The 288,358-nt window shown below is 47.6% G+C and overlaps 6 protein-coding genes and 1 long non-coding RNA gene across 13 annotated transcripts; 4 read left to right on the top strand and 3 right to left on the bottom strand.

The window, feature by feature from the left end:
* Window positions 1-35,586: 35,586 nt before the first annotated feature.
* Window positions 35,587-58,582, bottom strand: LOC144160009 (uncharacterized). The gene is made up of 4 exons (XM_077691636.1): window positions 58,432-58,582; window positions 53,842-54,007; window positions 45,509-45,666; window positions 35,587-36,463 (listed from the first exon to the last, which is right to left on the bottom strand). The coding sequence occupies exons 1-4, from the start codon at window positions 58,580-58,582 to the stop codon at window positions 36,147-36,149; spliced, it is 792 nt and encodes a 263-aa protein (XP_077547762.1). The 3' UTR covers window positions 35,587-36,146.
* An 11,107-nt stretch (window positions 58,583-69,689) lies between these two features.
* Rab10 (RAS oncogene family member Rab10) lies at window positions 69,690-97,727 on the top strand. Of its 2 annotated transcripts, none has more exons than XM_077690338.1 (6): window positions 69,690-70,103; window positions 72,026-72,086; window positions 73,824-74,052; window positions 88,372-88,473; window positions 92,059-92,143; window positions 96,058-97,727. In XM_077690338.1, exons 1-5 carry the CDS (start codon window positions 69,977-69,979, stop codon window positions 92,140-92,142), a joined length of 603 nt encoding a protein of 200 aa, XP_077546464.1. In that variant the 5' UTR covers window positions 69,690-69,976; the 3' UTR covers window position 92,143; window positions 96,058-97,727. The 2 variants fall into 2 exon arrangements, with proteins under 2 accessions (XP_077546464.1, XP_077546465.1); XM_077690339.1 differs by lacking the exon at window positions 69,690-70,103 and adding an exon at window positions 71,308-71,327.
* A 22,437-nt stretch (window positions 97,728-120,164) lies between these two features.
* LOC144159075 (uncharacterized) lies at window positions 120,165-159,235 on the top strand. Of its 3 annotated transcripts, none has more exons than XM_077690336.1 (11): window positions 120,165-120,618; window positions 121,364-121,632; window positions 141,190-141,255; window positions 144,058-144,096; window positions 145,488-145,547; window positions 147,355-147,450; window positions 149,185-149,259; window positions 150,795-150,902; window positions 153,404-153,651; window positions 155,369-155,475; window positions 159,077-159,235. In XM_077690336.1, the coding sequence occupies exons 2-10, from the start codon at window positions 121,536-121,538 to the stop codon at window positions 155,465-155,467; spliced, it is 888 nt and encodes a 295-aa protein (XP_077546462.1). In that variant the 5' UTR covers window positions 120,165-120,618; window positions 121,364-121,535; the 3' UTR covers window positions 155,468-155,475; window positions 159,077-159,235. The 3 variants fall into 3 exon arrangements, with proteins under 3 accessions (XP_077546462.1, XP_077546461.1, XP_077546463.1); XM_077690335.1 differs by having other exon boundaries at window positions 120,175-120,618; window positions 149,146-149,259; XM_077690337.1 differs by lacking the exon at window positions 141,190-141,255 and having other exon boundaries at window positions 120,184-120,618; window positions 149,146-149,259.
* LOC144159074 (uncharacterized) lies at window positions 126,260-130,577 on the bottom strand. The gene is made up of 5 exons (XR_013320234.1): window positions 130,445-130,577; window positions 128,945-129,086; window positions 128,632-128,767; window positions 128,425-128,545; window positions 126,260-127,934 (listed from the first exon to the last, which is right to left on the bottom strand). It is a non-coding gene; the product is annotated as an uncharacterized LOC144159074 (long non-coding RNA).
* A 2,989-nt stretch (window positions 159,236-162,224) lies between the features above and the next one.
* Window positions 162,225-178,518, top strand: LOC144157896 (gamma-aminobutyric acid receptor subunit rho-2-like). Of its 2 annotated transcripts, none has more exons than XM_077688614.1 (4): window positions 162,225-162,663; window positions 164,985-165,312; window positions 167,006-167,290; window positions 177,340-178,518. In XM_077688614.1, exons 1-4 carry the CDS (start codon window positions 162,554-162,556, stop codon window positions 177,730-177,732), a joined length of 1,116 nt encoding a protein of 371 aa, XP_077544740.1. In that variant the 5' UTR covers window positions 162,225-162,553; the 3' UTR covers window positions 177,733-178,518. The 2 variants fall into 2 exon arrangements, with proteins under 2 accessions (XP_077544740.1, XP_077544739.1); XM_077688613.1 differs by having other exon boundaries at window positions 167,006-167,434; window positions 177,340-178,443.
* Window positions 178,519-182,675: 4,157 nt separating this feature from the next.
* LOC144159073 (uncharacterized) lies at window positions 182,676-198,685 on the top strand. The gene is made up of 4 exons (XM_077690334.1): window positions 182,676-183,153; window positions 188,814-188,907; window positions 194,985-195,132; window positions 197,151-198,685. The coding sequence occupies exons 1-4, from the start codon at window positions 182,943-182,945 to the stop codon at window positions 197,247-197,249; spliced, it is 552 nt and encodes a 183-aa protein (XP_077546460.1). The 5' UTR covers window positions 182,676-182,942; the 3' UTR covers window positions 197,250-198,685.
* An 8,835-nt stretch (window positions 198,686-207,520) lies between these two features.
* LOC144159072 (solute carrier family 2, facilitated glucose transporter member 10-like) lies at window positions 207,521-254,792 on the bottom strand. Of its 3 annotated transcripts, none has more exons than XM_077690333.1 (13): window positions 254,275-254,792; window positions 228,241-228,465; window positions 224,828-224,944; window positions 223,898-224,088; window positions 219,453-219,556; window positions 217,808-217,916; window positions 217,088-217,174; window positions 216,741-216,821; window positions 216,448-216,558; window positions 213,741-214,728; window positions 212,933-213,055; window positions 212,188-212,320; window positions 207,521-209,238 (listed from the first exon to the last, which is right to left on the bottom strand). In XM_077690333.1, exons 1-13 carry the CDS (start codon window positions 254,327-254,329, stop codon window positions 209,157-209,159), a joined length of 2,406 nt encoding a protein of 801 aa, XP_077546459.1. In that variant the 5' UTR covers window positions 254,330-254,792; the 3' UTR covers window positions 207,521-209,156. The 3 variants fall into 3 exon arrangements, with proteins under 3 accessions (XP_077546459.1, XP_077546457.1, XP_077546458.1); XM_077690331.1 differs by lacking the exon at window positions 254,275-254,792 and adding an exon at window positions 240,455-240,568; XM_077690332.1 differs by lacking the exon at window positions 254,275-254,792 and adding an exon at window positions 231,606-233,842.
* Window positions 254,793-288,358: the final 33,566 nt, after the last annotated feature.

The raw sequence follows: 288,358 nt of genomic DNA, 5'->3' as shown, positions 1-288,358 counted from the left end.
ATCGTTGCTGACTTCGATGCTGTCTCCTCGAAGCAGTATTCGTTGACTGCTTCGTTCGAATTGGAAAGGGGCTTAACATGGCGGACTGTCCGCGAGGACGGCAACGAAGCCGTCTGAAGGGTATAAATTGGAACGCACCCACTGTGCCACTCCAGCTCACAGCCACAGCAATGGCTAAAGTGCCGTCCGACAACAATTTTTAAGACGGGTGATACAAGCCAGAACGCCTGCCGTTGCAGTGCAGAGGTTCCGTCTCAGCTTCGCGTTATTGAGGGCGGTGGTTTGAGTTTGGCTCTTACCTCCCCTATTTAGTTTTCACCCTTTTTGTTATAATTATAATTTTCGTGGCTTGGGTTAGTTTTCGAAGTTTTAAAAGATTTGTTTTCTGTTCGTTAGGTTATGTAAGGTTAGTTTATGCTACGTTACGCTAATGAAGGGCGAAGTAGTGCCAGACCCGGCATTTTCTCATCGAAACGCCGGTGGACGTCGTTTTAGTGGAGTGCTTATAGTTCCGTCGGACAGCACTCTAGACCAGAGTTTTATACTAGCGTATACTGGAGGGAAATCTGGCGCCACTGTCTAGGGGAGCCACGCTTCAGCGAGCGTTCCGTCATGTACCGCGCAGGCGCGTTCTCCTTATCCTTGGCATGGCTCATGAACAGGCTAAGAAGTTGCCTCTGGCTGCAAAAAAAAGCAACAATACTACTGTAGAAAAACCATCAAATTTGTTTTGTTATTGTAAAATTGAACCTCGAGAAATATTAATTTGTCAATGATTATGTAGAAGCTTCATGCATGATGAACAACAAAAAATAAATATGTCTTTTTTGTTGATTTTGGCTTCTAGACAAAAAAGAAGCCATATGGCTAGCTAAGCCAAGTAGGCGAGGAACGTCGCTAGCGGCAATGGCGCCGCCCGCGGCGGCCCGCGATTGCAGCGCCAGATTTCCCTCTAGTGAATACTAGTGTGAAACTCTATGCTCCAGACACAGTCCTGCAGTAACGGGAATTGGCAGAGCGATGGGCGAGCACCTTCCTGACGGCTTCCAGACGCGAGGGCAGCTCCATCCACTCCGCCAGATTCATGTGCTCGGCGACGCCGTGGAGGATGTCGTTGTACAGGGTGCGGCTGTTGTGCACGGCCGTCGCGTTCACGGTCAGGTTGGCCACGAGGTAGGCCCACGAGTAGTAGAGGAAGCGGCGCGTGGTGTTCAGGCACAGCGCGACCACGTCGCGGGCGTGCTGCTGCTCGTAGCGGCGGAAGTAGTCGTACCGCAGGAGGTCGATGGTCACGTGCACCGTCAGGTAGGCCGCCATGTGGCCGATCTCGTTGTCCTCGGTCAGCAGGTCAATCACCTTCCTGCGGGGCGCGCGGGAAACACGCGGCCAGTGCTCGAAGACTCACCCAGGAGCGCGTGGAGGCTAACGGGGCCGCGAAGACAAAACACAAGTTTGGCTCATTAGAAATAGTGCTGTGTCCGACAGCAACGATATCAACATTATCGCTAACTTCGAAGACAAAGAATTGGCGCAGCTTCCACTTGGGGTGCTAGCCTGGAGAAGCAGCAGAGCTGGTGGCCCCTCTTCCTTCGTCGGAGACACGGCTGTTGCACGTCACATGGATTGCCGAACTTGCCCCTGAAAGTTATCCATCACTGGCAGATAGCCCGGACCGTTTTGGCCGCAGGCTTTCCCACCTCTCCCAAAGTGGGCCGTGGTATAGCACGCGCTAGAACGCGGCGGCAACCGGCTTCGCGAACTCGGCGTCTGTAGCGCGAGCTGTTCCGTGTTCCCCACTTCAGGCTCAAGCGCGCGTGAACTGGCGAGGAGAAGAGCACGCGAGAGATCACGCCGCAAACGCTGTGCAGAGTGTTCTCGATGGTCGAGCTGGCCGACGCCGGGCGCTTCTCACGAGGCGCTCATTTACGTGCGCTCGGTATTTTTTGTATTAGATGCAACGCATCTCATTCACCCGCCTTGTCCCTGCATCCGGCGTTGTCGTCGTCGGCGTCCGCCCATCCCCCATTCTCCTCGCCGCGCCAGCTGCACTCTCCGCCACTTACCCCCTCTCTTTTCCCATAGCGAACACTCTCTCGCGAGGGGCATTGGATTGGATTCGATTGGCTTGGCTTGGCTTGGATTTGGATTGGATTGGATTAAAGTGGATTGTGTTGCGTCATAGCCGTGGCAGACGCACTGGCGCCCGGCTCGTCCCCTCACCGTTATGCGTGCTATAAAACGCGGTGCCTGCGCCGCTCCGCTCCATCGTTCCAGCGCCGTTCCTCCGCTGTCCAACGCTGCAACGTGAACCCCCTATGCGTCGCATCTACACAGGGGTTCCCGCGAGGGGAGGGGGGAGTTTTTTTGTGTGTGAGCTCCTCACGTGGCGCAAGCCCACGCACAAGCCTGGCCGACACCGGGCGCTCATCACGAGGCGCACGCTCACGTGCTCTCGGTCTTACTATTTTTTTCTGGTAACACTATACGGCGGAACTGAAAGCTCAAACACATGTGCTCTTAAAACCGAGACATCGGAGAGGACATATGATGCAGTGTCGACTAACCAACCACTTTCCGACGATTTCTTTAGGATGTCACAAAACCTTCTTTGTGTGGTTGGCGACGGTCGACCAAAGCCACCGCCAAGCAACGATGGTAGTGCGCTGGTAGTGGTTCCTCTGGTTTCGTGTAGGCGTATCGCATGAATCCTAGTGTGCGGTTAACAGACCGTCGGGCTACGGTCGCGACGGACGCGCTACGGTCGCGACGGTCGCGACGTCGCGCTACGGTCGCGACGGTTAACGGTCGCGCTACGGACTGTTTTTAGCGTTTCCGTCTAATGCGTCGCTACCTACATCGTGAGGCGCGAAATTTGAAAGTTTTTCAATTTCTTGCGCTTTTAAAGCAAAGTTTTCTAGCTCTACTAGCCAACGGTTCTTTCGGGACGTGCTTGACAACAAACTCCCAACGCGGCGGAGGCGGCAGCGGAGGGTTTCCCTCAGGGAGCGCACTGTAGATGGCGCGGTGTTCCCCGGAGTACCCAGCGTTCCCCGCGCGCTGGAGCCTGCTCAGCCCGGCGGGCGCGACAGCGGAACGCATTCCGTCGGCTTTGTCGTCTGCTTCAGAGGCGATTGTTTTGGGCCTGTTTTGGAGCAGCTTCGCGTCCATTGCGCGCTTCTTTCGCACGGCTGGATTAACTTGTTCGCCAGCATGTCCTGGGTAACCTGGACCCGACGGAATTAAGTGGTCGTATGGCAAAGATACGTTAAGGATTGGTTTGCAGGGCGGGAAAACAAAATGTAGAAACCATATACAGACATTTGGCCGCTAGAAAAAGGCTACCTTTTGCGCACTGCTTGCCACGAATGGGACTGAGTTTTCTAAATCGGTGAATACCAATTCGGTTGTGTTTTAACAAGTGTTACAAAAGGCGAAAGGAGCAACTGGTTCTGATAAATAGCGTTTATAAAGGTTCCCTCAGCTTTCACGCAATTGTCAAGCTTACTAGAGTAACTAGTTTAAATCGGTATAAATGGGAATCACTAAGCTCACATGCCGAATTGTTTCGTTGTCTGCGCTCGTGTCGCGCGGTGGGGTGTAGCCCCAAGCTAGCACGTCAGGATGGCTAGGTTCCGCTGCCTAACCTTTCGAAAGACGCTTCTCTCCGTTTTCGTTCACTTCCGACTCACCGCCGGGCTACAGCAGCGGCGGCGTCCGCCGCTCTAGCCCGGCCGTGGCCGGCGCTGCTGCTGCGTTCGGAACGCCTCAGCAGCAGGTAACGGCTGCAGGTAACGGCTGCAGGTAACGTCTGCAGAATCTCTGGTTTCGCTCTTTGCAGAGCCGCGTGTGTGAATTCAAGTGACGTCGCATGGGCAATTGCTCTGGGTGTCGTTTAAAGCTTTGCTTTCCAACCACCTGCACAGCGTGGACTGGAGGCCACTCCTTTTTTTTTTTTTTTTTTTGGTTACGAACCGTCTTTTGTGGCTAGAATGAAGCTGGGTGAGTTATCTCCAAATTAGGCAGGGTTGTTTTGCCTTCGTGAGCATTTTAAAAGAAACCTAAGCACTTCTTATCTGTTCTGAATTCGTAAACATGGATGTCTAATTGAACGCCCCGCACGCCTTGCGTCGGCTCATATTGTTCGCTTTGCGATCCGCCTTAGCGCTTTCGAATGGCTCCGATCTGTCTCCTACGCGTTGCGCCGCTGCTTCTCCCTGCCGCCGTGTAATGGGAGAGTTTACGACGATGGTGAATTCATGTGCTTGTCTATTCGCTCGTTCGGTTGCGTTCTTCCGATTCTCCCATTACCGTTTCACTGACGTGGACGACCATCTCTCGCTACTGCCCAGTTCAAGCTCCCGGTGTCGAACGCCTCGCGCTATGTGACACTTCCGAAGGACCCACCTGTCGCTACTGCCGAGTTTAAAGGGACCCTGGAACACTTTCGATAAGCCCTTTCACTCTTTCCTTCGCGTCTGGAAACACTGGGAAAGCTATAGTTATCGCCAGCACGGAGCGGCACTGGGTGATGCGCGCTTCGCAGTGGATGCGCCTTGCGTTTCTGCGCTGCTTTTGGGACTTTCTTTTCAAAGTGGCTATCGAACGCGTTCATTGGTGCAACAGAAAGGAAGCCGGCCAATAGCCGCTACACCGCTGTAATGACGTCATTCCAGCGGCCAAAGAACGCCAATACCGAGCAAGAGAGAAAAATCTTTTGAGCAAGTTTCTAAGTTACCTGATGGGCATAGAGCACTTGTTTTTAGCTGAGGTAGTTTGCGACCCTTTATTCTAAGTATTGAATGTGTTTATTGACTACGTCAAGAAAGCAATTAGGATTTATAAAAAAATAAAAAAAAAGTGTTGCAGGGTTCCTTTAAGCTCGCGCTATAAAACGGCTCGTGGTGTGGAGCGCCTCGTGAACACTTCCGAAGGGGCCGTCTCTGTTGCGGATGTAAAATGGCTTAGGTATCCCATGAAACGCGAAAAATGACAGTTGTCGTCGTCGGCCTCAACACGAGCGGTGCCAAAATGGTCGCCGCTGTAAACGAGAAAAAAAAAAAAATTCGCGCATCTCCACGAAGTGAATCATGACGACTGGGCGAAGAACTGGGGATCATTCTTACCGTAAATCACATTGCCCACTCGCGCGTGTAAATGAGTGACAACGCGTGTGTACAGTATATACAATTCCAATCCAATACAATCCGATACAATTCAATTTAATCCGTTCCAATCCATTTCAATCCAATCCAATCCGATCCTATGCACCTCGCGCATGCGCAACACTGTGTACACGGACGCCAAGCCCCGGACAAAGCGAGGTCCTAAGGTGCTTCGCCCCTAATAAATCGGGTTCCAATCCAATCGAATCCAATCCAATCAAATCCAATCCAATCCTATGCTCCTCGCGCATGCGCAACACTGTGTACACGGATGCCAAGCCCCGGACAAAGCGAGGTCCTAAGGTGCTTCGCCCCTAATAAATCGGGTTCCAATCCAATCGAATCCAATCCAATCAAATCAAATCCAATCCGATCCTATGCACCTCGCGCATGCGCAACACTGTGTACACGGACGCCAAGCCCCGGACAAAGCGAGGTCCTAAGGTGCTTCGCCCCTAATAAATCGGGTTCGTGTGGTTTCAAGCCCGAGTCACCTGAGCAGCAGGCAAGTGCTCTAACCACAGCCCAAACCCGGCACCTTGGTAGAATGAAACAAGAATCAGTCTGATGTGCGCGCCATGACAGGTGCGCGTGGCTGCACGGGTACGCGGGGGAGAGCTCTGACTGCGGGAAAACTGCCGCGTGAATGGCGGCCAGTAGAGGTAATTCGCGTCAAAATACGAAGAAACGGAAGCGACGAGAGGGACGCAAACACGATGCAGCAGTGGAGAACCTCTGAGAGTCGCTGGCTTTCACCTTCGAAAAAAATTTCTTGTTTCCTATTACCCAATTTCCACATCTTCGGCTACGGTTTCTCCTTTTCCGAAATAATCGCATCTCTACTACTTTGGTTTCTGAGAGCAATTTTCCAAGGCGGCGAGCATCTCGTTCTAGCAGCTCAGCTCTTCTAAGTCAGGCCTCGTCGCCTGTCCGCCGGTTTCACGCCATGGCCTCCGCGATCAGCTTCCGGCGCGGCGCCGACAACTGATCGCGGAGGCCATGGTCACGCCAAGGCCTCCGCGGTCGGCTGCCGGCAGCGCGCCGTTGCTCCGGTCGTCCCATTAGGCCGGAGCATGGAGGAAAGGGGCCGGAGAGAGCGCCGTCATTCCGAAGGGGCCGTTTCGCCGTTTTCCGCCACACCGCGGCGCGCGGAGCCGATGGTTGAAAGCAACAGCCGCCTATGCTGCGGCGGTCCGCGATATGGCTTTTGACAACCTTTGCGCTCCGTGTGACACAAAAACAAAACAAAAAATTGGCCGCGTATCTACTCCTTTCGTTGCAAATGACGTCAAAAGACGATAGTCTTTATCTGCTTTTGCGAAGTAAATGCCTCCCTTCGCTTTACCGCTCACCTCTCATGTTGTTCCTCTTGCGTCGCGCTCCTCCCAAGATAAAGACGCCAAATGTTTGCTTAAATCATTTTAAATTTCCTGCGTTCCACTGCCCCAAATTGGGTGTCTCGATGCGAACGCTGCCGTACGGCGAAGACGCGCGTTAATCGAGGCACCCTACTTCAACGTTTATAGAACCGCGTTTCCCTACCCCATGTGCGTTGCAAGCAGAACGTGGAAACTATCTAGTGGAACCTTGCGTAACTGTTGCCGGTTGGTTTCTTAAAATGGCGCCAGAAGCTATAGTGGCGCGGGCGACAGCAGGCGACGGCGGAGTGAATTCTTTTCCTACAGTTGATGAAGTATTTATTTTCGCAAAAGTCAAGCATGTTTGAATTTTTATAAAGGAACACTGCAAATATCACTTCTGTATTGATTTGTTGTCTCGTATTTGCGTAATGTCTTGTTCTTCTTCAACAATGTGTTGACAAGTATGAACATTACACCGGACATAGACGGGTACATTTAGCTGTGGCTATACAAGACTATTGCGCAGGCATTGTTTTGCTTTGGCCGGGTGGCTGAATCGAGTCACAGACAGACAGACAGACAGACCAAAATTTCTGGGTTTAAGTAGCCCAAGAAAGACTATCATCTTTAAAAAAACAGTTATAGCTGCTTTTAGGAATGGAAAGTAATATTGGAGCACCTGGTGATGCATTTATGTCAGCTACGGTGGTGACTAGAGTCTAGACGGGTTTATTAAAGACGATAGTCTTTCTTGGGCTACTTAAACCCAGAAATTTTGGTCTGTCTGTAAGTCTGTCTGTCTGTCTGTCCGTCTGTCTGTGACTCGATTCAGCCACCCGGCCAAAGTAAAACAATGCCTGCGCAATAGTCTTATATAGTCACAGCTAAATCTACCCGTCTAAGTCCGGTGTAATGTTCACACCTGTCAACATTGTTGAAGAAGAACAAGAGATTACGCAAATATAAGACAACAAATTAATACAGAAGTGATGTTTGCAGTGTTCCTTTATAAAAAATCATACATGCTTGACTTTGGCGAAATTAAATGCTTCATCAACTCCAGGAAAAAAATTCACTTCGCCGTCGATGATGATGATGATTTCTATTGGTTTCCCCTTTGTATCGGGGTGATGACATGTCATCTTACCAAAAAAGACTAATATACCTATGTTTTACACTTTTGGTTCAATACTAGCGCTGCTTAGGGCAGGCACAAAAAGCTTATTAGGCACAAAATATTTTTTTTTTCTGTTACAAGTGGTAACTGTCCTAGGCAATATTCCCCTCTCTGCTTTTCGTCCACCAGCATTCTAATCTTCTTTTCGTCCCCTCGACAGCCTTGAAGTTAACTTCCTCTGTGATACCTTTAAATCCTAGGGCTTCTGACAGCCCAATATTCCCTTCATGTAGATTTGGATGGATACCCTCACATTGTAGCACGATGTGCCGCATAGTCGCCTACTGTCGCCCGCGCCACTATAGCTTCTTGCGGCATTTTAAGGAATCAACCGGCAACAGTTACGAAAGGTTCCACTAGATAGGTTCCACGTTCAGCTTGCAACGCACGTGGAGTAGGGAAACGCGGTTCTATAAACGTTGAAGCAGGGCGCCTCGATTCACGCGCGTCTTCGCCGTACGGCAGCGTTGGCATCGAGACACCCGGTTTGGAGCAGTGGAACGCGGGAAATTTAAAATGATTTAAGCAAACCTTTGGCGTCTTTACCTTGGAGGAGCGCGACGCAAGAGGAACAACATGAGAGGTGAGCCGGAAAGCGAAGGGAGGCATTTACTTGGCAAAATTTGTTAAAGTCTATCGTCTTTTTCACATGCGCTGTCTCTCACTGTGCTCCACGGAACCGACTATGTCTTTCCGATAATGCCGCCGTTGCGAAATTTCCCGCGTTTAGATGATGTTCAACTCATAAACAGGAATTGTTATTTCTAATACGGGCGTACGGTCTTAATTCAGTTCTGTACAGCCAAGGCTATTAAGTTGAGACAAAGGGTGGTCGCGCTTTTTTCTAGCATTCGAGTGAATCTTTATTGGACGTGATACCGGTTGAGACTGAAAAACACTGCAAGCGAATTATGTTGAGTGATCCTTGAGTGACATTGTAATCTCCCTGGCACATCTGCGTTATGCTATACTGCGTTTTCGATTTCAGCGATAACAAACCAAAAAAAGTGTATCTTAGATGTACTCAGTCTTTATTTCGTTCTTAAAGGTATTTCGGTGCCTACGCAGTAATCACTGTGATTGGTATGAATACCTAAAATACAAGAACCTTTCGTTACTGATTTCAGGTCCCATCCGAGAAGTAACTTAGCTTCTATGTTTGGTTTGAATGTGGCGCCATTTCTGTTCGCCTTAAACAGTTACCTACCACAGGCGCACAGGAGAGGCCACGGGCCGCATGGCTTCTTCACATAATCACTGCGGAAAGCGTTAAAAACTCCATTACGCCAAAATCTGGAGTTGCGGGTCAGCGCGATGGAGACATGGTTCCAACAATTACAGGCCGCGCAAAGAACATCATATGGAAGAAAACACGGTGTATTTGGATCAGGAAGTGGAATTTGGAGCTGACGGATAGCCAGCTGTTAAACACGCTTCGCCTGAAAAGTGGCCAGTGAATGCGCTGTGGCCTTATAGACCGGTACTCAGGTCCACAGTTCTCAGCGGGAGCTGTGAAACGTGGGCGACCCCGGGAGGGGGGCCTCGCAAGAACATGCAAGGGAACGAAAAAAAGCGCGTCATCCCTATTTCATATTTGCCGCGCTTTCGAGGCGCTTTTTCAAAGAAAGTGCTACGAGTTGTGCCGCGCCTCCGCCAGATGGCGCCATGGGTCCCGCGATCGAGAGAAGACGCAGTGAAACATCCCCCTCGCGAGGGGCACGATCAAATGCAGAGCATTTCCGGGGACACACGCCGTTACGTTAATGCACTTGTGGCAACTACTGACGAGAGAGCGCTCGTCAGCAGTAATTTGAATGAGTCAACGATATAAGGCGCGTTCGTAGTGTCCCGTTCTGTGTCGGCTTTGTGGCGCAGTGGGTAGAGCACCATGTACATTGCGTTCCGCCCGCAGGGTCGAGGGATCGAAACCGGGCGCCGGATGGTGTTTTTTTTTTATATAGTAGGGAGGGGTGCGGTGCGGACTACGGACGTCAACGCGGGTGACATCGTGAGTTACTGAAATGCTCTGCATTTAAAAATGACGCAAGGCGTACAAAGACGCAAGTTCTCGCTGCAGCTAGAACCACTCCTAATCGACGCCTCCCCAACCGTTACGACACGTAGATTATATGCCAGACATATCCTTCTGATGACTAAGACATTGCCGAAATAGAAGGTGACACAACCACGACGGACCTACATTGAGAATCGCATAGCTTAAAATAAAATGCATTCGTATTCCTGCAAGTAAGCATAGTTTCTCTGTGAATGTTTTTAGAGGCGAAATGTTGCAGTCTATAGGTTCCGATCAACAGCTGCGAGCGTCGACAGGGTTCGTAGAAAAAAAAGCCGTGTTGACAGCATACTATATCTTGCGGCAAAGCCAAGTTTCTGAAGTTTGCTCTGTATATGTCGACCAAATCTCGGTCCTAAAAAAATCATAAATAAATTTGTCGCCAGGGCGGTTTCATCATTACGCTGTGCTTCATTTAATTGTCATAATTAGTTTACAGTGACGTTATAAATGTTACAGGATTCCGGCTGCTCTACATGGGGAGTGTATGGATAGCAAAAAACGGCTGTAACTTTTGTTTTATCAAAACTATCGCGGAACAAATACGACAATTAGCAGCAGAAACGACTCGAACATTACGCCAGGTTTTATCTGCTTATCACGATTACGTAGTTCACAGCTGCAGTGGTAATTCCCGTCTGCTGTCAGTACATCTACGTGAGGGAAACGGACAGCTCCATGGTTGTCCGCTAGAATAAACTCTAGTCCATCCAAGCTCCAGTAAGCCAGTTACCTAAGGAGTATACGTTCAATCCCAAATTACAAACAACGTGTTTGTTTCATGCACTTCTTTGATTGCACTCTGCTGGCCCGCTGGTCAGCCTTCACAGAGAGGAACGGCAGTAGACTTTTTTTGTTTTTGTCAATATACCCGGCACTTTTATTCACAAATGTAGCGTCTCAAAGCATGTGGCTGTTGCAAGCAGAAAACATTTCATAGCTGTGAAATATTTCATATAGTATATGCTTACAATTTCAATTTGCGTTGTAGTGGCCTGGATATTAAAGTTTCTTGCGCGATGGGGCCTGGTCGGTGACCGTTGCAACAACATGGCATGGGAACCGCAAACTTGTTCATCACCATAAATAAATAACTATTAACCCCCCCGAAAGTACTGCGTACCACTCCGCATGCTCGCTCCACGCTTGAAACATGGTCAACCTTTCGTTGATCGCTAGCACACCTTTGCTTCAGTTCAATAAACCTGACTTCATAAAATCCGTGTCAAGTCTCTTATTTCATCAAAACTAACGCCCGCAGGGGAGTTAAGAAGAACTGCGACAGCGAAGACACCCAGTCGCGCAATCTGCGCCAAGCCATTCAGAGGAGTCGGTGCGAGCGGCCGAACCATCGGCTAACACTGCCACCTCGTGGCACGTTGCGAAGTGACCCGCATTACATTTTTGTAGCGTAAGCTACACTGACCGAAGTTGAGCAGTTTCGCGTGGACCTTGACGGGCCGTGCTGCGCAAGCGCGAGGAGTATTGGATTGGATTTGGATTGAATTAAAATGGATTGTATTGGAAATCCAATCCAATTGGAATACGGGTGTGTAGAGAACCGGTCTGCACATTCGCCGGTCTGCGCATTCCAGAGGAGTGACGTCATAGCCGCGGCAGACGCACTGGCGCCGGCGCGTGCCCAGCTGTGCGCCTCCGTTGCGCAGTAGCCAAGTCTGACGCTGCGCCGGAGCCGCTTGATAGCCGTTTCGCGTGGCTCCTAGAGGGCCGTGCTGCGCATGCGCTAGGAGCAGTGACTGGACTGGACTGTATTGGATTAGATTGGATTGGATGGGATTTGAAATCGTTTTAGCAGCAGTAAGCATGGTAATCAGCTAATCCTAGACAACCAGGAAAGCTAAGAATAACCAGCTGGACCTGAGATCATGCTACGTATATCCTGGCATAGCCGGGCTATAAGCCACTGCAAATTTTTCCTTCGTGCTTGGAAGCCCTGGCAAAGCTGTATAGTTATCGCCAACTCACAGCAGCACCGGGTTCTTGGCTGGTCGGAGCAGATACGCCTCCGACTTTCTATAGCCGAGCTAAGCCACTGCTTATTTTTTCCATCTGGTTTTTCCAGCCGCATTGGTGGCAAAAAAATTGAGTTTTTTTTTGCCTTCACAGAGTGCAGGCTCCCGTACTTGGTCTCTCCGAGGCCGGTGAAGAATATCTCCTTGTCGACCGTCTGCTTGTAGCTGTCGGAGACCAGGTTCCTGTTGATGGAGTCCATCCAGACGCTCGTGGGCGTCGAGTTGTGCAGGCTTCCCAGCATGGAGAAGGACCCCGTCTCCGTGCGGGACTGGCGAGAGAAGATGCCCTCGACCTCCTTGTCCTTTTTGATGATGTAGTCGTAGGCGTCCTTTCCCGCGGACCGGGATCCAACATTCATTTCCTGCGTTGCAGGTTGCCAGAAAGCAGCCCTCGTGAGCACTTAAAGACATAATACAGGTTGTGGGAATCGTGGAGAATCGCGGCCCGTGATCCCGAGCCGGCGCGCGCTTCGGGAGAGACGTGTTGAGCTGAAACCGGTCCGGCCATGGAGGAAAAAAAAGCTTAGGAGAGGCCCTGACGTCACACACAGCGCAGCCGGAAACGCCATTTCTGTAAGTCGAATGGCGGACCATTGGCCCTCCATGCCATTGGCGGACTCTTTTTGCCTCTCTCTCTCGGTGCACCTTCTCCGCCTCCTCCGTCCTGTATGCCTCTCTTGTCGTCTGCATCTGCCAGCGCCGAGCCGGCGGAAATCAGCTGATAGGCAGGTAGAAGGCCGTTTTGCAGCGCGTGACCGTGAACCTAAACGCGCGGTTACACTGTTACACGTCTTCAGTGTGGCCGCAGCAGGTTTGCGAAGCGGCTCGCTCTAACAATGCCGCAATGCTCGGTGCCAGGCTGCAAGTCGCGATCGGTACCCAAGGAATTGGGCGTCACTTTCCACCGGTTAGTGCATCATTCCGCCGACAAGTATTGCTGTACATTGGTGTGCATTCATCCTTTGTTTGCACTCGCCGCCGTTTATAGGTTCCCAAGCGATGGCGAACGCCGCAAACAGTGGGCGAACGCCGTGCGGCTACCGGACTGGAAAGTGCCCAAGTTTGCGTTGCAGTTTCACTGGCAATCCCAGAGATGACTAGTCAATTAAACGGCCGTTCTATATATATAGGTAAGCAGTACTTCATGCAGATTTCACGCTAAAAAATTGTGGAATGTTTTTACCGTTGTTCGCGTGCCTTCGATAGAATTTTTTGCGCAGGAGGAGGAGGAGGCAAAACGTTTTATTGAGTAAAAAAAATGAGAGGGTGGGTGGCGTCAATAAACTTTTTTTCGCCAAGTTTCAACTTGTCTCAGTGTCAATAAATTCAAGGTGATATCAGTTGAAAACGTTCATACACTAACCTCGCAGTATGAAGCGTTGAAAAGCGAAATCCAGAGCGAGACCACAAAAAGATCCAGATTCCAGATCCAGCACTCTTCCAGTCAACAGACGGACACCTACTAAGGTAATAGGACGATGGAATTATATCAACTGGGAATCTACCTTGTAACAGCTACAAAAGCACTGCTGCGCATTGCCGGCCTAGCAAACTATATATTGCAGCGGCGATAACCAAAAAATTGAGTTGCGAATCGTTCGGTTGCAAGTCGCCTACGTACTGCACACCGTGTATCACTTCCCGAAAATCTACCTGACGGGTGTCCGCGCGTACGACGGGACGGCGCGTTCACGATATCTGCACTTCAATAGGCGCGTCGTGATCGCGACCGGAGCAATAGCTTGACGCGGTACAAGGTGCACTTGCGAGTAGAAATTAAATGACATATTCACATCGGCGCAGCTGTCGCAACTCGCAGCATCCTTTTCGAGTTCCGCAAGACCACAGCGCAGCAAAGCGAAGCAGCAATCTTCGCAATCGGACGACAAGGCAGGTGCTGCCTTTCCTCCATGACTGGCGAACGGCGGGCGGGCTGTTGCTAGGACGCCGTTGCTAACGCGACTTCCAATGGCCGCCGAAAACACGTGACTTCCTCCACACTTTTGCCAATGCGCGGGGATAGCTGGGGGCCTCTCCTAAGCTTTTCTTTCCTCCATGGGTCCGGCGCTCCACAAGTTTGTCGTCCCCCCCGCGCCTCCGAGAGATGGCACCACCGGTCTGTGCGGGGCATAGGCGCGCGGGCGGCGCGAACGTGCGCGCGTGGAAGGGAGAGTCGGTCCGGAGGTCCGTCCGGGCTGGTGAACATCGGCGGAACAGCGCGGCGGTGGGGGATAGGCTCCGGAACGATCGCCGGGTGGCGCTGCACTCTCCCCTCCGGTAAGGTCCCTAAAATAACTAAGGTAGCGCCAACTGCTCCCCCCTTCTCCGCTGCCCTCCTCTTTTATCTCTCCCCTCACCCGCGGCGCCGCGGTCCCTTGAACTCCGCGGCGGGGCCGCCATGTTTGTTGGCTTCCTCAGAGCAGACGCCCTCGCAACGCTTCGGGCCGCTCGCTGCAGTTTTTCGTGCAGTTTGCTCTTGTTTTCGCGCCGCAATCGCTCTTTGGTAGCATTAATAGTATTTCTAGAGCCCCGTTTTACCAACACGCATTAAGTGAGGCTGTTTCTTTGTATATTTTTGTCTAGAAGGGGATATTTGCGGGGTGGATGCCGCTGGGGCATACGGAGAGCGCGGTGTTTATTTACGTGTGCGGCATGCTCAGGATAGTTCGTGAACGCGAAAGGATCGAACGTGGTCGTTTCAAATTGCTCTGTTACAGTAATTCCGTTCTTGCATTTGCGTGATTAAATTGTGGTCGTGCAAGCGCTGCACAGAGGGCTTGCGCATGGTTCGCGGTGACCTTGGTTCGCGGCAGTTCGAGCGCTGCGCTGGCTTTTTTGCGTTCGCGTTTTTTGCGTTAGTTGTAGATCATTAGGCAGCGCTCAGTATGCGCCCCGCATTAGCTACTGACATTCATGCCACCTTTATTTTGTGCACTTTACGGTGCTTTGACGCTGTTGCAAAATATATGTCACCTTCACGTCGTTATAGGCCGCTGTCAAGGTCAAAGTTCTCGCGTCTCCTCGTTGGCCTCGCCCAAGACGGCTGTACTTTTGGCAGTGCGTCCGTGGCATAGCAATGTTCGTGCGATTGGCGTTCACAATTACTTCGAGTACGGTCCTGTCGGGCATATCTGGAACAGGCTCGCACAAAGAACGCGCAGTTAAAGAATGCGCTCAGCTTACAATTAGCTGTAGCGCCCAATTCTATAATAACTACCGTATTCCAAGGCCAGAAGCACGCTAACAAGCGCGATTGTGAATCCTTTTCATGCTGTACAGCTAACATTGATTCATGTGTGGGCTTTGATAAATTACAGCTTGCTACAGCCGAGCTGGCCGTGACTGCGCTGACCTTATTCGAGCAGCCGAAGGCACAACAACTCGGCATCGCGAAGCTACATAAAGAGACGCGGACGCAACACTTGTTTGAAACGAGCAGCTGACTCTTCGGTTGTTATCGGTTGTTATACGCTGGCGGCTTCGAAGCCTGCTCCGAGGCAGCTGAGCCTAAAATGGCGAATTTAAATGGACAGTGGAGGCGAAGAGAAGAAAAAACAAACAACGCGGGGACGAGGTATTACGTCACTGGCCGTTGGCCAATGGCGCGCGGCGTTCGCCGGCGAAGAAAATGGCAAAAAACGAAGGAGGAAAGGAGCGCGGGCGAGGGCGAAAGGCTGCGAGATCTAAAGATGGCGCTACCTTAGTAATTTCAGGGACCTTACCCTCCGGGGGAGTACGCCGGGGCGGCCGCCGCTTCGGCACGTGCTTTTTTCGCTGCACGCGTGCTGAATTTCTCGCGCTAGGAAGAGGGCTGGGTAAAATTTAGAGTAGCTACTGGGTCCATTTTTGCCGGTGCTTGTCTTGTCTGCTAGAGACGCGTCGTCTGCTACGCGCCAGTCGAACGGCCGAGCGCCCCGGCGGTTTCACGGGATAAAGAGTGCTCTTGTGGGCGACCATTGGCTGGTATAACCGTCATCGCGAAACGACTGCGTCTGGTGAACGGCTTTTCAGCGCCCTAAGCAGACGCCCCCCGGCTCGCTCCTCCGCGTCTGGCAAGTGCACGCGCAGCTCGCGCTGTCTCCCGCACCGCCTGAGGCATCCAGCCTCCTACTCACGGATGCGAACAAAGCGACCGCCGGCTGCGCGAGCCACTTAAGCCAGCACGTACAAAGAGCGGCGGGAGCACTCCTCACTAGCCCGAAACGAAAAGATGAAACTGAAAGCGAAGCAAACCCCCCATATTGTTGCATGGTCAGCTGCCACGACAGTAACAAGGCGAAAGAAGAGGATCCATTCGTTAAATTCTGCATATTTCCCGCGAAAGCGCACCAAAATGATAGACTGTAAGCATGGATCACTGCGGTTCGAGAGGTGAAATAAGTTGACACATTTTTGTTTGTATCTGTGTGCTTTCAGTTTACATTACCCGGCTTTGAAAATGCGAACTAGTGTTCTAACGAGTCCTCCCCTCTACACTTTTTTAATGCATGCTGCCAATGATTGTTTTCCGCTATAATAAATGAACTTCGGAGTTGTTTAGCTGGCGCCGTTCGATATCGTCCATATATAACACAATAGGTTGACATTTTGCATGGGTAAACAAAAATAGTTTCTAGCGATTTACCTGGCTGTATTAGCTCTGGTCCGTCTTGTCATTGTGACTTGTGTTCTCGACGGGATTGCTGCGTTGTTCGCTTTTTTCCCACGTTTAGAAATACTGGTAATTAAAAGAGGTATACACCAAATTCTGTAGATTATAGTAATTAAAAGTTATACGCCACAAGCTGTTCTGTTGTTTCCGCCAACTGTCACGCTAACCCATACTTGTACTCCAAGCGGGTGACAAGCATTGCGAACAAAAATTTCTTCAAGGACAAGTAAAATGGAAATGCGGCGCTGTCAGCGCACCCCTTAATTAGCGTGTGCCTTTCTAATGCGTTTTTATAAGATGCAGCTGATTGTTTCAAGCGTAAGAAATAACCTATTACCCAAAATCAATCACGTTTATCTTATATTTCTTGCAAGCCTCAGTGTTTCTGCAGTCCAGAAAGTCCGGATGTCCGAAGCGCGAGCACGCGAAGGGAGTAACAAACAAGAGAAAAGTACTCTGTGACAAGCTGAACAGCTGTCGCCTTGCAGAAGAAAAGAGCAACCGACGACCGCCGGACAACGCGTTTCCCCCCTTAGAATCGTCGGGGCAGTCTGCCGGTCGAGTTGCGGGAAGCAGGCGGCGCGTCTGTAGCAGACGACAAGACAAACGTCGACAAAAATGAACTCAGTAACTACTCTACGTTTAAACCGAACTTGCTGGACACGTGCTGACGCGTACGGTTTCATAAGTAAAAAAAAATTTTTACCCAGCCGGACCAATATCAAGGTGGCACCAATTCCACGCCACATGCATCCCATATACAACACAGGCCGACGCAAAGCCAGAGTGCAGCACCTTGAACGAAAGTACTCCTCAGCCCCGGATGCTCGCTATAGCGACATCGCCCAAACCCCATCACACCCCCGCTGGGTGTGATGGGGTCACGGACAACGAGGGCACCGTTCTCAACGCCGCTACCTTCTTTCATCTTTCTTCGAACGCTGCTGAAGCCACCGCCATTGCCCTCGCGGCGGCCACCCACACACCCACCACCCACCTAACCATAATCACAGACTCAACAAGCCTGCGGATATTACCTCCAGGGAAGAGTACCCCCGGCGGCGCTCAAGCTCCTGAAAGCCATTCGCGACCTACCTACAATAACAATCGTGTGGACCCCGGGACACGCCTCACTCCCTGGGAATGAAGCAGCACATTCTGTAGCCCGCGAGCTTCACTTCCGGGCGTTCCCTACAGGGCCACGCGGCTCGGACTCTACGACGGCCACTATCCATCCTCTTCCACCCTGCTTCACCGACATTTTATCCCACTACCGCCACGCTCGCCGAAAATATCCTCCGCCCCACCCTACCCTGTCCGTTGAAGAATCACGAATCTGGCGCAGACTACAAACTGGCACATACTATATAACTCCACCATCCTCTCCCACATCTCCCCCTCACGCTTCGAGTACAACTGCCCGGACTGTCAAGTTCCAGCCACCACTGCCCACCTCGTCTTCCTGTGCCCTAAACACCTGTTCCTCTCCCTTCCCCTACCCCCGAGCAGTGGGAATGCGCGTTGACCAGCTCGGACCTGCAGGAGCAGCTCAGCCTGATCCAGCGGGCCACGGAGCAGCGGCGGCGCGCGGCCTCCTGAACTGAGGACCCCACCCACCGTTTTTTATTTTTTTTTCTCAATAAACGTTTTTGCCTCCTCCTCCTCCACCCAGCCCTCTTCCTAGCGCGAAAAATGCAGCACGCGCGCAGCGGGAAAAGCACGTGCCAAAGCGGCGGCCACCGCCGCGTACTCCCCCGGAGGGGAGAGGGCAGCGCTTCCCTCGCCCGGCAAACTTTAGCTTCGCCTCAGGTGGGACCTGTTTGTCGCGCGCCGTGAGTGTCTGCCTCCCATTCGCGACCACGACCCGGACGGTGTGATTCGTGAACGCCGTCGAGCTTTGTGTTCCCATGCTTTGGGAGTTCCCAAATAAAAGGTTGTGCTTCGGCACTACTGTCTACTCATCGGCGAACCTCGCTGGCCTGCTGTAGGCTCGGAAGCCCGCGCGGTTGACACGCCGGGAGCTAGCATGGTGGCCTACGCCGGAGTACTGGATAGGTCGCCCCGAGGATCCACACTATTCCACAAGGTTTCGTTCATTAAGAAGACTGCTTTGTACCGATAACGATGACCCCGATCTTATCGCAAATTTCGAACAAATTACCCACATATTGAAGAGAACAGTTTAGGCAATGGCGAGTCCGCAGCCACTCTCCGGCCACGCATCGAGGAAGCTTTTTTCTCTATGGGCCTCCTCGATTTGCCAGCCCTGGATGGTCCGCGGGCATGCAGTCCGAGGACTGCCTTCGGACCGGAAGTACCATAGGAATCCATGGGAAAATCGAACGCCGGATCATATACCGAGCAGTCCGCGGATAATCGAGGAGGCCCTATGTGGGGAAGTCTCCGTGACGTCACAGAATTTTGTTTGTGCGACTGGCAGGCGCCGACCTACGAGGCACCACCAAGAAACAAATGACCGACATTGTATATCATCATGCTGCACTCCGCGCAGTTGCGGCGCCTTTGCAGATCTGTTTGATCCAATCACTTGAATGCTTAAGGTGCAGTAATACGCTGTGCTTGTAGTATACTGGTCTCTACTGCGTCACTGCTGGCGCTATTGCGTCACTGCTGACGTCATGTAGCGCGAAATTTGAAAGTTTTTCGATATTTCTTGCGTTTTATTCGGTTTAAGGAAACGTCTTTCGTAGCCGCAATAGAGGTGAGTGAGTTACCAAAGTCTTGTTGTTTTAAACTCAACAAGATTGCACTATTTTGTCTTCATGTCGCCTTTTTAGGTGAGCATTCCTGCAGAGGTTCTGCACCATAGGAGGCAAGGCACTTCTCACCTGAATCACTTCTCTCAGGTAGTCGTAGTAGGTGCGGTCATTGGACACTGGACTTGCCTTGAACTTCAGCGATGTGCCTTTGAGGACGTGCAAGAATATGTCTTTGTCCTGTCAGAGAACCAGTAAGACTTGTAAGGCGTGCAGCTTGGGACTCAGACACAATTGAGTATACAAAGTGAACAGGCCCATGCTGAATGAATGCCCGTTAAAGAGACACCAACGCGAAGAAGCTGGTTGCCCCTTATCAGTAGATTAGAGCGGTGTGGACACAAATAGAGAAAATCTTCGTTACAACGAAATCGCCTTATTCGAAATGTCGCTTTCTTCGAGGCGTGTCATAGTTCCCACTGCAGCACAGGCAGAGAAAACCAATTCCGCTTTTACCAAAGTTTCGTTTATAACGAAGCGAGTTTCCTGAATCGAGGACTTCCGAGTCTTTACTGTATATACATCTCGAAGTAGAAGCATAGTTGATCATTAACGTAGAAAATGCATACATTTATATATCTATCGAGGATGGTTTACTCACGATTAAAACAAAAACAGTGATTTACTGACGTTTCGACAGGAAGACCAGTCCTGATGTTACATACGGAGTTACTCCGATGAAGGCACACACACAAATCAGGGTGTCAAACCGGAACAGAATCGAAAACCTGAACTGAATCGGTATTTTTCCCGGAACTAAACCCGAACCCGAACCGTTATTTTTTGAGCACGCTGAACACAAACCGGAACTGAACCGAAAAAAGAAATAACGCTTACCGGTTCATGCCGAAACGGTTCGGCCCTCCGTTGTGGATATTGCACAGTCAATGCAATTCAGGCCTTTTTTTTTCTTTCACGTACCCTCAACTTCGTACCCGCTCGCGCACCTTCCCCTCCAGACAACTGAACACTATCACGCTCTATGTAACAACAGGGGAAATGAACGAGCACCAATGTAGCAATGGTCTGTTGCTGCTGGAAGCGCGACCGTAGTGCAGGCTGACCAAACAAAATGTCATTCTCGGCAGCTTGCAGGGGATATAAAAGGACTTTGCCCTTCTCTGGCTACGACTTTATTGGAGCAATCAAGTTTCAGGAGTGCTCCACTGCGCAACAGCGAAAGCCCACACCCTATGTGTGCTAACTTTTTGGATTTCATAATTTGTTTAAAAGGTCCGACACATGCAAATCGTTAATACTTGACAAGTGGGACCGCAGGAGCTGCTCAGTGGCTAAGCCGTTTGCTGCTGACCACAAGTGGCCTCGATCTCCCTTCCCCACGACCGTTTTTCTGAAGCAGATGGAAATCGAGAACGTCCGTGTACCGAGATTTTGATCCACGTTTAGTATCACCAGCTGGTTAAAATAAGTCTGCCGGCCTGCAAAATAAGCTGCGCCTTGGAGCAGAGATATACCACGGGGCACGAAATGCGCCAGTATTTAAAAAAATGTGTTTACACGGAAAACAAAAAAAAAGCGAATCACGTTCTTTTAAAATACTACGCAAAAAAGTAAAACCGAATAAGAAAAAAAAAGCACCAAAATGTTGATATTGCTCTATACTTTTTTTTCCCCTGCCTTTCACAATCAAACGTGTCATCAGTGCGAAGGAAGTGATTTCCGTGGTCAGTTTCTGAGGACAGTACAGTGGACAAGTTTCGTTTTTTGCAGATACAAATAACAACAGATATGTCAGGGAAAACTGTTAAGGTGCGCACTTAATCCCTTGGCAAGAAACTGCAGCCCTCGACCTTGTCTTGGAATCAGAAAGAGGAATAAAGCACATGACACGCGCAGAAACGCAGGCCGGTACCTCACATTGTCCCATTCGCCCAGCGATCATATTTTCTGCTTGTTCTGCAGTTTTGTATCTTATCAGATCTGCTTTTTTTCCGAAGGTGCACTTGTACTGACTGCCCAACTCGCTACATTACTTCTACTGCTACTCGTTCCGGAGGGGAGTACTGCTGTGGACAAATTAAAGAGCGTCTACACCATGTGGGCTTGTCCCAATGATCCTTTTCCCTCCATCACCTGCGACGAGCACTGGGAGAGGGCGCTGGGCAGCTCTGATCCGGAGGTTCAAGCCTCCCTTACGAATCGGGCTGCCATTGTCGCCGCCAGGCTAAAGCCAGCGGCCACCACGTCCCCGTAACAGAGCTTGACTAAATAAAGTTTACCTCCTCCTCCTCCTCCCAAAAAAGGCCCGTCTCATTTCCCGCGCGTCAAATTTCCCTTTCATTTTGTAACAGCATAATCTGTTATAAGATTCCGCAATGTAGCACACGGAACGATGGTCGGGGGTCTGGCGGTACGATGACATACTGAGTGTAATGCACACATCCGGCATAGCTATCGCAAAATGAATTGCAGTGGTCAGAGCAATAATGCAGTGACTAAGCGTAAACTAAAGCTTACTTTTGACAAAAGTGTGGCTAACATATTCGATAAGGTAACAGCTAACAAATTATTCAGGGTGACCAAATAATCTAATTCCTTGGTAGTATTTATGTGGCTGTTGTAGGATTTTTCTGTTTTGTTACCAATAAAAATGTGCGCCATTGGTATTAGGCGCTGATAGGTGAACGCGGCAGTACGCAGGCCTAAATTTAAGGCTTCAAGGTTAGCGTGATTGGCGATTCCATAGCGACGATTGTGATTTAAACAAAACAGGAAAGGGCAGAAAATATATCCCACCGTCATATCTCTTGGCGGTGGCTTTATGAATAGTCGCTAGGACAACATAAAGTCTGGACGAGAAAGTAGGTAGTAAATCGTCGTCACTTCATCTGTTTTTCTAGTATCTCGTAATTGTTTAAAGTTTGCTTTGCAATTGCGCCACTGACCACGGGAACACAAGCATTTTGAATTTTTGTTTGTATTTTGATTTGACTGTCGTTTTAAACTACTAAATGTCTTTTTTTTTCTAATTTCAGTAATAATTCAACTCAACGAACCGCTTCGCGAACCGGTTCAAGCTCCCGAACCGGTTCGCCAACCTGTTCGGTACGCGATTTTGTCGACGAACCGGAACTGAACCGGAACGAAATGATTTCGCCTGAACCAGAACCGTAACCGAACCGGTATTTTTTTCGGTTCGACACACTTACACAATATATATATATATATATATATATATATATATTGTGTATGAAGATATGATGCTGATAATGATGATGATGGTACTGTTTGTGGTCATCAGAGACAACAGTGGCAGTGGTCAATCCCACGGGACGGATATGTGCCAGGTGAAGACGCGGGGCACAAGCTAGATTAGAAAATGGCGGACAGCTCTAGACCAGGCGTGCGCGGAGGGACGTGCCGAGGATCGAACCCTGGGGAACGGGCCCTGGGGAACGGGACTTCCAATAAAGGTGCATGTAGTTTTCCGGGGTCTCGGTGTCTTTCTTGGAAACAGCGGCCGGGTGCAAGGACCCCGGTACCACATGTTGAAGAAGAAGACCATGATATTGATGATGAGTTGTTTCACCTTCGCTTATTAGTTACGCAATGTCTAGTTACGCAATTAGTTACGCAAGTTCAGGCTGGGGCGAAGTGTTTCTTCTTTACACTCCATACCGGGACACTCGCAGTTCAAAACTGGCTTCAATATAAGAGGTTTTAAGGTACAGACTGCACAATTTGTAAGCAACCGGAAGCAATAGACCGCGTGTTCATACACTGCTGTATGGCAGTCCACTTTTGGGACGTGCTACAGCGAACACTCCACAAAGAATTTCCGTTGAACCCACATGGCATTCGGTACCTCCCAACCGAAAATGAAGAGCGCGTGCCGTACGATATGCTAATGCTACTGGGCCCGTACAGTATTTGGAAGGCGCGCATGGCGTGGCTTCACGGTGATGTGGATGCCAGGCCTGTGCGACAGTTCTTTCGTGAGAGTGTGAAGCTTTATGTTGAAGGGCTTAAAGTAGAAGAGTATGTGCCTGAATGGTTGGCACGCGTGGAACCACTCACCGCACTGAAATAACTTTTGAACAACAACATCCGGAAGAACCGGATTGTGGCTTTATATTAACTCATGCTGTCTTGTGTTGTGATGTGTTGGTTTTGTGCATGTCGAAGTCCGGCAATGAATAAATAAAGAAGTAGTGTAGAGGATCCGTCTTGCCTTCTTTATCCCAAAGAAGGTGGTTCGAGAACGGCTTTTGCCTCGGTTTTTTATCTTTAAATTGAATTATAATTTTAATGACTTAGGTTAGTTTTGGTGTTTTAAATGATTTCATTGTGCGCGTTAGGTCATGATAGGTTATGTTTAGCTTAGGTTGCCTAGCTTTGCGTTATCTGGAGCGATGTAGTGCCAGACGCGGCAGTTATCTTACAAAACGCCGGTGGACGTCGATATAGGGGAGTGCTTATAATACCGTCGGACGGTGTTCTAGACACGGCCTATTAACTAACGGAAGTGCGGAACTTTGGTTCATCTACAATGGCCGTGGGAAGAGAAAGCCCCGAGATCACCCTGGTCCGCTTTGTGAACCACCGCAGTGATGAGACACTTGTTTGCAATTCGCTTTGATCACAGACTTCGAAATTTTGATTTTTCCCTATTTGATGGCAAATATTTTGTCATTTCCCCTACGCGCAGGTTGTGCGGTGGGTTGGCGTGCCTTGAAACCGCTGTTGGAAAGTCTGTCTCAAAGCTGACGTGAGCGAACGGACAAGGTGAGGATTAGCGTCACTAAATAAAGGCTTTTAGAGTATCGGCACTCCTTTCTCTCATTGTTAATTGTTAAGTGCCGCCGAGAATTTTATTGATCGGTCGGCACCACGTGATATTTGCTTACATATGGGCGCAGCTATTTTGTTTCTGGGCGCCTCTCCTCTCTCTCTATTTTTTCTCTCTATCTCTCTCTCTTTCTCTCTCTTTCTCTCTCTCTTTCTGCTGCGCGGACGCTATAGAGCGGCCGCTTACACTCTGCCCGTCACAACTGGCGGCGGTTTTGTTGGGAGAGATGGCAACACTGCAAGCCAGAAACAAAATGACCCCCAGACGCTTCCTGGTGCACGAAGTGGCGGTACTCTTAAGCGTAGCTTATTTAGTTACGCTAGGGAGGATCATTTTACCTCGTAACGCACTTGCCAAAATGGCAAAATCAGCCTACGCATTTTAGTCTTCAGTCTTCAGGCAGAATATTTCTAATTCCCTCCAGCCCCCCTTCAGGAATGCCAAGTTCATTAATCCAGTTTATAGAACACATCCGCGGGCCTTCAACTTCAAATTCCCGCACTCATCTTTTAACGAGGCTGCAAAGCAATTCGGAAAAGTCGCGGCTTGTTCATATACGAGTTTTTTTTTTCTCGAAATGAGCCAAATCCAGAAACCGGAACCGAATCCGATAAAACTGTAGTGACAAGAGAAACTGGGCAACTTTCTCCTACAAAACAGGTTGCAACAAAATAGGTCAGATAACGCTCGGCGAGCGTGTACGCACAATGCCTTTCGTGTCGAAAATGAGCCAATTCCATTTTCCCCGTACGAGTGTGCTTTTGGTTTGACGTCATACAACCAACATGGCGGACTCCTTGTGGATTCCCACCTGACAGCTGGGCTGTCAGGCGGAATGAATTAGTTGTTCTAGATACAGTTGAACCTGGATGTAGCGAACCTATCCTCGGTATTAAATGGCGTGGAATGCATGCAGGCAACAAAGTGTGCGCCACCATATCTGTGGCCAAGCGTCTGTTGCTAGGCGACGTTGTGCGCACGGCCCGCAGATCAGGCACCCCTCTTCTTCTCCATGCAACCGTGTGAGTGCGCCCATGGCCTCCGAGATTCGCGCGCGTTTCTCGGAGGCCGTGGTGCGCCGTCACTCGTTACGTCGGGCTCCGCGGGATGGCGGCACTTGTCCGAGCTAAGCACGACTGTGAAACACATGACTGTGTTTCACGTTACGAGCTCTCCGCCTAACACAAAGTATTGCGTCGAGTTCACTGTGAGTGCGATTAATAACATCTCTATTGGCGCCACAGTTTAGAATCGGATTGGAACGGAGCAGATGACGCATGCCGGTGTCTTTTTTTATTCGGCGTGCGGCCGCAGTGGCCCAGGCTGCGCCGTGTCCGTGGCGCATCAGCAATGTCTGTGGCCGTTTCCAGTGTTGCCAAGCGAAGAAATTGACCGCTAAACTTTTCAACGAATACCGTCTATATGCAACTAATTCCTGGATTAACGAAGTTTTTCAATTCCCCATTGCCAGCCCCATTGAAACCCGTGTCTGCGACCTCTATAACGAAAGCGTGGCGATGGTAAACCTTGATGTAACGAATTCGCTACGCTGATGAGCCAATGTTTTTTGCACTTTTTCTGAAAAATTGGGTGGAAATATGCACTAATTTAGCGAACTCTGCCCGCACCGCGAACTACCGTGCGTTTCCACTGCGAGTATGGTGTCGGCTAGGGCCGCCTGTCGGTGACTCGGTGTGTAGTCGCGCGTCTCCACTACCTCCAGTCCTATCATCCTAGGGAGTTGCGGCACGCCTCAAGGATCTGTCTTATCCCCTTTTTTAGGGGCGAAGCTCCTTAAGTCGTGGGTCTGTCCATCCTCGATGTATGTATGTAGCCACCTCTAGTTTAGTTCTTGGATTGTTTACTAGATGGCGTGGCTTCCTCTAGTTTAGTTCTTGGATTGTTTACTAGATGGCGGTACTTGTATATGATGAAAAGATGCGCTTGGATTGTTTACTAGATGGCGTGGCTACCGCTAGTTTAGTTCTTGGATTGTTTACTAGATGGCGGGGAGCGTTGTAATAAAATCCGTTCGCTGTTGGCGCGCGCTCGGAGTCGCCCGATGGATAAGGCTGCAGATGTGCGAGCCCGCGAGGCAGAAGCGCTCCGTGAAGCTGCGCGACGCCGCCGCCAAGATCCTGCCGTACGAGAGCGGGAGGCCGAAGCGTGTCGTCTGGCTGCGCGACGACGCCGCCAAGATCCCAGCGTTCGAGAACGAGAGGCCCAAGCGTCACGGCAACGGCGCGAGGACCCTGCCGTACGCGAAGCGGCACGGCTGCGGCGCGAAGAAGATCTCCAAAACGTCAGAGAACGGGAAGCGGCGAGAAAGCGCGCGTATCGGCAGGCAGACCCCGATGCAGTGAGAGCTCGTGAGGCGTCTGCAAAACGCATCAGGCGAGCTCAGCCCCAAGGTGCCGACGCGCGGTTTAAGCGAGACTTTCTAGACGTTACGTTCGGACACAGATGTAGTGGGCGAACTTTCACTGAGGAGTCATGGTTTTACCGATGATTTCCCCTCAGGAGCTTCGCCCACTCATCATCATTCACCCCGTGGATATGCTGTGAATTTTTTATTTAATATTGCCCTAATTGGTCTTCCTCGGCCTGTATACCTAACCTAAACCATGCCATCTATGTGGATTCGTCGGTGATCAGTTCTGCTGTTAGAGAACGAGACATTTTGCCTTTTCAAAACAAGCACGCAATTTCAGCTGCCATCTCCTCCAGCGAGAAAGATGAACGTTGTCGCAGTCTGATACAGTATCCCAGCTAGCACCCTCGTAAAACGTTTGAGTGCAGGCAAAGAGCATTAGTTAAGGCACCCTTGCAGCATACGTTTGGTCCTTGATACTGGTTAAGGCACCTCAGAGCGTCAAAACTCAAAATTAATACTCATGTTACGTTTGAGAATACAGGGATAAATGACCTAGATTCTTCGGAGTGCCGTGTACTACCTTCGTTGGAAAGCAGAAGGCACAAAGCACTCATTTTTTCACTCTGAAATGAATTCTTAAAGGATAGTTCATTATCACCGATGCCTAGCACTTTGATTTAGTTTTTGCTCCATTTATGGGAGCCTTAACTCGAAACCTGTGTATAATGAAAACCTGCATGTCGCGAAAAATTGCGAAATTTTATCGACTTCGTTAGATCCACGTTTAAATGTATTAGTAAACAATAAGAAAATCACAACTTCACTAGCTACCTACTTCTTGATTACTTGTGGCTGTAAACTACCCCTAGCTGGCATGTAAAACATGTAAAACATAATAGCATTGACAGCGTTGCATTTAGGTCCTGTTACAAACTTTCGCTGTTTTCTCAAATTATGTTCCATCATTACAGCGGGAGACTTCTCGCCTTTCTAGGGAGGATTACGACGCATGCATGCGCACAGCAGCCTTCGATTTCCAGCAGTCGTCCGCCTTCGACAAGCCGGCTCCGCAACAACCCACGGCCGAAGCATTTGCAACTGGCGAACTCTTTTTTTCGTAACCCATAAAGGAAAACTAGTTGGCATTTCTCTGTCGGTTTGTCCACAGCAATGATATGGCGCAATGTCAGGCTATCTTTTGCGGCACAACGGTGCTCCGTATGGAGCGTATCTTTTTTTCTAGACAACTTATAATACACCGTTATATATGTCGATAGCAGTGTCTATATTACACAACCTTTCTTGCGAATTCGTGTTCATTCATCCCACAGCTGTTTCTTCTACTGCCTAAACGCACTGGGTGTTATTTTACAAAATTTACTGCTACAATGTTTTATCCCAGTCTTGAACATATTACAATTTCTATCATTCGCTGCCGCATCTGTTCATTCCTTCCATTTGCAATGTCAAACTGTCGGTCAGATCGGCTCAGGGACATAGAATGACTCGCCATAACCAAATTACCGTACGTCCTGCTGCTAAAACAAGGCCTATAAGGAAGGTCTATTAGTTGTATGAGGGTGGTCTATACGTAATTAAGGCCTATGAGGATGGCGTTAGAATCACCTGCAGGAAGAGAGGTGTAGTACTGCGACCCCATTAAAGCCACAGTAATACTTATCACTCGCACAACCGATCGTTTATTCCCAACTAATCAGCTACAACAAGGTCTATAAGTAAGGTCATTAGTTGTTCAAGAATAATGTATAAGGATCCTAGGTCTATGAGGATGACCTGTAACACGATCTCCGGCGGGAAGAGCTGCATAGTAGTGTCACCCAACTAAAAGCCACAGTCACGCTTGTTACTCGCAAGACCACCAATCTTCCATCACCAACTGCTCAGTTAAAACAAGGCTTCTAAGTAAGGTCTATTATTTCTTTAGGGATAATCTACAAGAATGGTCTGAGGGTGCAAAAGTTGAGCTCCGCATCATTTTGTTATAGAGCCAGAAAGGCTAGATATGAGCACAAGAAAAAAAACATTTTTTGCACGTTTTCTTAGAAAATTATTAATGACAAGAAGACGGCGCCCTTCAAGGACAACAGGCGGCTTTATTGAGCGTCTCGCAGACCACCCTCAGTCCGCCTCCATGACCGAACATGAAGAAGACGAAGACGAAGTCCACGAGCCGGGCCCGTACCCCAAGCATGCAGTGCAGTCCCAGCGCCACCATTCAATGTCGCTTCTTTTTCCTCTAACAACAAAGTTCCAACAACCTGCCCCCCACGAAATTGGCAGGGCGGGGTTTACGAGTTTTCCTCAGAACGCACTTCTAAGGGGTACAGCATCTGAATGGAACGTTGTAACTGCGATGCATCAGCGAGTTTGATGGAGCAGGCTCTAATCGTTCCGTCGCGTCCAACGTGAGGATCTGTGATGCACGCCAGTCTCCAGGTTTGGCGAGGCCTGAGAGGATCATCGACTAATACGATGTCTCCGGCTCTGACAGCTGCTGTTGACTTGGTGGGGCGAGACGATAGCTCCAGCAGGTACTCGGTTGCCCATCTTCGCCAGAAGGTTTCCAGGAGATCTTGCCTTTTTGCCACAGATTATGCAGATGCGGATGTTGGAAACGACAGAGTTCTGATGAAGTCGGGCAAGGAACAGAGGTCAATCGGTCCCCTGTTAGAAAGTGGGCTGGAGTCAGTGGCTCGGGTTCCTGGCTATCGTTGAAAACGTAAGTTAGTGGCCCGGAGTTTATAACGGCCTCCACTTCCGTGAGGACGGTAACAAGTTCATCTCTTGTCACACATTGTTGTCCCAGAGTCTTTTTCAGTGCTAGCTTCACCGAACGGATGATACGCTCGTAAAATCCTCCCCACCATGGCGCGCGCTGCAAGATGAATTTCCATTCAATCTTCTGGCCATCGTTGAAAACGTAAGTTAGTGGCCTGGAGTTTATAACGGCTTCACTTCCGTGAGGACGGTAACAAGTTCATCTCTTGTCACACATTGTTGTCCCAGAGTCTTTTTCAGTGCTAGCTTCACCGAACGGATGATACGCTCGTAAAATCCTCCCCACCATGGCGCGCGCTGCAAGATGAATTTCCATTCAATCTTCTGGCTATCGTTGAAAACGTAAGTTAGTGGCCTGGAGTTTATAACGGCCTCCACTTCCGTGAGGACGGTAACAAGTTCATCTCTTGTCACACATTGTTGTCCCAGAGTCTTTTTCGGTGCTAGCTTCACCGAACGGATGATACGCTCGTAAAATCCTCCCCACCATGGCGCGCGCTGCAAGATGAATTTCCATTCAATCTTGTGGTTGGCAAAGGTGTTTTTCACTTGTGGATCACGGATTGTCTCCCAAAGTTGTGTGACTTCCGTTTGAAGGTGAGGGCGTTATCGGTGTACACCACAGAGGGAAAACCTCTGCGTGAAACAAAGCGACGAAACGCATTCAAGAAGGATGGCTCTGTCTGGTCGTCTATGAGTTCGAGATGTATAGCCCTGATTACAGCGCAAGCAAACAGCACCAGGTGCATCTTTGTGAACTTTCGTGCCGTGCGTACAAACAATGGTCCCGCGAAGTCGATTCCGACAACAGTGAACGGGTCGGTTTCTGTGACTCTGTCCTTTGGCAAAGGGGGAACCACTTCCTCCATGGGTTTTGCATGGTGCAGTCGACAAACAGTACATTCAGAAATAACTTTCTTCACGAGCTGTCGTCCCTGAAGAATCCAGTACCACTCTCGAAGGTGTACGAGCGTGTCTCTCACACCGGCGTGTAGAAGCTTACGATGATGTTTCTGCACAAGAAGCTTAGAGTAGAAGTGTTGCTTCGGCAAAATAATGGGATGGCGCTCCGAATACAACCGCTGACTGTGGTGTATTCTTCCAGACACGCGCAGCAGAGCCTCGTCGTCGATAAATATGGTAGTGTTTCGAAGGGGAGAAGCTCGAGGTGGCAATTCTCCTTTCTGTACCGCTATGATGTCGTGGAAAGCTTCTGCTTGTACGGTTCGAAGCCAGAACTTCTCCGCGTTATCGATCTCATTTGGAGTAAGGGGTCCTTTCAGCACGCTTTTGTGACATAGCTTGTCGAGAAAGCGGAGAGTCCATGCCGTCGTTCGGATTAAACGAACGATGGAGCTGAAACGTGCTATGTCGATGACCGGCGGGTGTATCTGAGATGTAGGCACGAGCACTTGTAGTGCATCGTTAAAAACCGCTTCCCTTTTCGCTTCGGCCGTGAAGTCTGTATCGCACATTGGTTGTGGCGGCCACTCTTCGGTACCTTTTAACCACCGGGGTCCATGCCACCATAAGTCCGATGAAATTAGCTGTTGTGACGTGATGCCTCTCGTCACCATATCGGCCGGGTTCTCCTTTCCTGGGCAATGTTTTCACCAGTCTGTTTTGGTCTTGGCGTGGATTTCGGTGACTCGGTTTCGCACGAATTGTTTCCATCGGTTTACATCTCCCTTTATCCAGTGAAGCGCAGTCATGGAGTCAGTCCATAAATGTACGTCACTGAAGGCGTCAGGAAGGTGAGTCTTTACAAATGCATGGAGTCGTGCTGCCAGGAGACAAGCCAGCAGCTCCAATCTCGCCAGGCTTATCTCCTTGATAGGAGCGATCCGAGACTTGCTGAGCAGGAGTGTTGAGAAGGATTATCCATGCTGGTCGAAAGTACACAAATACGCTGCGGCTCCATAAGCTAGGGGGCTGGCATCTGCGAATATATGAAGAGCTCCTCTTGTGCTTCCTGGTAAAAGGTTGTGTCGGTAAAACCGTGGAACCACGATTGTGCTCAATGCGGGAAGCTCGCTGCACCAGTTCTGCCACTCTGACAATATTTCTCGTGGTACCGCCGTGTCCCAATCCGTTTTCAATTTCCAAATTCTTTGGAAACAAAGTTTGGCTCTGATAGTGAAAGGTGCCAGAAATCCCAGCGGGTCGTACAACCTGCTTGTTGCTCGTAGCACGAACCGCTTGGTGTCGTTCCGACGCTGAACGAAATCGGTCACGCTTTCAGGGGAAAAGGCCAGCTCGTCAGTGTCTGCATGCCAAACCAAGCCGAGAACCTTGATTAGGCCGAGAGCTTGTCCGAGGGAAGCTCTTCGCAGGTTTGCTCTAGTCGAAGGTTTTCAAGGACGGTTTTGTCATTTGGTGCCCACTCGTGCAACTTCATTGAAGTGGTTGCGAAAAGCGTTGTAGATTCCGTGGAAAGTTTCAGTGCCTCGGAAATGGTTTCGGCCCTTGTTAAAATGTCATCCACGTAAATGCAGCCTTCTAACCGTGCAACAGTGTCTGGAAACTGCGATGACATTTTGTAGAGGTGGTAGTTAATTGTGGCGGCAAGTAAGAACGGACTCGAAGTTGTACCAAAGGGCACCCGTTTCATTCGCCACTCCATTACTCTCGGAAGGGGTTCGTTTGGAACGGGCGCTCTCTCGAACAAGAGGTAACGCAGAGCGTCTCTGTCACATTTGTGAATGGCGATTCGCCATTCACAAATTCGCCATTCGCCATTCGCCATTCACAAGTCGCCATTCGCCATTGTGAATGGCGAATGGCGACGGTGCATGCGAAACTTGAGTAGCAGACCTAAGAGGTCTGCATTCAGGTTGGGACCGCTGTAGAGGCTTTCGTTTAGAGATGCATGACCACGTGCGTGCGCCGATGCGTCAAACACAACGCGAGTTTTTGTCGTCCGCTCCTCCCTGGTGACTGCGTGGTGCGGCATATAATAAACTGGGCCTTCAGTGCTGCCCATAGCCACCCTCTCAGCCATGTCATCGTTGGCGTATTTCGAGATCGCTGTGTGATACGCACTCAAGAGGTCGGGACAGTTAGATTTCGCCTCTCCATCTTCTTGGCGAACTGATGGAGATGAAATAGTGATGTTCTTTTGATGCGCGAGCCGAGGGGACGATCTCGACTCGCTCCGATGACCGACGACCGATGCTTGGAGCAGGTGAGGGATGAGGACTGCCTTCCTTGCTGGATATTAGGTTTATTTACATTATTCACATTACACCAAGTTTACATCAGGTCAGAGTGACGGTTACATTGTCACTCTGCCCGCAGCAGCCTGTTCGGCCGAGATCTATACTGAACTAGATCCCCCCTCGACCGACCCCCGACAAAACCCAACACTCCGGTTTTGATACCAAAAACCCCGCCTCCAAAAAGGGGGCGTTCAAGAAAGAGAGAAAAACCTTTCGAACAATTAATAGAAACCATTGATTGGCCACAGGAACCAGCCAATCACACATGTGTCCCCACCGGCGGTCACGTGACCCAACCCTCTCTCTTATACCCTTATAGTGCGTTTCCCACGCACGCTATTACACCCGACAAGCAAATACAGGACGTCTGCGTCCTAAAGTGGACACACCATTACGTTCAGCGGGCGGCTTCTGCTCAAAAGCCAAGCCAACGGCTTGGAGCGGTCTTCGCGCGGCTAACCTCTTCCAACGTCTTCGCCTTGGCGCCTTGTCTGCGCGCCCCGGGACAAAGAGAGAGTCGTTGCTAATCCCCTCCCAGACTAAAGGCGCACCGCCGCCCGCCTGAACAGCCCACGGGAAGAGACGCTGCCAGCCCAGGCGACCGTCGTCGAGGCGAACGACCCGTCACCGAAGAGCGCCCGGCGCCGGCTTTGCAAATTCTCAAAAACTTACACCGCGCGCCTTTTCGACACTATGAAACACACCGTCATTCAGATTCTCGTCAGCTTGTCATGCCGAATGACCCAGCCACCTCCGACGCGACAGAGGTACTCAGGCTAATCGCCCCCGTCTTTTGGCACAGAAAAGGACGGGCACAAAACATGCTCTCCGCGGCTCCGAACTTGGCGTCCGTGCGGTTACATGAAAGGGACACGGCATAGCCGCTACCAGCGTACGCGACGCCGAACATGAGCCACCGGCGGCTTTCCTTAATTAAATGAGGAGCCCGAACTTAACAGGGACTTTGTCGAAGTCTTCGAACAAGTTGAGTCAGCCGTCGTTCAGCGTTCGCCTTATTGTCCAGCTCGACCGATGGCTTCCAGGGAAGTCGTACTTCGTACCGACCATCGATTTTCCGTATAGAGTTGTTGAACTGAGCCAGTGTTGTTTCGTGTTGCGGTTCCTCACACACCTCTGAGCTAATACCGATGGTGTCGAGGTCCCAGAACCGTTCTAGGAAAAGTTAGGCGGTGGCCGCATGTGACTTCAGTACTACGGTTTGTGAACAAAGTGCTGCGGTTGTTGACTCAGAAGTAGGTCCGTGTAGAGTCCACCCAAAAACTGTCTCGACGGCTTTCAGGCCATTTCTCAAGGTGTCTGTTCGGCCTGTGATGAAGTCCCAATAATGCTCAGTGCCGACAAGGATACCGATTTCATATGAAACCGCATTACCGTTGTGTAAATCCATTGCTGCTAGAGTGCAACCACATTCGCGTAGCTCTTTCAAGGCATTTTCGGTGGGTACAGGAATAGGCCGGTCACAGATTTGTTCTGTAACAAGGGCGTCGATCTTAAAAGGAGGGCCTTCGTTGATTCCACGTAGAGCAATCTCAACTCTACGGAATGTCTTCGGTTTGTCGTGTCCGCCGAAGAAACCCACGGAAAGCTTTTCGCGGTCAACTATGGGGCAGGCTAATCTTCTGGCTAATCCAGCCGTAACAAAGGTTCGTTGGCTGCCCCCGTCGAATAGGATTCGTGCCACAATTTCTTTCCTCTGTGAAAACGCGTATACCACGGCAGTTTGTAAGTAAATGGTTTTCCTTGTGGTGGCGGTTGGGGATGCGGCTGCTTTTAGTTGAACGGGAGTAGCCTGCGGTCCTTGATGCCTTGAACTGGAAGTTACGTCGGGCTCGCACATCGTCGAAGCATGCCGGCGGTGGCATTTGGTGCAGTTGACCTTTTTCCTGCAGGTTCTGGCCATATGATTCCGGGCTGTGCAGCGGAAACACCAACCGCCTTGCTAAAGCATTGCCTTCTTTTCCCGGACTGTAATTGGAGTGTCGCACCTGTCGGTACAGTGATCCTTCGATTTGCAGAAAAGGAAAGGTTTCCCGACTTCCGGATGTCACTGAAGCTAATTTTCGACTAGTGGAAGGTCGAAAACTCTTCTACATATTTTGAGGTCCTTCGCTGCGACCCGGACGTTTTGGTTCGTTCGCACGCAAGCAACCATCCGTTCGGTCTCTTAACTCTATATATACCTCTGCTTTGAGGAAATCAAGCAGAGGAGCCAAACTCACAAGATTGGTAGCAGTTGCATCACCAGAAGCAGCTGCGTTGTCCTGATGGGCCGAGCGCCGATTGAACTCCAAAATGAGGTCTTTTGGAAGTCGCCGAAAAATCAAGGGGCGGAATGAGTCCTCTGCAACGTGTAAGGCCTTTAGTCAACGGATATGTGCCTGAAGTGTGTCATAGAGACGACGCAGACCAAGGACGTCCTCCGATGAGCGTACGGGCTGCAGATCACTAAGGTTCTCGATGTGATCTTGCACGATCAGGTCCGACTGCGCAAATCTGTCGACAAGTATGTATCTTGCGTCTTTGTAACATCCAGACGTTGCGGTAAGGCCTGAGATGGCAGCCGATGCGGTTCCTATAAGCGATGACCTGAGGTACACGAACTTGTCGCTGTCGGTAAGCGTCGGATTGTTGTAGACAGTGGACTCAAATTGCTCCCATAATGGGTTCCAGTTGCGTGGACGGCCATCAAATTTCGGTAAGTCGATGCGTGGAAGCTTGATACCGTGGCTAGCCCCGCGCGGCGGAACTGGTTCTGTCGAGGCAACCGAAGACACAGCAGCTGCGGCTCTCAACTCGTTGATGCGTTGGCTTAGCTTAGACAAACACGTGACGGTTTTGTCGTTGTACTCTGCGGTGCGAAGATAATCTTGCTCCATATCTTGTCCCGTCAAATCAGGCTCGATGTCGCGGTCGCTCTGCTTCAGCTCGGTAGACATTGCACTAACGCGGTCGTGGAAGGTAACGTAGTCCTTCAGACTCACCCCGTCTCGGTCCAAGGCAGCCTCGGTTTCAGAAATCAGCTTCGTTAGTAGAGAGCGTTGCGAATTTCACTTGCTTTTCAGCTGATCCATGATGGTGCCGGCCGAGGTGTTCGGAAGGTCTCGCTGGCACGGTTGCGGTGTCCTTGAAACAGTCGTCCGCCTTTCGGTGATGTGGATGCCGTCGCTGGTTAGTGGTCCCCACGGATTTCGGCACCACGCTTGACAAGAAGACGGCGCCCTTCAAGGACAACAGGCGGCTTTATTGAGCGTCTCACAGACCACCCTCAGCCCGCCTCCATGACCGAACATGAAGAAGACGAAGACGAAGTGCACGAGCCGGGCCCATACCCCAAGCATGCAGTGCAGGCCCAGCGCCACCATTCAATGTCACTTCTTTTTCCTCTAACAACAAAGTTCCAACAATGTGTGTAATGCCACCCAATTGAAAGCCACAGTCACGATTGTTACTCGCACAGCCCGCGATCGTTTATTCCCAACTGCTCAGCTAAAACAAGGCTTATAAGTAAGGTCTATTAGTTCTGTAGGGATAATATATAAGGATGGTCTTTAACGATTCTAGGTCTATGAAGATGACCTGCAGGAAAAGCTGCGTAGTAATGTCACCCAACCAAGCGCCACAGTCACTCTTGTAACTCGCACAACCATCGATCTTTCATTCCCAAATCGCACCATCCCCCCCCCCCCCCCCTATGCTGCGGATTGGCCGCCATTCGAGCACTCGCTCACCCGTCTGAACGCCAGCTGGAAGAGAGTGGTCACGCCCCTGACAAGGGACAGCTGAATCATCTGCACGAACAGGTCGCGAAAATTGTTCCGCTGCGTCCAGCGGCGAACGTCGGTGACCGCGATGACGTGTTTGACGGAATCCTGAACCGACTGGGTTTTCGTCATGAACGCGAAACACTTGGAATAAAGGGGGAACATAAGATGGCGTCCACCGGCGTCCACAGGCTGTGGATTGGTCACGCTCAGCAGGGTGCGGTTCAGCTGGCTCCAGAAGACATCTGCGCAAACAAGTCGCGAAATGCTGCAGGCTGTGTTCCAATTCGCGGACAGCAAGGTAGACTGCGCATTAGACACTTAAAGCAACAAGAAATGGCACTGCGGCCATCGTCATCACCATTATAAACTTTATCATGTCCCTGCGGACTTTCGTTTAAGTACCACGGGCATACACAAGAGGATATAGGCGAGCTCACCTCTTTTACCGCCTTACCCATACCCGACTATACCTTGAGTCACCCCTCCTAAATAATGGTAATTGGGAAAAGGGAAGACGAATACAAGGGTAGAACTATGGGCGGAGTCTTATGCCCAGACCCCGGTGGCAGCAGCTCCGCCCTTGGCTCTGCGGGCCAGTTGTAATCGGTCTTGTAGAGCTTGACTTTACAGGGCCGCATCCCAAGTTTGGAGGGAGGAGTGCGTGTCATTCTGTGTCTGCATAATGATGGGGAAGTTCAATGTAGCATGAAAAAGGTTGGCTTTGTCTTTGCATTTGGAGCATTGCATTTGCTAGGGAACATACGTGCCAATCAGGGGCGAATTCCCAGTTTCATCCATTTTATGTTCGTTTTAAGGTGTCCGTTTCAATCGAGCCCTAACTGGCTGAAAACAGACGACCGGATGCGACGCAGGACATTCATCGGTCAGTGTCCTCGCAAGAGCAACTACGTCACGACTGAAAAGGAAGATAAATGGACATTTTCGAAACGGCCAAAACCCAGGATTGCACCCCTGCATTGTGCGGAAGACGTTGGTATGAAGTTTTCTCGGCGTTTGTGCATCTTGTATACATAAGTCCCCGTGTTGGGTAGGTAGGGTTCTTCGTTAAAATCGTTTTCGGAGCAGACGTTCACCGTAGGTTACCCAAGATCTCCAAACAGTGCCGCGGCCACTGGCACAAACAAAAAAATTCACAGCATATCCACGGGGTGAATGATGATGAGTGGGCGAAGCTCCTGAGGGGAAATCATCGGTAAAACCGTGACTCTTCAGTGAAAGTTCGCCCACTACATCTGTGTCCGAACGTAACGTCTAGAAAGTCTCGCTTAAACCGCGCGTCGGCACCTTGGGGCTGAGCTCGCCTGATGCGTTTTGCAGACGCCTCACGAGCTCTCACTGCATCGGGGTCTGCCTGCCGATACGCGCGCTTTCTCGCCGCTTCCCGTTCTCTGACGTTTTGGAGATTTTCTTCGCGCCGCAGCCGTGCCGCTTCGCGTACGGCAGGGTCCTCGCGCCGTTGCCGTGACGCTTGGGCCTCTCGTTCTCGAACGCTGGGATCTTGGCGGCGTCGTCGCGCAGCCAGACGACACGCTTCGGCCTCCCGCTCTCGTACGGCAGGACCTTGGCAGCGGCGTCGCGCAGCTTCACGGAGCGCTTCTGCCTCGCGGGCTCGCACATCTGCAGCCTTATCCATCGGGCGACTCCGAGCGCGCGCCAACAGCGAACGGATTTTATTACAACGCTCCCCGCCATCTAGTAAACAATCCAAGAACTAAACTAGAGGTAGCCACGCCATCTAGTAAACAATCCAAGCGCATCTTTTCATCATATACAAGTACCGCCGTCTAGTAAACAATCCAAGAACTAAACTAGAGGTAGCCACGCCATCTAGTAAACAATCCAAGAACTAAACTAGAGGTGGCTACATACATACGTCGAGTATGGACAGACCCACGCCCTAAGGAGCTTCACCCCTAAAACATTGTTGCAGACGTGTTAACAGAGGCAAACCGCAGCTTCGTAACAGACAAATACAGCTTCGTAACAGACAAATCATAATAAACACCAAAAAAACACAAATTAGCAAGATCAGGCACGCAAGAAAATCGCAACAAACATCTAAATTAAGAAACAAGCTTGTTTGTCGCAGTATTAGTATGCATGAAGGTGACGCTGGCGTAGACTGCAAAATAACCTCATCGTGCATCGTCGTTGATTTCAACGCTGCCTTCGGGAAGCAGTGTTCGTTGCCGTCACGGTTGCGAGGATTGGAACAAGACTTAAAGGGGTCCTGAAATACCTTCCGCCGATGCATGGATGTACATCTACCCAAATAAAGCAATGTATTTGCAATCTCCTCCCGCAAGAATTTTGTTAAAGCGATGAGTATTAGCTGAGAAATCGTAAATCAAAAACCGCGCATTATCGTCGCTTCGCGTTTCCTCCTCCTTTCGACTTACTCTCCGCTGTTGACGGCGCGCGAGCCTTGCCTCCCATGATGCTGCGCTCCGCAGCGGTGACGTACTTCCGCTATTGCGCTGATCAGACTATCGTCTGCTACGGGCAAGCTTTGTTGACACCATGAATCCCGCACTGCGCCGCTCAAGGCTGGAAAAGCGAACGAAAAATCTGGCCGCATGTATGCGGCGGCCTCGCCTTGCCCTTTCGCGGTGTACGTTGCTGGCGGCACATGACTTTTTATCGGCGGCGAACTCGCAGCCGCACGGGGAGGGTCGTGCGCTCTAAAGTCCCTCGATCGGCGTTTATCGAGGGACTTTAGGGCGCTCGTTCCCTTGATGCACCGCGCACTGTTTATCCAAAAAGCGCCGTATCAGATGTGGCCCCGTTGGTGCCGGGTCTTATTTTGCGGCGGTGGTAATTCCTGCCGGCGGCATGAAAAAGTCGTATTATACCGATACAGAACCCGTGCACAAAACGCTTCAATCATGTGACCAGTTCAGCTTGGGGCGACGCGTAGTGGAGAGCGGCAACGTTGGCAAAACATTCTCCGCCGCGGCTCTGAGCTTTCTAGCGCTGAAGCGAGCGCCATTTCTTCGACAATCTCAAACATCGGTTGCCTGGCAACAAGGCACAAACCGCTTAGAAGTCAGTTACGGTTCCGTGATCCCGGTTCAGCTCGGGGCCCCACCTCGCGACATGTGGGCACTGCAGGCGTATCATTCATTCCCATTGGGAAGTGCGAGATGCGTTTGGCATTACAGGAGGCGATGGTGTGTGTGTTGTGGACGCCTTTGTTTCGCGATGAAATGCGCCGCTGTGCTTCTGCGGGTGGATAGTGCTTCCCATGGTCTGGATTATCTTTCTCGAGCGACGTACGACTCAACCTCGTATCGGGTATGTGCAGTGTGCGTGGCTAAAAGCCATCGGCTTGTGCGCCAGAGTTAAGTGACTTGCTGTTCGTCCCCGCAAAGCGCGCGCGAGGTGAGTACCGAATTTACGACGGGCAGGAGGCAACCCATCCTCTGTCAATCGTGGTTCAGACTTTCAACGCATGTTGTGACGTTGTGTTCGTTAGAAACGCATCTCTGGATTGTTTTGAAGTAGAATAAAATGTATGCGTCAAACCCGGGCATTCGGCTCAGGGCGTTCTCTGCGATTGCACGAAAGAAGTGCCACAGGGTTTCAACGCTTTCTTTATGGAACGTACTCAGGTAACAGGATATCAATGTCGTGTTATGGCCGTGTTGCATTCAATACAAACGGTTAAGCGTTTGTTTTACACTTGTTTCGTTTGTCGTAAAATGCCCAAGCACTCCGGCACTCCGCTGGCAGATAAGCCGGTGAGCCGACGCTGAGCAGACGACTCATCTCTTTGCCGGAAGTGCGTGAAAAAGCCGCCCAATAGCAGGGTGTCTAGCTCATGACGAACATCTGGGAATCGATGATGTAGACATGTGAAGATGGCGGCGTCCAAAAACACGAAGGAAAGGGTGAGAAAAAAACGACAAACTTTGCAACAAAAGTGTGAGCTTTCCGCTGCGCGTAAAATAGTAATACTTGGCACAGAGGACGTTGACGACCCAATCTAACGGTTGCGCTAGTTCATTTAGTGTGCTCAAAATGCCTTTCAGGGCCCCTTTAACATGCAGGAAGATCCACTAAGATGGCAAAGAAGCCGTCGAAATGGGAAACGAACAGCAACACGCATGGGAGAAGACATAGCAAGAGCAGAGTAGCGTCACTTCACACTATTCATCCGCCGCGTGTCTAAACCCTTCTGGAATACACCGTTTCGAGCAACGCCGAAAAACAAGGGGCATGTGTAGCGTGGCTCCACCCATAGAGTTTGTCGCCGCAGTCGCGTGCTGTTGTGGGCGCCGCCATAGCAACTACAAGCATTCCTTTTCTACTTAGCTTGGCTTGGCTTTCGACATGGCTTCTTTTCGCTCCTGAAGCCAAAGTCAATAAAAATGAGTAACAGCTTTTGTGTTCGTTTTACCTGTAGCTTCTACATAATGTCTGACAAACAAATTAAACAACTTTTATAATCATTTACATTACTGTTCTTTTTTTTTTTGCATTGACAGGGTATACTTTTGAGCTTGTTGGTGAGCGATGCCAAGAAGCGACGGCATGTTTCTCCGCGGTGAATGACGGCACGCTCACTGAAGTGCGTCTCGCCTGGACACTAGCGCCAGATGTCCCTATAGCATGAAACCCTATGGCCCCACCCTCATTTCCTCAAACGCGCATTCTGTCAGCTGTATTTTCACAAAAAAAAAATTGGCCGCGTATCTGCTCCTTTCGTTGCAAATGTCGTCAAAAGACGATAGCCTTTGTAGACATTTGCCAAGGAAATGCCCCCCTTCGCTTTCCCGCTCACCTCTCATGCTGTTCCTGTTCCGTCGCGCTCATCCCAAGGTAAACATACTAAAGGTTTGCTCAAGGCGATTTGAATTTACCGCGTTCCACTGCTACTGGCGGGGTTCCTCGATGCCAGCGCTGCAGTACGGCGGAGACGCGCGTGAATCGAGGCGGCTGACTTGCCTCGAGCTTCGCGATCGCTGCGCTGCCTGCCGCTGCTTCTCCGCGGCGTTGACGGGATGTGCGCTGCGTGGCTGATAGGGGCTCGTGCAGTGTTTTGGTTCTGTTTCGCTTGTTTTTGCCTTTCCGCGCCCTACAAAAACTTGTTATGGTGACGTCTATAAGCAAAGAGTACGTGTAAGTCACTTAAAAAGCAGCTGCGTCTTCGTAGAGCACGCGATCGCCTGCAAGAGCTACCCGAGGACGCGGTTCTGCGCGCATCGTCACCGCTCTTCCGGGCGTCGGCGACGGTAGCAGCATATCACCCCTGTCACCTCCAAATACGTCAGGCACAAATGAATTCTACTGTGGCCTCGTTTAGACCTGATACTGGCACAGTGAGAGGTTGGCTTCATTTTGCAGCGTGGACAACGAATGCGGCTTCGTTTCGAGTATACACGTCGCAGAAAAATGTGTTTCGGGGATGTGATTAGCCAATCCCGGACAATAACTTATGCCTTTTATAAGAATATAAACTATGCCAAAATGTAAAGTATATTCGTTAAATATGTGCCCACACATGCCTTATAGCAAGAACCAAGACAATCTAATATGAAACCACGGAAAAATACATGCTGTGCAAGTGCGGAAGAAACATAATAGCTCTAACGGAAATGAAAAAAAATACAGTGCAGCTTCTGACATGCTAAAGACGTTCGTCGAAACTGAAGCCAGGTAGGGTTCACCAGACCAACGTACTATATGCGAAATGCACTGCTATTTCGGGAGACATAGGTGGGGGTAGGAGGTTTTAGTAATCACACACACAGTAATGGAGGTTTTAGTAATCACACACACAAATCTCGCGTTTTCTGTCGTTTTGTTTTTCGACTTTAACGAACAGCTGATCGTTCGGCGGACGCATTTTTGGAAGTATATAGGGTAGGCGGTTCACAAGCGATGAAAGGTGCCGTTAGAAGAGCGTGGTATTAAATAAGACCCTCTGATTTCAGTTTGTGCTTTATTCTTCAGGCACCCTGTGCCATGTGACGATATTTCGAAGAAGACTTTAGTCAAGGATGACGATTATATTCTAAGCCCATCTGCGCGCTGCTTGCAGAGGATATATGTAGCGGATGAACGTTTGCCGGCGCTCACCTCACGACCAGACGACTCTTTGTCGTGTGCTGATCCCCGAGTATAATTCTGCATTATCCATTGTACTTTCGTTGAATATTCCCGAAATTGACACTCACTGGCTTGTAAATGGTGGTTATCAATATCTAAGGTATATTATTGGCAAAAATAACTGGCGTGCTGTCAGGTATGAGTGTTCCGCTGAATATATAAGCGCACAAAACTGATTTACATCGTAGTGTATACCCGTAGCATCAACATCTGAGGAACTGGTGGTTACAGAGACACTGCTAGTAAATTCAGGGCAGTGTAACTACAATCAGGTTCATGCATACGCCGGTTCCGCGACGCTGGCCTGTGACACACACCAGACCGAATATACCACACTAAGATCGCGTCAGAAACATGTACACTCTCGTAAACACACCCCATTTGCGAACAGAGTGACTGCTCCACATAACCATAGATTTCCAACGACCGCAAACGCTAAATCTCAGTCGTGAACATGCCGCAAAAGCAGCGGTGGCAGTGGGGAGCGGGACGGAGACTCCCGCGCCTGCTTTCGAAACGGGCCGCTAGGGGGATTTCAGTGGCGCCCCTACAGGCCGCGCTCGAGGCGTATAGAGCCGCGTGGCCGTGCTCCACGTGCGTTCCAAGCAGAACGTGAAACCTAGCTAGTGGAACCTTTCTTTGCTGTTGCCGCGTGATTTCTCATATGCCACCAGGAGGTGGCGCGGGCAACAGCAGGCGGTACGCGTTCTTCTTCAGTAGATGTAGAATATCATTTGCTATCGAAAAACCAAGCATGCAGGAATTTTTAAATGCGGAGCATTTCTTAGTCGCACGATGTCGCGCTTCGGCGTCGGCGCCGTCCACACGCTCACTGCGCATGCGCGTCGCGTCGAGGCGCAGGTGCGGGTTTCTCCCCCGTACCCTCCTCGCTCTCAACAACAGGTGCGGCGGTGCGGGAGGAGCGCGTGTACCCCGTGCGCTCCGTCGCTCTCAACAACAGCTGCGGCGGTGCGGGGGGAGCGCGTCTGTGCGCGCATGCGTCGTAGCTACCCGTGCGCTGCGTCGCGCTCAACAGTAACGGTGGCAGGGCGTGTACACGTGATAACGGCGTGGTGGGTGCGTGGAAAGTTTGCGCGCTTGTGTACGGAAGTGTGCGCATGCGCGTGTCTCCCCCGTACTCCTCTCCCTCGAACGCGGGCGGTGTGTATATAAGCGGCGGAGCGCGTGTTCGGAATTCAGTCAAGGGCGTCTTTGCTTGGCTTTCGCTTGACTTGACGCTTTGCTTGACTCGAGTAGATGCGATGGAAGCAACGTCTTCACCAGTTACACAATCGCACGACCGCTCCTCAAAGACCCCTTGACAGTGCACTTTACCGACCACAAAGCAGTCATCCTCTCCGTCCAATACAACGACGGCACCAAGCAATAAAGACATACTAACTTTACACTCCTTGCCTTCGCTTCTCCTTCATTCAATAAATAAGAATAATAAAGACGAAATAACAATTAAGCATTCCCAAACCATACCCAATTACGCAACATTCACGCGATACCCCCACCACTCTGCGACGCATTTACTCGAGTCCCCCCCGTGGGAAGATGCGGGCGGGTTTTTTTAATAAAGGAACACTGTAAATATTCCTTGTGTACTAATTTCCTGTCTTATATTTGCGTAATGTCTTGTTCTTGTTCAACAAAGTTGACAAGTATGAAGATATAAACCGGGCTTAGACGTTTACATTTGGCTGTGAGTATATAAGACTATTGCGCAGTAAGCGGTTTACGTTGGCCGGGTGGCTGAATCGAGTTACAGACAGACAGACCAAAATTTCTGGGTTTAAGTAGCCCAAGAATGACTACCGTCTTTAAAAAAATGTGCGTTACGCAACACCTCTGCCGCGGTGACGATAAATGAAGCGCGCGGTCATGCAACGCCTCGTTCGAAATTGTTTTGCGAGCAGACGATATAATGAAGCGCACACTGCGGGCGCAGACGGGTAGAGGCGCGGTGTATACCCTGCGGAAGCCATGCTCGTACAGCCGGGATCAGGATTTCGAGGTAGTAGTGGGGTTATCTAGTTTAAGCTAGGGAAGGAATATTGCAGATTCATTTCAGGTGGCGCTCCCTCCATGCGGATGATATCACAAGTACTTTATCAGCGTAAACGGCCCCAATACAACGCGCCGAATATGCCGGGCGTGCTGCGCGTTATTGCGCCGGTTCCGCTCGAGGTGTATTGGACGCTCCACTATCACTACTTTCATAACCCAAGCAGCTGGAAACTCGAGAGTAGGCAGAACTCGGGCCTTCTGGAATAGCGCCTGTGGACCTTTACTGAGAACGATTGCGCAAAGCATGGGCGTGAGAAAACGTGAGAGAGGTCGCGTTGCGGAGGGAAAGAAAGAGTAACAAAGTTTATTTAATGAGAAAAACAATGGTTGGCCGTTGTCTTGGTGGGCTCCCTAGTCTAGGACTCAACATTCCTTGGCCCTCTCTTCAGCCAGGTTGGTAAGGCGTAGCTAGTCTTCCCGGCCAGAACCGGTCTGGGCTGCCTCCTATAGAGCTCGCGTGAAGACAACGTTGTTTTGGCAAGTTGGCTCAACTACAGCGTGGGAGATTGACGAAGACGCGGAAAAATTGGGCCCATCTCCCCGCGAGGGGGACTCGAGTAAATGCGTCGCATAGGGGGTGGGTGTATTGCGTTAACGTTTAGTGTTTGGGGAGTTGGTGGTAGTGAATGCGTTGTATCAGCAGCTTCTTGAGTCAAGGATATAAGGCGTGTTCGTAGCCTCCCATTCTGTGTCGGCTTTGTGGAGCAGTGGGTAGAGCACCATGTACATTGCGTTCCGCCCGCAGGGTCCAGGGATCGAAACCAGGCGCCGGATAGTATTTTTTTTATATAGTGTAGGGGGAGGGGTGCGGACTACGACTACGGACGTCAACGCGGGTGACATCGTGAGTTACTGAAATGCTCTGCACTTAATACACACGGGAAAAACGCTGTCCCGTGTTTTGCGGTGTAGAGGACGCGTCGTTTTGCGCTGTCACACTGAAATAATGGACTATCAACATGCCCAAGATGTTGGATTACAAACACGCTACCCATGTTACATTCTGGTCCTTTTCACCTCTAAGTTATTCCAGAATCAGTCCGATATGGGAAATACGACGTTAATGTGATTTCCTTTCGTACCCTTCACGTCCTCGAGGAAAGAGAGCGTCGATGCACGTCGGTGGGCCCAAGTATTGCAGACGTAGCCGTAGAAGTCTTGGCACGGGTCAATATCCTCTGTGATGTGTTCTTTGACGTAGTCTGCTGCCAGATGACACTCCGGCGTGTAGCACTCGTACCTGGAAACAGCCGTCATCACCACCATCATCATCAACAACAACAACAACAGCAGCCTGCGTATATCAGGTGCACGAAGGTCTCGCCTAGAGATTTCAAATCGCTTGAATCTTCCGTCTTCCCCAGTTTACTCTTTGCCTGAAATTTTTTTACTCCGATCACACCTCCACAGAACGCTATGTTACACCAGGTACATAGAGAACGCCCCATTTCGTCAATCCCTCGTAGCGTCCATCTGACCTTCAAGCTCAGCCAAGATCAAGCCAGAAAGAACCTCTTGCGGTGTCCCAGTGAATGCGTCTACACTCGGGAACAGATTAAAAACGGATATAGCGCATGTACGGTATCACTCCGCCTAAGCGATGGACCCGGATGTCAACGGGCGCGCGCGTTTTGAAAGGACATTGCTATGAATCCGTGATATCGTCTGCCTTTTCTCACGTAGTTTGTTTGTCGTCGCTGAAGTAATTTACAAGCATACTGAGTCCAAAAACATCACGGGAACGGCTCGTGTCATGTTCAAAATATTCCCAGTAAAGCACTACTTGCGCCGCGCGGAGTAACATCCGACCGCGGTGACGAGGCACAGCGGGAACTTCCGTTGCCGTTCTCGTAACCGGGTGTAATCGCTCGTTCGTTCCAGACGGAGGGGTGCGGAGAGGGGGATGGGGGAAAGAATAAGGGTGCGTGTCATCAGAAAATCCGACAAGATGGCGCTGGCTGCATCCAAGTTAGATGCACGTTTGCCCTTACAACGGCACTGGAGCCGTGTCTTGCCATGCAATTGTGTTCACGTTCACTGCGGATCTCGACAAACTTCTCAAGCTTAAAGGAGCCATGAAGACAAAATACAAGTTGGGTTTATTAAAAAGGCGGCTTAGTCCCGATAACAATGATACCAATATCATCGCAATCTTCGAACAAATAACGGAGATATTAAGGAAAACGTGTGAAGCAGTCACGACCCCCTAGCCGATTTCCCGCAACTTTTCTATGACGTCACGGAACCTTGTTTGTGCGATTGGCGACCGCCTAACTGACCTGTCGCGACGACACATGACTGGACGTCTGTAATGGGGCCTCTAGTTCCGTTTGACCGCATCACTTGAATGCTAACGTGCAGTTAACGCACTAAGAATTATGTTTTATTGTTGGCCCGTATGACGTCATCCTTGCTCATAACACGTCACTGTGGCGCAAAATTTGAAAGTTTCTAAATACTTCTCGCTTTTTTTAGTTAAAAAAACATCTTTTGGGGCTGTAATGGAGCTGAGTGAGATACTGAATCCTAGTTCTTTCAAATTAAACGAAGTTGCATTTTCTCTTCATGGCTCCTTTAACAGCGTTCAACCGCGGCAGACTTTATGGCTACTGTTGCATGTAATGTGTCGTGTCCGAGGTGCTAAACTATTTCTTGGGAGCGACAACGGTTCACGCTCAGAAGAAATAAAATTTGCTCATGATTTTCGCCTAAATTGTGCGTCACCTCTATGTCGTGGGCTAAAAAGCTCCGCTGGTCATCCGCAGAGTGGAATTTTAGCGGGATTTCATGGCAGTTCGCGAAAGCGTTGTTGCTGTAGAACAAAGATATTTGCTGCAACAGAGATACGGTTGCTATAGCAACACGTGTGTTGCATTGGTGACCGCTTATATAACCGTGGATAGGGCGCAAACTCGGGAGAACCACTTAGGGAAGTCACACACAAAACAGATATCGATACCCCAACTGTGAAAAATCTATACGGTAAGAGCGAAACAAATACATCGGGACAAAAATATAAAATAGTCTCGCCATCAATGTCAAACAGAGCACTATTTCTGTCCAGTGCCAAAAATCGTGGGAGAGGGTAAAACTCTTACTACATTCTTTGATAATACCGTTCCGTGTCTACAAATATGGCACCGCGTTTTTTTTTTGTTCGCATTTTATTTGGCACGTATTGTGCAAAGCGCGCGTATTTTTACAGGAACCATGTAAATATTTTGTTTACTTCCTGACAACAAAGTCGGTGTTCGTGTTTAAACATATTGCACGGGCGTACTACTGCAGCATTGCTGAGGGCCCAGATGATTTTCGCTCAAATATCCACTAGGTAATAATGCGTAAAAGCAAATTGAGAAAATCTAAACAGAAAATTTGGAGAGGAAATAACGGTTGCGGTAGCAGCTGGATTGCTGTAGTAGCTGACCGCACAGGCACCCTGAACCGGACAGAGGCCACTGCGAACGCACAGCTTTTAGGTGCGAAGCACCTTAGAACCCCGCTTTGTCCGTGCCTTGGCGTGCGTGTACACAGTGTTGCGCATGCGCGAGGAGCATTGGATTGAACGGGATTGGATTGGATTTGATCGGATTGGACTGAAATGGATTGAATTGGATTAAATTTAACTGTATCGGATTGGATTAGATTGGAATTGCACATACTGTACACGCGCGTTGTCACTCATTTACATGCGCGAGTGGGCAATGCCCCGCGGGTGATTTACGGTAAGAAAGATCCCCAGTGCTTCGCTCACTCGTCGTGATTCACTTCGTGGAGATGCGCAATTTTTTTTTCTAATAAAGAGCTCTTTCAGCAGCGGCGATTTCTCAGACAGTTATCGCCCACTTCCTGCAGCACGCCATGCGAACGTTCTGCGTGGCTTAGAGAGACAAGGCGTAAAAACAACAGTGATGAATGAGTGACAATTCCTCTTTGTGAAAACTGGAAAGGCTTTTCCGGCGGCCAGGGACGTCGGAACAGGGGTGCTTTATTGCAGATGGGTATCTGCTCCCTCAGTCAGAGGGCATCTGAAAACGGCTGCTGAGACCCGGGCGGCTCCGGGTAGGTTAAGCTTATTTGAAGAAAACAAAATGCTTAAGAACCAGGCAATATTCAGTTGAAATCCTAGTGGTGCTGGTCACTTAATTGAACGACATTATTCGCCTCTATGAATGGCCCCAATTCCAAAAGAATAGTGATTTCGACGTTCTCCGTCCTCAGCAGATATTATTCGTTTAAACCATGGTGATTTTTCGTCTCAAATATTCGGTGCCTGCGGTATCAATCAAAGGATGTATGGTATACACTGGCTTTGTTTTTTGTATCGGGCTCATACTATTATAATAATAGCAATAGGAGCCAGCTTCACTGTAGAGTATGATCAATATTCCTTTACGCTAACTAGCTCAGATTTCTTGATTGATTGAATGTAGGGTTTAACGCGATGACGCAACGCAGGCGATGAGGCGCGCCGTAGTGGAGGGCTCCGGATTAATTTTGACCACCTGGGGATCTTTAACGTGCGCCGAAATCTCGAACACACGAGCGTTTTTGCTTTTCGCCTCCATCAGAAAAGCGGCCGCCGCGGCCGGCAATCGAACCCGCGACCTCGTGCTCAGCAGCACAACGCCTTAGCCACTGAGCCACCGCGGCGGGTATGAGTTCATTACAAACCTACAAACCTAAGCAGCTTGCACCAATCGCATATATTAGTTGTCAGCAGAGATATCAGCGGTGAGGCTATGCGTTACGAAAAAGGAAAGCGCCCGTATCATAACAGTGGAATTTTTCTAATGTTCTAATGTACTGGCACCGCAGGCAACCCGAAATATTCGGTACAAATTTAAAGAAAATGATCCGCTGTGCATACACGCACTCTAACAATATAACACATGGTTCAATTTCCATTTCTCCACATTTTAAACCGGAAAATGACGGATTAATTCCCTGACCTCACTGGTACCCTTTCCCGCATAGCAACTTGTTTTTTGTTTAACTGATCTGTGTATTTAACTCTTAAGATTTGCCAGTTTTCATCCTGTAAGCCTTCAGTTGGTAACGTGAACGCGCATGCCTGGTAGCATGCTCGCGGTTAGGAGGCGTGTATGTAAATGTGCAAGAAGTGTGCAGTGCTTTTGCGAATTTTTATTTAATATACTTATATGTGCACTGCTTCGTTGCATTAATAAATAGAAAGAGTCACAGCGAAGTCACTAACTGCGGTTTCAAAGCGAAGCTTGCTATGTCCTACTGATAGCGCCATTCGTCGCGCGAAACTAACTGCAGGAAAGCCAACTTTACAAAACGGGTTTCACAAAACGAGGATGATAATCGAAGGGCTATCAAGCGCCTTAACAAACGCTCGCCGTGGTCGGAATCAAAGCTGGGTCCATTATTGCGACATTCCGGCACAGTAGAAGCAGCCTGGATTTTGGACTTGCTCTTTAACTCGGGTATAGCATGGAAGAAACCTTGCCGCTTTAACCATTTTTCTCCTTGAAAAAGGGCTATTTTTTTAGTGTGCCCCCCAGCATCAGTGACATTGAATAAATATTTGATTGTGTTTGATTTGGTTTTATGTTGGTGGGTATACCACGATTACTTATGTATACTAGCCATTGTTGCGCCTCTGTACAGCCATTGCAGAAGTATGCCCAAAGTAAATAAATGATCATGATATTTAAATAACAATAGCATAATGATGAGGATGGTGATGAATACGCGTATGGTAGCGTAATTTTCGCTCCCCCGAGGAAAAAAGGTCCGACGCCACTGCCGGCGGAAAACACCTTCTCGTTTGCAGCCAGCGCTATTTTGACGGCGGACGCTACGAGCGCCGTCTGCAGAGCGCCTACGGTGATGACGGTGATTGATGATTGCTTTGGTATCCCCTTTGCAGTGGGGTGATGACGTATCACCTTACCAAAAAAAAAAAACGAATATACCGATGTTTTACACTTTTCGTTTAAAACTAGCGCTGCTCTTAGGGCAGGCACAAAAAAACTTATTACGCACAAAATACCTATTTTTTGCGTTACAGGTGGTAGCTGTCCTAGGCAACATTCCCCTCTTTGTTTTTCGACCACCAGCATTCTAACCTTCCTTTCGTCGTATCGACAGCCTTGAAGTTAACTCCCTCAGTGCTACCTTTAAATCCTAGGGCTTCTGTAAGCCGAATATTTCCCTCATGTAGATTTGGATGGATACTCTCGCATTCTAACACTATGTGCCGCATAGTTTGTTTCTTTTCCGCAGACCACGCATACCCCACCATTTTGTGAATACTGCCCCACAAAGCTCTTAGTTCGCAGGCAACCTGCTCTAGCCTCAAAAAGCAAAGCACTGCCCTGGGAATTATCGTAGAAATTTTTCTTTCTGATGTCCAATTTATCAGCCCTGTACATCTCTAACGACGTTTTGGCGTCCATTTTCTCTCTCCATTTATTCGTTTCTATCTGCCTTGCCTCTGTTTCAGTTACCTTGGCTGTTTTGGATTCTCCACTGTTCTTTCCGTATTTCATCGTTAGCAGTCTTCCTTAGCCAGTGCGTGTCCATGCTTTTCAAGTATAGGTACCTAAAAACCTTAGCTGTCCACCTACGTTGATACATTGCTCTCAGCCTCCTCTCAAGACATATTTTACTCTGTGCTTCTCGAACTTCAAACGACGCCCATCCCATACCTCCCTGCACTGCTTCGTTAGTTGTTTTTCCATGCGCTCCTAAGGCCGAACAACCTACCGTTCTTTCGTTCACTTCAAGGCCTGCTAGAGCGTCTGATTTTAAGCAGAGTACAGCACTCGCAAATGTGAGTCCCGGAACCATTACTCCTTTCCACATTCCTCTTACTACTTCATATTTCTTATACACCTACATAGCCTCTACGCTTCCCGATGTCTGCACTTCGCTTTCCCTTACCCTTAAGTTGCCCCTCGTGAGTTCTTAAATAGTTATCCCCTTCATTTATCCACACTCCCAAATATTTATATTCCTTCACTCTGGGTAATTCGCCTTGCCGGATAGACACTGCGTCAGTGGTAGCGTCATTAAAAACCATTATTCACGATTTTCGTGCGCTAAAATTTAACCGGAGGTCGGTGGCTTCCTGACCGCTAATATTTATGAGCCAATACACATCGGTCTGGTTATCAGCTAAAAGAACAATGTCGTCTGCGCATAACATTCCCGGAATACGCTGTTGTACCATTTCGCTTTGCAACATATGCGTTTAGGTTGAACCCAAATTGACTTCGAGTTTCTTTTCTAACCCTGCGGGTAAAGCATAAACAGTATTGGGCTCAAAGGGCATCCCTGTTTCAGTCCCCGATGGGTGTTGATCTGCTGGGCGCATTTCTGTCCTCCCCATGTAAGGTGTACTCTTCTGTTTTATAAATTGCTATAAGGAACTGTATTAACTTGTCATCTAATCCCTGGAGTTTCAGCATTCTCCACAGCAGTTCTCTGTTTACGTTGTCATATGCCCCTTTATAATGTCCAAGGGCGTAATCCATAATGGTCTATTCTTTCTGCGCTTTCGCAATTCCAATGCATTGCGTTATCACGAACAAATTATCATCCAATCGCCTGTCTTGTCTAAATTCATTCTGCAGTTCCCCAAGGATTTCATTTTCTTCCATCCATGCTTGAATTTCTGGTTTTATCACCTGCATTACGAATCTATACACCACTGACGTTACTGTTAGTGGTCTGTATGATTCAATATTGGCTTCCCCTCCCAATACACCCTTCCCTCTGCCTTTACGAAATTCATCCTACTTTCTAGCCATTCCTACGGTATTTGTTTGGTTTGCATCACCTGATCTCATGCCCTCATAAACGATGCCTTACATTTCGGTCCAAGCAGGTTTATCAGCTGCATTGGTATTCCGTCCGGGCCCACTGCTATTTGGGGGGGGGGGGGGGGGGGACCTTTTGCTCTGCTTTTTTCCAATCAAGGTTGCTCAAACTTATTTCCCTTTCCGCAGTATTCTGTGTCGCTGATTTTATCGGAGCAGGCTTCCCTACCTCTAATGCCGTAAACTTCTCACTAATTACTCGATGAATATGCGCCAACGCGTGCTCTTCTAATTTTTTCCCCTCCTCATCAATCAAGAATTTCTGATGGATATCGTTTTTTGAGCGTAGTAATTTTACATGATTCCAAACTTCTTTGATGCGCTTTTGTCCTTCCGTATTTCTTCCATCCATTATTCGCGTCTGTGCTTGATCTTTGCTTGCACCATTTTCTGTACTTCTATTTTTTCCCCGGTATATATCCCATTTTTCGTTCACTACCTCCCGTTCAAAACCAGTTCTTTTTGCCTATGTTCTCTCGACGCCTTTTTTCGCTGGTTAATAGCCTCTTTTATTTCCTTATTCCGCCAGCGTCTCGACTTTCTTTACTCTTTCCATCGGTTTCGTTGCCTGGCTTCATTCATCTTACGCTTTATGAATGCTATCATTTCGTCGTAATCCCACTTTTTGTCTGGGCCTTCATTGATTTCGTCTTCCATCATATCAGCGATGATATTTTACAGTTCATTGTTCAAATTAGTTCCTTGGGTCGTACCAATTTCTAAATTTGTCCAGGTTGCGCCTCCAAAGTGCACGGTAATCCGCTTGCGGGCGCTTCCTATAGCTGTCTGTTCCGTTCTCACCTCTTCTCATTTCCCGCAACCTTTCACATACTGTTTCGGAGACTAGACTATAATCTATGCTGGACTGTCTGTTACCACCTTCCACGTTATTTGTCCGTCACACTTGTTTTCCGTGTTTACTATTACAAGCCGGTTTTCCTAACATAGATCTATGACTAGAGAACCGTTGTGATCTGTGTATCCATCCAAATCTTCTATGTGGGAATTCATATCTCCAATTAAGAATATTCCACCCGAATCTTTCACCTCTTCTTTTATCTCTTCTCAAACAGTTTACCATTTCCTATCATTTTCCTCCCTAGCTCTGCTGCCACTCCACAGACACACAACTCATAACCATGTATTTTTCCCCGCTATGGTGTCTCTAACCCATAGATGCTTTTTCCAGCTTTCATGCATTCTCTGCCAGTCGGTCCCTTGTTTAATGAGCATGCCAACACCTCCCCCTCTCCTCATTCCTCTGGTCCTGTTGCATCCTTCCAAGACATAATTGTCTATGACAGGTGGGGCTTCTAGTTCTCGGAGGCGAGTCTCGGCTAAAGCGTACGTGTTTATTTCTTCCCGTTCAAGTTGGTTTTGAATTTCTACCCACTTATCAGTCTTATCTGCCTCCCTCCATGCTTACGTAGTTGATTAAATATTTATTGCATTTTTTTCCCCTTTCTCTTTCCGCTTACGGGGTCTATTTTACACTCTCGCAGCCACCACCATTCTGACGGTGGACGCTACGGGTGCCCGCGGCACCTCCGCGGAGTTCTTACCACTCTCGGGAGGCCCTGGTGCGGTAGATTCCGTACACGGAGAGGACGATGAAGGATAGGAAGAGGATGGCTGCTATGCCTGTGATGACGATCGCCTGCGTCGAGATGCCGCGGGATTTTCTCACCGCCCGAATGTTTCCCACGTTGCCAAAGAGCTGAAGGATGTCTGCAGTGACACACAACAGAGAGTGACCAGTTGGATAAGGGGATAAAGAGCGAAGACGTGCTTTTCTACTGAGCGATCTCTCTAAGCGTTGTTGCAAGCGGTACGTAAAGCTTGAGGGAACTTGGGAATATAGCTCCTACGTGCGTAAGCAGCACAACTGGAAATAATACCGCGCAATCGGCAAAGACGAGAGAACAACACTGGCGAGCTGGCTTTGCCTGAAAGCTTATATTGCGCGTAACAGCAGCATACACGTACCGCCATGAGCAGGAAGATATGATACCCGCCGCGGTGGCTCAGTGGCTAAGGCGTTGCGCTGCTGAGCACGAGGTCGCGGGTTCGATTCCCGGCCGCGGCGGCCGCTTTTCTGATGGAGGCGAAAAGCAAAAACGCCCGTGTGTACGAGATTTCGGCGCACGATAAAGATCCCCAGGTGGTCAAAATTAATCCGGAGCCCTCCACTACGGCGCGCCTCATCGCCTGCGTTGCGTCGGCGCGTTAAACCCCACAATCAATCAATCAGGAAGATATGATGAACAACAACCGGGGTCGGCCAAGAAGTCGATTGAGGGAGGAGCTACGAAAATTTGGGGGTAAGGGTGGTCTCAGCTAGCACTCTATAGACGTTGCTGGAGATCTTTGGGAGAGGCCTTCGTCCTGCAGTGGGCACAACCAGGCTGATGATGACGATGAGGATGACAAAAAACATCCGTTTCTTTGTCACGGCCGCTTCTGTGAGTGCCATTTTTTTATGTGCCTCCCTGCCAGGTAAATGCCTCCCTTCCCTCCTTCCTCGAACGTTTTATTCTCTCCCCTTCCTGTCTCACTCCTACACGATAGATACGGTGGAGGTTTCTTCAATTTCGCCGCACATCAAAGATCCCCAGGTGGTCAAAATTAATCCGGAACCCTCCACTATACGGTGCGCCTCATCGCCTGCGTTGCGTCGGCGCGTTAAACCCTACAATCAATCAATCAATCAATCAATCAATCAATCAATCAATCAATCAATCAATCAATCAATCAATCAATCAATCAATCAATCAATCAATCAATCGATCGATCGATCAATCAATCAGGTTTGCTCACATCAATTCAATTTTTTCGCGATCCACTTCTCGAGCACCATCTACTGGAACTTTTCGTTACTGTTGGACTTGGAATGGCGCCACGAGATCTATAGGCTCTTGCGCGAGCCCTTTCTGTAGTTTTGTGTTCAAACATTGTTTTCAGCGCGCATTCTTTATTTACTATCGCAGAAATCTAGCAGGCATCTATTTTCAATGAAAAGAACAATGCTAATACTAGTAATGTATTGATGTTCTGCATCAAATATGGCTGCTCGCTTTTTTCTCAACGACGTTGAGAAGTATGAAATATTGTACCAGATTCAGCAGTTTGGGAAGGTTTTGCCTCTAAAACTTCTCGTTTAAGAATTCTCTTAGCTTTAGGCCGGGAGGCGGTATCGATGAACATGCTGGCCGGTAGGCAGGCAGGCAGGCAGGCAGGCAGGCAGACAGACAGACAGACAGACATTTGTGAGGGAAAGAAAAAGAAATAAGAATAAAGTGCATACAGGCTAGCCCAAAAAAGACTATCGTCATTGAAACACAAACATTATGTGACCCCTTTGCGCATCAATAAAGGCAACCTGTTTCGCCGACACAAAATATTAACGGTGCGTTAACACAACAGTGATGTGTGATGAAGCTCCGCGATTACGTGTCCTTCAATGAGCTCCCACGGTAGCAGCTGTTCCTAGCTGAAACGTTAGGGCTACAGCTGTATCATTACAGGTACAAACCCAGGAAACGCCCCGTAGCGTCCATCTGACCTTCAAGCTCAGCCAAGGTCAAGCTAGCGCCTCGTGAGGTTGCGCAGTAAAAGCGTCTAATCGCTCGTTCGTTTCAAAATAAAGGCTGCGAAGAGGGGGATAGGGGGACAGAGTAAAAGGGCTGGCCATCAGAAAATGATACTACGATGCGCTGGCTGTATCCAAGTTCACTGCGTGTTCGCGCCTAGACCGGTCACTGTGCCGGCCAGCGTCTGTATTGTCTTTTGGAGCAATTGCGGGCGCAGTCACTGCGCGACCTCGGCGCGAAAACAGAGCTCTCGCGCGGCAAACTTGGTTCAACCGCTTTCAAGAACGCCAGAAGTTTTTTCGTAATGTTTGTCCTATCATCCTGTTCTCGATGGCATATATATATATATATATATATATATATATATATATGATGCTGTTGTGCACGATAACCTTTCAGTTGGTGTCAGCGCTGCTGTGACGGTTGTTCCTAAGTCTCTCGTCCTTGTCGTTTGCGCTGTTTTATTTTCCGTCACGCTCCAACTCACCCAAGCTTCCGCGTTATGTAACACAGAGAGAACACACTGCATTGTATTCACGGTGTCACAGTTAACGGGTGCAAGGATGTTGAAAACAACTGAAAGAATACAAAAGGAAAAATACGTCAAAGGGACTTCACGTTGTGAGTTCGTTCATGCTCTTCTGGCGCAATGGTTTCTTTTTTTTTTTTTTTTGTCTTATGGTGCCTGTAGAAGTCAGCGACCCAACCGAACCTTTTGGGTGTTGATTTAACACATACGAGGAGCCAGTTGCGGAATATTCGAGTGTCGCGGGAAACCGCTGCCTATGCTAATGGTCATTTGCGTATGGTTAGATCAGCCTTTTTTTTTTCATCAGTATAGTTGGTGAAAGCTTGGTATAACACATATTACGCGAACATTAAGCGCCATGTATTCCGCCGATGCGCCTCTGCCATCTCAGCGGACAATCATGTTAACAGCCTCAAGAGAAGAAGAGAGCGAAATTGAGCTCCGGCTTGGTACCATCATCCACACTACGCTCTACCATCTACGCGTCGTTCGTCATACACCTTGTAACCTCAATATAAATAAATCCAACTCGTAAGACAAAGAGTTTCGTGTCATATGATGAGCGTATACATACACACGCGTGCGCGCACGCACTCGCACCTGACGCTCCCTCCTGAGGAGAGGGATCACGAAATTTCACTCCTCGTACCATTCATTATATGTGCTCCTAATTTCCGCTCACGAGGGGGAAATTCCGCTCCGCAAGGCATACGGATACGGTGTCTCTTGTTTCTCTTTCTAAATAGCTTATGATCATTGTCATCATCAGTTCTATAAAGAGGGCAATTCGGCGTCTAGCATCATGGGTCCCTTCGCACTTACTGATGATTACGTCTTAATAAGTGGGCTCTTCCGGTTCATCCTGAACTAGTTAGCGTCGGCGTGTGTCAATCCTCAGCCATCCATAACTTCCTTGGCGCCTGAGCCTCGGGCAGAACAAAGACCGCACGTGAGTGCGCACCGCTGTTACAGGCGAAGATGTTATAAAAGCGGTGTCTGTTCTGGCGGCGCTCCATGTAATACTAATTTTTCCGGAAGTCTACCAGCAGTCACTGTTCATCTCCGCCCGTTGGCTGCCAGAAGTCACATGTGACACCTGCCGGTAGAATAACGAGATTGTTAGTCTACCGCAGCCGAAAAACACCTAACCTAATCAAACCTACTTAACGGAACAACAAAACAAAGGCACAGAGGACCAGAGGAAGAGGCAGCCAATGCGTGGCCACTACCGGTGAAATTTTGGAAAAATTATTCCGCCGGAGCCGCCAGAATAGACAATGACATGCTGTAAAGAACAGTGGTTCCACTTTTCGGTATTGGGCCCCCTGATGCTCCGCTCCTTTGCTTTCATTTCCACCCCTAGTAACGTCACTTCGCGCGGCGCTACTTCACGAAGCCGGGCCATTTTCATCATGGTCTTCGAAGCTCTCCCCGGCGCGTTCGCCAGGGCCGGCCACCATACAGTTTCACACTAATGTACACTAGAGGGGAATCTGGCGCTGCCATCGCGGGCCGTCGTATGCGCCGCCATTGCAGCTAACGACGTTCTTCGCCATCTTGGCTTGGCCAGCCACAAGGCTTCTTTTTTGTCGTGAAGCCGAAATTGACAAAAAAGGGTAACATTTCTCTTGTTCATCTAGCATAAAGCTTCCGAATAATGACCGACAGATAAATCTTTTGGAGCATCAATTTCATTATAACAAAACAAATTTGATTAATCTTCTACAGTAGTATTGTTGCTTTCTGGCAGCCAGAGGCGACTTTCTAGCCTCTTCGTGAGCCATGCCAAGGACAAGTGGAACGTGCATGACCAAGGACAAGTGGAACGTGCATGCTTTCTGGCAGCCAGAGGCGACTTTCTAGCCTCTTCGTGAGCCATGCCAAGGACAAGTGGAACGTGCATGACGGAACGCTCGCTGAAGCGCGGCTCGCCTAGACAGTGCGCCAGATTTTCCCCCCAGTATATACTATTAGTATGAAACTGTATGCCGGCCACGACAGACAGGACCCTTGGAGGTGAACAACGCACTCGCCTTCTTTGCCGAGGAAGACCTGTCCCTCGATGATGTGAGGGGCAAGGCGAAACATCCTGTGGGTCGCCTTGGGCGCGGTGTATCCGACGTTTTCGCCCGGGTGGAACATGGGCCGGCGGCCCTTTTTGCTGCTCTTCTTGTCTTTGGTCATCGCTGCTCGCTCGCTGGAGGTGCAGAGCCGGGAGGGCTGCGTGCAATGCTCAGCGCGATCCTTCTTCTTCTCCCCTGCACGCGACGTCAGAGCACCTGCGCCCCGTGGTTCGCGAGGATGCCGCTGACGACGATAATGGCGTCAACGAGAGACGAGACTGCAAACAGAGGAAGACCATCAACTGGGCGGTCACTAGGCACTAGGGTGGGCACTAGGGCATTGCAGGGCAGGAACGGCTGGAGGAAGGCCTTCGCGCTGCAGTTAAGGAGGCTGGGAGGTTTAATACTGCATTGTATGCAACCAAGAAGAAGAAGAAGAAGAAAGAGAAGAACTTCTTCTTCATCATCTTCTTTTTTTCTTCTCCTTCTTCTTCTTTACTTATTTATTTCTTTCCTTTCCTTTCTTGTTTTATTTTGATAATGGCTAATTTTCAAACTCTATTCCTCAACAGAAGAAGAAAAAAGCTTCCGAAATTTTCTAATTTTTCTCTAGTAATGTACCTAGTCAGTGATCTCTTTCGGTTTAACGACTGATGTTTGGCCGATCCCCTGCTTGGGTATGCGCCATTAATATAAGGAACAACAACAACAAGATACAGAGCTCCGCTGGTAAATCATAATGTGCGCTGAGCACGAGGACGCGCGTTCGAGTTGTGAGCGGGCGAATTAGCCCCCTTCTTGCTCGATTCCTGGCCGATCGCCCGCGTTGGTATGCACCATAAGACGTGGAACAACAACAACAATCGATTCCCGGCCGCGGTGGCCGCTTTTCTGATGGAGGCGAAAAGCAAAAACGCCCGTGTGTATGAGATTTCGGCGCACGTTAAAGATCCCCAGGCGGTCAAAATTAATCCGGAGCCCTCCACTACGGCTCCCATAATCGCTTGCGTTGCGTCGGTGCTTTAAACCCTACAATCAATCAAATCGTACTGTGGTTTGTGTGCTGCTTTGCTGCGGTCCCCTTTTTGGTAATCAGCCCTGAAATTTTTTTAAGAGGACAAACGTCACTTTTAGACTATACAGACACGAACACCTTCACCAAACTATTCATCTATAAGTGCCCCGAAAAGCCCAGATGTCATTCCCGTGAAATTAACGCGTCCCCTGCCGCTTTGTTGCACGTCCTGAGCTTCGTTTGGAACTGTCCTGCTGACGTCACGGTGACCTAAGCTGCTTTACCGGTTGTAGCCGGCCGACGTAGCCTTTATTTAGAAGTCTTTACTGTCTCGACCTCAATTTTATGTTGATTTTGCACTTGCGCGATAGTCATTACAGAGGCCACGAGGACAAAATCAAAGTTTGGTTCATTAAACAGGCTCCTTTGTCTGGATTAGCCAACCAAAGAATTCACCACGAGAAAGCTTCGCGTTCAACCATGATCATCGTTAGGCGGAGGTGTGCATTATTTTTATCATTTGTGCCACTAAACGCGACCTAGTGCGGGAAATTTCGTCGTGGCCTACACGATAATGCCGCTTCAAGACGACCTCCATAAGGACTGAACCACCCCTTCCCTTCTACCCCGCTCTTTCAACGATGGCCTCAGCTAGGCCTTCCTCGCCACTAAAGCTGGAAAAAACGACAGCAGCAACAACAAAAACAACAACGAAAATCATGCACCCCTCCGTCTAACAACGACGATGGTTGAACGCGAAGCTTTCTCGTGGCATGGATTCTTTGGTCGGCTGATCCCACACTGCGCTTATGTCCTACTCTGGAGGCACGCACCACTTCAGCTTATTAGATGCGACGCATCTCTTTAACTCGCCTTGTTCCGCGTCGTTGTCGCGGCGTAGTCCGCATCCTCGGCGCGGCAGCTGTGCGCTCCGCCGCTCTCACCGCAGCGCCATCTGTGCGTCAGCGCGGTCAGCTCGCTCCCGTCGCCGTGCCAGCTGTGCGTTAGCGCGCAGCTTGCGCTCGCGCTTGCGCTCGGTTAACACATGTGCATGCGCTGCTATTCGCTGCTATGCGCTCATTCCGCTGCATATAAACGCGGTAAGTGCGCCGCTCCGCTCAGTCGTTCCGCCGCCGGCGCTCCGATGACATCGTCCGATGATTTGAATAACGCAACGGCAACCCCCGATGAGTCGCATCTACCCCATGGTTCCCCTCGCGGGAAGATGGTGTAAATTTTTTTCACCCAGTCATTGACCCCCACTGTACCGTCTGTGACGCAGCCTACTGTAACTTAGATGGTATGCTATGGCAGTGCCCGGCGTTCCAAGAGGACGGCGAACTCACCACAGAGGAAGAATGGGCCGTGGCGCTCCACAGTGAAGACTACTACACTCAACTCCGGACTGTACAGAAGGCCTGCGTTAGGGCGGAGGTCCCAAAGCTCCCGCCACCCCCGCAGGCGCGTCCCGCGTCTACTCTGGGCGGTCATCTGGGCCGTAGGTTAGACCTTCACGACTTAATTAAGTTAGATGTCTGTCTGTCTGTCTGTCTGTCTGTCTGTCTGTCTGTCTGTCTGTCTGTCTGTCTGTCTGTCTGTCTGTCTGTCTGTCTGTCTGTCTGTCGAGAATACCCACAGCAACTCTCAGGTGTGCAATCCGTAGTCTTAAGGTTTGGGTTTGGGGTGTAGGGCGCGAATCGGTACATGCTGCGTGGCGTTCTCTTCGACCATGTCGAAGTGGAGCAAAACCGCGCAGTAAGGAAGCGGTTTTCTCTGGCGTACATGTTCATCCTTTCAAGGAAGGCGATGACGAACGCTTTAGTTCATGTTCTCAGTCTCTGGTTATTGCCAGCCATTCTTGCGGGACCATAACGACAGCTTTTTAGATCGTGTCAAGAGTATGTGCGTGCCGCCAAATGCCAAAACGTTTTTCTCCAACGCAAACGATTCCAGTTAAAACAACTAGGCTGCGCGAAAAAGGGATGTCGATACCTTGGTCAGACAATTGCCGCTTGTGCAATCAACCACAGACTATATGGAGCATTGTTTTGTGCTGTGCCGTGACGCGGTGTTGTTATGGGACGTTTTGCAATGGACTCTAAAAAATGGCCTTGAGATCACCCCGTACAACACTCGCTTGCCATTTCAAGATGTTAATAGGGTGCCATATGGCGTTTTTGTTCTGTTAGGATTGTTTAGCATGTGGAAGTGCCGCATGATTGATCGACATGCGGAACCCCCTATGCCAACCAAGTGCATTTTTCGGGAAAAGGCAGCGTTATAGTGCGGAGCTTTTATGCAGCGCGGACTGAACCACCGGAGTGGCTGCATCTTCTAGATGCGTGCGACTGCTTGCCTGAGCTTCGAAATGGTGCCGATGATTGTTAGTCCGACCTACTTAGTCCTTTCTGTCTGTTATTTTTATATTGCGTGTTAATTATCATGTCTGAATTTGTCTAAAGTTCCCATGCTTCAAGGAAAAAAAGATGTCGAAATGGAGCAATCGGATAGACGCAGGCTTCATAACGCCAGGGAGCCAGGTTCGATTCCGTCCTCGGGAAGCACTTCTTTTTTCTTTCCCACGTGCACCCACGACCACTCATCATCACTGTCAGAGAAAGTTGGCTTTCCTGCAGGGCGCATTGGCGCACAAAGGCATCAGTGAGGACACGAAAGCTTCGCTTTTACAACGATATTGTCACGAGAAGACGATGAAGAGGGTAGTGTGGTCACAGCCTCCGACGACGAAGCACCTCTGTGTGGGCGCGCAGCCTACGCGGGCTCTGTCATGGCCCCCATACTGTAAATACGTCGGTAGCATAATAAAAAAAACAGTGGTTGATTTCTCTGTCATAGCAATCGGTGAAACGCGAAAGTGAAATGTGCAGCGAAATCTTCAGCTGAGCATGATTTGCGGGTCGGCGGCTGTCTTGTGGGTGTGCTTGGCCAGTGAGGTCCTGCTGGCGGGTGCTTCTGCAAAGGTGTACTGGCGTCATTTCCGTGACGGATATAACGTCAGTGATATCTCGGTGTATACCGGGATGAAACGCTTCCGTGTTAAAATATAAAACCCGAAAACGAACAACCCTAAGTATAACGTACTCTTTAGTACTAAAGGTTGCTGCCCCGAAAAAAGACCCTGTGTGCGGGGGTGCACCCTTTACAGGCCGCTTGCTCCGTTGTACTGGCATCATTTCCGTGACGGATGTGACGTCAGTGAAATCTTCGTGTATCCGGGAATAAAACACTTTCGTGTTAAAAAAAGCATCTCTTTGTAAATAGATCACTTCATCATCAACCACGGATCGCCCAATCTGTTCTTCCGCCGCGTCACAGTATTAAGAAAAACAGCTGAAGCAGTGGCGGCTCCCCAGCCTCTTCCATGAGATCTCTTATGACGTCACAGAATTTTGTTCGTGCGATTGGCGGCCGCCGACCTAAGCAACCGCTAAGGCACATGACTGGACTATTGTAGCGGGGCCTCTATAGTTGGCTTAGTGGTACGGCACACCCCACTTATAGCGAACCCGGTATTAAAGAAAGTCCAACTATAACGAACAAATCTTCGTTTCCCGTTACCATTTGTATACATAAATTTTATACACTACAGCAGACTTATAGCGAAGCCGGTTTAACGAAACCCCGGCTATAACGAACAAACGTTCGTTTCTCGTTACCATTTGTATACATAGATTTTGTCCAGATATACAGTATAGCCCACTAATAGCGAACCCGGTTTTAACAAAATCCCGGCTATAACGAACAAACCTTCGTTTCCCGCTACCATTTGTATAATAGATTTTCTTTCCAGATATACAGCATAGCCCACTTATAGCGAACCCGGTTTTAACGAAACCCAGGCTATAACGAACAAATCTTCGTTTTCCATTACCATTTGCATGCATAGATTTTGTCCAAATAAACAGCATAGCCCACATACAGCGAACCCGGTTTTAACAAAAACCCGGCTATAACGAACAAAACTTCGTTTTCTGTTAACAATGGTACACATAAATTTTATGTCCAGATATACAGTATAGCCCACTTATAGCGAATTCGGTTTTAACGAAACCCCGTCTATACCGAACAAACCTCGTATACATAGATTTGATGTCCAGATATAGTAGTACCACTCGGGTGCTTACGCGCAGTTAACACACTAATGACTATGTTCTTAGTGCTGTCCTCTATTGCGTCACTCCCGCCTTAACACATCGTGTAGCGCGAAATTCGAAAGCTTTTCGATACATCTTCATTTTTTAGGTTAAAAGAATGCCTTTCGTGGCTGTAATGGTACTCAGTGGGCTCTTTCTAATTGAACAGAGTAAGATTTTGTCTTTTGGGCCCCTTTATTGTTAGGGATATTTAACAAAATGGACGATAAATGTTATGGCCTTTGCTGCTCTTCTGTTACGGCCGATCGCTTTAGAATTCTGGTAGTGCGTTCACGTTTCCCCAGGGAGTCTTTCCAGCATGACATGCCTGTGTACAGGTGGAAACCACTCGTGTCCCGACAGTGGTCCCGACTCCCGATTCAGATCCGCTATATAGCGCATCTGTGAAAATGAAGTGTTTTTTCCCTTCGGTGCTTTAGGACGTAATGCATGTGTGTCAACACGTATATTACGCTGAAATAAATATTTATAGGCTGCGCTTCACACACACACACATATATATATATATATATATATATATATATATATATATATATATATATATATATATATATATATATATATATATATATATATAGTATAAGTAAAGAGTCGGATACACAGCAAGAACAATAACAAACAATGTTTACTTACGTAGCGGCGTTTACTTACGTATATATATATATATATATATATATATATATATATATATATATATATATATATATATATATATATATATATATATATATATATATATATATATAGATAGATAGATACATATACGGTTCATGTATATGAACCTTTTATATATTTATAAACGGTCCAGGTAACTAATTACGACAGTTAATCATGCAATACCTTTTTTACCGGGTGCGGTCGTTTACAGCCGTTATTAATGGAGGCTCCTGGACACAATTGTTTTGTGCTGGGACATCTTCTGTCATATCTGTACATGGCACTAACACAGGAACACACACGAAAGAAATAGGAAAGAGAACCAATATCACGCTGATTACCAAGAGAAAACAATACGGTATATCCCTAAAATGAATTGGTGCCACCAACTGGATATTTTATTGGAACAAACGTACGTCCGTAATGACGCCGTGCAGGCGGCTTGTGCTGCTGACTTGGCTTCCTGTGAGAAAAAAGCGCTGGAAGTGGAATTTGGGTTTAGTTTATTGACGCCAAGCTTCTCCAATATTCGTTACTCAAATACCGTGAAATAATCCTATTGAAAATAAAAAAAAATGTCACCACCGAGCCTGAGATGTGCCACAAACGCTCCGGAAATATAGACAATAATGCATCGCAGAAGAGAGTTAGTGACCGTTCTACCGTAGCGTGGTCAAATTCATGTTCGCGCATCTGCTCAGTGCCGCGTCCACGCTCAACTCGCTTACACCAAAGGCGTTTAAAAAGCGCTTTGCTGGATAAAAATAAGCCTGCCAAGAATAATATATTTTCCCAGTGTGTTTTCGTTCACATCGCAATGACTGGATACGCTGCACCGTTGACTACTAAGATGAAGTAAGCGCGCACACTGCAAATGTACAGCATCACGTGAAATGCAAACATAAGATGTAATTAACGGTCCTCTGTGCATACACGGAAGAAAGGGCGTACAGCCGTTGTGCTGCGAATGTGCATTTCAAGTGCCCATTCAAACGTGCGCGAATTTAACAAAGCGATAACAGAAATTGCGAATCAAACGTACGTTAACGGCGCGGTCACGAGATTACCTAGCCGCAATTTTTTTCCCTCCACAGCTTCAATTTGCGCCGCAACGACCAAGCACATATTACGCAGCAAATCGCTCCAATGTCATAACAACGGATTATAATACTACCCGGGTCGTTTACACACAAAACACGACTTCACGCCACAAAGAGCTTACACGCACTCGGAACGCACACGCTACATGGCCAGACGCAAGCTGCCGTCGGTCCGGAAAACTCAGACGGCAACCAAATAATCCGCCACGATAAGAATGGCGTTGTTCTGCGCGCCGTAAGGCTGTTAGCCACACAAAGTTAGGCCTAACTTCCCATTTTGAGGTTTAGGACGTTAGGCCTAACGTCGCATCTTGAGGTTTAACACCAAACTTAAACCGGCACCCGTTCAAAAAACTGCTCACTGAACGCCAAGCGGTAGGTGGCGATTCGCGCCGTACACCCCAAACCCAAACGTTAGGCCTACCTCAGCACACACCTCCAAACAACTCCCATAAAATAGATGCTTGGTGAATTTTCTGAGCATTGTGGCAGGATATATCATAAAAATAATCACGTATGACAGGAATGGGCAGAGCAAAACGCAAGTCCTGGCTATGAGCTCACTTATTTGCAGCAAATTTTGTTTTACAAATTTGGTCGCAAGAAATAAAATTAGTTTAATGTTAGCATTGCGTAGGATCTTTTCTTTCCATGTCGTCATCATTTTTGTGCAATTTCCGTATATATGTGCCGAAATACCGTCACCCTACCTGCCATCATCGACGCACCATTATCAGCATGCTGTCGTCTACCGGACGTACGTCGTCTAACGTACGTCCATTCCGGCTCTAGCGGACGTCCGCTGGACGTCCGTTTCAGAGCCGACGGACGTCAGTGGGCTCTGAACACTTGCGCACGTCCGTTCGGATGTTCAGGATGTTCAGTAAAAATGCACATGATCAAGGATGTTCAGTAAAAATGTACGTAATCACAACTGTTTTATTAACGAAAACCTTGTGTTCCCACAACGGATACTACACCAACACACTAACGGGCAGACAAGGAGGCATGAACACGGCGAACTTGCTTCACATTTAGTTAGCAGTTATCTGTGCTTGTATACACCCCCCAAGGAGATCATTGTCAGGGAGGTTCTTCGAAAATGCTAAAAAATTAGGAATAATTTCAGCTAAACAGATGGAACTTGCAATATACATGTCAGGGTGTTGATGTACAAAATGTTATTAATTTGAAAAGCAGATTATCTTTCTTGCTCTTGCTTTTATATTCAATTTACGCCATTATTTGATGTTTCGCGGTAACTTTGTACGTCCACGGGCGGATGTCCTTCAGACATACAAAAATGTATGTCCTTTGTACATTTATTTGATGCCTCGTGGTAACTTTGTACGTCCACGGGCGGATGTCCTTCGGACATTTATTTGATGCTTCGTGGTAACTTTGTACGTCCACGGGCGTATGTCCGTCGGACATACGAAAATGTATGTCCTTTGTACATTTATTCGATGCTTCGTGGTAACTTTTTGCGTCTACGGGCGGATGTCTGTCGGACATACGAAAATGTATGTCCTCTGTACATTCGTTGCTGGATGTCCACAGTACGTCCGCAAACGTACATCCAATCATGGACGTAGAGGGGACGTACAGTGGCCGCCCAAACTTGTCATTGTATGTTCGGCTGTTTTTCGGGCGTTCCACGGACGTCCATGGTTCTTGCCGTCATCTTCTGTCATGCCGTCATAAATGTCATTGCCGTAATCCACTACGATGATGCTTGATGGCTTCCATCAAGTCTACATTTCCAATAGGGTGCACACCCGATCGAGAGTTTCTGTGGGTATTCCAGAATAGAGGTGCGTACCTCCAGTAGCACATACTCGCAGTGTGGGAATAAAGTAGCCATGAAGAGAAAATACAACTTCGTTTAATTTGAAAGAACTAGGATTCAGTATCTCACTCAGCTCCATTGCAGCCACAAAATGTGTTTTTTTAACGAAAAAGAAGCAAGAAGTATTTAAAAACATTCAAATTTTGCGCCACAGTGACGTGTTATGAGCAAGAATGACGTCATACGGGCCGACAATAAAACAATTTTCAGTGCGTCAACTACACGTTAGCATTCAAGTGATGTCGTCAAATAGAACTATAGGCCCCATTACAGACGTCCAGTCACGTGTCGTCGCGACAGGTCAGTTAGGCGGCCGCCAATCACACAAACAAGGTTCCGTGACGTCATAGAAAAGTTGCGGCAAATTGGCTAGGGGTCGCGACTGCTTCACACGTTTCTCCGTTATTTGTTCGAAGATTGCAATGATATTGGTATCGTTGGTATCGGGACTAAGCAGTCTTTCTAATAAACCCAACTTGTATTTTGTCTTCATGGCTTCTTTAACCAACCGAAGTATTCATCACGCGAAAGCCTCGTCGTTAGACGGAGGGGTGCATCATCTTTTGTCTGAGTCGAAGCGCTTGTATTAAAAAAAAAAACATATATGGTCATGCGGGACTTGAATCCGCGTGAGGTACCACGGCGCCACTCGGCACCCTGCCAGAGTTTGACTGGTGCGTGCACCGCGTGATAGGAGAACTTGATGGCCCGTGAGTAGAAGAGGTTCACTCGGGGAGGAGAGCTCTGGCTGTGGGGAAGCCCTCGTCAAAAGATGAAGAAACGAGAGCGAAAAGACGAAGGCGATTATGATATTCACTAATTAGAAACGTCATCATCGTCAAACACAATAATATGTCTGATAAATTATAACCACTGCAGTTCTCACGCGAGCAAGCTTAAGTGTGCGAAATTTTTTTATTCTTTTCTTCGCGTGCTTATCTGAGGAGGTTCTGAGAACGTCCTGAGGCGAAACAGTAGGATCACGCGAGTACGTTAGGGGAGGGAGATTATGGGTTTGTCCTAGGCGCGTCATATAGTGTTCTCAAGCCACCCGTGTTGTTGTATGATGTAGAATGCAGGTTATGGTCTAATCACGTTAAACTATGCAGAATAAACCATAACAGCGTGCAATGCCGTTAAGGTTATCGAAAAGTCGTTTTTTTTTTCGTAGAGAGATAAGATACAGTAACATACAAAATGGGTCAGAGGCTCAAAATTTCAACCATGTTTCAACACATGAATGACGCACGGGCGCTTATACGCTTATACGTTGGCAGCTTAGACGCGTATTCAAGCGGGAACATAAAACACTTTCTTGTTTTTATTGTTGTCGTCTTGCTGAAATTCTTGTCTTGCTCAAATTTTTGGGCTTCTGCCGCAGCCCAGAAGTCAGGAAATCGACAGAATCATTTCGCGGCACCCTCAATTTCCTGTGGTAGGACAAAGACAAATTACTATGCGCTCCCCCCCCCCCCCCCCCACCCCCCTTCTTTCCTTGAATTTATGAGTTGTAATACTAAATGCCGAGTTGATGCTGTCCGACTTCGTACCGAATTAATCAAAGGTTGGGATAAATCGCCATTACTGTTTCACGTAGGCGCGTTCTCATAGATCACCGTGCGTCGCAGCTGGCATCACGTTGACAAGCCAGCTCATTATTCTAGCGCGTCGTACTTGAGCGCTTCTGACGCGTACGTACGTCCGATTCGAAAATAAAGGCGCGTGACTGGGACGCGAGGATGTCGCAACTACCTTTTTCGAGTCTAACAAGCGTGACGTCAAGATAAAAATATTTTCATACGGAGGTGTGTGACTTCACTGGCCGTAGCTTTCTTCACTGCGCAACGAACGCGAGCAGCCTCCCGTGACATATGCAATAAACGTATAAACAGGGCGCGGTGGGCGCGTCGAGTTTCATTTGCATGCGCATTTGGTGCGTTCCAATAGTCCACGCCGGTGCTTTTCTTAGCAGTTTGAGCTCAAAATTAAACACCCGCAGGCACAACTAAACAAAATGGTGGAGAAACATAACTGAAATTATCATTTGCTTAGTTTTCAACAAAATTTAAGGAATCAATAAGATCGACACGCACAAATTTTCCGACAGAGAAATGAATGTACCCGCACAAACAGAAGCGGCTTCACAGCACAGGAACAGCGAACGCGCCAAATGCGTTCGTTTACTCATAGCACCGCCAGTTTATTCTGCGGTCTGCCACTGTTTAATTTTGTACGCTTTTATTACTGTAAATTTGCTGCTTTACTGCTCAGGTACTGGCTTTACGTTTATAATGAGCTTAACTTTCACGTCTTTAACAGGTTTAGGCGAATAAAATCAGCAATACAATGAAAAAGAAACGCGACACTCGAGAAGGCGCTTTGATCGCACCGGATATCCGCTCCACGCGGCGCTGTCCGTGACGTCATCGAACATTAGGAGCGCACTCGGTGCGCAGAGCGCTTGGTTAGGCCTGGAAAAAAAGGCTGTTGAGCGGTACAACGCCGATGACGCTCTTGTGTTGTTAGTCGCGGACCGCGATCGTGGCGACTGAAAGTGCCCGAACAGCGTTTCTGTCTACCAGCAACGACGCTGTCGCCCCCGGAGATAAGCCAGCCGGCCCTTGTTCGTCTGCGCCGACGTGACCGTCTGCGTCGGAGCTGAGGCGTTTTCCGTGCCCTGCGTCGGCCATTGTGAGGGAGCGGGGGGTACTTTGGCGTTATGGCCAAGAAAACGTACGACCTGCTCTTCAAACTTCTCCTCATCGGCGACTCGGGCGTCGGAAAGACGTGCATTCTCTTTAGGTTTTCGGACGATGCCTTTCACACCACATTTATTTCCACCATAGGTGAGTCTTTTTTTGTGTGCGCCTCTCGCGTCCTGCGCTCTCGCCCCTCGCGTCGCCGATGTCTTCGGGATCGTTCTAGGGGGTACCACCCAAGACCGTCTTTCGTGTTTGTTTGTTCGTTCCCCGTTTCCTGCGTGCGCGCGCGTGATAACGATTTCCCCCCCTGCTACGAAGAAGCCCGCAGCTCCCGATGTTGCCCGGCGAGCGACGGGCAGCCGCTACTGGGAGGAACTGAGATTTCAGGTCGACCTTCCTTCCGCCAACGACCCTCTCGCACGTAATAAAGCGATCGCACCTTTGCAATTCATCAACGCTCGCGTCCTCCGCGTAATCTTTGGAAACGGCAGGCATAAATAACGCCCGAGTGCAGTTTGACGCGCGCTTGCCAATGAACTACAAAGACGAATCATCTGCCTGAAGGCGAACGTGAGGAGAGCAAACCTTTGTCAAAAGGCGCCGCTTTTTCTTTTTTTTTTTTTTTGTTACCCTCATCGTCGTGAAGAACGTTTGTCGCGGTCGCTGACGAAGCGACCTCGAGCTTTGAAGCGTGCGCGATGTTTGAGTGTCTGTGGCGAGCCGAGTCGGCTGATTGGAGAGCGTTCGATTGGCCGCCGCGAAACACTTGACGAAAATAAACAAAAAAGAGGGGGGGGGGGGGGGGGGTAGCTTGCTAATCTCTTGCGCACCGACGACCCCCCTTACCCTTACTGTTTTTTTGCCGGTGGCGCGGGGTTAAGGAACTAGGGGGGGTGGGGCAGCTTACCTGCCCATTTCGACGGCGCTGACGTGTTGGACGCGCTCGCAGGCGTCTAACGACTTCTTCGCCGCGAAAGAGAGACGAAAAAAAGAAAAGATGCACTGAGTGTTACCAAAATAGTTTTCGAGCCCCGTGCGCCGTTCTACAGCGTAACTAACGCGACTGGCGAGTCAGACGTAGAATGAGATGGTAAAGAATGAAATGGTAGAGGCCATTCGGGGTAGGGCGGGTCTAATTAGAAGCAGATGGTTTGACTGCGTAAAGTGTGGTCTTGATTTTGGAACGTTGTAGAGTGTTTCACCGCGCATAAAAATGTAGTGCAGAACATGGTTGCAAGGATTGAAAATGGCAGGGGGAACTTTACACTATGCGTTTAGATGAAAAAAACAAAAAAAAACACTGGTCAGGTTAGATTTATTGCGAATGGGAATTTCACGCATGCTGCTTATGGTGTCTTGATTCGATGCGTGAGTATTTTGATAATTTAACAAACCGCGCAAGTGAAGACTTTTCAAACGGATATTTGTGCATTGACGGGCTCTTTCGCAAGAAAGTAGGTAGCGGGTTGGTTGGTTTATGTGAAAGAATTGTACCGCATGTGTTTTGCTTTGGAATGTGTGTTGAGTTTGATAGTTCTTGCAGTCAGGAGGTTTTGATGGCAACTATACGACGTAAGACTTATTCATGTGATGTGTTATAGCATATATTAACGAGCTGCTACAAACTATGGAAGTTAGTTCTAAGCAGCTTTGATTCAGTTCGAAAACTGGGTTTCGCAGAGGCGAATGTCACCATTCCACAGAGTGGAATGGTGCCCTATTGCAGCTGTCAGCCTTCACAGCCGTCTGCTGCACTGGCCTTCTGCATTCATTAACTGCCACTCGCCGCGACGACTTGTACGGCAAAGTGTACAGCAGTCGAAAAAAAAGACTAGCAACATGTCTCGGAGCGGTGACGTAGCGTGACCTCGGGCTTGGGTATTAATCGTGTAATTTTATCCCGTCACCGAAGAACGCTGAGTTTGGGAATTCCCGTTTCTGACAGCTAGGTATCGGAAACGTGTGTTGCGGAGGATTTAAATGCCTGAGTGGTTTTGTGTTGCATTGGGAAGCAAAAATTCCTCCACTGACCTTTTTCTTTTTATCTCTTTGTCGCCGTTGCGCAGGTATCGACTTCAAGATCAAAACCATAGAGTTGAAAGGCAAGAAGATAAAGCTCCAGATATGGTAGGCGAGCGTGCAGTTTTGTTCTTTCACAGCTTTATTTTATTGTCCATTGGTGAACTGAACTTGTAATGACTGACTGTGTGTGTGTGTGTTTAGTCTGCAATGCTTAACTTGTAATGACTGACTGTGTGTGTGTGTGTGTTTAGTCTGCAATGCTTGCTTTTGTGTGATTGGTCATTCTCGAGGAACGGGTGCTTTTACCGGAGAGATGTAGTTTTTCATTGGTTTTTTTGGGCCTCACGGAAGCGGCGATGTTTTTGAGATGAAATAAGGCTTTGTTTGTGTGCATGGTAATGGGGATAAGGAAGTTTGGGCAGGAAAAAGGAGTGAAGTAAAAGAAATGTGAGGCTGTGGCGTGTGAAGGTCGTGTCGTGGTGTGGTTTGCATACATTGAGGAAGTTCCATAACCGCACTGCACAGTTACAACTGAACCGTGCCGCACAGTGGCTTACGTGAACAGAAATAACAAAGTATGTTCTGGCCCCTCTGTTTTTCACTTTGTGAGTCATCCGAGGGATTGCCATTTTTGCAGGAAGTAGATAAGGGGGGGGGGTGTCCGGAATGGTGCACCCTTGCAGGCAGGCAGAGGAGTAAAGTGTTTTGCTTCTGATGGTTGGAGAGAGATAAAAACTGCAGATGCAAAGTCTACCGCGGCGCGAGGTCTTTTCCTTCACGGCAGTCATGATGGTGGAGTCATGTTGTTGGTTGAAACCAATTTGAAACGTGCGTGACTTTATTACAGTAGTTGAATGGACGACTGCGAATGGCATGGAGTCTTTTCTATTGTGCCGCCCATTCCAAATGAGCGGAGGTTCAAGCCCTTGTCTAAGAATTCAAGCAATACGTTGCAAGTGTCAAACTCCACAATGGCACCGCAGTTTAATGAATTCACTTCAGTGTCCCATTAATGCCCTTCTATGACAATTAGCCTACCTGTGTTTTTGGAAGGAGCAGAGAGCAGTGGCTGCTTCGCATCATTTCGCTCTTTCATAGCAGCAGCTTTGCATCAAGGATTATATTTCGCCGCGGGAACGGAAACGGGGCTGATTCGTGAAGGCCGCTTCCTGAGCTTAGTCTCGTTTTTCACGCCGCCGCCGGCATTGCCTCACTAGGCATAGTTTCATACTAACATATACTAGAGGGAAATCTTAACAGCTAGCAACGTTCTTCTCCTCCTTGGCTTGGCTAGTGGCCACATGTCTTCTCATTTGGTCTTGAAGCTAAAATCATCAGAGGTAACATTTTTTTTTTTGTCTTGCATGAACTTCTAAATAGTCCCTGGCAAATAAATGTTTTGGAGGTTCACTTCTCCGTTAATAAAGCGAGTTTAACTTTAATTACAGCATCATTTAAAGCATCAATTACCCATTAATTAAATTGACGAATTAAAGCTTGTTGGTGGGCCATGTGCTGTGACAATAATAGTTCCTGACAAATAAATCTTCTGGTGGTTCGCTTCTCTGTTAATAGAACAAGGTTGAACAATCTGCAAGAGTAATATTGTATTTTAGCGGCCGCAGGCAACTTTTGAGGGTGTAACGACGGAATGTTTCTCCGTAGGTCATGACAACGCCGGGTAACCCCGTAGTGTATACTAGTATGAAACTCTGTCTCCAGGTGCTTACGTCGAGCTAGTCTTGTTCAGTCTCAGCGCTTTCTTTCAAAACTTGGCTGTGAATTGGCGTACTGGCCATTTTTACGAGCCGCTGTACGAGCGAGCTCGTCGTTCTCTACCAGGGACACTGCGGGCCAGGAGCGCTTCCACACGATCACCACGTCGTACTACCGGGGGGCGATGGGCATCATGCTGGTGTACGACATCACCAACACCAAGAGCTTTGACAACATCGCCAAGTGGCTGCGGTACATCGACGAGCACGCCAACGAGGACGTCGAGAAGATGATCCTCGGCAACAAGTGCGACATGGAGGACAAGCGGCTCATCTCCCGCGAGCGCGGAGAGGCGGTACGTGCACCTTGTCCCTTTTGCTGTGCCCCTTCGGTCGTCTCCTCGTCGATTTGGGAGCACGGCTGGGTGGTTTTCCTTTTACGAAATGGCGGGTTGCTTGTTAAGGACACTTGGGGGGTTGTGGATACTGTTTGATTGCTTAATGATTGGATCGGTCTTCCCGACCTTCTCTACTTGAATACACGTCCTTTTTAACAGTGGAGCTGTTTAACCCCTTAAGTGCTTTATTTTTTTTAGAATTTCCCGACCAAAAGTGCCTATTTTTTTTATTGCTGATTTCGAATCTGATTGTACTAAAAAGTAGCTAGTCGATGTTGAAAAAATATTTGTACCCCACAGTTAGTCAAATCAACACAATAAAGTTTATTTCTGAAGAATACATAGGAAACCAGGTACCTGCTGCTAACAAAATTAAAAACTTTATAAATAGAACAGTTGCAGATGCCACATCTTTCTTCACTTGTGTAGGCTAAGCACCTTTGCAATAGCTGGAGTGCAACGAATACCCACATCTCTTCCTTTGTCCCTGGTACCCATTTTTTGAGGCGGGAGTGATCACTGGGAGGAAAGCATTTCAACTTTTCAGCCGCTTTGCGATTGGTTTTGTCTACCACATATTATATAAGTTCATCGTCTAGAAACTGCTGAATATATTCCATAATGTCACCCGGCGATGACAATATGAAAGTCTTGCCTGGAATGGCCAAGAATGGAAAGCGATGAGCCTTCACAGGAGGATTGTCCACATAAAGCAGGATCCACTCGCGAGCAGTCGCGATGTTCGCTTCCCCGCTGTCTTTGTCATCACTGGAGGAGCTACTCAATTCACCGTCATCGCTGTCTTCACTTCCAGAGACAAGATAAACATCTATATCCGAATCAGCATCACTTGAAGAAGATGACGAAAATGAACAGCTTCTTTTTCTAGTTGACGGGCCAGCTATGCATGGGTCGGCGCCACCGCACGCCATATTTTCATAAAAAAAGCGCGCCTTGCCGCAGGAGAAAACTAATTCGTCGAGTAAATGCTGCCATCTAGTGGACGGCACGCAATCTAAGCCGCAGACGAGCGCTTCTCGTCCTGAACAGTATAGGGCAGTACCTATTCCGCTAAGACGAGCTCTGCTCGTCCAAAGCAGTTTGGTGACAGTTTGGGCAGGACGAGCTCTGCTCGTCCAAAGCGCTTAAGGGGTTAACCCGCCTTAAGTTGTCCCATGTGAACAGAAAATCTCCATTTGAGAAGAAAAAACACATATCCTCTAAGTGGGAATCGAACCTGGGTCCCTCGTGTTCCGAAGCCGCCGTCTATCCGATGGAGCTGTCATCACATTCCAGGTGTACAGCATTATTTCCTAATGCTAATAAGTGCAGGTGGTAGACCTGCTGCTGTACTCATTGAGTGCACCGTCTGTCTCCCCCGTCTCCTCGTGTGGGCGCATCTTATCGTGTGGGCGCATCTTCGTCTGTGAGACGGGGTGTCGCTTCATTACTCTATTTGGGTCCAGGTTCGATTCCTGGCGGCGCCTGTAATTTCTTTTATTTGTTTGCAAGAGTTATCTGTTGACACAGACAGTTGTGACAGAACCCTTGGCTGGCATAGGTATAGTGCTTCGCAGTAAAAAAACGGCAAGGTTCAAACTCCTGCCAAATAGACAAACGTGAAGTAGCAGACGGATTGTACAAGTTAAGCAACAAAATGCAGCCACAAGGGTTGGAAAGCCTTTGTTCAGTGTCCCTTTAGTAATGATGTTGACTTGCAAACTATTGACCCCACATGAACTAAACCTAGTGCACAGTCTTAAAAAATGGAAAGCAGGGGTTTTATGGGCAACCAAACCTTGCCTTGAGAGTGGTAGGCAGTCCAGCCCCAGCATTGTTTTTATTAGCATGCAGTTGGGACTAGGATCTTGGGAGGTCCGGCATGCTGTTGTACCCCTGACAAGGCAAAACACGAACCAGACTGTATGAAGCTTTGATCACATGTAATATATATTAAGCCAACTGCATGTAGTGGAAATGTCAGCGAGTACTGTTGTTGATTACTGTATTCACTGGTTCAGATCTTTGTGGTCACTAATGAACAATTCTAAACTTTGCACGAACTACCGTGTTAGTGTCGAAACACCATGATTATGCATGTGCTACTCTTACGGGTAGGCAACTTTGGATAGTTTACTGGTGTAACTTTTCTGTCTTCTAGTGGATGAACGGTGCGTTTTCTCTCGGATGTGTTTACGTTGAACCTAGCCGCTGCCATCAGCGTGGACTCAATTCTCACTCTGCATACACCGCTGAGGGCACTCTGAATGAGTTTGAGGGCATGTGTAAATGTGTTTGTCCATGTTTGCACAAAAAACACATGAAACCACCACATGTGCGCACCTCTATGTCGGCTCTGGGGCAGAAGCTTTTTGTGCGAGTGTTCCGTGCAGTGGCCCTTCCTCTTCCTATTCGGGAACATGCCTGTCAGGCATGTTCTTTCACCACTTGTGAGTGAAGGGGGTGGTAAGCGTTAGCTAAACGAAGCCTTGAGACAACGGGACAACAAATGGCATAGAACCTGCAGCTGTGATTGTAAAAAGAAAGCCCAGGCAGTGTAAATTGGTTGGCACCGCTTGGGGGCACACTTTGAGTTCATGCACTTCTACATTACACAGTGATACTATCGGCCGTATGAACCCACTTCTAATGAATGTGATCGTTATAGCTTGTTCGTTCAACCTGCGGTTTGCAGTAAATGCTATAAACATTTCCTGCATGCACGCTGTGGCTACGCTGTGGCTGTTAGTGACATGGCACTGGCTGCAGTCATGTGACGTGAGTAGCTTCAGCTTGTTACAGGCAGGTGCACAAGAACGTGCCATACCGCCAAAGTGCGTTGCTAGCAGAAGAGAGTTGCCTCCGTTCCAACAGAGGCCCAACTGTGCAATCCATGCTGAGCGGAGAGAGAAGATAATACATCGTGCTAGGGTGTGACAACGGGAGAATGGAGCCAGTGTGTTCCGTTCTCAGCCGTGCTGTTGTCTTGTAGACAGCTTGGGTGACTGCGGGGAGGCCGGCGTGCACGAGCCCTGTATTACGCTGGCTTCACTGCAGTGCGCACAACTTGTCCGCAATGCTCAGAACTTAGCCGCGACCAGCGTAGCTCGGGCGTGCAGGGGAACGGTGAAGCGCCGTGCGCTGATTCACAACAAGCTGCCGTCCGTTATGATTGGCAACAAGCTGCTATGAGCGTAAAGTGGGAACTGGGACCACACATAAGTACTGCAGACAGTTTGTTCTCAGTACACGCCTGCAGCATCTATGCACAGCGTTCACGCGGGAGAGAAGAATTGCCTAATGCTGTTTTCGAAGCTTAGCACCAGCACTTGGAAAGGGCTACATGCTGTCGAGTGCGTAGAGATGCACGCTAAGCTGAGCAAATAAAGCAGCAATGTAACTAGGAGCAATTACTAACCAGCTATAAATATCAGTCATGGCCAGCAGAATTAGCCAGGCTCGTTAAAACCCTTCGTGACAAGGCAGGTTTACTCGAAACCGTTCGTGAAATAATTCGTATTGCTGCCTAACATTTCCCCAAGACAGCTTGCACACTTTTTAATGATCGCATTTTGGTCAGTAAAAGAGTTGATACGAAATAATCCGATTAAAGGGCGGCTGTGAAACGGAAAGTCAGACCAGTTGGGCTCCGCACAGTCAGCGGCGGATTGTACACAGTAAACGGGAGCCGTCTCCCTGCTTGAGGCATTTACCTTTTTCATCAAACAGAACAAGAACAATGCATGCATGGGAATAATAAATGCCGAAATCATTTTTAAATGTATTAGATGAAAAGCTGGGATGAGGGCAGATTCGACCTCCAGGTGCTCTACTGAGTGTATTCGAAAATGCTGTGCTTCAGTCTCACCGGAGCCACATTTTTTTGTCGGCGTCGTTTTTCTTGATGGTCAAGCAGGCCGTCTGCTTATACAGGCCTGTACATCTGGCGATATTGCCTGTTTTTTTGCCGTGTTCGGCAGTGTTAAAGGCCAACTGCACTCAAAATTTCGACCTCTTGAAAACCCTATTTTCGTATGGTCTGCTTAAAAAGAAAGCAACATGCAAAATACAACAGCTCAAATACATGTGTGGACGCCGCAAGCAGCCAGCAAAAATCGGCGATTTTGAAACCGAAACCGAGTAGAGCGCGGCCATTGTAGTGACCTTGCAGCCGTCTAGCGAGCGGCCGGACGGTCACCAGCTCGGGAGAGAGCCTGCGTGCAGGCTCTACGCACACACGAGGCAGCAAATGGGTGAATCGTGCGCAGCAGATCTCGGCTGGTTCTCCAGCTGCGTGGCTGGCCAGAGGAAGAAGCTCCCGTCGGCTGGAGCATCACAGACGTGTCACGCGTCATGGCTGTTTACGCGATCTGCCAGCAGGTGCGGCGTGGTTTGCGGCAGAGCTTTTTAAACGCTTCTGAGATTAACAAGGTGTTTCACGGGGCTACCACTCGTGTCATAGCTGATTTGGGCGTACTTACTACACATTAAAAATAAATTTGGTCGAGGTGAAATTTGAGTGCAGTTGGCCTTTAATTATGCTTAGTTTGCCCGACAATGAAATCGGCTACCCTGCTATGGTGGTAGCCCTGCCAAAGGTCGCACCAAAAACAAAATTAAAAAAAAAAGGCCACTGGCACTGGCTTGGCTTAGCTACGCCAATGACCCGTTCTATACCAACAGTGCTGCCAGACCGCAGCTTCCTCGCTAAAATAAAGAAAAAGCATATCGGGTGCTGGCACTGCAGAAGTCCGCTATTGACATTCAGTCGAAACAATTTTGCCGCAAAATTTGGTCTGTATTGCCAGGTCCGTTGTGAATGGAGGGGATTCCACTCAGAATGCATGCGGACCAGACAAACCAACAGAAATGGCCTGCTGTAACCGGAAGTCCGTCGTTGCCAGATCCGCTGTAACAAGCGTAGACTGTACTTCCGCGTCGCCCTTATCTCTTGTCTCCCCCTTGTTCACATCTCCCCTTGTCCAACGCACACTGCCACAGTCTAGTGGCAAAGGATGTTGTCGGGGTGGGCAACCCGGAACTGATGATGGCTCCTTTGGTTTGCATTTTCTTTTGCCCTTCTTTTTTCCTTTCTCTGGCTGCTATCGGTACAGTTCGGAAACGGAAGACGGTTTGATTCTGCACAGTACATCCGGCTCTTCGAGTGCACAGGAAGTGGTATGCAATGGCAGCTACGAATGCTTGCCATAGTTTGCTTTACCCAAGCTGTAGTCCCGGGCTTGTTCGTTCTATCCGAAGCGTAATGCTATTGTCTAAACTCGTACCATGGTGCTCATGCAACATTCGTTACAGCCACGACCATTATAAGTGTGCTGAAACAACATTTGCTTTGGTTTTTCCTTTACTTTTTTTGCTGCTGCTGCTGTGGGAGCCTACCAGCCAACTAATCATAGCATGGCACATTAGACGGTCGATCGCAGCGTAAACAATCAAACAATCAGCTACGGCGTCGTGTATTCGTGTCAGTTTCGGTCTCGACAAAACGAATGCTGAGCGGCCGCCATGACAGGAGGGTGCCCCCGGCATCACCGTTCTTGTCAAATCGCTGCCGGGCTGTAGCGCTACAGTGGCTAGAATAGGAAAGTGTGATGACCGGGCCCTCTGCCGCGTGACTCTGCAGGAGGAAAACCCAGGTGGCGCTGTTGCACGATTACACGTTCGCTGCGACGGCGGCGGAATATGGAGTACGAATATATTTTCTTTCATGGCTATTCTACGTGGTCTCGCAAACTGAGATGCAATGAATGTCGTATTTTAAAGTACTAAAATCAAAGTTTGCAACCGACTGGGCACACTTTGACAGCCGAATATAGCCGGCTGGCTCGGACACTTATGAAGCAAATCAGAGAATTGGGAACTGGTAACTGGTAAACACGCATTTTATTTTCAACGTGGTCGTTACAAACAGACAAAAACTACTCACTTTTGGTGAATTTCTTATGATTTGTTCATAACTGCAAAGGCTCGAAGCAATCAACTTTCTTTGCTTTGCCTTTTGCTGCTATTTCTTTGTGCGTGTGTGTGTGTGTGTGTGTGTGTGTGTGTGTGTGTGTGTGTGTGTGTGAAGAAATTCAAGCATTTCGACGTTCGATTCTGCTCGACGTTCGATTCTGCTGTTACGTGAGGCAATTGAGCTTTAAATGCTTCTTCCTTTCACGAAAAGGCATGCCTTCTCCTTTTTCAATGCCTTCATGCAGCTAGGGGACCAAAACGAATTTGATAGTCATGGACGGGGAGAGTGGCAGGCTTCTTCAGTATGTCAGATGTTTTTTAAATGCTTCCAACGCTGCAAGCTTAAGGTACGTGTACGGGCTTTGGCTTTATCCTGCGCAGTGCGACACACGCTGTAAGGTACTGTGAAGGGCGAAACACTCAGCGTGTGGTTTCCCCCTTGTTGCCGAAGGTCAAGTTCTTCACAGAAAAGGAGCATGGGGTTCTTCAAACTCTGCACTCACAGAGGAGTCACCATCCTTAGCGTTTTTATTGCTGGGTGGGGCCGCGGGTGCGCTTCTCGCTTGACACTTCCTGCTCGGGGAAATTGTTTCGGCTGGTACTTTGGAAGATTGGGAAATTGCGTGGGCACAGCTTCCGGGGGCAACCGAGGCCTGCCCCTGTAGATTGAGACAACTCCGTTCACGGTATGTTCAATGTGCCGGGAGATTTACCTTACGTCGAAGTGTAGCTCGCACATAGGGGTGTTTTCCTTGAGCCGCTTCTCAGTACGTGGTATTGCTCGTCGTCACTGCGCCAATATAGACGCGCGTTCTTCGGAACGCCAAACAACGACAGTTTGTTTTCGCAGGACTTGTACACCGTGTAGAGGCCCGGCACAAAATTGTGGCTCTGCTTTGGCGGCAGTTAAACCTGCTACGGCACAGGAAACAAGCGGTCCTTCTCTCTGGTCCAAGCAGCAATCGCATTGCAGACGATCCGCGCGCGCCTCACCAGGCGACGTGTAAACGATCGCGCGCGCCCCCTCGCGGATCCCTATCGGCGGCTTCAAAGCGCCTCATAGGCGCTGCATGCCGCTAATCACACTTTCCTATTCTAGCCACTGTAGTAGCGCGCACCCAGACCGGTTGAGGTCTTCACCATCCCGACGCGCCCAGGCAGCATGGTGTCTGTCCTAAAACCATGAAGTTATACACGGTGTAGCAGAGCGCACCAACCGCAACCACCGCGTCGGCTACGTCGCGGGAGCCCCGACGTCGGAAGTTCGGGGCGAGGAGCAGATGATGTCATGCTAGCCTGCTGTGGGCTTTCTCGTGCGGGCAGAGATTAAAATGGATTTAAAATATGCTATACTGAACGGCTACTGGTGGAACTTGGTGGGAGGTATCTCCTGATGAAAAAGAAGCATTTTGCATGGCTTTCTCAGCTTGAAATTTCGTGTCGCTACTCCTTTAAAGCCATTTGCATGCCTTTGTAAAAGAGCCGGGAGGACATGGGCACTCGGAAAGACACCAGAAGCCAACGATAAATTATAAATATGAGTTAAGATGGGACATATTATATCTAACACATACTTAATGGGTTTGATCTTAAGGTTGAAAGCGTCATCACTGTTGCTATTTTTTATATCTCTATATACTGACAGTTCTTTGTTCTCATCACAAGGTGATAAAAATACACTGTTACTTAAATGTTCATTCAAATATTGCAAAGCACTAGAATCATTGGTACTATCAATAAGCGTTGAAAAATAATTATTAAATTTATCTGCAAGTTCACTTCCGGAATATGTTTTTCCATCAATCACTAGGGTGGTGCAAGACTGTTGTGCAAGAAGAGGGCAAAGCCGTGGTTGCCCCATCCACGCTTGCACTTTCAGTCTTTCATAAATGTGAACACGGAAGTAGGAACAGAAACGTACGTGTTTTGGAATTTTCACTAGGCGCCATTTAATCATGGTGTCGCTCTGCGGGTGACTAAATAAAGTTGCTTCTATCTATCTAGGTGTACAGGAAGTGATTACGGGGCCCATGTGTGACAGCAAGTGCGGGGATTGTTATGCCACTAGATTGCGCCGTTGTGTTGAATCCACATCCTGATTACAATGAGTCACGTTTATTGTTATAGAGTTGTGGTTGGCAATGAATAGGTTTTAATATCCAGTATTGCATTCTGGAAGCTTGCCTTGGCAAACAGTTGCTGGGTCTTTCTGACGTCGCTGTTCTGGCTTTTTTGTTCATTTTTTAAAAATTATTTTATATTACAGAGACTGAACTGCTGTGACAAGCAGTTCTAATCCTTTGGAGTCCGGAACTTTTACCCACTTTCCGGCCGTTCTGGTCTGCAACTATTTTTGCAGTTTCTGGCGCCGCGAAGAAAAACACAAATTGTGCAAGAAAAACTCGAAGGATATTTAATTTTTTCTCTTCCATTCTGCTTGCAACTCCTTTACTGATACTTGAGCAGCGTGTGAAACCGCCGGAAGCATTCTCCTGGGTGCAGGCCAGGGTTGTTACTGCAGGTTTTGCAGAAAAACAATTTCCCTCTTGCCTCCATTTGTTTTGCTATAACTACAAACAGCACAGTCCTTGCTGCTTCGGCCTGGGAGCTTGTAGATGAAATGGCTCATCCCATCTAGCCTTTCCTCGCACTCCATACACGCAGACAGGCCCCGCTTTTCTTGCCTGAGCCCTCAGATCACCCACCAGCTGTCGGATGAGGTTGCGGCAGTACTGCAGGTTTCCCTGCTCTTTCTCGCCATGATTCTGCAGCTGTGTGTCCCTCCAAGTAAACCTCTAGATGCCAGGGAAAAAATCTTTCGCCACATATTCATTGCAGGGGTGGAACAGCTGCCCCATTTGCGCCATTGAGCGCCAAACGTGTTTACCCGCGCCATCCCGCACTGAACCGCCCTTGTTGCGCCAAACTAGTTTATCAGCGCCGCAGCGCCTGAATTGAGCCGCGAGATACGACCGCTGTGATTTCCCATGGTGCTAGAAACGTGGCTGAAACATCACGTTTTGGGTTTCAAAGCGGTTATGGTTTCGGTTTCATCAACGTTATGAGCGGCTATGGAAGTTCGCTTTGGCTTAGCTGTGACACACGAAGAGGGCGCGTTGCATTCCTGTGGGTTGCGTTTGCACGGTTTTGTTTGCCAGTGCCAGCCGCTGCGCCACAATCAATGGAAAAGGACCAAAAGCAAAATGTTTTTTGTCTCAGTGCAAACAGGTAGAATGAGAGAGAGAGAGAGAGAGAGAGAGAGAGAGAGAGAGAGAGAGAGAGAGAGAGAGAGAGAGAGAGAGAGAGAGAGAACTTTATTGGATCCATGCCAGTCAGGTGGCGCTTGTAGCCGGTGGCATCCACCACTCACCGGCGACTGCCACAGCCCTATCGATAAACCGGACCTTAAGGTCCAGATCGGAGCTGCAGAGCTCGGCCTCCCAGTGCTCCTCAGGGGTGATAAGTAATAATGTATTTTGTGGGCATGCCCATATGATGTGAGAAAGGGTGGCGTGATCTCCGCACAGGCAACAGGCCGCGGTTGGATAGAGAGTTGGGTGTATGTGTGTCAGACAAGCTGGGTTGGGGAAGGTATTCACTTGCAAGGTTGTAGTTTATTGGAGGTGAACATCAATTTAGTCGCCCATTTTTGACGATCCTAGCTTTGCTGCCTGCGATTTTCCGTAGCTGCATGTATTGAACAAACAGGGTATTGGATGCCTTGCCCTCGCTGGTTCGGTTCGTTTTTGTTGTGAGGTAATTACTCATTTTCACCTGCGAACTTTGGGGTTAGCTTTGTGTATGTGGAGGATGGTCCAGCATGCTTTCTAACACGCTCTAGTTGCGTAGTCTACAACGTCAGTTGATCGACTCTTGCAAACCTGAGATGGGTGAAGACAAAGCCATGTTGAGCCCCGCACGCACTGAAATCGCTGTTCAGTTAAAAAAAAATGCAAGAAAACATCTTGTTTTCCGGAATCCTGCCATGAGTTCGCACAAACTCTGCCGTTTACCAGACGCAAAGCAAAAGCCAGCGCCTGTGCTGGCTTTTTGACTACACTCCTTGCAACGTGACATGGCAGTACATCAATGAATAAATTTGAATTTGGATTTAGATTTGATCCCCTTCGACTCTGCACGTGAAGTTTGACCTTTCAAGGGTGATAGCGCGGCGTGCTCGCTGGTGCCGAAGGGAGATAACTCCGCATGTTGGAAACCTCCAGATATAGTCCAAGAACTGCGTTCCTGGTTTGGAGTAGGCTATAGTGCACGGTAGAACACCTGATGCAGTAGATAGATAAATCGTAATTAGCAGGGGGCTGGTGTGTGTGGTCCTGTAAGGAGATCAGGGACGCACCGTAATGCTGTGAAATGGCGTTAACATGTGTTCAAAATGGCATTTCTGGCTGCTCCAAAAAGCCTCTGGCGACTCCCAGCCTTGCTACAAGAGGCACTTTTGCCTGCTTCCAGGACTCCTCCCAAACCCAAGTAGCCGGTTCCACCCCTGTCATTGTCTTTTGACAAAATATGTAGCTCACAGAGTACTGATCCGCCTGGTGCTGTCTCCACCGCTGTTGTGGTCTTCGTCGCTCACATCACTAACTGATGGAGGCACGGAGTTATTTTCCTCACTGAAGTCCTCATTACTTTCTATAAGTGGGCCACCGTAGAATGCACGCGATAAGAAAGCGGCCGTGCTTTTTGGTAAGTTTGTAGTGGTGAAGTGGGCACGTGAAAACGCCCTGGAATCTACAAGGCCCTTGCTGAACATTGTGCTGCACACTAGTGCAAAAAGAATAAAACTTCAACAAAAAATGTTCCCTTATTTCTCAAGGGATGGCGCATCATGTATGCAAAGAATGCGGGCACTTCGCAGTGGGAAAGACCGCGAAATTTATCCTTGAATACCCAGCAGACTGCTACGGCCATGCCCGACAATGAACCGCAAAGGGCTAAGCAAGTCTAGTGACAACTCAATTTAGAATGCAGGCACAGAGACTTTAAACTGAAGAACATGAACTCCTTTGCTACCACACCTATTCAAAATCAGTCATGTTGATCAGAGATTTCAGTGCCCAGTTTAGTCGCATTGTAGGCGCTGAGACAAGTGACGCCGTCTGGTGAGGCCAGTAAAGCTCAGGAAGTGCCATATTGAATCTGTTTTCTTGTCGTTTGTGTGACAGAAACATGATTTTTGATGCACATTTGTGTTTCACAAGTGCAAAAAGTGGCCCTACACGATCATAAAAATTTTGAACCGCTCCCAAGTGCAGTCCATCAAGTGTGGCTTTTGTTATCGGGGTACCAGTGTGAACTGCAGGAGGATTTTCATTTGTCCGATGATTTACACTCTAGCGGTTATGTAATCGGCCAAATCGACAGTAAATATTGATGAGTGTGTGATAATAAAGCCGCTTTTGTTCGGAGCTGCTTTATGTCCATTCTGCGGGCTGTTGAAGGTCCAGTCAGAAAGTCATAAACAGTGCTCATGCTTGTCTGTTTCACTGTCCCAACTTAGTGTTTTTTTTTTTTTTTCCAGTGTGTTCAGTTTCTACCAACTAGCCCAACTTAGTAGTCTAGTGAGGACTCAATACCGATTAGCACCATTTGCAGGCTGTGCATAACCATTCATATTTGAGACTACTACAGTGAGCCGATTTGCCACGGCACCTTCATTCCACACTACCGTTTCGCGGAAAAAAAAAAGCGTGTTGCTTGTGATTTTCCCACATCCACTCATGCTTTCTGTGATAAGAGTTTCAGCTGGCAAATGAAAAATAATGCCCAGTTATCAGATATGAGCTTGAGCGAGGGCGGAGCTTCAAATCAGTCCAGAGCACCACCATCGTGTGTGCCAACGTGTTTTGTTTTTAGGTGTTTCTGGGTGTGTGGTGGTCGTTCTAAGTAAAACTGTTTTGACAGTCTCCAACAGTTGCCGTATTGTATTTGGGAAAGGGGGGGGGGGGGGGGGGGGGGGGGGGGGGCTGAGGTAATTTGCGCGACACTGCAGCGCTGTTACTGAGCCACTGTGTTGCACAACACCTTGTCAGCGAAAATGTGTCGCTCTCGATTCTAGCACTTTGCACCTCATTTCTGGCGAGTCAGCACGTGGCAGTGTGAATCACCAGTTTTGGCTTTTGACTGCCAAATTGTAGTATAAACTGATGGGAAATGTCGGGAAGTGTTCACTACTGAGTTTTGTTAAATTTCAACTCTGAACGGATATCTTGGCCTGTCTGGAGATGCGTGCTGGCCATAAATGCAAAGTCGTTCGTTGACTAGGTTTCTTAAAGACATTGGGGGGGGGGGTTCGTTGCTACCAATAATGGAAAACACCAGATTTCTTGACCGTTGAATGCCATGGTGACTCAAAAATCGAGTATCTTGCCTCACTGCATGCAACAAGTCCCATGAGTGTGATTTTTTTTTTTGTCTGAAAAACTGTTGCAGGTCAATTAATGTTTTTTTTTTTTTTTAGATAACCATTTTTGAAATATATGCCTACATAATGCATATTTTGAAATTTTTTTGTTTACAACTACCATATTTACTCTATTGTAATGCGAGGGGCGATTTTTTTTTTAAAGAAACCATCACGTGACAAGGTTTGCACGGGTAAAGGCGTGTGCTTCTGCTTTCTAGCCGCCATTCATAGATGGTCGATTCATTCACGTCGAGTCTTCCGGCAGCTGCTGAATTGTCGATTTCTTCAGCCATCAAAAAAGCGCATCTCCTGAAATGGGCGTCGCACTGAGCGTGACATGTTGCCATCGCAAGGGGAGCTGAAGAGGAGTCGTAACACTTGAGGCCTCCACACAGTACGACGCAAAAGCAAAGGCAAAAAGCGCCTGCCACGCTGTGAATGCCACCACCGCTACAAAAACACACAAAAAAGAATAAAGTGATGAGAGCTGGTCTTCACTAGTAGTGGGTCCAAATGGTTCTGTCCCATGTTGCCAACGTAGGTCGTGGAATGGCCAAAACTGTAGCCGTTTATGAGAATTGGGTGCTTCATTGCACTTTTTAGGCAACTTGGGTTTCGGTATTCAATTTTAGTGCGAGGTTGCAAAATTTAGAAAAAAACGGACTTTTGTTATAATCGTGTCAATACGGCTCCTTTCGTTAGGAGCAACTTTCAAGTGTGCATGTTTTAGTGTGCTGAATTAACGCTAAACTAACGTTTTGAGCAAGAAAAAAAAGTTTTCTTGGACAACTAAAATATGCTCAATTTTTTTGTGGTCAGAAAGGGTGAACAAATTGCTGTGTATTCCTCTTACTAGTGTGGGTGTAACATGTTCCTGTTGTAAAAACGCATATTTAACTAGGCTGACATCGCTGATGGCAGCACACTGTTCTGGGCACTACTACCTCGCCCCTTGTGGCACATAAAAGTATCTTTTTATTAGCATTCAGAATATGATTGGGGGGGGGGGGGGGGCAGTGTTGTAGAAGCCCGAGCACGCAGCAAGAGAACAAACAATTGTGGAGCATAAAGTCCGCAGAAGGATGAAGGCTCGGAATATTGGCTGGTAGCATGCAAGCCCTCTCCTCACAAGTTCTCGCCGTCAATGAGCACCTGCTCGATGACGGAATTTGGGTTTTCTCAAAGAGGCGAGACAACTCAATCTAATCACATCAGTACTCACAATGTGCACCCGGTGCTGGAGTGATCCTCTTGTGTACTTCAGTGGGTCATTAGGAAGAGAGAGCTGAGCTGGAAGACTGCACTGAATGCAGTCGTGTTTCGCTGTGCAAGCCTTTTTAAAAGCTGACGGACCCGCCGTGGTGGCGCAGTGGCTAAGGCATTGCGCTGCTGAGCATGAGGACGCGGGTTCGATTTTCGGTTGCGGCAGACGCTTTTCTGATGGAGGCGAAAAGCAAAAACTCCCGTGTGTACGAAATTTTGGCGCAAGTTAAAGATCCCCAGGTGGTCAAAATTAATCTGGAGCCCTTCACTACGTCGTGCCTCATTGCCTGCATTGCATCGGCGCGTTAAAGCCTACAATCAATCAAAAGCTGACGGAATGAGCAGACGGAATCGATTGAGGGGGGTATTTTAAAGAGGTGCGTTTTGGACAAATGCGAATAAACACAAGTGTTGCCAGTGGGCTCTTTATTACTTTCTTTTTTTAAATTGTAAACATTGAACTTCAGCTGCAAGGAACTGTAGTGTTGATCCATCTACGGCTTGAAACAGCTTGAAACATCTTGTGTTTCGGGGGAAAGGTAAGAGTTTCATTACATGCATCTGTCGCTTTATTAACCTGTTTCCCTTTTCCTTTCTTTTTACTCTCTTTGCTGCAGGTGGCAATAGACCACTCGATTCGATTCATGGAGACGAGTGCGAAGACGAACGTCAACATTGAGCGGGCCTTCACAGAGCTTGCAGAAGCCATCTTAAATAAGGTAGGCGATCCTCCTTTCATGATTACATGCCTTTATTATAGGAAGTGTGCGAGAGCAAAGCAGATTGCATTACAGTTGTGTGTGGCGTCTGCAGTGAGGGATGAAAGCAAGAAAGCCTTTACTGCCATTGCAAGACATTAGCTGAGTTCATCTTTAGTCAATTTCCAGGAAACGGGTCAAATGCAGGTGTTATTTTCTGCCACCCGTCTTGAGTGTTTTCTGCAATGTTTCACACTGCTATTGCTGGGTCTGAAAAAGAGCCGTCTGTGGGGTGTATTGCTCACTGTGGTGTTAGGGCATGGCAGTGGGTGACTACTCCATTCGATTGGTGTTTATTGTAATGAATTTAGGCATGGCAACAATCGAGGAAGCACCCTGTTTTGCGTCTTGGCAGGTTTTTGTGGGGTCATTTTGTTTTTTAAGCTTATTTCAGGTCGCAGGGCTGAACCAATATTAGTGGCTCTACGTATCGACAATACAAGTAGAGAAACTTTAGCTCAGGAATGTTAATTTAACCTTCTTGCTATCACCCCTGTTCAAAATCAGTCGTGTTGATCGACAGTTTCAGTGCCCAGTGCCCATAGAGCAACTGCAGGTAGCCTGACATTGTGTTTAGCTGGCCAACTGGAAACCGGGCTGAATGTGTCAATTTGAAACAATGACGCAAGAGCTGACAGCTCCGATGTTATACACCCGTTGTTCAGAGTTCTCCCCCAGTGGGCGGTGGTGGAAATGCCGCCCACTGCTCCTCTTCACCACCCATCTCTCTGGTTCATCGTCCACTGCTTAAATTAAGTTCGGTAGGCGACTGACCCGTTTGAAATGCGCGCCTGAGGGACTAAAAACGGCCATTGTGCGAGAGCAACCCCAGCGGCAGCGGGCGGCATGGCTTGCTGCCTGTATACAAGGAGGAGTCTGAACAAGTTGTTTATAAGTCTGAAAAATTGCCAGCTATGTGTGGTATTTGGCCAGCGGTATTTCACCCGAGTTGTTGAATCTTTGTGGTTAAAATTTGAAATTTTTGAACTTAACATCTCTCCCCCATCCCCCCCTTTTCTCAGAATGTCCACCTCTCATAAATTTCTGGGGAGAACCCTACCGTTGTTCTCCCCTGCCCCTCGGTTGCACCGCTTTCCTGCAAGTGAAACCTTTAACCCTTTGAGGGTCGAATTTTTTCGTCAAATGCGACCCCCCAGGGTTGATTTTTGTTATTGCTGATTTAAATTCAGATGAATCTATTTCGAGAAAAAATTATCGCAATTTTTTGCATAAATTTGCAAAAAAATCGTTTGTGTTGTTACATATATGGTTTATTCATGAGTAACACAAGAAAAATTCTAAATAGAAATGAGAGAGTAACAAGCCGGCACCTTTTGGGTGAATCAAAATCAGATAGACACCAGTTTCGCGGGCGCAAAAAGCGGGAAGCGATACCGGGGGACGATACCGTAACCAGCCGCTGCACCTGTGCACTGTGGCAGGTGCAAGAAGCGAGAGGTACGCGGTGGTCAGAAGGGGCCTTAGGTGGGCGGTACCCAGTGCGCCGCTGAAGTAAATCATAAAAAAAAAAAAGAAGAGCCACCGGTGCAAGAAAATAATCTGACGTGTTTTCGCAGTGTGGCAGCACATGCCAAGCGAGAGAAGTTGGCAAAAAAGGCGCGCTTTTTAAACATACAAGCGATGACGTACACGTACGTCATTGACCACTTTGAAGGTGTTTGCAGAGGGTGTACATGTGCGTCTGTGACCCTGAAAGGGTTAAAAAACACCCGCAGGAGGGGGGTACAGCTTTCTTGGCGGGATTGATGGCATAGTGTCAAAAAAACTAACGCATTTCCCCATTTACCGGTTAGTCGACCCAAAAGCTCCAAGATCTCTGGACGAATGGCACGTGCGTGAAACCAGGTTTCCGTTGTGTCAAATTGCTTACTTGGAGATCGTGAAAAAGGAACGGTTCTAGATAAGAAAATGCACGCACAGATCGTGAAGGAGGAGTACAGTAGTATGCCTTGATCTCATGAACCACAAATCGGTACACATTTAGATTGCTTGTGGACGTGTTTACGTAGTGCACAAAGAATCGTCCTCATGGGTTCGTTCTTCGCTTACCGTTTGGGTGTTTGAAGGTTTGACGACCGATTGGAGGCACCTTCAGCAAAGGTTGGACACACGCTTAGCTTTTCCTTTTCTCTCAACTTTCTTCAGTGAGGGATGGTAAATATTTTTTAAACTGCTCTGAACCTGGTTTTGCCAGAATATAATGTGATAACATAATCATCTTTTGGTTATATAAACGTGGTTGTTGAGGATCTCACTGGGCAGCTCATTTTGATATTCTACTTTGAAATTAAAGCAGCAGCAAAAAAATGACTATGCTTTGAGAGAGAGATTGCAGCGTAAGGATACTCACTCCAAACTGGAGGGGGGGGGGGGGATAAAAAAAAGCAGCAGCCAAAACACGGATATGTCACATGTGTGGAACTTTCTCCGATACTTTGTGTACACTGCAGCAACTTTTGAAGTTCAAAGGAAAAGCTTAAAGGGGCCATGAAGACAAAATGCAAGTTTGGTTCGTTCAAAAGGTTGCCTCGTTGGAATTATACTGACACCACTTTTAACCTAAACTTCGCTCAAATAAGCTATATAATTAGGAAAACAGGGAATGGCTGTGCAACCCATTAGCTCATTTCTCTCAACATAATGTATGATGTCATACCAGCCAGCTCTGCGATTGGCAGAGGTCGGCAAAAGAACGCAAATTAGGCAGACCTTATAAGCTTCCCGAATGAGCTATTTGCACTTACATTTAGGGCACATTCTTTTTATAGTAGTAAGAATGGTGGGACAAACAGGGGAAGTTACGAAAGCACATGTAAACAGAAATAGTGAGGTTACTGCGTGCACTGCGCTTGGTTTAGCTGCACAGCACTGCGGGCCTTTGGGGTTGTCTCGGACGACACTGCCCGGTTGACGCAAGCGACGACTTACGTGACCGCATTTGTTGAGCAAGCACCATGTTTCATGTACCAATTTTTTTCTCCATGAACAAAAACAAGCCAGGTTTAAACACAGTTACAAACAAACCTAAGGCAGAAAACGGCTTGCTGCAGTGTGGTGGCACCATCTAGGCTGACTAACAGTAAACAAGTCTTTGCACCACACAAGAGCTGAGAGACCTGTTCTTATGTTGTTGCAAACGTTGTTGAAACACACCTTTTGCCGTGAGTATCAAAATTTTAGCTTAAATTGATTAATTTCGCAGTGAATAAAGCATTGTTTGCTTCCGGACAAGTGCTGTGGGGCACTGTAGAACACGAAATCTTTAGAATAAAACAAACTTGTATTTTGTCCTCGTGGCCCCTTGCAAAGGAGCGAAAAATACACCTAGAAACCTTGCTATGTAGAGATAATTCCAAAAAAAAACATGGTAAACAGATGTTTCGAAGTTTAACATATGTGCGGCGGCGATCTTTACGCCTGTGGCCATGACGGGAAAATCGTATGTAGGCTCCTGAGTTGTGGCTACAGAAGTCCCACTGAAACTAGGATGTTGATGTCCTTCTTCTTCTCCTTCTTGCCTTGCAGCAACTGGCGGGCAAGGACCAGGCGGAAAACCAGGACAGGCTCAAGGTGCTGCCTCCTGAAAAGAAAGTGATGAATTGTTGCTAGGGTGAGTACTTCACTTTCACCTCTCTTGCTGGCACTAGTGAGCCCAAAGAGAGAGTGCTCGCAGTGTGTGTAAGGGCCCCACGTCATCTCCTGTGTGGTTAGCCATCACATCCCCCCATGGAGGCTTCTGTTGGCTTTGCCGTGAAACGGGTGTCGTTGCAGAAGCTTTGTATTGGTGTTTCAAGGTGGTGCTTTTTCTGCATGGAGTTATTTTCACTGAAGCAAAAATGGGTGGCTGGGTGTCGGCAGGTTAGTCGGCTCTGAACGTAGAGTGGACTCGAACTTTGAAGCTTGAAAGTAAAGCAAAGGTGACGGTAAAATTTGCCAACCATTACGATACTCTCTCATGCGAAATTTTCAGCGCAGCTGTTTACGCGTTTTGATTTCACGGGTTAATAAGGCGAAGACTTTAAAAGTGGGTTCTCCCGGCAATGGCATTTAGCTATGCTGCATTTTCAGCTTGGCCGGTGTAAACTTCTGTATTCTGCCGTCGGCAGACGAAGCACTTTAACCGGTCGTGTGTTTCATTGTTTGAAAAGAACAGGCACCGCGGTCTATTGCGTGTTATGATTGGCAGTACGCCGTGAGTAGCGCGGGTGGCACAAACTGTGTTGTATGGCGTATCACAAACTCAATCGCCTGGCGCACCAGCGTAGCTGATTGGGAGGCCATCAGAATGGAGGGGACTAGCAGGTGTTTGTGGCACAAGGGCATCTGCTGCCAAAGAGGGCCAAAACAGTACACTAGTAGTGGGTTCTGGAACGGTAGAGTGGTTGAATCATTTAGGGGCACTGCAAGCATTACTCCTGTTGGTGTAAAAGGTACAAAAAGTGGTGTAAAAGATGGGAAAAGGGCCGGCAGGGTCTATCGTATGAAGCGGACCGCAGGCACCCAAGTGTTGTGTAGACGGGGTTTTTAATGCATTGTTTCTGTGGGGAGTTCGCCGGGACCGCGCTGATCCGCCGTAAGAAGCGGGTCGTCGTGAAACCAGGGGACGTAACAGTCAAACCCCGCGATAACGAAATCTCACGGGTACGAAATTCCCGCGGCAACGAAATATTTTCTGATCCCCGGCGAACGTCCATTGACGCCCTTGTATTTCATACCTCTCGGCAGCGCAATGCTTTTGGAAAGTGATCCTGCATTAACGAAACTGAAGTCCGGTCGGCATTTTACCTACCCATTGAGGCTAACGATGTCCAAAAAGTGCTCAAATGCATTTTTTTTTTTTTTTTTTCACACATTTAAAGGAGTCCTAGATAGGCTTCTGAAGGTCGCCATTTCAAATGCGCAATCGCTAGAGTTACCCCTTCACGACAATGTATACCGAATATTACACCTCACCGTAAAACAGGGGCCTCGCAAACACTCAACAAAAATCCTTTCTTTCTTTCCTTGCTTACCTACTGCTTCCTCTCTGCCACACCACTGCGCTCTGACATGCGGCAGATTGCCTGTGACGCGGGCTCTCTGACACATGAAGCACTGAACAGTATGGCGGCGCTATTGGTGGGCCGGGAACGCTGATTGGCTACAGCATTTAAATGCTGTAGCCAATCAGCGTTCCCGGCTCTGGGGGAAACGCGGGTGCGTGCGGCAAAGAGCGCCAGAGGCATGGTATATCTCAGTAGGGACGAATGTCGATCGTCACCATCCATCACTCTAGCTTAGCTGAGTTTGTAGATAAGCGCATCCTTTACAATTTATGAATAATGTTGAAAAATACAAAGCATCTCTGCAGGCAAAAACGCCCGCTACATGCGCGACCACGGCAAGTATCTGCCTGCACGGTCGACAAGGAGCCCACTGTGCGGTGTATTCACGAAGCGGCATGCATGGTATTGTCGTGAGCGAGCATGTTGCATTTGGAACCCCCCTATCTGGCCTTCAGGTGCTTTTTTCCGCTATTATAAAACTGGCTTGCCTGCACGGGCAATGCCGGCGCGAGCAGCAGTTCGATGCGGGCTGTGCGGGCCGACCACCGGACCGGCCTCAATGAGCGGTAGCGGCTGTAGGAGGCAGAGCTGGGCCGTCGTCTGCTTAAAAAAAAAAAAAAAAGCGTGACGTACCGCCAAGTGAAGCCAATGGCTGCGCACATCTCGAACCAGCCACGTTTCTCTAGGTGGTCTTGCGCCTGGCCTGGCCAGTGACGTCACAGCTTCTACAGTGTTTTGGAGACGTGGTGAAAGGGTAAATGCGCCAGGCCTTATTGCGGGCCCTTTTTCACTCGGCTAATACTGAACGCTTTTAAACAATTTTTGCGGCAGGACGTTCTTTGAATAGTACTCCGATTGCGCACGTAAAATCGCAACCTTTGGAACCCTGTTTAGGGCCCCTTTAAAGTGCATAAACTTCTCCCAAAGCACGCTGGCATGGCTGCTGCCATGGTCGTTTACAAAAAAACCGTGCAGCAGGCGGCCGTGGAGGCAGCCTCACAGCGACACCACTAGTGGGTGACACATGGTGACTCACGGCGCAGCTGCGCGGCTTTGGCTTGGGCTACGCTAGCTCGCTACCGCTGAGCAGCTCGCATGCGTTTGTTGTGTGTACAGCGGTCGGCGTGTTTGCTCTCAATGAGATGCCTCTGCCAGCCCAAAAGCGGAAGTTTTTATCGCTGCAAGATAAGGCTCAAGTCAGTGGCCCAAGTGGAGGGAGGGAGGGAGGGAGGGAGGGAGGGAGGGAGGGAGGGAGGGGGGATAGCGTCGACGAGTTTAGAACAGCCGGAAGCTCGCTCTATCATTTTGAAAAGCAAGGCTGCCAGTCTTTAATGCCGCATCTGCTCAAAACAAAACATTGACGGCTGTGGCCTTTCTGAACGTCAACCAAGCGGTGCTCACTTAGTTTTGTGAGCAGCATTTTAACGCGGTGCACTCGCTGGAAAAGTTCGTCAACAGAAAACGCTGGACTCCGCTTGCATGCTCGGACACACCGGTGCTGAGGGCCAAGGAGGAAAACGTGCAGAGAAGGCGAACCGGCGGGATGTTTTGGATGCGTTTGACACGATCCTATCGTTCTTAGGCGCGCACGACGATTAGCAGTAAAGCGATTATTGTAGTGTGAGAGCCGAGCTGTGAAGTTGCTGCAAGGTAGGGCCCGCAAAGTAATACCCTGTGACCGACTTTCGGAAATAACTTTTCAGCTTGTAGCCGATTTTCCTGCCGTTTGTTTCATTTTCACGGCAGCAAAGTTCCTGCAAGAGCGAATTTTTTGGCTTTCCCCGTCGGTTTCGTTATTACGGGGTTCGACTGTAATTGAACCTGGGCCTCTGAGGTGCGAAGCTTGTCCTTGTCACGGTGAGTGACGGTCGCATATCATTTGCCTCGAACGAGGAAGGTGGCAACAGGTGCACTGTGTGGGCTGTCCGTTGCTAGTAGTCTAGTTGTATATCTCAATGGGAATCATTGTCTCTGCTGTAGTAAGTAGTACAGGGAATGGAGTTCTCTTTCTTGACATTGTCTGGTTGTGTGTTGTCAAGTGCAGCATTTGAGTGCCCAGCTCAGGGGTGCATCAGCCGTATTTCGATGTCGGATTCGTCGGAGTACGCAAATTGATCTGTCGGACTGAGTGGCATGTCGGATGCAGCAAGATGCGCAAATTCACGTGTCAGTCTCAATTGGATGTCGAGCGTAGTCTTAGTTGTATGTCTGATTTATAAAAACGCAAACTTAATCTTTGTGTTCAAAAGGCTTTGGCATTCCCGTACCAGATGGTACGGGGTGCCAGGCTGGGGGGCAAAAGTTTTGCAGGTGCTGTAATACTGGGTTGGGTAGATATGGTGGAAGAGGGTAGGTAATAAGCAGTTGGTGTGTGGCTGGGGGAATGTGGTCGCTTTGGCGCAGGAAAGGTGGCAGTGGGTTGGGTGGCGGGAGCCGGAAAACAAAACGAGACTGTGTTCTGCCCCTTCCCTCTGTGCAGGAATGTTCCATTTTCGGCCGTTCTGCACCGAGAGGGGGGCCAGCCACCTCTGCTGCACACACCAGCATCTCAACGAGAAGACACGAGCAAGTGAACGAACACGCATACCGCAACACCACCTGCAACGACGACGACGACGTGTGTTGCCGGCGGGACAAACTAGGCACGGGGACACGAAAGACGGTGCGAGCGGCAATTGCAGCCGCCGGCGCGTGGTGGGGAGAGCCGCGGGATGACGGAAATGCAGCAGCAGCAGCAGCAACAGGCCCAACCTCCTCTTCAGTGCCCCGCCCTCTCTTCTCGCTGGTAGAAAGTTGAGCCGGCCCTTCTTGCACTGTAGTGTGTGTTCTCCTCTCGACTTCGGAATAAGCGAAGCCACCCGTGCTTTTGTGCTTGCGACCGCGAGACGCTGGCTGACCCGGTTTCATTTCTGGCAACTGTTGCTCTCTCTCTCTCTCTTTCTCTCTGGCTCGCTCTTTTTCGCCTCTTCTACCCTGCTTTGGGGCCTCTTTTCTGGTGCCACGTTGTGATAGGTGATGACTGGAAACAAGCATCCCTGTATCGTTGCTTTTACTTTTTTTTTCTCGTCCCTTTTTCTTCTTTCTACAGTTCTTGGGAAAAAGTAGAACTGGTCACATGGCTGTTGTAGGTGCTACCGAACACACTCCCCCCTCCCCCCTTCTCACACTATCACCTGGACGTCACTAACCATGTTCACTTGCCAGCTGCGTCTGTTGACCGCGCCGGTTTTTTTTTTTGTCAAGTTTGGTTTCGTTGAGTGTCATGAATGCGCTCTGCACTCTGAAGTGGCATTGATGTGCGGATTAGAAAGTGTTTGAAGTTGTAAAAGCTTCTCTAGCGGACAGCGGGAGATTGGCGACTAAGGAATACGGCGTTTCCAGGAGGAAAGTTCTTGCAGGTTCAGCCCAGCCCGTTTCTGTCGTTCCGTAGCGAGGCCAGCTTACAACCCCACCTCCCCAGCGCTTCGCTTCTAAAACCAGTGCACGTTTAAGAAACCGCTGCCTTTAGATTTCGATGAGTTTCCTGTCTCAGTTCAACCATCTTACCTAGAGGAGAGAGAGAGAGGGGGGGTACTGATGTTTATTGCCTCGTTACGTACGTTTTTAACTTGCGGGAGTGTTGGATCCCCTCTCCCTTTTTCCAGTGCAAAGCTTGTTACACACGACTCGTGTAAAATGATACGTCGGTCAGTTTGAAAAGGGTGAAAGAGAGAAGGGGGGGACTTCGAATCAGTGAAAGTGCGAATGGAGCGTGTGTTAGTGAGTACTAAGCCCAGTTTTGCTTCAGTTCTACTATGTTTCCTTATTGGCTGGCTTTCAAAGAACCCTGTAACATTGCTTTACACTTGTCTTTCCCCGTTGGGTGCCAGTAGCGCTTGTAGACAGTGAAGACAGCTTCTTGTTTCAACCCTGTGCGGCGCTCTTGTTCTTTTTTTCCCCCCGGTTCTGCTGCGTGCGCTTGTTCTGGCGTCGCTGCTGAGATCACCACCCCGCTCCTTTGCGTTGACTCCCGCACACACACACTGGCTGCTGCTGCCAGCCACGCCTCGCATTGTTTTCTTTGTTGAAGAAGAGTCGCTTCCCCGTAAGATGATCTTTTACTGTATAATAAGCGTTTCCTTATGTTGAATAAATTGCAGTTCTTCTAGAGTCTCCGGTGTTGTTGTTGTGTGCGAAATGGTGGAAGGGGAGCGCACTTTACAGTGAGGCTGTATTGCTTGTATTCACTAGCGAGGCGTGCATGCAGGCAACCGTGTGAGTGCGCCGTCACTCGTTACGTCGGGCTCCGCGGCATGGCGGTACTTGTCCGTACTAAGCACATGACTGTGTTGCACGTTAACAAACTCTACCTTAACGAATGCAAAGTATTGCCTCGAGTCCAATGTGAGTGCGATTAATAACATCTCTGTTGACACCAACGTTGAGAATCGGGTTGAAACGGAGCAGATGACGCACGCCAGTGGTTTTTTTCTTCGGCGTGCGAGCGCAGTGACCCAAGCCGCGCCATGTCCGTGGAGCATCGTCCATGTCTGTGGCCGTTTCCAGTGTTTCCAAGCGAAGAAATTGACGGCTAAACTTTTCAATGAATACCACCTATACGCCTCGGTTTCCACATGTCTGCGAGGACAAATAAGCAAAGAACAACTTTTTCGTATTCGAGCGTTAGTGTTTTGTGTTTCCTTCCTAAAGGACACCTGGAGTGATTTTTTGGCTGGTGTCTTTCTCATCAAGCTTGAAGGGCCTCCGGAGAGCAATGTTTTGGCCGGTTTCTCTCACTCCTAAGCACGCGCACATCACCCGTCACCCTTTTTACGCATGCACGGGAAGTGTGGCATGCACGTGCAGCCAGGCTTCAAATGCTCGCCAAGATTTAAAAAATGGCCGCCTGACTGCCGCGTTTAAACTTTGGCCATCTCGCAGCCGATGTATTGGCTGTCTCACGGCGGATGCGACCTGACTGCTGTGCTCCCTGGTTGAGCAGCTTGGGTTGATCGGTTGCGCTGACAGCCTATGATGCAGGAGGGAAACAGACAGCCCAGTGTTTGTCCACTAGAATAAAACTCCAGTCGTTCCAAGTTTCATTTAGGTAATTAATGTAAAGTGCTCAATTGTAAATTGCAAATGTGTTTTGTTTTGTGTAGTGCTTGGCCTGAGGCCAGCTTTGCCGGTCATCCTTCATCCCTAAGTGGAAGGGAACTGAATTTTTTGGGATGTGTTATCTAAGTACTGCTGGCTTGAGGTTGCAAATGAGGTCATGCCTGTATGTGGAAGAGGTTATATTTTCCTGGAATCTTTTTGTTTGTGTGCACGGACATAAGGCTGCACCACGTTGACTCATTCGATGAAAAAATTTGAGAGCAATTTTGATTTTACGCGAAGGAACATTTGACATCCACCTCAATGCAGCCATATGGCTACAAAGGAAAGCTATGCAGCAGTTGAAGAAAAATTCGTCCTGGTCCAGGATTTGAACCCGCGACCAACGCTTAACTGGAGCAGTCGCTCTACCAACTGAGCTAACCAGGAGGCTAGCCGTTTGTACCGTGAGAACGAATTGATCAACAACTCGAAGTGAAGGACGGGTGTTAATTTTGATTTTAGCAGTGCACTCTAGTTCTTTCATAATGGTTTATTATAACTGTTAACTAAACTTTCAGAGAGAACTACTGCAGTTGCACAAATGCTGTTTTACCCGCCGCAGTGGCTCTGCGATGTGGCGTTGTGCCAAGGACGTGGGTTCGATCCCATCCGCGATGGCTGCTTTTCAGATGGAGGCAAAAAGCAAAAGTGCCCGTGTGTTGACGTTTCTGCTCACGTTAGAGAGGCAGGTGGTCGAAAGTAACCCGTAGACCTCCACTACGGCGCACCTCATAGCCCAGGAGTAGCTTTGGTGCTTTGGACCTAAAAAATATTGTTTTTTTTTACAAATGCTGTTTTTGCATGTGTTTTATGGGTGGGCAAGGATTAGGTGCCGTAAAATACATAACCTCCACAGGATTAATTGCCAAAAACTAAAAGCAAATTGGCATATTTTCAGCCGTGCATCTGTATTGGAAAAAAATTGGAGGCGTTCCACTCAAAGCTGTCGAAAGTGCAGGGCAGTGATTCACCATAATGGGCTGTAGCGCCGTTACCTGCTCACTGCTGCTGCCACCCAACACATTTCAAATTTCCCTCCTTCGCAGTGCTCGCGCGCTCCCTGCTTGAAGCTGCGCCAGCAGGAGTTTTGTGCTTTTCATGCTTGATTTTCCTCCCACATGTGCCGGCGTTGCACTGCCACTTTTTTTCGCTTACTGTCGTAAAAACCAACCCAACGAGCGTTGATAACTAAATGAACGTGGGCGCTGCGCCAAACAACGGGGAGACATGACAAGCGCCAGCGGCTCACAAATTTCGAACGCTTATGACTATATAAACTGCTTGGCTTTTGAAGCCTCTGCGAGACGCCACGACGACAGCGGCTACGACAGAACGCCCTGTTGCTCTACTTGGGCCCAGCGAGCGAGCTACGACGACAAGGCGAGCCCTAAAGTGCTCTGCACTTCAAATAGGAGCCAGTAATAACTGGAACTACCTGGAACTGAACTAATAACTGGAACTATGGCAGCCACTTTTCTGATGGAAGCAAAAAAGTGATGATGACTGAGTGTTTGAGATTTCCGTGCACGTTAAAGAACCCCATGTGGTCCAAAGTTATCCGGAGCTTTCCACTACGGCGCACCTCATAGCCTGTGTAGCATCGGTGTGGTAAACCTCATAATCAGCTACCCTACCTAAGAAAAAAAAAAACATCTGAATGCGTTCTGCCAGAATGTGTTTCCCCAAACTTTGCCCTCGGGTAAGAAAGCATTTCAGATCATTGTGTGCCTCAAGTTTAGAATTGTGAATGCCAGTGTAGTTGAGGGCAAAGTTTAGGGGTGCATACTCAAACTCTGTGCTGCATTTTGGGTGGCACGTCGGTGTCTGCATGTATTTGATTAAAGTAGGTTGCAATAGTACTGCAGCGACACTGTTCATTCCCGATGAAATCCAAGGTTGGACAAAACCTCGCCGGTTGGGGTGAGAGATTAATAGTTAAAAAATCATAGTTAAAAAAACTTGCAGCCTTTCTTGCATTCTTAATTAACCTTTTGTCGGTGACCACAAGTTTTTTTAAGTGTGAACTGTTGATTCCCCTCGCACCAGCACATCGCCAAGTATGCGACTTGGGTCACCGTACTCTTCCTTACAGCAATGCCACGGTGCATGGGTGTGGCAGTGTGATAGTTTTCTAAGCTTGCCATTTTAACGCAGAATGTTTATGGTACCGTGGCGCAGAAAAGCCAGCGTTGGCGGCGTTGATTGTGAGCAGAAATTCCCGTACGCCACCTGGCGGCGCCAACTGAGACGACCAGGGCTTGTTTGCTCGAACGCGAAGCGTCCAGTCATACCTCAGCACTGGCCCCGGAAATGGCACCCGATCGTTCACAGGATTAGAACGGGATCGGCAAGAACCCCACACTTTCGCGCCACAAGATTCGGCAGCCTAGATGACCCCGAGTGTTCGCGGTGCTCAGCCAATAATGACATTGCACACATCCTGTGGGACTGTCCTCGTTTTGCCGACTGTCGCGAACAAGCCTTCAAAACCGTAGGATTGGCAATCCCACCGAGCCTTAATGATTGGCTTTATCCAGGCAGTTCCAATCAGAGCGAAGAACGGCGCCTGCTCGTCGCTCTACGAAACTTCGTAGAGGACTCTGGTCTGTACCATTTCCTTTAATTCCACACCCAATTGGATGTATCCTACTTTTTCCCCAACTCCCATTACTTAATCCCTCTCCCCTAGACACCGAAATTCGCTAAAGCGTAACATGGCGTCTTTGTATGCCTTGTACATAAAATAAATGCGTGTTACCACCACCGCGATAAGTGTGGGAATAAGTTCTCAACTACGGCTTCAGCGTTGTTTAGGAAATAAGTCGTTTGCCAGAAACTGATATAAACGCTCGGTTAAAGTGGCGTTTTTGTCGGGTTTCCTGGAAACCGGTTTATTTGCCATGGCCGACTTCGACTTATTGGCGTCTTATTCGTAAGCGGGAACTTGCGCGTACGGGCAAACGGGCCCTGGATCATAAGCCACTGCCCCAACAGATGGGATGTGGGACCAGAAAGTTTACATTGCTCGTCGGTGCTGCTAGGGGTACGATGACATCAGTGCTAGGGTGTAATATGCCTTACTGTGTGCTCGCTCTTGGTACACGTGATGGATGCGCTACCATATATCAAACTCGACATGCTACAGTCTTCCTCTTCATCACGCGTGATAATGCTATTGCTCACACCTAAAGGGGCCACATAGGCAGTGTACAAATTTGGTTGATTAGAAAGACTGCTTTGTTCACAAACTGTACACAAGTAATGCAGCTATTAATTCTGACAAAACACAAGTTTGGTTCATTTGAAACATTTCCTCATTAGAATCATACTGACATCGTTTTGAACGCATACTTCGCTCTAATAAGCTATATAATTAGGAAGAAAGGGAATGGACATGCGACCCACTGGCTCATTTCCCGCAACAGAGCCTATGATCATATGCCCAGTGCACCGCGATTGGCTGAGGTCGGCAAAAGCAAACGCAAATTAGGCACGGCTTATAAGCTTGCCGAACAAGCTATTTGCGCTTAAATGTAACGCGTATTAATTTTACAGCAGTAAGAATGATGCGGTAAACAGTGGAAGTTACAAAAATATGCGTAAACGTAGAAGTACCGATGCCCACTGCTGTTGGTACTGGGCGCACTATGCTTGTTTTAGCTGCACAGCAGAGAGAGAGAGAGAGAGAAAATGACTTTATTGAATGTTCCTGCGGAGGGAGGGGGCTACGGCCACGCAGGGCCGGCCTCTCCTAGACGAGGGTCAGGTCGTCCCCGAAGCAATGCCTCGCGGGCGTCGGCGCGTTCGGCGCGCGTTGGGTGTGCGGGTGTTGACCCGTCGACCCTCCGACGACGCTTCCCTACGCTTCTGCCCTGCAAGAGCAGCCTCGAGCCGCTGGATAGTCCGTATTTGTATCTCGTGCTCACTCGAGTTCATGGCGAGAGTGGTGTCCTCGGGCATACGCCTTCCGTCGTCTGCCTCTATTAAATGTCTTTCACAGCCCCACATCAGGTGGGCTAGCGTTGCATTTGTTCTCTTGCACATACTGCACAACACGTTTTCGTAGATGTCGGGGCACACGTGGCGCGCGAGCAGCAGACTGCATATTTGGAGTTGCCTTGCACGAAACTGGTCGACTGGCATAAGCGGCGTTGCCTTACGTGACCCTGTTTGTCGAGCACACCCCATGCTTCTGGAAACGATCAATTTCTACAGTAACAAAAACAAGCCAGGTGCAAATCCGGTCAAAAACAAAGCAACGGCGGACAACGGTCTGTGGCTGAGTATGGTAGCTCCATCTGGGAGGACTAGCGGCAAGCGAGGCTGCAGAGCCGAATGACGCAGTGGTAGTTCGCCTACCCTTGCGAGTTCATGGCAGATGTCGTGAAAACACACGATTTGGTGGGAGAATCAAAGTTTTAGCCTAAATCACGGTGTAAAAATATTCTTACACCGTGGCCTAAATTGATTATTTTCTGTGTGAATACCATCGTTTGCTGCCGGACAAGCGCTGCGGGCACTACAAAACATGAAATCATTAGAATAAAACAAACTTGTATTCTGTCTGCGTGGCCTCCTTTAGAGGAACAGCACGAAACATTGGCGACTCCCCAGCAACGTGACATCACAGTCTTAATTGTTTCTGCAATTGGTGGCCGCCGTACTAACCCATCACCAGGAAACACGAATGAGTGATTGTAGTGGGGCCCGTGTAGTTCCGTTTGATCGCATCACTTGAACGCTAACGCATTAGTAACTGAAAATCTACGGGATTAGTGCTGGCAGTTATGACGTCACTCCTGCTCTTACACGTCACTATCGCGAAATTTAAAAGCTTTTTAATACTTTTCGCGTTTTTGTGGTTAAACACATTGTTTGTGGCTGGAATGAAGATGGGGGAGGTCCTGAAGTCTAATTCTGTCAAATTAAAGTTGTATTTTGCCTTGAATGCAAATTTTAAGCGCCCCCCAATTTTCTTTATATGGTAGGTGTGTCCAGCTCGGACCAGGATTCCCTGCCAGAGTGTCCATCTTTAATGTAATGCTCTCTCCAGTTTTTGTTTTACCGATTGTGTTTTGCTGATCGACTTAGGTTCGCTTAATGTATATCTGTTCTTGTTGATTTTGGGGGATTCAATTGTCGCTGCATTTCGACTGGCATAACTTAGTAGAAGTTACAGCTGGAGCAGAAATTTAACACTCAAAGCGCACCCCACAAAGATAAATGTGGAGTTCTAGAGGGCATCTATTACCTGTGATTTTAAGGGGGCACACTGGTCTTAAAGCAAACATGTTTATTTTTACAGTAACGATGACGAAAATTGGAGGACATGCGTAGTTTCTCATTCTGACTGTAGATATTAAATTTGTTTTTGTGTAAACGACTACATTAAAATTTAATGGGATTTTTATATTTGATTTTTTTGGCAGCTTTTGTAAAAAATACTGCTGGAGTGATGCAGCTGAACAAGTCACCAGTGAACTATGCACAAATCAAGTAGTGCAATAAGACTAAAAGAATAATTCTTTCTGGTCTGTAGCAGAAGTTACGACCGTTTCAAGTTTCGAATTAGAAGCCAAAACCGTTTTTTCTGGTTCCCACCTTCCAGGCCCGAAGGTGGGAACCAGACCAAGGTGGGAACCACCTTCCAAGTCCACCTTCCTTCGCAGTTTTCTGAATGAGTAAATGTAAGGGTATTGAGGAAATTTTAGCTGTTCTTAAGAGGAAAGGCATGCGGGAAAAAAAACTGCAATTTTTAGAAGTGCCACAGGCGGTCAAAAAAGGTACGCAGACTGTTTCACTCGCCATCAGAGATTTGTCCTAGCAACAAAATTTAGGTCGCTTTCTGTTATATAAACAGTACCACGTGACGTTGGTTGCGCTGTATATCTCGGTATCCACTAGTTGTTGCTAAATGCTGAAAGCGCCTTTCTGTTCACTTTCCCACACTACGATTTTGTGATATAACGGAGTCTGAATTGTGGAGCGCGTGATTGGTGGAGCATGACTAAATGACATATAGGTGTAAAATAAGTGGGCGTGAAAGGTCTGGCTGTTCATGTGCCTTTTAAATGATGCCAACCTCACTCAGCTAATGATTTAAATAACATGCCTTAGCCCAGTGGTAGTTTTTGTTTCACACATCACAAATGAAGGGAACGGAAAAGCACAGTCACAGTCAAACGAGCGAGCAGACAAGCAGTGAAATTCACCATCGTCGTCAGCTCTCCCAATACACGGTGGTGGTAGTAGCGCAAGGTGTGTGAGGCAGATCGAAACCATTCGAAAGCGGAAGTGAATCGTATAAATTCGGTGGAGGACGAAGCTTTTTGACCACACAAGGCGGAAGCAAACCATCTCAGGCATTCAACTGGACATTCGTGCTTTCTTTCACATCCACAACGCATAAAGTGCTCATTGCTTCGCTTGGTTCTGGTTTCCCGTGGTCGCCTGGATGGTCTGGGCATCGCTGGTCGCCGATACATCGCTGGTCGCCTGGATGGTCTGGGCGACTAGCGAATAGGGGAATGGGGGGCAGCTAAGTTGCGCAACTTCCGCCTTTGGAAGAGAACGAGAAAAAGCGGCGATCGGCGTTCTACCTCTTGGCTCTCTGAAGTAATTTATTCCCTTGTTGAGGGGCTGGCAATGTCCGTTGATGCCCGTCACGCCAGGAGAAGGTACCCGTTCGGCCGACAGATGGCGCCAACGCCTCGATTGCTGTCCAGTGCTTGATCTTGGATTCTTGGTTAGTGCATCAGGGCACGCGGCGCGCGTATATATGCACCGATAAACTACCAGACTACCGCGAGTCAGCTTCCAGTACGTACAGGAGTAATTCAGAGTACAGGAGTGCGTCAGAAGTAATTGGAGCACGGGAGCTGCGGCCGAACCGCATAGGAGTGCCGTGTAGCTGCCCCGGCGGTAAACAAAAGGAGCAGAACACGCATGCGCGCCTGGCGACGGCGATAGCCCACCTATACTTCTCAACCCACTTCTTTCAACGCAGCTTCGAGTAAATTATTCGCAGCACACTGCATAGAGTTCCTTACAGTGTATACTTACTAAGAAACTCTATGGCACACTGGTCACTTCACTTCAGATCCCTGCGATTGCGACGCTTCTCCAGCTAGTGTGTGACCGACATTGCCAGATACCGCGTCTGCTATTAGCGCCATCGCTGAGACCAGTATGCTGCGAATAGTTTGCTCGAAGCCGCGTTAAAAGAAGTGGGTTGAGAACGTGTGGCTTCGAGCTAGTTGGTAATCCATAGTTCAAATTTAAAGCGCAAAAAATTTAGACAGAAGACGAACGAGACAAGGACAAGCGCTTGTCCTTGTCTCGTTCGTCTTCTGTCTAAATTTTTTGCGCTTTAAATTTGCACTATGGGTTGAGAAGTATAGATGGGCTTTCACCGTCGGCAGGCGCGCATGCGTGTTCTGCTCCTTTCGTTTACCGCCGGTGCAGCTACACGGCGCTCCTATTTGGTTCGGCAACCGCTCCCGTGCTCCAATTACTTCTGGCGGCACCTGTACATACCCCGGAGACTGGCGGCGAGTGGCCGCCAGTGTGCCGAAGTCAGCTCCGAAGTTTGAATAGATTTCACAGGCGTGGAACTGGCTTTAGTCTTTTTTGTGTGATAATCACTCAAAAGAATTGCTTCTACATTTATTTTGCTAACATTACTTTGAAAGAGGCAGCGTATTGCTGTGCGTAGTACGGCAACATATATATGCATCGCGTTTCTCCATAGCTTGCATGATCGCCTGTTGCCGTCGCTCTCATATGTTTGTTGCCTCGGCGAGCGACGGGGACATGCGACTGCGGATCAGCGACGCGTAGCTTGCAAAAATCGCTCCACTTAGTTACCGCTTAATAATTACGCTTGGATGTCCTCGCCCTCTTTTATCGGGAATATGCGCACCCCAACGAAAACGAAACAGCTTCCGTAGATAATCCGCCAACTTTAGTTCGGCCCTCTAGCTCTTCTTCATTGCAATAATGAAAAGTTTGCCAAAGAACGCAATTGAGTTATTAATATATTTTGTCTAAGTTGCATCAGCCGGACACGTCATATTTGTCGGTAACATTTCCCGGGGCCCCGGAAATCTTTTACCCTTGCGTTTGTCTCTCCAGCTATCTACATAAAGCTCGGTAGGATCCGGATAAGTGACTGCAGCACCCGACGCAAAACGGCCGAGAACCTGGCGTATCACGCCGTGATTTATCCCCTGTTTCTCGCTGGGCACGTTCATGTCTGACGTCGGCATAGTGCGTGTTGGCAGAGCTCCGTATGCCGTTCCGTACATGGGTAGTCAGCGCGCGTGCTACAAACAGCGTGACGTCAGTTACTCTCAGAAGGACGCAAGCGTATCGCATTCCGCAACCTCCAGACACGGCATGTCGTGGCCCACTTTGGTACGCAGATTACTTCGCCACATGACACGCTCGCAAAGCGGAAAGACGACTCACCGGCGGAAGGTGGTTGGGATGGTTTTAACAGCGAAGGTGTTGTTCTGGCCGTAACTCCCGCGTTGCAAAAAAACTCCCCGAGAAAAAAAAAGCGTTTGCTGTAATTGTGGAACGAGAAATACACGCCATAGCGTACGCCCCTCGTTCGTTCGTCCTCGTGTCGTCGTGCACATGCGCTCGGTACGGTAGAAGAGCCCCCGCGCGCGGCAGCGTCTAAAAGACACCCTGTTTGGGAGTGGTCACCGCGGCCACCGCATTCTCTAGAAGCCATTATGGATAATTGGAGACATGGCTACGAGTGTGCCAATCCTTTCCGAGACGACTTGCAGATCCCACCACCGCTGCCTCGAGTCGATGACGAAGAGCTGGTGGAAGTCCACCACTCGCCGCGAAGGAGACGACGACCTCTTCGATGCATATGACGACGCAACTATGCAAATAAACAATGATACTGAAACTTAACTCTGTGTCCGGCAATGCTCACCTACAACAGCTCCTCCATTCAAGTCTTGCGCGTGGGTGCAAGATTCCCTGAAATTTTTGCAAGATTCCCTGAGTGCAAGATTCCCTGAAATTCCCTGAGAGCATTGCGGAATATGATTGAGTAACGTAATTGACTGGCCTATAGTTGGTGTTCCATTATGTGTGGTTCAGCGCCAAAAAAGGGACTAGAAAAGCTCTTCTGTTGTGTCTTTTCTAGTCCCTGTCTTTTTTTTTTTTTTTTCGCTTAACCGCTTACATAAAGCATTACGGACTATGTTTTGTGACTTCCACGTGCATGCGAATCTGATCCGTTAGGCCTGACTATACCCATTGCAGACTACAGACATCAGACTAAATTGACCGGGCAGCTTAATCCATTATATAGAGGGCGCAAGCGTGGGATGGGAACAAGGCGAGGAGTTCGGGACCTGTAAAGTCACGTTGGTGGTGGTGGTGACAGCATTTATTGCACCCATTTTTTGGTCGAAGAGCAGCCTCGATGAGTGGGGTCCTCAGTCCAGGGCTCCCCCCGACGGGCCCGCTAGATCAGCCGCTGCTGGTCTTGCGGGGCAGTGCTGGACAGAGCAGCCTCCCAAGAGGAGAGGGTGGGATGCGTATAGGGGTGAGCCTGTCTGGTGGACGCGGACACTCCCATACAGAGTGGTAGAGGGTGGGAGTGGGTCTCTTGCAAACCGGAGAAAGAAGAGGCGTTAGTGATCAGCCGCTAAGTTCTTTCATCCGCGTCCTTGCGCTGTTTGTTCAAAGGTGTTTGTGGTGTAAGTTTGGGAACGTGTGTGTCTGGAGCTGCCGCCATGACGTGGCGTCGGAGCGAGATAGGGAGTGGGGGAGTGGAGGTAGGGTTTTTCTTTGTGTGCGGTAGTAGGCGAGTGTGTGTGTGTGTATAGTTGAGAGGTTGACGGGATGGAATGCTGGAAGCTGATATCTGGGAGTCACCTTGTATCTGTCTGTCCAGAAAGCTACAGAAAACACCTCACTCTCTTACTGTCATAAAGTATTTTGCTCACAGTTAAACGTTAAGCTGATGCTTTTAATTTTTTTGTGGCCCAGAACACTTCTGCGTGGCCTAGAAAATTTTCACAAAGAGTATACATACCCAATCCATTGCGTGCAGCAGACGCCTGATAAGGTCGGATAAGGTTTATGGGTAGCAGTATGCAGTGCTGCGTAGTTTTTGCAACACTTTATATGTAGTACTTGTTTAATTTTTATTGTTCAGAAGTTCCTCCTTCATCATCCCTGTGTAAAGCGAGGTAAGTGTTCACAATCATCATCATGAGGGTTGGCCTCAGGACACGCACAAAAAAATTGAAGATGACTACCGCTTATTCAACGTAGAATTTGTAACTCTCCCGTCTGGCACAACACTCGCACTTAGTAAGCCGTCAAGAATCCCACCTCGGCGTCCATAACAAGCTCCTCAAGAGACAAAACTTTTATTCCGATGGTGGCAATTGGCTCCCTGTTATTCCTCGTCACTTACGCTTGCATCCAAGTTCATTATTAAAGCGAAGCTTTAGTCTCCACACTGATGCCGTTGTACGCCAATACACCCTGCAGAAAAGCCAACTTCCTCTGACGATGATGATCGATGATCGTGGGTGAAGTGGTGGGAATCGAACCTGGGTCCCTGGCGTTGAAGCCGGTGTCTATCCGATAGCTCCATTTGGACATGGTCCATGCGGTTTCGAGAACCCAGATGACAACCAAAGTACCCGTCACGAGAAGAATGGCGTTGCTCTGCGTGCCGTAATGTTGTTAGCCACAAGACGTTAGGCCCAACTTCCCAATTTGAGGTTCAGAGCGTTAGACCTAACGTCACAATTTGGGATTTAACACCTCAAACCGGCCCCCACTCAAATAATTGCTCACTGAACGCCAAGCAGCAGGTACCGATTCGCGCCGTACACCCCGATCCCAAACGTTAGTCCTACGGAGTGCACGCCCAAGAATTACTGTGGGTATTCTAGAAAAGTGGTGCGCATCTCCAGGGTAGCACCAGGTAGCACGTACTCGCCGTGTGGGATTGTCCAACCGAAGAATCCATCACGAGAAGAGAGAGAGAGAGAGGAATTTTATTGAAATGAAATAAACACAGAAAGGTCGGCCTGACGGTAGTATATCTGGCCAGCTATTCTGTGTGTGGGAAGAGAAAGTGAAGGAAAGAGTGTGGATAGAGGACGAGAGAGATGAAGATGGCGGAGAAATAAATGAAGGGCTATGTATAGAAGATGCCTATACCGATACGGTGTATGTGTTAAAGTTAAGCCGGACGGGCCTCAACTACAATATCTCTGAGAGGCCGCTGCTGCGCAGAAATGTCAGCACTAGTGTCACTATAACCTTATTTAGTGACTCTAGTCAGCACAGCTTTAAATGCCTTGTAGGAACGCTTCGCGTCTGGCCAAGGTCCCAGCAGCACTTCCTCCGACACCACACGACAGTCCAAACGGGCCAATGTTCTCACTAATTGTTCTCGAGGTTGCGCATAGCGTGGACAGTGGCAGAGAACATGCGAAATAGTCTCTGGTACATGACATGTCTCACAGTCGGGGTCACTCGTAAAGCCAATGAGGTGCTTGTAGCGACGGGTAAAGGCTACGCCAAGCCGTAGTCGGTGAAACAGCGTGGCGTAGTTTCGCTGAATACCAGGAGGTAACCGAAACTTGCAGTCGGGGTCCAAGCGGTGTAGTCTTCTATGACGATTGTCAGGGTGGGACCAGTGACTCGCCGAGGCGTGGCGGAGAATGGCAAACAGAAGGGCGGTCGTGTCCGTCCTTGCGAAGGGCAGACGTACAACATCTGCATTTGCAGAAACCTTAACTTTGCATTAAACCACGGTCGTCGTTAGACGGAGGGGTGCATGCTTTTTTTTTTGTTTTTACTTCTAAAATGCTCAAAGGCACTATTGAGCAACTCCGAGAACTGTGGTAGTAACTGTCAAGAAAAGGTAAAAAGTTGTCACTTCGTGGCTGTTGTGAGAAAGCCTTAAATGCGATCGACGTGTTCATCCTGCTTCATTTGTGTTTTGTTGCCTCAGGTCTGCTTTGGTTTTGTGCTATCTCTAGAAATATTTCATTTATCATTACGCTTTTTTTCACAACCTTTTCGCTGTTCCGAATGAAATAATCAAACTTGATAGATTTACAAGATGTTCTTCACCAGCGCTAATTGTAATTTCCATGGGAGAAAACGTATCTTCGCAAATGAACACTACGCCGCCAAGCAGATCTCACAGAAAGAGAGAATATATAGTACGTAACGTTGTCAATTAAGAAAACACTGCGCTAAGTTAGCATGGATGAAGGACAGTGAGACACGAGATGCACTCATACGAAAGCGCATGTCGTGTCTCACTGTCCTTCGTCCATGCTAACTTAGCGCAGTGTTTTCTTATTCAACAATACACCAGCTAGCCCACAAGTAAGCTCTTGTTGCGTAATGTTGTCAGCCTCGGCGTAGAGAATCCGTGATTCTCAAGTAAGCTCTTGTTGTCTAATGTTGTCAGCCTCGGCGTAGAGAATCCGTGATTGTCAGACCTGGATGTTGCATTTTGCGCTGTCTAAATAAAAACCACGTTTTGTCGCCAGAATCTGGCGCCAACAAAAATCCCTTCAAAACCTTGCTCTGGCCAGATCAAATTGCGCGGTAAATCTGGCCTGCTGCATCCGACACCCTGTCATAACCGGATCGGTTAAAACCGCATGTTTACGTTTGAAGCGTACGTAGACTTAACAAAACCACTCGTACGGTTCGTTCCGTTCGGATGTCCGTTATGTCGGGATCCGTTACAAAACCTTCGCAACCGCCTTCCGCCGATGATTCATCTTTCCCGCTTTGCGTTTATGTCCGGCGACGAAGCGATATGCGGTCCAAAGTGACCCGCGGCGGCAAGCTGTGGAATGCGATAGGCTTGCGGGTCTCTGCATACTTTGGAGCATAACTGACGTCACGCTGTTTGTAGCACGCGCGCTGACCACCCATGCACGCAACGGCGGGTGGAATCTGCCCTACGTGCATTACGCTGGCGTCACACACGCGCATTCCTCTGCATCGCCCAGCGATAAACGTGGAAGAAACCGCGACGCGAACCGGCACGTTTTCGGTCGTTTTACGCCGGGTGTTGCCTTATCGGGATGAGACTGAGCGTTATGTGAATAGCGGGAGCGGCAATCGAAAGGGGGATTTCCAGACCCTGGGGAAATGTTGGCGATAAAAATATGACGTTCCCGGCTGATGTATCATCAACGAAGAATTGATCACTTATATGAGCCATCTAATAATACGCTTCCAGGTTGTTACGGGGAAAAAAAAATTCAGTACCCTTATACTCTGTGAACAAAGATGACCATCGAAGCTGCGGTGCGTATTAGCGGCTAATTGTCGCGTAATTTGTTTCGGGATACTTTCGGTAACTAACACAAGAATCGGAGACGTTTTACATTGACCATACTCCCCCCGTAGAAGCATGCCATGCTCTACTGGGCAATACACATGTTGAAAAGCCAACTTACGAAGACCAAGCTTACACCAATACCCATAAACTCAGCTTCGCCTACAAAAACAAATTCGTTGCTTGGAATACATTTTTTCAGGGCGGTATAAGCCGTCTCATTTGGAAATACGAAGGCCCCAGGAGCTTTTTTCACTATTTTGTGATTTTTTTTTCTGTACTGGGAACCGGGTCTTGTGCGGCGGAGAAACCTGCCACGGGGAGAGCGTGACACGATGACTGTCGTCAGGGCAAGCCACAGAACAGCTACGCTGTTAAATATCTGTGAAGGCAAGGTTCGCCGTTACTTGAAATCAAAAAATCAATTATAACTGGAAAAAACCGTTGTCGTCACGTTTCTGTCCTAACATTGGTGGCAGCATTCGTCGTGAGAGAGAGAAAAAACAACTTTAATGAAGGCCAGCGAGGTTAGCGTGTCGGGTCAGCCGAGCCGTCGCGCTGGCTTGCTGCGCTAGATGATAGAAGAAAAAGGGAAAGGAAGCAAAAAAGATAAAAAGAAAAAAAAAAACTAAAAGTGAAAAGATGTCATTCCATGCGCTCAAAATTTTCAATCACAAAACTCTGTCTAGGGGCGGTATTTTCATGTTTTGTCCGTTTTGTGTCCGTTTCGAAAGTGTCCGTTTTGAGCAAGCCCTGACTGGCTAAAAGCGAACACCCGGATGTGACGCCATGCAAGCACGGCGGAGCTATGAGGGGCGGCCACGGTGTAAGAAGGAGCAGACGATTTGGAGCAGACGATTTTTCGTCGCGTTGTTGTTGGTTCGCTGCCGGAACAATAAACACATAAAAGATAGTTTAAAATAGGTTTACTCGTTTAAAATGTGTTTACAACAATAGTTGCGCGAAAGTTGATTCGCTGCCGGAACAATAAACACATAAAAGATAATTTAAAATAGGTTTACTCGTTTAAAATGTGTTTACAACAATAGTTAAAGTCCACCCAAAGCCCGCCTACAACTGGAAGTACGTCACAATAAAACGGACGCAAAACGGACGGTTTCAAAACGAACAAACACGAGAATACCGCCCCGGTTCTGTGCTCCTAAGACACTCCAAGAGATTTTTGATTGCACGTGCAGACTGACTGGATCCCGACCAAACACCCAAACAGCCCTCAGTTGAAGTCCCGCACCAAGCTGCCTGCACAAAGGTAATATTAGCTCCTGTCTGTGCACGGTGTGCCTTGGGCACGCGCATACATGACGAATGTCTTCTCGCGAGCCACATGTGGAACAAAAAGGTTATGATGCCTGCTGGATTTTGTAGAGGTAATGTCCGGTGTAGGCAGTATTCAAGCGCAGCCTATGCAGAATGGCTTCCTCGCGCTTGCCGAGCCCAGGTGGCGTTCTGAAGAGGCACTTGGGATCAATCGCGTGAAGAGGTACGTATTGCAGCCTTGCGTCAGTCGACAACTGAGCTTTCCATGCGGTTGATGAGGCGAGTATTACCGCATCCTTTCTCGTGAATGGAATCGCCAGAGCTTGAGTGCAGAGACTGTGTAACTGCCTCCCAGTCAACTGCTAGAAAGTTTATGCGCCTAAGGCACTATTGCGCATGATGCCAGTTAGGAAACGCGTGAAACATTTCATATTGGTAGATTAATAAAAGGCCCTCAGGCCAACATATATTCAGTTAAGACCGCTTAAATGGTTTCTGTAATGTCTCTCCAGCAACGCATTTATGCGTACCAGAGAAGCTGACTTCAAAGAGGCTCTGCTTACAGCGGAGCGGCTGGGAAGAATGCTGACGCATTATCCGATAATCCCACTCGAGAGTTCCCGATAATATTTTCGAGTTCATTATGTCCAAGATAAGATCAGACCGGGAAATCCCGTCTCCATCGCCAGCAACCCGGATCCCGCAAGACATTTTACCCAGTGCGTTGCGTACTGCCATCACTGTATTGAGAGTGTGTAAATAAATGAATAAATAAATAAATAAAGGAGGAGGAATAAACATTTATTCCTCCTGTATGAGTTCCGTTGTGGGAGGCCTCCTTAGTCCAGGAAGCCTTGGTCCTTGACTGCCCGGCGGGCTCTGTCCACCAGTCGTTGCTGGTCTTGAGGGCGTGAGCTGGTCAGCTTGTCGTCCCAAAATAAATAAATAAATAAATAAATAAATAAATAAATAAATAAACATTAGATTATTCGTATAAAAAATTGACTGGCGATTACGATACTCCCTAATGCGAAATTTGGGCGCAGCAGCAGTGCTCTGAGGCAGCACTCACTGGCGGGTTTTCTCGACGGCAGCGTTGATGAGCCTCTGCGTCGGTGGCCCAAAGTGCGTCTCAGGAAGGGACCGCGAACTGCGTCTCAAGCGAACGCACATCATAGTCACGCGCACGACCCCGGGCACAGCATACTGCCCCCTCCTCGCTCCCACCGCACACTTCGGAGAGTCCTGGCCCGCGCCGCCTTTGCGAACCGTCCTCCCTTCCCAATTTCGCGACACTCTCCTCCTTTGCTTTCTTTCATCGTTCGCTGTTTCTTTCACTCGCCGCTCCTGCCATCGTTCACTCGGTTACGCCGACAACGCGGCTCAGCCCAGAAACGGCCGCCAAAGGGCTGCGCCCTAAAATGACATTTTATTTCGCAGGGAACACCGATGTTCGCGCGACATCATTCAGCGCTGCGGAAATTAACTAGCGCAGCATCACGTGACCTGAAACAGTACAAATGAACAACTCTCATGTAGGAGCCGATATTTGCTTCTCATCCTTTGAGCGACCCTTGAAGAAACGTCGTCGTAATATTTTTATTTCTCTGTGCATTGGTGATGAATTGGTTGAGAACTCGATCACTTCAGGCAGACGCAGTGTCCCAGGGTTAGAAATTCCATGAAGGATTGTCTAGTGGAATCAACGGCTTGTAGGAAAGTTGCCATGCCGCGTAGGCAAGATGTGTAAGGACGCCCCACTAACTTCCTTCGTCACCTCGTACGCGCTTATCTATCGACAGTCTCTAAGGCAAATGTAGACGAAAATTGTATGCCGACATACTCAAACTACCTAATAAGTTCCCCGAGAAATGATCAAACGCGTGTATCAAGTGCGGGGAAATGCCTACCCTATTCCGTGAACCCTGAGGTTGCCCTATTACGTGGCTCTCAGTAAACAACGACGACTCGAATGAGCTTTGGGAGGCAGTTCTTGTCTTCTCCCTTTTCTAGCTGTCTACCTGTGTTTCCCATTCCCCACTCCCTCACACCAACAGGCGTTCCGGTGTCCAGCCTTAGGTGAGACAAACTACGCCTGCTGGTGGCCTTTACTTTCCATTTTAACAATAAATTCATACATTCATTAAGCTTTGGCCATCCGCGACCTAGGAAGCCTACATATGCGCGCCTCCGGGCACGGAGGCGCGCACATGTAAGCTCTTTACCCCGGCCGTGGCGTTCAGAAGGACCTGATCCTTAGAGCCAGAAGTGGGCAGAGGGGATACTGTGGCCCTGGAAAGAGTGAAGATTTTTTATTTTCAATAATTTTTTCGTCACTTTGCCTTTCCCCCTCTCTCTCACCCTCTTTGCCCGCTGTGATGCCTCGTATCAGCACAAACTTCGGCCAAAGTGGCACGTAATGCTTGCGTTAGATGTATAGGTCAGCCTATCCGAAATGGCCTCAGCTTTTCGCTTTGTGATTGCGGCGTCAGCGCTTCATCGTATACGTGCGTGTCGGATGAACGAGGAAGTACACCTTGCGCGTTATGACCTTTGCGCGCCTTGTAGATAAGCGCGACCGGCAGCAATGAGTGCAGTGCGACGTCTCTGGAAGAACAAGCGTTGCTGAAGTACCCGGGGGAAAAAAGAAACTAAATGAAGACGCGAAGCCACTGCCGTCGGATTTTTAGGCCGCCCAGACACAACAAGAAAGAGGAGAGGACCTAAAACTGATCCCTGGGGAACTCCAGAGGAAACGGGGCACAGAGAAGAATGGCAGTAAATAATAGAGCAAAGGACAGTGGGAACGTCCAGTTTAGAGGAAACTCAGGCGAAGTAACTTGAGTTTGAGTGACTTCCTCCGCCAAGTGCCGGGTGAGAAGCCTTGAAGGGAATTTTAACAGCGGAGTTGTTGTAGGTCGAGTACGTCTGGTGTAGGTCGTGCGTGACGCAGGTGTAGGAACAGGTTCCCAGAACCAGCGATAGATGGCGCAGTGGTCTCGCAGAGGCGGGTTCCTCTCCCTTCTCCTATGGGAGGGGGAAGAGAGGGACCCTCCCGCCGCTGACGTCTAGCTGCCGATATCTTTGCGCGAACCGCAGAACTTGAGCGGCGACGGCGCCACGTTCGAGGCGTTCGAGCCCACACAAGAGAGCTACAGCTGCGCTGTTTCAGCAGATTTCACACTCTGTGGAACTAGGCCTAATTCTTTAAGTGAGCCCTTCTATGATATAAACCAACCGCCCGTACACCAGCAGTTTAAGGTGACAGCCGTATCGGAGAGACATTCTCTGAAGTTCAGGACAGGAATGAATGTCCGCCGTCTTCCGGCGGCAGCCTGCCCTACAGTAGATGTACTTTAATGATGCATAGAAGTCAGCCGAGCAGCGAGCTTGGTTTGACACCTCGATGATATCTTGAAGAGAGTCGCTTTGTTACCTTCGGAGCATGCTTGTCGCGGGGCCAGTTTTATAGGTGGCATTCGTTGAAAAGTTTAGCTACCAGTTTCTTCGCTTGGCAACACTGGAAACGGCCACAGACATGGCCGCTGCGCCACGGACATGGCGCGGCTTGGGCCACTGCACCCGCACGCCGAAGAAAAAAAAAAAAAACACCGGCGTTCGTCGTCTGCTCCGTTTCAACCCGATTCTCAACGGTGGTGTCAACAGAGAATTATTAATCGCACTCACATTGAACTCGAGGCAATACTTTGCATTCGGTGAGGTAGAGTTTGTTAACCTGCAACAAACTCATGTGCTTAGCACGGACAAGTACCGCCATCCCGCGGAGCCCGACGTAACCAGTGACGGCGCACTCACACGGTTGTCTGCATGCGCGCCTCGCCAGTGATTACAAGCAATACAAGCAATTGGCTTCTGGAAACCAATTTCGAGGCCTATTCGAATTGTTTGCAGTGGCCTGTGGCGTTACCATCTGGAAACCCACGAACATTTGCCTTGCGCACAGAGTCGTGAATGGAAGGGGAAGACAATAGAGAGTTCTGGCTGACCTTTTCTGACGGTGCGCTCCGCTGCCGACGGCAGAAACACTTTTAGCTAAGCGGTAACCGTGTCTCCCTCGGCGGGGAATCGTACGCGTCACTGCTCGTGCCCTATACGCGTGTAAACCACAACGTCATCCAAAGGAAATATAAGAATTGCTATGCTAGGCACTCACAAAAAAATGGCAGCCTCTCCACTCTGTGGGTGATGCGAGGGTGTGGAGTACGAGGACTCGAAATGACATCCAAGTTGCGCCCCGAGTGACATCCGATTTGCGCACCGACCGTCATTCGATTTGAGCCGTGAGTTGCACCTTGATTATTCCCTAGATGAAACTGCAACTCACGGCTCAAATCGAATTTCGCTTGATTTTCTCTCGATGGTGGTGCGCGCACGGATGGACGTGGACGGACATTGGGAGGTCCTAAGGTACTCCGCACCGTTACAGGCGAGGGAGTAACCCGTTTGACCCTCGGGTACTAACTCACGGTCGTAGCCAAATGGGTAAGACGACTGACGCTAACTCTGTCTGGTCTATCAGGTACAGGCTCGAATCCTGCGGGTGCCGGTGCCGGTGTGATTTTTTGCGATTCTAACTGCCATGAGCACAGTCGTGGACGGACATTGTGTGGTCCTAAGGTGCTCCGCACCTAAAAAAAGGACGCACGACGAAGACAAGAGCGAAAGTTAGCCCCCTTAGCCGCGCAACCAGCCGATAGCGGCAACTGCAGCGCCCCTGCTGGGCCACGCGCCTGCTCCAGCCGCGGTCGCCGTGGCCTACAACGTTTTGATAGAGACTGCACGTGGGTGGCAACGTATGCACTCTAAGAAACACGAAAAGAGTACTAGTGCATAAATGAAGATGTGCAAAAACGCGTTCTAGTTCATATAATATTCTATTGCATGCATGGCTTCGCGGTAGGGGAATACAACTGTGGGACTCTTGGGATTAAACTATTGGCGTTTGGATTCACTTTCATGCCACTTGGTGTATGTTTCCGCTTGGGATTAATTCACTGGCGTTTGGTTTCGATCGAGGTATGAAACATGGAGCGGAATGGATATAATATAACTGGGCGGGGGGCTTATGGTGTGTGCATGATTAAACAGTATGATTCCAAGACGGACGGAGTCGTGCTCAGCGTGGTTCCAATTAAGGTTCTACATCGTTCCGCCACTCTGTTCAAACGCAAACGCTCTAGCGTTGTTGTTTGTCACTTCACTGTCACGTGCGTGTCTCTTCCACTCTCTACCCGCCGCGGTTGCTCAGTGGCCAAGGCGTTACGCTGCTGGGCACGAGGGCGCGGGTTCGATTCCCGGCTGTGGCGGCCGCTTTTCTGGTGGAGGCGAAAAGCAAAAAAACGCACGTGTATACGAGATTTCGGCGCACGTTAGAGATCCCCAGGTAGTCAAAATTAATCCGGAGCGCTCCACTACGGCAAGCCTCATCGCCTGCGTTGCGTCAGCGTACTAAACCCAACAATCAATCGATCTTCCACTCTCTGGGTACGATTGATCGTGGAATATCAGCTGGCGTTAAGGGAAGTTTGTATCTTTAGAAAGGCGGGAAACTCCGATCAAGGTTAAACGAATGTGCTGGGAATTTCAGTGACAGTATCACGATATTGCAAATTATGTGAGTGTGACACTTTCATATGTGTAGTGTTGGGTTAGAGATAGGAGGCACAGGGGCGATCATGAGTCCACTGTCTGCTCGTATACATCGGGTTGGAGTGGACTGGAAGAACGTTTAATTTTAGGACCATTTAGCAGGGTTTGGCGGCACTCCAGCGGTGTCTTCTGCCGTGATTGCCTCAGCTCCCGACGGGGTGCAGCTGGGGTGGTAGCCCTGCATGGCTCGAGTGGCCTCCGCTGCTTTGTGTGGCCTCTGCACCAGACCGATCTGGTCTTCGCAGCGGTCGCTGGCAAGCAGTGCTTCCTATTACTCCGCTTGAGGTTAGGTTAACGTCAACCTAGTAGGCTTTCGCGTCTTCTGGTAATCGTCTGCAGTAGCTCAAGTTATCACAAATGGTGACCATCTCACGACAGGTGGCGACTAGCGTGCACGAGGAGAGGAATTTCAGGATATTCGATGTGTGCAACGGATTTGTTATCTAGTCCATGTCAGTACGAACATCTCCGGGATGTCCCCGTGCGGTTGCCCGTGTCGACGCAATCCCACTTTAGATAACTCCGGCGCATCATTCAGTCTTTCTTCCGCTGTCGTGGGCCCTTCCATCCAAGCAGCAGCCCATTCATAGCTCGAAAAGGTCGTACCTACTTTCGTCCGACATTCGGTGCTTTGAAGTGATTTCAACGGGAAAAGATAAGAGAGTCCACAAAACGTAGGGGATAAGGGTCGAGAACTACGGTGGTATCAGCACACGACACACCTCTCGAAGCAAGTGGGCCATCCAGATGAATTTCCTCGCGTATCGGCGCTTTGGCGCCTTTAATTTCCCGCCAAATCTTTCGGGTTCCGTATGCCCAAGAAACACAGTCGTGGCGAAGTTGAATGAACGAACGGCCCGCCACTTTTCTGACACTGCTTCGTTTCGTTTCCTGCTATCACGCCGGCCTTTTCCGGAGGTGCTATCAGGAGCCACGCCTGCTCTCAGTGCCAGGCATTGTAGTCCAGGCGGTGTTCGCAGTATCATGATACGTGCGGCCGCGAGCGTCGCCGCATGGAAAGCGAGAACCTCGCGCCGCCGCCCCACGTGCTGGTGGCATCCCAATGAAAGGCGATAAAACGCAATACAAAGGCAACCCAACCTGAGCGCCGCCGGCGGGGACGAACAGCAAGATGGCGAGGGGGGAGCATTCAGTGACGCCAGGCAAAGTGCGCGATAAAGGATAGGTGCGCTGCGTAATCTGATTTGCGCCGGAGCGAGCGGCGCGCCGTGGCTTGAGGCGGCGTCGACGCAACGAAGAGGTGGGAGGGGGGAAGAAGCCAGGCTAGCGCGCCTGATCCCACGGCAGAGGGTCCAGTGTCGGAGCCCTCGATCGGCCGTCGCGACCAGCGCTCGTTCATTGGCCCCTCCGCCTTCCTCCTTCAGTCGGCGTGCTCGTAGGAGCCTAGTTCACCGGCTTCGCTGCCTGCATTCATTGTCTGCGCCGCCACCAGCCGGCCTCCTGACTAGCGGGCCCCGGGGTTGTGTTCCAGTCGTGCCGCCGTGCTTCGAGACCCCGTGAGAACAAGACTTGGCTTTGCCAGGAAGTTAGCCGAAGGGGACACCAGCGTGTTGCGCGGTCACACGGCCGGTACGTAAACAAGTTCTTGTTCTTTCCTGGCGGTGCTCCGCTTCAGTGTATGCTATACCCGTTAGTACAGCCCTCTTGGAAAAAACAAACTGTTTATTAGTGTCTTTTTGCGGAGATAGTTTGTCCCGCGGCTTCGCCACAGGTTAACGGGAGGACAGTTCTTCGCTCCCGTTTTTCACGCGAACGCGTTCGCGTTGGCAATGTCCGCGTTATCGAGGTTCTAACCGCCATCTCTGTTTAAGGAATTGCTCGAAGATACGGCGTTCATTTTGCGAACTGAAGCTTGGAAGAGTTGTCCCATGCGGCCAAAGTTTGATGTCTGCCTGGGCAACGCCCACCGGCTCAAGAGGAACTGCTTAACGGATCCCCAGGCGTCTGCCTTTCTGCGGTCCTCCGGCGGAGCCGCTGGCTTGTTGACGTTGGGGCGCTCATCCTTAAACGCAGAAAGAAAAAAAACAAAAAAAACTGCTCGGCAGGCAGCATGCTTTCCGTAAACGGAGCTGCTTAACGCATGGGGCGGGTTGCGCAGCAGGAAATTCGCAGTTCCAACGGCGTCGCCGCTGCGGTGTTGAAAGAAGAGGCTCATTGCCAGCCAAGGCGGCAACAGAGAACACGTGGTTTGGCCATGCGGAACGTGCATGTCGCGTATTAGTTATGGCCGGGTTATTCTTCGTCATCTTGATTGACGGCGGCGAGGAAAGGAAGGGGCGGCTGTTCCTCCGGTAACGGCTCCGTTTGCACGCAGGGTGAAGCAACGGCCCAAGACAAAAGGAGTGTGCGTCTCGCCCGCTGCCGCCGGTCGCCTCTTCCTGTCGGGGCCGTTCACTGCTCTTCGCAAGGAGTGCCGTCCCGCGCGCGACTCCTGCTCCCCGTGCTGAACCGTTTCGAATTTCCCGCCCTCCACAATACCGTTCGAAATGGGGCTGCTGGAATTCCGGCCCGCTCAACTGCTGGTCCTGCTGTGTTCAGCGACGCTTCTGGCGCAGGTGGTTTCGGCGGACACCAATTCATCCGGTGAGCGTTCTCTGTCGCCTGAAATTTGCGAGTATTTTAACCCGCAGGTTTTTTGTTAAAGGTGCCGGAAGTAAAAAAAAAAAAAAAAGGGGCAGATATTCGGAAAGTTTTCTACTCGTGCGTAGCATTCTCGTGCCTCTTGTCTCCGCCAACCACGCGATTTGTGTAAATGCAGCGGCGTCGCACGGTTAAATCCGTTTTCGCGATTTTTTTGTTTGCTTTTCCGTCGTTCTTTGCGTCGCTTTAAGATGGTTAAGTTCGTAAGTTCACTTTTATCGCTTCCTATTTTCTTTTTGAATTTCTTGTTTTTAAAATTCTGCTGTACCAAATATCCCATTTACGCTATTGTAACGATGAAATGTGCGAACTGCGCCCATGCGAATTTGAGCGAATTCGGGGCGTTATACGGTCCCGGCTCTGGGGATGCTCGGCTGAGAATGCTATACGCGTGAGTACAAGTTTGGTTCGTTGAAAAGACCGCGTTGATTCGAGGACAATGATGCCAATTTTTACACTGAATTCCGCCACGGAACATGACTACGATTGCACTGGTGTCTGTGTTCCCGTTTGATCGTGTCCCTCCAACGCTAACCTCCAGTTAAACCAGTAGAGCTCTTCGATTTAGTCCGCGACTCACCGCGGAGAGTCCGCGAGTGGGAACACCTAGAGCTCCTCTATATAGCTCCCGCAGGGAGCTCCTGCGGGAGCTATATAGAGGAACTCTAGGAACACCGAATGGCGGTCTGCTTCTCGGGGAGTCCGCGGTGGTTCCGGGACTGCAAATCGAACAGCCCCAGTAGTGACCCTTTTTAGAATCCCCACCCAATATTCCGCCACCTCCAACGGCGTGCCGCGCGAAATTGGAGTTTCTAAACATATCATATTTTTTCGCTTAAAAAAAAAAAAAAAAAAACGTCCTTCGGGGTTGTGTAGTTGAGTGACTTACCAAAAAGTTGCCTAAATTTGTTTTGCCGTCAGCATCGCGAAGTCGACCGATCGCTAAGCGCGCTTTTTCGTCGCTTTTTTCTATCAGCCACGTGGCTGCTCACCTTTGATTGTGCCGGATCGAACTGAACCGCGAAGGAGCGCTTTTTTGCTCCTTCTAGAAACTTCATGTTCATCCCGAACCAGTTGAAGGGGTTCGTCCCACGAGATTCACACGATCTATGACGGATTATGACCGGTCATTGCCGTTATTCGCATTACTCTGCGCTCCCGGCATAAATGCTACACGAAGACTAAGGTTGCTACAATTTTGAGTACTATTTTGACTTGCTTCACGTTCTGGGGTAATGCGCTATTTTAACCTTTTTTTTTCGCAAGGAATTTGTTCGCCTCTATAGTTAGGTTTTTTTTTTCTTGTCGTTCTCCCACCAAAATTTGTACAGGTGCCGTCAGAAGTAATTGGAGCGCGGGAACTGTATCCGAACCGCATAGGAGCGCCGTGTAGCTGCAAGCACCGGCGGCAAACGAAAGGACAACGCGCATGCGCGCCTGGCGACGACGATAGCCCACCTATACATTTCAAAACTCTTGTTTTAACCTGTATTCGAGAATTCTTCGCAACATACTGGTCTCGGCGATGGCGCTGATAGCATGCGCACCTACAAATATTTGACGAAAAACAAATAACTGTCACTGCAGATCCCTGTGAGAGCGCCGCTTCTCCGGCAGCTCGCGTGCGCTGAACTGTCAAAGACGTTGTCAGATGTCTCTGCTATCAGCGCTATCGCAAAGACCAGTATGCTGCTCAGAATGCTCGAAGCCAGGTTATAGTTGTTTCGGATTAATGAATGGGCTATCGCCGTCGGCAGGCGCGCATGCGTGTTCTCGTCCTTTCGTCTGCCGTCGGTGCATGCAGCTACACGGCGCTCCTATGCGGTTCGGCCACAGCTCCTGTGCTCCAGTTACTTCTGACGGCACCTGTACAGTCTTGCATATCCAGAGAAACTCGTATCCACGGGGGTAGGTGTTGGCCAACGCTTTGACGCTAGGCCTAACGTTACGTTTTTTGCCCGAAATGCGTTCCGAAATGCGCGATTGTGTGCGGCACGTGGGGACTGGGATTACAAGTTTGGTTCACGTCGTCCTGTTCGCATTACTTAAGCGCGAAAATTGCGCTTATCCCGCACGAGTAGGATATTCAGCGGAATCCAGTTGACACTGCTTATATGTATAAATCGCAAAGGGATGTAATTTATTGGATTGTACTTCTGCTGTGTTTATGATTTTACAGCGAAGATGTAAGCGACAATAAATGTTGGGAGCTCGAAACAAAGGGAAAGCGGTGACCCTCTGGAAGCTGCCTTTGGGCAAAAGGCCACAGTAACGATTTTATAGTTGCATAGTTTTCAGTTGCACAGCGGTCTACTTTTGCCGGCTTGAACGTTGAGGGCGGCATTGCGCAACACTGGCGGTTTCTCGGCCCATCGTTCAGATTAGATACTACAACACCGGAAAGGAATAGCAAAAGTCGGTCTCGGGGCGTTCAAGAAGCGGGGACAATAGGTTCGAGATTAGTTGCGCCTACACGTGTATTTCCCGTCGAACGGCGCATGCGTGTGCTTTGGAAGCATTGGCTCTGCTCAGATTGCCCTTAATCAAGTCGCAGTTGTTGCTTTCACGAACTTTTGGTAATTTTTATCGCGAAAACAGGTCATGAATTACTTACGCCATTTGTTTTTGGTCTCAAATTTTCTTGCCATGATCCTGCGAGGTCGAAACGTTTGAGAATCGTTTGAGCAGCGGCCGGCAACGTTTGAGAAACGTTGCCGGCCGCTGCTATAGGCCATATCCACAGCCCGCCGTCACGATAACTGGCGTTCATATCTATTACACCTATACAACGAAGTTCGTAACCGGAGAAAGCGCGCGCGCAATCGAATTTATGTAAATCTGGGGGTGTACTGCGTTGTCAGCTTTACTCTTGCATCTGTCAAGAAGTCTTGTGTTTGTGTCACGAGTTCCCCGTGCGGAGAGGCTGGCGGTTCCTTTCCTCATTCCAACGGTACTACCAGCGTTTGCGTGCAGCGGGAGTATCCACCAGCAGGAGACGGGTGCACTTGTGTACGGGTCGCATTAGGTGGCAATACTTGTAATCATCCTTACGATAGAAATGCGCCGGGAAGTACAACCGGCGGCAAAACAATCCTGTGGACGCAGGCGATTACAAAGCTCAATGACGCATTGTCTCAAGTGGCACTTCTGGAGCCTGAGACATAATGCAGTGCGCGTCCTTTCATGTTCGGAGTGCAAAGCCCGGCTATACTCGGTGACAACTTAAGAACGGCACCGGAAGTTGCCGCTGTGCCTTATCACCGTAGCTGGATGTTCTTCCGCGCGGCGCAAGTAGGCGTTACTGGGAATATTTTGAACATGGCGTGAGCCGTTCCCGTGATTTTTTGGACTTAATATGCTTATAAATGACTCCAGTGACGACAAACAAACTGCGTGAGACAAGGCAGGCGATATCACGCATTCGTAGCAAACCCCTTTCAAAACGCGCGCGCACTGACGTCACGGGTCCGGCGCTTTGGCGGAGTGATACACTACATGAGGTGGTGCCGTTCTTGAGTTGTAACCGAGTATAGTTGAAAATGGTGGGCACTGGAACCGCGTACAAAAAACGGAAGTTTTTTTGTGCGCAGTTTGTCTTTCATGTTCGCTGCTCTGCCTTTTTCTTCGCTTGCAGCCGACAAACAGATTACATGCAGTGGGTTGCCGCTATAGGGTTCGCTTCCTTTATTCGCCACGCTGGTCAGTGACTGGTTCAGTGCCGTTCTACAGGTTTTCTTTTAGTTGATGTTAAGCACCCTTAAGGTGTTTGCTACCATTATTCTGATATCTGATACCATTCTACCATTATTTCAAATAAGTTGTTTGAAGAGCTTAGAAATGTTTTTCAGCCTACACTCTTAATCTGGATCCACATAAGATCCACTTAGTAACTGGAACTTTTTTGCAAAAAAGTTCCACTTATATATTTGGAACCGTGTTCCACATACCCTGAAAATGTAAGTGGAACAGTGCACCACATATTTTTGCAGCTAAATTATCTGGATCGGCGTTCCAAATAAAAGTATACGGATCACTGTTCCAAATAAACGGGTAGTGTAAGTTACTGGAACACTGATCCACGTAAAAGGATTATGGATTTATCCGGTGCGCCGTTCCAGGTACCTTCAGACCAGCTGTTTATATAAAACGGTGTTCCGATAGACGTTGAGAAGCTGTCTATGGGACTCCACTTTTCCAATATATCTGCTTTCCTGTTGGTATAAACTGAGGTCATTTGCCAGGCTGGCGGATGCATTGGTATCAGAAGGAAACCGCAAGTACCATTCTAACGCAGCCTTGACATATGGCCCACAGTGATACCAACAATGGGAAAACAGAAACCGCCGCAGCAGTGTGGTCCCTGACAGTTCCCAACAGTTGCCTATCGGAGCACAGTTCTATATAAAAGCTGGTCTGAAATACCTGGAGCGGCACACAGAGACTTTGGCTTCACCCGCCGCATCCTGTTCTGGGTTTTGGCTGAAACAAGACTCGCATTAAAATACATACCATACCAACTATTAGCACTGATACAATGCTTTTCAAAACACCAAGCAAATTTTATTCGCTCGTATTATTGCGTACATTTGAGATACGGAGACATATCTGTTTCCACTTGGGCAGAAAATGACCAGCGTACAGGATCAAATACCAAAACGATATCAAGTGGCCAAAACGATCTAAGTGGCATTTTTCTATTTTCGCTAATATTTACCATTCTTTTTTGCTAAAAAAACACGGGTAATATAGATGGCTTTAAGCGCAACCGCGTCACAAACGGACCTGTACATCTACCCTCGCACTAACTCAAAAAGCATTACACAACAGTGAGCATAAAATATGCTGTTTTATGACATGAAATCAGGTACCGCAAATGCGGAAGTACCCACAGCGCTTGCCATACCATGTTTACGCATCTCGGTTCCAAAATATGCAGTTTGCTAATAAATTGTAGGGAAAAGCCAAAAATACAAGCCATACACGGTTGGATTATCACAAGACCTGCAAGAGTGTAGGAAAAGAACACCGGAGCCAATACTAACATAACATTTGCACAGAAAAACTTATCGGAAGCATGTGGCACTATTGCACAACTAAAACACACCATATATCAATATCAAGCTAACTGTAGCCAAAACCGACTATATACGCGCCCTGAAAAAGCCTTTCACTGAAGCCGCGTTGCTTCCCCGACAATTTGTAGCTATTTAAAATAACTTATCAAAAAAAAAAAAGCTCATAGCACCCAGTGTGAATCTTACAAAATTTTACAGACCAGATAGCTCGGAGCATGTTACGCATTTTAAAATTTAACAAGCAGCCTAACTCTAAAGACGTTATTAATTCCCTCAAGAACAATTCAGACATCCCAAATAACCAAGTCAGGTAGCGTTGAAACATACACGTAACCAATTTTACCAAGCGAACTTGGAAGCATTTTTCCAGCCGGAACATTTATCTCAGGTAAAATTCACAGTTGTGTGCTATACAAACCCTACTATCATGACGACAGTATGCTTGTGACCAAAGCACTGCCTCTAACAAGCAAGAAATGCAACTTAGTCCAAAGTAAACAACTTTTTCAAGCCAAATATGTATATTTCGCATTCTTCTAGGGCTTAGGTGTCAGCTAAGATACAGTACAAAAATTGATTAATAAAGCCCCAAACCGTCTGTGTAAATAATTACTCTCACGTTTGCATCCATCAACAGCAGCACTGCCATGGAAACAAATTTCGAGCTGCACTTGAATAATAAAAACGTTACAGTGCAGTGCCATTAACTACATTAACAGAGTAACAGAGTAGCTGCAAAGGCAGCCTGCGCTTTGTGCCAATGAAAAATTGCAAAGGAAAGCATGACTTCACTTTTGCAATTGACATGCCGCTTGCATCTACCAATCATTTGAACCACGACATATCTTTCCAAATAGGCTTCAACGTCTAACAATAATTTAAAACCCCAAGTAGAGTGACCACATCAAGTCTTTCAACAGAGCTTTCAACTTAAATGACACCAGGCCTCTGTTAAATGGCCAAGAACTCTGCAAAAGTCCCAAGAACTCTCCAAAGTCGCATAAGTTTCAGGAGATTAAGATGAAATATACGGCGAGGAGGATGACCACATCTTGATGTGACAACGCAGGCGGAAAATCCATGACGTGTTTCTTGCAGACAATATTTACGCTGCCATTTTCTTCTCTCAAAATAACTGGACCTCGAGAATAACTGGACCACGTCATGTACCTTTAAGGAAGGAAGAAGAAAATTTTGTTAGACGATGGCTTTAAAGGAGTGAGTTGCTTAGGATACCCCTTTTATAGCACAGTAATCGATTGAAATATCAGTGATTTCTTGGTTTCTTTTCTGGGAATGCTGCTAACAATGTACAAAAAATATTAGCACAGACTGTCAATGGCCGTTCTCTAATTCTGGAAAGCCACCGCACTGGGCGTGGCCGTGGTGCCGCATTATCACAGCAGCAACTCTCAATGTGAAAGCAAAATGTTAGCAAAACTTGAATGCAAAATATAAGTTTTTTTTTGTCCACATGTTCCAGCATCCGAAACAGGCTGAATGTGAAGGTATTTCCCAATATTGGAGTTCACGATTTATTTTTACAGTAAGATTTTGCTACAAAAAAAACTACCACAAATTCAGTCCCGCAAAAATAAAATGCCAGCTTCAATAAACACTACCATAAATTGAGTCCCACAAAAATAAAATGCCAACTTACCCAACTAAAATTAAGATGCAGGCGTTCCTGGCAGGGCCTCCTCGGAGTGCATTTCCAGGAAAGTTTTGCCAACGTGTTCCCAAAAGCTTACTGTCGTTTTCACCTACAGGTCAAGTTGTCACTGAAACGGTGTTCCCAAGCCATTAGTATATTGCAACTACCTAAAAAGGGACCATCAAAGTTCCAGAACTGGGAGTGCGTACTTACTTGTAGAATGCAATGATTTCATCCCGTACAACGGCTTTCATGTGTTTCCTTTTTGTGAACACAGCCTTCAATAACCAGGAAAATGGCAGTATGCATTCCTTGTTCCATTGTTTGAAGTCCCGGTCCGCCCTATTTCCTAGAAAATAAAAACAGTATAAAAATATCGAAGCATAAATTTACGCTTCCCTCTAAGAAGGGAGTACTACAAGATCTCGTACAATGCCTGATTAGTTGTGCTAAAATTTATTTTGCAGCACGAGCCCTGGTAACGTTTTCAGGCGAAACAAAAATATTTGAACATTTTTAGGCTCACCTGTCATTGCTCCATGCGGTGTGGTGAACGTCTGTATAATACGCAACACTCAAGGGGCACTCTTTCGTGGCTTTATGACTTCCACAATGCATTCATAATCTGCCACACTAGTCACGACGACGCCTCGGCGTGGCGAAGATGTCTTCAGCCACAGTGAATGACACAGCCATGATTTCAGAGGTATATGTAAGGAATGGAAATAATTCGTTTTAATTTCTGTTCTTCAGACAAAGGAAAGCAATTGTCGCAAACTACCAGTGTAGAGACAAATGTCTTCACAGTCAGCCATCTGGACAGATTATACAGATCGAATACAGAATGTAGCAATCTGCTTTCGCAGTATATTTTCTAAGTTCAAGGAAGCACAGAAATGGGTTAATGTTGGGTGCACATAGTGATGCAAGAACTTATCACCTGAGCGTTGTCTGAAATTATTTCGACTCTCGGGTTAGCACCGACATTGACGGCATAAAAATGCAAGAGTGGCTTATTTCTAACGCGTATTGATACAAGAACTTATCACCTGAGCGTTGTCGGAAATTATTTCGACTCTCCGGTTACCACCGACATTGACGGCATAAAAATGCAAGAGTGGCTTATTTCTAACGCGGTTCTTGAAGTAGCAACCACTAATTATGGATATTGGATAATTATCCTGAAGTCTCAAGTTGCCACTGACATTAACAGCATAGAAACGGCAGCACGCTTTCTATATACCCGCTGCGTGTTTCCACATTTCTTGCCCTCTACAAAAGAAACGTTTGTTACTGCGGTACTGCTAAGACAACAACTGTCCCTTCCATTTCTCTACACTTCAGGCAATGTTATTTAAAATAGATCATCTCAATTGGTCAAAGGAATTGGAAGAAACATGGAACATAAACATGAAACATGGAATCATGGAACAGATAAACGTAAGATGACGCCTTGAAAACACATCAACACAACTCGATATAGCGTCTACCTTGCGCACAACGGGCAAGGTCGAAGACTCCCGGTCTGGTAAGCACAGTAAATGCATTCTACTCAGCAGACTAACACAACGCCGCAATTACCACGCAAGTTTTAAACATACCAATAAATCTAAGGACGGACGCTCCGACAAACTTGCTTGGAAGTTGTACACGTGTGCACGCGCGATTATCGCGAGCGACTAACCTGAGAAGATTCGCTACCGCAGAGAGCAACCTTCAATATCAACTAAGCAAAGCCACACAGTAAGGGAAAATCCAATCATGAAACGCGCAAACCAGCAACTTCCTTATAGCAATGGCTAACGCACGCAGTCAGAAATGTCCAGCCGACTCTGACCCACGAACACGGAAGTTTTGGTAAATTACGGCTGCAAACGTTTCTACAACACAAAATGTTACACGCCGCGACCACAAGCATGGACGACACACGAATAACGGGCAGAGAAGCGGTATGTTTATCGGACGCAGTTAACAAGGATGTCACTGAACAACAACCGTTACCAGCACATAAATAAGCAGCACTGACCTTTTTTGCGCCTCCTGGCAAAACTCCACTTCGTCGAACAGGAAATACAGCCCGGGGATATAAAAAAATTCCCAGTTGCACGCCGCAATCAACCCATTCAAACTGTTCAAACTGCTAACGGGACGGCGGTAACGGTTCTCGCCAGCGTGACCGAGAATTTCTTTAGTAAATATCAGGCGCATCGCACGAGCAATTGAGAAACCCGCTTGGGAATGCCACTGGTGGCGCTGCATGCGGAAGACCATAAATTTAGCGGAGGGAATCCTGGAAGATACGAGCGCTGCTGTCGTTTAAAGTGTTGACGCAGTCCCGATTTTCATACGTCGTCGTCGTACCCGTTGCAGCCCCACTTTACCGTGAATCAACGCAAAAACAGCTCTGCCGTGCTGCTGCTGACGCATGCGCATGGAATCCGCTACTGGAGTGGCGGTCTTTTCCTCATGGCTTCGGCAAACTTTCGTTCTCGCGGAGGCTTTGGCGATGCGCCCCCATAAGAGCTCATACAAACTCGGCTCACGTGATGGCTTTAATTTGATTCGGAAAACGGGCATATGCGTCTAAGCGGACGTTTACGCCCGCTGAGGCCGAAACAAAGCTCAGATAATAGCCGCGTTAGCGCGTAAATACTGGCTGAAGTTGTTTCTCGCGGAGGGCCGTGAGTGCGCGCGATATCCGAGCTTAACTTTGGATGACAATTTCTGCGTTAGTGTTTACAATGAACGCAAAAGGGCGTGGCTTCATTTACTGCTTTTCTTGACAACAAGCCTTTCCGTAGTCAATAAAATATACTGCGACGCTCTTAGATACCCACGTTATATAAAGCTACTTACAGCTAATTAGCGAGTAATAATACATCGGCCCGTTTCCCAGCCCTTTTCCCTCCTGAACACCAATGCTACAGGAAAACAGCAACTGGGGAAGCAGCTGGAGAAGGCGGATCATTCAATGAACTTCAATTACTATGACAAGACACAACAACAGCAAGTTAACTCTGCGCATTTTTGCCGTTACTGCACAGCATAATTAGGAATTACAATGTCATTTCAGCATTAATACATACAAAATAATGCAGGTATCACGTGGTATATTTAGTTGTCCAAGTTTAGTTCCGTTCACCCAATCAACCGCTCCCTGCAAAGGGGCTTTTGTTTTTGCTTGTGGAAATTAAAAGAGACTCACCTGTTAGCATTCCTATCGGACTTACTACGTCATGACCAACGGACTTAAAAACCATCGTGCACCAATATGAATAGTTTTACAAATACATACCGATATTCACAACGGCCTAGTTTGCTTATTTTAGATATATGTCGCTTCTCTACTGAAACAAAGAAATAAAACTCTCGCATGGTAGACCGCTAGCGCCTTCCAGTGAAGACTGGATAAACCAAAATGCGTTTCTTGTTTTTTTTTTATCTCTGCAAAGAAATGATATACAGCAGACTCCCGTTAAGACGAACCCGATGGGAACGTAAAAATGTATTCGTATTATCCGAAATTCGTCTTAAGCGGAGGTGTTATGCATTGTGGACGTTACAAGAGAAAAATGTTGGGGTTCTTAATCAGTGTTCGTTTTTACTAAGTACGTCTTAACGAGGGTCTTCTGTATTTCTAGAAGAAGCAAACCGAGTCGTTAGTGTCATTTCTGTGAATTTGTAAAACTTCTTGTATCGGTACATGGTGCTTTTGAATTAGTAAGTCTCATGAATTTGCGTCATGAATTAGTGACTCCCATATGAATTGGATCAGGTGAGTCACCCTTAATAGCATGCACGAGACGAAAAATGCTAACGAACATCCAAGCATATATAACTGCATGCGTGACATGCTGCGTGCAGTGTGAAATGCGGCACAGTCGGTTAACACTATGTATATACCGCATCAGGGCATAAATAACGTGGACTAAGTACCTATTTTACAGCAGATTGTAGCCATTTATACGTTCCTGTAAAGCACTTAAAATTGTGCACGTACTACAACACAGCGAGTTGATGGCTGAGCATTGAGCAAAAAACAATGTTTCTGCGACGCTTTGTGAACCAAATGCAGAACATACAATAGTCTCAACAACTATATATATTTCTTTATGAGGTATCCACAAAAGCCCAATGAATTCTTCAGCACTACCGCGGCTCTGTCCCAAACGCAGAAGGAGAACCTGAGGACATCTGGTCATTCTCAAATTCAAGTCATTGGTGATTTCGGACGTACTGCGCGTCTGCAATTAGCAAAAGACGATATTCACTAAAGCGGTTTGAGCGCCGCAGACAACCTGAGAGGGGTTCGTGGAATTTCTATTTTCGCTACGATACCCTTTTCTCGCACCTTTCATGCTTTGTACGGTGTTGTTATAGCAGTGGACACATTTTTTTCTGTCAAATAACGTCACTAAAAATACGTCTTAGCCGTCTTATATAAGTAAACTGCTCTAAGACAGTTCCATAGATATCGACGAAGTTTATTAAATTTTATGTGGTGCGTGCGTGTGTGCGTGTGTGACTGCATGCATGTGTGTGTGTATGTGTGGGTGCGCGGGTGTGCATTCGTGTTTGTATCGATGTTTGTGGGCGTGTGCATGCAAGTGCGTGCGCTTGTGCGCCAAAGCGCGTCAAATATATATGTGGTTCATTGTTCCAGTTAATGCACGATTCAGTGCATACTTCACTGCAGCGCACAAGTTATGTGGAACAAGACACGAACAAAAAATATACAAAAGCACTGTCTAAACTTTTTACTGGGACATAAGTGGAACAGTAACTGGAACGGCCGACAGCGCATCCCCTCATTTATTCGGTTCCACATAATAACCACAAACCTAAAGAAAACAAATGCACAGTTCCAGATAAGATCCACTTATATCTCTCGTTCCAGTTATTCTTCGTTTAGATCCAGATAAAAATATGTGGATCGCCCCGTTTAACTGGAACTTACATGGAACCAGATTAAGAGTGTACCTATACAAACGTCGCCTTCGTGGTGAGCCGGTGCACCGACCGTCAGCGACAGCAGCAACATTTGTCGCTGAGCGAGTTGGTTCACACTTGGAAAAAAAAAAAAAAACGCGCCGTTAAGCAGTCGTGGACGAAGACAAGGTAGGACAGATACAGGCGCCCTTATCTGTCGTATCTTGTGTTCGTCGACTTTTGGTTTTTTTTTTTCGTCAGCTACAACTTTCGCGGCGGTATATTACCCGCTGAGTCGTGCGTTCCTTCGACGCCGGCATGACCAACGTTAGGTGCGATCACGCGCTGCCTGCTCTTACCCCGGACACGCAGTTGCCACGGCTTCACTGCTACCGCAGAACAGAGTCGATTTCGGCCACCTCGTAGCTCGTAGACGTGTTAATGCGTAGTGAAAAAAGCAAATCACGAAAACCGCTTAATAATCCAATTGTCATGCCAAGCCCAAGCCAGAAATGCGAGTCTTCTCATAAACCCGAGTCTTTCATTGTCAGCGCAATGAAAGTAGGCTGGACAAGGTTCAGTGAGCCTCTAAACGAGCTGTTAGGCATCGAGGAAGTCGTGTCAATCACCGTGAGTGGCACGCACCTGGCGCGGAACAAATGCGGGTGAAGGTGCTTGGAAAACGAAACTATGCCAGACGCTACATGACGGAGGCGGAACTCCTCATCCGGGACACTTGCCCGCCGTGGCGGAGCTTGTCTGCGGAACGTTGACCTCTCGCTCGTTGACCGAACGAGAGGTCCTGTTTAGGTGCTTCCAGTGTGATAAGCCTACCTTCGGCTAATAGGAGCTAGCGGGGCAGGTTGTTGAATATTAGATTGTTGATTTAGGCTAGACGATACTGATTGACGCCCGCTGGAAGGACTCCGAAATTTCGCGAGAACTTGCCTTCCCCGTCCCCATGACCAAATAAGCCAATGAATAGGATGAGAGCGCAGCGGTGCTTCTTTTTAAAGCTCGTGTCAAACGTTACCCGTGTTCCGTTTTCTGTTTTCTATTTTCTATTTCTATTTTCGACTTTGCCTTCTACGATCCTCTCCCTCTTCGATCTTGAACCACATAGAATGCTTCACATGTCCGTTAGATTAAACTTTCAAGAAAATGGGTTTCGAGTATTGATAAACTTTGACTTTTTATTAACTCACGAGGACGTCAATAAACTTCTTATTGCGCAAACTCGACCATTTTATTGCCTTCAGGACATTGAGTTTTATTATACTTCATATTGCGTTTCTATAGAGTGAACCAAAACTTCCACCTCAAACTGCGACCAATAGAAAGTAAACTTTTTATTGAAAAAATGCAACAAGCGTTTTATTTCCTTCAATATATAGTTTTAGCAAACTCTTTATTGCCTTTCGGTAGGGTCAAACTCCTAAATAGTGGACTGGGGTCATTATACAGGCAATAAACCTTTTTATTACGAACACGCAGTAAGCATCTTATTGCCTGTATTATACCGAGTTTTAAGACTGAATTGCGTTTCTATAGCCCACCCACAGAGGTCTAATTGTTTATCGGTGCATATATGTTGGGTCATTAAGGGTAACACAGTGGATCCCTAGAGAAGCAAGCGTTGCAGGGGCGGCAGAAAGTTAGATGGGCAGATGAGATCAAGAAGTTTGCGGGAATAAATTGGTCGCAGTTAGGAAAGGACCGGGGTAATGGAGAATAATGGGAGAGACTTTTTCCCTGCAGTGGGCGTAGGGAGGCTGTGATGATGATGATGATGATGATAAGGATGATGTGTGGGGTGCTACTGCGCCGCCTGCTCCGCCGCATGAACCGAGATCGCGTGATGGACGTCCCGTCACTTCGTCTTGAGAGCACTTGGGAGTGGTGGCGCCTTGGGTGGCGGACATCACCGCCGGACATGCGAGCCCCTGGAAAGCTCCCACGTTGAAACTTGCCAGAAAACCTGATTCACAGGCAATAGGGTATTACGACTATACTCAAAGAATTTTATAGAAAGCTAATGGAAATTAATTTAATAAACCCGTAAGAAAATGTCTTCAAACCTGACTCGGACGCAACAAGATGTTACTATATTAAATATAGAAAACTCAGACAAATTTAATGAAAACCTGTCAGAAGCTCTATTCAAACCTGACTCACACGTCTGTTACAGCTGTACTCAGTAAGAATTGTATAGAAAGCTTGTTGAAAATATTTTATAAAAGCCCCACAAGAAGCTATAAACTACATTCAGAACGGGTAAGGTTTGACTTGGCTCTATAGACTTTTAACTCGTTGGCCGATTTGTAATGGAAACGCAATAGAAATGTTGTGTAAAATGTTAACAAAATGTTTGTAGGACTCTTTTGAGAAATCTCCATAGCAAGTTTGTTAAATCTTTATAAACAATTTATGCATGAAAAAGCGTTCTTGCAGAATGTTTCTCAAATGCTGTTTTGTATACTGTTTGAATGCATTTTGCGACCCAACAAGCTGGGGTAATTTTTTAAAAATTATCTGGGTTTGTTTAAGACGTGTACGGTGATTCCACGGAGTAATATCTTTGTCCGTGGGTGATGCCCTGAGCGGAAATTTCGTGACCACGACCACGATCCCCTCGCCTTATCGCAGCAATTCGTAGCGGCGTGCAGTCATTCTTAGCTACCGGTGTATACAATCCACAGATAAGGCGTTTAGGGAAGCCGTCGAATAGCCCCGTCATGCGATAATGTCTGGATTCCTCTAATTCTTTCGACCTTGCCGCTGTCGGTCAACTGGGCAGCCGGATAACGCTTAGTTTATTTTTTTTTCCCCTCCAAGAGTTCGCCGGATTCTTCCAGGAATTTCGAAAAGCGTTCCGTCGTTTTTGTTCTCGAACAAAACTGATTCATCGATGAAAAGCTGCACAGTTTAGGGACTTAGTGCTGGAACGAACACCAGCTGGAATTTCGCACAAGCGTCATCCACTCTGGCATCAGTGCGGCGGAAGCGTCTAATTTTCGCGGGTGTAGCCTATGCGAACAGCTTTACAGGACTATTTCCTATTGCCAGGTCTCCTTAGGGTAGTGACCTTAAAACTCCGCAGTGGCGTTGTGCTGCTGATTCGATTCCCGCAATTCATTCGATTCGAATTTGCGTACGAATTCGATTCGATTCGTACGCAACTTCGATTCCCGGCCGCGGCGGCCGCGTTTCTGATGGGGGGGGGGGGGGGGGGGGGGAGCGATAACGCCTGTGTGTTCGAGATTTCGGGGCGCGTTAAAGATCCCCGGGTGGTCAAAATTAATCCGGAGCCCTCCACTACGGCGCGCCTCATCGCCTGTGTAGCGTCTGCGCGTTAAACCTCATAATCGGGCTTTGAAACAGCAGGTAAAAAATTCCCTCGAGAACCCTACCCTCTCTGTAATAACTTCGACCATTGGCGCAACTGTAATGCTTAGAGGAGGCTGCAAACCGTTGCTACCCTCTTCAAGTCAATCGCGTTCGTAGTGGTGGGGGTACTGATATCTCGTGCTAAATACGAGCATTAATGCAAATCGTGGTCGGACGCGATAGCCGAGATTCACCCACACGCGTGGCCACTTATACGTTACGCTGATATGCATGCGTAAATACGGCGTAATCGGGCAGTGCACTTGACAGCTTGACGGTGGCACGCTATCGGCGCCGGAACGAACTTTATCGGCCTGTAGATTTTTATAAATGGCTCGTTTCGGCGGCATAAAGTGGCTCGCTCCGCTTTTGGATGCCTCTTATTGTGTGAAGTGGGTTTTTTTCCACTCTGAGTAGTTTTTTCATCACGCAGAATTTTCTTCAATCCTTCACTTGGTTAACGTCGTTTCGGTTGGACACTAACAAGCGCTAAGCCAACCGCTGCGAAAGAGCTTTTCTTTTGCGGACCCACGACGTGCCAATTCGTCTTGACAGGTGTCAAAAACACGCACCTTTGTTTAGACGCAACAACGAAACTTGTGACAATGTAGGACAAAGAAACTGTTTTTACCTCCGCTTGTCGATGGCTATGTTGTGCGTGTTCTATGCAGTGCGGGAGCTACGCGGCGTCAGCCCGAACACTCCGTCCCAGTTTCTGTGAACACTAACTTGGGGAGCCAGCGAAATCTGTTTTCTTTATTGCGATATCTTCGGGCACATCCATTGTTTCTTTATTGTTGCGCGACATCTAGAAGTGTTATTTAAGCTGGCTACGTGCTCCTGGCAACGCTTACTCGAGCTGGAGAATGTACAGTCATCAAAAGTGTTAACAAAGAATGAGGTGCCACCGTATACGCACAGAGCGGCAGGTTGCTATAGCGCCCTGGGTAATATCAGCGAAGCTGCGCGCATGCGCTGGAGCTGCGGAGTACAGCAAGTCAGCCTAAGGAGCTCCAATTATCAATCGCCGAAGATGCGTCGGTGGCTATCGTAATGTGCCGCTCTATGCATAGGGCGCACCCGCTTCTTCGTTATTGTTAACACTTTTGACGACTGTACTCGTAAAATTTGTACCACTTCAGAAAGGAGAGGGGGAGGGGGGTATACAGCCCGCTGTGCCGTACCCTCTTAAAAAAAGGTTGGGGCATTTACTAATGGAACACTAACAAGTTACTTGTCCCAGTATAGACTAGGTTCTTAGCAACTAGTAGCAAATGCAGCACTAGTCATGGTTACTAACTGAAGCAGGCACAACTGCCTTCACTAGAAAGTCTAGCCATGACACCCTTCTGAACTCCATGCGTTTACCAGCTGGCCATGCATAACCTGTCTTAAGTCCGACCTTAATCTAGTGTGCATATACTACTTCCTACACCCAGTTAATTTCCTAACCATGCAGTTGCTAGTGGAAGAGCCTACGTACCGTACTGCGGGGTAGTAAGGTTCGTAAGGAGTTGGTAAATATGGCCGTTACTACCCTCTTACGACCTTTTTTTATTAAGTGTGTAGTTAGCTCCAGCGGCACCAGTGTCCCAGTGTCACCCTGATTTCCGGCGTGCAATGGCTTGAAGTGCATGGCTAAAGGCCCTCGCAGCCACCGCTATAGCCACCGCAACATTGCTGCGTGCGTGCGATTCGGGCCAACTTCGTGTTCCGTAGCGTGACGCGCCTTGTTGGGCGTGTATTGGATCACAAATTTCAAACTGGACGGTCCGGAACAAATCCGGGAAATATAGCTGTTCCGACAGTGACGGCGGAGGACTCGATCGGGACGCTGTAGAAAGGTCGGGGCAGTCCCGCAAAATCCGGGACGGTTGGTAACCCTATAGTCCACGTCATTGACGATTAAACGGCGTGCGGGTGCAAGTTCCTTCACTTCCATGGATCAAATTTTGTAGGACTAGTCTAGTTTGCTCAATCGGTCCCCCGAATTCTGTTCTGCAAATACACATGATCACGCCCACGGAGTTCGAGGTGTTCGACGCCCGCGGTGTTTCACCTTATACGGAGCCTAGGACCGGCCTTCTTTTAAACGCTTACGAGGTCGTCTAAAGAAAAATAGAACTTGAGTGGGTAGCGGCACATATCGCGATATGCAAACACCCATAGTTTCTTACTAAGAAACTCTATGGCAAACACCGACCGAGCACCACTCGAACGTTCCTCCGTTATTATTTTTTCTTGCACCTGCTGTTATCTGCCTTCGACTCCGGTGAGCTCTGTGTAAACTTCCTGTTTTGCATAGAAAGCGGGGCGTCGAGACGGTCGCGGCCGAAGTGACTGATATCTGCATATGCTACGTTTCGCGCGTGCGATAACGCCCGGAATTTTTTTTTTTTTTTTTTTTTACGGCCCTTTCTTTTGCCCTTCGGGCCGAACGCTCACCAGTGGACGCTCGTAATAGCGCTTTCTCCGATTCAAATTAGTTTAACGCGCCAAAGCTGCACTAGCTGGGCTGTGAGGCGACGCGTAGCGGAGGGCTCCGGATTAATTTAGACCACGCGGAGATCTTTGACGTGCGCCGAAATCTCGACGCACGGGCGTTTTCGCTTTGCGCCTCCACCTGGAAAGCGGCCGCCGCGGCCGGGAATCGAACGCACGACCATGGGCTGAGCAGCGCAACGCCTTAGCCACTGAGCCACCGCGATGGGTCTTCCTTCGATTTGGCTGCACTGGTTGCACACCGGGGCAGGTAGTGCAGCACTGGTGCAGTGAGTGAAGGGCTTGACGCAAAGGCTTGACCTCCTTGTTCCGCACTTTTTAAGGATCAAGTGACCTCGGTATTTAACTGTGCACTGTTTTTGAAGACCCCGGTGTTCACGTCCAAAAGCTGGCGTCATGACACACCGAGGCCTAGAACTAATACCCGCGCGGTGATCACTGTAGGCGATAAATAACCGTCCAAATTGTTTCCAAGATCCGTTATGGGGCGGCTTCTTATTTAAGAATACGTTTTTTTCAGCGCAAGTTTCAGACCGCAATGTCGGTTGCGTGGTTGTACCATAGTATAGGTAGTATATATAGTAGTATATATATAGTATATTATAGTATATATGGTATACTATATATGTATAAAACTGGAGTATATGTGAAGGTGGATGCTGGTCATCTACTTTTGTTTTTACGCTACCCGAAGTTATATGCTAACGCATGTGAAACATGCGTTAGCATATTCTTTAGATTGATTCTTTACATTGATTCTTCAGAAGGCTGTAGTGCCATGAAGTGTAAAACTCCAGGGAAAAGTGGACTAACAGTGTTGTCTACCTTAATATTTTATTCCATTTCACTCCGTTCTACGCCTTCAAATGCCTTTAAACATAGATTAACCTACAAAATACACCTTGATGACTTACGGCCACTGACAAACGAAACGTCAGCATAGATGTGAACTGGAATGCTCTAAATCGATTACTTTGGCTCCCAGAAGTTGCAAATTTCGCTTTTCGGGTAGAAGGTTATTACCATAATTATTATACATAATTGAACGGGTGCGGAAAGAAGTCGCGTTGTCTGTGCGTTGTTTCACGTTTTTGTGTAAGCGTTTATTTGGCCATTAATGCGTGTTTTCTGTGCGCTATACCTCACAGGTTTGGTACAAATTAATCTCTCATGCCTTTCAACTATTAACTACTTTCAGCTTACAACTACTATACGACACATTTGTCCACTTAATGTGTACATATGCGCACTATTAGGCGTCTAGGCAACGCCTACTCAAAACTTTTGAGTATATTTCTTGCGTGTAAAAGAACCCAATTTTAGATCAATTCAGCAGCAGGACAGAGCCGCTGCAATATTAACCCTTTCATGCCCAAAACTTTATTATTTTGCTTTACCGTGTGAGAAGTTTCTTATGATCTTAAAGTACTTCCGACATCACAAATATGAAGTGAGAAAGTTTGGGTTCATTAGGGCGGACACTAGGACACACTGGACACTAGGACACACTGGACACTAGGACACAATGGAAACTGGCTGCCCATATATCGCTCGAACAAGAGATCACCATGATTTATGGTTTAAGTGAAGGCAATACGGTAAAATTTGTATTGCTATCATTTGTAATAGCAACGAACTGCACAATTTCGGTTACCTTTCACTAGTCCATTGACCCACCCGGGCTCGATGCTAGTTGACGCGGCACGCATAAACAATCTTTTCTTTAGCACACAAAAGTGGGTGCTGCCCTCTCTTTTTTTTTAATTTTTGGAGGTCCGGGATCCTTTGTCTGTCGATAGATGGTCTTAAATGTCCAAAAACCAGAAAATGCTATAAAAAATATTGTTTCAGTTCGGACGTTTGGTCGGACGTTTGCGTACATGTGCCCAATTTCTTCAACGCCTTCACACTAACCAACACCTCAACTAACTTGTGCCGTTTTTTGTTTTTCAGCTTACTCTCGTGCTAAACGTAGCTCAGCGCAGATAGCGCACCACACTGAGCTTCCTTACATCAGGGGTATGCACCACGTTTGAAGTCTAACCCTTTGTGCCCTCGTTCGTCCTCCTCCTCGCCCTGCCCGACGTGTTACTAACTTATCGTCTGCTTTTCCCACCTTGTTGTTTAACACTTCACGCTAACTTTTCACTAACACTTTACGCTAACTTGCGCTCCTACTGTTGTCTCCTCTTTGTGTCGTCGTTCCGCGCAATCCTCATGGCGTTTCAAGTATCAGACCAACTAGCCGTCAACAAGTCTTGCCAACTTACTAAAACCTGTTTTCTTTTATTGTGCGGCAACTACTTCTGTCATCTTTTGATGCCAAGCTGTAGCGATGTGCTGTTGCGCGCCCAAGGGACACCCGTGCAAGAAATCACCTCAAGACCAACGGCAACTAAAGAACAATGAGATCGACGCGAGAGTAGGGGGTTAAATTGTACTGAGAAACAGATAACCCGTGATGTTTATCTTGGCGAAGACAGGATAGGGAAGCTTACTTCGTGTTTAGAATGCTTCAATTACAATTCCTCAGACTAATTTCCATCGTCTTGCATGGTTGCGTAGATTTATGAACGAACAATATGGCAAAGAAACTCCTTGTGCCGAATGAAGCCCGGAATCCCGTATTCGTGCTCGCCAGTAACGGTTTGTGCCACGCCCTAAATTTTTCTTTCCTGGGCACAGACGGGTACTGTACGGCGTACCCGTCGTAGGGCGTCCCGCAGAGGCTTCAAAAACCAAGCGGTTTAGTCATAACCGTTAGAAACTCGTGAAACGATGACGCTTGTCCTCGACAAGGTCTTACAGCCCTTCTGGCCAATACGCAACGTTAAATTAGGACTACCTCTGAGTTTTCGGCTCTCAGAGAATGCGGCCGAAGCTTTACGCCTACACCGCGTTCCAAAGAGTGTAGGCGTGAATTGGCTGGGGTTTGCTTACATCACTATAGTGAAGCGATCGGTCAGCCTACGTTCAGCCTCTAGTGCTTCGCTGCACAAACGGTGTGGCCAGCGGCGTGACTGTTTTGTTTTGAGTACGGCTTGACTATACGTACTCGGAGGCCAGCAGTCAGACCGCCAGGGTAAACAAAGGGGAAGGAATTTCCCGCGAGCTCAACCCGAACCCGCCACTTTCATGGTCGTGGGTGTGGGTAATCCCCGGGGGCTGTTTTTTTTTAATTTCTTTCTTTAATTTCAAAAAAAATGTACTTCAATTCAAAGGCTTTATACATTCCTTCCCCCTGGTCTTGACTGCTGCTGACCTCTTCGGGTTCATTAACGATCCACTCATTTCCAAATGCTCGGTATATGTTTAGTGTAAACAAGCGTTTTTAGCGCTCCGTATATGTTCAATGTAAACAAGCGTTTTTAGCATTGTCAGCGCAGGCACTAGTGCTGGAACGAGAAGCCTTACCGTCGATCAAAAGAAGCAAGGAGGAAAACGAAGAGAAAAACAGAAAATGAGACTAGGACACCACATACTGACCCGCCGCGGTGGCTCAGTGGCTAAGGCGTTGCGCTGCTGAGCACGAGGTCGCGGGTTCGATTTCCGGCCGTGGTGGACGCTTTTCTGATGGAGGCGAAAAGCAAAAACGCCTGTGTGTACGAGATTTCGGCGCACTTTAAAGATCCCCAGGTGGTCAAAATTAATCCGGAGCCATCCACTACGGCGCGCCTCATCGCCTGCGTTACGTCGGCGCGTTAAACCCCTACAATCAATCGAGACCACATACTGCTGTTGTGAAGGTAATGTAAGGCGAAGGGTTGACACGACTGATACAAATCACTGAGGCTACTGGTGAAAGGGGATGAGCAGACTGGGGTCATTAGATGGAGTGATCAGAAGAGAAAACTCGGGGAGAGACGGATTCAGTCGGCTCGTCCAGTTTGGAGGCTCCTGCCCAGGACCTCCACCCGCTTCTGCCTTGCAATAGATGCCCGAAAGCTGTTGGTGTTTCCTTAAAACAAGACTGAATATGCTTGAGTCACTACGCTTTCTAACCTCTGTTTCTTGCAATACAGTTGAACCTCGTTATAACGAACACTGATATAGTGAATTATCGGCTATAGCGAAGTAAATGCAAACTTTGGTTGGTCGGGCTTTATTTCAATGACACTTACTCTTTTAGATCGAAATTGAAACCGTGAGATCCCCGATATCGGTTATAACGAAGAAATATTTGACCAGGAGGCTGAGAAGCCACTGTGAAAAACCACCCGTAGTCCGAAACTCCAGAAGTATAAAGGCCCTTTTGTTCGTGGACACTAAAAATTTCATCTTGCTCAGTGCTGTGAGTGGCCACCAGACGAAGATAACATCCTTCATCAAATAAGGACGCAGGCCTGTTTTGTCGAGTGAACTTCGTTCTGTTTTAATTTCGCGTGCTCCTGTCCCAGTTCATTGAGCTTGAAATGCAACAAGGAGAAAGGTAAGGGTTAACTTGTAAGTTTGTAGTGGGTTCGGAGCCTTAAAAAAATGCATTTTTGTATCTAGTATTTTTGCGCGAGCCTAATTGGCGATCGGTTATATATATCCTATTTTTAACTGTACTGTTGTAACGAATATCTGTTATAACGAACTAATTTGCTGTCCCGGTACAACTGCGTTATAACGAGGTTCGACTTACTGACACCGTAGCGCAGCGCCGATTTTACGATCTGTCTCATTGTTTCTCTTCCACCGCTGCAGCGGGCGCTTTGATGTAGTACGGATGTCTTTCGGTCGCTCTTGAAAGAAAGCCCCGGCTTTGCTTGTCGTTTCCCAATCGCATCGCGCAGCGTCGCATTCGCTAAACCCTTCGGCATTTCGCGCTCTTTTCAGATCCCGTGGATCCGTCAAACGATGTTTCACCACTTGGCGGTAAGTTATTGCCACGAATTGTCTCTGGGTTCGTTTTAAGTGCAGAGCCCTTTAGGGACTCGCCTTTTCGTCGCTGGTGCTCGCTGTAACGCTCGATGTCAAGCGACTGCCGGAATCAGGCGGCGCAACGACATAACGGGCCCAAGTAGAGCCCGGCGTACCCGTCGTAGGGCGTCCCGCCGAGGTTTCGAAAACCACGCGGCTTAAAGGAGCCATGAAGACAAAATACAAGTTGGGTTTATTAGAAAGACTGCTTAGTCCCGATAACAATGATGCCAATATCATCGCAATCTTCGATCAAATAACGGAGATATTAAAGAAAACGTTTGAAGCAGTCGCGACCCCCCTAGCCAATTTCCCGCAACTTTTCCATGACGTCACGGAACCTTGTTTGTGCGATTGGCGGCCACCTAACTGACCTGTCGCGACGACACATGAGTGGACGTCTGCAATGGGGTCTCTAGTTCCATTTGACTGCATCACTTGAATGCTAACGTGCAGTTAACGCACTGAAAATTATGTTTTATTGTTGGCCCGTATGACGTCATTCTTGCTCATAACGCGTCACTGTGGCGGAAAATTTGAAAGTTTTTAAATACTTCTTGCTTTTTTTCGTTAAAAAAAAGTCTTTTGTGGCTCTAATGGAGCTGAGTGAGATACTGAATCCTAGTTCTTTCAAATTAAACGAAGTTGTATTTTCTCTTCATGGCTCCTTTAAATACTCATAACCGTTCGAAACACGTGAACCGCTGGCGCTGGTCGTACATCTCCCCGTTGTTTAGCGCGAACAAAACTGCAGGTATATTTGAGGCGAAATATACGTAATTAATCGGCAGCACCTGCGTTTATATAGTTCGGAACGCTCGTTGGGTTGGTTTTTGCGGTAGGCAGTGCTACGCCGGCACGTGCAGGAGAAAAAGCAAGCACAAAAAGAACAGAACTTCTACTGGCGCTGTTTCAGGCAGAGAGCGCGAGCACTGCGGAGGCGGGAAATTTGAATTGCATTAGGTGGTAGCAGCGAGCGGCTAACGGCGCTACAGCCCATTATGTCGAATCACTGCTCTGCACTTCCGACAGCTTTAACGTTGAGTGGAACGGCTTTAATTTTTTTGTTTGTTTGTGTTACCAGTTGCTCGAGGTTGCGCCCGGTTTTCTTGCATATTTTTCAAGAAGAGCGTTCGATTTCTGCTTTTGTCGCATGCCACGGTGGGCGACCTTGTTTAATAGTGAAACGGTGTCTTCATCCTTCAAAAACAGACTGTGTTTTAGGCAATTTTCTCAATTTAATTGAATCGTTCCGGAGAGTAGTGTTCCAAAATGCGCGCGTACTTCTGAGGGCACTCAAAGTTGCTGTTGTGACCGCCTTCCTTTTTTTTGTTCCTTGCTGGTAGGTAACGATGATGGCGCTGAAGCTCCGCCAAGCACTGACGCACTCTCAAACGCCACTGACGGTACGTATCTTAAAAATCTGCTTTGATCTTTGACCCGATCGGCGCACCGCTGCGGAAGCCAGTTTATCTACAAGCATAACAGACAAGACAAGCCAAGCCAATCCTTGTCGATCGAGGCGAAAAGAAAATGGCGCATGCTGTAGTTGCTGCTTACTGCTTTGACTGACTCTGCTAATAAGTCATTTAGGAAGACTGCAACTGAGCGAGCAGGCTTTCAATTGCGTGTCCTGTCTTCCCGCCGTCAGTTCGTTCTCGCGATGACTTGAATTCTAAATGCGCATTTTAATAAAGGATTTCGTAACTCTTTAAAGAAGTGAGGCGGATTTAAAACAAGGAAGTTTGGGATTCTGTCGCAGCGTGTATATTTTAATAAGTGTGACTGAAAATGACAAATTTCGCGAAGAGCGGTATCGCGGATAACTTTTGCTCGTTAGATAACCTCATTTCTTGTACTTCATGCACGGCTTTTTTTACGAAGAATCGCCTGGTTGTAAAGAAGTTTAGTTCATCCTTTTTAACCTAACCAGCTTCAAATAGTGTTCGGACCGGCACATCTTGATCATATAGCGACCGAAACGCTTCTCAACTAAATACCAATTCCTTCGTTGTCAGTGAAATAGCTGATCTACTTAGAGGATGGCAAGGCTTGGAATTAATGCCGCATGGCTTAAGGCGTTTCAGTGTCATGCAGCTTGGACGTTCTTTCACGAACATATAAATATGCCCGGACCTGTAGAAACTGACACTGATCTCAGTAGTCTTAATTAAGGAGTTTCTGAGAAGGACAAATGGTCATCCACGCAAAGTCCACGAAACAAACCTATACAGTAAATTCGAATATTTCAAGCTTAAATCCAAAATGCCCTTGGTCAGGTGTTCGAACTCGCCACAACGTCTTGTCGGGAGATTGATCAGCAGAACTGGTGTTGTCGGTCAACCCAGCAGGATAGAGAACGCACAGACACCACATTGGTTTCCTCCAATTCCTTGTAATCTGGCTTTGTGTGGCATTTTAGAACGCAGCCTGAATGTCAAGGGCATTTTTTTTTGTAAATACTAGTGTAGTTTTGGTCGCCATAAAGTTTGTCCCTCTTTCTCGTCCTGAATTGGGAATAACTTAAGCACTATGCCTCTGAGAGCGTGAGCGAATTGGTGTTAGTGTACACGCGTACCTAGCTTTGCAGTGAGCGCCGGCCATTTCTCCGCCGACTAAACTATTAAAATCACCACAAGTCCCACAGGTTTGTCCTTCAAAACTGGAGGACCAGGTGCAATATGCCCCGCCAGTGATCCGGTGCCTCTTCGGAAAGAGAACGTTTAATTGGTGATGATGGCAATGTATAGGTCGTATTCGTTGAAAAATTTAGCGGTCAATTTTTTCGCTTGGCAACACTGGAAACAGCCACAGACATGGCGCGGCTTGGGCCACTGCGCCCTCACGCCGAAAAAAAACAAACACTGGCGTTCGTCGTCTGCTCCGTTTCAACCCGATTCTCAGCGGTGATGTCAATAGAGATGTTATTAATCGCCCTCGCATTGGACTCGAGGCATTACTTTGCGTTCGGTGAGGTAGAGTTTGTTAACGTGCAACGCAGTCATGTGCTCAGCACGGACAAGTACCGCCATCCCGCGGAGCCCGACGTAACGAGTGACGGCGCACTCACACGGTTGCCTGAATGCGCGGCTCGCCAGTGAATACAGGCAATGCCTGTCCAGCTTCTGCATGCCTAGCTGGGGTCAATCTTCCCTGCTCCTTATATCTGTGGAAACAAGATTTCTATTGCGTTATCTTTTCCTCTTACCTCAGAATCCAACAACGAGGACAACAACGTGGGCCCCGTCGACCAACTCGATATGGAGGAAATTTCCGGCAGAGTTTTGCCCATTGCTTTACAGACCATAGGTAAGCCTGAAAAGAGCTTCTCCCTTGACAACTAACTAGAGCCGAGTGATCTCAAAGGTATACTTGTTAAAGGCACAGAAACGATTTTTTGTGCGGTGCGTGTTCTTTAGCGCATATGAAAGTCAGCGTTTATACTGTGCTAACTACGAGGAATTTCTGAAATAAGCAGGCGGAAATAATAATTTTGCACTAAAATTTCTGAATGGTGGAGACACCTAGCGTCTAAACGTGACACTACAGTGTAAGTGTCCCATCAACTCCGTCGATTTCAAAGCGGGATTCAAAGACCACACGAAGGAATAGGAAAGGTTGCACATCATTGTTCTACATGGGGACAAGATTTTAAATCCCTCTTTTAAACTCGCGGGCAGTTAAGTGTTGCCGCACTTCTCACTGCCATGGTTGCCAGAATTCCATTTGACGGGGCACGTATGGCTGGTGCAGTTGAACCTCGTCATAACGAACACTGATATAGCGAATTATCGGCTGTAGCGAATTAAATACAAACATTGGTTGGTAATGCTTTATTTCAATGACACTTGTTCTTTTATAATCAAACTGGAACCGTGAGGGCCTTCGCGATGTCGAATATAACGAAATATTTGACCGTGAGGCGGAGAAGCTACTCGCAAAAACAGCCGTAGTCTGAAAGTGCAGAAGTGTAAGGGCCCTTTTTGTTTGTGGACACTGTGGAAAACTTGATCTTGGCCAGCGCTGTGAGTTGAATATCACATCCTTCATGAAATAAGGACGCAAACGAGGTCGCGGGTTCGATTTCCGGCCGCGGCGGCCGCTTTTCTGATGGAGGCGAAAAACAAAAACGGCCGTGTGGACGGATTTCGGCGCAGGTTAGATCCCCAGGTGGTCAAAATTAATCCGGAGCCCTCCACTACGGCGCGCCTCATCGCCTGCGTTGCGTCGGCGCGTTAAACCATACAATCAAACCAGTCAGAAATGAAAGAATCGATGTTAAGTATTGCTATCGAAACCAGGTTCTATCATGGCTCTGAAGATCACAGCGTTGCTTACGACACGCTGCAGCAGCGTTAGATTTCGCGTAGTTCTGTTTTACGTATTTTGCAAGGTCGACACAATTAGCTGCGTATAGTCACGTCTGTACGGATTTCGAAGTAATTAAAAATGTATTATCTCGGTTCATTCTCATGAAAAGTCGCGTGCATATCAGCAGTGCATATAGCGACACGGCGAAATGCAGCACTCCACTGTTTGTTACGACTGCTGATAGCTTTAATTATTCGTGGTGATAACGGCCACTTCACTTGGTTATGACGCCACTGTAAATAAGTTTCAACTGAAACAGTGCTGAACTCATCGTGGACTTTAGCTTTCCGGAAACACGAAATGTACCATTTTTTGTATTGTGCTTCATTTACTTATTTTTTTCTCTCTGTATTGCTGGATCTTATTGCTAAGCACGCATATTTGATTTGAACGTGTCCTCTGCTGTGAACTCCTCTGTTGTGAACTCCTGAGGGTCAAGGGCCCTCGTCAGGCACTCAATGCCTTTAGCTGCTGCCCCTTCAGCAGGAATTGTAACAACGTCTGCTGGAAAATAGTTTTATTCTTCTTAAAATAAGATGAGGCACAATTGCGCAATAACCTTGGTCGAAGGCGCCGGAGGAAAAGCTACCGCTCTGGCTTGCTACATGCCAACGTTTGGCGTGCGCGTTCCAGTGCCCCATTTGACGATTGGCCGTTCGCCCGTCTATCCAGAGCATCCGCCTTCTCCACCCTCCTACGGCGCGTCGCGTCCGTTCCCCGGGCTGCCCTCGACACCCGACTACGGAGGTGAGTTTCCCGTGCTCCAGAGTTATCGCTTACGGAAAAACTTCGATGAGCCGGAAAGTTTGAACGGCCGCGCAGTAACTTACTGGCATTGTCAAACGTTTCCTATTGACTCGTTGGCTTTGGGCTGTAGTGTGCCGGTACACCTTACCTGGAACATGATATGGTTTTAGTAATTCAGGGCCACCATATATGCGACCGAGTGTGTGCTGCTCGTGTCTTAGAATTCACTTCTGCAGGAAGCTACGCTTCTTATCTCAAACGCCGAGTTCAAACGCATCGTAACATGTAAATGTAGACACATTCCCATTTGCCTAATGTTTTGCACCATGTCACGATGCATGACTCGTTTTTAGTCGATTTGCACCCTGTATGCTATTGTTAGACTTCTGTCTCCTAGACTTCTGTCTCCTAGACTTCTGTTTTCTGTTTTCTAGACTGCTGTTAAGCTGGTGTTACGCTGTTACGCTGGGATTGCAAATAGCCTGCAATCCAATCTCATTGTTCCGGTTTAGCTGCATTGGCTCCATAACTACTCTTATCCGTAGCTTTCCAACACGTTGCGCCTTCTAAACTTTTGGTGCGCATCACGTGATCTGTTTTCATCTGCGCGAGAACATTTCAGTGATGCCAACTGTTGTTTTCGAACTCTCGACCCGGCTTGTCGTCGCAGCTCGTCCAGAATCGCGGTATCTAGCCACCGTTAGAGTAACGCGGCCTCGCGCACCCAAGCAGAGGCTTCGAAAAGATTACCGCTTCCCCCGGTCCGGATCGAGCGCGAGTCCCTCGTGTTACGAAGCCGATGTCAATCCCAACGCGCCACGCAGGCGCACGTTTATCATACGCGAAGTGTTTGGAGTTGATCTTTGCGCTGCGCCGTCGCACGGGAGCTGCCGTTGCTAAAGCGCAAATAAGTGCAAAATGGTACAAAACGAGCAATCATACCCAGCTTTCTCGCTCAAAAATTCTTACCTCTCAGGAACCCAGCAAAACCACTTCACCAGGAAAGTGATATTTGGCATAAACCAAGAATTCAACGTGAAGATGAAAATACTAAAAGAACACTTTCTCGGATTATGAATGTTTTGTGTACTTCGCTGCCAAATCTTTATCCCCGTGCATTTCTATGGGGTAGTTTCCACGGCTCAGGAACTTGGTCGCGCAGCGTGCGAGACTTGAAACTCTGTGCACGAAGCAATATTTCACCCCCCAATATTAGCCGCGCAAAATAACGTTACGTTTCGGTAAATACCTACAAAGTAATCACTCTTCAAAGGACTGCCATGAGCTGGAAAGCTGCACATGTATCATAAATCAGTGCATAATTACCCGAAATTAATGAGAACTCAATCCAGAGTCTTTTTATAGCCTTTCCAGGGGCTGCGGCGCCCTCTTGACTACTCTCGGTATCAACGCCAGGCTGATACTGAAACTTGTCGCGAGAGGGCGCCACATCCCATTTGTCGAACCACTGCTCCGCCTTTGACAACTTTCACGTTGAGTGGAATTGATTTAATGTTTTTTTTTTCCGCCTGAAGTGAGAACATTCCAGTGTACTTTCGAGGACCACACGTGCGGAATGCGGAACCAGAAAAACATCGGACCGAACTTCAAGCTCGTCACCAACAGCATCGCCAGCCGGCGAGGTGAGTGCGACACTCTTTATCATGAACGTGAAACACTAACCACGCGTCTGTCGTCGATATGGCAGAACGTCTGTAAAATTGGGCCTTAACGTACACGTCGTAACTGGTTGGGTTTAGTACGCTGTAGTGTATTACAGTCGAACCTCGTTATAGCGAAGTAATATCGGGACAGTAATTTGGTTCGTTAAATCCGATATTCGTTCTAACAGTAGAGCTAACATCGGTTCAAACCAATCGGTAATGTGGCTCCCGCAAACATCCTCGACACAAAAACGCATTATTTTAATGTTCGAACATAATTTAACACAAGTAACCCTTCTTTCTCCTTGTGGCATTTCAAGCTCAATGAACCAGAACACGAAACGGGAAATTACAACAGAACAAAGTTCATTTCACAAAAATTTCCCCGCATTTCCCCGAGGGGAAGAATGTGAAAGTGCGAATACAGGAGTTGAATTTGCGCGGTTCGGTAATGTTCGCGAAAGAGAGATCACACACACACACACACACAACTGCAAAGAAAGATGCATTTATTCACAGACACCTATTTGTGTTGTCGTTGTACTTGATTGCTAGAGCGTGTGTATGTGTGTATATATATTGTGTGTATATGTGTGCTAGATATGTGTGTATATATATGTGTGTATATATATATGTGTGTATATATATATATATATATATATATACATATATATATATATATATCAGAACAGAGAGATACGGGACGAGGGACTCGGTAAAGATACATATCAAGGTTGCAGTCGTCATTGCCAGTGCTATTCGGCTTTTTTTCGAAATATTTAATAGGGCCGAATGACGTGTGCTTGTCACGTTTCTTTTGATTCATTGATAAATAAGCGAAAATATAAGTCGAGAAAAAATCCGCCGTTTTCCGGGAGCGGGACGGCGGATTTTTTCTCGACTTATATTTTCGCTTATTTATCAATGAATCAAAAGAAACGTGACAAGCACACGTCATTCGGCCCTATTAAATATTTCGAAAAAAAGCCGAATAGCACTGGCAATGACGACTGCAACCTTGATATGTATCTTTACCGAGTCCCTCGTCCCGTATCTCTCTGTTCTGCTACATGCATTACGAGGCACTGGCTCCAGCAGTTCGGATATGCCAATTGCTAACCCCCGACCTCCGACCACGTTCTACGTGGCGGCCGCTGGGAAAGAAGACGTTCTACGTCTCCCGCGGTAGTCGAGGGGCGGCGCTAGTTGACCGGCCTCAGAGCTCTTGTAAATATAAACCCCCGCTTTAAAGCCGAGAGAGAAGCCGCTGTGGGGATAGCGTAATGGCTAACGCACCGCACCGGTTATGCGGAGATGTGGTCCCGCTCCCGGAAAACGGCGGATTTTTTCTCGACTTATATTTTCGCTTATTTATCAATGAATCAAAAGAAACGTGACAAGCACACGTCATTCGGCCCTATTAAATATTTCGAAAAAAAGCCGAATAGCACTGGCAATGACGACTGCAACCTTGATATGTATATATATATATATATATATATATATATATATATATATATATATATATATATATATATATATTACCGTTAGTCACGTTACTATATTTTTTATTATTCATTACGTGAGAAAAAAAGAAAAACACGCGCCCAGAGTGGGGACCGAACCCACGTCTTTCGATTAGATCTCGAATGCCTTACCAATTCGGCTATCTGGGCGACTGTGTTCTCCTTCACTTTCTGGGGTATTTATATTTACTACAACTGTATCTGACGCTTGAGGGCGGTAGCCAGCGCAACGCAGACTACACGGGGAGAAGGGGACCTTCTTTTCAACCCCCGAGGCGTGACGCGAACGTCTACAGCCTGTCATAAGGTGGTAACTGGCGGGAAACCCTCTTATGCTACCTTGGCATCAAGGCTGCCAGAACCGAGGCCCTCGCTAAGCTTTCGCACGATAATAGGGTTTGGAAATGAGGGGCTCGTTAGGAAATACAGAAAGAAATGCCAGCAGTCTACAACGCCAAAGAAGGCATAGGGAAATGGTTACACTACTTTTACCGTTAGTGACGATAATATATATATATATATATATATATATATATATATATATATATATATATATATATATATACAACGTAGTCGACGCACGTATCAATAGAATAGGTTTACTAACGTTCCGACTAAAGGACCAGACTTAATCGGAGTAACGATAGTTACCCCGATGAAGACTGGTCCTCCAGTCGAAACGTTAGTAAACCTTTGTTTGCTTTTTCAGACGTGCGTCGGGCTCTACTTTTTAATATTTCTTTTGGGACCATTGGAAACTTTTCTTCCTCCTGTGTGTGTGTGTGTGTGTGTGTGTGTGTGTGTGTGTGTGTGTGTGTATACATGTATATGCATTACCACACAACGCACATACAGCTATTACAAAGTCCTTTGCTACTAGCAGGCAGCGTACAAACATTTTGTGCCACAGGTCCGTTCATTACGGTGACCGCTCGCCTTCTCTCACGTCTCCAGGAAGCTACATGGCAGTGGACGCCGCGGCCGTCGGCTACGGCGTGTCCCGCCTCATCACGCCCTACCTGCCGGGCCGCCCGAACGCCTTAACCTGCTTGCGACTCACCTACATCATTAACGGGCCCGGGGCCGAGCGGATCGAGCTCGTGGCGCAGGACACCGGAAACCGGCACCTCTTCATTCTGGAGAACCACGGCCCTGTCTGGAGGACGTTCGGCATCAACATGACCGTCACCCAGGACGTGCGGGTCAGTGTCCCCACAAGGGCTGCATGTCGATGAGTGTGGGTAACATGACACGTCATTACACCGTTACAAAGGGGATACTACGAGCAATCAATCGATGGGGCTGTCCCGCAAATGTTATCTTGAAGATCTTACTTTGTTGCTTGAAGAATCGTTTAGGAACATTTTTAAGTGCGATGCACTTCTTAAGCGACCCTGAACCTGCGTCCACCGGCGATGTCCGCATAGCATACCCACGTGGGGGATTGGCCAGGAATCTCCTCGTCTTCCTTGGCAACGGGGGGAGATGGGCGCGCACTGCCTGGCCGCTGACATGGCACATACCCACGTAGGGGATTGGCCAGGAATCGGGCGTGAGAAGGGCTAATGCACCCGCTTAAAGGAGTACTGACACGAAATTTCAAAGCTGAGATCCCCTCTAGCAATCAAGTACAACGACAACACAAATAGGTGTCTGTGAATAAATGCACCTTCCTTTCTTTGTAGTTGTGTGTGTGTGTGTAATCTCTGTCTCGCGAACATTACCGAACCGCGCAAATTCAACTCGTGCATTCGCACTTTCACATTCTTCCCCTCGGGGAAATGCGGGGAATTTTTTGTAGAGCAGCGCATGGTAAGCAGACAATGGAGGCAATGGTAAGGGCGAAAAAACGGGTACACGAGAAAGAATACCTTACACAGGATGAGCGCCCACCCAGAGGTTTTAAAAACCATTGTGTTTCTTGGGCTGCTTGAACGCGGAAATTTTGGTCTCTCTGTTCCTCGATTCAGCTACCCGGCCAAAGTGAAACAGAAGCTGCACAAAAGGTTTACATACACGCAGCCAAATCTAAACGTCTCAGCCCGGTGGCAATAATGTTCAAATTTACCAACATTGTTAAACAAGAAAAAAGCATTATGCAAATATGAGGCAGAAAATTAATACGTAAGGGATATCCCAGTGTACCTTTAACAAAATATTCATGGATGCTTGATTTTTTTCGATACCAAATGAAATGTTTTATCCACTGCAGAAAAAAATCCCTCCGTCGCCTGCCGTCACCCGCGCCACTTTAGCTCCTGGCGGCATTTTAAGAAATCACACGCCAACAGTAACGAAAGGTTCCACTAGATAGTTTTCACGTTCAGCTTGGAATGCACGTGGAGTGGGGTGCCTCGATTCACCCGCGTCTCCGCAGTACGGCAGCGCTGGCATCGAGGCATTCGGCGTGGAGCAGTGCAACGCGGTAAATTTAAATTGAGTTGAGCAAACCTCTAGCGTGTTTATCTTTGGTAGAAGCAGTGCGGGACAGGAACAGCATAAGAGATGTGCGGGAAAGAGAAGGAAGGCGTTTACTTGGCAGGGACGCCAGACGACTATCGTCTTTCGTCGACATTTGCAACGAAGTGAACAGAGATATGCGGCCAATTTTTTGTACCGTTTTTTTTTTTTGCGAAATCGAAACTTTGTCGCCAGCTAGCCCAAATTTCTGCTTAGAGAGAAAATACAGCCTTGTTTTATTTCCAAGAACTGGCCTTCAGTAACTTTAACTCTTTCCCGGCATTGGACGACGTTTTTTTCCCCCACAACAGGTAATATTAAAGTACAAGGATCACAAGCGCCATATTCATAACTATCCCTAGGAAAGTTAACTCACTGAGCAGGCGTTAGGACCAACTACGACTTTATTTATTGCAGGGTTCTTTGAAAACACTTGCCGCTTTCTTTCTGTCCCCGCAGTTTTTCATCGAGGCCTACACTAACCGGCATCCGGGCGTCATTGCCGTCGACGACTTCACCTACAGCTTTGACCCGTGCCCTCCCAGGTTCCGCCCTTGATAGCCTGGGTAAGTGAACTTCACTGCAACCATATCCCGGCTGCCGTTTGCTCGGGGCCATGATACTGATCGCTCGCAGATTTTATTGATACCCTCACCGGACTTTGCCAGGGTTACCGGGACGTCCCCATACTTGCTGCAAGCTCGTCGGCAGCGGAGGGGTTATGCGGCACATTTTACGATAGTTAAGCCGGCATGGTCACTTCTAATGCTTGCGCCAATGACAAAGCGTTGACAGACCCGCAACGGGGAAAAGAAAGCTTTAAACTTATAATTTACGCGAGAACTACGACATTTCGAGGTGTGAGAGCAAAACGCTAACCACTACTTCAGCATTTTTAATATTAAAGTAGTTTGTAAAAGCAGTAGTGGCACTTGTAATGTTTTTTTTTTGTGGAATCAATGGAGTTCGAAAAAAACTCTTCTTCTAACCGATCAAGTGGAATACACGCGTAATAGCACCATGGAACCATTGCACCAGACACGGTAGCACCATGGCACAAAGCACCGCAAGGGACGAGATGAGAGCAAGCAGACGAGGACGGGCGCTGTCTGTTTGCTCTCTTCACGTCCCCTGCGTTGTTTTCTCCCATGGAAACTGTAATGCGTTTCAAGTTTATTCACTTTCCAATTGTGGAAAGTGAAGCAAGAGCTAAAGGCTACCGCCTGACAGAGGCTCTTGCTTCACGGGGAAATCCAGCAGTACAGAAATCAGCACAATAACATTCAATTTCATACACACAAAAAATACACTCGAAGTGTGAGTAGGGGTAGGGGAGTGGGGATGAATACGTATATTCACAGGCTCTCCCGTACAGCTGTAGAATACTTAAATACAACAGAAAATAGTTTGTCGCTTGGAAACACACAACTTATTGTTAAAAGTACATCTTGTATACGTACAGTAACTATAAAATACAATACATTTACAGACAAAAATATCAATAACAGGTAGATTAACAAATTCATCAAAAATGCTGCTATAAATTTGTATGGAATACTCTTAGACAAGTCTGCTACAATCAGTTTTCCTCAATTTTATTTAAGAGCCTGGAAATCAGTATGTTTTTTAGCGTAATTAGTACGGATCTGTGGATTATTCTGTTAATCCGTTAATCAGGAGGTGAATGTATTGTCTCCTTGCTTTTTTTTTCGTCCCTTGTGCATGTTTTCAATACATGGACCCTTACCGGCTGGCCCAGCTTTGAACGCTAGTTAATAGCTGAGTAACGGGTTTAGTTGGCCTCGCATACCCAACGTGTTTTAGCATAAAAGACAATGAAATGGAAAGAGGACGATGTCTGCATTGCCCTTCTTTTTTTTCGCCCCGTTCACGTTTCCTCGAAGAAGGTGAAGCCCTATCAACGACACGTCCTGGGCTTCCCAGGAGAGGCGTGGCGGTCACTGCACCCCGCATTACTTCATCACGTCGTGCTCTTTTCTTTCACATTTATTCTCGACGCCCAATTTAGCCAATGGCAGCCTTTCCCTGGGACGTCAGTCCGGGCTTTGATAGAGCGGTCCTTTCGAAATAGAGAGTAGGGGATTGCTTCTCTAGCCAATTTGAGTTCATCACTACATGCGGAGTTGGCCTATTTGGCTCGGATATTTCTGGCATTGCGGTATTGAGATTGCATAATTACGTTACTCAATTCGGAACCCGTTTCAAAGTTCTTTTTTTCTCTTTCTCAAGCGTACCTTCACGGGAGGCAGTTCAGCCCTGCTAGGTGGATCGGGGGCGAGGCCTAACCCTATCGGTGCCGACAATTGTCAGCCGGGTTTTTAGTACAGCAAATATCGGTCTGTAATTGCCGTACTGACTTCAGTTGTATGAACCATAGTTTCATGCTAATATACACTAGAGGGAAATCTGGCGCCACTGTCTAGGGGACCCGCGCTTCAGCGAGCGTTCCTTGGTGTGCCGGGCAGGGACGTTCCACTTGTCCTTGGCATGGCTCATGAACAGGCTGAAAAGTTGGCTCTGGCTGCAAAAAAGCAACAATATTGCTGTAGAAGGTTCATGAAATTTGTTTTGATATTTTAAAATTGAACCTCCAAAAAGATTGATTTGTCATTAATTATTCAGAAGCTTCATGTACGAGGAACAAGAAAAAATGCTACCCTTTTTTGTTGATTTTGGCTTCGCGAACAAAAAAGCCATATGGCTAGTTAAGCCAAGTAGGCGAGGAACGTCGCTAGCGGCAATGGCGCCGCCCACGGCGGCCCGCGACGACAGCGACAGATTTCCCTCAGTAGGTTAGTATGAAACTCTGATATTACATTCAGGGCTGAGTTGATCTTTGCCGAGACACTTCTGCGTAGTACTGTAATGATCGCTTTTTTTTTTCTTCGGGGACTTCTAAAAATGCACGCAGCTGACGCGGCATTTCAAAAGATTGAATCTGCCCAATCGCACAGTCTGTGATGACGGGGTACATTTGTCGTATTGGAGAGGAACCGCGCAGCCTGAAAATAAAGGACGCTTAACAAGGGAAATGAAAGGGTCTCCGACAAGACTGACCGACGTCTTTAGTGTTTGTCTTCACACACGCTTCGTCTTGTCCGCGTTCTTTCCCTTGTTTGGCGTCTTGCCTTTAGTTCAACAGTGCGTGGTTCGCACAAAATCCGAAGTGAGAATTAGCTGCGGTTCCAATAAACGGCTGCGTATGCCAGCACGTGCACACGTAGCTTAGACACGCTGGAAGCTCTTGGGCTACAAAAACGCAGAAATTTTGGTCTATCTGTCTGTGTCTGTCTGTCTGGCCGGGTGGCTGAATTGAGGCAGACAAAGTGGGACTCAATCTGCGCAATAGTCTTATACACTCGCAGCCAAATCTGAACAAGTCCGGTGTCAGTGTTCATAGTAGCCAACATTGTTGACAACAATGAACTTGCGCCTTGACCAAGTGACGTAAATGCGCAAGAAAAAGAAATCTGTTTATTCCGGGACAACAAAACTAAGAATGACATGCACAGAAACAGCAGCTTGAAACACATACCGGTAATGGGAACAACGCGGCAGCGGACGGTGCCTCAATTCATGCGCGTACGTCCCCCGTTCACGAACGCGCTGGCATCGAGGAGCCAACTGCCGGCGCTCATTAGCGTCATGATGCGCTACTTCGCTTCGCCTCTCCTAGGCAGCAGCACCATCTGAATGACTCGTAGTGAAGGACGCCAGACGCGTTCGTAGAGCTGCCAACGTCTCTGTTCATAGCACAGTTGGTAGAGCGCCACGTTGTGGCGAGAGGCGAGAGTTCGTGGGCTCGAATCCGGGCGCCGCCTAAATTGCACTTTTTCTAGCGACGTCACTTCAATGACGGATATGACGTCAGTGAGATCTTGGTGTACCCGGGCATAAAACACTTTCGTGTTAAAAAATGAACCGCGACACCAAAAACGCACGTTTTTTTTTTTCAAGCTGCAACCCAAAGTGTGGTGGTGGAAGAGCACACTGCAGCTCATATGGGGAAAAAACGCGACATTAAGAAAACTAGCTTTCACACGGCGACGCACGCAGTAAGGCACCGGGACTTTGTGGTCAACGTTCCTCGTTATGTTCGACATCCTCTGTTTCACATGTCTAATTGACCTGCCGCCCACTTTGCAGCCACACCGGCACCTTTTGGTTGCACGTGGACCCTGGAACTTCAATGCCCGCTGGACGGGCGCGGCCCAAGCCTGGCTCCCGGCGAATGGAGTTTTCGTTTCTTCTCTTCTGTAAATATGCCGAAGGCCTTTGTATAGAGAAAATAAATTGTGTTCACTATCCCGGGTCTTTCCTTCCGTCTCCGCAAGCTTACTTGGCACGAAGTTTCACCAGTATTATTCGTACATTTTATAAAAATGCTCATGCGTATCTTGTTTTGTACCTTGTTGTGACTCCCCCGTCTTCACAGGTTCTAGCAGGCAACGCTGATCATCATTTAATTCTGCTTTTCACGAGGTGTCGTATGCTCTCGTGGCTGCGCCGGCTCGCGCCCTTTTTCTAGTAGATTCCATAAAAGCTCCGTCCCATCAAGACGTGTCGCTCAGATTTCTGAGCATCGCGCCGCAACTGGAGGAGCCAGAGGTCCACCACGGGAAGGGGCGAAGCATGCAGTGTATGAGTCTATTCTTGGCGTTTTTGCCAACGGAGATGAACCGTTGGGGGGTAGAGGTATACAGCTATGCTGTAAGTCTTGTCTTTAAAGCCCGAAGTTCTCCAGCGCGAGACGTAAACCAGTGTCCCGGTGTTTTTTTTAACACGCGTTACGTTCTTGCACGAGGCGTAAACGAGTATCCCGGTGTTTTAGTACCGGGACTACATGAGACGATTACGACGACGACGGGACTATCCCAGCCTCAGCCCCTAAGGAGCTTCGCCCACAAAACCCAGTAATCGTATGTTATTCTTTCAGTACACAGTCCGGAAAAGGAGTCCTGAAAAAATATCGAGGCCTGCGTTTTGCATTACATTGTGAAAATAGAACTTAATCTGACAAGCACCCCCCCCCCTCCCCCTTTTTTACTTCCCCGAGACGGAGCCGCTGGTAACGTATGCAGTAATCCGGGCCCACTAACACCAAGGCAGTATATTCGCCGGCCCGCATTCCCAGTTATTCACACAACATACCACCCTTCGAGCACTGCTGAGACTCCTAAACTCACGGCACCACCCCTTTTCAAGCCATCTACTCTACCGAGAACCCAGTCGCCCGTAATTTGTCGTTTCCGGCACCCTGTCGGGTATGGGGGTTCCATGAAACACACTACCCACCCCCAATCCCGTCCATGTCTTCCGACCAGGGGGTCAACCCGATGTCAAGTTTTACCATGGGAATTAAAGCAATCTGACCCCCCTAAACTAATTCGTTTTCGCGAGTTTTTTTTCGTTGTCTTTATTGCTGGGGCTTTTAAAGCACACATTAATGCGAAAGAATGCCCCCGTAACGTTCAAAACCACTCGTATCTCGTATCGGACGGCTGAAAACGTCAACGTAGCGCGCGTGGTCCACCACAAAAATAACCATTTCCACATAACGTTTAGAGAACTGCGAAAGCTTTGTAAAAAAAAAACTGCGTCAAAAGTGTGCAAATTTTTCTGACTGCATCAAATCCATCGTCAAGCCTTCAAAGACCCAACTCACAAACTAAGAACGAACTCCTGCGACGATTTCTCGCGCATGTGTTCGTTCTTCGTTTGCGAGTAGACGCACATACGAACAATTACAATGTATACAGAGACCTGGCTTATGAGATAATGGTATGCTATTATTACCTAAAACTAGGACTAATTACGGCAAACAATCGGCCACTTATCAAGCACCACATGTCTTGAACATCCTAGCGGATAATTTAAAATTTAGCACCAGTGCAACCGTATTTAAGACTGAAACCAAGGGCATGTTTATAGAAAAGAAAGTGAGATATGACAATCACTTGGCGTGTCTCACTCTAAGGAATGTAAACTGTGTTGTTTGAAGACTTGATTTTTTTCATAGACATGGGGAACAATCAGCAAGGAAATATGTCGTGTTCTATTGTATCTGCTGGTAACAGGTATTGCAAAAAAAGGTTTTACGTATATTGTATAACTTAGCATTCTCATGATTGGAAATGTAGGATTTTTTGCATTTTTCCTAATTTACTTATTTTTTCTCTCTATTGCTGGATCTCATTGCTAAGCACGCATATTTGATTTGAACATGTCCTCTGTTGTGAACTCCAGAGGGTCAGGAGCCCTCGTCAGGCACTCAATGCCTTTAGCTCCTGCCCCTTCAGCAGGAATTGTAACAACTTCTGCTGAAAATAAAGTATTCTTCTTCTTCTGCTTCTAATCCTTCATGATCGATCGTGTGTTGTCTTATCTGGAAGCGTTCCTTTTTGTGGCGGTTTTTAATTAGCCGTTTTGCCACAACGGAAGTCCTGTTACGCGCGCGCGCCGTGTATCCAGGGATCTTATCAGAGCTTTTCGGTCGACCAACCGGTCTATGAACAAATGCATTAGTTTTTTGCCACGACGTCATCGGTCCCACTACGAAAGCTATCGCTTAAAAAAAAAATCGCGGGAAGATGGGAATCGAATCCATGGTGACAGGCAAGGTGGCAGGGGGACCACCCCACTTCTTCACTCCGAACTCTCATGGAATACGACTTTCGGCGCGCTTTCTTTCACATTAAAGTAGCTCTGGAGTCGAAATAAAACACGAGAGCGCGCTCATGAGGACTTCGTATAGCGCAGCAGGGGATACCGTTACGCTTTCACTTTTAAAGCACGTAATTTCGTTGGGAATGTACTATCAGCGTCAGATGAAACGCGAACACGAACATATGAACCGGACCGCGCAAAATAAAAATACTGTTCGTAGAGATCATGTAATGACTTACTATTGGTATGTTTGAAAATCCACTTTTCCCAACTTTGTTTTTGTAACTAAGCCACGCGTAATTTTGGCTTGTCATGGAAAGAAATCGCGCTATTTGTGTGTTCAGGTTCCTATCTTCGTGTTCGCGTTTCATTTGACGCCGATAGTGCATTCGCTAACGGTATATGTTTGATCTTACGGCTATGGCTACGTTCAGCATCAAGGAATTTAAGATTTTCGCTAATTGAAGGCGTGTGTCTACATTTCGGCTTCAGACTAACCACGATGGAGGCGTCGGGGCGGTACTGACTCGGGGGAATTGGCGGGGGATTGGCCAAGAAGTGTGCTGCAGCACCGTCGACTTCTTCTCCCTTTCACTGAAGAAAAAGGTCATCTGCTGGCTCCAATGACGTCCCAGAGGAAGCGCGTAGCACGGCCTCTGGTATGTCATTCGCTATCACAGCTTCGGTTTCAATCCACGCCGCCATTTTGAGCATTTTCTTCACACAAGTCGGTGCTCTGCACTCTGGCTTGCGAACCAATCGCTACTGCCACGGACATCAACATCTGCTTCCGCCTGCCCCCAACGGTTCAAGCGGAACTTCCACTCTACCCAATGCACTGACGTTCGCCCTGTAAGCTGCCTTGACGCACGGGGAAGTTCTTAGACCACTTGTTCCCCCTCCCAGACGGAAAACAAAAAAAATCTAGTAACTCGAGCTGGGCCTCAGCCGAAGTACATGGGGTCCAAACGTCCCTGCCTCGCGTTCCTCATGCTAGTGCTGCTTAGAAACTGTGTCGCCTTGTCCGTGGAGGAAGAGGCGCTCTACAACCAAGTCCTGGTACCCGGGTGAGTGCGCTGCGCGCATAGGTCTATGAATATGCTCGGTCACTGGTGGTGTACCAATTGGTCGTCTGTCACTTCTCAGCTGTGAATATGCCGAGTCATTGGTATTTTTCGTTACATATCATCCGCATGAATAGGGAATAGCCGCAAGTTGTTGTAGCGCCCTGTTGTATCGCGGGTGGTGGCCGACGACAGGGGCCCGGCGACTGCAGCGAAGCGAGGTGCGACGTGCGCCGGCACACCAGACCGCGGCACGAGCAGGAAAGTACGAGATCCGACCCACTTCAGCCCAAACAACCAACTGAGCCGACAAGCGACCGTTTATTCGCGACGACCCATGACGACACGCATACACATGTGATTGGCTGACTCCAATCACGTGTGCCGTTTGACAACGACATCTATCGCTTTCCAGCGCAGGAACCACGGCCTCCGCGATCGGCTGCCGGCAGCCGATCGCGGAGGCCGTGCAGAGGCCGTGGCCTCCGCGATCGGCTGCCGGCGGCGCCGCCGGCACCCGATCGCGGAGGCCACGCAGAGGCACACCTAGTGCAAATGTACTCCGAAGGAGGGCGCCACTGACCCACACCACACGTCCATTCAAGTTTCGCGCACCCTGATAGGGACAGAAAAGGAACATCTAGAGTGAGATGGCGAGAACGGTTTAATGTACTGACGAGGTCCGCGTGGCCGGCTGTGTGATTGTCTACATTGTCTACATCAGGTGGGGTGGTGATGCCAACAAAATAGGGCAAGAAATAAAATAAGAAAAATACGAGCATTCACACACGTAGATAAGGAAATGACTTGTGTCTTAGTCTACAAAGTCTTCATAAGGGTACGGCCGCGGAAGGTACGGCCGCGAAAAGCAAATTACAGCGCTTTTATATCGTGTTTCCCGAGCGTATACACGCAAAGAAACCGTAACCACCGGTATTGAAATTGTTTAGCGAGGACACAGGCAAAATATAGTTGACGTCTTCGCGAGCTGAGCGCTTCTGGCACAGAAGAGTCGAAGCTTGCCCGATTTCAAACAGGCATTTTTTATAGTCCCCTTTCTAAACGGAGCGCCTTCACTTCGCTCGCAAATACCACCATGAATCACAAACTTAGCAGTCGAGATCAATGAAACACAAAAAGTTGGTCAGTTAAGTTTTGTCCAAATTGACCCCTGTGAGCTTCTCGCATATGAACTGGCGAGAGTGGCAGCCTCTGATCCTGTAAAAAATAAAAATGACAAGTGAGAGCTCTTGTCAGGGTCGGACAAGGCAGCTCGGCGCCCTGGACGTTACCTGTCGCTCCACAGCGACCCGCGGGCGCCACTGAAGCACAGTAATGGGGCTACTCGATTTAAAGTCCCGATCTCGCCGCGGACTCCCCGAGAAGCAGTCCGGCATTCGCTTTTAAGTTAAGAGCACTTTAAGTTAAGAGCTCGCCTTGTCACCGTAGCTCGCCCCACGGAATACCGTCGTCACGGCGTTCCACAGAGGCTTCGAAAAACGAGCGGTTTGTATAGTCATAAGTTCATAACCATTCGAAACTCGTGAACCGCTGGCGCTTGTCGTACATCTCCCCGTTGTTTAGCGCAAAGAAAACTGCAGGTGCATTTGAGGCAAGATCTGTTTATATAACCGGCAGCCCCGGCGTCCATTTAGTCAAGAACGCCCGGTTTTTACGATAATAAGCGAAAAAAGTGGCTGCCAGAAACGACGTGTTCCAAACTGTGCAGTAAGACGCCGGCACGTGCGGGATGAAAGGAAGCACAAGAAGAACAGAACTCCCGCTGGCGAAGTTTCAGCGAGGGGGCGCGCGAGCTCTGCAAAGGCGGGAAATTTGAATTGCATTGGACAGACCTCCGTTCACTCCGTCAGGAGAGAAGTGAGACAGGGCGGCGAAGAGCGTGGCGGGTGGTAAGAGTGAGCGGATAACGGCGCCAGAGCCCATTATGGCGAATCACTGCTCTGCACTTCCGACAGCTTGCACGTTGAGTGGAACGGCTTTATTAACACCAAAGTGTTTTGTTCCGGGGTCCACCAATATCTAAGTGACGTCATATCCGACACGGAAATGACATCGCCAGAAAAACTTTGATGCAACATCTGGAAGAATAAATTTGAGATGTTCGAGATGGGCCATCTTTGGTACGGGCGGGAAATCGCCTTTAACACAAGCGTTGTATGTGTTTCAGGTTAAAATTGATGAGAGTTTTCCCCCTTTCAAATACACGTCACCTTGCCGGGACCAATGGGCTAGCTTGAATCATCCGTGTGTTCGAATTATGCGACTTCGGATTAAAGAAGTTAGTCTATGCTATGATTTTGCAGTTACAGCAAGTCTTCGCCGCCCCGAACAGCCGACAACAAGACCGACGTGTTCATCCAACTGGAGGTCATCTTCGTGGGTGACGTACGGGAGAGCTGGCTCGACTTCAAGCTCAACGCGTGGGTGTCGCTGCTTTGGCGTGACTCCCGGGTGGACGCGACGTTGCTGCGCCAACTAGGCCACCGCACCATGCCAGAGTTCCTCGCCCGAAGCGTGTGGCAGCCAAGCGTGGTCTTCGAGAGCGCCGGACAGGTGACGCGGTTCGACGAGTCGGACGTCTACGTCAGGGATGACGACTTCTTGCTCTTGCGCCAGAGGATTGTCTTTCACGTACGTTGGCCATCGTGCGCTGAACCCTCTTCTGCATTGGCTTGTAATACGGGAGATGCTTATTGCTCTTCATTGTGCTATCGTGAAAACTGACTTTGAATTGAAAGAAACACTGGCGTTCACCCTTGCGTAATTCGCTTGAAATGCGTCAGTGCGCTTTTAATGTGGCCATGAACGAGCCGTGGAAGCAGTTTGAGTAGTACGGAATGGTTTTGCCGATATATACTTTGTGGTCCGCTCTCGTCTTGTCCCTTAAAGGAGCCATGAAGACAAACTCAAGTTGGGTTTATTAAAAAGACGGCTTAGTCCCGATAACAATGATACCAATATCATCGCAATCTTCAAACAAATAACGGATATATTAAAGAAAACGTGTGAAGCAGTCGCGACCCCCTAGCCAATTTCCCGCAACGTTTCTATGACGTCACGTAACCTTGTTTGTGCGATTGGCGGCCGCCTAACTGACCTGTCGCGACGACACATGACTGGACGTCTGTAATGGGGCCTCTAGTTCCATTTGACCGAATCACTTGAATGCTAACGTGTGGTTAACGCACTGAAAATTGTTTCATTGTTGGCCCGTATGACGTCATTCTTGCTCATAACACGTCACTGTGGCGCAAAATTTGAGTTTTTAAATACTTCTTGCTTTTTTTCGTTAAAAAAACATCTTTCGGGGCTGTAATGGAGCTGAGTGAGATACTGAATCATAGTTATTTCGAATTAAACGAAGTTGTATTTCCTCTTCATGGCTCCTTTAATGTTACACCCATCATCTTCCGTTCCATTGCGCGCTGAGTCGTCCTCAATTTAAGTTCAACCCTCTTCGTGAGCCACCAAGTTTATGCCCCGTAGGTGAGCACCGGTAAGATGCAGCTGTCATACACTTTCTTCTTCAGAAATAATCAGAACGATAGGACTGGGGTGGAGTGCATTCGGCGGCCATTCTTAGATAATGAATGGCAGCCTACCATTGCCCCTGAAGAAGAAAGTGTATGAGAGCTGCATCTTACCGGTACCCACCTACGCGGCAGAAACTTGGAGGCTCACTAAGAGGGTTCAGCTTAAATTGAGGAAGACTGAGCGCGCAATGGAAGGGAAGATGATAGGTGTAACACTAAGGGACAAGAAGAGAGCGGAGTGGGTCAAAGAACAAACGCGTCTCAAGGAAATATCAGTAAAAATTAAGAAGAAATGGATGTGGGCAGGGCATGTAATGCGAGGGCAAGATAACCGCTGGTCATTAAGGATAACAGAGCGGATTCCTAGAGAAAGCAAGCGTTGCAGGGGGCGGCAGAAAGTTAGATGAGCAGACGAGATCAAGAAGTTTGCGGGGATAAATTGGTCGCAGTTAGCGCAGGACCATGATAATTGGAGAATAATGGGAGAGGCCTTTGCCCTGCAGTGGGCGTAGACAGGCTGGCGATGATGATGATGACTTTGGGGTAAAGAAGTCTTCAGACTGTTTCTTGGTCGGGCAGTTGAATGTTCAAGGGCAGACAGACGGATGGACGGACGTTACTATTATTTTCCTAGGCATACAGCCAATAGGTAAACAATAAGGAGGGTGCGATAAGAGGGTGGAGGAAGAGAAAGAGGCAAAAAAGGACGGTTACGATGGTGAGAGAACACGTTGGGCACTCGGACAATGATTGTTTCGCTTTCACTGCATCTCGTATTCTCGCCCGCGCAGGTTCTGTGCCTGGCCCAAGAGGACACCTTCATTCTGGGCGGCACCGTCTGCAGCCTGGTGGTGAAGCTGGTGCACAACGCCGACAGCGCAGCCAGCCTCGTCTGGGTGGGCGACGACAGCGCCAGCCCGTTCTTCGGCCAGCACGAGAGCATCGTCCTGCAGGAAGGCATCCGCCCCCTGTCCTACAGGCTCGTGAAGGTGGAGCCTTCCCAGCACGAGCACGAAGAGTCCTCCAGGGCCATCGGCCACCCGCCGGCCGTTACGGCCAGCTTCCACTTCTCCAAGGTGACGTGGTCCTTCCTGCTGTCCACCTACGTCCCGTCCACCCTGGTTGTCGTGGTGTCTTGGATGGCCTTTTGGGTGGATGTCGGCGCGGCCGCCTCTAGGGTCACGCTGGGCGTCTCCTGCCTCCTCACGCTGGCGGCGCAGGTAAGCGGTGTTGCCACGTCCGTGTCAAAACTTTTCGCCAGGACAGGTCCAACAATCCTTTGACAGCACCCAAATATTTCGGGAGGAAACGCTCTCGCACTTTACCTGCTCAATCACAATTCAGGCAGTGTAATGCCTGCAGGGCAGAATCGCATACACAAATGGTATGGGACAACGCCAACCTGCCTGCCTTTAAAGGGACCCTGCAACACTTTCGATAAACGCTTTCCCTCTTTCCTTCGCGTCTGGGACCAATGCGAAAGCTACAGTTATCGCCAGCACGGAGAGGCACTGCGTGATCTGCTCGTCGCACCGGGTACGCCTTCCATTTCTGCTTTGTTCTTGTGGCTTTCTTTTTGTTGCTGTCGAAAAGCGTTCATTGCTGCAACTGAAGGAAAACCGGCCAACAGCCGCTGCATGGCCTTAGTGATGGAATTCGAGCCGTCGAAGAACGTAAAGACCGGGAAAGAAAAACCTTTTGAGCGAGTGTACGAGTTATCTGATGGGCATAGAGCAGTAATTTTTGGCTGAGGTACTTTGCGACCCCCTAATCTAAGTACTGGGTGTGTTGGGTGACTACGTTCTGCAACATTGACATTGTTTTGACATTGTTTTTTATTAAGTAGTTGGGTACAGTTTTTACAAAAACAGGGTTTTACAGAAGGAGGTCCAATGGAAAAAATCCGACAGGGGGACCTCCCGTTTCATAATGCAAACAAAAATATTATTGGGTAGGCGGTATACACAGCGATTAAAAATAGAACACAAATGAACAAATTCATGCAAATAGTTATACATTGGTAGCAAAATTCGAGTACTGCGCATGTGCGCAGTAAGTAGTTCAAGAAGTTATCATCTATTTTTTTTTCTTCTGACGAAAGTACGAAGCAGGCGATCGGAGTGAATGAAGCAGGCGATCAGAGTTTGATTATGAGAGTGTACCAAGTATGAATTTTCTTACAGACCTATAAAAAGAGCACTGGGAGGGGTACGATTTAAGGGCAGGGGGTAGGCATTCCAAATGGTGGCAGCAGAAAATAACAGTGTTTGTTTTCCGTAGTTTGAACGGACAGTTGGAAGTAATATATTATGTTGCATTGAAAACCTGGTGTTGTTTGTGTTAAGCAAACACGTTCTGTCAAAGGACGGGAGAAATTCAGGATTATCTCGTAAACGGGAAATAAGTACACACAGCTTAAGATGTTCGATAGAGAGGGGTAGGATGCCAAGGTTGTGGAAGATGGGTTTTACAGTAGATCGGCAATCACTGAAAGTAAGCAGACGAACGGCTTGATTTTGAAGACGACGCAGAGGTGCAAGATGGGTATTATACGTGTTGCCCCAAGAAGACAAGCAATACGTAAGGTGGCTGTGAATGAACGAGAAATATAACGATCGTAGAAGGGACAATTGGAAAAAATAGCGGGTTTTAATTAGGACACGAATGCCGAATGCAATTTTAGATGTGACCGATCTTATGTGTTTGTCAAATTTCATGTTTTTGTCTAGGATAACTCCAAGAAACGTAGTAGAATCTGATGAAGAGATGACGTGATTGTCAAAAATGATATATGGTGTGTTTGTAAGTTCTTTATGAGCGGAATGAAAGATCATGAAAGTGGTTTTTAGCCTGTTAATTTGTAACAGGTTGTTTTGGCACCAGCAGTTAACCTTTTCAAGATCGGTCGTTAACTTTGCTGTTAGATTAGAGATATCGTTGTCGCAAGAAAATATTGTCGTATCGTCCGCATAGAGGATACAGTTACTGTTGTTGAGGCAGGTAGGGAGGTCATTGATATATACAAGGAATAATAGGGGACCTAAAATAGAACCCTGAGGAACACCCTGATTGACGATTCTTGGTTCAGACATAGCGCTGCCGAATTTCACAGATTGGCTTCGGTTGCTTAGGTAATTTTTTTGTGAGTAAATGCGCCGGGCCGCATACACCAAGCGATTCTAGTTTTTGCAACAAGATATTATGATTGATAGTGTCGAATGCTTTTGTAAGATCAATGAATACGGCACCCGCGAAAAGGCGATTATCTAAACTCTGTTTGATATAGTCTGTAAGCTGAATAGGTGCAAGTTCAGTAGAATAATTAGGCCTGAAGCCAAACTGTTGGGGTGTTAAAAGACCGAATTTTGTGAAGTAGGTCATTAACCTCGACACAATCAGCTTTTCAATCAGTTTACTGAAAAAGGGCAATATTGTTATGGGGTGGTAGTTGGATAAGATATTTCGGTCACCCTTTTTGAACACTGGTACTATCTTACCTTTCTTTAGTTCTTCGGGAAAGACGTCGCTTTTGAATATTGTGTTGATTAACTGCACAAGAACGGTCGAAATATCGCCAGCTACAGCCTTTACTTTAGCAGGGCAGATGTTGTCAAACCCGGCACCGCTGCTTTTCATGGTGATAAGAGTTTGAAATTCTTCTTCGTATGACGTAGGCCGTAAGTAGAAGGAATGGGAACAGCGAGTGAAGCTTTGTTTTCGTTGACTGGTAGCGGAAGAATTAAGGGAAAAATACGAGTTGAAGGCATTTGCGATGTCGCTGTCGTTAGAATAGACTGCGGTTCCATCAGTGATAAAATTGGGATTAGGTTCCGGGGCATCCTGGTTAAGAAATTCTTTGATAAGCTGCCAGTTCTTGCGGGTGTTATTCCCATTTTTGACAATTTGAGCTAGCCCAACAACATGCTGTAATAGTTTCTTTTAGCTACATAAAGTAAAACCGACAATTGTTGGGAATACGTCTTGTAGCGTTTAAGCAGAGTAGAGCTAAATGGTTTGGCCCTTAGTTTTTTATGCAAGCTATTTTTTTTTTACGGATGGAGCGTAAAAGACCATTTGATATCCAAGTATTTCTTGGGGCCGTAAACCACTTTGTTTCAGTTGTCGTTGTTGTGCAAATTTTTAGGTTTTGAGATATTTCGGAACTGAATTTTTTGAAGGCACTGTTAGCGGAGTCGTCCGACAAAATGTCAACCCAGTCTGTTTCCTTAATGTTCTGGCGGAATTGACGGTAATCGAATGAGCTTTTCTGGATCAGTTTCGGCCCATTTGTGTTTGCGGATTCGACCAGCAGGAAAATAGGGTAATGATCCGTGATACTAAATTCTATGATTCCAGCGGTTTGTGATGTAGTGACGTTGGATAAAATATGATCAATCAATGTGCTCGGTCCCTGAGGAATATAACGTGTGGGAAATTTTAACAAAGATTCAAGGCCATGACATAGCACATTAGTAGCGTAATCTAGACACGTACTATCAGAATTGTCTAATATGTTTATGTTAATATCTCCCACAGTAACGATGTTTTTATTTTCCTTGTTAAGTCGAGTCATAACTTCATCAAATTCATGGCAGCACTCTGGGTAAGAGGATGACGGAGAGCGATAGATGCATCCGATTATAGTGTTTGTTTTCGAAAGAAAAGACTTATCTAGTTCAATCCAGACCGATTCACATTTGCTAGTTGTGATTGAGATATCATATCGGCGGGTGTATGGTAATGTGTTGGCAACGAAAATAGCAGATCCGCCACAACGACTGTGCACACGGTTCGCAAACTCTGCTCGATAGTTATGCAAAGAAAACAGGCAGGCATCGGTTGATGTTAGCCAAGTCTCGGAAAGACACACTAGGGAAAAATTGTGACCAATTAAGGTTAAAAAGTTTACCAAGTCATCGTAATGCTTGGTTAAGCTACGAATGTTTAGATGAACAAGGGATTTATGATTTATAGCGTTATTCTGAAGAAGATTTGAAAACTGATCGATGGAATGATAGGCCATAACTCAGACTGTGGTATATGTTACATGACCTAAGCAATGACGTGCAGGTCCTCGGCGCAAGAAATGCGAAAGACCCGACTGTCCTCCGATTTCCGCGCCAGGATCCTGCAGTTTTGCACCCAAAGAAATTGCCATCCTTTTTCCCTTTTTCAATTCCAGGGCTTGAGCAAATAGGCGCTTGTTTTCAGGTGGCAAGTGATCGTTAATGTACACGGGTTTGTGTTGCTGAAGTTGCATGCCGATCGACTCAGTTGTTAAGCGAGCTTTCCTTGCCTTCGCAGCGAATTCCGCCTTTTTTTCGCGCGAGCAGAACCTAACAATGATGTTAGATTCTTTTTTTGCAGGAACCCGATGAACAACGTCCAAGTCATTGCTTGTGATGGGGCAGTTCACTTTCTCGCCAATTCTCTTCAGAATTTCGGAGCAATCTTCACCCTTTGTGGCTGGTACACCTTTAATTTCAACGTTGTTTAGCCTTGAATACTGCTCTAAGGCTGCAACGCTTTCCGTTAGCTGTTGGTTCCTTTTGCCCAAATCCTTGTTTTCTTTTACAAGGGATTCCTGGTTTTCTTTGACTGATTCATATAGCTCATTGGACAGGCTGAGACTAGACTTAAGTTCACCGATTTCCGCGTGTAGTGTTTCTATTTCTTTTGTAAGTTCCGCGTTAGTTGGCATGGTCACTTGGAAAAAGGGAGCGAAAGAGCGGAAAGGCCGAACACATAAATGCTGAGACACTCACACACGCAAAATTTAACAGTAGCAGTCTGGCAGCAGTTTGAGCGGCAAAACTTATACAAAATGTGCTAGGCAGTGCCTATAACGTGTGACTAACCTGCACGCAAGGCAGACGGAGATTAGTTGCGCAGTCCTTCGCCGCAACCGCTGCTGCCTCGACTGTGGAGGGGTTGAGGTGGGATCGGTCCTTATATATGCCTTGAAGCGGGGATGGTGGCGAGGGTTTCGGTGACGATTGATGGCGTGCTGATGATAGGTCGGTCTGGTAACCTTCACGTGCCAAGCTGTTGACACGTGGACGTCCGGATATGAGCTGGTCCTGCACGCAAGGCAGACGGAGATTAGTTGCGCAGTCCTTCGCCGCAACCGCTGCTGCCTCGACTGTGGAGGGGTTGAGGTGGGATCGGTCCTTATATATGCCTTGAAGCGGGGATGGTGGCGAGGGTTTCGGTGACGATTGATGGCGTGCTGGTGATAGGTCGGTCTGGTAACTTTCACGTGCCAAGCTGTTGACACGTGAACGTCCGGATATGAGCTGGTCCTGCACGCAAGGCAGACGGAGATTAGTTGCGCAGTCCTTCGCCGCAACCGCTGCTGCCTCGACCATTTAAGATTTCAAATAAACTAGAAAAAAGTATTGCAGGGTCCCTTTAATTGTTTCAGTGAGGTTTCACACGCCACCAAACTCACACAAATGGAAGCCAATCAATCAATCAATCAATCAATCAATCAATCAATCAATCAATCAATCAATCAATCAATCAATCAATCAATCAATCAATCAATCAATCAATCAATCAATCAATCAATCAATCAATCAATCAATCAATCAATCAATCAATGAGTGAGCGAATCAGGCATTCCGCAAATAAAGACTAGTTAATCAGATAACTTAATTATTCTTTATTTATTTATTAGCCCACATATAGAGGTGGGAACCTGAACAAAATTCGCCTGCGTCCCTATAGAGCTCGTATCCTACACCCCGTGCCTAGAAATCGTCCATGCCAAACATGTTTCTCATTCTGCGCGAGCTTTTCCTTGCGGGTTCGAAGTTTGAAGTTTGTTAGGAAGTTTGCAAATAATTGATTACATGAATTGGTAAGGAATACAGAAAGAGGTCCCATAGTTTATCACTTTATCAAGTAGTTTATCAAGTACATAAAAACAGGTGAAACGTGGTCAGTCAGAACAAATAAGCAGCAATATAACGTAGATCCATACACAAAGCATTTGGACATTTAAAAAGGAGCACAGTTTGATTATAATCGGTCATTACTGATTAGCCCAAAAATTCAGAGTGGTGGTTAAAAAAACAAGACGCATCACTGGGGTTATCGGCGAAAATCAGCCTTTTTAAGGAACTAAAATTGTATTAGAGCGAAATCACTAGTTAACCATGCTGGTCGAGACTGCGGCGTGCATGGCAAAAAAATTGATTGATTGTGGGGTTTTACGCGCCGACGCAACGCAGGCGATGAGGCGCACCGTAGTGGAGGGCTCCGGATTAATTTTGACCACCTGGGGATCTTTATCGTGCGCCGAAATCGTACGACACGGGCGTTTTGGCTTTTCGCCTCCATCAGAAAAGCGGCCGCCGCGGCCGGGAATCGAACCCGCGACCTTGTGCTCAGCAGCGCAACGCCTTAGCCACTGAGCCACCGCGGCGGGTCATGGCAAAAAATTTCCCCGCATTTCCCCGAGGGGAAGAATGTGAAAGTGCGAATGCATGAGTTGAATTTGCGCGGTTCGGTAATGTTCGCGAAAGAGAGATCACACACACACACACACAACTACAAAGAAAGAAAGATGCATTTATTCACAGACACTTTGTGTTGTCGTTGTACTTGATTGCTAGAGCGGATCTCAGCTTTGAAATTTCGTGTCAGTACTCCTTTAAGCGGGTGCATTAGCCCTTCTTACGCCCGATTCCTGGCCAATCCCCCACGTGGGTATGTGCCATGTCAGTGGCCAGGCAGCGCGCGCCCATTTCCCCCCGTTGCCAAGGAAGACGAGGAGCGCGCGCACCCGCAGCTGTTGCTATGTGGACGGACGGCGGTCACCGGAATTCAGGGTCACTTATAAAGTGCATTCGCACTTAAAAAATTAGCAGTGGCTTAGGTCGGCTATGCCAGGATATACGTAGCGTGAGATGAGGCTTAGCTGGTTATTCTTAGGTTTCTTGATTGTCTTGGATTAGCTGATTATCATGCTTACTGCTGCTAAAACAGTTTCCAATCCAATCCAGTCCAGTCCAGTCCGGTACAGTCCAGTCACTGTTCCTCGCGCATGCGCAGCACGGCCATCCAGGAGCCACGCTAAGCGGCTATCAAGCGGCTCCGGCGCAGCGTCAGACTTGGCTACTGCGCAACGGAGGCGCACAGCTGGGCACGCGCCGGCGCCAGTGCGTCTGCCGCGGCTATGATGTCATTCCTCTGGAATGCGCATACCGGCGAATGTGCAGACCCAGTTCTCTACACACCCGTACTCCAATTAGATTGCATTTCCAATCCAATCCAATCCAATTTAATCCAATCCAATCCATATCCAATCGAATAATGCTCCTCGCGCTTGCGCAGCACGGCCCTTCAAGGTCCACGCGAAACTGCTCAACCTCGGCCAGTGTAGTTTACGCTACAAAGATATGACCGACGGCAGAGAAGAGTGTAAGAGTGTGCCACTTTTCAGAGGCTCGGTGTTGCGTTCTTCTTGAAGGGCTCCTGAAGCGACGTTTTGGATGGTGTCGTTCCCGCCCAGGCACGCGCGCCTCACAAGCGGTCGGCCATTCATGCGTGCCCGAAGGGGGGGACCGGTGGAGGGGGCGTGCACGCGCGAGCACGCTTCTCGCGCTCAGCTACATTCAAGAGCCTGTGTACGGTTGCTGGGAAAACGCAGACGGTGCCGCCTGCCACGGTTCGAAACTTCACGGTAACATGTCACTATGCAATTCGCCTTTTTCTAGTAGCAAATTATGTCCTCGCTGTATGTCATCTTTGCTTGGTGATGCGAATTCAGGGGGGGGGGGGGGGGGGGGCTAAACCATGGCTATAGAAGGAAGAAAAAAGTTTGGTTGATTTCCCTGTCATAGAAATTGGTAAAAAAAGAAAGTGAAATGTGCAGGTCAGCATGATTTGCGGGTCGGTGGCTGTTTTGTGGGTGTGCTTGGTCAGTAACGTCCTGCTTGCGGGTCGCTTCGGCAAGGGTGTACTGGCGTCATTTCCGTGACGGATATGACGTCAGTGAAATCTTGGCGTCCGGCATAAAACACTTTCGTGTTAAAATATAAAACCCGAAAACGAACAACCCTAAGTATAACGTACTCTTTGGTTCTAAAGGATCACTTCCCCGCAAGAAGACCCTGTGTGCAGTGGTGCAGCCTTTACAGGTCGCATGCTTCGTTGTACTGGCGTCACTTCCGTGACGAATATGACGCAAGCGAACTCTTCGTGAATCCCGGAATAAAATGTTTTCACGTTAAAATACACATAATTGAGGATAAAGTGACCAGACATGTGAGCACTCATGCTTTCGCAATCCCTACATTATAAGGAGTACTCGTAGGGTGCGCTCGTAATTTTTTGTTTCTTCATGGACCCTTTGGCGTGACGTTTATGTATAGGCGCTGGCGCTTTGTTAAGGTTGCGTTTCTGCTCACCCAGGTTTACCTTAAAGAGACACTGTAGAGAATTTGTCAAACTTCTGTTCTTGTTTGCATTGCGTAGGAATATAGGAAATATAAAGTATAATCGTGCAGGGTGTTTTTTTTTTATTTTCAGCATTTGCAGAAGCTCAGATGAGTATTCGTGCCTTAAGTGTTCCTCAAATCCCCACGGATATCTTATCTGTGGTGACGGTGTTCCTTAGGCAAAAGATGCAATCGCCAATGTGTGGTCGCGCTGCGGACCGCTGCGCTCGTTTGCCCTGCGAAAACGTTTCTCCAGTATATTGGTTTTACACTTTACAATAAAAGTTTCGGTTGATTTTAATTCCGTATTACCTATTGTATGTTCGCTGACTCTTCTCCCGCCTTTAAGAAACCTTAAAGTTTCTAGGAGCAGTCGCACATGCATATGTGCAGCTTACAGCTCCAGTGAAGCGAAGTTAGCGAAGCGTCGCATGTGCGCTTGTGTGGAGCTACTTTGACTTCATTGACTTTACGAAGCTTGATACAGTCCACAAAACAGCAAACTAAAGTCACATTCGTTCGGGAACAAACCTTGCCATGGATTAGTTTTAACTGAGCGAACGAATTGCGACGAGCCGCCAGCAGCTGGCCGACTGACTGTCGGAGGGTCGGCGAGCCGCGCAGTCAAGCCAAGCCCGCCTCGAGTAAGCGTCACACGAAACGTGATAGGAAATCGGCAAGGAGGGTGAAGAGAGGAGGACAACTCTTTCAAATGGATTGTTAAAGAAGATAGTCTTTCTTGGGCTACTTTAAACGCAGAAATGTTTGGCCTGTCTGTCTGTCTCTGTGTCTGTCTCTGTGTCTGTCTGTCTGTCTGTCTGTCTGTCTGTCTGTCTGTCTGTCTGTCTGTCTGTCTGCCTCTGACTCAATTCAGCCACCCCACCAAAGTGAAACAGAAGCTGCGCAATAAGTTTATATACTTACAGCCAAATCTAATCGACTAAGACCGGTGGCAATGTTGATACTTGTCAACATTTTTGTACAAGAACAAGGGATTAAGCAAATATGAGGCAGTAAATCAACACATACGTTATATTTGAAGTTTTCCTTTATCAAAATAGAACGAATGTTCTGTTTTTATACTACATCAACTGCGGAAAAAAAGATTCACTCCGTCGGCTGCTGTCGCCCGCGGCACTATAGCTTTTGACGGTATTTTGAGAAATCTAACGGCAACAGTAACGGAAGGTTCTACTAGATAGGTTCCACGTTCCGCTTGGAACACACGTGGAGTAGGGCAACGGCGTTCTATAAACGCGAGAGTAGGTGCCTCGATTCACACACGCCTCCTCCGTACGGCAGCGCTGCATTGAGGTACCCGGCATGGAGCGGTGGAGTGCGGTAAATTTAAATTGACGTGAGCAAACCTCTAGCGTGTTATCTTGGGAGGAACGAGACAATGGAGCGGAACAGCATGAGAGGTGAGTGGGAAAGAGAAGGGAGGCGTTTACTTCGCAGGGGCGCCAGTCGACAATCGTCCTTCGTCGACATTTGCACGGAAAGGAGCCGATGCGCAGTCATTTTTTTTCTAATAAATAAAGTCGCGCAAGCGCGCCAAGAATGGTCGAGACATGGCCTACGGACTGCAGACTTCCACTTGCAAAGTCGTGCCACAATGATTGCAGATCACCTCAGTGTCCCTTCAACCGATTCCTGTCGGAACGTGGCCCGATGTGCAGGTCCGCCACAACCGCATCGCGAGCCCCTACTCGAGCCAGCTTCAACCGGGGGACGTGTGGTTCTTCATGAGCGCCGTCATGGTCTTCTGCAGCCTGCTGGAGTTCGTGGTGGCCCACAACGCGTACCGGGCACAGGTCAGGGCCCAGAACGCGGGTGTGACCAGCGCCTCTGCCTCCTCCACGTCCATCGCCGACCCTCGCTACCACGTGTACCGCAAGCCTCCGGCCATGGTCGCGCTGACGGTTATGTGCGACGTCGGCAGCCAGACGAACCGGTCGTACCTAGCCTACCGCCCCAACGACGTGGACATGCTCGCTAGGGTCATATTTCCCGTAGCGTTCGTCCTGGTGGCCTCCGGCTATTTTCTCTGGTACGCGGCCTCGGACAAGTGACCCACCAGACTGGCAACCTTGCGGGTACCGCTTCCGGGAGAATGTCGCTGACGTCACTTCGTTGCTCCGGTTTGTTTCGTTCCTTCTTCTAAAGACGTGGCTTGTTTTTGTTTTATGTTCGCTCCTCGCATCGTGCCTCTCCCAGTTAGCAGGTTGCAAGTATTCACACTGTCCAGTTTTCGTAAAACTTTGTGAACTTCTTCGCTGCACGATTTTCTGGAAATGGGCGAGAAGACGGGACGACGTCTCTGCGTTGCTTAAATGCTGGATTTATTCGTTCTTTCTTTTGATGACCTGGTTTTGTTCGTGTTCACTTTTGGCATCGTCCATGCTCCTTCTGCGTCCGTCGAGCAGCCTGCACGTACTTATTCACGCGGTTCGGTTTTGTAAAACTTTGTGAACTCGTTCGCTACGTCGTGCGCTGTACAGATTGTGTTCGGAGTAGCTCAGTTTTTGTTCTGAGGTATGTCTTTGTGTATTTTTGGAATTCTAGCGAGAGCCGTTAGTTACTTTTTTAAAGACATTGCTACGGGCGGATTGCATAGCGGTGTGCCTTGAGTGTGCCTTGAGTTGTACAGTAACTGATGGGCACAGCAACGCTCATACAACTAAGCCTTATTACAAATTGCCTTCGTGTCTTTTGTTTCCTCGCCTTTCGGGTTTGTACAGCTTCTCACAGATGCAAATAAATTTTAATGCTTGTGTGTTACTGTGCGTCTCTTGTACTCTCGTTTGAAATTGTCAAATGCGGTAAAGCTCTTAATGCGCCGTATTTCGCTTGTAAAAGTATCAAAAATGCATATTTTTGTATGGTTATTGCAGTTAAAATATGTAAAAAATCCCTGAACAGAACAAGAATGAGCTTTGTTGCAAATGAAAACTGTCAGAAGCAATGAGGAATCGTGTAGTTAGTAATTTGAAGCTTTTATTTGGCAGGAAGGCCAAAGACAATAGAGGGTTTGGGGTTGGGATGGGATGGGAAGATGTCACGAAGACAAGGACAATGCAGTTGTGTTGAATGAGAAACACGTTTATTGGAGCGAACTTGTGCTCCCCTAACAACTCAAAAGAATACAGAGGCGGCGAAGCAGCGGTCAACAAAGTGACTTGCACAGGCGAGTGTCGTCGAATCGAATGCCCCGGCGTCCGCACTGCAGGCTTTTTATCTTTTGGCGCGCGTGGTTCTCGAAACGTCGATTCGCATCGAGAACATAGTAGATCCAAGAAGATTATTCTGGGCTGTTCACGTTAGATCGGAATGCTCTCCCTATCACAACAGATAACACATGCGGCCCAGAAAAAAAGAATGGAACACGCGCTTCCCTTGGCGCAGAGATAACACAGACCGGCGCAGCCGGGCGGTAAAAGCAAAACACAAATAAACAAACCCAATGTATGGTTCGCGGCAATATATAGAGATGAACATTTTCAGTTCGTAGTTCACTCTTCAAACTGAGTTCACATTTAACAGTTTTTCAGTCAGTGTGACGGACTAGGCGTCGCAATGCTAGACGGCCCGTGCCAGACCACTCTTAATTGCAAAGCTAGCAAGCTCCGAAAGGAGCTTACCGCGGTCTATGTTGTCTGATATTTCAGAGGCGGTAAACTGGGTGTGACGTAATAGAAGCTGTGTTCGATGCTTCTAGAAGTATGCGCATGACCCAATAAGATGGTGTGAATCAGATTTGACCCCCAGATTGCAATAAGACCCGTCCTTCAGGTCTGCGGGGCCATTTCTGAATTATATGGGGAGAATACGCAGCGTCACCACAAAACATATTTATGTACAGTTCAGCCACTAAAGGACTGTGAACACGAGATTTGTGTGTGTGATTAATAAAACGTTCGTTGCTCGATTCCGCTTCGCATTTGTACATAGTGCCCCCTTCCCTCCCCCCCATCTATGTTTCGCGAAATAGCATTGCATTTCGCATTTCGGTCTGGTGAACCCTGATTGATTGATTGTAGGGTTTAACGCGCCGACGCAACGCAGGCGATGAGGCACGCCGTAGTGGAGGGCTCCGGAATTTTTGTGATCACCTGGGGATCTTTAGCGCGCGCCGAAATCTCGAACACACGTTTTCGCTTTTCGCCTCCATCTGAAAAGCGGCCGCCGAGGCCAATAGACGCTTGAATCACCTACTGCCTGTAAAAAAAATCAGGAAATAATAAATTCAAGGTAATTTATCTTCCGGATGAGTTAGTATGAACATAGCTTGTGATGACAACTGTTTTTACAGCGTGCAATCGCGCGCACGCACAGACACATACATACACAAACAAACACACGCACGCACTCACTCACGCTTTGGATTGAAGAGGAGAAAACGGGGGCATTCGGGCATATTCTGGATCCCGAGGCGGTCGCTTCGACTACGGTATACCTGAACAGACCGCGCGTGCCAAAGCTTGTAAACGCGTCGCGCCTTTCTTTACTCGCGGGCACGTTACGACGCTGCCGAGTGCGAACTGAACGAGCCGCCATGCAAATTCGCGGACGCATTTGAGTGTGCACGTAACATGTGCTCAGCGCGTCTTTTGTTGCGCTCTCGAGTTGCGCTCTTGATTCGTTTTTTCCAACCTTCCTAGAGCGAACCTCGGGCAGCAGCTGTTGCTCAGTCCGAACCGACACGCGTGCGCGGCAGGTGCTGTGAGAGGGCAAACAGCTGTTTGTTTGTTTCTTTGTTTGTTTGTTTGTTTGTTTTTTGCAAAGGCGCTTTGCGGTCGGCGTTTGCAAATGGGGTTTCTTCGCTGTGCCCGTGTCTCAAGCCCGTGTGTGTGCGTGATTCTTCGTTCTTATTGCAAAATAATTGAGTGGTCCAAAGAGCTATGCTAGATGCGAACGAGCGAGTCCCCCCTTCTTCTCCCCCTCTCCCTCTCGTCAATTTCGACAGACTGGCTGGCCAAGTGGTTTCAGTTCGTGTTGCCGCATTTTTCTTTCTATTTTTTTACGAGACTTCCAATCTGGGATTCTTTCTTTAAGATACCCCGCGTTGTGGATAGATTGGACACTGGTCGGTGTCTCCTCATTCGCGTAGACTGTTTCACAATATTTGGTGAATCTCACCATCTTACGCCCCCTCGCTTTACGAAGAAACTAATTTTGCGCTTGCTACGGGCGGCGAACTTAAACACCAGACTATAGACTGAAATACTGCAATGACAATCACTGAACTTAAACGTTTAGTGCTTCAGCTCTGGGCATACCTGTCTGCTCCAACTTTTCTTCATTCTTTGCTTCCTCTTTTTTGCCTATTTTCCCTTTCCCACGTGCAGGATACCAAACTAGGTTTTAGCCAGGTTAACTTTCCTGCATCCCTTCAACATCCTTCCTTCTTCCTTCATTTTCCTGCCTTCCTTCAACATCCTTCCTTCCTTCCTTCCTTCCTTCCTTCCTTCCTTCCTTCCTTCCTTCCTTCCTTCCTTCCTTCTTCCTTCCTTCCTTCCTTCCTTCCTTCCTTCCTTCCTTCCTTCCTTCCTTCCTTTCTTCCTTCCTTCCTTCCTTCCTTCCTTCCTTCCTTCCTTTCTTCTTCCTTCCTTCCTTCCTTCCCCTTCCTTCCTTCCTTCCTTCCTTCCTTCCTTCCTTCCTTCTTCCTTCCTTCCTTCCTTTCTTCCTTCCTTCCTTCCTTCCTTCCTCCCTTCCTTCCTTCCTTCCTTCCTTCCTTCCTTCCTCCCTTCCTTCCTTCCTTCTTCCTTCCTTCCTTCCTTCCTTCCTTCCTTCCTTCCTTTCCTTCCTTCCTTCCTTCCTTCTTCCTTCCTTCCTTCCTTCCTTCCTTCCTTCCTTCCTTCCTTCCTTTCTTCTTCCTTCCTTCCTTCCTTCCTTCCTTCCTTCCTTCCTTCTTTCCTTCCTTCCTTCCTTCCTTCCTTCCCCTTCCTTCCTTCCTTCCTTCCTTCCTTCCTTTCTTCTTCCTTCCTTCCTTCCTTCCCCTTCCTTCCTTCCTTCCTTCCTTCCTTCCTTCCTTCCTTCCTTCTTCCTTCCTTCCTTCCTTCCTTCCTTCCTTCCTTCCTTCCTTCCTTCCTTCCTTCCTTTCTTCCTTCCTTCCTTCCTTCCTTCCTTCCTTCCTCCCTTCCTTCCTTCCTTCCTTCCTTCCTTCCTTCCTTCCTCCCTTCCTTCCTTCCTTCCTTTCCTTCCTTCCTTCCTTCCTTCCTTCCTTCCTTCCTTAAACTTTGATGCGGCCATATGTTTGCTCACTAGCTCCATCTAAATCTAGTTCGACAGAAACATGGTCTTTTGTTAAGTTGCCCAGATGCTGCATGCTGTTTTATCGTATACGACGAACCGAAGAGGTTTGCCTTGTTTGTTTCACGGCTTCTTTTCGAGGTTTTGCCCCTAACGTTTGGCTCGAAAGTGGTAGGAATGAAAGCTGGAGAGTACGGAACCATGCCATAAGGTTTGGGGTGTATAAAACTATATAGGTGCGCGCCCCATAACGCCATGTCATAAACAACTTCGACTTGCGCTTCCTTTGAGGTATAACTGTTTCAGTATGGTAAATCAATCGAGGCTCTACTAGGCAGATTGAACTCCGTGTAGAACAATCGCCTCTCTTTGAGATGTATGGCGAAGGCCGCTGCTGTATAGCGTACAGATATTGGTTCATTTCAGTATGTCATAAATGAACAAAACTGGAGTTCCCCAGCACGTGTCACGCTCTCGCTATTTCTCCGCATTAGTCAGTGAGGAAATATTACAGAAAACTCTACAAATGTCCACCAGATTGCCTCCAATATCGCTACGTTAAACCACAATGTCCGAAACAATATGTCAATGGTCTATCGCTCGGTATTGTCCGGCAGCCGATGGTGATGACGTGTTCTCCGCTTCGTATACTTACAAAAAGAGAGACACCAAGTCGCGGAGACAATGCAAGTCGGCCAAGACAAATCCGTTTTCCACGCCCCGCCACCAACTCTCCATCTGTGCATCACAGGCTGTCGCCATACGTTTTTCTGTGGTCTCGCATGCGCTTTTGGGGAACACGTTTGCGCGCGCAACGTCGACTGACTTGACAACTGCGCGCGAGCTGCGCCTTGGAGTCGAGAATACGCCAGCGAGCGGCCGAGAAGGCGGCGGCTGCCTTGCTCGCCGGAGGCCATGGCGTAGCAGACGACATGCACGCAGACGATCTTCGTGTGTTCGCGCAGACGACAAGGATACCGCCAACGACACCGTCGTCAACGGCACCGACGGGGCCAGTGAATCTTTCATCATGTTTCCTTCAACATTTGGTGCTTTCGTGATTTTGATATTCGCGTCGTCTTTGTTGGAGCAGCAGCGAGGCCTGTGCAACGCAGACGATTGGGACAAGAGGATCATCGTCAGCCCCGCGGGGGCGACTCAAGAAAAAAACGACGACCGTGAGCCCGGGTTCTGGCCCTCGTTTAGGACTTACGTATTGGGAGAGCACGACGTGGAGAGACGTAAGTTTATTGTAAAGGTGGAACGCTGAAATTTTGTTTCTGCTGCGGCCAAAAATGTGCGAGGGGCGGGTGTTTGAATTGTTTGAATGATTCATGAGTGCAGTGTCCTGAAAGCTCACGGCAAGTGCTGGGATCTCCGAACCCACTACGCGCCCATGCCCACTTTGCACTACTTCAATATGCTCAATTTGCGGTAATTAATCTAGCAGACATATGGACTGTGACCTTTCATGCTTAGTTCAGACGAGGAAATTTACGCCTATTTTAGTTCTCAATTTTATTTTGTTCATACCTGTGTAAGGATCGCAGATACAGTCTTTGGTTCGGCGTGGTGCGTCAGGTCAGAGCAGTAGTGACGCCACAGAGGTGACGTCACTTACTGAGTCGCGTAAATACATCACCTTTACGATGATGGTTTTCCAACGTACACGGTACTGTCGCACTGCTTATTTTATTGCCGCGTTCACGCCTCGTCTGAAATTTACGAGTTCGCGGGTCGATCTACGACAGTGAGAAGCGCGAACACTTTTACGTTCAAATGTTTTGGAGCACTTTGTTACCGTTACTTCACCATCAGTGTTTTTAGTGAAACCTTAACTTGAGTTAGTAAGTGCTCTATACTTAAAAAGAAGCTTGTGCTGCCGGAACTAGTTTAACAGTGACTTAACAAGCGGGAATGCAAGATAACTGCGTTAGGAATTGTGGCATAGTTTAGGCAATTAGAGTGGGTGAGCCATAGCCTCAAAGCTTTTAAACTAGTTAAAAAATTTTTTTTAATGTGTTAGTAAGACCTGTTAACGATGTTCCCGGTGTCCTTTTTTTCTTATTTACGTCGCTGGCGCCGCACAGTTAAGGGTGACATTGGGCGGCGTGCAAAATACGTTGGGTATCAATTTACTGCGCCCGTTCTTAATGGAAGTTTCTGTGAATTCTCGGCCCACTTCTATAACCTAGTGTAGCTACGGGAAAAGCACTTGCAGATATTCCACAATATGTATAAGCAGCATGAACACATTGGGCAGGGCACACTGAAACGCTACTCACTTATTGCAATGTACAAACTTCGAGGGAGCGTCCAATTTTTTAAAGTACGTGCAGAAGGCTACGTTCTCTACACCAGCGGTTCTCAAACGGGTAGTAGGCGTATCTGAAGGGGTCCGCGAGGTATTCCAAGTGGCCAAAGAAGCACTTTGCGAAAGACCCCAGCCACTTCCTTCTGCGGGTACCCTTGTTGGTATCTTCGCTGGTATCGCAAGAAAGTGGCTTCGCCGCAAGAACTTTTTGTTTAACGCCTCCGGCTGGCTTTGTTTTTTAAGACAGCTTTTTGCACGACATTTCAGCTATGCGATAAAAATGAAGGAAGCTCACACTAACCGTAATACTTCAAGGTAGCGAAGCTGTACGAAACCTTCACGACCATCACGACGGTTTAAGTCCACGATTGCAGCCGATTTCCTTCTATTTCGCTGCCGCAACGGCATTCACTCCATCATTGTTGTTGTGTGAGCTTCCTTCATTTTCTTGTACGTGATAATCACAAGCATCACCTTAGAGCGGCGTACGCTATGACGTGTCCTTCTCGTTCCGCCGAGAAAGTATTGGCACAGTACAGAGAACGCTGGAGTTTTTTTTTTTTTTTTTGGGGGGGGGGGGGGGGCAGTCTTGGTAATTCCCCTCAAGTGGGTACGTTTGGCTTGAGAAACGTGCGCCGGGGACGCTGGGTAGTAGTCGTGAGACACGCACACATGAGCGCTCGGCATCCACTTGGTTTCGTTAACTGCCGGACGGTCATCGCGCGCTCGCTAATTTCTTGGTATTTTTAACTGCGGAAACGAAAAATTTTGATTTATTAAGCGGCTTCGCCGTTAAAGGCCAGACATAGAAGAGGTGGACACGGGATAGGAGTATGTGTGGCTTTCACTGCAAGCAAAATTGTTTGAAAACATGGCAGGCATCAGCATGCTTCCTCGTGGGGTTCCCCAATGCGTTCGCGACGGCAGACAGGATCCTTGACAAACTTGTGGTCGAGAGCCGCAGCTCTATGCGATTGAAATCACTTTCGGGGAGAGTGTGCCGCATGCACTGCCGCAAGTATCTTTGGGCTCAGAGCAATTTTACAACGGGAAAAGTACAACATACCTAAATACTTGCATCAGAAAGCCCAAAAATCCTGCTGAAGGTTCAGCTAGTTTCAACGTCTGAAGCCATGAAGGCCGATGTGGCTGTACGTCGTATGTAGACGATGCTGAGGTGTTGTAGGTACACCGTAAATGAGTGACGTAGTAATTTGAACGGCCGACACGTAAATAAGAAGCCGTCACGAGTGTCTTCACACGGACAAGTTCGCGATTTTTCGTTCCCCAATTCATTTTCTCTAGTGTAACTTTAGCGCGTCCGTACGCGCGCGTGCGTGTCCGGGCGCGTCCGTGCGTGTGTCCATGCGTGTGTGTGAGTGGATCCCTTCTGGCTACATCATTAGCATTGGTACGCGTTAATATGTGTGCTGTGATTAATCCATTCATTTCATCTTTATTTACTTTAAAACATTGGATGGTACAAGAGTGAAAGTTTAATGTGGGCCCTTAGCAATACTGCTAGTACTGGACCCACGCAGCTAATACACTATAAACATTGCAAGCACATATAATTACTTTAAAGTGGAAAGTACAATGATAAAACGCACAATATAAAATATGCAAATTACACGGTTTTCACAGTTGACGCCACAAAAAACATCTCGTCAATAAGCTAAACACAATACGTGCGTACAAAGTTCACCTTAAACGGACACTGAAGTAAATTTCTCAGGCTTCTGTTTTTGTTTCAATTGTGTAGACTAGTCAGGGAACAAAAGTGTTCCCTGACCCACTCCGGAACAATATTAGTAGAATTAGTAGGGAACAATATTAGTATAAATTAAGAATAAATGGACGTGGGCAGGGAATGTAATGCGAAGACAAGAAGGGTAACAGAGTGGATCCCTAGAGGAGGCAAGCGTTGCAAGGGGCGGCAGAAAGTTAGAAGGGCAGATGAGATCAAGAAGTTTGCGGGGATAAATTGGTCGCAGAGAGCACAGGGCCGGGATAATTGGAGATCAATGGGAGACCTTTGCCCTGCAGTGGGCGTAGATAGGCTGGTGATGATGATGACAGTCTACAAACTAACAAACTAAAAGCACATTCATCAAGGCGGAAATCGTGTGGTGGCTTAGTTTCAACTGAGCGAAAGAATTGGAACGACCCACCGGCGGACGCGACCAACTAAACGCGGGGCCTACTGATTCTGTCGGAGGGTCGGCGAGCCGTGCAGTAGCGCAATCAAGCCGAACCATGGGTCTCGTTTCGACGTCATATGAAATCAGCACAGAAGATGTAGAGAGGACAGCATTGTCGAATTGATTTTTCGACTGAATGAAGTCGCATAAACACAGCGGGAGGGGTCGAAACAAGGCCTAGAGACTCCAGGCTACACATTGCACTGGTAATCCCGCAATGTTTACAAATAACGTCAGCGTCTGTTTAATGGAACTGCAGGATTTATAGAGAAGACTTATGAAAAGCACGTCGTAAGACTAAAAATATATATTACGTCGTTCACAACTGGTTACAAAAATAAAACGTCAACAATTAGATAAGCGATGCAAGATCGTTGCATTGCATATACTTCTTTAGTGCGCTTGAAAAAATTTTACTACGTTTAATGTAAAGTAGTATAATATTCCATATTTTAGCTCAAATATATTGCACAGTCTGTTTACTACAACAGGTATACGTACCATAGGAAGGTTTCAAGTTGTAACCTGATTGATTTCTTCTGTTTCTGGCCGGTGTTATAAATTTTAGGGATAGTAAGAGGTTGTGGTTTGACAATATGTTGTGGGTAACACAAGCCGTTTTATAATCGCATGCAAGTAAAAAGGGCTTTATTTCTAACTGTTTAAAGAGCAGGCCCGAGTGACCCGTGCATGTAGAGAACGTCATAATTCGCAGCGTTCTTTTTTGCAGCGTCATAACCGGTTAAAGACTCCAATGATGAGTATCACCCCTTGTTTCGACGCAATATGCCAGGTGCAGGCGCTGAAATAAATAGCTTTTAGGTTGATTAAAGAAATGGTAGCCTGCCTGATATAGGAAGAAACAGGAGTGGCTCAATTTGCTGCAGGCGATTTTTATATGTTTTTATAGTGCACGGATACATCTACGGTGGCGCCGAGATATTTACTGGTTTCACCAATAACGCTCGTTAGCTCATATAGTATCACTGGTCATGGTCATTCCTTGTAACTAAATTATGCGTGTCGACAGTTCGGGGCTGTTTCGTCTTTGAAGCGTTTCAAACGGGCCAGACTATCCCCACTGTACTGATAAACCATTACTTACTGGCCCAATTACTCTTACCCAAATGATAAATTTTAGCTAATTCGCCAAGCGGTCACTACTCTGCGATCGAACTGTTGAAAATCTCCCCCTGTCCCGACTCTATAAACTGATAAGCGATAGCCAACTGGCCCGACCCTCGCTACTTTGCTCGTACACCTGCGGGCCACACGCGGTAGCCTATAACGCTCTCCCTTCCATTTACTGCTGTGGTATCGCTCCTGTTTCATCTATATCTTCGTCTAATCTCACGCCAGCCGTGAAAATAGCCTCCGGGAAATTCTCACGGCAGTTTCGATAAAAGCTGGCTGGCCTAAAATTTGCAGAATAATATTACGTCCCAAGGTAACCTAACCGAAGGCGTCATAACCTGCTCAAATCCAGCCAAACTACAACAAACGTAATCTAACCCAACCCAACGACACAGAACACAACCTATATTAAACGTAATTCAACCCATCCTAGAAGTCATGTGCGTCGATCTCTTAATATAGTAAAAACTACAGCAAAAAAAAAGCATTAACAAAATCACGATGACCGAAAAATTCCGAAAGCTAAAAAAAATAATAATAATAAACATCCCATAGTTGGATTCGAACCTGAGCTTTGCCGTTTAAAACGAACTACTAACCACAGAGATATAGGGGCTTTTTTTTCTTTATTGCATGGGAAACTAGCCCGAATAGCTTAAAGTCCCACCCTAACTACAATAACGGTACATTCACGAATACATTTTAAAAGTCCGGCAGGCACACACACGCCTCAAGAAGATGCAACCAGTCCGGCGGCTGCGATTGCGCCGCATAGACACTGTACACAAGCGCACATTGTTCGCGACAAATTGACTTAGTTCCACGAGGTTCCTCGGCATGGCGGTCAATCATGCGACACTTCCATAGGCTAAACAATCCTATCAGCACGAAAAGGTCATATGGCACGGAACAGTTCTTCATCACTGGCAGGAATCGTATACTGTAAGGGGTGATGTCTATGTCCTTTTTAAGAGTCCGCTGCATACAGCTGCAAACACAGCTTTTCAGGAAATATTTATCCCACACAATCACCGTATAGCGTGCTTAGCCAATGAGAGGCGACTGCCGTGAGAAATTTCTGACGGTAATTCTCCGGGTTGCCGTGGTAATAGACACTACCTTCATCTACCGTCGTGTGTACCGTGAGAATGATGATTACACATCTCACTGCACGCCTTCTACGACTATATGAGGCTAAGGTCATCCAGTTTCTTTTTCCGTTTCTGCATTCTTTTTTTATTCTTTGCTGCAGATGGGTGGCACCACCGGTTCTTCAACCGTTACATACCTCTGTTCGGCGTCATAACACTGACTCTGGTGGCAGTGGCGCTCTGCCTCAGTTACTGGTGAGTGTTTGATGAACCACGTGTACATACTTAAAAACCGGTGCAACTCGCATAGGGCATAGAACGCACGAGGTGCTCACAATGATCGTGTACGGATATGAAGTCCTGTTGAATGTAATAGATCTTTCTCTGATGAAATGTTGCCAATTGTGTACGGTCCTGGTGGTCGCGTGTTTGCTAAAATGAAGTAATCGACATAATATGATAACCCTAACACACGGCAAATCTAATGTAATTCAGTAAAATGTGCTGTTGGGCTAGTTGGTGCATTAAGAATTACGAAAATTGCGCTAAAAGGACAAACCGAGTCTGTCTGCCGTCCTTCCTCGGTTTGTCCTTTCAGCGCAATTTTCGTAATTCATAATGTAATTCAAAGTGAATGACATTAGTTGTTAATGACATTCGCTTTGGTCGTGCTGGTCTTCACGGCGAAACAAATGTTATTTGATAGTGACATATCAGTGACGATTAGCAAGCTCGGGAAACGGCGAAATTGTGTTTCAAGTGCATCTAGAATTTTTTCATACATGATATATTTTTAAAATAACAAACGATTATTTTAAAAATAAAAATAAGACAATCACCGGTTTTGGTGACATCAGTGGATATCACAAGTCGAGACAAGCCCGCAAAAAATACGTATGAGGGTGGCGCGCTCGTTCGGGATGAGATTTTTTTTTGTTAGTACTTTTTCTTTATTTGAAAACAACATGAAGGGTGAAATATGTTTACTAACAGTTCTTAGAAACAGTATTATTTGGTTTATTACTGAACTTTCTTCTCTAGTGACCCCACTGCTGTTGAGGCTACTAATTTGGCTGCTGAATGAGCTCACGAACCTTACTTAGCCTCTAAATGTCATTCGCCTCAAATGTCATTCGTTGTTCTCGTGTATCGCCGAATTAATGACATTTAGAGCGAATGACATTCGCTCTAAATGTCATTATATCTGCCGTATTGCAGGGGTATCAGATTACATATAAATTTGATGCCATTTTCAATTTATTTATACGATAAGCACATAACTTCCGCAACAAGGCGCCCGACTGCAGTTTCGTTAAGCCACTACCGCAGCCCTTCCAGAGACCGCACTGTTTTCGATATAGCGTATAACGAGTCACCGCCACTCGATGAAAGGGAGATCCATCGAGCGGCCGCGAACGAGTTCTCATTAAAACCAAAGCAGTTCGCCTACAGCGGTAAGTTCCGGATGAACTTGAGTAGCTCGCTACAAAACGAGTTTTAAAAGGACCCTGCAGCACTTTTTTTAACTTTTTTAAAATTCTTAAATGCTTGCCTAACGTAGTCACCCAACACACCCAGTACTTAGATTGGGGGGTCGCATAGTTCCTCAGCCAAAAATTACTGCTCAATGCCCAACTTGGAAACCTACTCAAAAATTTTTCTCTCTTTCCCGGTCTTGACGTTCTTCGACGGCTTGGATTACGTCACTAAGGCTATGTAGGTGCTGTTGGCCGGTTTTCCTTCAGCTGCAGCAATGAACGCTTTTCGATAGCAACTTTTAAAAAAAGCAACAAGAACAAAGCAGAAATGGAAGCCGTATCTGGTGCGCGAAGAGCAAATCACGCAGTGCCGCTCTGTGCTGGCGATAACTGCTTAGCTTTCGCAGTGGTCCCAGACGCGAAGGAAAGAGTGAAAGCGCTTATCGAAAGTGTTTCAGGGTCCCTTTAAGGCGAAAATAAAGGACAGCTTCATCGATCGCGTAAAAACCAATCTGGGCCTATAACTTTACTAAGTTTAATTACGCTGATCACCCAGTAAGCCCGCTCAGTCGTAAAATTAAAAACAGCATTACTTATTTATTCGAAAGTTTGCCCTGCGGCAGAAAACAATCATAATTCATCGTTCCCAAAGGGGCCGTGAAAGCAAAACACAAGCTGCGTTCATTAGAAAGACCACTTCGCAAACTTCCAACAAACAATAAAGACGACAGGTGAAGCTGCGGTACGCCCTGGTGACTTTCTCCATGACGTCACGGATTCTTGTTGCTGCAATTGGCCGCCACCTGCCGAAGCCACCGGCAAGAAACGTGACCGGGCAATTGTAGTGGGGGATCTAGTGTTGTTTGATCGTACCACTGGAATTCTATCGGGCATGTACGTAACACGCTGACAACTATGGGCATCCTCGATTTATCAGTCATGGACCCTGGACAGTCCGCGGGCAGTTCAAGGACTGCCTTCGGGCTGGATGTCCCATTGGAATACATGAGAAAATCGAGCTCCGGATCGCGTTCCTGGGAGTCCGCGGTCGATCCGGAACTTTGCGACCCCCCAATCTAAGTACTGGGTGTGTTGGGTGACTACGTTAGGCAAGCATTTCAGAATTTAAAATGAGTTAAAAAAAACTGTTGCAGGGTCCCTTTAAAACTCGTTGTGTAGCGAGCTACTCAAGTTCATCCGGAACTTACTGCTTTGGGCAAACTGCCTTGGTTTTCATGACAACTCGTTGTGTGCGGCCGCTCGATGAATCTCCCTTTCATCAAGTGGGGGTGACTCGTTATACGCTCTATCGACAAGAGTGCGGTCTCTGGAAGGAGGCCCTATGTTTGAAGTGCAGGGCCCTTTAGAGGCTCGCCTTGCCGTCGTTGCTCGCTCGCTGGACCCAAGTAGAGCCACAACGGCGTTCCGTCGCAGCCGCTGTCATCGCAGCGTCCCAGAGAGGCTTCGAAAGCCAAGCGGTTTATATAGTCATAAGCGTTCGAAAATCGTTACCACTGGCGCTTGTCATACATCTCTCCGTTGTTTAGCGCAAAGAAAACTGCAGGTACAATTGAGGCAAAATATACGTAATTATCCGCAGCGCCCGCGTTCATTTAGTTAGGAATGCCCGTTGGGTGGTCTTTACGATAGTCAGCGAAAAAAGGTGGCAGTGCAACGCCGGCACGGGCGGGAGGAAAAGCAAGCACAAAAAGAACCGAACTCCCGCTGTCGCAGTTTCAGGCAGGGAGCGCGCGATCACTGCGAAGGCGGGAAATTTGAATTACATTGGGTGGTAGCAGTGAGCGGATAACGGCGCCACAGCCCATCATGGCGAATCACTGCTCTGCACTTCCGACAGCTTTCACACGGAGTGGAACGGCTTTAATTTTTTAGTGCTGGCGCATAATACCAGGCCATTTGACATCACTGTAGCGTGAAAGTTGAAACTTGCCCTATATTGCTTGCTTTTTTCGGTTAAAAACGCCTTGCCTGGCTGAAATGGAGCTAACCGAGTTACCAAGGACTAGCTCTTTCCAACAGAACAAAGCGGTGTTTGGTTTTTTCGGCCCTTTGAACAAGCTCGGTACGACCATATATGGCTGCGACGGCATTACCGGTGATCTTGGCGGCAGTTCACACCAGCCCAAACAGGCCTTGCAGCACGTCTAATTGGATCGGGATTGCCATAAAGATGACAGCGAAGCTCCTTGCGCGCACGTGGGCATCGTATCAACGCCAACGCCGACGACGGGCAGACACTGAGTCACGCGAACGGGAGGTTGCGGGCGAGACGGCAAAAGTACAAGGAAGAAAAGCGCCGGAAAGACGGATGCTTAGAAAGGAGCTGTGTTTGGCCGCCATTGCAGTGCGCGAATTCTATTGTAATTATACGGGGTATCACAGTAACACGTCAACAAAAAATAATCACGAACAATTTTACTCTGTCCCCCTTTTTAGCACACAGCGTAGATGTGGTGCAGAATTTAAACGAACCCGCCGCGGTGGCTCAGTGGCTAAAGGCGCTGCGCTGCTGAGCACGAGGTCGCGGTTTCGATTCCCGGCCGTGGCGGCCTCTTTTCTGATGGAGGCGAAAAGCAAAAACGCCCGTGTGTACGAGATTTCGGCTCACGTTAAAGATCCCCAGGTGGTAAAAATTAATCCGGAGCCCTCCACTACGACGCGCCTCACCGCCTGCGCTGCATCGGCGCGTTAAACCCTACAATCAATCGATCGATTTAAATGAAAGGTGCTAGCAAATTTTATTTCTCTTGAGCGTTCACGGCGGTCATCCCTAAGTGAAACGCGCAGTTTTTATTTGGACTCGACTAACTTGTTTCGACTGCCTTAATTAAAACGTATTTCCAAGTGAGTAGGTGTCAAAGCTTGACGTCTAATTCATGTTCTGATCTTGAAAATTGTGCTATTGTTAACTAATTTACTCAAGGTGCATCTCCAAGTGATGAGACGTACAAGATGGAGGTATCAGCCAAGTTTTGATCTCGAAAGTGGGGCCTGTTATTGACCAATCTTGTCAAGATGCATATCCAAATCACCAGACGCATAAGCTTGACGCTCAAATTACGCTGGAACGGAGTGCGACTGCGTGCCAATAGCGCACACACCGGGACGCTCGTTTTCCAACGCCTCGCCTTATATAGGACCCTTAAGTATGAGGAGTACAGATTCCTGCAGTCGTGTACGGAAATGGGAAGAATATATCTCGACATATTGCTGAGAAGCGCCGGCACGAGATCTGAGCGTGCCGCCCGCTACCGCAACGGCCGAGCAGCTGTTTTGCTGCGTGCCTTCTCGGAAGCGAGTGACGTAGATTTCTCTTAGCTGAAGGTTTCGCTTACAGCTGCGCAAGCAGACACTGTATTGCGTCTGGTTAGACCAGGCGCCGCCTGCTCTCAGCTATCGTTTGTCTTTCTCCTCAACGCAAAATTTCGGCTCTTTTAGGGCTGGGGAACTTCTCGGCTAAACGTTGTTATGTCAATTTTACAATGTCTTAACAACCAGTAAAGGGGCTATGGAGACAAAATACAAGTTTGGTTCATTAGAACGACCGCTTTGTCTCGATAACAATAATATAGTTTATTTGGAAGTTTAAAATAAACAATGTAGACCTTAAAGAAGATGTGTGAAGCAGTGGCGACTTACCAACCACTTTCCGCCAACTTTTCTATGACGTCACAGAATATTGTTTGTGCTATTGGCGGGCTTCGACCTAAACCACCGCTAAGACACATGACTGGACAATTCTAACAACTCCCTAGTTCCGTCTGATCGCATCACTTGAATGCTAATGTGCAGTTAACGCACTGAAAACTATGTTTTTCGGGCTGACCCTTATGACGTCACTCCTACCCAAAACACGTCACTGTAGCGCGAAATTTGAAAGTTTGCAAAAAAATATTTATACTTCTTGCATTCTTTCGGTTAAAAAACGTCTTTCGTGGCTAGAATTGAGCTTAGTGGGGTTCTGTCGAGTTGTTTCAGATTAAACAAAGTTGTAATTGGTCTTCATGTACCCTTTGAGGGATCTCATAAGGAATGTGCATCTACCAAAGTTTGGCTGAGAGAGAGAGAGAGAGACAGCTTATTTATTGGAGAGGTTAGCTGCAAACAAACGAGAAGCTCGCAACTCCAGACTCTGGAGTAAGGGAAAGGCCAGCGGCCTTTTTGAAGATAAACGAGGTAATAAAAATTACATCAAAAATGATCATGTCGTCTGCTATCAGTGATCAATTTCGGGTGATTTACCTGTAATTCACGAGCGGTTGAGTATATGCAGCGGGTGCCGAAATTCTGAACTCGATGGCCGAGGGTACAAACCTATACGCGGAGAAAAAACAATTTGAACAAACTGCAAAAAGAATTACGAAGGGATTCTTAGGGGAGCTTTGATAGGAGTTCGCTATGTGCGGTCACGAATAATGAAAGCAAATTTGCGGAACGGATAAAAAATTCCTCGGAGTGCTTCAATGACTTGAAGGCGAAAGCCTAGTGGCATGCAACTGACCACAATTCATGCGATAGCTCTCTTCTACGCGCACCTGTTTTACCAACGAGCTGTCACGCGGCACTCACGAGTCGTCGTGCGGGGAAATGTGTTCAGCGGCATGCCATGATGCAAGTTGATGTCACTCTCGTATTCGAGTTTGAATACATTTCACGCCCTTTGCATCTTCAAAAGCAAGGCTGTGTTAAGGTGTGCGCCACTTTTCACCGCTTCTTTGCCACCACTCATCAATGTTTGGTCGTTCCGAATCTTGAGTACGGATAGCGACGTGTTTGCTCCAAACAGTATGAGCAAGTGTAACTCAAACCCAACGCCTGGCCATGTCCACGCAGGTGTCAGGACCGGAACTCTGTCGATACGGAGTCCTCGAGGGCTTACCTGGAGGAGCTGCGGCGCATACAGCAGGGCGAGAGGGTGGCCATGTATCCGATTCCACAGGGAGGCCATTCTTACGGAGCTCCACCCGACTACCGCAGACAGGTGAGGTCACACGCATGGACCACATTCGCGAGCTATGTCTAATCGGCTCTTCTTAGCTCAAGGTGCCAGACCCAGTAGGAAGCGTGATCTTCCCACATCGCAACCGGAGACTGACACAGACACTCCGCTGTGTCTGTGTCCTCCTTTTTATTTAACCTTTTGCTTTCGGATGCGGTGTACTTACTATCGATGTATACCCACATGGCCAGCTTTGGGCACTCATGAAGCAGAATTTCGTTGATGATGCGCATTGGATGCGACACAAACAAGGACCGAAGTGAATGTGTCGAATTATTATTGTGCCTACTTTGTGTATTTCTAATATAATGTCCTTTTTTATTTCACGATGCGCTAAAAATACTAAGCTGAAGTTAATTGGTAAGACTTAGACACATAACAAACGGGCGGCCCATCAGGCAGCCTCTCTGAAAATTGCCATGAAGACATGCTGATTTGCAGGGTGGGTAGGCGCTGTCTTAGAACTTGTAATTGTCTCTTTTTTTTTGTCTCACCGTTCCGCCTATGGGGGGGGGGGGACTGGGCAATGATTATTTTCTCGGTAATATAATCTATCGAGAAATTGTTGGTTTGTCTTCGAACTTTTCGTTGTGCATACATGCCAAGTTGCCAACCTTTGCAGATGTGTGAGCATTTTAGTCGCTTTTGTATACACAATTTAAGAGAGGGGATTGGAATGAGCCTAACTGATCATACAAATATGCCTCCCCGATGTAAATTGGGATATTTCGCAGTACTTAACGGCACGTCAGTAACACCTCAGAGACACGTTGAACGCATTCTTATAATCCCATCGAAGAAATGGCAGATGCTGGCTGTGCGTGCTTGGTCATTCGAACGATTCTCTCGGATGTAGCTGTTTATGCACTTTTTGGAAAAACACTTTCACCATTAATCAATGCAGAAAATCTTAACGTAGGCTTACCACATCGCGTATCGCCTTGAGTAGTCATCCAGCGACGCTGATGAAGACGGTTAGGGCCTGCTTATTTTTTTAGCTACACATTAATGTCTTTATACATCGAAAGTTTAGGCTACCTGTCCCTCTGGTTTATAGGTTGGTATACTTTATGTCGAATAGGTCAAAGGGAGCCCCGAAGACAAATTTCCAGTTAGGTTTATTTGAAAAGTTACCTCGCTAGAACAACACCGACACCACCTTTAATGCAAACTGGGCTCAAGTAAGATATGTGATGAGGAAAACAAAGAACAGGCATGCGACTCAGCCGCTACTTCCCCGCACTATTTGCATATGACGTATAATGGGTCGTTGGTTGCGATTGGCTCAGGGCGACAAAATGCAATGGAAAGTAAACAATGATTATAAACTTGCAGAAGCAGCTATTTACGCTTAAATTTAGTGCGTGCTATTTTTTAGCAGTGAGAATGCTCGGGTGCACAATGGGGGTTAGAAGGGAACACTTAAATACGAAGTATTTAGTGTGTCTATATGCCAGCCGACGCTGCTTATCACAGCCGTCGTGCACGTTGGGCTTGTAGGACATGAGACAGGCCAACTGGCATAAGCGACACTGCCACTTACGTGACCCTGTTTGTCGACTAATACCCAAGTTCTCACGAAAAGATTATAACCAACCGTAATAAAAATACGACAGATACAAATCCTGCAAGAAGCAAAACTAGTGTGAACAGTGGACCTTGAAAGGGGACGCAGCGCCATCTAGGCCGGGGGACGGTAACCATGGTCGCCAAAAGACCGGTTTGTAGACAGCGGCATCCTTAGTCGCCACACTAACGTTTGTTTTGCCTGCCTGCCCAGAATACGTCATTGCTGACGTCACGAACACACGATACAACGTGAGAATGGAAATTAACGCATGCGAATAAAGCATCGCTTGCAGCCGGACAAGCGCTGAAGGCACTGTAAAACACCGAACCTTTTGAGTTAGACAAACTTATATTCTGTCTTTATGGTCCCTTTAAGCTATATTGTCGCCGTATTCAAGCAAAAATATTTCTCTTTGTTTATGTTTTCACAGGACTACTACTACCCTCCACCGCAGTACAACTATGCCACGTTCGATGGAGGAGCCAAGCCACCACCGAGCGCTCCTCCCCCTGCGTACCAGCCACATTGAGTCGACAGTGAAGCTAATGAACGTATCATCTCGAGTGCATTCGCCAGACGTGACATGAATACGCTTGGAGGCACCCTAAGCGACGTTAGCACCTTCATTGAGTGTTAATTGCCTCTACTGCATTGTCGACCTTTGAAATGCTTCAGGAGGGCTCTACTACCTCATCACTTTCTGGGTACTCGGACTGCTGGCTGAGTGTTTTCGGAAAACGGCGTAGCATTTGAACGAAAACAACGTTGACTTTCGAAAACAAGTGGCCAATCTGTTTTATTGAATGCATGTGTTGCGAGAAGTGCATAGTAATTTCCCCTTAAAATTTTCGACTTTGAACGACTAGAACGCAGTTACGGCGCATTTCTAGGGAAACGCAATTGTCGTTTAGATACCAACATTATTTAGCGTTTTAAAGTACAGTGATCAGGCTTTTATCATGTACATATAAAATAGCTAACATTTTAATGCACCAGTTCAGAATTCCTACTCAGGACACGTTGATGGACGTGGTTCTGAGTTCCAGTGGACGTACCTAGAGCAAGAAGGGTTGCCTTTTCCGTAGCTGTGCAACAGGGCGCCTGTCCATCTTCAAGAAAACCTCAACTTTTCAAGTTTTGGAAGCCCAGTTTTCTTCGTTCGAACCGACCAGCTAAACATTTAGACATGTCGAATACATCATTTCAGAGAGAAGGGAGATTTCTGAGATTTCATTGTAGTGCTAAGTGCCATAGCCCTGCATTCAACAGTTTTCCATTGGCAAACACTTGGCGCCACAAAAGACTAGAAATGGAGAAAAAAAAAGCGTAGGCACGTAAACCAAAATAGGGGCAACCAGTTGGCTGCCCTAGCTGTTGTACACGGGAAAATTAGGCGGATAAAACAGCAGGAAAGAGTAAAAATACCATAAAAGGATGAAAGAAAACGTCATAATCGGTGAATTCCGAACAATGCACGCTTACAATGTCCCCACAATTGTTCCTATAAGCTTGAGCATTTCAGGAAGGGAAGTTGTGCTTTCATGTCCTCAGTGGCTGCAGCCGACAATACCTGTCTCCATAGGATAACATTCATCGTAAATGGATGGTTATAAAGTTCGTGGAGTGTTGTTGACAATTCCATGACTTCTAATGCACACATCACATACTGACTCTCAGATCTAAGAGATTGCACATACTTAGTAGCTGAGTGATAATGAGTGATAAGTCGAATAGAACAAGCACAGCGGTTCTAGCCCTCAGAACAGCTGTTGACGTGACGTTTGAAGCCTTTATTTGCTTGATGTTCTTGCCGAAGTTACAGGTGGCAACGTATGATTGCGCACGCATTTTTGAGACGGAGCTCCGAAGAGGCAAAATACCCATCGAACATAATGCACCATTCCGGGGTCGTCTTTCACGCGTATACCAGAGTGTTTCATAAATAAAACACCAACTTTCACTTTACATGGGCTTTGAACTGTCGGTTTTCTGAGATGTGCTTTCTAAAGCCTTTAACCCAATGCTGCTTGGTTCGTGGTTGTTTGCGAACTACTGAAAGTTACCTCGTCAGCAGAAAAGTTGAAATAAAAAATGACGCCACATATAACCACCTATTGCCTGTGCTGTCAAATGCCTTTGAAGGGACCCTGCAACACTTCCTTCCATTTTCTTCGAATTCCTAAATGATTGCAGAGCGCAGTTAACCAACACATCCAGAATGCTATTCCAGAAGGCCCGAGATTGAGCGAAACTGGGGAGACACGAGCTCTGGCGACACCCACGTAACATGATGATAATATTTCGAGGCGGAGTTCAAGTGCTTTAAAAATGCGATTCATGCTATTTGCTGATTATTGAGGTGACGTAACCGGTCCTGGGCAGCGATGTCCAAGGACGCCCAGCTAAGGCGTGGCACGTTTTTCACTGCGTTGTCTCGCTCCACTGTTGCACTGGTGGCTACTGGGGCCAACAAATCTAACTAATTTACTTCATTGCGCTTTTATTTTATTAATCTGTATTTCACTACAAAGTTCATTGATTTTTTTTAATTCCAGGCGTTCATATGAGCTTTTAGTTTGAAATTTTTCGTCCTACGAAGCAGTTTCTGCTGTCGGCGGCAGACAATGCAACTACGTGATTCTGTCCGACTGGCAAAAAAATAAAGAAAGCGGGTGATTTAAACGCGCCACATTCAAAATAATTGTTGCTCCGTATCACGCTATCGAAATCCTCCGTCCGCTTTTCGAAACAAATGTCCTCTGGGCACTTAGTATGCGTTCGTGCTTTGAAGGTGAAAGCTTGCGGATGCTTTTTCGCAACTTCTTTACTGATACATTGTACTTGTGTCTTATACCACGCGTTTATTTCTTTGTCTTATGGCATGAATTACACCGACCGGCTTCTTTTCTGCTACCCCGTGTTTGGGTCAGTGTCTCCCCTTTCATTTCTTAGTGAATGCCGTCAGCAAGAAGACTAGCACACACCACAGCGTCCCTAGAATAGTGGTTCTGCGCGTCTACTGTGCACCTGTTCGTCTCACCCGCCATCACGTTAACGAGTCCATACGGCACGCGTTATTCTACAACTTTGTTTATGTTCTTGGGATCCTCAGATTTTTTCTCCTAGTGCTGTAAATTTTTTCTACGTTCCGAACTGATTTTATTTTCTTCTCCCTCTTATTCTTTGTCGGTGCGCACTTCTTCCCCTCTTCTTTTTTTTTTCACCTCACTATGTTCACCCCCATCTGAAGTAGCAAGCCCCGCCGTTTGAGGGGCTAACCTCTTCAGTATTCATTAAAGTTTTCTCTCTCTCTTGTTTCCCAATTCACAGTTGAATTTTGAAGACTGGGCACATAAGCTCCTGTAAGGTCCCAATTGCGGGATCATCGCCCAAGAGGGCATGTGATACCAAGAAAGCAATATCAACAACCACAACTTTTCACATTTGTTTTTTGTATTGTTTTCTCTTCCCCACTCTTGTTCGACAAAGATCTCCACAGTAGTTGGGTTCCTTATAGAGTCTAATCCCCTCGCTTTCCTCTCTTCCTCTCCTTTTTTCCGCTCTCGCTCACCCCTCTTCTGACGTCACGCTGTTACTTTCCGCCTCAACTCTCCCCTTCACAAGATTTGCGTGCCCTGCTTCCTGCAAGACGACGACGACTCTGTACAAAACCCGTTGAAACGTGTAGAGATCGTATCGGACAAGAGATACGCGCCGTTGGCTGTATCCTGGTAGTAACGTTATCACAAGGAATCTGCGTCACGCAATGGCTCAAGCGGAACTGTCTGCCTCGCTGACTATAAATGAAACGCACGGTCATGCAACGCCTCGTTCGAAACTGTTTCGCGAGCAGACGATAACTGAAGCGCACGTTATTGCTGCAGACGGATAGACGCGCAGTAGAACCTGCGGAAGCCATGTCCGGAAAACCACCTAGAAGAAAGGTGAAGTTAGGGAAACACGTCGCCAGCGATCATACAGCGCATACGCCGACTGACTGTCGACTGATGGCGGTCGATGGTGCGGACGCTGTATACCACCGCTTCCGTAGAAGCTGCCCGTCGCGTAAAGCAGCAGCGCACAGAACACATTATCCTCGACGGTCATGGAGCGAAAGCCACCTCTGACTCGTCGGTCGCAAACGGGGGCTGTAGGCAGATGACTGCACAGCAAACGCGCAGTACTTTTCGAGAGATAAAAACGAGCTCGAAATTCCTTCTCCGTTTAAAATATCATTCGGGGTTCAAATGTGCTTGCAACGGGGACCATGAACAATAAACCATGACGATGCACGAGCGCCACAAGTTCAGCTCTGCCGTGAAAAACCATTCCCGAGTTTCCTCCGAGTTGTAATGTTAACCAAACACACCCGTCCGTTTGTGGGCGCGGTGTAGCGACTGAAGCCACACCTGACCATGGCGTCGGATTTTTTGATGGCGTAGCGTCGCAGCCACGAAGTCGTCATATAATGCCCGTCAGCAGCGACAATAACTTACCATCAAACAAAGCTTAAGTCCCCAGGCCACCATCAGCCAATGAATGGTGCCAAAGCCGCGGGGGTGCTCGATCCGAAATGGAGTTCACTCTTGTACTAGCCGATAGGAGCGGCCAAGACAACAAGCTTTTCCCACGGGAGCTGTTTTCGTATCCCGTGAAAACACGGTCGCTGACAAATCACACAACTTCACCGTCTAAAATGCACTCGCCAATGCACAAACACGATCGTGACACGCTGAATTGGGACGACTACTGATAAGCGCCCGACGTGCCCACTGGTGCCCACTCAACCAAGCCGCAAACAAAAGCGAAATTTGAAAGTCGGGAGTAGGGTGCGTTCCGTTCTTACTTGGTTTGTGTTTGCGCAGAGCTGCGCTGGGTCTACGCTTAAGCGACGAAGCAAACATAAGTCAGTAGAAGAACCGAACACCGAGAAAAGCGAACCGCCCCGTGCCCTGCGTGACCAACAGCCAGGCTGAGGATTTCAAAGTAGTAGCTGGGTTATGTAGTTTATACTATATTGCAGCTCGATTTCAGATGGCATTGCGTGCGGATGATAGCACAAGCCGTACTTTCTCAACGTAAGCGGCCCAGTACAGCGCGCTGAATATGCCAGGCGTGCTGCGCGCGATTGTGCCGATTTCGCTCGAGGTGTATCGGATGCTCCGCTATCACTACTTTCATAACCCGAGCAGCTGGAAACTCGGGAGTAGTCAGAACTAGGGCCTTCTGAAATAGCGCCCCAGTACTTAGATTAGGGGTTCGCAATGTAACTCGGACACAAATTACTGCTTTATGCATGCCCATCAGACAACTTTGAAACTTGCTCAAAAACATCTTTCTCCCTTTCCAAGTCTTGGAATTTTTCGACCGATGTAATTGTGTCATTACAGCGGTGTAGCAGCTATTGGCTGGCTTCTCTTAAAGTTGCAGCAATGAATGCTTCGATAGCCACTTTAACAAGAAAGCTCAAGAAGCGCAAGGCGTATCTGGTGCTGTCAGCAAATCACGCGGTGTCGCCCCGGGCTGGCAATAACTGTCGCCTTTGCATTGCTTCCAGATGCGAAAGAAAGAGTAAAAGCGTTTATAGATAGTGTTGCAGAGTCCTTTTAACTTCAAACAGCAGTGGGGAAGACGGCCTGGTGAAAACATTGTAAGCGTACTTGTCGTGTAAGCGTACTTGTTCTCGTTTGTGCCGTTATTGTTTATGTAACTGCTTGTCTTGTTGGTTATCCAACTATTTCTCTTTTTTGTGTGTGGCAATGGTAAGAAAGCACAGTCCCGTACATTATTCCGCTACAACAGCTGGGCCAGTGGCCCCATTCTTGGAGCTGTGCCAACATTAATCGCCGATCTTCATACACCCGCGACATGAATGTTTAATGTTAGAACATATAGGTCATCCTGAAAGTCGATAGTTCCTTTATCGTGGTGAGTGCGACGGGTAGCTCTCAAGGGGGGGGGCCACACGCTTGGTTATGCACGGTAGCGGACGGCACGCTTCCAATGCTCTCGCCGAAGCGCCACACACCGGCTATCATGGGTGTTGCCTAGCAACGTGTTTTCTTGCTCGCCCGGCGCTCCTTTACTATATGACCTTGACTGAGAAAGTTCACTCTATGGTAGAACGACGTTGACTTGCTACGCGCTTTCTTGGCTGCCACGTTGCACTGATGCTTTCCGCCTGAGTGGTCGCGCCGTTTTACGCATCATATTTTTCGTGGGAAAGATCGCGTGTTCGTCGCTACCTCTGCTCCTAAAATTCAACCTACGTAAGTTTCACCGCCCAGCTGCAATGATCAACAGCCACTTTTGTCACGCGTGAAGAGACCAACCCCTACATAAGAAAGTCATCAAATGGGGAAACAGTGAGATGACAAAAGCCAGGAGATGGTTTGTATAAGTGGCGAAGATCACGAGACTTGAGTGTCGGATTTTGTAGCTAGCCAATCAGGTTGTAAATACAGAAAAGAAAGAACGGTGACTTCACCCTTGCAAATAATTTTTCTGCTCGGTGTGTCCTATTAAGCTACACTCTAGTGCGGGTCCATCGAAACATAAGCACGGAGCGCCAGATACCGGGTGATAACTGCCTAAGCAAATGCCACTCGTTTACCGCAGCCTTAGCGTGCTCTTCAAGCAGATTCAATAGGCAAAGTGGTGCCCCCTTCGGTGGTCTCTGTGCATTGCGGGTGCGTAATAACACATTGTGGTCAAATGCTGGCGTTGTCACGGCAAGTACGCCAACACCCCGCCGGCGGTCGGGGCAATGAGGCTCTTGAATACTGCACATTTAAAACGGGGGGTCGTTATCAGGCAATCGTGGCGATGACTCACGATTTCGTGAGCTTTGTCTCTTTGCGTGGAAGCAGGGGATATCCCCGCCTTGTTGCGTATAATTGTGAGCTGCTTGCAATGTTTGACCCTAACGTGCGACCTGTGCCCCCAGAGCCACCGCAAAGTGACCCCACAGCCCTCGCGGTCATGGTACGAAAGTACCTCATATTTCTTGTGTAATGTATGCTAACTTGTAGCAGTTAAAAGACGTCGTTAGACGCTGTGCGACGGAGCTAGCGATCGTGAAATTTTGCATCGCCAATGATTTATTAGCGGCGAAGCCTCTTAGGGGCTGGGGCTGTTAGCATCTCCTGTCGTCGTCGTAATCATCGTCTGATGTAGTCACGGCACTAAAATACCCGGAAACTCGTTCACGCCTCGCGCTAGAACGTAACGCCTACTAAAAAAAAAAAAAACACCGGGACACTCGTTTACGCCTCGCGCTAGAGAGCTTCGTGCTTCAAAGACAAGAGACTTTTACAGCAAAGCTGTATACCTCTACCCTACAACGGTTTCATCTCCGTGGGCAAAAACGCCAAGCCGCCAAAAATACACTTGTACGCTGCATGCTTCGCCCCTCGCCAGGTTTTACGTGAGTGGAGATGGCGCGGGATTTTTTTTTTTTTGATGTTACATCTGTCATGAAGGCATTAGCCTCACTCTATTGATTGTAGAATTTAACGCACTGACACAATGGAGGCGATGAGGCTCGGCGTAGTCGAGGGCTCCGGATTAATTTTGACCTCCTGGGAATCTTTAACATGCGCCGAAATTTCGTACACACGGGCATTTTTGCTGTTCGCCTCCATCAGAATAGCGACCGCCGTGGCCGGGAATCGAACCCGCGTCCTCGGGCTCAGCAGCAGAACGCCTTAGCCACTGAGCAACCGCGGCGGGTGCATTATTTCCAAGTTTTTTGCGCTAGAGTCACGTGATTTCCCATACTCAGAGAGGCCCAGTGGCGCAAATGTCGGCTTCTAAAAAACAAGCTCTTTTAGGTGATGTTGACTCCCCTCCCCTCGCTCTCTCTATCATATCTTTAGAGGTCTTTTCATATTTTCCTTTATTCGTACGCTTGATGATGTTTGCCTTTTTGCCTTTTCGCGACCTTGTCTTCATTTAGAGTCGAACGACATGTTTCGTAGAATGTATTAGGTGCCTGCGCCACTGCAGGCAGAATGACCATTGTTTATCAGAAAGAGCCCGTCGATTTGCTAGCTAACCTTTCCTTTTTCCCCTTTCACAACATACAGGCAAGACGATAACGGTGATATGGCACGTCCGCTACTGACTGGCAATCATTTATAATGGCTTGTACGACGATTGAACTCCCAGCAGCAACGTCAGACGCACGGAAATGGTCAGTGTGCCAAGTTCGCTCCCAACTGAGCTGCGCTTGGTGAACGCGTGGTCGTGGCTCGTCCTGGCGGGAAGTTTAAACAAGAGGGCTGAGGAGCTGACGGGATGCGACTTCATACGTTCAATTCAGCGAGGTCGTTCCGCGCAAACATGGTTTAGCCCGCTTCGCGCATATGTTCTTGCGGCGAAAGTGGACCCGTTCGTCGAGCTCGCGGTTTTGACTTCTGCCAAGCGTCTTGCGTCTATTTTTACGTCGCTTCCCGTCGTCCCATATGGCTCAATCTGCCCTGCGTCACAAGGGCCGTGTTACCTTGAGCTATTGGACCCGTCGACACGCTATGGTTGCTAAAAGCTTTGAAGACTCTGGTCGAAAGCGCTGCTACGGGTGCTACTCGTTTTAACAGTTCAGTGAAAATAAAAGCTGAGGCAGACATGAACTGTGGCCATTGCATGTATATACTTCGTTGTTTGATAAAGTACAGTACGTGTGTTGTCTGAAATATACTATAACTTCGTTTACGACCGGGAGAGAAAAAATTATAAATTCCAACTTGTAGTTGCCTGAGAACTGTAAAATCCGCTCTGCTATGCAACGAACCCTGTTAAAGTCGGCTTCACTATTGTGCAGAAATACGTTACTGGGAAGACATTTTGGAGAGAATATTAGCATGCTGATACTAAAATGTGAAGGCATCAGGGCCTTTGACTAAATACCTCGATAAGACTCCATGTATACCATAAGAGCTCTGTTCACCGAGCCCCTTCAAAGCCGGTTTCACTTTCTTACGCAAAAGCATTGCTGTGAAGATACTTTTAGGGGCACTGTAGCGATATGCTATCGAGGTATTGAGGCTTCATCGCCCTATAATGAATACCTGTACAAGACCCATGTATTCTTAAAGGGCGCTATACAATGCGGTCTTTGTTATTGGTTCCACAACTTCGCACGAACGCAGTGCTGCGAAGGTATTCTATAGAAGCAATTTAATTGGTTTGTAACGAAAGATTGTAGGCCTTAAAGCCTTCAATGCATAAACATTTCTTTGCAGCGAAGCTGTTACAGATAATCTCCTGTGATCGTCTTTCAGTGCATGATCGTTCTTTGGTTTGTGATAACTTGTGCGCAGTGATGTTCCGTACTAGGAAGGAAAATTCCCATTTCTAGGTACAGAAATTCCCTATTTTGTAGCATATTTTCTTGCAAAGAAAAATTCCCATTTCTAGGTACAGAAATTCCCTATTTTGAGAATTCCGTGGAAATTTCTCTGCATTCTCGTTTTGTAGATGATAGATGTTTACCTGGAGTTGGGAGCTGGACAGCGCCACCTACGCCTACTTTGTCCACCTGTGTCTCCGGACTCAGATACCGTTCGGAGAATCAAGGTATCAGCGTGAATTAAATTCTACTACGTCTGTCGTGTAGCAGCTTTTGAGCATGCATTGCGCGTTTTGTACTAAGCAGCGTGTTTACTTTGCATGCTTACTTTGCGTGCTTACAGCCATAGTAATGCCTATATTTCATTAACAAAAGAGTTCTAGCCTCGGTTACGGACTAATGTTTTGCTGAAGATGTGTTACTGTTTCCTTTGGGCCGAATTATGTTGACAGATAGGAGCCGGGCCACCGATAATACAGTTGAGCGGCGTTATAACAAACACGAATATAGCGAATTACCGGTTGTAGCGAACTAAATAATAACTTTGGTTGGACGCGCTTTATTTCAATGACACTTGTTTTTTTATAACGAAACTGAAACCGTGAAAGCCGCTCGCGATATCGGATATAGCGAAGACATTTTTGACCAGGAGTCTGAAAAGCTACATGAAAAAAAAAAAAAAAACGCCGTCCGAAAGCGCAGTAGTGTAAAAGCCCTTTTGTTCGTGGACACTCTGGAAAACCCAATCCTACTCAGTGCTGTGAGTAGCCACCAGACGAGGATCACATCCTTCACGAAATAAATATGGACGCAGGCCTGTTTTGTCGAGTGAACTTTGTTCAGTTGTAATTTCACGTACTCTTGTTCCGGTTCATTGAGGTTGAAATACAACAAGAAGACAAGTAAGGGTTGCGTGTCTATGGTAGATTCGAAGCTTTAAAAAACTTCATTTTTGTATCAAGTATTCTTGTGCGAGCCAGATTTTCGCTTTTTTTAGAGCCGATTTTTACCCCTACTGTTACAACGAATATCGGATATAACGAACTAAGTGGCCATCCCGATACCACTTCGCTATAACGAGGTTCGTCTGTAGCTCGGAAACGCGTTTGCCTCTACTTGGGATAGGAGACCGGAAAGCCACCCAACCAGGTCATCAAAACGTAGGCTAGTATGCAAGGAACGTTGTTTCGTATTAAAAGGCGTAGCGTGCACCATGGCATTGTCCCAACGCAGTGTACCCCAGTGGGCGCCAAAATTTCCTATACCCGCCATGTGTTTTCGTCGTTTGCCTCCATCAGAAACCAATCTTCCGCAGCGGAGAATCGAACCTGCTAACTCTTGCGTTCCTGCATGACCCCTATAGGAACCAGGAAAAGCACCGCGGCAAACCACGTAAGGGCATACTCGTCGCACTTATAATTATAAAAAAAGAAAACACGAAAACCGACACATATTAGGGAACAACAACGTTTTTATTCGAGCTTCTATTCGCTTCCCAAGGCATGAAAATATCAGCCCAGCTGATTTAGGGAATCACTCAACAAAATTATCCTCCACTTCAGGTCGCACGCAATTGTAGCTGCAACAGTTTCCCGGGCTCGAAAAACGCCCAGGCTCCGAAACATGCATGCGGTAGTTTCAAATAATGTACACTTGCAAGAGAAACACACTCGAACGACTCTTCTTACAACACACAATTGGGTAATGTACAAGCACAACGATCTTTCAAGGTACAGGCCTGCCAGCGACTGCGGATTATTATCGGTTAATTGTGACCTGCGTTTATACAAAATTACCGCTCCTCTGGGCAGTTATCAGTTCCATTTCTGCGAGGACCGGCTCAAGGCCGCAAATTAGAACTGGAGGCTTTGCATCGCTTACCCCCGCCATTGCCACTACTCTGTGGGAGCTTTGTTGATTTCGTCCAAGAGCTAAGGGTGCTTTGGCAATGGCCGGGAACAGCCAGCGCTCATGATCCCTGAAGATGGTTAGATGACGTGGCAGACGCGCCAAAAAGCCAGCGATGACAAGTAATTAATCGCTGCTGCTGCGTTTAATGAATGCTTCTTAGTGGCTTCCAGTGCCAGCTCTGCGAAATACACTCTGGCAAGCGATGAGTATGTATGCGCGCACATAAACGATACCCTGTTCTCAATGTTTTTTTTTTGGCCAAGCACTAAACGTTAGCATTGGTCTTGTCAGGGTACTGCGACATCTTGATAGGCTGCACGTTGCAAGAATAGTTTGTGTAAGTGATGAGCAGGGTGATTGCAGATCAAGTAGTGTGCGCTGTCATATGTAATTAACTCAAGGGTAGACAAAAGTTGAAGGCCCATCTGGTTAACCAGTCCATTCGTACAGAACAGCACAGCATTCGTCCCCAGTTTACACAACCGTTCATCGTCCGTCGCGGAAGGTGCCCAATGTGTCACTGTCACACACAAGTCTGTGGACGTCGGTACGTCGAACGGCCGACGTCCAGAAAAGGACTGGTCGATGACTGGTAGGACTGGTCGATGGCTTACGAAGTCACGTCGTACAGTCAGCGTCCCAAGATTCTTGTTATTTTTGTCCTTATCGTCTGACTAAGCAGGCTTCAGCCATTGGTGGTGTGATAAGACGTGGACAGTGACATCTTCCCTGATCCGGGAGTAGGGCTTTGTTTCATCCCAAATCAGAAAAAAAACACCCATGGTGTAAACACCTTCGTTTTCACACAGAGGCTCAAAAGTCACTCGTTTTAAGCTGCTTGAGTGAGCCCGTGGATCTCGCATCACCATGGCTTCGAAGAGGACCCATTTCGGGCTTGGGCCATGCGCTGAATAAAAAAACGCGTTGTATGATGGTGGCCCGCGCCGGAAGCGGATCCAAGTTGACTTCTCAGGTGGACGGAGTGGAAGGCAACACTTTGGAAGTATGTCCAGTAGAGGGGTATGATCACAACCCTTGCCGTGAGGCAATCAAGAGTCCTCGCGCGTAGCACAACCCGTACCAGCGGGTACGCCTGACTTGGATGTAGGGCTTCTCTTTCTGTGTGTGGGAACTTGGTCTTGGCAAAAATACATAAATACCAGTTCTCCGCCCACTTCAAGCATTGGACCCGTTCCGCAGTGTGTAATCTGAAGCGCTCGACCACCGGGCTGGAAGTATTGCGTTCCAGCGTATCAACCTGCATAAGAACAGAAAAACAGAAGCATAAACGTAAATCCCGTCAACCAGCTCTGTAATGTTGAACGAGAGATAACAGCGCGACAGGTTCAAGAAGAATTACAAAGACACACACAAGTGCTTCCTGTGTAGTTGTTAGTCTTCGTCAACGTTTCGCGCTGCTTTTTATTGTTTAGCAGAGTACCGACATGCCCAACAATGTATCTTTTACAGCGTTGCTATGCGTGAGGATGAGTGATCGTAATGTGCGATATGTCGGATGAGTCACGAGCCTTCAGTGGTACAAATGACACTCTTTATGAACAAACTGAAGTTTAAATTACATCAATAGGAAGGGAATACCATATCGTCTTATAGAATTCCCTATCCGAATTAGCCATTATGCTCCCACTACGTCAAGCAACCCTCTTCTAAGAAATTATCAGCCCAACTTTGATCGGGATCATACTATACAAATCAGAAAAATCAGGTGTCTGCGATGTTCCCATGTACCATGCTACACAGTCATTGCATATTCCCCGTGAGTGTTAAACATATGACTGTCCCCTCTGCGCTCACGTAGCTGATTTACGCGTGTGGAATGAAGAAAGCGAGAATTCAACCTGCTTCAAAAAATTACACCATCTCTCCGAAGGGAACTATGTGGTGATGCAAAGCAGGGGGGTTCCGCGTAGGTTCCACACCGGAGCAGAACGGTGTGGAACCTACACGGAGTGGAACCCACAATGGAGCAGGCGGTGTCTCGGAGCAGATCGAACGCCGCGCAGCGCGCGCACCTGCTTTTATACAGCTGGAGGAGAGGAGAATGGAGGAGAGACGCGCATGCGCAGTGGGGGTGTGGACGGCGCAATAAGGGAGGGACATAGCCCCGACCATGAGATGGCTCCTGGAGCGACAGCGTCGCCGGTGTCTTCCTGGGCCGGCACGAGACGAGCACGCTTCCCATTTAACGGCTCCTGGAGCGACAGTGTTGCCGGTGTCTTCCTGAGCCGACGAGCTCAGCCGGCACGAGACGAGCCGAGCGGCGAGGAGGAGAGCGGCGTTATTACAGCTGGCGTGGAGAGGGGGCCGAGAAGGAGAGATGGACGCCGGACAACGGAGGGACAAGGCGAGCTCAAAAGATGCTTTGCATCTAAAAAACTTTCTCTCCTACATGCTCACGTCGTTCCCTTTACCAAGAATGTCTTATATGATGCTGTCTAAGCAAGACTGTTGTGAGGAAGCGCTCGTGCTGAGGTCGGAAAGAAAAAAGAGGGCGTGGGGAAGAAGAAGGAGGAAGAGGGGGGAAGCGGAAGCGAGGTGGCAAGTTGGAGGCAGGAGGAACGCCAGTTCTCTGCTGGACGCGAAGGCCCTGGAGACTCAGAGCCGAGCCACATCCTCGTCCTGGCATCCAAGGCTCACGACACCTGTACAGCGACCGCAACTAAGCCCTTTTCTGTGAGCAGGGAAGCAGCGTCGGCAAGCCGCTCGGGTGTCAGAAGGAACGAGGTGTTCGAAAGTTACCGGCTGGGCACCAACGCCCAGGGTACCTCCACTGCCAGCCACACCTCCTTTATGATCTTCGAGACTGGCAAAGTCTCGTTCATTTGCAAAGTAGAGCTCCTCGGGGACCAACGAGTGAACAGGCAACAGCGCCGCTTCATGATTTGAAGGGACAGCGCTAAGGACAAAGGCACCGCTCCAGAGCTTCGAAGTCGACTTCACACGTGAGCGAGAACTATTTTGAGTGGGACGTTCTCACGGGATGTTTATTCTATCGATTTGATTAGTGTGTGTTCCTAATTTGTGTATTTGTTTATGTACTTGCCTCGACAATGCAGTCCGTGTCTGACGTCACCTGCTGCGCCTCATTCGCAATAACCTCCTCATCAAAAAATAACCTGATTCACAATTGTGTTACTACGTAACTAGTAAACTGCGACGATGTTTACGCGTGCCAAAAGTCCCCACAACATTTACAATGTTCACGAATGAAAAGTGCTTGAACGCTCTTCAGTGACATCAGGGACGAAAAGCGGCCGAATTCGTCAAACTGGTCCACCATAATGATCAACTTATACTGCGCCAGTGTTGTGTGGGCTGTGCCACTAAAACTCTGTTTTTAAATACGTTAGCGCTTGTTGGTCTAAGAAAAGAGTATAAATGGGTATTTCATGAGGTAAGCAGGGTGCACATATGACGAACACCACAGCCCAAATCATATGCAGCAAGTGATTCTTTATGTGATGGCCCTGATGTTGTTTGGAGGGTCATATGGCGCTTTTTTGTCCTGTCCACGTTAGACACATCAGTTTGAGCCGAATCACAACCTTAAAAATTGTTTTTTTTTTGTTTTCGGTGACATTGTACTGCAGCTTTGTTAATCCTTTCACCACATAGAAGTCCCTCTAGAGGATAAAGAACAAAACCAAAAGTGCCAGTTTTCTGAGGAATTTTCTGTCAAGAATTACGGTTGCTATAGGCGTTGCCATTGTTTCTTTTAGGCGGTGGCTGGACGCTACAAAAAAAAGAAAAAGCTCGGATAAATTCAAAATTACGACGTCGGGGCTAAAGAAAACAGAGACCCTACGTTTATTCCCAAGCTTGTGTAAATCATAACCACGTGCACTGCGAAGTTCAATTTTGGCTTGTAGGCTCATGTGGTCATAAAATTGAGAAAAACACGTAAAAAAATTTCTGTTTAACTTACCCTTTTTAATTGCCAGACGCCCTAATTATTTGTTAATTAATAAATCTGTTAATATTTGCACTACCAGCTCTATTTTTGTTTTTGAGCTTATGGGAGCCGTAAAATTTAGTAGAACCCACCGAAAACATTTTCTTTCTAGGAAAAAAATATCAGGACTGAAAGTGCCAGTTCTAGTGTTGGGCACCACCGCCCTCCGTGCAGGAGATAAACAGCCAGAATAAACTCCCGTAGCACTTCACTCAAGCCCAGCGTGTGACGTACCCCTGGTCCAGCTCAACGGTGATCTCCTCGAGGGTCTTGTGCTTGGTCTCCGGCACGCACAGGAATATGAAGCACACCGCCAGAAAGCACACTCCAGAGTACATCAGTAGCGTGTCGCCGACACCCAGAGTGTCTGCAGAGAGATTGGTCACCATTTGAGGATGGGGTTGTTCGCCGATGAAGTTTATGTAGATGCGTTTGCGTAGTGCACCGAGAAATTTTCAAAACCACTCAGTAGGATAAAGCAAAAGGCTCTACGTTTCTGTTGAAAATTTAAATAATGGTTAGCATGTCGTCATGTACATGCTCCTTTGGTGAATTGATTGATTGATTGATTGATTGGTGGACAGACAGACAGACAGACAGACAGACAGACAGACAGACAGACAGACAGACAGACAGACAGATAGATAGATAGATAGATAGATAGATAGATAGATAGATAGATAGATAGATAGATAGATAGATAGATAGATAGATAGATAGATAGATAGACAGACAGACAGACAGACAGACAGACAGACAGACAGACAGACAGACAGATAGACAGACAGACAGATAGATAGATAGATAGATAGATAGATAGATAGATAGATAGATAGATAGATAGATAGATAGATAGATAGATAATTTAATCATTGATTGATTGATTGATTGATTGATTGATTGATTGATTGATTGATTGATTGATTGATTGATTGATTGATTGATTGATTGATTGATTGATTGATTGACTGCAACTCACCGAGCACCGTGAGGAAAGAAGCGGACACGCACACGTTGGCGGCCCAGTTGGCGGATGTGGCAATTGCTATGGCGCGGCCCCTCACAGCTGCCGGGAAGATCTCACTCAGGATGAGCCACGTTGCTGCGCAAAAAAAACGTTTTTGTGCCTTTACACTACCCATCAAAAAAGTCCATCTTTGCATAGCGTCAAATTACGCAACATGGAGCATACTACGTGCAAGTGGTACTGGCCTTGGTAACCTTGGTATCCAAAGCCCACATGGGAAACATGCGCTCCTCGTGCACTTACTTGCAGCAATGGATTATGGCGAAAAAATATATTTTATACTGTTAACGTTTGCTTTGCAATAAAGGATAGCCCTGATGCATGCTTTCGTACACTTTTTTCCTCTTTTACTGAGAGTATCAACTAACAGAATTTCGTGCATACAAATCACAACAAAAACATCGCTGCCGAACATTGAGTTCTAGACTGCAAGCCCATGTCCTGGCTATAAATATAACGAGAAAAATCGAATAGGGTGAGCAATACTTTCTTTGCAAACAGAACTTCAATGACTGTCATGACAGGAGAGCTCTGCGAAATCTTGCACACGCATGCATACCGACGAAGGCGAGTTGGTAAGCAAGCGGATGGTTTGTCTGTTTGCGCAAAGTGCAAAAACTACTCATGTCTAGCCAGCATATACGATTAGGGATTGCTAAGTACAAAGAAAGGCAAGCATTTCAACCAACCTATTTAGACCTCAGAATGTGAGGTACTTTTACTAAGCATGGTGCAGAGGGTGTGGCACAAGAGAACTTACTTGTGCCGAAGCCGACTCCATAAGCGAACACGTAGCACATGAGTGCCGACAGCGTGAGGGCCCTCTGGACGGGGGACCCTTGGGGCACGCCCGAGCACTGAGACTCCTCATTCGCCGCGCTGACCACGGTGCGGCTGTCACTAGACTCTTCGGCTTCCCAGTGGTGCTCGTTATCGACAGCGGCGTAGGGCGGCGTCGAAATTTCAGTGGATCCCGTGTCGGTCGACTTCACTGCGGACAACGATGGAAGCGGCCGCCCATTGGAGCTCTCCCGCATTCCGTAGACTTTCCCGAGAAGGTCGTTGGACAGAAGCGGATTGTTCAACGAGTAAGCACCCATTGTGGGCACAGCGTTGTCTCCTGCGGGAGCTGGCAGCAACTCAAAGTGAACAGGATCTTCATCGCTCCGGAATTGATGCTGGATGTCCCGCGAATCGTCATCGGGGCCAGCGTCACGTCCTTGCGGTACAGCCCAGGACTCGGGTTTATCAGCGACTCCCCCCGTAGCAGGCCGTCCAAATGTGTCCGATGCCTGAGAAGGCGGCGGTGCCGTACGCACGTGGTAGTTCGTCGACCGATCAGCGTGGTTAGGTCTTCCAGATGTTTTGATGGTTAATAAAGACTCCAACGTCTTTGATGGCTCGGTAACCATGCGTAGAGGTATGCTCGCTGAAGATGAAGCAACATCTGGCGTGTTCTCTCTCCGAGACCGTCGGCTCTCAGAGCGTGGGGACACAGAAGTCAGTGGCAGCGTCGTTGCCGTTGTGTCGCTGTGCGCTGTCACGTAGGCGCGGTACATCGATGTATTAAAGGCGTTACTGCGGTCTCGGCAGCGCAGGGCGATCACTTGACCGGAGCCACCATAGGAAAACTTGGCCAGCATTCCTAGAGCGAATATGCTGACTCCCATGAGCAGCACTCCGGAGCAGAGGCACACGCGACGACCCAGGCGGTCCAGAAGCAGCAGGGCGAACAGAGAAGCAGCGACCTGGAACAGGGGAGACAACGAAGAAGGACCACTGAAAACCACGCTGTTTTACCGTGCGCGTTGTTAAAACACAATGCACGAACTATATCCGTGATGCCGTTTTGGATACGGTTCAACGATATGTACGGCCAAAGTGTAGCCTAAGAAAGGTTTGGGGTGATAAAAAGACGATTACAGCGGAGAGTTGGGCGAGTATATATATAGGTTAATAATTTTTTTTGTTTGTGTATTGGCAAATACTGCAGTCCTTTAAGGGCTATAGCAGGAATGGTTAATAATAAAAGGTTGTGAGTGGAGGATCAACACTTGAGGAAACGGGGGGGAAAGGCTCATACACACACATGCACGCCGTGCCGTACAAATAATGCCCCTAGAAAGAGAACACAATGCAATTACATTCAATACACACGTGCCCAATCCTGTATATGCCAATATACATGGAATACGATAATCGCCGTTACACAGCCAATTGGGGAATGTAGGATGGGGGCACACATACAAACAAAACAAAACAAGGAACTCTTGTTTAAACATGAGTTTCAATACTCAGAAAGTGATTTATCGGTGAGTGCCTAATCGAGTCATAGTGCCAGCGAACGGGACACTGGACGACGGAAGGAAAGGACAGCGGGCGATAGGTGACTGGTGTGCACGCGGGGCAACAAAGTACATGTCCTGTAATATGTGCCGGCACTGTGCTTGTGCTTTAGTGATGAATTGGTGATAGCAAGTGTGAACATTACGGCATCTTGTTTATACGTACGAATTTTTCTGTTCGTCTTCCCGCATTTCACGTACAGTTTTCGACAAAATTTTGTGGGCCACGGTGTCGGTGGCCCGAGAAGGCGCGTGACCGAGCAGGGGCGCTGCACTTGCCCCTGTCGGCTGGTTACGCGCCCAAAAAGAGTGAGGGCAACTTTCGCGCTTCTTTTCGTGGTATGGCTGGCGCGATAAGGGCAGCGGGGCCGATTTCTCAGAGCAGGCGCACTTCGCTTCAGCGCAAGCACTTTGCGCAGAGCTTGTTGCGCCGGACACACTACAAAAGCAAGAGCAAAAGTTCCCCTCGCTCTCTTTAGCCGCGAAAACAGCCGAGAGTGGCAAGCGCAGCGCCCCTGTACGGCCGTGTGCCTGCTCTGGCCATGGTCGCCGTGGCCCACAACATTTTGAAGAAGACAGTGCATGTGTGCGTGTTTGCTTGTTTCTTATGGCATCAACTGTGTTTTAGTACAAGCAGTATGAGAAGTATGTTGTTCACTAGCAGTATGAGTTCATTAGTGAGAAAACGGCTGTGACTAAGCCGTGTTGCACGATTGTGGGAAAAAATCGCTGAAGGAATCAGCAAATTATCTCAGCCGCCGTGCAGGAGGGATATCCGTTCAAAATATTAGCCAGCTCTCAAACGTCACAGTGCAAAAGTGCATGCGCATAGTGCAGGCCCCCCGACAGCCAGAAACGCGGTGTGTAAAAGACTGCATTTTGATGGCTGTTCTTTGCTGCACTGCATGTTTTTTTAATGATGAAAACGCGAATGAAACATTTTTCCCTCTGGCAGTATAGTTAGAGCGTTATTAAATGCTACATTTCAGCTCTTCGGGCATATTTTTGCGTGTGTTTTTCCCTTTGGCTAATTCTCAGTTTTGGGCGTAGTAAACTCATTGACCATTCTTATGTGCACACACTAATTGTGATATATTTTGTAGAAAATCTCCGCTTGCTTACCTTCACGACTCCTAATCCGACAGAAGCGAGAGTGGCCGCAACATTGGTGCAAAACCCCAGATGCTTGAGCAACGTTGGCGCATAGTAGATCACGTTCGTCTGCCCCGTGCACTGCAAGTGTATACAAGTAAAAACATGTGAAAGATGAAAACGCCACTGCCAATTTCGGCGCCCACCCGAAAAGCGGCAAGCATTGCATACAACTATTCTGCCATAATTATTCTACACCCTCTACTCAAGAACCACTCTTTGCAGTGAAAAATTTTATTTACCCATGTATCAACCATTCTCACCTGCTGCAGAACGACTAGGCCGACACCAACTATCATCCTTCCTCTGAGACCAGGTGCGAACAAGTCACGGTAGCGATAGGTCTGCAAGAAAAGAAAGGCCTAAATGAAGGGCTAGTTATTCACGCTCGCTTGCTAAGAAATGCGAGGTCAGCTCAGCCCTTTACGTGCTGTAGTAATGTGTCACAGAGAGAGATACAAACACTCATCACTAAGCATGAAGATATTGCGCGGTGGCTCTGTGTAGGCTGGTTCTGTGCGAGTCTGTACACACACGAGCTTGTGTGCGTGTACTAGTGTGTATGTGAGCCGAAACTCTGTCACACAACTTGGTTGCAAACTGAACGTACCTTCTCCTCCATCAATGACTTGTGCATGCGGCTTAGCTCTTGGGATGCCGCCTCCTTGCCGTGGATAACCGTTAGCACTTTGTGGGCCTGCAGGGAAGAATCGATCTTTCATTTTTCCTCCGCCATTATGGGCCCGTGACAGAGACAGACACTTCTGTACTGATACAATGCGAAAAAAGAAACGCGCTGAGCAAGCACTGGTTGGTACCACACACTCAAGTAACTGCTCTCGCGAAGACGCAGATAGCAGGTGTCCTGCGAGCCTGAGTCGATTTCCCCTACCCCATCTGTGGCTGCAATGTATTCTTTTTAACCAAACCAGTCTCGCTGCCTTTTGTTTGGGTACCGAGTCTAATTATCCTCAAGCTGGAAAAGAACGTTAATGACAGGCACAGCAACTACTAATTACAGAAATAACGGTGAACCATTGCTCCCAATAACATTAGCCCAACCTACATCTTGCGTCCGCCTCTTCCGCCCATTGTAATCGTAGTTTCTGATTTCGCCTGTCACCTATTTGTTCTTATCTCACTTCGGTAGCAGCACTAACACTTTTTTCATCCATCTGTTGTCCATACTTCGCGTTGCAGCGTTTCCGCATTGCTGAGCATTGCTTGCTATCCGTAGCCGGAACTTTACGACCACGCTTTATCCGTAAGGAATCTGAGCCGTTTGGCACCGCGGATGTTCCCGGATGGGCCTGTGCAAGCAGCAGCCTACCTCGTCTTGACGTCCCTTGAGTACCAGGAAGTGGGGGCTCTGGGGAAGGCACAGTGTCCCCAGGAACATCAGCAAGGCCGGGCACATCGCCGCGGCGAACATGAACTGCCTTCGCGGAGGGGAAGACAGTGGTCGACGCATGTAGACGGCATCACTGTTACTCGCCTTTCGCGTAGGCACACGGCACATCGTAGACACAGCGTAGGCACACGGCACATTAAACACATCGTACAAGTGGCATTATAAGAAGGTGTGCGCTTCATGAGTCCGTTTAACACCCCGCGCTAACGTTTAAAAACTATGCGTTCATGCAGCGAAGATGGCTGCGTGCGTTCGAACCAGTTCAGTCTACCTTGAAGTATGTGTTCCGCAGCTCATCTCAGCAGTGCGCGAGCACTTTGGCGGGCGCTACTGTGGTTTGGTGGCGGCGGTGACGACGGCGATGGCCTCGGCGTTGTAACCGAGCGAACAAAGAGAGAAATAATTGATTGGTTGTAGGGTTTAACGCGCCGACGCAATTGCGATGAGGCGCGCCGTAGTGGAGGGCTACGGATTAATTTTGACACCTGGGGATCTCTAATGTGCGCCGAAATCTTGTACACACGGGCATCTAAAAGACAGAAATAAAAAGGCGAAGGAAAGTTCGGCGAAAGCGTAAGGAGGAGGACGGCACGTACGCGCTTCTATGGGGTCACTCTCATTGCCTCCCCCTGACACTTTCGCTAGACGCTACTCCTCTGTGAGTGGCTCATCCTAACCACGTGAAACTTGCGTGGGAGGTTCCACGATTTCCAACAACATGCTCGCCGGCGGCAGCCCCACGCTGCGAGATAACGGCACAGTACAGAACTCGCGGCTGTGCGTTCTCATCACGTGATCACTTTCTGAGACTCAGCAGATATGCGCCGTGACAGAAAAGACTGCAGTTCGCGCTGTGCACAAATCTCGAATTGGGGAGTATAGTAATCGTCAGTGCATTTTTTTTTGTTAATTATTTAGGAAACAGGTGTAGCACATGTTTCTGAAGTACTTCCCTTGAAATAGGCTTATTGTGTCTATTTGCACTCTTTACCTGTCAGCCGACGATTGCGCTATGACAGTGGTGAAGTATTCGCATCCCGCCACTCCGAATGAGCCCCGCGTCGCGTGATTACGAGAAGCCTCACGATTGTATGACAGCTCTGCAGCAATGGCCTTGCCAACAGCGACGTCGGTGATCAAACCTACTTCCAGTGGCTGTATAACAATAGTGGATTGATTCATTCAATTACGAAGATTGAGCTTCCTCAGAGAGGTATTCCAGTTTGACTCCTATGATGCCGGAACGAGATTTATGACGACCGTCTAATAGCTTTTTTATGGGTGGTATAAGTGGTAGATGGACGGCATTCCCGGACGGCATTTTTACTAAAAGAATTATAGCTAAAACCCTGTAAGAATACTAAATCATGTATTTGTAACCGCGAAGCCGTCCTAAAAAGGACGAAGACCAGTATGCCGGTTTCGTTGAGCCGTACCGTTCTCAGCGACTCTCGTGGGCTCATTGCGCATAAAGACTTACATTTTCTATTGGAAAACAGGTGTATATATACGAAGAGCACTGCGTACAATGAACCTGAAAGAAGAAGTGAGCGCATATACGGACCAGCCATTGGCGTAGGAGATGAAGGCGTAGTTGACCGTGTAGGCCAGGAGGAAACCGACGGTGATGCCCACTTCCTTGAGGGACATGAGCAACCCGCGGTGGACCTGCGATAATCATACATGTTAGCGGTTACTGCACGTTGGAGCCCTTGAACGTCATTTGTAGCAGATAAAAAGAGCGCAGCCCGAATCACACAGTATTTCGCTTAAAAAACACAATAGTATATCTTTCACTACCAAGGTAGTGCGTACCAATCAATGGGTCCTTGTGTTTGTAATAGACATGCTGTTTTACAAGAAATTTCGTGAGCCACCGACATTTCGTTCTGTGCTTGATCTACTGCGATCGCTTTCGGCTGTATCATCAATGTAATTGCTTTCTTCCGTTCGATACTTCGAAAATGCGTGTCTTTATGGTTGGCTCTGTGGTGGCTTCAACCTGCCAGCAGTGCTCGCGCAATTTAAGTACTGTTTCTTTATCGGTGATGACAGCTTTGCATGCAGACCGCTCTCACAAAATACCCCAACATTTCAGAAATCGCAGACTAGCAAAAATATATTTTCTGGTGCATTTTTTCGCAATTAACGTTCCTGCAAATGTGACTGAGATACCCATTTACCACGTTGAACTGTCAATAGGGATCACTTGGTACAATCACAACAGGAACAAGACAACTTGAAAATTCTCGCCTACGCATATATTACCAAGTTTTACAAAGGTACACGCATGCGTCGGAGGAAGTCAATTCAGTTGTTCGTGTGGTATTATCCGCGTAAAGTTGCATGACAAGCCTTCGACTGCATGGAGGGATTCCCTGCGCCATTTCAAACAGTTTTTCTTTCGCCTACAGGTGAAGTCAACAAATACAAGATACTCCCCTCCTTGACAACCAGCAGCGCTTATATTCTGGGGCCGTAGCGCGTCTTGAGGCGGGCTGTTTCCCTAGGTACGTCGTAAAGTACACGTGAAACGCTTTCCACTGCACACCTCTGCGATAACCTAACGGCACCCACACAATACGCTGGAGCACTTTGCCGGCCGTATGTCGCTGTTACGCCACACAGCTGAGCCGACCTTTTCCTACGTCAACTCCATAAACGCGTGAATGGCCCTTGCAACATTACCACGAAGGCACAGTAGAAACAACTGCAGGACGTGAAGCAATGTCCACGTGACATTTTACCGATGTCGCTTCGTGCTAGCACCAAGTACTTGCTCCTTCATGGCGCCACCAATGGGCCTTTTCTACCAGGGTAGCTTCCAAAACCCCATCTCAGCCAGCCCGTTTTACAATGTCGGACGGATAAACGGACAACGTATAAACACATTCAGAAATTCGCCGCGTCATCTGGCACAAAAAACGCTCCACTCAGGGAACGTCACGAGTACGGAGGATAGAATTAATGTGACCCTATAAAGTAATATATTTTATTCAGAGAAGCGGCCGGACAACTTACACGTGGTCGGCTGGCGTACCAAAATGGTCTTTTTAGTGTTTCGATTGCATATGTCGTCTGTCTTGTCGGGAGCGGAATTTGCCGGCGTATATAGCTTATATCAAGGCAAATAAACTACAGAGTCAGCGTTCATATTCAGTTTTTCTACTCTTTTTTTTCCACCATGCACTGTCAGGGCTTAAAGCCTGCTCAATGTAGTTCCAGATAACAAAGCTGTGATCCACTTCCTCGAGCCCAAAAACGTGCTACACTTTCGGATTTGATGCTCTCAGATATCTCTCATTGCATACTGGAACAAAGCCTATGTGTGCCATAGCTGAACTTAGCAGCTGCAATCACGCTTTGATACTTTTGTTCCTGGTACTACGAACTAGTCCATTTTTTTCTTTAAGGCAGTTGAAATGAGAAGAAACTCTGACGCAAAGCATTTCATGGCGTGAAGAGTTTCCATACGTCAGGACACCTGACATCTTTGCTGAACAGCACAGGATTAGCCTTCTTGAAACGGCTAGCCGACGTGCCCTTTAACCACGTGCGATTACAGCAGTACCTGGTGAAGGGCATGTCCTCGAACTGCCTGAGCAATTACCTTGTCTACCTTAATAGATGGGGCACATCTCGTCAGTACGTTTTGCTGCCTTTAAAGCGCGAATGTGCAACCTCCGACCGGTTAAGAGCCATGTGACCCCCTGACCTTCTTTTCTGTTAGCGGCACGGACACTCAATTTAGTGCCCTACGTCGGTTGCAAGACTTGCTAACCTCTCCAGTCAGCTGATCAATCGCACTACCTGCCTGACGACGGCAGAGATGTCCGTTTCTACCGTATAGGTGCAATTACGCAGTTTCCATAAGCAGAGAGGAAACACTTGAGCAAAGGTGCGCTTTCTACTATGCAAGCACAGATCTTTCTACTCGAAGGTTCCCGTGCACACACATAATTACGAGTGGCGAAATTTTGTCATTGACCACGGCCATTTTATGTCATTCCATTACTAGTAACTATTGCCTGTGTCCGATTGCAAATAGCACGCCAGTTGGCGTACAATCGAGAAAGCGGCGTTTTGTATCATGCCAGAAATCCATGTTATTGAATCAGCAATGAGTCACTTCGCAACATTCGCGCACTTTCTTAACTACTATTGAGTGACGTGTTGTGCAATTTACCACCGTTGGCCGGTTCTAAGAAACCATTAAAAATCTCTCGGGCTCATTCGAAGCTTATCGTACCTGAGGCGTTTAAAGTGACGTAATTTCGATTGTCGGGAAAAAGGGAACAAATTCAGATGAAAATCTTATGAAAATTTTATTTCTTTTGTTCTGCATTAAAGTGTCGCCCAATTCTGGTATGAGTGGGCCTACGTTAGCACCCTTTGCAACCAGTATACAAGAGACTGGGATATGAACGCAGTTCAAGGAGCCACGAAGATAAAAACAACCTTGTAAAATAAGAGAGAACTAGCCTTTGGTAACTCACAAAGCTCTCGACCCGTAAAAAATGTTTTTAACCAATGAAAAGACGCAAGATATTGCCGCGAACCGTGCAATGCGTTTGTGCATTTATGTTTTCGCTTTTACCGCACGGCTCAGGCTGTGTTACCTGTGTCCCAAGTGATGAACATGTTCCTTTCTTTCTTTCTTATGCCACACGGGTTATCTCATTTGATAGGGGGAATGTTTCGCCCTAACGCCACTAGCCTAGAATAGTCTTCTTTGATCTACAGTGTTCTCGATGTAAACCGACGATTCGAGAAACACCCGCGCCAAACGATAAATTCCCGCAGAGCGGATGCCGCGGAATTCAATTCGCCGACACTCGCCTGCGCACGTCACTCTGTTAACAAGGGAAAGACAAAGTCGGGGATGCCTTTTCAGATTTACCACGAAACAGAAATCGTGGTTGACGCCTTTATTCCACGGAGGTGTTAAAACGGAAAGGGAAGGGTGGATGGTTTGTAGCTTGGCTACAAACCATAATAACTTAGACTACAAACCATAATAATAAAGAATAAATTTGGCTCTTAGTAAAATGACCCCTACAAACGTGGGAGTTCCGCTTCAGCTCTCAGGCTCCGATGCTGTCACTCAAGAAAACCGACGGAAGAGTAAAAAAACAGAAGGAAGAGTAAACTACCGCGATGTTTCCATGGCCACACTCTAATCGATCTCGCACGTAAGTGCCTTTCTCTTCAAAGCACACGTATCGAGGTATCACAGCCTCATAGGGCTCGCGTAAAACCCGTAGTCGTTGAAACCAGTGCGGCTAATTTAAATTAGTAGAAATTAATACTCAAATAATAGTTTTATACCTGCTCAGATAGCGCGGAGCCAGGCGCAGAGCGCCGCAAAAAGTGCTCATGTCAATGTAGCCCGTTCCCAACCTTAAAAGCGTCCAGTAAGTTTACGTAGCCGTTAGTTGCATTTAAGAAGAAATGGATACTAATAATAGTACTTTTATTCGTACTTAGATCAGATGGAGCTAAGCGTAGTTCGCTGCAAAAAGTGCTCATGTTATTACAGCCACGGCCGCTCAATGAAAAAGTCTCATTTCCATCGAGCGGCAGTGTTGTAGCCCATACCCAACTTTAGAAGCGTCCGGCAAATTTACGCAGCCGTTACTGCATCTAAGAACCCAACACATCTGTCTAGACTTCGTCTCACCGCACGTACCCGCTCACAACACCACCAAAACATTCAACGCACTGAAGCAAACACGGCAAATACAACGGAAAGCTGCATAGTCCAATGCACCGGCTCATTCCACTAACGAGGGGAGCGCCGAGTGGTGGCGCCACCCGTCCAACTGCCCGGTCCCTATATTAGTTTATTTTGAACCAGTTTTATTCATTACGCAGTTGTTGTTTTTTTCTACCATTGTTCAACAACTTGATTTACCGCGACGACAGGAGACACCGACAGCTCAAGCCCCTAAGGTGCTCCGCCCCTAAATAGCGTTTTTCCTCCAGAACTAGGTGAGTTAGGGTACTTACGGCTGGAGATATCTCGGCGATGTAGGTGCACACGGCGGTCGTAGACAGCGAGACTGCGACGCCCGTGACGAACCTTCCACAGACGAGCATTGTGAGATCCACGCTCATGCTCTGCACCGCAGCGCCGCTCAGGAAGAAGACGCTAGCCAGAAGCAGGGCCCTCTTGCGGCCGATGTAGTCGACCAGGATGCCTGCACGCAGTTCAGGAAGTAACTAAAGAGAACACCAACACCAATGGCCGTATAGCAAAACACTTGTCGACGTCAAAGACAAGTAGCACAAGCGAGATCTAAGCTGGAGCACACAACTCCGATATCTCAAGGTGCGGAGTTAGAAACCATGATAGCCTAATGCCAGTTGCGACACTGAAACCTTCTTGGCTTAACTTTCCTTCGGTTTGCATTCAGCCTCTCGTCCAGTCGGCGAGGGAGAGTGTCTTGTGCTATCCGAATGTCGTGTTTACTGCTAAAAATCGAAGTACGTTTCATAGGCGACATTCCAATGACTCTCCTTGGATATCTGCACAACCTTACTCTTATGTTTGTTATGAAAGCAGTTACTTTCAATGATTACATATTCTAGAATTTTATTTTTTTCTGCAGCACGTACGGCAAAGTGATCACTGAAGAATTAATTTTTCCAGTGTTAGTTATATCTGTCTTTCAGGAATGATTTATCTAAGTACATGACACGGTATTGGGGAATCCTTTCGTAAGTGTTTTTAACGACTGTGTGCGCATACGTTTCGTGGGGTTCTGAGAAGAGCTAAATGATAATCTTCGTCGTCATTATCCCATACAGACCGTATCCTATCAGATAAACAGTCGCCGTCACAAACCACCATGTTTGACATACAGCTCCGCAAGGTTTCGGAGAGTTTCTTTCACAGCCCGAAATAAAGGTTAAGACGATGCGCAGTGCGGTACTAACCTCCGAAAAAGGATGACACGAATGCGCTGAGGAAGAGACTTCCGACCACCAGCTGTTGAACGACGCAGGGAAGATCGAAGATCTCCCTGACTTGTAGGAGGGCCCCCGATATGATCCCTGCGAAAGAAATTTCGATATGTACAAATATAAAAAAAATACGCCCAGTTCCACCCAGTGTGAAATCCGCTGAAACAGCGGAGTTGTGGTTTCCTTGTGTCGGCTCGAACGTCAACGGGCGTTTCCCAAGAACGGCAGCGCTGTCTCCGCGCAAATTGTACGGTTTGCGCGAAGAAATCGGCAGGTAAACGTAAGCTGGAGGACTCTGCCCTCTCCCTCCCCCAGCGCGAGGGAGAGGAACCAGCCCATGATGATGATGATCCTTGATGATTGCTATTGGTTTCCCATTTGTAGCAGGGTGATGACGTGTCATCTTACCAAAAAGGACTAATATATATCTATGCTTTATACTCTTGGCTTAATACTAGCGCTGCTTAGGGCAGGTACAAAAAACTTATTAGGCACAAAATACTTTTTTTTCCTGTTACAGGTGGTAACTGTCCTAGGCAATTTTCGCCTCTTTGCTTTTCGTCCACCAGCATTCTAATCCTGTTTTCGTCGCCAGCTCGACAGCCTTGAAGTTAACTTCTTCTGTGTTACTTTTAAATCCTAGGGCTTCTGGAAGCCGAATATTTCCCTCATGTAGATTTGGATGGATACCCTCGCATTCTAACACTATGAGCCGCATAGTTACTGTTACTTTTCCGCAGACCACGCATACTCCGTCATTTTGTGAATACTTCCCCACAAAACTCTTAGTTCGCAAGCAACCTGCTCTAGCCTCAAAAATCAAAGCACTGCCCCGGTAATTATCGTAGAAATTTTCCTTTCTGATGTCCAATTTCTCCGCCCTGTACATCTCTAACGACGTTTTAGCGTCCATTTTTTCTCTCCATTTATCCGTTTCTATATGCCTTGCCTCTTTTTTGGTTACCTTGGCTGTTTTGGATTCTCCCCTGTTCTTTCCGTATTTCATCGTCAGCCGCCCCTGCGAGACCACTGCGCCCGCTATCGGTGGGTCTGGAAACCTGTTCCTACCCCTGCGTGACACAGGACCTTCAGCAGACGGACGAAAAGGCCCGACCTGCGACAGCTCCGCTGTTAACAACTCGAATAAGGTGGAGAGGATTGACGTTGAAGGAACGAATCTGTTTCTGACACAGCCTCAGGAAAATTCGCCGGACTAACCTGCTTCCCCCTGCCATCAACGCTTTACGTTCTTCACGTGGTTGAAGGCGCAAAATGCTTTTATTGACGACACAAATATAATACAGTACAAGAAAACGGTCCTGCCAAAGCCGCGGTGGGCTTGAACGGCAGTGTTTGGCAGGCAGCGATAAAACGATCACAAAGAAGTAATTTGATTGTAAATACTACAGAAACAGAATTTTTAAAACACAACAAGAAATCGCAAACTCATTTACGTGCCAAGAGCCTTTCTGAGAATGTATTTGTTTTAATGTATTGTAGGCAGTGGAGCAATTCATTAAACACTGCAGGAACATATAGTTGCGTATCCTTCAAATGTATCTAATATTACAGGTGGTTTAACATAAAGATTTGTTTGTCTTGTGCAGCAAGTAAGCAGGTACAGGATTTTGAGAACTTTTTCAAAACAATATTTTCTTACAGCAGAAAACTAAAATGAGGTAAAGAAAATGCTTTAAACTCACCAAATTTGGTGAAATTAACATTCCTTATAATACCACCAAGATTCGAATTCCCCCGTTTGCGTCCGTGGCTAAGTCCATGGTTACGCGTTTCCCACGTAATCTTAGTAAAGTTTCATCTTTTTCAGCGCCTAAATTGTTGTCCGGGCCATCATCGATGGTAACACACCAATTGCCAATTTTAGTACTGCACTCTAATCTAAAACATGTCGTGGGTAGCCGCGAACGTAGATACTCCAGCGGAGGCGTTCACCAAACTATAGCGTTAAACGACTGACCGTAGTCTCCTGTAAGGACTGTGCTGCAATTGAGACCGCATGCATCTACCACGCCGTCTTCTTCTCCGCCTCCATTCGAAACGACACCAAGATTGCTATGGTCAGCCTCCAGGCAATGCGCCTCCGGCAAGAATAAACCCGGAAGGGACGGAGAGCACAGAAAGCTGCCGATACCCTATAGAAACGTAATAGCGCTGTGACAGGTTAATGCGTGTGCTTTGGTTAGAAAACGTCGCCGCGTGACTGAGCCGCGTATACGGCTTGTATGGCCTTGCCAGGCAAGTGGCACTAAGTGCTTTCGACAGAAAAAGCGCGCGCATGTTGCGGCATGTCTAAACAACACATACAGGAAGAACTGCGATCGTTCAAGTGGTTTGACCTTCCGATATAAGTATCTCAGAGCGTTTGCACGATAGATGTCTGCGTAGTTTGCTTGCTCCGCGCATAACAATTTGGCGCGCGCCGTTGCGTATGCGTGCCCAGGCATTTACCCGGAAGAGTAAACGAGATTAAAGCGTTCCATGAGACGGTCGCTGACGTTAGCATCGTCGTATCGAACGCGCCATTAGAAGGGAGTGTAGACCACCATTAGTCGGTTTAAAGTGTCCCCAGGTTCACGACTCCGGTATCGATGTAGGTAACGTGCCGTGAATATCGTTATCCTTGTATCGTTCAAGTATGCACCTGCGCATCCTGCTGTTGTGCGTACACCGAGGTATACGCGTAGCGCTGATCAATCACTGGTGAGAAGATTCGAAGACTCGGTTGCATTAATTCTACGAGAGCGATGCTTGTGTCGACAACTGGCAGGACCGTAGGTTATCGCCGGCTACGTGACTGGTTTTGTGAGGAATCGCCGATGAGCTGGCCATTAACGCGCTTTTCAAGAGCTGCCGACGGTTTTAGAAAAAGATAGGAATATGAAACAGAGGTGGTAAGGAATGAAACAGTACTTAGCCGGTAGTTCGGGAGAGATAGTGAGAAAGAAGAAGATGGAGCTCTATGCACTTGCAACCGATTTTCTTGACTACCATGTTATTATCGAGCGGATAACGGCTGACTCATGCCTCATTCAAACCAGACCAAGATATGTGTGGAAAGAGGGAGGGGGGACTTGAAAGTGCTTTTTAATGCAGGGCGAAGTGAAAGAATAAGAGGCGTAAATGAGAGACAATGGCTGTCGTTCTATAACAATTGAAACAATCGACGCAGACGTAATCGTGGTTGTATTGCTAGTTCAACAACAACAACAAAATTGTGGCTACAACAATCGCCGTTTAAAAAAAAAACTCGATTGCCGAAATTGCAATGACTCTTTCTTGCACCTCTCCACCCCCCCCTCCCCCCCCCCCCACATCCCCGGACCCAAAATCTATGCACGAGGAACGTCTCTCTCCATAGCACAAACCTGAATCGTAGCCGAAGAGGATGCCTCCCAGGGAGGCGATGCACGCCGCCAGGAGGACGTGTAAGAAGGCTCCGGCATTGGCTTTGGCTTCGGCTGGAGACTGGCTTGTAGTGCCGGGCTGCACACCCGTGGCCAACGCCTGCTTTGCATCCTGCCCTTTCTCGCTGCTGCCAGGGAGCTTCAACGAGGAATCCCCACACAGAGATTGGGCCTTAGGAGTAGCAGCTGGAGAACAAAAAAAGCGAAAGTAAAACCCTTAAAAGGTGTCAGTTGGCGGGAGGAGGTTTAATATCGTAATAAGCGACCAGATGAATGATTGTGTCTTAGCACAGCAGCGATAAATACTTGCAGAAACCTATCTGGGGGTGTCATGTGTAGCATTATACAAAAAAGGACCGCTGATGGAGGTTTGAAAAGTAGTAGCCTTCTCTGCAAGTGGCACTGCATCATTATTCCACCTCATCTAGTAAATGCCCTGGAAATTGTCGCGCAGCAATGGGTGATACACACTAAGATGCTCCGTGGTTCAGTTTACCCACTGTGCTCTCAATTGACTAATTCACGCTGCCAATTATAAATCGGTCCACGCTGTGGCACCAGGCAATGCGAGCATGACATTCTACTCTGCGGAGATGACATTTTTTAGTGAAATGGTACGCACGCCTCTGTCATTCGTCGAATTTGCTTTGTCGGCGGCATGTTATTGTGCACTGTGGTGAAACTGATCCACAGGATCGGCTTGCAGTGATGGGCAACAAACTTACGCATTTATCCTAACCACCAACATATGCTGTAATTTGTTTGAATAAATTTTGCGTTACGCGCGCTTGGTGGCCGTCTGTCCGAAGCCACATGGCCAACCATACGGCAGAGGGAGAGCTAGCATCATTTCATCCGTTTTATAAATGTAGCCTCAAAGAAATGAAGCGTGGTTGTGTATTCGTTTCAGTGGTGCTTTTAAAGCGAAATCTTTCTTCGTGGGACCGATGGCGTCCTGCCAAAAAAGCTAATGCATTTCCCCATAGACCGGTTGGTCGACCGAAAAGCTCTGATAAGATCTCTGAAGACAACGCGCGTGCGTGGGACCGGGCTTTCATGTGCCCAAACGGTTACTTGAACATCCCAAGGAATTAACGGCACTAGATAAGACAATACACGCATCGATCATGAAGAGGTCTTCAATAGTATACACCTTTTCTTGACACCTTTTAACCGGTCATGAAAACGTGTACAATAGTACACCTTTATCTCATAAACCACCGATCGGTATAGATTTATAGTGTTCCAGGTGCGTTTACTTAGTGCGCAATAAATCGTCCCACCGGTTCGTCCTTCGCATGCGATTGAGCTCTTTGAAGGTTTGAAGATCAGTTGGACGAACTTTTAGCGAAGAATTTGACGCACTTCTGACGCGATGTTGATGTGAGAGAGGTTTTCACGCCTATGTCAACTTACTTTAGGAACGGATGGTAAAGTTTTTAATATACGCGTATTAGAAAGTGAGTAACCGTCGTTTTCTGAGAACAAGGTATAGGGGATAGGAACGCGAGCTCCCAACTTCAGCCCCATTCACATTCGTCCGTGCTGTAACACTGCAGTAATCGCAGCTTTTGTGCTTCTGTATTCACCCGAAACAAAGGCATTGAAGACTACAATACTCCAGCACATTATTTGAAATGCATGGCCTTAAAGACCACTTCATGGCTACAAGAACAACACCAAATTCATATTACGTATGACAGCGTTTCTCAGAAACATCAGGACTAATCGTAATTGATAATAATGTTTTCTTCTATCTGGAGAAGAAATATATATCAGTCAATAAATGCAGAATTTCTCCAGCACAGGAGACGAAACTGAAAGAAACGCACATTCTTTGGGACGTTCTTTAGATAATACGCAAAAGGTTGTAGAAAAGCCGGCTACAGGGAAAATCTTCTACTCAAGAAACTATACCGCAGAAGACATCATACCTTAACTTGCTCATTTTTTGGGGGTGAACTAATATTCCAATTCGAATCTAATAGTTTCTCGTAATCGACTCGTATTCGATTCTACATGTCCACGTTCGATGTCAAGGAGTGTTCAGTTCTGGGCCAATGTCCACGTGTGTTTTAAATTGCGGTATTAATAGTATTCACTGCCAAAAGTTCGGTAGCCCCCAAAATTCTGCATCCGAAAACTAGACATGCCGGTTCAGTCCATTTTCGACCGTGGGAACATGAACACATCTTGTAGAAAGCCTTTCTTTTTTTTTCGTTCACGTGTATTGCGACCCCATGCCTACCTGCACACAAGGTGGCCGTGAAGACATGAAAAAAAAACTGCTTAATTCTGAGGAACTATCCTTTGGTAACTCACCACAGACATAACGCTGCTTGCACGAGAAATCGCCGCTATAAAATGAGATGGCTGGATTTTTTTCCCCTACTCCAGCCAAGAAAGGTGTTTTTTAACCAAATAAACAGAAAACAAAATACTTAACACTTTCAAATTTCGCGCCACCCAACGCCAGCTGTGAAGCAATACAGAGAGTGCTAATAACACAGTTATTAGTGTGCTAATGGCGCGCTAGTTTTGACGTGGTTGCATTGCTACAATGGCACAGTCATGTTTCTTGTCGAGGCCTTGAACCGCACAAAGAAGATTTTAAGGACATGGCGAGAAAGGGAGTAATAAGCCGCCACTTCTTCATCGGGCAAGCTTGATCCACACCTTTTAGCCCCAGCCCAATCCTCCCAAAGGAAAATTGAGAATTTAATTGAATTTATAACGTAACCTCGTTATTGGAACCTCGCGCTAAAACTGGCATGATTGTAATTTGGTCAGTTCACTTTTTTAATGAACAAATGAATCGAACGTGCATTTTCTCTTGACGTCTCCTTTAAGCATTGCATGTCTTGTTTTGGCAAATACGTTTCTGTAACACAAAAATATTACTCATTCGATGACACGTTCGAGGAGTGGTTATGATTTTTTAATAGTCGTTTTCAGCTCAATTTCAAAACTTCGGTATTTGAAGTCACCACCTACTTATTGTATTGCTTTGATTTAAAAAAAGACGCCCCTTGGCTTTAATTTCGTGGTGTTATGTTATGTACGTTCCAGACACAAAGTTAGCTGCGCTCAATTGGCTAATCTTACGACATCTTCGTTTTCGTGCACGGCCACGTCTCGTGTTATACGCCCTTCAAGGTGAACGATGACCCAGTTATCGCGAGGCTACGTCGTCAATACTCTTTTCCGCCTCGAACCGCTCCAAAGCACTTTCATTCCAAGCGGTCTCGAGGTTGCGCAACGTATCGGAGCGTATCGAACAAGTGGGGGGAATCTTTGGCACGAACACGTCGGCGTGCTATACTCACAACTTCCTAGGAATGGCTCGCTCGCTGGAGGATCTTCGAAGACACGCAGAGATTGCGCCTCTACCTCGGCTGGAGCGTTGCTCATGGCTCACAACTGGACCGGACAGCAAACGGGAGCCAGGTGTTGCGGTAAACAAAACAGATGCGAAGAATAGATGCTAGTATACACGGTGAGGCATTCGCTGCTTGTGTTCGATGTGTTGGGAGAACGGTGCGCCGATGCTAGCCGCGTGAATCCGTCGATGGAGGGTCTCAATTCAGCTCCTTTTGTTCATCCAGCTTCTTTTCAGCTGTTTTTGTTTGTTTTGTTTGTAAGTTGCTGGCGGATGTCCACTGTCAACGTGGGCTTTTGAGCAATGCAACTTTCCTTGGGTGGATGTTCTCGGACGATGTGTACGGTTGACTTTCTCCTCAAAGTTGCTTTCTTCCCTCTTCCTTGGTTTTGAATTTGTGATGTTTTCTTTTTCCAGCTAATAGCGGGCATCGTATACACGGCTGTTGGGGGAGGCTTGGTGTAGCAGTGAGGTTTAAGCAGTCCGCTGACCTATTCCTTCGCAAACACCGCAATACTTTTGAAGCACTTTGTGGAGAACACAACCGCTCATCAGATAAATATCTGAAGCACGGGGGACACTTTCATCTCAAGTGAAACTTCAACCATGACGAAACATGGAACTTTGCGTCCACCACACCTGCTGGTTACGGGGACAAAACCGTGGTAATGCCGGTATCGTACCAGCTGTACCGGTGCAATCAATTTCTTTGCTTCCTGGATCCGGAAAGACGAGCTCGCAATACTCACGTTTTCTTTTTCTGAGCACCTAGAAATCAGCGCGTCCTATGAAGCATCTTGCGATGGGACAAGTTGGTGGCCGCTTGAACTTTTCTTCTGCTCACAAAAAGTAATGACTCTTTGGGAGCAATTCATTCCCACAGCTTCCTCCACAGTAGAACATCCGGCACAGGGGTTCTTTCACCCGCAAGCTGGATGCCGTGCACGTGGTCCTGCCTCTTTTTTTCTTCTGGGCTTGTCACTTCATTGGTTTCACTTGTAATTCCCTAAACACTTGCGCAAAAAGTCGGCGGCCCGCAGGTTGCGTTCTAGTTCCAACGCTGTTCTTTTTTTCTCATGCAGATTTAACAGCTTTCGTTTGTTCTCATTTACTTTTATTTTTATTCTCATAAAAACCACGACCTTTCAGTTAATTCGCTTCAACTGTCTCACTCTCCCCGCCGCCCCTCTCCGTGAACTCAATGGTAGCTGAGGCGTTCATAACATCGAATGTGCCAAGCGATTATTACCGCTATACTATCCGTCAACGTTTCCTCACTTTCAAACCCCTTCACAATGGGAGCTCGGCTAGAATTTCCACAATGACTTGCCTCACCGTCCACGTTGCGTTCACTTCAACGTCGGTCTCTTGCAAGGTGTTTCTTGTAGCACACGTCCTGCAGAGTATTCAACGATGTTTTGCTCATGTGCAACTTTCCTCGCTGCTGTAAATGCGGCAAACTTTTCTTGCGATAATGGCGCGATGACCGCCCCAGACATACTGTCTCCAAAACCAACAGGATAGATGACGCTTCGGATTAAGACACCGGGACCGAAGCAGCTTTCTGTATTCCAACAGGGGTGATTCGGCGATACTTCAGAGGTACAGAGACGGTACTTCGTAAGGGCGCAGGCGATACTTCGCAGATACTTCAGGGATAGTTTTAGGAAACTTCAGGACTGCTTCGGGGATACTTCAGGCGGATCTTCAAGAATACCAGGACAAATGCCTCCCGGCCCTAAGACTCCAGGTCTGAAGCAACGTACACTAATCCCACTGAGATGAGTCTGGGATAACTGGGAGATACACAGGCGATACTCCGCGGATACTTCGGAGATACTTTGGCGGTACCTTGGAATACTTCAGGCGTGTACCTCGGCGATACCGTATACCTTCTTTAACTCCGGCGGTACATTGGTGACAGTTGGCAGCCCACGCTGATGCTCTTCTGGTCACAGGGCAAACAGTCGCTTCCGCCAACGAAAATAGGCTTCGTAAAACAACACAGGCGCGTCCACGTCGAGATCATCCACCGCTCGACTCCAGAACGGCGCACTGGCACGTTCAAGCGTTCCCTTCCTTGCACCACATGACTTGCTTTGTTGGCACACACGACTGAATTGCCTGCTTAAAGCCGAAAAGCAAGCAGTTGGGAAGGCGGGCGACGACTGCTCAATGCACGCGTTCTTCGCCTTGTGCACTATCGGGGAGGTAGGGGAGGGGAGGCCTTTTTTTTCTCTTGATTCCCGCTATTTCTTGGCACTCATGCTTTGCGAGCGAGAACAGCCGCCGTATCAGCGACTGCGGTGGCGAGCTCTTGAGTGTTCTCCAAGGAGGCGGTCCGGGTTACGAGGCAGCATACGCAACCGGGGCATCGGTCAAGCGGTTCGCGAGAGAAAAAAAGCTGACCGCCGTAGGAGGCTCGCGATATAAAGAAGATAACGACTATGCAAACTAAGGATAACCGCGTGCTTTTTCCTCTTTATTTGTTGATTCCGAAGCAGAAAAGTTGCCGTGCAACAGAGCTCATGACGCGTGGTTTTCGAGGCCGCCAGAGGCTTTTTTTGGTGCGTCAGTCGACCGTGGCCGGGTTAGCTACAGGGGTGGTGTGAAATCTGCAACGGCGTTAAAGATACGGGGGAAAGCACTTTGCTGCAAAAGCTTGCTGTTATGTTCCAGTTTCTTATCAGCGTTTTTAACCCGGTCAGGTGCGACGCACCAAGGACGTAAGTACGTTTCCACTCTTTCGAGCGAGTTACGTGCCTATTTTAGTAGGGATACCAAGGTTAGGAGGGGTTCCAGGTTAATGCAAGAGTGTCGCAGTAGTCATAAAGTCGCTGCACTATGTGTGAAGGGGATGATGATGATGATGACGATTGATTGATTGATTGATTGATTGATTGATTGATTGATTGATTGATTGATTGATTGATTGATTGATTGATTGATTGATTGATTGATTGATTGATTGATTGATTGATTGATTGATTGATTGATTGATTGATTGTGGTGATGAGTGCAGCGGTGACGGCGACGACTTTGACAATGATGACGTCTAGTTGGGATCTGGCGTGTACGCCAACCTGTGGGGAAAGGATCCCACCTAAAACCTAAGCTTCGTAGCATTTTTGCTTACATGCATTTGAAATTACCAATAAGGCATCTTCAAGCCGATAGTGTATACTTCCCTACCCTTTTCTAGGAACTGCAACCGTGACGTCACACAATAACACAAAAATTTCCCAGAGATTTCCCATGCGGGATAGAAATAACAATCTTCTCAACGAATTTTTCAGGTTATCCAGCTTCTCCGGACGTGCTCACAGCAGGTCTTAAAATGGTTTCAGAAGTAAAAAAAGAGTTGAATAGTGCGTTTCTGGGGCTCTTTAATGACACTTATTGTTCGTGCGCCTCAGCCTAGCAACATGGCAACCAGGACGCATTCCGTCCCGATTTTTGACATAGGTTAGGCAAGCTGCGCAGCGAGCCTGAGCCCGTTGCGTAGCACAAATTGGCAAGGTTCCCTTCGCAGGTCGCAACAACACTTCCATACAACTGTCGTCTGTTCTGCTTCATTTTTTAGTTAAAAATGTGAAAGAGAGAGCAGTATTGCCTGTGTGGTATACAAACATGTAACAAGAGGCTCCGCAATCGTGTGGTGTACAGAAAAATGAACGACCGGAAACCATATCACAACACGGTAATCGTCGCTTTTAAGCAACAAAACAGCGAACATAAGCTGCAGGGGGCGCCGACCGCAACACCGACTTACAATACTTAAAAGCGCCCCAAAACTCGGTCCTTCACCGGCTGCCGAACACGTGAACAGGCGGTGCAACAGCAGCAAGACAACTGAGAATGCAAATTCCATCCTATCCTGTGTACAACAACATGATGCGCCAGTATCCTCTGTCAGAAGCACCGTTCCAGTCTGTGCTCGTCTCATTGTTTGCGAACGCTAGTTGAGTATGCACGGTGTCGTATACCTCTTGGTGCATTCCCGGCGCATGTGTTCACCTGTTTACACTTTGCAGAGTTGAGTTATACCCCTGTTACGCGGACGTTTTAAATGGCATTCGAATCAAATGTTCGAATCCCGGAAATGGCCTCGGAAATTTCAAGTGTGTGACATTTGAAATTTCGAAGGCAATTTAAAGGGACCATGCAACACTTTCTTCAACTTTTTTTTGAAATCTTAAGTGATTGCAGAACGTAGTCACCACACACGCCCAGTACTTAGATTAGGGGGTGGCAAAGTACATCAGCCAAAAATTACTGCTCTATGCCCATCAGATGGTAACTTGTGAACTCGCTCAAGAGATTTTTCTCTCTTTCTCGGTCTTGACGTTCTTCAACAACTCGAATTACGTCACTAAGGCCATGTGGCGGTTGTTGGCCGGTTTTCCTTCAGTTGCGGCAATGAACGCTTTTCGATAGCAATTTAAAAAAAAAGCCCATAAAAACAAAGCAGATTGGGAAGGCGTATCTGTTGCGACAACCAAATCACGAAGTGCCGCTCCGTGCTGGCGATAACTGTAGCTTTCGCAGTGATTTCAAACGCTATGGAAAGAGTGAAAGCGCTTATCGAAAGTGTTGCAGGGTCCCTTTAACTCGAATATGATTTCAAATGCCCCTGTAACTGACGTAGTGTCAAGTGCGAAGCACAGCGACAGTAGCGACTATGCAGCGTGCGGAAGACTGTGTAGCTGGGCTTCAAAGGATTCCAGGTTACACATGCCAACTTTCGAGCAGACCGATTGCTTTCATCGCCAGCTTTTTCGGGGATGATTAGCTTTGGTTTCATTTCTTATCGTCCACTACTCCCCATTTCGCTCGTACCGTAACACTCCCGACACCTGTCTTGCTTTCGTCGCAGACTCCAAACACTTTTCCTTTTAGGGCCAAAGCCCCTTAGGGACTGGGGCTGTGGCGTCTCCTGTCGTCGTAATCGTCGTCTGATGTAGTCACAGAATTAAAGCACCGCGAAACTAGTTTATGCCTCGCGCTAGAACGTAACGCGTGCTAAAAAACACTGGGACACTCGTTTACGCCTCGCGCTAGAGAGCTTCGTTCTTCAAAATCCCGAGACTTTTACACCAAATCTGTATACCTCTACCCTCCAATGGTTTCATCTCCGTTGGCAAAAACGCCAAGGCGCCAAGAATACACTTATACACTGCCTGCTTCGTCCCTCACCAGGTTTCACGTTAGTGGAGGTGGCCCGGGATTTTTATGCCACATCTCTTCCATACAATACTTCAACTGCCCCTCTCGTCAGACTCCCTGAATCCAATAGTACCACATCTTGTGGGAATGCCCCACCACCAAACATCCGTTCCTTCCCGTCACCGGAGCAGTGGGAGGGCGAACTGAACAGCTCACGGCCCGAAGGACAAGAACGATTGGTCACACGGGCCCCATTAGCGGCAGCAGCTCACAGCTTTCTGGACAACATGGCAAACAAACTTTATTGCAGCATGCCCGTGTCTGTACAACAGGAACATTGCGTTCGCAATAGCTGGCATCGGCGAGCCTCTCAGTGGAGGCTTCGTCTTTGCAGCTATTCGCTTCCTGAAGCTTTCGCTCGCTCGTCCCGCTTGGTTAGTCGACCGTGCGCCAAATGCATGCGCTCGCCAGAAAGTATACAAACGGGACTGACTGTATGGGAAACTTTACCAAACCTAACTACTAAACGAGCCATGCGCGTGCAAGGATTAACAATTGCTCCGCTCTCCTTCCTCTCGCCTTCCTCCCCTCGTTTTTCTTTCGACAAACGAAAACTTCAAAATTCAAATATGTGCGAATTTGGAGTTACGCGAGTTGCATACGGAGCGTGTGACGCACGCGAGTAGGTTTAAGGACGTGCAGCAGAGAGAAACCTGGCAGGGGGACATCTTTCGAGGTCGCGCGATCTTTGTCTAACCTTGACACGTAAACTGCGCTCTCGGAGGTGCTGAGGGCCTAAGTTACTGGTATACCGCGCTTACTCGAACACAGGTGGACAACTAGTGCCCCTGCTGCTGCACGGGCGTTTGAAACGGCATTCGAGTCAATGAAATTGAAATTTTCTATGGGCATTGGACTGCAATGTCACTTCAAAGGTCCGTGTAGCAGGGGAATTAGATAATCACAAAGTTTGCAGCTGAGGGAACGGGAAACGAATTTGGATGATGTTTTCCCGGATGACGCAAACTTTCGGGTATGAAATGCAAACGAAAACCGCCGTCTGTGTGTTTTGAGTTTGCTATTACATGCATAAGCATGGCCCAGAAGAACCGTTCGTAATAATTTATCTTAAATGCCTGCAAAGGCGTAAACAGCCTTTATAGGCATTATATAAGAAGAGAAAACTTTGAACAAGGTAAAAACACGATTGCTGCCAAATCGTGCTTTTACAATCGTGCTTTTACCGTGTTCAAAGTTTTCTCTTCTTGTGTTCTCTACCATCTTCAAAAGTTCAACTGCTCCCTATATATATATATATATATATATATATATATATATATATATATATATATATATATATATATATATATATATATATATATATATATATATATATATATATTAAAATTTGAGGCCTTGAGCACATAATGTCATTTTTCGTGTACGTGTGGAACGGGTACGAGATAACACGATCATTATTTGCATTGCTGCATTTGCATTATCGGAAGTGTTGCAGACTCGATATAAGCGGAGTTTTCTCTGTCTATAACTACCACCCTTACGCCCTAGCAAAAACCAAAAGTAACTCTCTTTTTCAGGGTGTTTTGTCGTATATAACACCCCTGGTGTTATAGAGGGTGTTAGTTTTTTTTTTTTTTTTGATTGTAGGGTTTAACGCGCCGACGCAACGCAGGCGATGAGGCGCGCCGTAGTGGAGGGCTCCGGATTAATTTTGACCACCTGGGGATCTTTAACGTGCGCCGAAATCTCGCACACACGGGCGTTTTTGCTTTTCGCCTCCATCAGAAAAGCGGCCGCCGCGGCCGGGAATCGAACCCGCGACCTCGTGCTCAGCAGCGCAACGCCTTAGCCACTGAGCCACCGCGGCGGGTAGAGGGTGTTAGTTATACACCATGAAAACTCCCCTTAATGGTGTAAATCCTTTTACGGTGCGCCCTGAAGACGCAAGTTCGATCCCCTTGCGCACCACACCGTAGTGAATTTTCTTTTGGAACTACAGTCTAACCTCGCTAAATGAAGTAGCATCGGGGTAGATTTTAGTTCGATATCTCCGTTATTCGTTGTAACAGTAGAGCAATGAATAAGTTCAAACCAATCGGTAATCCGGCTCCCACAAAAATACTTTATCCAGAAACGCCTCATTTTAAGCGTCGAACCTACTATAAACTAGGTAACACTCATCTTTCTCCTTGTGGCATTTTAAGCTCATTAAACCAGAACATGAAACTGGAAATTACAACAGAACGAAGTTCATTTGACACAACAGGCCTGCGTTCCTATTTTTTCCAGGAAGGATGTGATATTTGTCTGGTGTCTATTCGCAGCACTAAGCAGGATGAACTTTTCCACAGTGTCCGCAAACAAAGGGGCCTTTTCTACTTCCACAGTTTCGGACGCCGGGAGTTTTTTCAAGTAGCTTCTCAGCCTACCGGTCAAATATTTCTTCGGTATATCCGATAGTGCGCGCTACCCTCTCTGTTTCACTTTCGTTATAAAAGAATAAGTATAATTGAAATGAAGCCTGAACAACCAATGTCCGTATTTAGTTCGCTATGGCCGATAATTCCCTATATCAGTGTTCGTTATAATGAGGTTCAACTGTATTTAATTCTCTCTATCCTTATTAGTCCCCATACTCACTTTGGCTGAAACGTGCACAAGTATGTGTTTTTTTTTTTTCCATTTGCAGGTGCGGAAGTTCGGTGCCAGACAGCGGCAACGCTTGTTTTTCGCACAATAAGGCATTTCTTATTAGCCCAGCCCGCTTATAACGAACACATCGGGAAACGGAAATCAGTTCGTTATATCCGTTTTTCGCTATATCTGAACATAAAATATATCGTAACGGGAAACGATGCTTTGTTCTTTATAGACGGGATTTCTTCAAAACCTGGTTCGTTATAAGTGGGTTATGCTTTATACCACGTCGATCACGAATAGGCGGTGGTCCCGGGTTCGAATCCTGGACCAGAACGAAACGTTTGGGAGAAAGTTGTGAAGCTTTCCTTTGCAGCCTTGCGGCTACATTTAGGGTGGATGTCGTATTTTCTCCGCAGAACGGGCAATTTAATGCCTTGACATTAAAACGTGGTGGCCTCACGAGGTTAACTTTAAAGGGACCCTGCAACACTTTCTTCAACTTTTTTTTGAAATCTTAAATGCTTGCAGAACGTAGTCACCCAACACACCCAGTACTTAGATTGGGGGGTGGCAAAGTACCCCAGCCAAAAATTACTGCGCTATGCCCCTCAAATAACTTGTAAACTCGCTCAAAAGATTTTTCTCTTTCCCGGTCTTGACGTTCCTCGACCGCCCGAATTACATCACTAAGGCCATAGTGCGGCTATTGGCCGGTTTTCCTTCAGTTGCAGCAATGAACGCTTTTCGGTGGTAACTTAAAAAAAAAGAAACAAAAACAAGGCACAAACGGAAGGCGTATCTGGTGCGACGAGCAAATCACGCAGTGCCGCTCCGTGGTGGCGATAACTCTAGCTTTCGCAGTGCTTCCAGACGCGAAGGAAGGAGTGAAAGCGTTTATCGAAAATGTTGCAGGGTCCCTTTAAGACAGGCCGGTCAGAGTCGACATAACCGCATCAAAAATCAACTCACCGTGCTCCCGAGCCATTGTTAAATTACAGGTGTGTTGAACTCGGACGATGAGCGTCGCAGTCAACCGCGAGTCCTGTGCGCTTGGGGACGGCACCGTGAAATGGAGAGCATTATGTCTAGCCGACGCCATTCCCACACCTGGTTTTCCTTCCATTCCCTCCTCTTTTCGCCCTCGCCCTTTCCGGGTGTTACCGGAACTGTCCCCTCCCCCTCTCAGTGTGTATACCCCGACACGCCGATCGCATCCCGCCGACTACCTGTGCAAGCCATCAGCTTATACAGTACAAGGCGCAGATAATGCATTAATTACTTCTCTGTTTTATTGTTTTTGTTTTTTCATCCTTCAGCGTTGCTGGGATACTAATCAGAGATTTGTGGCGTTCGTAGGCACCTGCGCGAACGTACGCATTCTTGATTGATTGATTGATTGATTGATTGATTGATTGATTGATTGATTGATTGATTGATTGATTGATTGATTGATTGATTGATTGATTGATTGATTGATTGATTGATTGATTGATTGATTGGTTGATTGATTGATTGATTGTAGGGTTTAACGCGCCCACGCAGCGCAGGCGATGAGGCGCGCTGGAGTGGAGGGCTCCGGATTAATTTTGACCACCTGGGGATCTTTAACGTGCGCCGCAATCTTGTGCACACGGGCGTTTTTGCTGTTCGCATCTATCAGAAAATCGGCCGCCGCGCCTGGGAATCAAACCCGCGACCTCGTGCTAACGTACGCGTTATGAATTTGCGTCTGAGTTTGAGTCCGAGTGTGGGTCTGGGGATGACCCGCATGCAGACTCAGACTGAAGGTCCCTCTTATTTGCCAGCTTACACTGCTCAAAACTGGTACAGAGCAATTCCGCACTTATTTTTTTATTTTTTTGCTCGTGGGATTTGTATTGCGAGAGCTTTTCGAACTACCAGTAGTGTTCAGGGCAGGCAAATTAAAGAGACCACGAGTCTGGGTCTCGAGCTGATTCTGAGCGAGAGTCTGGAATATGATTCAGTCCGGCATATGATTTACTTCTGTACCGCCTTCTGGAAAAACAAAATCAGCGGTGTATTGAAATCAGTCCTTAGGTCTGTAATGTACGGCGTATCGCTTGAGTCGCATGTAGACGTTTTTCAGTTATCAAGAATGCCCGATTTCTGTGTGTTGTTTAAACAGACAGTGGTGCTGAAATATATTTGGTTCCATGAACATTGTATACTGCACACGCCTGAACGTGACCTCCGCTTACGAGATATATCTATGTTGTGCGGAGGGTCGCACTAAGTATGGTGAGCAGTTGCGTACTTTCTACATCCCTTCTATCCTCAGCACACTTCCCTCCGAACTGTTTTCTCTTAGCACCCGTATACTGAAGTTAGGGACGCTGTTTTTGTATTACGTGGCTGAATGTTGAATGTTTGAAGCTGTTGAATCTATTCTCTGGTGCTTGTTTTATTCCCAAACTCTTTTTTGTACATTATTTTTACCTTTTCTTTATTTTTTTCCTTTACAGACGACATAATGTTTGTATCGCTGCGTCTGCGATGTGCATCAACTGCCGGGCACGGCCCCACAAGCCTTTTTTGGCTTAATTTGGCTGGCCCGCACATGTATTCAGTGACTTGTGAAATAAATATTTTGTTATTACTATTATTATTAACGTAATGTACTGGCCTAGTTGGTGTTCCTTTATGTACAGTTCAGCGCAAAAATAGACAGGGACTAGAAAAGACGCAACACAAGAGCGCTGAATCTGGGTCTGGGGCTGATTCGGAGTTTAGTGTTCCGTTCTGCCTGGGTTTGGATATCTCCAGTCCAGCGAATTTGGAGTAGCGCTAACATTGTGTGTAGAAAACGCGACGGGCTCGAAGTGTCTCAGGTGACTTATCAGCGAGGCTGTTTTAAGGTCCTTCGGCGGTTTTCTTCGCGACCTCGTCGCCGAATACACGCTAAGATGACCTCTGTGCTGATCCATATAGGCTCGCAAAAATATTGGCTAAGAAACTCGGAAACGAAGTTTTGCGAGGAATTGTCTGCGAAACCTAGTTGTACGCCATTTGCAGCAAGTCTGTGCTAGTATTTACGAATTGCAAATGCGAACTACGCAAAACGCAAACTATGAATTCCAAACGCGAAGGTTGTAGAGTAGTGCGTGCCGCCTTACACGTGAGCGTGATGCCACGTGATTAGAACAGGTGTTTACCAGCCGCGCAGAACCCTTATTCCAGGGAAGCTTTTGCGGTGTGTGCGTTTGCTTGCTGGTTTATTTTTTTACTGCAAGGCGAACCACCGTATTCTAAATCCATCCTTCACTCGAGCCTGCAGTTGAGGCGATCCTTGAAAACCATTTTCACGGAGGAAGTTATTGCAGTATCCTCCATTCAGCCGAGAAGATGAAATGCATGGAATGGAGGACACACTCAGAATACGATCAGAAGAAACGAGAGCGAAGACAGAGGCGTAAATACGATGTATCGGTAAACAAGATGTTCGTAAGCATCGCCAGACTTTCCCCTTCAAAGCACGTAATCACCGCTTTTCTGGTGGAGGCGAAAAACTAAAACGCCCTTCACAGTGGGCGGCGGCGCTGACCAGCTCTGACCCCTGCTCCAAGCTTCGGCTGGTGAATAGGGCACGGAAGGCCGGCTACAGCCAGGGAGTCCTGGACTAAAGACACCCCCCACTGGTCCGGAGTGACTGCACTCTACGGATGGGTTAAATAAAGTTTTTCCTCCACCTCCTCCGTGTGTGTGAGATTCCGGCGCACGATTAAGATACCCAGGTGGTCAAAATTAATCCGGAGCCCTCCACTATCCTCATCGCCTGCGTTACTACCATCAATCAATCAAGGCACGTAATCACACTTAAGTGTCCCGCGGAGTTTGTTTGTGTGCAGCTGTGCTGTCTTGTTTGCTACTCCGGTTTTCAAAAACAGCGGCTATTCTTCCTTGCCCTTGCCGTGCGCGAGCGAACGCCGCTGTCTGCGCAACGACAAGACCAACAGTCTATCCGGGCGTGACGGTCATTCGTGGCTCACTTGGAGCGCGACCACCGGTCACGACGCCAAAGAAGACGCTCTATCGCATCTACGGGGAAGCTCCTCGCGTGCTTACACCAACTGTAGGCTGGCCCAGGAAGACCTTTCTTCACGGTTGACGCTTAGCTGCACTTAGACGGTCACCCTAATTGACCATCTCTTCGGTGGCATCACATGCGAGCTCGCCTTCCGCACGCGTGCACTATGCCGCTTCAAAGGCAACACGTCTCGCTCTGAGGCTTCTGAAAGCGCTCGGCACTTTCTTGAACACGACCCCGTATTGGGTATTCCCTATTCACGACGATAGCGCATTAAGGTATTAACGCTGATTTGCGCGTCATTCGCTCGCCAATGCATTACCCTCGTCACGACTGATGCGGCTCAACCAGCTGTTAAAGACGCTCACGGTTTCCATTTCAAATCTTCGGGGTGGTTTATCTCGTATCGCGCTGCCAAGCAATTATTTCGCTCCCACACGAGGGTACTTTTCTTAAATCGGTCGGTCTAACAGTGCGTTTCACTCAATCCCTGTAATTTCGTCAGAGGAGGTAGGTAGAAGACTGCGTGTCTCAATTGTGGCGCCGCGTCGCTGCGCAATAGTCGGGTTCTTAGCGTTTTGTTAACGTCGAAGTCCAACCGTTTGTTATGCTCCACAAAACTGGCCGCGCAGCCTCTTACGTTGCAGCCCGCCGGAAATCGCACTGACCACATGTGCCGGTTGCGCGCTGTTTGGCCCGCTGCTTTCGCGTGATGGCGATGCCAAACGCAGTTGTTGGCCGTTACAACACCCGTGTTGCGAAACAAGCTGGACACAACTACTAGCATCATTCGGGCGCGTTTCTTGAGAGACCGAGGCCAACTTTCCCGTGCAGTGACACATATCGGAGCTCGTAACACTCACCAGTTTGTGCGTAGGCTTAGTCTAACATCTCGCTGATTGATTGATTGATTGATTGATTGATTGATTGATTGATTGATTGATTGATTGATTGATTGATTGATTGATTGATTGATTGATTGATTGATTGATTGATTGATTGATTGATTGATCTGTCAAGCCTGAAGCGTTCCTCTGCAGAAACCCCGAAAATTGCCGCCCTCGCAGTTAGCCCTCCTCGCGCAGGAGCTCAATTTTGCTCAAACGAATGTGTAAGCTTCAACCTGCTGCCCCTTGGCCCTCGTCCTCTATCACAAGGCTGGTGCCATTCGATTCCCGGCCGTATTCACGCCTGTCGCGTGGAAAAGTACCGCACTTTGTGCATCCGGAAGTATGCCCGCCTTCTTCACGCCTCCTGAACGGGAACGCACAGATGCAGGGGTCACTCGACCGTGCCGTTGGAATGCGTTGGTTCTCTTATGCTCATGGCTGCGCGTATACGCACATTACGGGTCAGGCGATGTATAATATCTGGGCCGAGGACCATGGAGGATTCGCGCACTTTCACGCATCAGTCACGCGGTTAGTCTGGCGGCCGCCTCACCAGAGGGTTTCCCCCCGAACTGTGAGGTATAGAAACAGCTGAACTTAAACACCAAGCATGCAGACCTTGCAAAACTAGGTCCCATTTGCTGTGCCAAGGGACATCCTAACGACTGGACAAGGTATAACAGTAGGTGGAAAGGGCGGGGATCTGATGAGTGCAAAACAACGGATGCCGAGAGCAACACCGATGGTTGCGGCTAAGCCACGGGGCTCAGTTTATTGGTTCACAAAGGATATACCCCTGAACCGAGCCGCACGCCAAATCTGGAGCACGAAGGGTAACCTCGGCGCGCAACTAAGTCACGGTTATGTCAAGGCCGACCGAACGAGCGGAAGTCTAGTACAGCACCGTAGGAAGGTGACTTCCGGGAGCAACGGGAAGTCGCAAGGGAGGAGAAATGTAGTGCAGCCCTTGAACCACAGCCGTAGCGGCTCGTACGCCTAACTCTTTTCAGTTCACGGACACTTTGACGAAGTGAATATTTTTGTAATGCTTAACTTTACAAGGAAACTCGCCTGTGCGTCTGTTACAGACGCTTGATGTGTCGCGCATTCGCCACATACAAAAACGCTAGTAACGAGATGTCTTCATACTTTAATATGAAGTACTAAGGGACCAACAGACAAGGAGCCAACAGACACAGACTAGGCGCCTTATCTGTGTCTGCGTGTTTCTTCTGGTCCCCATTGTTTAGCGCCTCAAATTATTCAGTATGTTCAACCAACTAGCCCTGGTCAGGCTTTTGTTATGTAAATATATAGTCAGAGGCGAGTTGGCTATATAATACATTAATATCGGTCTACTTTACTGCCCCTAAAATGCCTCCCAGGCAATGCATTTTGTGCGTTGTAGCGAAGCCAGGTTTATAGTTCCTCGCTGTATTGCGCGTTATAGAACATAGGGGTTCATAGATGTACTTAATTTATTGCCTTAGGGCGTTATAATAAATACTACTTTATCAATAGGCCTCCACATTAAATATTCCTCGCTATCGAAATGTTCATTAGACATCTTATATATCCCTGAAAAAGAGACTTCCAAGCAAAGCATCCGTGTATTGAAGTAAAACCGACTTTAAAGTTTCTCAGCATACAGCAGTTTATAGGCGTACGTGGGGCCTTCTGGGGGTATTTAGCAAAAATTACCCAAGCCTCACTGACAAGTCCTGAGCGCTGGTGTTACCAGCAACGTTTTTGGGAGTTTCCTATTCGCAAGGCTAACCCTGGTTTTCTGAATCGTTCATCCACTCGAGCCTCCAGTCCAGAAGATCCTTGAAAGCCCTTTTCTCGTTAAACATTCATTGCGGAATCCTCCCCTCAGCCGCATCGAGGGAGCACATGGAGTGGAGGACGGACCCAGAATATTTCTGAGTCTCTCTTTTTTATTTATTTATTTGTAAATACTGCAGTCTATCTCGAGACTTTGCAAATACATACAAGATAAGGCAACAAACAATAGAACATAAACTGCACCCTCTTCCCCTCCAATTTCTACCTCTACTCGGCTGAGGGGAGAGAGAGAGAGAGAAGGCTCTTTATTGAAAAAGCAGAGAGTTTTGCCGGCGTTTGTGATCACCTACATGCTTCTCTGCTAGGGGTCGGGGATGTAGGGAGAACAGGCCCTAGAGAGAGGTGGGCAGAAAAGAAGAAAAAAAAAATAGAGCGAAAGAAAAAACGAAGAAGCAAAAAAAAAAAAACACTGGCGTGGTTTGGCGGGCTTGGCGGACTATTTTTCAGATTGTGTTACAGAATTTACAATTTTGAAATGTGGCCAATGTCCTCCAAATATGAAAACAAACTTTTTAGGGCCTGACGCTGCGGATGATTCCGCAAAGCTTATTATGCACGGGGACATCGATTTTAGGGATCTCTTCCACTGCAGGCTCAAGTGGGGGAACTATTCAGAATACCATCGTAAGCTTCGTAGGACTTCTCAAAGTCAGAAGATCGATTCTCGGGAGCGCCAATTCGTTTTTGCAGTGTTCCACTGCCCGCGTCATCTATACTAGAACATTGTTTTTTACTTTTGAACTTGGAACACTGTCACAAGAACGCGCCACGAGCGCTTTGTTGTTTTTTCGTGGCTTATTTGTTTTATTTGCTAACTAAAAATTAAGCAGCCATGTATTTTGACTAAACAAACAATGCGAATATCACTTATCCATTGATGTCTTGCCTAAAATATGCTTAATGTTTCCCCTTTGCTTTTTTCGCGCGTATAACTCACACCGAAAAATCCTGAAGAAATTCAGAGAATTATCTACTAATGTGTAGCATTCTTATGCCGCCTGTCTTGAGTGTGAGTTTTTTTTTTCTAGCCACTTTTTTGTTTTGTTTTTCTGAATCATATATCCGACTAATAATCTCCAATTACGCTATTATAACGATTACAGGTGGAACGTTCGCGAAGTATTCCTGATTGTTCGCCATTTTCCGTAATTATTTTAAATTTTTCCTTTTTTTTAATTTTTGGAAATTTTGTTCGACCGAATATCTCCATTTCCGCTTTTATAACGATTACGTGAAATATTTCGCGAAATCTGCATTATTGTGGAAATGTCGTGAGTTAAACGTTTTTTTTCCATTTTCCGTAGTTTTTCTATGTTTTTTCTTATTTTTTAGATTTTCCAAATTTCGTCCGACCAGTTATCTCCATTTAAACGCCATTACACCTATTACAGGTGGAATTTCCGCGATATCTACATTTTTGTGAAAATTCAGGGCGTTATACGGTCCTGGCTGGGGTGGTTCTCGGCAAAGAACACTGCGTATTAAAATGCGAAAATTTCAGTTGCAAAGTAGGGGCGCGGATAACAGACGGGGTTTTCTTGTTTGGTGCAGCTTCACGGCAATGCGCGCTGTGCCGTGAAGCTCCTACGCAGAGACACTGACTAAGCCTTCCGTGGCAGCGATTGCGCAAAACAAACAAGGACAAGGAAGAAAAAACAAGGACGAGCGCACGTTAACAACCGAATTGTTGTAGTGAGTTGTGACTTTCGCCAAGCAGTCAGTGTATTCTACTTGCTAAATATACGCTTTTTCTGTCTGCATAGCATGTGATGTGTTGCTTGAGCAGTAGCTTTGGTGCAGCCTTTCCTGTACCAAATGTCCGGCCAATACGCGAGGATTTTTTTTTCCGGTGGGCTGAAAGTGGGGGGTACGGATTATATGCAGGGGCGAGCTATGCGCGCGAAGACACGGTATCTAAAAAACATCTGACTTACACTTGCTAAATGTCGCAGACGAAACTATTTTTGTTGTATTTGCCCTGTACGCACTGTTCTCCAAGTAACCGGGGAATGAAGCTGTGTTAAGCTGCAGTAATGCAGCTTTCTTTTTTTTTTACCAATTCCCATCATGTACTTGTACATGAAATAAAGTCAATCTGAATCTGAGTTACGGACATTAATCTATTGATTACGTACACCAGCGCCGGGCCATGTGCCGTGCGAAGACACGGACGGAGTCGTATCGACTGCCGACGTCCTGTATGTGTAGCACGTGCAGGCAGTCGTAGCAAGCGCGGGAAGTACGTGCCGACCATCAAAAACTTCGCATTCGGCACGACGACGCACTCAGACGGCGTGTATCCGGCATTCTTTCTTTTTGCCGTTTTGGGGATCAATGCCGAAGTAGAAATTTCAGTGTGCTTCTCTTCCTACTTCTTCTTCCTACTGTTTGCGGCACTGAGAAAAATAGCAGAGCTGATGTAATTTTGCATTCCGAAGTATGCCGTTCCCTGGCATCCACTACTCGTGCACGGCCTAAGCATTAAATGCCTCGCATTTGTTTTTCCAACTTTTTACGACTTGTATTTCGGAATTCGCGCCTGAAACCCTTTTCGCTTCTCCATGGTCGTCCGCTAACTGTCGTCGTGTGGTTGGCTGCAGCAGCGGGTGGTTCGAACACTAAAATTCCATCCTTGTTTCGCATCGCGATACATGCGATAAATACACACAAAAGCGAAGAAAACACATTCCTTTCGACGAACGCCGAGTCATTTAAGCAAAAAGAGGCCAAATAAGCGAAGAATTGCGCGACACATGCTACGTAATGCAAGCGGCAGCGGAAAGAAAGAAAGAAAAAATAACGCAACAGGGGAAGACAAGCGCGTGAAATTCAAATACAGGAAAACAAAAACGATATGAGCCTACTAAGAAACGTTGATACATGTTTGGGGTACTATATACTCAGTCCGGTAAATTGAATACACCGAGAAATTCAGTACACTCGGACTAGATTGATTGCAGGGTTTAACGCGCCGACGCCCCTAGCCCTCTCCACCATCCCTAAGATGGTGGAGAGGGCCAGGGGCGAAGGAGACCTTTAAAAGATATAGATCCGTAGTTAAGGCACTCAATCTTTTGTGCGAGTTGATTTCTTTCCTGGATTTATGCCGGACACTCTAGAAGGACGTGCTCTACTGTTTCCGGCAATGCACAATAGGGATTTGCTGTCAGACCGAGGTGATGGCGGTAAGACTTCGTGAGTGCTGCGTTGAGACGCATCCGGTGGTAAAAGGTTTTAAACTTACGTGGAATCAGCTCTGGTAGCCTCATTCTGAGTCGAAAGTCTATATTAGAGCACTGCACGGGCCCGGGCCCGACCCGGCCCGGCCCGAAGTCAATTATCGGCGGGCCCGGGACGGGCCAGGGTTCAATGCCGCGGGCCCGGGCCACGCTCGGGCTCGACGCCGTGGGCCTGGGCCGAGCTCGGGCTTGAATTCATAGGCACGGCCGTTAATAGGTCCGAGAGTGAAGTGTATAAAAGAGCATCAAAATGAATATTCTTGGTTTATTTTTGCGCGCTTCTTGCTGTTATTTGTGCGCGTTGTTTTAAAAACGTGTTTTGCTATGTCAGATGGTCACTATAGTGCAATTTTAATGACGTTTCTTGTACTGCATCAAGATTTTATATTTTGGTGTAAACATACCAAAGATACAATTACAAGGAATGCCCAAGAGGGGAAGGAATTAATTCAGACATCCTGAAGCTGTGCACCTATGTCTATGTATATACACGTGTGTTTTAGATGTCGCACCAATCAAAATGCGGCTGCCGTGGTCGGGAATCAAACTCGCGTACCACAGAAACACCACCGCTTAACAATCACTGGAGGGGAAGTATTTCAACGCGCGTACATACTCGCTGATTCAAATGCGGATCAGAAAATTTAAGCGATACCAACTTGCGGCCGAGACAACCACGTGAAGTTGCCAAGAGTCTGGTCTTCAAAAGTGATGGTGTTTCTCAGGTAACAATACGAGCTATTATTAAGTCGATGTGGCGTGAACTGCAGATGGTGAAAGCTAAACTACGTGCACTTTAAATCCTTATTTTTTGCGTTTCAGTTCATGACGTGCTTGCACAGACTAGATGCTCCGTCTGATCACCCGGAATATAATAAACAAACTTCCTTCAGCGTCAAAGACCGGGCCTGGTCACACACGCGCGGGCCCTCCCTAGACCAAAAAATAAATAAATTATCGGACCGGGCCGGGCCTGGGCTTGAGATGACGGGCCCGGGCCGGGCTTGGGCCAGGCCCACTAATGATTGCCCGGGCCCGGACCGGGCTCGGGCTAGGTGTTACGGGCCCTGGTCGGGCTCGGGCTTCGCGAAGCGGGCTAGGGCCGGGCTCGGGCCTTAAAATCTGGACCGTGCAGTGCTCTAGTCTATATCGTGCAGGAAAGGGTGCTGATGCAAAGCTAGCATAGGGCGTTTAACTGAATGTGTAATTATATTAGGTGCGGAGTACCCTAGGACCGCACAATGCCCGTCCGCATCCATGCGCATAGCATTTACAATCGCAAAAAAATTACACAGGCACCGGCAGGATTCGAGCCTGTGTCCGGAAGACCAGACAGAGCTAGTGTCAGTGGTTTTGCGTCGGGAGGGGCGCAGGCGGTTTTATCAGTGACAGACCAAAACAGACAGCCATAGTGACAAACAAATAGGCGTAAGAGCGCCGTCTGGGGAACGCCGGACCAACTGTCAACTATTTTGCATAGTTTCCGAGTAGCGGCGCTGGCTGGTGGGCATGAAAGCACGCAGGAAGGCTACGAAGCGGGAAAGGGTAGGAGAGAGCAGCAAGAGAGTGGCTGTTCGGACATTTTTAGCTCACGCGTTAGGCAGTGATTATACAGGCGGCGTTGGCTGGTCACACCAGATGCGCCTTCCATTTCTGCGTTGTTTTCGTTGCCTTTTCTTTAAAGTTGCTATCGAGAAGCGTTCATTTCCGCAACTGAAAGAAAACCGGCCAACAGCCGCTACATGGCCTTAGTGACGTAATTCGAGCCGCCGAAGAACGTCAAGACCGGGAAAGAAAGAAAAATCTTTTGAACGAGTTTTGAAGTTATCTGATGGGTATGGAGCAGTAATTTTCGGCTGAGTTACCTTGCGACCCCGTAATCTAAATACTAGGGGTGTTGGAGGACTGCGTTCTGCAAGCATTTAGGATTTTAGAACAAGTTGAATAATGTGTTACAGGGTCCCTTTAAAATAAGGGAGCAAGCATTGACATGTGCATGCAGGCCTTGCAGCAACTAAAAGGCTTATCTGTTCTGTTACTATGAAAAACTGTGGGTTCTACTGCCCGAGCGCAACGGCCTAGTTTTTTATGCCTACGCCTGCCTCATGGCGTACACTTCGGGGAACTCGACCCCTAACTCAAGAATTTTCGAAGTGCTGAAATGCTCATTCCGGAAGAGACATTTAAAAATGTTGCATCAGCGCAAGAGGAAACTTGTTTCGAAAGTTTTTTGTTCGTTCGAAAAACGGTACGGCCCTAAGTTTGTTACCAAACTAGTAGAGCAGAGAGTGCATTGCCACGTCCGTTTTAACTTTGTAAGTATGACATGTTCGACGTAATTAGTAAAGTGAATACGTTAAGAAAAAATAAACGTGTATCGAACGTAACTGATTGCGAGACGAGAAAAAATCCGTCCCACAGCCAAGAAACAATTTGAAGTATACATGCTGCGTAATACAAGCGTTACCGAGATCAAAGACCACCTGAGACGTTTTTTTTTTTTTAAAACAAGCGGAAGCGTGTTGCCGGACCCAAATGCAACGCCGTCAATACTATTTTTATATAATATATTTGACTTGTCAGCTAGGAGAAGTTTATGGCCACAAGTAATTAAAAATAATGCCGTGATTTTTAGCAGTATTCGGGTGATAAGTTTGAATTTGGCTGGTATTGAATTGAAACACGCAAGTTGGTGCGGCACTCTTACGAAAACTTTATTGAAGTTGACTTTCAAGCATGGTGCGATTCAGTTTTGGTGGAAAAGGCTATAAAAATATGCAAACAGGGCTTCAAGAACCCTAGAACTATACCAGGAGAGCAGGTGAGTCCTCTTGGCACCATTAGCAGCTATTCACGAATTTTTTCCCTAGGATAATTTTCTTGGATGCGCCTGAAAGCTATCTTGAAGGATAATTGAAGGATTGAAGGAAGGAAAGCTATCTTGAAGGATAAAGCTCTCCATTGCTTTGTCATGAATTTCCAAAACGCTTTACAAGAAGGCTGCTCATGTCTTCTTCACCTTAACGAAGCGGTTCGTACTCTCAAAGGGAACGGGGGGAGGGGAGATTTACCAGTGCTTGTAAGCGGCGGCTATTGAGATAAGTACTAAAATGGTAAATATGGGAGTAAAAATATGGGAGTAAATTAAATATGGGAGTAAATATGGGAGTAAATTAAATATGGGGTAAATATGGGAGTAAAAATTAATTTAACTATAGTTATTTCGCAAGGATGGGTGCGACGAAATGAAATCATTGTTCGACATCTCTCAGTTTAATTTCGTTCACTTTTTCTTCCGTTCACTTCGTCATTGACATCTGGGGTCAGATATTTCGCCGATCTCCGAATTGCCGTCTGAATTCACAAAAAGCCAGCTCCGAATAGCAAAAAAAGAAAAAAAAAAACTTCCGTGAACACCCACAAAACAGTCTAAGCAGTCAAGCCAAAAGCAAACTCCCACATGGGCAAATGTATACATTTTGAACCGTGAAACCGCAGGATATGGCCCATTTTCGATACGAACTACGATTCTGCGTAGGCGTTTTCAGGGCGTTATCTCAAATATTTACTTGTCCCCTCTTTTTTAGGGGAACTTTCCAAGTTTTTCTCGTCAGTGCGGTTTTATCTGACTCAGTTTCGGTTTCTGGATCTGGCTCATTTCGCAAAAAAAAAAAAAAAAAAAACGCCTCATCTGTAGTACTTAAAACGTTCTTATCGACGCGATACTGTCGTTAAACAGTGTCCCGTGACTCATCAAAATGGAAAGCAATAATAGTCATAGTTGAGACAAAATATATCTTTCTTTGTATCTCAATCCCACATAAATGGAGAGAAAAATAAGTATAGCGAAAAAAGTCGTAGGAAGCAACTCCGTCGATTAACCCGGTTTTGTCCGCATTTGTGGAGACGTATAGTGCGCGTCTCAAGAAACTAGTACAACCGCTTTAAAAGTTCAAAATTTCGCATAAATCAGGCATTTACGTAGAATGCTAACTTAGAAGAGGAATTTTATTATAAATTGTATTTTTTATGTAATTAGACGTCGAACATTGTTGTTCGTAAAGTTACGCCAGACGATTTCCGTCAATAGGAGACATGTGTAAGCTATTCCCTCCATACGAAACACAAAGCACTTAATTTTGCCTTCAATGCAAGCAGTGGGAAATACCTTGGCGATGCACTGAACAACCTTTGATAAATTAGACATAAATATAATGCAATGTCTGGAAATACTTGACACGAATAAATTTTCATGTATCGGCTAAAGTTTAAGCTAAGTTTGATGCACCAGCGGAGTTGCACCTATGAGTAGTTGGCAACAAAACTAAAGTTATAAAAGCCCCGGCGCAAACTTCACTCCAACCATTTCCTTCTGAGTGCAGATGCGGTATTTCCTTTTATTCGCTTTTATGCCTACAAAGCACTTACCACGCCGAACTTGCATCAAAACACTCTGCATATCTGCACGCCTACGAATGGGGTAGTTCCTAGATATGACAGCATTGTCACCGCAACACTTCGCCGTGCTTCAGACGCCAACAGTTGTCTCACGCTCTACGCGGTAAGTGAATAGAAGAAAGGCGGCTTTTAGTGGCGCTTACCCCATACAACCGCTGCCAATTGGCGACGCCAACTGTTCGAGATCAAAGGCAGCTAACGCCGCACCACGTCCCGCCGTAACAAATGATATTTCCGGACGTCTAAACAATTTCCACGGCGCTAACGTTATCACTAAAACCAACTAAGTAAAAGAAACAAACTTTTTCTTACCTGCATTCTTGCACGAAATCGTGGGAACCGGGAGAGCAACGACGCCGGGTGCCATGTCGGTCGTAGAATGAAGGCAGCTTGACGCTTTCTCGACTTTTCTTCTCGGCAAGCTTTTGCTTTCCCGGGCACAAATATCACGAGGGTAAAAAAGGAAAGACGAACACGAGAGAGAGAGAGAGAGAGAGAGAGAGAGAGAGAGAGAGAGAGAGAGAGAGAGAGAGAGAGAGAGAGAGAGAGAGAGAGAGAGAGAGAAAACTGATACGCGGGCCGTTAATAATACCGACCGGTTCCTCGCTGTGTTCCACGCAACTGTACGGCGAGACCGCAGATGAAAAACGAGGAAGAGAAAAAAGCCGCCTGCCTTTACAGTCCACGCCTTTTTAAATGAAATTCCGTTTCCCAGGTCCGCTGCGCGAAACAAACTACGGAGGGGTGTGGCTTGGAGCGACCATAAGGTCCGTAAGCCCCCGAAGCTAAACTCTAAACGCAGTCAATTCGCGCAACGCAGCTCTCAGCCGTGCCGTTCGGACCGTATAGCAGACGGCGCTTTCCTTTTTTTTTGTCGTCTGCTCCCCCTCTGAACGTAGCAGACGACTCTGTTCTCACTCTCTCTCTTTTTCTCACTCCCATCCTCTCTGGCCGTTCCGACTTCTCTTGTTTCCGACACCCTCTCCACGCCTCTTACCCGCTCTCTTTAACTCTTTCTTTCAGATTTCCGATGCGGTTACATCATCCTTGGTCGGTTCTCGTTCTTTATTCTCGGTTGGCTGCTTTTCCGTTTCATTGCGTGCCAGTCGGACGGTGTGAGCGCATACCTGGTCGTCTGCTCTTTGCCGGTCTGCCTGCGGTGACTTTCAGTGGTCGAACCAGGGGCACCCACGGACTGCTCTCGGCTCACCCCGGACTCCTGCTCTGAACGGATTTTGCTGCGTGCTCGAACCGCGAGTTCTCAGTTCGGCTTAACTTTCATTTCTTTTTTAACCCGTAAGTATACCTTGCCAAGTGCCCCACATCACCAACCCTGTAGAGCCCCGTATCTGCTCAGAAATTTATAACTGGTGAAGTTAACTCACCTAGTGGTTGTAATTGTGTAAGGTGAGAAGATATTTTGTGGAAAAATTTTTAAAGAGGACCATAAATAAGGACAAAACGTTAGAAATGAGCTAAAGGACGTAGAAACGTGTATATCTGGTACATTGCCGAAAACTAAAGTATCCACAGCCACTAAAAAACCCTAACAACGAATAAAAAAAATCGTAAAAACGCGCCAACCGTTCGCTGCCCCGTGTCCCCACAAAAATACACTGAGGTGTCATAGACAAATTTACTTGTTATAATAGTGTAAACTGGAATAATTCGTCGATGAAACTTTTAAAAACAATGAAGCAATAATGTACTAAAACTGAACTAACCAAATAAAAAAATGTTTATCTCATGCACATCTATCGTCGCCTTCAGAACGGTACCTTTTACAATCACGTCATCCTCCACCAGATCGCACCCACGATCTACCCCCGTCAATGCCAACACTGCGACACCCCACTCACCACAGCTCACCTCACAGCTCACCACAGCTCACCCCACTCACCTCGTATACTGCTGTCCCCACTCCCCTAACCCACCCCCCTTCCCCACCCCGGAGCAGTGGGAGACTGCGCTGACCAGCCCGGGCCGGCCCGCCAGAGGGCCTTGGTTTCTCTGGCCATTGAGTCGGCCCGGTCAAGAGGCATCCTGGACTAGGGACGCTTCACTACCACCCTTTTCCCTTTCCCTTTTGCTCCAATAAACGTTTACTACTACAACTACTACTACTACTACTACTACTACTACTATCTCATACACCGTCCTCACGCGGCTTGGACAAAAATTAAGAAGCCACGAAAAGACAAGCCAAGTGATAGTAGTAATCAACATTTATTGACGTAAGTTTGAGGGTGGTGATTATTAAAACATGAAGAAAAAAATTTCGAAAATTCAACAAACCCCTTAATACCCTGTAACTGCCCAAAAAGTCCCCCAACTGACGATGTAATTCATTTAATTGTGATACTCACGATGTAAAGAGAGACAACTGATCGGAGACAAAAACTGAAAATGAAGAGAAGCGGTATAGGAATGCTTATGCAATAGCAGACAATTCACAAAATTTCCGTAGACACAATCACGTATTTTGTAGCCGGACCTTTCGCTTCGGTTCAAACGACAAAACGACATGATCAGCCAGGAAACGCGTGAATCACGAGCCCACTGTTTTCAAACGTGGGAAGGGATAATTTTAACATCCATTTCAAATGCAGTTGTACAGCTAGAAATGAAAACAGCTTGCTCACGAACTTCGCGTCCGAATGAAACTTTGTCCTGGCCAAGGTGCGAACGCTGCACCATCGTCAAACTCGGACAGTCGTTCTACCAACTGAGGTGACTAGGAGGCTAGCCGTTTGTAGCGCGAGTGTTAATTAACCGACGACCCAAAGTGAGCGACAAGTGTTCGACAATTCGGAGTGGGGGACAAGTGTTCGATAACATGACGTGAGGGACGAGCGTGCGGCAACTCCGAGTGAGGAACAAGTGTTAGACAACCAGTTTTAGGGGAAGCCCCCAAGGTGGAGTTTCTGCGAAGGAAACATCTTGACATCCACCAAAAATAAAGCCTTACGTCTACAAAGAGAAGCTGTTTTCTGGCGTACGCTGCAGCTGAATTATATCGCTTCACATATATCGAATGTGCTCGACTACAACCCCACGTCCCCCCCCACCCCGAGCCACTAAACTGAACTAGGGGGGGGGGGGGTCTTTGTCGCTTTCACGCTTTCACAGGTGCTTTTAAATGCGCAGCCATTTGTATGCGCACTCAAGGAAGAAACCTGTCTTTCCTTCTGAGTAACGCTCGATGCGTCACAATTTCGCCGCACACGAAAACCCCAACAATTTACCGTCGGGTGTTCATTATTTTATCCAAATAAACTTATATTGCCCTAAATATACCTTCACAGTAGTGCATTCGTGTAAACTTGTGAAGCCAGCTTTAGAGGCGCTTTGTTTCAACCGCTTTGTAGCGATACATGGATTTTTGAGAGATATGTTTTAGCCCTACGGCGTTCACATTTACAGCGAAGCTCTCTAGGCCTCCTTTATGGTGACCGTCCCGTCATGCACACGCACTGCAGGAAAGCTAACTTTACTCAATTGGTTTTGCAAAACGACGATGACGATGATGATAGTGATGATGATAACAATGATGGCGATGATGATGACGACCACGACCACGACGTCAATGGTGATGATGATAATGATGGTGGTGGTGGTGGTGTAACGATAAGCGAAGGCGCATAAAGCGCCTTAAAAGAAAAAAAAAACTATTCCCGTGGTCGCAATCGAACCTGGGTTCCTCGAAGCCGCTGTCGTCTATCAGATTGCGCAATTTCGACGTGGTCGAAGCGGTTTGGGTTTAAAGCGAAACTTTCTTCGTATCACCGATGGCGACCGTCCCGTCACAAAAACTCTTCGAACCCCAACAACCCCAACGACAGCAAGCTGATCACTTACGAGGAAGCTGAGTATCTCAACCATCGTTGTCGTTAGACGAAGCGGCGTAAGATTTTTTCCATGTCAGCTATTATACTGCCCGTAAAAAATGCATTCCCAGCAACGCATTCGTGTTTGGTAGTGAAGCCGACTTTACTTAAGGCTGGAGTTTATTGCTTTATTGGGGTACGGAAAGGGGGGGGGGGGGGGTTCTTATGAGGATCCAAATAGGCCTAAAACCTTCACTTATAATAAAAGCGTTCCTCCCCCTCCTAATTCTACTTTCGTATTAGGCACTTTATATTTACCATACAAATGTCTTCCCGTAATGCATCTGCGTTAAGCAGTAAAGCAGAGCTTCACTTTCGCATTCATTTGAGCCGGGAGTTTCAGCATATTTTTTCTTTTTAATTTCTTACAGTGCAAGTGCGGACCAAGAAGCTTTCAGCTCGAGTCTCAGAAACTCCTGCAGGCTCCCGGACTAGAGCAGCAGCCTTTGCAACGGCATTCTGGAGTCCACCGACCTTTATGTTATTTTATTTATTTATCGTCTTCAATAAATGTTTGAACAACCACTGCCGTGCCCACAAATTTACCGATATATATTCGCGTATTAGTCGGCTGAAATATAAATCGACGACGCTCGAAATTTATACGCACACCGGCGTGTAACTCGACGCGCACATTTTTCTAACCTAGAATTCGTAAAAACGGTTCGACTCGACGTGGCTGTGCAAACGTTGCGTCACACCTTTAAAGGGACCTTGCAACACTTTCTTCAACTTTTTAAAATCTTAAATGCATGCAGAACACACCCAGTACTTATATAAGGTGGTCGCAAAGTACCTCAGCCAAAAATTACTTCTCTATGCCCATCAGATAACTTGGAAACTCGCTCAAAAGATTTTCCTCTCTTTCCCGATCTTGATGTTCTTCGACCGCCCGAATTATATCACTAAGGCCATGTAGCGGCTGTTGGCCGGTTTTCCTTCAGTTGCAGCAATGAACACTTTTCGATAGCAACTTAAAAAAAAAAGCAACAAAAACAAAGCCAAAAGGGAAGGCGTATCTGGTGCGACGAGCAAATCACGCGGTGCCGCTCCGTGCTGGCGATAACTGTAAATTTCTCAGTGCTTCCAGACGCCAAGGAAAGAGTGAGAGCGTTTATCCAAAGTGTTGCAGGGTCCCTTGAAAGGGGCCATGAAACCAAAGCACAAGTTTGGTTTATTTTTTTTAAGAAGACTGGTTTTCCCCGGTAACAATGACCACAATTTTGTCACAATTTTTAAAAGATAATCGAGGTATTAAAGAAAACATACGAAGCAGTGGCTACTTACTCCACGGCCACTTTTCATTGAATTCTCTGTGACGTCATAGAATATTGTTTGTGCATTTGGCGGCCGCCGACATAAGACAAAGCCGACAAACGCGCTTGGGCGAGTTAGCGAGGCTTATAGTTCCGTTTGGTCGTGTCACTTGAATGCTAGCGTACAGTTTATCCGACCGTTGGCGTGCAAAAAATCCCGGGCCATTTTCACTAACGTGAAACCTGGGGAGGGGCAAAGTATGCTGTCGATAAGTGTACTCTTGGCGCCTTGGCATTTTTGCCAACGGAGGTTGGGGAGTAGAGATATACCGCTCTGCTTTAAAATTCGCGTCTCTTAGAAGCCCGACGCGTTCTAGCACGCGGCGTAAACGAGTGTCCCGGTGTTTTTTTTTTTTTTAGTTCGCGTTACGAAGAGTTCTAGCGCGAGGCGTAAACGAGTGTCCCGGTGTTTTTGTACCGTGACTACGTGAGACGATTACGACGACGACAGGAGACGCCGACAGCCCGAACCCCTAAGGGGCTTGGCCCCTAAAATATAGTTATCAGTGCTAACACTGATAACTATGTTTTTTGTGGGGGCCCATATTAGGTCAGTCCTGCCCATAATACGTTAGTGTATGGCGAAACTCGAAAGTTTTAGTGTTCATTTTTCGTTTCAAAATCGTCTTGCGTGCCTGGAACCTAGCTGAGTGAAGTGAGTGAGTTACCAAACACTAGTTTTTTTCAAGCTAAACAAATTTGTAGTTTGCCTTATTGGCCAACCGTTAAGGTGGGGTTTTAAACGTCTTCAGGAAGGTGCCGGCTTTTAACCGAGCAAACACGGCAGGTGTCACTTCAAGGCGTGTGGATTTCTAACGTCTTTGTGGAGACGGTCTAATCCCCGCCAGTTAAGAGGAACGGTGTGCTCGGAATTATGCAAACCCCGTCTCGCCAGGGATCCGTTTCAGACGGGGATTATGGGAATCTGGTTAGCGTGGGAAGCTGCGCCTCAGAAACAACACACACGAACGGCCATTCTCCGCTTCCGCAACAGCATACGTGCGCACGGTTGCAACGCTGCGCGAAGCATGCCTCGACAGTTTGTGAAGTGTGAAGTGCCATTTTGCAATCAACGCTAGCGTTCCCACTGCAGGCGACTTCTTGAAAAGTAAACAGCTGTTACTGTCCTCTTTTTGTGTGCATACACCGTGCACAAAATTTTAAATCTCCCTTCCTGAACACTTCTACCTTGGTTCCGTGTGCCTGCTTAGCTTTGAATTCTCACCTGCGAAGTTTGGGGACAGGAAGACATTTGTCTGTAGTAGCGTAGAAAACCTGGCTGCTTGGTACAATACACTAGGAAAACACACGACAAGCGCTTTTGTATTTTTGTAGCGTAAGCTACATTGGCCGAGGTTGAGCGGCTTCGCGTGGACCTTGAAGGGCCGTGCTGCGCAAGCGCGAGGAGCATTGGATTGGATTGGATTCCAGTCCAGTTGGAGTACGGCTGTGTTGAGAATTGGGTCTGCACATTAGCCGGTCTGCGCATTCCAGAGGAGTGACGTCATAGCCGCAGCAGGCGCACTGGCGCCGGCGCGTGCCCAGCTGTGCGCCTCCGTTGCGCAGTAGCCAAGTCTTACGCTGCGCCGGAGTCGCTTGATAGCCGTTTCGCGTGGCTCCTGGAGGGCCGTGCGGCGCATGCGCGAGGAGCAGTGACTGGACTGGACTGGACTGGACCGGACTGGGATGAACTGGACTGGACTGGACTGGACTGGACTGGACTGGACTGGACTGGACTGGATGGGATGGAATTGGATTGGATTAGATTGGATTGGAAATCGTGTTAGCAGCAGTAAGCATGATAATCAGCTAATCCTAGACAACCAGGAAACCTAAGAATAACCAGCTGAACCTTAGCTCACGCTGCGTATATCCTGTCATAGCCTAGCTAAGCCACTGCTACTTTTTTCTTTCATTTCAATCCCTGCTTTTAATGCTACAGCATCCGCCTACGCTAAACCCTTGCAATGCAGTATCACTTCATTCGAATTCTCGCTTTGTTAAACGGAATTCCACGGTCCCAAGTGCAGTGTAAGGACAGCGAGTCATCCCCCTGCTTTAGCGAACTACCGCTTACAACGAAGTCAGTTTCCTGCACCGAGGTCGTCGTTATAAAGAAGGTTTGGTGTCTCTGTACGTATGTTAACGTGTTACGTAGGCAATTCCTTCTTTTCTTTTTTCGAGGTTTCAGTTACTCTAAAGGATGTCAATTTACACAAGAGTGCCGTAGGTATGGAGCTCGAACGCAATGTGTTAACAACACTTCCTTTTGCTTTGAGTCCAGACATCAATACTCAATGGTAGCGCAACACGAGCTGCACTAATACTCCCTAAAACGCTCACTCCTCTCAGAATCAATCCGACGTAAAAGGGACCGCTAACTTGCGATACAATAAAAAATTAGCAGTGGCTTAACTCGGCTATGCCAGGATATACGTAGCGTGAGCTGATGTTCAGATGGTTATTCTTGGATTTCCTGGATGTCTAGGATTAGGTTATCATGCTTACTGCTGCTTCAATGACACACACAGGGTATACGAATTATGTGACACATGTATATTTATCAAGCGGCTCCGGCGCAGCGTCACCAATCGCCCCAGAGCTAAGTTGGTTCCACAGGCGCACGCCGGTGTTGCTGCGACGCACGAGCCATCGGTTCCACACCCGGCCACCCCTCGCATGATCATCAAGTGGACCGGGCCGCCACGTGCGGAACGGAGGTCGGCGCGGCGAAGACGCTGGGCGCGTGGGGTGTGCGAGAGACGCCGGGCAGCCAGCAACGTTCTGTGCGCCGTGTGACGTCACTGCTCCTCACGCATGCGCAGCACGGCTCTCCAGGAGCCACGCGAAGCTGCTCAACCTCGGCCAATGTAGCTCACGCTACAGAAGATTTAGAGCCGTTCCACTACTTCGAAGATCGATGACCAGCGAAGCAGAATCGGGGGATATATTTATTAAGTCATCCATACTTACTTGTTATATTAATCGAATAGGGATACATGCACATAACTCGACAAGATTTAATCGAAATCCCCGAGGTGGAGTAAGTTTCAATGAAGGAAAATTTGACATCCACCTCAATGCAGCCATACGGCTACAAAGGAAAGCGAAACTCCACCTCGGGGGTTTCCCCTAAATCTGATCTATTAACACCTGTCCTTCACTTCGAGACTCGAGTTGCCGATCAATTCGCTCTCGCGCTACGTACGACTAGCCTCCTGGTCAACTCAGTTGGTAGAGCGACTGCTCCGGTTAAGCGGTGGTCCCGGGTTCGAATCCTGGACCAGGGCGAATTTTTCTTCAACTACGAAGTTTCTGAGAAAGCTGTATAGCTTTCCTTTGTAGCCGTATGGCTGCATTGAGGTGGTTGTCAAATTTTCCTTCACATACACGTAACTACATTAATTTCGACACATTTGTGGGGGATAGTTTTAATAAAAAATCCCGGGCCATCTTTTCCTAACGCGAAACCTGGGTAGGGGCGAAGCATACAGTGTATAAGTGTATTCTTGGCGCCGTGGTGTTTTAGCCAACGGAGATGAAACCTTAAGAGTAGAGGGCAGCGCAATGAACAAGACGGAGCGGAGACGAGACAAACACAATCGCTTGTGTCTGTCTCGTCTCTGCTTCGTCTAGTTCATTGCGCTGCCCTCTACTCCCAAAGTTATATACCAATCGGCTCAAGCTTCAACTCTTCTGAAGTTATGAAACCGTTGGGGGTGAGAGGTATGCAGCATCCCTCTAAAAGGTATCTTGTCTTTGAAGTATGAAGCTCTCTAGCGCGAGGCGTAAACGAGTTTCCCGGCGTTTTAGTACCGTGCATGACTACATGAGACGACGCTTACGACGACGGCATGAGCCGCCGACAGAGCAGAGAGAGAGAGAGAGAGAGAGAATTCTTTAATGAGACCGAAGAGGTCAGCCCTGCATAATGCTGGGCTTGCTACTTCAGATGGTTGGTGAACATGTGATAAGGGTTATATATGCTTACATGAATAATACAAATAAGAAAAAGAAAGAAAAAAAAACGAAAAAAACTCCACCAGACAGACACATGAACACACATTAAAAAAAAAGTCAGAGGCAGTCACAGGCTGGAGTCGAGTCCATTGTCTCTGAGAAAACGCGCAATAGCTTTAAAATCCCGCACCGCCCTGTCTTCGCTGTTCCAGGGGCCGAAAAAGAGATCTATGCTGACAGTTCTCGCCCGTAATAAACTTCGCGCTGTCGTTCGCGCCGAGTTAAAACGTGGACAAACGTAGAACAGGTGTTCAGTGTCGTCTCGTACACCGCAAAGCGTGCAGAGAGGTGATGCCATCAGACCGATTTTGTTAAGAAAGGTTTTTGTATGGGCTACTTTGAGGCGCAGGCGATGTATAGCACAATCTGTTTTCCTCGGTAAACCGTGAGGTATACGAAACATCCCCTAAGGGACTTAGCCCCTAAGGGGTTTTGCGCCTAACAAGAGTTACAGCGGTTTTCTGTAATCATGATCCCTCGGTAAATCGGCCGTGCTGACAGCCCGGGAATTCTGTAGCGCTTACAACTTCATTCTGAAATATCCAATCACGACAAGTGAATCAAATTCGGCGTAAGGATATAGCGGTCATCGTGACCGATTTCGGTATAATTTCTTCCAAGATATTCCTATTAGACTGAGCGCTACAGATCATTTCACGCCATCTCTGAAGCGAACGCGTGCAATCCTTTGTCGAGGCAATCCGACAGACGCACGCAATTTCGGTCAGAACCTAGCGCAAGCCATCTTCACTGCAAAAGCCAGGCGCCGGCCTTTTCACCGCATCCCATTCGCCCTGAAGAATGCAACTACGAGACGTCGTCCGATCCACTCCGGCCGAACAATGCAGAGAAGCCGCTCCCAATTAAGCGGCTTCGCCTGCAGATCGAAGCTTAGTATTCAGGACCAGCTCGGCAGGAACGAAGTACACAGTACAACACGGTCGCTTCCTGGGCTCGCTCCCAGAACAAGGCCTCCGGAGTGTTCGGTCCCACCGGCGACGAAAGACAGCGAGGTAGAGGAGGCGAGAGTAGCCGTTGCGTAATCTTGGATCCCGCCCAAGGTCGTGCCGGGAAAATCTATCGGAGATACGCTCCGGGGTCTGTAGCGTGTATCGCGGAAGGCGGGCGTCATTTCCTTGCTGCGGCGAGTTGTGTATCGGGAGGGAGCACTTATTTAGGTAGTAGTATGGAGTTGTAGTGCATGTCGGGGCTTGCCCGAGGGTTTTCTTTTTGTTGTGTTTTTGTTTGATTGCGCTCGCGTCCTGACAGGGAATTACGTGCAGCGTGGGCTGCTCCTGGAAGACGTTATCGATCAACAAGATGGGAATTTGAGCCGAAGGATAAGCGGAGCACAAAAACAACGTTCGCTCTCTTCTTCGCCAGGTACGGAAGGCGTCGATGCTGCGCACAGACGGATCGTGCACTTTCTGCACCGGCGTCGCCGCGTCGGGAAACGAAAAGACAACGAGATGTCTATATGAAGACGAAGAACTACTCGTAGCGCTTCGGTGGGTTGGGGCATGTCAGATGAGTGTCTGCGCTAATGTCGCGTGAGACATAACGGAAACGTGGCGGCAGTCACTTCGTGACCGCTCGATTCCGAGTCGATTGCCTTGAGGTCCGTTTCCTTTGTAACACGTTGTACATTTTCTATACGCGGGCTTTTATTCTCGGAATGACTTTCCGAAGGCCTTTGTCGCTCCAACGCCGTTATGTGTGCGCGGCTTCCGTCTTCTTGGAGCGCGGGAATACGTGTAAATTCGTTTTTTTTTTTTTTAAGGAACGGCGCTTTCGAAAGAACATGTAGCGCGCGAGGCGCACATTGTGAACGTAATATTAAAACGGGGGGTGCTTACGGCATGTTTGACACGCCACTAAGCAACAGAAAAATTGGAAAAAAAAAATTAGAAAATGAAGGACGCTCACACTCACGCGTAAGACTTGAACGTACCGAAGCTGTACACCCCCTTCAATACCATCCTGACGGTTTAAATCCACGATTGCAGCCGATTTTCTCCTCCTTCGTTGCCGCAATGACCTTTATTTCATCTTTATTTGAAGCAACGACCTTTATTTCAAACACTAGCTCCCTTCATTTTTTTTTTTTTTTTTTTGAAGTGATATCATTGGACCCCACCTTGGAGGGGAGTATATGTATGACTTGTCTTTTTCGTTAAGAGCAAGTGTTGCACGATTACGGCGAACGCTGGAGTTTTTTGGGGGGCCAATCTGCCTAAGTGAGTATCCTTGGCTTGACAAACGTGCGCTGTGTACGCTGGGCGGTCGTTGCGAGAGACGCTCTCAGGAGCGCTCGGTTTTTTGTTGGTTTTGTTAAGAGCCGGGCTGTCGCCGCGAGACCCGCGCTCACGTGCGAGCGCTCGGCAATTTCTTCGTATTTTTAACTGCGGACACAAAAAATTCCGATTTGCTAAACAGCTTCGATGTTAAAATTAAAACAAAAAGGGGGGGGGGAGGGGAAGGGCTGGCAGAACGCGACGCTAGAAGCCCTAGAATAGTTTATGTGGAATGGTTTGTGTGTCTGTCGGTTGTGGGTCTACAAGTGTGCTTGGTATAGAGAAAGAGGTTTGAACGGTATTCCCCTAATTGTAAAAGGGATTTAAACGGATTTAAAGACAAAACATGCTTGCAAGTACAACTGTTGGTTCCCCGTGGCGCACTCACACCCTCTGTAATGCAAGATTGGAAGCCATTAACTTTGACCTGTAGCTCAACCCCCACCGTCTTCTCGTGTAACGCACTGGGGGAGTCACTGTTGAATGCCTACTACGTTAATTTGCGTGTTGACTCGTTTTGAGGATAATAAGGCGAATTTTTAGCGTCCTCACTGATGCCGCTGTACGCCAATACGCCCTGCAGGAAAGCCAACTTTCTCTGAAGACGATCATGAATGATCGCGGGTGAAGTGAAAGAAAAAAAAATCAAAACACGTTTGTTTGTAATTTACGACTGAGAACACTTCCCAGCCAATTACCTTAACGAAATTTGGAAAGGCCCGAGCTTTATCCTAGCGAACAAAAACGTAGAGCTGTCTCTTTTTCTCCCGCATTGCAAGCATCTTACTGAAATCTAAGGTTTGACGAAAACTCGTCTGGTCGGGTGAAAGATACATATTTGAAGAAAGTGGTTATCGCCGACCAAAGGCTTAGTTAAAGGCTAAAAAGACGTTCGAAACGTCTTTTTAGCCTTTAACTAAGCCTTTGGTCGGCGATAACCACTTTCTTCAATTATGTAAGCACCTTACTGTTTGTGTAACACGCTAACCCGATCCACTCTACCACTGAGGACACCGAACCGGTCGCATTGGGCTGTTGGACGGCTCTGTTTAAACCTCACCCCAGCACGACGGACCTGTCATCAGTAAGGGCGTGAAACTTCTATCTTCGCGTGCTCGCCCCCCTCCTTCCTCCACTCCCAACACGCGCGCACCATAAACCAGCAACCGGTCATGAGCGGGAGCTTAGAAGCGAAAGATACTGGCGAACATGTGTCGCTTTGAAAGCCCACGTAGGCGTTCCAAGCAGGCCAGTTACTGTTCATCCGGGAGGGAGTCGCAACTACTCAACCAGCTGGAATTTGAGGCGGCAACGGCGGTGGCAGCAGCCTGCCGTTGTTTTCGTGCCCATTCCCGCTTCTGCTACCTTGAGCTGACGCTTCTTCAGTTTCCGCTCTTCTTCCTCCAAGCGAACGACATGCGTCTGTCCCATAGCGAGTTAACACATCGAAGGCCTCGACCTTTATTCTAGCGGACACACATGTGGGACTCCCTTTCGCTTCCCAGTCGTAGGCATCACATCTCATCGTCTGTGCATCCCACCAACCCAGACCCGAACCGCTCGATTGCGGAGGACAGCTGACAAAACGCATTGATCCGGGAGACTCCCCGTGTAATCTCCTGCCACACAACGGGTATGTCATCGGTAGCGGCATTAAGCCCTGCTGTGCGTGCATGCCCCCTCCCTCCTCCCCCAATCCCTTCACGTCTAAACCGGCCACCGGGGATGGGCGCATAATTAGGCGTGAAATACTCCGGAGAAGGGAGAGGGAAAGATTGTATATGTGGCTAGACTAAGATCTATTATTATTCTTCCGCCAGAAGAACTATGGCAAGACGGTCGACGAGGGCCGCCGACGCGACAATGTCGCTCGGAATGGCTTTCAAGCCAAAGAATTATGTGCTCACGCTGGCGTTCCAACGGGGCTAGTTGCTTACAACCGGCAGGCCCCCGCAGCTAGTGGGCGGGGCGGAATTTGAGGCGGCAACAGCCGCGGCTACATTCTCGGCGACGGCGGTGGCGGCGGCTTTCGGGCGTTTTTACACCCATTCGCGCTGCTGTTGTACATAGTCCTTCATTGAATCCTTCATGAATACAGAATCCTTAATGAATACATAGAATCCTTCACGAGAACGCTTCGTGTTCAACCATAGTCGTCATTAGACGGCGGAGTGCGTGATTTTTTTTATTACGCAACGATGTGCAGGATAACCTCGCGGAATGTTGCAACCTTATGAATTTCTCTCATTCGGTGGAAAATTCTCATGGTGTTCGTCATCATCATGGCTGTACTTTACAGATGACTACAATTAATGATAAATTGAGCTAGTTTGTGCACTATAAAGCTTAGGGTCTTGTTCCCCACATCTATTTTACAATCAATCAATCAATCAATCAATCAATCAATCAATAAATCGACAAAACAGATACGTCGTAAAATGTTTTCTAGGGATATAACTTTATTAAGAAAAACACGGTTGGAACAGCTGCGCCATTTGCGCCATTGAGCGCCAAACTTATTTACCTGCGCCATCCTGCGCCGTACAGCCTCTATTGCGCCAAGCGCGTTTATCAGCGCCGTGATGGCCGCCGTGATATTACTGCCGTGATGCCCGAGCCAGAAAACGCGGCTGAAAATATCGTGTTTTTGGTTTCAATGCGCTAATGTATTGATTTAATCAAGGCTATTAGCGGCTAAGGAAGTTGGCTTTTGCTCAGCTGTAAGGCCGCAGGCAGTATACGCCCCTTCTCCGCCTCCACTTTGAATATATTTGTCGTACATATTTGCAAAGTTCTGTTTGCCGGTGCCGGCAGCTGCGCCACAATCATTAGAAAGTAACGAAAAGTGAACGAAACGTTGTTGTGTCACATATTAAACAGATATAAACAATAATAATCGCAAGAGAGGTTGCAGTTCATTGGAGGTGAACGTCACTTTAGTCGACCGTTTTTGACGAGCGTAGCTGCACGTATTGAACAAACAGGGTCTTGGACGCTTTGCTCTCGCTTGTAAAGTTAGTTCGCCTTTGTTGCGAGGTAATTGCTTTATTTCGCCTGTGAACTTCGTGGTTAGCGTTGCTTCTGTGAAGGGTGGTCCAGCATTAATTATGCCTTCTAACACGCTCTCGTTTCGTAGTCTACGGCGTAGGTTCGTCGATTCTCGCAATCTCGAGACGGTCGAAGACAAAGCTAGTTTCTGCTTCGCAAGCATACACTGAAACCGCTATTCGCTAGAAAAAAATGCAAACAAACGCCTTGTTTTAGGGAACACCGCCGCAAGTTCACTTAACACTGCCGTCTACCGGACACGAAGCGGTGACCTGATCTGATCCCCTTTGACGCTGCGCATGAGGTTGACCCTTTGGACAGTGACGTTACTCGGCGCACTCGCTGGCTGAAGGTAGATAACTCCGCACATTGTAAACTTCCAGATATAGTACAATAACTCCGCTCCTGGTTCGGAGTAGTTTCTAGTGCAAGGTATAGTGCCTAATATAGTATATAAATTAATTAAACCTAATTGGCAGGGGGCCGCCACAGCATCCTGCGCCAGCCCCCTGTCAATACGGCCTTTCTATCTGCTCCCAACCTGCTCCAAAAGGCCTTTCTGGCTGCTCCAAGACTGCTACAAAAGCCAATTTTGCCTGCGCTCCAGAACTGCTCCCAAGCCAATGTACCCTGTTCCACCAAAAAGAAAAGAAGGGTTATCAGTAGGGGTGGGTGATTGATCGATTAACCTTCCGATTAATCGATTAATGCTTTAGCCGCGATTAATTTTTTTAATCGGTAATCGGTTGAAGCCACGTGAGCGAAATTCAACAAGAGTGTCATCGTTACATTTTACGCAAGCATGTTTAGGATCATATTCGTGTTCAAAGAGCACGATTACTTCACAATAAAAAACGATGCAAATATGCTCAGAGGTGATAGTGATCAAAACCGCAAATTATATCCAAGACAGACGGGAGAATGGCTACTTTAAATACAAATAAGATATACATAGCCCCCCCCCCCCCCCCAAAAAAAAAAAAAGAAAAACGGCGAGCGGGCACTGCAACCGTTTTGCCAGCCCATAAAACCACTATGACGTAAGTAAACCACAATAAAACGACTATCTTCGCAGTTTTGGCGCGTGCCAGTGTCCCTGAATAATCGAGTGACTAACGCGGTGATAGGGGTACGCCCGCATCATCGCTATGATGATGATCTGTTCACCTCATTTGGGATGTCTATGATGTGCTAGCCCGACTTAGCCCTACTTTGTGTTCATCTCTTTTTCTTCTCTATCCTTTAATTGCCCCTCTACTCCCCTTTCTTCGTTGGGGATATATGCAGGTTAGCTCCCTGCCGAGCTGAATAATATAGCCAGTGCACTTCCTTTTCTTTTCCCTCAAATTACTACAAAAAACTGCGAACAGGCCTAGGAGCATATTGCTTTTATTTATTTTGATATTTTTATGATGGCAAATTCTACTATTTTTATCATTTTTCTTCATAAACTAACGCAACTGGTCAAGCCATTAATTAACTGATTAAACCCTGCCGATTAATCAGATTACAATTTTTAACCGACGCCCACCCCTAGTTACCAGAGATGAATGAGGTAGTCGAAGGGGTCGGCGAAATTGTTTTGCTAGAAAACAAACAATAAATGAAGCCCGTTGGTTTTAGGCCGCTGAGGCAGCGACAATAAATGCGAGTCCGCTCGCCAGCAGTCGTCGTGCTTCAAGAGACAAATATCGAACAGGTGACACTATGGTGATCCTAAGCATACTACACTACAGATAACACAAAAAGGACAGTGATCCTGGCTCAAGCAAGCCAAAAGCACAGATACACCTCCTGCGTACGGTCATAGATTATAAATTTGTCGAAACCATCCAGGACAAGAGGACACAGGCCAGTATCTCCTTTTTTCGACTTTCACAGCCCCCCCTCGCCATCCTTCCTTGAAATTCATAGACACTTCAAGACTTAGACAGCGCACGAAAGGAGATTCCTTGGTAATTTTTCGTCATTGTAATAAACAGCGTACTACTTTGGGATTTAAAAGAGATAACAAGATTCGACAGAAGTTGTGTGAAGCAATCGGCAGTAACTCTCCTCATCTGTTGAATACCGTGGGTTCCCCAACCAGAATTCGAAACAGCGTCTCTCGCGACACTACCACGACGCTGACCCACAGCATTCAGGATCTCACTCGGGAATGCCCAAGGGAAACACTGGTCGGAGATCATTGCGCCATGCAATCGCAGCTACGCCGTCACAACGCCCGATCACTGATAAGAGGCACAGCCCGCATCACCGATCGGCCAGAATTCCGTGAATTCGATGCGCTAACCAGTCCCACCCAAGCAACCGGTGAATGACAGCACAAATGCTGGCTACCGCCCAAAACGAACCCAGGGAATTACGTTGACGGAGTACAGCCTGGCATTTACTATGCATTTGGAAGCCCTAAGAGAACTAACAAAACGGTGGAAAAAACTTCGAACCAACAGGAAGATTCTGCTCTAAATAGCTCGACTAGCACACGATGCGGCAGAATATGCAATACAACCCAAATCAGCTAGCAGAACACGGCCACAACCCCACGTGAACTCCATGGTAGGCTTAACACTCACGGTGCGTGGCATCTGCGTCAATATTTAATAAGATAGCCTACAAGGAGACGAGAGTGTAAACCGCACATCAACACAAAAGAGCAGATCATAACAATAGTTCTGTTCTGCTTGGCTTGGTACACAGTCCTGCTTGGCTTGGCTTGGTTTGGCTTGATACAGTGCAGAGGCTTGGTTATGTAGGCGCAGACCTGGTTATGAGTATGAGGTTTAACGAGCCGACGCTACACAGGCGATGAGGCGCGAGGACGGCTCCGGATTAATGTTGACCACCTGGGGATTTTAACGTACGCCGAAATCTCGAACACACGGGTGTCTTCGCTTTTCGCTTCAACTACAGACATACGTAGAACTCATCGAAATATTGGAGAAACTGTGGCAAGAAACAAGCAAAGCGAGACCACTGCTTAGGAACTCGTGCGCGGGTTCAAGATGCATATTTTATAGCGTAAGCTACACTGGCCGAGGTTGAGCAGTTTCGCGTGAACCCTGAAGGGCCGTGCTGCGCAAGCGCGAGGAGCATTGGATTGTATAGAATTATATTGGATTTGGATTCGAATTTGGAATTGGATGTGGATTTGGATTGGATTGGATTGGATTGGATTGGATTGAATTGAATTGGGTTGGAAATCCAATCCAATCGGAGTACGGGTGTGTAGAGAATTGGGTCTGCACATTCGCCGGTCTGCGCATTCCAGAGGAGTGACGTCATAGCCGCGGCAGACGCACTGGCGCCAGCGCGTGCCCAGCTGTGCGCCTCCGTTGCGCAGTAGCCAAATCTGACGCTGCGCCGGAGCCGCTTGATAGCCGTTTCGCTCGGCTCCTGGAGAGCCGTGCTGCGCATGCGCGAGAAGCAGTGACTGGACTGCAGGACTGGACTGGACTGGACTGGACGGGAGATTGGATTGGTTTGCTGAACCTTAGCTCAGGCTACGTATATCCGGCATAGCCGAGCAAGCCACTGCTAATTTTTGGTTTCGTCAGGTCATTTTTGTCATTTCTTCTATTTGTTGTGTTCTTATTCTTCCGTTTTCCACATTTCGTGTTCAACCAATGATCTCCATTTACGCTATTGGAATGATTAAATGTGTTCATTCCGCCAACGCGAATGCAGGGTGTTACATGGTCCTGGACGTGGGTCTACACGGCAAAAAATGCTACGTATTCTAAAACGCTTTACCGACCAGGTCAGTCGCCGTCCTCAAGCGGGGCTTCCAAATTCGGTAAACATTTTCTGTGTGCGAAGGGTTAATGGTCTGCAAAAAAAAAACGGAGGAGAAAAATAGTGCTGTCACGGCGTGCATGCACAAACTTGCGCATGGGCTGAAAAGTCTCGCAACTGGGTTCAAGTCCCTTTTCCATTCAAAAACAAGGCAGGCAGACTGTGCTGGTTGGGAAACAAACAAACAAAAAATACCGCTACGCTAGCGGCTAGACTAAGTGCGGGGTCAAGCATACACATGCATTTGTGCCTTGTGTAATGGGCGTTATATACTGGGTACTCTTTTTTGCAGCAGCAAAGAGTACGTGAGGAAGGCGGGCGCTGCCTGAATGTGCAGACTTTGTCAAAAGTTTGTTGGCCATACCGAAGGTTCGTAGTCCCCAAACAACTTTAAATATAAGCTTTTTTCCCAAACGAGACCGAAACGTTCTACGCCAGAAGGGTGGCGAACGAACCGTTATTCTTCATTGTCACAAAATAATATTGATTACACTTTAACGCTAAACTTGTGCGTCCAGTCCTTTGCGGCCCAGAAACTAATGTCATGGCCTAGAAAATTTTGACAAAGACTGCATGTTCAAGAGAGCACGGTGGGTCCACGACAGATTTCACCCACGCAGATCTACCTCCGCACTGCGAAGCGTGTGGGTGCACGCCCTTTTTCTGAGCCACCGAGATGCTCTTCTTGCGTACAGATAAGACGGCCAGATGACTTCTGAAGGCCTTGAACATCAATAAAGGACGAGGAATTATCCGTGAGCCAATTATCGATCTCGCTGCGCAAAAAACAAGCCCGTCTAGTCAGTTCCGTGTTTACCTGACTAGCCAGCCCTCCCACACTCGTGTTTTTTTGTTGTTGTTTTTTTGAGTACGGTAGTTTTGATTGCGTCAAGATTGCGTCGAGTCGCTCACCGCTAGATCTTCTGCGCATGTGCCTTTTCGTGAGCACATAAGTTATTTGTGCTTTTCGGTAAACTGCCAATTGAGAGCCAGCGCTTGCATTGTGTTTTTTCTACTAAACACCGACCGTTACCACGTTGTGTTAACGGGTAATGTTAAGGTCTTCGTGTGGCAGAAGAGCCGATGTCGTCTGCGGCGTCGACTGCGAGAGAAAATTCCGGTGCGCCGCCTTGCGGGTAAGCAACAACGGAGGCACAGATTGACTCATTCACAGTCATTCACATATCGACTGTTCGCTTTAATCAGGGACGACGCGAACTGTCATGTCAGCCGGCATTGTTGAGAAAAGGGCGAACAGCTTTCGTCGCCTTCAGTGAAAACCACAACATGAACCACTGCCCTAACATACGTAAACCCCTTTAATTTCGCGGACCTATTTTTTTCGCAAAGCGGGCGTCTGGCGCACATTCGCGGCCGCTAAATTACGCGGACGAAACCGAAGGCTGCGGCTTGAACCGTATCAACCATGGAGGGTACTCTCTAGTCACCTTGCGGCCGCCACAGAAACCGGGATTCAAAAAGATTGCATTGAAAAAGAGCTGGGCGGCACACCCAGGCAGGCCGGGTGCCTTCCTCGGCATTTCAATTATCGGGGATCCCCCATAACCTCCAAGATGGACTGCACGTAGCCTGCCGGGATGCATGGTGACCGGAAGAAAGAACAAAAGAGCCAACGGTGCACACACGACAGGTGATTATGCTTTTCTTGACTGGTCTTGCGCAAAGCCTACGGCGATAGGGTTCCGTGTACTCTTCGTATCTACGGACAAAAAGTCCCGAGGCTCCACGTGTCTTTGAAGCGCGAGGCGTCCTATGGAGATAGGCGTCGGAAAAGAGCTTTGTGTGCGCTATTAGCACGCACCTAAAGAGCCAAAGGATTGTAAGTTTCATCACTTCAATATAAATATTTGCGTAGATTAGTTTGAAATACGCACCATTTTCAAGAACAAGGCATAAGTTAGACCTCAAGTTTATTTGTGCCGCAGCAAAGTGGCTGCGGCACAAAACATCGGCTACCTTTCGTTGAATGCGCATTAGGACGTAGTTAGCGTAACTAAATAAAGGATTTTTGAGTACCGGCACTCTTTTCGCTCATTGTTATGTGCCGCCAGGATTTTCATTGGTCGGTCGGTACCACGTGATATTTGTTTACATATGGGCACAGCCATTTTGTTTCCGGGTGCCTCTGCTCTCTCTCTCTCTCTCTCTCTCTCTCTCTCTCTCTCTCTCTCTCTGCTGCACGGACGCTAGAGAGAGGCCGGCCAAACTCTGCCCGTCACAACCGGCGGCGGTTCCGTTGGCAGAGATGGCAACACTGCAATCCAGAAACCAAATGGCCCCCAGACGCTTCTGGGTGCGCGAAGCAGCGGTACTCTTAAGCGTAGCTTATTTAGTGACGCTAGGCGTAGTCTACCAAATTCCCTCGAGGTGCGGAAAAGTGTACGTTGGCCAAACTGGGAGATGCGTCAACGATAGGCTGAGGGAGCACGCGAACAGTGCAAAACATGCGCGGGAGTGGAAAGATGCGGAAGGCTCCCCGGCAAGCCGTTGTTTGAACTGTAAGGACTGTTCGTCAGAGTTGCAATACACTTCCATGATCAGGAAGTGCGAAACACGGTTGTCACGTGAAATTGTGGAATCCGAACGAATTTTAGCGCTTGTTGGGGCACGCGTTAGCATGGCTTCTATCCCTTTGTCTGGGAAAGAACCAAATTTTCCGCGCATGCGCAAATAAACTTTTGGTTGCACGGCTATCTATTTATTGTGCTGCATTCGCAATAAAACCATTTGATAGTTCAGCGCAGTCCTTGGCGTTCTCGCTCTGTCTTTGTCTTTTCTGCGGTATTTGCTTTAGATTGAGTATACAGATTTTATTTGGTATTTGGTTTAGATTGAGTATACAGAACACTAATACAGCGAATTATCGAATACAGTAGAATCTCGATACACGAAAAGCGCTTAAATGGAATTGCCGCTTAAATGAAACAGTAGCCTGTAAGTTGGTTGGTTTTGCATTCAGATAATGTAAAAAAAACTATCGGTAATCGGAACTAAAATTTCCGCGTCACCGTGTAAACAGAACCAGAAATGGAACTTGTTGTGAAACCCATTGACATAGGAAGTTGTTGTGAAACCCATTAGCATAAGAATCAGCTTTTTATTGTTCCGGCTGTTTTGTTTTTTGTTCTTTCTTCCTCCACGTTTTTTTAGCCTCGTTGGCCCTGTAAGCCTCGTCTCGTTAGTGGTCAGCCGTGTTAGCGCAACGAATGCAACATCGCAGTTCTTGTTCCATTCGTTCTGTCTCGATTCAAGACGCCGAGGTTACAGGGCTCAGCTCCTGCTGCCTCGTTCGTGCCATCGTGATGCTATTCGCGCTTCTCAATTCGGTGGCTCGTAAAGACTCGCGAAGTTGAGGCTTCTGGCCTCCGTAAAGAGCTCGCGAAGTTGAGGCTTCTGGCCTCCGTAAAGAGCAAGGACTCAAACAAAAATAATTGATGCATTTTGTAGTGCACAGCGACTCATTGTTTCCAAATCAACCTTGTGAATGCTGTGCCTAAACCTCATAGTTTTCTTGATTTCTGAAAAACTACCAGCTACATTCACCTTGTAGTGCTCAGAGTTCCATGAAATGTTATTAAGAGTGTGTACGCACATAAATTTGCACTTTCGCTCATCTATCTCCGTAAACGGAACTCCTGTTAAACGGAATTAATTTTCTTTTTTGGTCCCTTGAAGTTCGGTTTATGGAGAATCTACTGTATAGCGAACTAAATACGAAGTTTGTTTGGTCACCCTTCATTTCAATGACATCCGTTCTTTTTATAATGAAACCGAAACCTGGAGAGCCACGCGATATCGGCTATAACGAAGAAATATTTGGTTTCCGCGAGGCTCAAAACTCGACAGCAAGCATATTAAAAGCAAAATATCAGAAAAGCGGGACAAACCTAGCACTTCTTATTAGCTTGAAAAACTGCACAAGTAGAAAAGGATCTTTATGGCGTGGACACTGTGAAGAACTTCATTCAGCTCAACTTTGAAAGCCACCGAGCGAAGGCCACATTCTCCTTCAAGTAAATAAGAACGCAGGCCCGTTTTGCCGGAGGAACTTTGTTCTGTTGTGATTCACGATCTCACGTTCCGGTCTGTTTAGTTTGAAATATCACAAAGAGACAGATAAGGGCTACCTCATTTAGAGTGGGTTCGAAACAATGCGTTTTTTTTTTATCTAGGATTGCTGGGCGAGCCAGATTGCCGATTTATTAGAGCGTATCTGTACCTCTACGGTTGCAACAAATATGGGATATAACGAACTAATTTACTGCACCAATAGTACTTCGTTATAACGAGGTTCGACTGTACTAGTTATAAAGGCCACATTTACAAGATCAGTAGAGTCAAAGTAAAAGTATGTGTGTGTATGTATGTCCTTCTGCAAGAGGAATAAAATTTGCGCTCAAGGAATAAATGCTCAAGAGGAGTAAAATTTGCTGATACATTTCACGCAAATTCTGTGTCGCATCTACGTCGACTGCTAAAAAGCTCTCGCTGGTCATTCACCTTCACTGAGTGGAAAGGCTCATGACTTTTGTAGCGTAAGCTACACTGGCCGAGGTTGAGCAGTTTCGCGTGGACCTTGAACGGCCGTGCTGCGCAAGCACGAGGAGCATTGGATTGGATTAGATTTGGATTGGATTGGAATGGATTAAATTGGATTGGATTAGGAATTCCATCCAATCGAAGTACGGGTGTGTAGTGTAGAGAATTGGGTCTGCACATTCGCCGGTCTGGGCATTCCAGAGGATTGGCATCATAGCCGCGGCACACGCACTGGCGCCGGCGCGAGCCCAGCTGTGCGCCTCCGTTGCGCAGTAGCCAAGTCTGACGCTGTGCCGGAGCCGCTTGATAGCCGTTTCGCGTGGCTCCTGGAGTGACTGATGGACTGGACCGGACTGGACGGGACCGGACTAGACTGGATTGGATTGGATTAGATTGGATTGGATTGGATTTGACTGGACTGGACTGGACTGGATTTGGTTGGATTAGATTGGATTGGATTGCTGAACCTTAGCTCAACCCGCCGCGGTGGCTTAGTGGCTAAGGCGTTGTGCTGCTGAGCACGAGGTCGCGGGTTCGTTTCCCGGCCGCGGCGGCCGCTTTTCTGATGGAGGCGAAAAGCAAAAACGCCCGTGTGTACAAGATTTCGGCGCACGTTAAAGATCCCCAGGTGGTCTAAATTAATCCGGAGCCCTCCACTACGGCGCGCCTCATCGCCTGCGTTGCGTCGGCGCGTTAAACCCTACAATCAATCAATCAATCAATCAATCAATGAACCTTAGCTCACGCTACGTATATCCTGGCATAGCCGAGCTAAGGCGCTACTACTTTTTTGAACAGTAGTTTCGGCCCGAGACAGCACTTCGATAAATTTGCTGCGGTTGTCGGTGTATAATATACGTCAAAAGTTTTTAGGCCTCGCCAAAATCTCTTCGGTCACAAAGAATTCAAAATTCAAAATTTCCCCCTGAGTGAGACAATTCTTTTTATGGCAGAAAGCTATAGGGCCATCCCCTTTGCTTACTGCCAAAGAATATTTCGGTTACACACTTGAGCGTTAAGCTTTCGCTTTGAATTCCTTGTGGGCCAGAACGTTGTAAGTGGCCCAGAGAAATTTTGACAACGACTGTAAGTGTTATCGTTTTTTGTTGCCGACGCTTATTGTTCTCTCGTAACCATCCACGCTTGGTGAATATTGTTTCCTTGTTATTTATTTTTGTATTCTCAATTGTTGTTCTCGCCTCCTTTCTCCGGTTCTCGTTCGTCTCCATTTTTTTAACAGACGATTTTTATTCGGGTGAGATCGACAAGGAAGCCAGTGGACCAGAACGGCGGATAACAATACCACCCGGAAGCCTAGAGAAGAAAACTTTTCTCATGCTGACAACAACAGCAGGAGGAGGCCTCGAGTCCCGTCGTGCGTGACCGCTGCGGAGAATCGGCGATGCGGACACGCGCTTTCCTTGCGTCATAGGTAGCGCATCTTCCCGGCTTTGAGTAAATACCCCGATAAACACACCGGTGGTGCGTTGCTTCACGAAAGGTCGCACGTAAGCCTTCGAGAGCGCTTGCTGCAGAGTGCAGGCGCGTCAAGCCTATACTACAAGATGCGTTTTTCCTTTGCGAACCCGGTGGAGCGAATAACCGCACTTACGAAATTCGTCATGTCTTCTACGGACTGCCTGTCGGAGGCGCGGTTTGCGTTTGAGAAAGACATTGTTTGCTGGCCTTAGGCCCGCTGCGAACGAGGCTTTTTTGAGCCTCTCGGAAACAAAGAAAAACGAGAACCATCTGACATCGTAGACGTGTTATTTAAGCTTCAATTTCTACCTATGTCTGTGTTGCTATCGGCCACTGGTCTCGCGGGTCTGCGCCGCAGGAGCGACATTCAGAGGACAAGTTTGGCCGTCCCAAACATTTGGCAATTTGCCGCTGCTGAGAAAATGTATCGTTCTGCCGCCGCAATGAAATTGAGGGCAATTTTGCACCATGTAGTATGGGCGTCAGCGGTGTTGCATAAACAAACGTATCATCATCATCATGATCATCATCACCAGCCTACCTACGCCCACTGCAGGGCAAAGGCCTCTCCCATCAATCTCCAATTATCCTGGTCCTGCGCTAACTGTGATCAATTTATCCCCGCAAACTTCTTGATCTCATTTGCCCATCTAACTTTCGGCCACACCCTGCCACGCTTGCCTTCTTTAGGGATCCACTTTAATGACCAACGGCTATCTTGCCTTCGCATTACATGCCGTGCCCACGTCCATTTCTTTTTCTTAATTTCTACTAATATGTCCTTAACACGTATTTGTTCCCCGACCCACTCCGCTCTCTTCTTGTCCCTTAATGTTACACCTATCATCTTCCGTTCCTTTGCTCGCTGAGTCGTCCTCAATTTAAGTTGAACCTTCTTAGTGAGCCTCCAAGTTTCTGCCCCGTAGGTGAGTGCCGGTAAGATGCAGCGGTCATACACTTTCTTCTTCAGGGACAATGGTAGGCTGCCATTCATCATCTGAGAATGCCTGCCGAATGCACTCCACCCAATTTTTATCCTTCGAATTATCGCTGCCTCATGGTTGGGATGCGGGGTCACAACTTGGCCTAAGTAGATACATTCGCTTACCACTTCCACTGTTTCGCCATGCCATACGTATCATGTCATAACGCAATCACTTAAATTAAGGTTGTTGTTGTTAGTTTTAATGTAATACATATCCCCTGCTATATCTGGTTGTGTATTAACAAGTAATGTATTTCCACCTCCCGCATAGCCGTAGAATCTTATGGCCGGCGTTCCTCCAGGCCGGGAGGAACGTGCAACGTCCAACACATTGCCATATATGTCAAGGCAATAATAAGAAAGTATTTTCGCATTTGTCCTACGTGATTCCCCTCATTTAGACCTTTAATTTGATACATCGCACGCCCCACTGGCATCGATTTTAATTTTAACCCACGTCCAACACATTGCCGTTTAACCGGCATTAACGCTCAACGCCTTTTGATGATATTGTGCTTGCTGAGCTCCAAGCAAAGCTCTATGTCCAAGAAAATACAAAGGAGTACGCAACTGATAGATTCATATATATATATATTAGTGAGAGAGAGAGAGAGAGAGAGAGAGAGAGAGAGACGCTTCCCGAACATTATAACGTGTCTTTTTTTTTTTAGACAGCAGAACTGTTCTACAAGTCACAAGTTCACCGTTGCCGGTAAAAAAAAAAAAAAAAACGAAGAATATGCCGAGCGTCCTGGGCACGCGCAATGGCTTTAGCAAAAAAAAAAAAAAAAAAAAAAAAAGAAACTCCAGCGCTAATGCTAAGGGTGAAAAGACACCCTACTTGGGAGAGGTCACCGCGGCCACCGCATTCTCTAGAAGCCAATATGGATATAACTTGAGTTATGGCTACGAGTGCGCCATTCCTTCGCGAGACGACTGGCAGATCCCGACACCACCACCTCGAGTCGGTGACGAAAACTTGGTGGAAGTCTACAATGCTGAGGATGACCTTGCATCCCCCCACTCGCCGCGAAGACGACGACGACCTCTTCGATGCCTATGACGACGATTACTAGCACCGCAACTATGCAAATACACAATGATACTGAAGCATAACTATGTGTCCGGCAATGGTTCCCTACAACAGCTTCGTCCTTCAAATCTTGCACGCGAGTGCAACCTTCCCCGATTTTTTTTTTCCCAAGGCGCTAAGTGGTTGCCCACAGCTGAGCTTTGAAAATACCATCCAGTCTTCCTACATCGTACAGAGTTCTTGATTGATCTAAGTACGTGTATTCCATATAACGGTGGCCTGGGGCGGCGCTGCCCTAATGCTGACAAGGGAAAAGGACTAAACGAGAAGATGGTGGTCCATCAATTAGGCGTACGAATGTTCTCGAAGCGAAAATTGTCATCTATTAACTAATTCCTCCCATCGGCGGGACATAAAAAGGCCACAAAAGAAGACGGCAGCTGCGCGGACTCTCCTATCTGTTGTGCAACCGCTGGTCCCCACTGGAGAAATATATTTAACGAAGCGCTTGAGTATGTACTGAGCTGTACAAAGAAACCCTGTCGAAAGTTTCCGTCCGACCCGCCTACTCCAACTCTTGGGCACGTGTGGCCTGTACGCGCTTCGCCCTTGACGTTTAACCGTTAGTTTGACCAACAGAAGGACGGGATCGACCCTGAAGAGTTTCTACATACCAACCTCCTGTCATTCTATAAAAACTACCGAAATACAGATACACCCACATAAGGCTACGTAACCAATTTCTTTTTCACAGCGGAGCTGTTGTACAAGCCGTAAGTTCGGTGTTAAATAAAAAAAATTAGCAGTGGCTTAGCTCGGCTATGCCAGGATATACGTAGCGTGAGCTAAGGTTCAGCTGCTTATTCTTAGGTTTCATAGTTGTCTAGGATTAGTTTATTATCATGCTTACTGCTGCTAAAACGATTTCCAATCCAATCCAATTTAATCCAATCCAATCCAATCGTGGCGGCGGCGGCTCCGGTGCCCCAGCTGTGCGCTGTGAGACGTCGCTGCTCCTCGCGCATGCGCAGCACGGCTCTCCAGGAGCCACGCGAAACTGCTCAACCTCGGCCAGTGTAGCTCACGCTACAACATTCCAAGAAAATGCGGAGCGATCGTGAGCCCGTGCCTCGCGGCGAACGCCCAGTCCCCACCTCGCCCAGTAGCGTCAGCAAAAAAAAAAAATCCAGCGCTGTCGTCAAGCGCTATCGCGCATATAATGCTTGGCATAACTAACGCGCCGATATCGATGCATATGACGATAAATACTACTAGCACAGTGCAAAGCAACGACAGAACATCTAGGTAAATGATTTCAAACTCGTACAAATGAGGAGTTATGTGTATGCCCATAAGTGCTCACGTAGAAAGAAATCCTGCAGCTCCGCTATGGTTCAAGACTTCCCGACTTAGCGCAAGCTTCGCCATGCAGTTGAGCTGGTCGAAGGCTGCAATGCTGAGGATGACTTTGCATCCACCACTCGCCGCGAAGAAGAGGACGAGGACTTTTTCGATGCATATGACGACGGCTGCTAGCACCGCAACTATACACAATGATACTGAAACTTAACTATGTGTCCGGCAATGCTTACCTGCAATAGCTTCGCCATTCAAGTCTTGCGCGTGACTGCAAGCTTCCTTGAATTTTAAATGCAGAGCATTTCTTTAACTCACGATGTCACCCGTTCTAGTTGTCCATCGTAGTCCGCACCCCTCCCCCTACACTATATAAAAAAAATAATACTTACCGGCGCCTGGTTTCGATCCCACGACCCTGCGGGCGGAACGCAAGGTACATGCGCCACAAAGCCGACACAGAATGGAGGGCTACGAACGCGCCTTATATCCTTGACTCATTCAAACTACGTCAAGAAGCTGCTGATACAGCAGCAGCAAGAACAAGAAGTTCAACAATGACGTCTCCCATCGACTCCCTCGAATGGGGGGACTAACTCAACCAGAGGCATCTAGACGTCGACGACGCAACAACAACAGCCAGAGAAGAAAAGAGAGAGAAGAGAAGAGAATAATAATAATCATACCCACCTGCTAATAAATGATGTCACGTGACCACGTAATTACGTCTCCTCATTTAATTACAATACAACAACCAACAGCAACAAGTGCAACAACATTAACGTAACGCAAACTACTTAACGTCGTGCGCCCCCATAAATGTTCTGCATTTGATCGTGCCCCTCGCGAGGGGGATGTTTTTTGTTTCTCGCCGTTGTGTAGGCATCAGACCACCTCCAGAGAAATGTGTGTGCGTGCGTGCGTACGTGTGCGTGTGTGCATCAGCATGCCCAACAACAGGTTCTTCTAATGAAATGCTCACTTTTCAAAAGAAAGGGTCGTGGCACTTACTAAGAGAACACTAACCAGTTATTGGTCACAGTATCCACTAGGTACATAGTGCTTTTACTAACTGTCCATGCATAACCTAGTAAAGAACCAGGAGTAGCAATGTGCATCGGCTGTGCGCGCAGCACCATATGGACACATCCAAGGCGCCCACATCTCACATAAGCAACAAATCTACTGAGCAAGAAAACCGACGGTATCCATGGGGAAATCGAGTATAACTTGGTTACCTTAGAAATAGATCCGCTCTTCTTGCTTTTATAGCCAGCAGCGGAAATTCATCTGATAGAGTCAGTGGGCTTGTTGCAAAAATGAAATATTTTAGCGATAATTTTGGAATTATGCATTTTAATGTGAGCATATGCAAGTCAGCATGTTGATTTGCAAAAACGTTTTAATCGTGATTTGGATTGGGAAAAGTGCTGTAACTATTGTGTTCAATAATTCATAGGATTTCGTTACTATCAGCGAATGTTGGTATCGAACAAGCAGCTGCAGTTACTAAGTGTACGGTCAAGACTAGTAACGATAGCATTTCGGTTCCATACTTAGTGGCTGGATCTTAGTACCGTTTTGGTGGTAGTAAATTTCATAAGGAGTTAGTAAGTACAAGCATTTAATACCTTTTACTAGCATTTTTGTTAAGAGTGCTGTAGTGCAGAACAACTTTTATTGCGCTAAAAAAATTAAAAGGAAAAAAAATAGCTACTGCAATGGATAAGAGAATCGCATCGAAAGCTATACAGTAATTGATGCTGGTTTGTATGCGCTGGACAAGAAAGTATCGTCAATTAGTGGTTTATTTATTTATTTATTTATTTATTTATTGTTTGTTTGTTTGTTTGTTGTTTGTTGTTTGTTGTTTATTTATTTATTTATTTATTTATTTATTTATTTATTTATTTATTTATTTATTTATTTATTTATTTATTTATTTAAGCACCCTAAAGACCCCGAGAGGCACTACATATCGGGGGATCCTATTCATACAAGGTATACGCTAATACGTGTAAAAAAGGCCGCACACAGCAGTCAGATATATCTGGGTAAAAAATACATTTTTAAAAATAAACAAAAAACTACAGGGAGAAAATACACGGCGCATTTTACATTTGCAGTACATAGTTCAATTCAAAGAAGCACACACGGTAGTTGAGTTTGTTACATTACAGTGGTGAAAACACACAACACAGGGCTCTCAAGATGTATCCGTTGAAATTTTACACATCAATAAATGTGCGAAGGTCAGATTGGAAGGCCAACGGGTCCTTTATCGTCACAATCTCATTTAACTTTCAGTTCGACCTCCTTTACTGGCAATGACGACAACGACACGAAGGAGAGTATTTTTTCAGCACAGCTAAATAAACCGCTTCGAGAAACAAAACTGGGTTCCGCTGGCAACATTGATGGGGGGGGGGGGGAGGGGTTGATATAAATGAACTCACCGAACCCATTTGAAACGGTGTCTCTTTTGGTTGCGAAACGCAAACGATAAAACCTTTTTTTTTTTTTTTTTTTGGCTGGAGACCAGAGTCCGCGGCAATGTATCAAGTGTTCCAAGAAGGGTGACCATCCACCCATACCGACTGCGCAAGTCTTTTGCGAAAGAAAAGTTGACATGTGCATGGCTTCTGCTCTACTACAGTGTCGCGGCCAGAAATATTTTTCGGAAGATGTTATACACCGCTAGTAAAAAAAAAAAAAGAATTTCTAGTCATTTTTTCTAGCCAACAAAATTCTAGTCATTTTTGGGCTTTGAAGGGACCCTGCAACACTTTTCTCCACTTGTTTCGATATATTAACATGTAGTACTTACATTAGGGGTTCTCAAAGTACCTCAGTAAAAAATTACTGCTCTATGCCCATCAGATAACTTAGAAACTTGCTCGAAAGATTTCTCTTTCCTTCCCCGTATTGGCGTTCTTCGAGCCCTCTAATTACGTCATTACAACGGAGTAGCGGTGTAGGGGCCGGCGTTCCTAAAGTTTCAGTAATGGACCCATTCGGTAGCCACTTTAAAAAAATTAAAGCCGTTCCACTCCATGTGAAAACTGTCAGAAGTGCAGAGCAGTGATTCCCCATAGTGGGCTGTAGCGCCGTTATCCGCTCACTGCTGCCACCCAATGAAAGTCAAATTTCCCGCCTTCGCAGTGCTCGCGCGCCCCCTGCCTGAAATTGCGCCAGCGGGAGTTCCGTTCTTTTTGTGCGTGCTTTTCCTCCCGCACGTGCCGGCGTTGCACTGCCCCCCCCCCCCCACCCCCCTTTTTTTTTTCGCTTACTATCGTAAAAACCAACTCAACGGGTGTTTCTAACTAAATGAACGCGGGCGCTGCCGGATAGTTACGTATATTTTGCCTCAATTGTACCTGCATTTCTCTTTGCGCTAAACAACGGGGGGATGTGCGACAAGCGCCAGCGGTTCACGAGTTTGGAACGCTTATGACTACATAAACCGCTTGGCTTTCTCGAAGCCTCTGGGTTCCGACGCGGCGACAGCAGCTACAACAGAACGCTTTGTTGCTTTACTTGGGTCCAGCGAGCGAGTTACGACGACCAGGCGAGACCCTAAAGCGCTCTGCACTTAAAAGAATGCTCCAAAATCAAAGCAGCGTATCTGCTCCAACGAGCAAATCACGCAGGGCCGCTCCGTGCTGGTGATAACTATAGCCTCCTTAATGCTTTGATACGTGAAGGAAAGAGTGGAAGCGTTTATCGGAAGCGTTGCAGAGTCCCTTTATTAAAGCGACGCCTTTGTAATTTTTGTTTTCACATTATAGTATTTGGATTCGGTGTGTAAATAGCACAGGTAAAAAAAAAAAGGACGGAAGGAAGCCGGAGGCAGGGATGCGACGCTTAGAAAATTTTGGGTAGTATTCTGACACCGCAAAAAAACACTTGACAGTCGAAGAACAGAGCTGGCTGGTCCGGTATTGCAAACCGGAATCTCTGTCCTGGCGGCTGAACTAAATCGTGAGGTAGCTGTCAAGAGCTAATTAATCGACAACTGGAAGCGAGGAGGGGGGAAGTCCCCGAGGTATTCCTACCAGGGGAATTTCTCGATATGCGCGCCCACCTATTCTTTGTAGAAACTCACACCGCCTCGGGGGCTTCCCCAAATTTGACAGCGCGCAAAAGGACACGTTATTGACAAGAAAGAATACACGAACGAGCAGTGGGGATAAGGATATGTTAGTATAAAAGAAGTTTATGCAATTAGCTGCTACAAGGACAGGTTCACGTATGTAGTTGAGCTGCCCATATATGTTAACCTTAAAAAAAAACACCTCAATTATTTTATGTTCTTTTCCACTGATGATCTCCATATTGCCGGCGTCCACAGCTCACGAAAACTGGGTCAGTATCTTATGAATTTCTGCATACTCATAGCAAACCGGTGATTAAAAAATGAACAGGGGAGGGGGGGGGAATAAACTTTATTTGCACAAAAAATGAACAAGGGGACAAAATAAACGCTACTTGTAAGGTATGCGCACGGTTTTGTGTTTTCGGGAGAGAAAAGATCAGAGACGATGATCCTGGCTTCCCTATAGCTATCGAACACCATAAGAAACAGTGTCGAGTCTCCACTCACCACAGGGTAAACACTCGAATTCATCTTACGTGGCTTGAAAAAAAAAAGCTCTTTTTCCTCCCTCTCCTCTAAAAAAGTACCTGGTGGTAAATTTTTTGCAGGCAAATGTGGGCTCATTCGTTTTTTAACAGCGAAGCTGTTTGGCAAGTCGTAATTTTTTGTGTCCGCGGTTAAAAATACCAAGAAATTGCCGAGCGCTCGCACGTGAGCGCGGGCCTCGCGGGGGCCTCTCAGCGTCCCAGCTGCGCATGTTTGTCAAGCCAAGCATACCCACGTAGGGAGATAGACTGGCCAAGACTGCCCCCCCCCCCCCCCCAAAAAAAAAAAAAAAAAGCCAGAGGTCGCCGTAATCGGGGCAACACTTGCTCGGAACGAGAAAGACACGTCATAGCGTTCGCCCCTCCAAGGTGATGTCCAAGGATGATCACTTACAAAAATATGAAAGAAACTAACACTTATAGCAACAATGATGGAGTGAAGGCCGTTGCGGCTGCGAGGAAGAAGCAAATCGGCTGCAATCGTGGGCTTAAATCGTCGTTATGGTCGCGGAGGTAGGTTTGCTACAACTTCGCATACCTGCAAGACTTACGCGTTAATGTGAGCTTCCTGCATTTTCTTTTTCTACTTTCCGGTTTATTAAATTTGTTTCAAGTACTATGGCTTCTTTCGATGTGTCGCGCGGCAAAGCGGCTCACTGCGTCTGAAATCGCCGTCAGGCAGGGAGACATCCGCAGCACGCATATGCAATGAGAATTCGTGTGGCCGATGGTCTATTCCAAGATGGGTACAAGGTTGCCACTTCCGGTGCGATGCAAAATGTTAATTGAACGTGTTGAAATGCCGTGCCCCACCTCTAAACCGACCTATAAAGTATGCCCAACCACTATTATTTACGAGAGGATTGGGCAAAATTGAGCTAAGGGAACATTTTACAACAAAATATAGCCCGGGTCCTAGACAATAAATAAAGCACTTTCACTCAACGTGAACGCTGTCGGAAGTGCAGAGCAGTGTGATTCGCCGTAAAAGCTGTGGCGCACTTCTCCGCGCTTCGCTACCACCCCACACGCCCTTCCCCTCTCTACCTTCACCATAAAGGGCTCGAATGTGCTCCGGAGAAGTCGGCTCTCCTCACTCTCTGCATCGGGACGGCGCACCAACGAAAGAGCAGCATTCCCGACCCGGAGCTTACCATCGACGACTAGAAAGTGCCAAATGTATGTATACGCATCCTAGGTCTTACACTACCAAAAAATGGATCAAGCCTTCATACAGTTGCACCGCTTCAGCAGACACTCAGTCAGCTAATCCGCTTCATAAGACGCTTGTCAAACCGCCGATTTGGCTTGCAAGAGTCAAACACAGTGCGCATTGTCCAAGCCATACTCATAAGCCGGGTACCTTACGGAACCCCTTATTTGGCCCTGAAAACATCCGAAAAATCCAGGCTCAATGTCATCATTCTTCAAGCTTATAAGACAGCCTTAGGACTGCACCAAAAAAAAAAAAAAAACATCGGCGAAGAGAGTATTGCATCTTGGACTACATAACACATGCGAGGAAATACAGGAGGCGCATCATAGCTCTCAACTGGAACGCTTACGCCTAACACCAACGGGACGAGCTACACTGTGACGGCTCGGATATGCCATACCGCCACTGCAAGACCATAAGGAGCGGGTTCCACTCCAACTCAGACAAGCCATCAAGGTAGCCCCCATCCCAAGAAACATGCACCACTACACAACAAAGCTTGACGCATAGTAAGAGTACCAGCCATGAATAATAAATACGGCGACAATCCAACAACAAGTTATACGGACGCGTCTCCATCAGAAACAAGCCAGCCCACGTCGTGTAAAGGAAAGTTTGCCATCCACCTAAATGCAGCCATACGGCTACAAAGGAAAGCTATACAGCTTTCTCGGAAACTGCATTTAGGTGGATGGCAAATTTTCCTTTACAGAAACTTACTCCACCTTGGGGATTTCCCCTAAATCTGGTCGATTAACACCCACGT

The sequence above is a fragment of the Haemaphysalis longicornis genome, unplaced genomic scaffold (genome assembly GCF_048455015.1).
Source record: "Haemaphysalis longicornis isolate Haplotype H1 unplaced genomic scaffold, Haemaphysalis longicornis Haplotype H1 scaffold_10, whole genome shotgun sequence".
Taxonomy (NCBI): Eukaryota; Metazoa; Arthropoda; class Arachnida; order Ixodida; family Ixodidae; genus Haemaphysalis; species Haemaphysalis longicornis.
This window is presented reverse-complemented; position numbering and strand designations above follow the sequence as displayed.

Coding starts and splice junctions, on each gene's coding strand:
- LOC144160009 (XM_077691636.1), bottom strand. CDS start 58,582: ATGACCAAAGACAAGAAGAGCAGCAAAAAGGGCCGCCGGCCCATGTTC. Junction 54,008..58,431: donor GGTCTTCCTCGGCAAAGAAG/GCGAGTGCGTTG, acceptor GTGTCACTGCAG/ACATCCTTCAGCTCTTTGGC. Junction 36,464..45,508: donor TTTCCTCGAGGACGTGAAGG/GTACGAAAGGAA, acceptor TTGTTTGCGCAG/ATGTCTTCTGGAGCCAGCTG.
- Rab10 (XM_077690338.1), top strand. CDS start 69,977: ATGGCCAAGAAAACGTACGACCTGCTCTTCAAACTTCTCCTCATCGGC. Junction 74,053..88,371: donor CCCGCGAGCGCGGAGAGGCG/GTACGTGCACCT, acceptor TCTTTGCTGCAG/GTGGCAATAGACCACTCGAT. Junction 88,474..92,058: donor CAGAAGCCATCTTAAATAAG/GTAGGCGATCCT, acceptor CTTGCCTTGCAG/CAACTGGCGGGCAAGGACCA.
- LOC144159075 (XM_077690335.1), top strand. CDS start 121,536: ATGGGGCTGCTGGAATTCCGGCCCGCTCAACTGCTGGTCCTGCTGTGT. Junction 141,256..144,057: donor TGAGCTTCCTTACATCAGGG/GTATGCACCACG, acceptor CGCTCTTTTCAG/ATCCCGTGGATCCGTCAAAC. Junction 144,097..145,487: donor CGATGTTTCACCACTTGGCG/GTAAGTTATTGC, acceptor CCTTGCTGGTAG/GTAACGATGATGGCGCTGAA.
- LOC144157896 (XM_077688613.1), top strand. CDS start 162,554: ATGGGGTCCAAACGTCCCTGCCTCGCGTTCCTCATGCTAGTGCTGCTT. Junction 165,313..167,005: donor GCCAGAGGATTGTCTTTCAC/GTACGTTGGCCA, acceptor TCGCCCGCGCAG/GTTCTGTGCCTGGCCCAAGA. Junction 167,435..177,339: donor TCCTCACGCTGGCGGCGCAG/GTAAGCGGTGTT, acceptor CCCGATGTGCAG/GTCCGCCACAACCGCATCGC.
- LOC144159073 (XM_077690334.1), top strand. CDS start 182,943: ATGTTTCCTTCAACATTTGGTGCTTTCGTGATTTTGATATTCGCGTCG. Junction 183,154..188,813: donor AGAGCACGACGTGGAGAGAC/GTAAGTTTATTG, acceptor TCTTTGCTGCAG/ATGGGTGGCACCACCGGTTC. Junction 188,908..194,984: donor GCGCTCTGCCTCAGTTACTG/GTGAGTGTTTGA, acceptor ATGTCCACGCAG/GTGTCAGGACCGGAACTCTG.
- LOC144159072 (XM_077690332.1), bottom strand. CDS start 231,690: ATGAGCAACGCTCCAGCCGAGGTAGAGGCGCAATCTCTGCGTGTCTTC. Junction 228,466..231,605: donor CGAGCCATTCCTAGGAAGTT/GTGAGTATAGCA, acceptor TTTGTTCTCCAG/CTGCTACTCCTAAGGCCCAA. Junction 212,321..212,932: donor TTCTTTCCTCACGGTGCTCG/GTGAGTTGCAGT, acceptor ATCTCTCTGCAG/ACACTCTGGGTGTCGGCGAC.